At 37.7% G+C, this 288,358-nt stretch overlaps 6 protein-coding genes and 2 long non-coding RNA genes across 8 annotated transcripts; 7 read left to right on the top strand and 1 right to left on the bottom strand.

Moving 5' to 3' along the window:
* Positions 1–680: 680 nt before the first annotated feature.
* On the top strand, positions 681–6,022 carry LOC103036753 (proteinase-activated receptor 2). Its single transcript, XM_022676204.2, has 2 exons — positions 681–826; positions 4,987–6,022. Exons 1-2 carry the CDS (start codon positions 802–804, stop codon positions 6,006–6,008), a joined length of 1,047 nt encoding a protein of 348 aa, XP_022531925.2. The 5' UTR covers positions 681–801; the 3' UTR covers positions 6,009–6,022.
* Positions 6,023–7,397: 1,375 nt separating this feature from the next.
* On the top strand, positions 7,398–19,898 carry LOC103036257 (proteinase-activated receptor 2). Its single transcript, XM_007246997.4, has 3 exons — positions 7,398–7,537; positions 14,004–14,201; positions 15,496–19,898. The coding sequence occupies exons 2-3, from the start codon at positions 14,171–14,173 to the stop codon at positions 16,623–16,625; spliced, it is 1,161 nt and encodes a 386-aa protein (XP_007247059.3). The 5' UTR covers positions 7,398–7,537; positions 14,004–14,170; the 3' UTR covers positions 16,626–19,898.
* A 1,793-nt stretch (positions 19,899–21,691) lies between these two features.
* On the top strand, positions 21,692–70,563 carry LOC103035323 (uncharacterized). Its single transcript, XM_022676206.2, has 40 exons — positions 21,692–21,783; positions 27,144–27,278; positions 32,044–32,154; positions 32,333–32,443; positions 32,621–32,731; positions 32,908–33,018; positions 33,192–33,302; positions 33,601–33,687; positions 33,869–33,916; positions 34,789–34,875; positions 36,499–36,546; positions 37,123–37,177; positions 37,962–38,154; positions 38,323–40,063; positions 40,288–40,461; positions 40,764–40,937; positions 41,958–42,134; positions 42,311–42,484; positions 44,976–45,149; positions 45,307–45,483; positions 45,710–45,883; positions 46,263–46,433; positions 47,847–48,023; positions 48,192–48,365; positions 48,953–49,126; positions 52,904–53,080; positions 53,362–53,535; positions 53,956–54,129; positions 54,306–54,476; positions 55,829–55,999; positions 56,430–56,594; positions 58,180–58,353; positions 58,435–58,593; positions 59,358–59,540; positions 60,432–60,599; positions 63,053–63,208; positions 65,830–66,000; positions 66,315–66,506; positions 66,854–67,015; positions 68,764–70,563. The coding sequence occupies exons 2-40, from the start codon at positions 27,214–27,216 to the stop codon at positions 68,810–68,812; spliced, it is 7,245 nt and encodes a 2,414-aa protein (XP_022531927.2). The 5' UTR covers positions 21,692–21,783; positions 27,144–27,213; the 3' UTR covers positions 68,813–70,563.
* A 35,804-nt stretch (positions 70,564–106,367) lies between these two features.
* LOC107197338 (uncharacterized) lies at positions 106,368–111,765 on the bottom strand. Its single transcript, XM_022686944.2, has 5 exons — positions 109,113–111,765; positions 108,046–109,023; positions 107,780–107,938; positions 107,582–107,677; positions 106,368–107,478 (listed from the first exon to the last, which is right to left on the bottom strand). The coding sequence occupies exons 1-5, from the start codon at positions 109,113–109,115 to the stop codon at positions 107,161–107,163; spliced, it is 1,554 nt and encodes a 517-aa protein (XP_022542665.1). The 5' UTR covers positions 109,116–111,765; the 3' UTR covers positions 106,368–107,160.
* A 16,191-nt stretch (positions 111,766–127,956) lies between these two features.
* LOC125782471 (NACHT, LRR and PYD domains-containing protein 3-like) lies at positions 127,957–183,885 on the top strand. Its single transcript, XM_049466667.1, has 8 exons — positions 127,957–128,019; positions 142,559–142,748; positions 142,915–144,685; positions 149,036–149,209; positions 172,982–173,149; positions 179,402–179,578; positions 179,978–180,151; positions 183,309–183,885. Exons 2-8 carry the CDS (start codon positions 142,610–142,612, stop codon positions 183,883–183,885), a joined length of 3,180 nt encoding a protein of 1,059 aa, XP_049322624.1. The 5' UTR covers positions 127,957–128,019; positions 142,559–142,609.
* Positions 183,886–185,702: 1,817 nt separating this feature from the next.
* On the top strand, positions 185,703–281,085 carry LOC125782470 (NACHT, LRR and PYD domains-containing protein 2-like). Its single transcript, XM_049466666.1, has 5 exons — positions 185,703–185,728; positions 186,146–186,328; positions 189,814–189,981; positions 280,281–280,448; positions 280,908–281,085. Exons 1-5 carry the CDS (start codon positions 185,703–185,705, stop codon positions 281,083–281,085), a joined length of 723 nt encoding a protein of 240 aa, XP_049322623.1.
* On the top strand, positions 194,618–195,247 carry LOC125782425 (uncharacterized). The gene is made up of 3 exons (XR_007425101.1): positions 194,618–194,771; positions 194,905–195,078; positions 195,164–195,247. It is a non-coding gene; the product is annotated as an uncharacterized LOC125782425 (long non-coding RNA).
* Positions 281,086–281,337: 252 nt separating the features above from the next.
* On the top strand, positions 281,338–288,067 carry LOC125782426 (uncharacterized). Its single transcript, XR_007425102.1, has 3 exons — positions 281,338–281,586; positions 282,698–282,871; positions 287,907–288,067. It is a non-coding gene; the product is annotated as an uncharacterized LOC125782426 (long non-coding RNA).
* Positions 288,068–288,358: the final 291 nt, after the last annotated feature.

The raw sequence follows: 288,358 nt of genomic DNA, 5'->3' as shown, positions 1-288,358 counted from the left end.
AATATAGACCAGGTTATTCTATCAATGGATTTTTTCTTCCCTGATGGCACAGGCATACTCCAAGATGACAATGTCAGGATTCATGGAGCTGGAGTGGTTCAGAGAGCATGAGATCATGATTTTCACACATGGTTTGTTCACCACAGTCCAGACTTTATCCCCATTGAGAATCTTTGGGATGTGCTAGAGAAAACTTTATGCAGCGGTCAGACGCTTCCATCATCAATGCAAGATCTTAATGAAAAAAAACACTGGATTTAAATAAATCTTGTGACATTGTAGAAGCTTATACAAACAATTCCACAGTGAATATGTGCCACAACCAAAGCTAAAGGCGGTCCAACAAAATATTAGATTGTGTGACCTTTTTTTTTTGGCCAGGCAGGTTATATTACCTATAGAATGTAGAATAAAGTTATAGAATTAAATCCCTATAAGTAGAACCATTTTAATGTTTATACTTTCATTTATCACCATACTATTCACAGCACAGTTGTCACATTAGATTTCAGCAGTTTTACTGCTCCCTTTCAGCAGTATTAAGAGAATAATATATAACTTACTAAGTGTGAGCTGGTTAACCAATGTGAAACAATGTGAAAAGTAACCACAGGTCTGTCGGAAATGATATCAGAAGAAAGAGGAAAACAACTATCAGAGAACGGAAATTCCTCCACAGATGACTGTTTCTGATAAACAATCTGCAGTTTGAAGAACCAGTTCTTTTCAGCTCACGTCATCTCTGAACGTTTACTCTGGATTACTTAGTATTAATTTGGAATACTCAGGACTCTTGTTTAAATGGCTTTATCCAAAACTGAAGCAGGTAGGTGACATCATTATCTTCTTTATAATCTGTTTCAGGGTCATGGATCCAGAACACTTAAACTCAGCCTCAGCGTCTCATCTCAAATACAGTAACGTTTCTTTTTTCATAAAACATAAAATAAAAAAATCAACATAAAAAAATCATAAAATTTTCAGAAATGCTAATAATTCAATAGATGCTGCTGATTGTCTTATAAACTCTTATAATTATATCGTGTGTCATCCACATAAGGATCTGGTGGTAGCTGCTTTGAGGGCCTGGGCTGAAGATTTCAGTGCTTCATTTAGCTTTTGGAGATTTTTCATCAACACTATCACTATTACCTTTAGCTTGCAGACAGATTTCCTTTTCTTAGAGCTGCTGTTTAAAGAAAGAGTTTAGTTATTTTTAATTCTATTTGTATTGAAAAGCAGCACATTGGTCTGAACTGTGTTTGTGTAAACAATACTAACAAAAGGTAGGATAAAGGCTGATAATATATCCTGCTATAAAATAGCTTTTTAATATCTTATAGTTCACTCAGATTGTCCTGGGTGGATGTAGCTCCCAGTTCCTATAAAAACACTGCAGTCAAATCATTTCTTTTGTTTGCATGTAGTAGTACACATGCTGAACTGATATTTGTTGTTGTTTTTAATCAACTATTTTATAGTGTGGTGAATGAGCTATGATTTAAGTTTGTGTTAGCATTAGCTTCTTTCTCTTGGTTCTGTTTGTGCTTTTCATTGTTGGTTTAGAACCAAATAAATAAAAAAGATTCTAATATACATTGAACAGCCTAAACCACAAAAAAGGTATTAATAGCCAGTTGCTTCAACCCAATGGAAATTGTTGGCTTTCAGAGTTTTGTGTTTATTATCATTTAAGTAGATATCAGTGTTTTAATAATAAATAAAACTCAGGGGTCTAGACAAACCTTTTTACTGGTTGGTTGGGTTAGGTGCACCAAACTTTTAGACTGAATTGCATTTAACACTACAGTCTTACAGGTTCACGTTTTTAAAAATTGCTGTCCATATAAGCAATATTGACATGTAAATGATTAACTAACAATCTGTTCAACATAAAGTCCTGTACCTGAAGCACAATTCTACAAGAATGGTAACTAAATAAAGAGCTTTACTTGACTGACATCTCAAGATAAATTTAATAAAAAAAAGTTTGTAAGAGCTTCAAACTGAACATTTTATGCCTCACTGTTTTATCCTCCATTGCAGTCACATAATCCCTTTGGATTAGCCAGCTCCTGTAGTTTAGCCTTCTCACTACAGGTAGTGAGCTCTCATTAATAAGTGATACATTTCTGTGATAACAGGTGTACTTATTTTAATATACATTTGAAAAGAACATAATTGTTATAATTTAAAGGGCCTTTTTCACAACTTCTCACAACTTGTCATTTTCCAAATGGTCCTGTGTTTCCGTCCTTGTGTGTGTATTTATAGTCCGTGTGTTTCCATACTCCTTGCCGGTTCTTGTACGCTGTTGCGTCTGTTCCGCTTGCGTCTATATTCTGTTTGTGCGAGTGTACCTGTTCTTGGTTTTTGTGTTTTTTTTCTGTTTAAATAAATATTACTTGCATTTGCGTCCGCTCTCGGCATCCTTCTCTGCCGCAGCCGTGACACCTTTATTTTAAATTGACACAACATAATGTCCTGTTGTAAACTGAGCGACAAGTATTAAGTGGTTTACTATCCTTTTAATAACAGTCCAAATACAGAGTGAAAATAATAGACATGTGACACATTAAAAAGCCTGTAATAAATAGGCTTTTAAATGTATACAAGAGAATGTCTTATTGATATCTAATAATGGTGTACTACCATTATTACATGTAATTGATCTGTGAAATCAATGATGGCTCCAGATAATACAATTTATTTTTAACAAGACTTTTATTTTGAATTCTAAAAACATTTTTATTTTTAAATAAAAATTTTAATTAGCAAGAAATAGAAATAGACCAAACTAATTGTTTTTAGAATTGTATTTTTAAATGAATTTATTTATTTATTTTTAAATATGCTTATTTCATCATCTGTTATTTTTTGACATGTAACTGATCTATTTTAAGAAAGTGAAATCATGTTTCCCTCTTGCAAAGAACTTGTGGCTTTTATTTTAAAAGTAGTTACTCTGCATGCTTTTTTGTATGGTCCCACATGCCTCTAGAGCACTGACAGTTTATTAAAGAAAGTGAGACTACACTAGAGTTTTTTTCACCTACAATATGAGTTATTTAATAAAGAATGATGAATTAAATGATAACAGGACATTCTAATTCATGGTACTATTTATTTCAATACTTAAATAAGTAAATACATTTGTTTGGTTACTGATTTGAAAGGACTTTGCTTTTTTTCTGGTGTAAAATTTTACTATTGATATCCCTATTTGAACTGTAGTACCAGAGCCCGCACAATAGGCCTTACTCTCTGGGTTGATGGCATTTGCTCTACTTCCTCTACTACATCACTCTAGTGTAAAACATTAGCACATCAGAGGTGTCAAGTGTTGAAGCACACACCCTTTGTTATCTTACTTGGTTGTCGTTTTTTTACTTCTACTCTTTATATTATATTTCTCACAATGATCTGTACTTTCTAGTTCTTACATTTTAAAAACAGCCTACTCCTGTTTCATTTCAGGTTGCTTTCATTCTGGCATTTTATCTTTAAAAATAAATATCTTCATTCAGATAGAGTATACTTAATTGTTGTTGAATGAGAAGTATAAATATATACCATTTTGACACCCTGTTGGTTGAACATTATGTCAAATCACACTCCAGCAAGAACATACGTACATATGTAGCCTACTATGATGATGATCCGTGCATAGACTCAAGAGAACATGAAATGTAACTTCAGTATATCTGCATTGCTCTAAAATGCATTCATTTTCAATGGCCACATATGTGGCTAAAACAGAAAGCTTAGTGCATCCTAAATGTTAATATAACATTTTAGTCATTATGGCTTTTAGAAAAATGTGTTTTGGGGAGGGGGTAGCACACTGTTGGTTCTCGAGGTACAGATTAAGCTTTTGTCCTTAATGACATTTTGTTCCCCTTTTATTACTTTTACTTTTATATTTTAAGTAATTCTGAAACCAGTACTTGAACACTTTTACTTGAGTATAAAGCTTGAATTGACACTTACACTTACAAGTATTTTAATCCCTAGTATCTATACTTCTGCATGAGTAATGAATATAAATACTTTTGACACCTATGCAGCACAGCCATCTGTTGGTTAATGTATTGAAGCTGGGGATCTGGGGCTCTCCTCCAGGTGTGTTGGCTGCCTAGTGAGGCTATGTCAGTGGCAGTTTGACTTGACATACAGTATTGTGCAAATGTTTTAGACACCTGTGGGAAAAGCTTTTTATCTGGGTGTTTATTGTGTCTTTTTAAAGTGTTTATTTGCTCAGTAAAACACTAGCATCACAATAAATACAATCAGCAACTTTACAAAAAGCAGTGCTTTTACATCACTGTGTTCCTTAAAACAGGAATCTCCTAATCTCTTAATCTCTCCTCCATCTCTGTGTTATTGTGTAGTGTTATTTATGTTCTCATCATTTCAAAACCTGGTTTGGTAAATCAGAGTTTACTAATGTTAAATTAGGTGAGCTGCTAATGGAACTGAAAATTTTACCATGCTGGCTGAATGCATCCAGGAGAAATCTGGAACAAAATTTTGTTCTACAGCTTGGCTCAAAGGAAATAACCTACTTAGTTAAAAACGAGAAATTGTTGTAACTTTTTACTGTATTTATGTTGACTTGCATGTGGTCAAATCATATGTTGTGCTATTTTCAGAAAAAAACACTCATATCGCTGAGATAAATGGATAGATAAATGGATTAGCATAATTTGCTTTGGTGCCTAAAACTTCTACACAGTACTGTATATCAGAGGAGGCAAGTACAGGCATATCAGACATTTCAGATTAGCCTGCAGATGAAAGATTACAGTAAATTATTAGGAAGCTCAGAGTTAGGAAACAGCTAATATCATAATGATTTGTTAAGCTGAAACAATCAACTGTGTTTGTTAATGGTTAAAGAGTAGATTACCAAAAAGGAAACATTGAAATAACTACTGAACACTTAAAATCTGTTTTTTTTTTTTTGTCTTCCCCTTTTTAATCCAGAGATACATTATGGATTTAAGGTAGAAGAGGAGGACAGATGGAATGTAAGCGTGTCAGACACATCCATGAGTGTTCTGAACAGCAGTCTCACCACAGTTTTCCTCCCTGTGATCTACATCATCATCTTTATTGTGGGGTTACCCACCAACGCCATGGCCGTCTGGGTGTTCCTCATCAGAATGAAGAAAAAGAATCCAGCGTCCATCTTACTGGCCAACCTCGCACTGGCTGACCTGCTCTTCATCATCTGGCTCCCGATGAAGATCCACTATCACTTCAAAGACAACAACTGGACCTTCGGGGAACCACTGTGTAAAGTTCTAGTGGGTTTTTTCTATGGGAACATGTACTGCTCCACTATCTTCATAGCATGCATCAGCATTCAGCGCTACTGGGCAGTTACACACCCACTCTCTCACAAACTGACCAATCGTGTAGCAGTGTGTGTATCTGTGTGTGTGTGGATTGTGGTCTGGATCATCACCATCCCACTCTACCTGTATGACCAGACTGTTCAAGTCACCAACCTCAACATCATCACCTGCCATGATGTCATACGCCCCAGCCAATTACACTTCCCTGTTGGATACTTCCTGACCATGGGCATTATGGGATATGTAGTTCCCTGTTTGGTGTGTGTAGTAGCATATCTGCTTACATTTCGCTCCCTTAGGGAGTCTGTTACAGATTCTGACAATGAAAAGAAGAAGAAGAAGGCGATTATCCTCATGGTCATTGTGCTGGTGATGTTTCTAGTGTGTTTCACTCCCAGTAACATCATGCTGATGGTGCACTACACTGTGCTGGGTGCAGAGATTCAGAATGAAGCCTACAGCTTCTATATTGTTGCACTGTGTCTGGGCAGTCTGAACAGCTGTCTGGACCCGTTTGTGTATTATTTTATCTCGGATGAGTTCAGAGAGCATGTGAACAACACGCTGAAGTGTCGTAGTGAACGATCTGCTGAGAGGATGAAGGTTTCCTTCAGTGCTCTGAAGTTCTCAAGTGGGAGCAGCACCTAAACCTCTAACGTTACATATTATTCAATAACTTGCTAATTTTCTGGCTATGCTAAATTATGTAAATAGTATTTTATTTGTACTATGGGAGGGTTTCCTGGACAGGGATTAGGCCTAGATTTAGGGTGTTTTCACACCTGCAGTTTGTTTCTTTGGTCCGAATCAGTCAATGAGTTTGTTTACTCATTTTTTTTTTATTTTCCTTCTAGGTTTGGTATGGTTCCACACAAGGAAAATAGCAAGTGCAACAAAATGTGTCAGAACAAAAAACATGAGCACGCTGTATAGGGTGGAGATAAAAGGTAAACACAGGAAGGTCATGTGTTCCAAAATAGTGATATATTTGTGCAGTATAACATTGCTTTAACTTTAAATGAGGAACTTTTTTTTTCACCAGAAACTAACTGCTCTGGTGTTCCCTTCGGACCAGACAGAAACAACCCCCACCCCCTTATATGTCTTAATGTGGTTGTTTTGTTCCACGTCTGCTAAAACACACTGCAATTAGGGTGTGTTTTAATCAGACCAAATATTGCTGGTGAAAACACCATTCTTTTAATGGGAAATTGCAACTCAAATTGCTGTGTCGTACAAAACTAGGTTTAACCCCTGTTTGGGCAACTGGCCCCTATATGTGCAACTATTTGTGGACAATCCTTTTAACTAATGTCTAAGCCCTTCTAGCTGTTTAAGTTGCATTCATTGCTGGACGTTTTATTATTTTTTAAATTCTTTTTGCATCCATTGCTGGACTTTTTATTCTATTATGGACTTTTTATTCACCCTTATTTCAAAAGAATTAACAACTGATAAAGAAAGATAATGATGTTTTAATGTATGTTAGTTTTAAGATGGTGAAGTAATAATGTTGCACTGACCAGTTGGATATGCAACTTTTTTTTTACTAATTGTGTGCTTTATAGAGGCTTGCTTCACATCATGATTTACAGTTTTGCAAACTAGACAACCCTCTATCTGTTTATAATCTGCATTAGATTGAGGACTGGATACTTCAGATTATTTTAAATCCATGACCATAACTAAAGATTTGGTGCCCTCTGGTGGCTTTAATTCCCATACCACATGCTTAAAATCGGGCATCATGTTACAGAATGGGAAATACTGAGTCGTTGTTTATCAGGTGACAGCAGTGTTGCTCTGCTCTGTTGTTTGGATTTTGGGAAAGCCTGCAGACAGACGGAAAGCTTATCTCTCTGCGGATGTGAATGTGATATGTTTCAGAGATGTATAGTAACGTAATTTAACTGCTTCACTACTGTACTTAAGCACTAAAATGCTGTAACTTATCTGTACTTTACTGGAGTATTCTTTTTTTTCTCCTACTTCCACTTTTACTTTTCTACATATGTTTCATGAGTTTAATCCTCATTTTTAGAGGCTTGGAAGTCATACGTTTCTATTTGGACTATTGATAACAAGCTGATAATTTGAATCAGGTTTTTAGGAAAAAAGGAAGCACCCAAAACATGCAACATAGAAGATCTTCAGGACCAGAGATATATTCATGAAAGGTAGGAATAGATATTAATAAATAAAGTCGGAGTAATAAAGACAGCAGGCTCCGTTTTGTTTACCTGAAGTAAGATAAACCACTGCTTGGTGAATTCTGAGTCCAAGGTAGTAACTGAACTAGGTTAACGATAGCTATATAGTTAGCTTAGCTTAGCTAGCTAGGTTAGCTGGATAAGGCTAAGACCAGATATGGACAAAGTCTGATAAACCACCACTTTGTGTCAGGAAAAAGGAATTACCTGGGTTTTATGCTGCAACTTTAGCTAACTGTATTTTATTAATTATTTAGAAACTAGGTTAAATAGAACCAGTGGCGGATTCTGAGCCTGAGGTAACTAAACTAGGTTAAGACTAGCTAGGTTAGCTACCTGGACGAGGCTAGGTCCAGATAAGCCTACCTCTAAGAAACCACTCTTTTGTGCAACTGTGAAGGGAAAAATGACAATTTATTGGGTTTTATTGTGTAACTTTATATTTTATTATTACCAAACCAGGTTAAATAGGACCTGTGATAGAGTGTGAGGTAACTAGCTGTCTTAAAAAGTTAAAAGGCCAGCACGCATTGTTGGGCCAACTGTGAGGAATGAATGAAGTAAAGTATCTACCTAGCTAGACAAATAGCGTTCTTTTAACATTAAAATATGTTTTAAATATGTTTTTAGTCAACAAATTATAATGTTTATGTGTTGAGGGTTGTTAAGAGTTGAGGTTCAAAAATGTATAAGTTAACAAATTAAAATGTTTTTTTTTGGGGGGTGGTGGGGGGGGGGTTACTTGTATTGGGTGTGTGTTTCAAAGAGATTGTTGTAACTGAAACTCTGATCTTTGTAAAAATGTTTTTATACATAAGTGACATTAAACTTATCATTAAATATAAAATAAACTAAAAATATTTTTTTTGTTAATTTAACCAAAACATAATGTGTGTTTATATAAATCTTTTTCAATTAGACATTGTAAAAACATCATATCATATCATTCCTGCTCTCTTTCAGTTATGACTTTTCATCCTTGTTTTTTTAGACCTTTAATCTTTAATTACCTTTTTAGGCCTCTCTAACCGAGATCAGCAGACCAGTGGAGTAATGGTGATGAAGACATAAATAACCTAAATTATATTCTATTTAAATAAAAAAATATATATATCTTGCCCGTTTCTCTTTCTCAAGTTCAATATTACCTCTTTTTACACAAGTTAGAATTGCTCTATGGGCTATACAAAACATGTTCATGGAGTTTTATGTAGTGGTTAAGTGCTTGGCAACAGTGTTGAAGGGTGTAACAGCAAGCAAATGACTGACACAAACCACCACCAGCTCTAATCTTGACAGTTTGAGTCCCTTTCAGAATGAGTGGTTTAATGGCTCTGTCACTTTAATGCAAATAAGATGAAGCTGCCAAGCCATGTATATGCTGAGCGTTTACCACATGTTAGTCTTAGCTTGTGCCAAGCCATGTATATGCTGAGCGTTTACCACACGTTAGTCTTAGCTTGTGCTAAAGCTAGTTCATGCTTATAGTACTTATATCTCCCTCGTCTGCTGACTTAGCACGAACAGTAGGTACAGATCCTTCCATCAAACAAAGTCTACTGGCTAATTTGGCTGTGTACTGTCTGATATTCTCAACCAACAGAAAGAAATGGCAGATCTTCAACTGATCTAGTGGGTGGGGCCCCTCCTTATTGTGACGTCACAACAAGGGAGCCATCCAAACGGCTTAAAGAAGCATATTATTGCTGATGCCAAGCAGTATTTAAATATAATATAGTAAAATTACATTAAATTGTGCCCCAATAGGCGAGTGTGCCCCACAGTTTGAAGATCTCTGCTCTAATTCTTCAAATCTACGTCTGCTCTGTTCCACCTTTTACAGTACATTTTGCCACAATTTGCCACTATTTTACCATAATCATTTCATACAACAATCAGTAGATATGCACGGCTTGACTTTAAATATTGTACAGTAAATAAAATGTATTTCATTCACTGTAAAGAAATCCAGGGGTTTCTCTAGAATTTACATCAAACACCATCTCTGAATGACTGTTTGCATTTTAATCAGTAAACTATGTTGAAGATTTGGAAATAACTGATTAATTCATCTTTAAAGATTTATTCCACTATTCTGAACAGTGTGACACATCAGTACACCACCTATGCAAAGCACATTCATCTGTATAGTATGCAAGGAACAATAGTACAATAGTGGTTTAACCCCATGATCACTTGATCATACTGTATGTTCTATGCTGTGGTCGATTTAGAGCAAGGTTGCCTCAGCTTGATAAGACCAACCTTAAAGTTAAAATTTATAACTTTACTTGAGCAATGCAATGTATACAACATAATACACATTATCTTTATCATAATACTAATTTATTGCAGAGCAATTAGTAATATAGTAGCTCCACTCGTTCTGAATGATAGGCTGTGCAGTTGGTGGTGAAAAAAACTAGCCATTTCCTCATAGAGGTCCAACTTCCCTCCATTGTTATTAGGGGTGTCACGATCTCGATATTTTATCGAAATCGAATCGAAATGAGGTCATGGTCTCGAGTATCGAAGTCAAAAAGAGGATCGACGATCCCTCCCGCGCGCGCTACGCAAATAGCGCAGCGCGCTACGCAAATGGCGCAGCACCAACACAGCGCATCCTATTCATTTAAATAGAGAGCCGCTGCATGAGCGCAGCCCCGCCCTCAGTTCTGCTGTGTGAGAGACAGCTGCCTTTCAACCACGGAGGAGAAACTGAAAACGGATTTATAGAAATATAGACAGGGCTCTCAAGTTTTGAGTGTCGGCGGGAGTGTGATCACTGTTTTTTATCTGTCCAACGGGGGAGGGGGGGCGGGGGTTGGGCGCGCAGGTTTTGTATCTGTATCTAACGGAGGGGTGGGTGCGCGCAGGTGAGAGCGTGTGAACTCGCTGAAATGCGTGTGTCAGTGTGACTTGAGAACACTGACTATAGATCACAGTGAGGTGGATTAAAAATCTTAAACTTATAATTGACTACACCTGTTGCTTTCCATTGAATTAAAAAAACATCTTTCTCTCAGATAAAGTAAACACAAGCGTGTTTCTGACTAAAATAAAAGCTTTTCAGGAGAGATATAAGTTATGTGTAAATATTTATAAGACAATACCTGACAAAATCTGTTTTAATGACGTTAATAAACATCACTGTGACAGCGCTAGTCACAGTTTCACCACATCACTTATCTAACCAGCCTGTACTGATTTCTGCCCCCCAATAACGCTTTCAATAACCTCTAATAGCCTTTAATAGTCTTCAGTAGCCTTTAAAAGACTTACCTGGCGGCCGTGGTGTGTCCACTAAACTCCGTAGTTATAAACATCCTGAGGTTAGCAGCGCGCTAACTGACCTGTTTATAATGTAATCCGAGCAGTGACTCCGTGTCGGCTGTTCTAACGTGCTGCTGTTAGCTGCTTGGGCTGAAAGATGAACTGTAGTGAGCTGTATTATCCGGTTAGTGGGGTTAAAACCTTTATTTGTTTACAGAAACAGTAAAAACGGACTGGCTGAGCTCTGTAGCCCGTGGCTGGGCTGTACTGAAGTAGTGACTGAGTGAAGAGAGCGGGGCTTGTGCTGCTGCAGCTCCGACTAGTGGTTTGATGAAGAACTGCAGCTTCATGTAAGTGAGCAGTTTCACCAGCCATCCACACACAGCTCTGATAAACTGCTTGTTTTAATAGTGCACACTGTTGCTACCAAAAAAAGTCACTAGATGGCATTACCATATATATCTTAATAAATAATAATAATAATATTTATAATATTTATAATAATAATAATAATAAATATATTATTTAAATTTTATGAGGCATAAAATAATAACAAGAAAAAAAAAAACAAGAAAATCTCGAATCGAATCGTGACCCTCAAATCGAAAATGAAATCGAATCGAGGATTTAGAGAATCGTGACACCCCTAATTGTTATGTAAAGCAAATGTTGAGTTCAATCAAAACAGTTGACAGCTTTTAGATTTACCTATATGGGAAACGACCACCCTGCCCTGCTCTATTGCTGTTCTTTTATTACCATATCTGTATATACAGGATACAATTTCTTAAATAATATTTGGTTTAGTATAGATTAAATGTGTGCCATAACATTAGAATATAATTATATAGTGTATATTTTTAGTGCTATTTTAATCTTTTAATTGGTCCTCTTTAATTGGCTGTTTAACTTACTTTCAGTTTATCAAAAGCAATAAAGCTGAATCAAGACTTCAATGGTTTCTTATTTAAATCAAGCTTTTATTGCCTCCTATTTTAATTTCACTTTTAGACTTAACTGTACTGAATTTCAGCATCACCAGGTGTAAATTAAGCAAAGCAACAAAACCAGGTTATAGTTCCATTGAGTAAACTTTATTTAAAATAGGAGGAAGCGTGAAAGACCGCCCAACAAGCAGTAATTATCTAATGAAATTAAATGGTAACTTACCATTTGGGACCCTTAACATCCCTCTAACCCAACATCAAGAGAGTGAACAAACAAGTTGTAGGACCACCACAACTCAAGATCCATTTATCTAAATAAACACAAACCTTCACCCCAAGCAACATAAAGTCCCCAAATAACCAGCAAAAAAGAAAGGGCTGTCACTGAGCATGTTGAGACATCTTCTGACAATTTCTCAACACTGTTTTTTTAAGAGACTGGTCTCCAAAATATTTTAAACTTCTTCAGTGACATGGATCTTGCTATCCAAGTTCATCAGCAACCCACTCCAACCCAGAGGTTACCTTTACATATCAGTTAACAAATATTTAGTACTGTTTAAAGATTAATTAACTCATAAAAAGTAATATTAGAATAAACACAAATATTAGTCATAAAAAGTAGCTTTTTTTGTCACTGTGTTGACTAAAACATCTTCGACACTCTCTTGAGTCTAGTATTATTTAGTTATTATCAAATCAACACCTTGGGCCCTTTTAGTAATCAATAGGCGAGCCGTCAATTGTGCACAGCGCAGCTTGATTTACGGTGTTTCATTGTGTCTTTGGTATTGTGAGGATGCAAAAAATCAAGTTGCGGGGCTCCAAGCACGCAAAAGATATTTACTAATGGACCCTATTTTACACCCTGTGCAAGGTGCATTGTGATGCTCATTGATACCTTACACCCCGTCACCCAGTCTATTTTCACACCATGTGTGAGTTGTTAAATAAACAAAACTGTTAAGAAAGTAAGAAGGAACACTGGCAAGGTGTTGTATGTTTAACTATTTTAAATCTATTGACTTAGGTCCAAAGAGTGTGGAGCTGAATAAAACCTCAGAAAAGTGTTAAAATCAATTCTGTGGAAGTTCATTTAACAAATGATGTTGTGTTAATAGGATTTTACAACAGGGTGATTTTTATTTTGAATTGATTCCTTTCATTATCTAGTGTATTTTAGTAAATTGTAGTTGTAATGCCAGAGGTGGAAAAAGTACCTTTACTTTGCTTAAATTCTACTCTAGTAAAAGTACCCATCTAAAAATCGAGTAAAAGTAAAAAAGTACTCAATTTAAAATTTTCTTTGAGTAAAAGTTACATTGTTATTTTTTAATTATTTGTTATAAAAAACAAACAATAAATTCAAATCATAAATTAAATAGTTTTTAATGAACTATTTTTCCACATAATAATTTGGCCCTTCAGGCAGTATTTGTTTAGACCACCCCATAAAACATAAGTCGCATACATTTCTATGATCCATTTTTTTATTTACTGTTAAAAGATTAAGGTAATATATGTGTCTATAAACCGTATTTTTTTTATAGTTTTACAGTTCATTATTATTTTTTAACTTGCCATTGCTGTGTTTTAACTGCTATTTACATGTTTTTTTAAAAAATAAATACTCATCACCACATGCTTTCACAGGTTTGATGTGGAAGTTTTGAATGCTAAGAGCTCTGTCCGGCAGGGCACATTTTGTATTGCATGAGGACGTTATTGCCTCGTTATTCTATGCACGAGCATCCGTGCACCTGCGCATCCATGCCAATTATTATTATTTTTAATTCAGACAATTTTTTTCCCCAGCAATTTATTTTTTACTCAGTAACGGGGAGTTTTTCAGTGTCGTAAAGTAAATTACTTGTGTCAAAATGTACTAGAGTAAAAGTAAAATTACATATTTTAAAAACTACTTTAAAAATTACAAATTACTAATAAAATCTACTCAATTACAGTAATGTGAGTAAATGTAATTCATTACTTTCCACCTCTGTGTAATGCACATTGACTTACACTAAAGCCCTCATTGACTGACTGACAATATTTAGAAGCAGCGCTGCTGAAGTTTACAAGCAAGACAATCTGAGGAGCTCTTGAATGCAGCATTTTTGTCCTGCTGTATAATCATGTCTCAACAGGTTTATAGAATAACTCACACAGCATGTGTGTGTGTGTGTGTGTGTGTGAATGTGTGTGTACTCCAGTGAGTAATCAAGCCATAACCCAAGGACAAAGAAGCTTCAGAAACAGGAAATCCCATAAATATCAGCTTGAATCTACCTGTTCAGTTCAGAAGCAGATGGAAAGTCAGCAGCTATAAGAAACATCTCAATCTACTAGACTTCTCTATCTACTCTGAACTTTGAGTCTAATGGATTCCAGAGCCAGAGTATCGACTGATGGTAAGTCACCTTATCTGTTAGGCAATTTATTTTGTGTTCTTCCGCCAGCTCAAAAACTAAGCCAAAGTCAACACTACAGTTCTGACTGAAGATCCTCATGCCCACAAAGCTCTTTTCATATCCATGATTCTTTATTTCAGAGCTTTTTGGGATGTTGGCAACTTGTTTTTCAACAAAGATCTTTGCCTTTTTCAATATTTATGACTATATTTCTTTTATTTGTGTCATACATAGTGTCCTACACATGTCAATAAACTATGCTCTATGGGGAAGTTTCATGTCAGTGATTAATTCTAATCTTTTGAAGACCTGATCACTGTCTGGTAAACAGTAACTATATGTGTAATGTTATATGTCCCACATGCCAAAAGTAAAATGACATATTTTGGAGGTAGTAGATTATTTCATGGACTTTTCAGGTGCACTACTTAGTGAGTTAACAGCAAAACATGAACAACACAGAGAAATCTGATGCATGACTATAAATATATATATATATATATATATATATATATATATATATATATATACATATATATATATATATATATGTATATATATATATATCTCCATATACATATAGGACTTGGTATGTAGTTCAAAATATGTGTGCATATTATTATTTTGTTTACATATATGTAAGTGTATCCAAGTTTAATTAATAAACATCAGTAATATACATACAGTATCGTAATGTGCTTTTGATTGGTAGATAAGTGCATACCCATTAAATATTACTGCAAATATAAATTATTGTCTATATATCTACCATATTTACAATAAGTTGTAAATAATGGACTTTGAATAAACTATTTTTACACAAACATCCATTGAAAGCTCAGATGTTTTTTACTTACTTGCTCTTACTAGAAAAACATATATCAAAACACATTTTCGATAAACACACACTGTACAACCCCCCCCCACTTTTTGAAAGTAATGTAACATAAGAAAGGTAAAGGGCAAATATTAACCATGTAAGCTGTTTATATTGTTTGCAATTTAGGTGAAGCAAGCAGGTGTAAAGCATTTTAATGTAAAATTGCTTAATTTTGCTGAATTAAATACAAGTAACAAAGTAAACAAGTAACAAAAATATGAACACCACACAAGGGTTAAGAACAAGTGTGATTAATTGCAGTAAATCACAGAATATTGTTGTGATTAAACTCAATCCCATTAAGTACTCGTAGTTCCTTTAATGTTGTTTTTTTTATCTAAAGTCATTTTGAATGAAAGTCATTGTATTTAGCCTGCTGTCTAAAACCTTGTTGTCTTTCCCTCTCTGCTCCAGAGCTGTTTTTTGGATTTAACGTAGTGGGTGAAAATAAACAGGGTGTGAACGTGACCGACAATTCCGTTACTGCTCTGAGATGCGACCTCACCACTGTCTTCCTCCCACTTGTCTACATAATTGTCTACGTTGTCGGGTTACCCACCAACACCATGGCCATATGGGTGTTTCTCTTTAGGATGAAAAAGAAACATCCTGCGTCCATCTTACTGGCCAACCTCGCACTGGCTGACCTGCTTTTCATCATTTGGCTCCCACTGAAGATCCACTACCACTTCAACAACAACAACTGGATCTTTGGGGAACCGCTGTGTAAAGTTCTAATGGCGTTTTTTTATGGGAACATGTACTGCTCCACTATCTTCATAGCGTGCATCAGTGTTCAGCGCTACTGGGCAGTTGCACATCCATTCTCTCAAAAAATGGACAAACGGTTAACAGTGTGTGTTTCTGTGTGTGTGTGGATTGTGGTGTGGATCATGACCATCCCTCTCTACCTGTATGATCAGACTGTTAAAGTCGAGAACCTCAACATCACCACCTGCCATGATGTTATACGCCCCAGTCAGTTAAGCTTCCCTGTTGGATACTTCCTGACCATGGGCATTGTGGGATATGTAGTTCCCTGTTTGGTGTGTATAGTAGCATATCTGCTGACGTTTCGCTCCCTCAGGAAGTCTGCAACTGATTCAAGCAGCAGCAATAGTAATAAGAAGAAGGCGATTATCCTCATGGTCATTGTGCTGGTGATGTTCCTGGTGTGTTTCACTCCCAGTAACATCATGCTGATGGTTCACTACGCTCGAGTGTCTGCAACAATTCTGAACAATGGCTACAAAATCTACATCATCACTCTGTGTTTAGGCAGTCTGAACAGCTGTCTGGACCCGTTTGTGTATTATTTTATCTCGGATGAGTTCAGAGAGCATGTGAAGAACACGCTGAAGTGTCGTAGCGAACGATCTGCAAAGCAGATGAAGGTTTCCTTCAAACCTCTGAAGTTTTCTAAGAAGAGTAGCACTTCAGACTCCATCCACACTCAGAGCACCACCTACACCTCTGACTCCTCCCACACTCAGAGCAACACCTGCACATCTGACTCCGCCCTCAACAAGAGTGGAACCTGCTAAGAGCATTTTTGTTCGTACTTCTCCATTACTGATGAGATGTAACTTGATAGCCAGCTAGCTGTACTGTAATATATTATGACATCCCATTTTACACTATAGGCATTAATATGTAGTTGGTACCCCATCGGCAGCTCTAACAGCAAGTGGTCTGTCATTTTGTTGCTGTGGTTCCTAAACCTTTCCGCTTCCAATGATATCTCTTACAGGTGTAAGTAAAGTTCTTTATCAAAAAAAGTGACAAGTAGAAGCTGAAGTGTTATTTAAGATCTACATATAGTGGAAGTAGTAGAAGTAGAAGTGCTTAAGTATTCAAGATGTTTTTACTAGTATTGCAAGTAGTTTCTTTTAAACTTTTCCACTCAAGTACTGAAAGTAAAAATACTGTTTATTGTGTTACATAGTTATTACTATGCCACACAATTAAAACACAGAATTCCTTTGACTTTAGCAGCAGTAAAAGCACAGTAATATAGAAGATAGAGTACATGTACAGTCTTTAAGTAGTTCTCTAAATAAACTTCCTTAAAAAGAGGCTAGCCACAACTGACAGCAAGCCGTTAAAACATTTAACCAATTCTGCATAAAAAGGCACAAGATGGTCTAAAGCTAAAGCTGTCAAAGGGTAATACAAGAGTTTTGTATGTAAAACAAGTAATTAGAGCACCTTAACTGAACTTAACTCTTTGTTATCTATCAGAAATCTGGTGACAGTGCCATCTGTCTCTTTGGCACTGATGATGTGGATTTGGAATGATTCGTAATATTTATATAATTGTAACGAGTAACAATGCAGTTATTTTTGCCCTGGATTATAAGGTGCACTATGAATAAATTTTTTGTTCTATATTTATACATAAAACGCACTGGATTATAAGGCGCGTTATGCGACCCTAGTAAGAAACAGGGGTGTCACCATGTTTTCCTTCTAATTTAGCAGATCTAGATGCTGAGTGGTGAGACCTGTAAAGCTAAGCTAAACTAAGTAAACAAAACTGTCATTCTTCCGTTTATTTACAGTAAGCTTAAATTTCCATATTTCTACTAAGGCTGGGTGTACTAACATTAGCATCAGCAGCTTACTGTTAGTACTAGCCACAGTTAGCGGCTAAGGCCGCCCGAAAGCACTACGCTGAGGAACCTTGAGTGTTCTGGTAGGACAGGGCGATATTAGCTAGCGTTTTGTCCCACGTAGCTTGTTTTATTTTTTTTATTTATTTTTTTTATTCTTTATTTAACCAGCCAAGTCATTAAGAACACCTTCTTATTTACAACTTATTTTTCACGGTAAACATGCAGACTACTGTGCGGTTAGCGGCTAATGCTAATGCAACTCCAGCAGTTCCAGCCGGGGTTAGCAGAGAGCTGACCTCTGAATGGCGAAAGAGCTAGTGCTTAGCGGCTAATGCTAATGCGGCTCCAGTCTCGGTGCTGGAGAACTAAATTGAAACTCCTGTATAACGCTGCACTTCAGTGGAGTGGCTTTACTGCTACTTTTACTTGACAGGTAAAATTCATACATATGGTGCACCCGATTAAAAGGCACACTGGAAAAAAATTATAGGATTTTAAGTGTGCCTTATAGTGCGGAAAATACAGTACATAAAAATGTTACAGAGTAAAAGTATTTATCTTATCAAGTTTAATATGTAGTGAAACAAAAGTGGAAGTAGGAAAAAAATACTGCAGTAGATAAAGATATAACATTTTAGTATTTAACTACAGTGGTGAAGTAACGTTAGTTCTAATTCATTACTACTATACATCTCTGCTCACAGCTGATGGCGGAACATAAGAAAGAGATAAGAAATTTCACCAACTAATTTGTTGTAGCAGTGCCATCCTATCACAGTACCAGGAGTTCAGTTTACAACTTCACATTATTCACCTAATGTTAGTAAAGGCACACTGCATGGAAAGGTGCTTGAATTTACTGTTTTAATGGAACTGAACGAACCAACTGAATTTAATGATTACCTACCTGTAATAGGTGTGTCCTAATACTGTTGGCCATATAGTGTACATTTATATCATAACTACATTGTAAATTAAATATCCATTAATTACATTTGCGCCAAAAACAGTAGTACATTATTTGTTTTACTTTAGTTATTAATACCTTATATCTTAGATACAGATGTAAGGCTTCAGGGCTTATATATATGAATTATCTTTGTTCTGACACCTCTTTAAACTTTATTGAGATTGTATTACCATTGTCTCTTCTTTTTTGTATAGACTAACAAGTTTTCAGACAGACAGCTGTTTCTTTGAGAATGTTTACTGCTTTAGATGTTTTATTGTATATTTTATGTTTTAGAACATGTTATTTGATGTATATATTTTAGTTATTATTTATATTTTTAGATCATAGCCCATATTAAATCAGAACGCTTTGTGTTATTTGTGGTTATGGTGAATAAACCAGTTCTATTGGCACTCATTGTAATGTATTTATTCACATGTGTTCACATATATCTTCATTGTTCAGTTTAATTGGACCCAAACTTTGTTAATTACTGGTTTACATTTGTTTAGGTAAGTTAATGAAGGAATTTGCAACAAACGTGGACATTAAAATCAGTCGCTAAAGCTAATTCCCAAATGAAATGTATTTAACAATGTAATGTTATGTAACTATGGCTTCCATTAAAATGTAATGCAAATTAAATCCAGTCCAATCCAGTACCATGAATTAAATTGTCATCAGATCTGACTTGAAAAGACCAGATTTGCATGTTCTTTCAGATAAAAAAAAGTCCCTGGATCACAATTGAGGGAGAACTGTGGTATTAAAAAAGAAATAAACCAGGCACCAACTACCAAAAAGAACTGTCCCTAAATAGAATTGCTAGAATTGTTGTAAACAGTTACTGTATCCTGTTTCATGGTACTGAGGATAAATAAGGGTGAGTAACAGGAGTAAGGGCTGTAGTGTTGATAAAGTCTAAGGTATGCTGTTGAGAAATTGGACCTCGAGGGTGTGTCTCTAAATGAAAGGCTGCAGGCAACACTGCCCTCCCTCCCCCAGTAGACAGACACAAGTATGTCCTTACGTAAAGTGCAAACTAACTAAATGTTCAAATGTGAACATAGTCATTCAGAGACTGTTTGTTGTAAAGCTCTCCATTCTATAGAAACATACTTAATCAGAGTTGGGTACAGTAGTGGTAGACGGAATGCCTAAAGCTCTGAAAGCTCTCTTACAGAAAACTTTTTATGTCAAATATGTCTAAAATGTCTTTTTGAATTTTTTGTTAATGCTGAAGAAACAAATAAAGGGTGTTTTAAAAAAAGGTGGCACAGTTTTCTTTTTTCACCATTCCAAATAAAGCTCCAGTGAACAAAGAACTACTAGTGAAAATTTACTCCAAACCCAATAAACATTCATTTATATTGCAGGTCAAACCGACCCATGTTTGAAAACCTTTTCTTGCTCGGCTAAAGTAATGTGAAATATCAGGTAGATAAAAAAATTACTAGTAAATTACTATTACTACTACTAGTATATATTGTATTAATATTGCACACATACTGTATTGTTTGGTAAATTGGATGCATTACTAACAATAGAGGCTTCGAACACTAAAAATATTAAAATATGACCGCAGCTGAGTCCATGATGTGAAGTGATCTGGAGTAAAAATATAGAATATATATATATATATATATATATATATATATATATATATATATATATATATATATATATATATATATATATATATATATATATATATATAGGATCATTATTGCTGTTCCTTAGAATGAGGGTTACTGAAATAAAAATGAGTATGTATGTCTTGTTATGTTCCTTTATCTTTGTTGAAAAGAGACCAAAAACTACAAAAAAAGCATAGAGTTCAAACTCAATTACACACTCTTTTTTAGGGAAGATCATTAGTGTGACTTCAATACACAGAGATTGGTTTAACTGTTATGAAAACTGAATGGATTAACATGTTTATATTCCTTGGTCTGAACACATAAAAGCCTTTGAAAGTGACACTGATCTAGGAGACTAGCAGAAAGGGTAGATCTTAATTATTTACCTGCAATACAAGTTTAAAATCTTCACCATAAAGTGTCCATGAGGAATACTGAACTTTGTACAGCAGTTTGTGTAGCTGAGGTGAGAAACTGGAGAAGGTGTGCCTGTCAAATATTAATTTTATTCATGTGGGAAAGACGAACACATTTAAATGGTGTGTTTCATATTATTTACATTTGTGGAAACGTATCTTACTGTACACTGACATGTCAAAAAATGGACCTCTGATAGCAGATATCAGAAATTAATCTTAAAGAAACAACTTTTTGGACAGTAAGAAAAGATAATCCTACTGTTGTTAAGCAGTAGCAACTTATTCTCATCATCATAATTAGTTAACTGTGAGAGACTAAACAGTATGCCTATCAGCCAAGAAACTATTTTGATAACAGCCATACATTTTATTTAGCCATAACATTGAACCAACTGACAGGACAAGAAGTGCATGTTTAGTAAGAACAATTTTGGATTTATTTTATGTGGAAAAGGTTAAAAGCATTACTGACTGTATTGTGTATTTACTACACACATACACAGTATCTGTGAACATTCTAAAAGAAAAAGAAAAAAAAGATACTGTTTAGCATTCAAAATAATATATGCCATCTATGATAAAACCCTGAAATACAAAATGTACAATTTTTTTTTTTTTTTTTCAGTTTTTGTTGACATTTAAAAACGTCTATGTCTGGTAAATGACTTCAAGTGGTTCAGTCGTGAGCAGTAAACCGACAGAGCTTTTAAGGAAATTACTTTTGAGGGATAAAATAGGGAAAATAAAACAAAAATCTGACGAAACAGATTTTATGAACTGGGTTCTTAACTATGCAATTAATAAGTATCAGGAAGGAAGTCACTGCTGAAATTGTGAAATAAAAAATGCAGGCTTACATGCAATAGGGTAATTAATTAAAAATTGACTTATGAAACTCAGACACGGAAAGCTTCAGACAAGCTTCTACAATCTGACGCGGGCGTGGAGGAAGAGAAAGTAAAATGCGAAGCACAGAACTGCTGCGCATGATCCGTTATACTTTTCTCTCAGAGACGTTATTTTACAACGAGGTTAAACAGAACAGCGTGTCGTGGAGCAGAACCAGCAGAAGAACGGTAAGAATAAAGATCTCGTTTACAATCAGAGTGTTTATGAATTGTTTCATATAAAATGTTAACTTATGAAAGAACGATTACATCTCATAAATACCCTCCCAACCGATAAGGAAGTGGCAGAGAATCGATTTATTACAGTTGCTTTCTGGTGGAACCACGATGTTCTGCTTTTTTATATTTTATTGTTTTTATTTTTATAGCCCACAGATCAATACTGAGAGGTTCTGGACCACTCTTGCAAACTTTTTTCACTTTAGACAATGCAGCATAGACAGCATATCGTTATAAAATCACGGATGGCGTGGAAAGATCACTAGGCGTGAAACGATTTAATACTGCTGTGGGCAGCAGGGTCTGACCCATCTAATTAAGACTAAGACCCTGGACTTAGACACGTTCGGACAAGAATTACTATGATTTAAGCTGTATTTAAAAACATATAATAGCTTCCCAAGAATTGTGACAGTTCACTTAGTAGTGAGAACATCTGGTCCTCTTTACACCGGTCCCTGTAAAAATCATGGGCTATTAGAAAGGAATGAAGATTGACACAATTACACCTGATCATTTTTATTTAATTTACTAGTGAACATATGGCTCCTACAGAAAATGTCCTGTGGAATCTAGAGTTTAATTTTCATTGCAAAAAAAAAAAAACTGAGAGGTTTTGATTACTGGGTGGTCTAGAATGCTTTGTAGGTGAAATGCTATAAAACATTTACTGTCCACTGATGCATGTACATGTGCTGTATAAGCTGTACATTTTAGAACATTAAGTAACAGTCTTTGCGCAATGCTAATCTTTTTCCTGTCTGTAACATGTGGCCAGACAAAGTGAAAGTAATTTTGTATAAGCCTTAGGTTAAGTTAGGTTAGGTTAGGTTAGGTTAGGATAGGGTTATATGATAAATGTTATGATAAATGTTACCAGGAAGGGTAATGGTAAGGGATCACTAGGAGGTTTTTCCAAATAAACGAGTAATAAGGCTACTTAACAACAAGATTTTATTTTATCCAACAAGCAGCAAAACATACAGCTCACAGTATTTAATGCACTCTCAGTTAGATAATAGCAACAATTATTATGGTAACACAGAAAAAAGAATCCCAAAAGGGCAGAAATACTAACACTGACCCAAAAAAGAAAAGAAATAAAAAACACCTCAATTTCACAACCACTATCAGTACTTTTAAGCACACTGACAGCCAACACAAAAATAAATCACTCTTCTGAAAATGAACCTCACAGCAAGTGTAGAGGTGCTACATGTGTACACAAGAGAAACACACTGGGTATATACATGGGTTGAAAAATGAAACTATTGTCCCGTCGGACAGTTCTGGTGGAAACAGGAGAGTTGAGGTGCACATTGAATTCTGCTGTGATTTGGGCAGTGGTTTTATGTTTTTTGGATACAATCCGGGTTAGCACCCGAACATCCCTTTCAGACAGCTTCCTCTTGCGTCCACAGTTAATCCTGTTGGATGTGGTTCGTCCTTCTTGGTGTTATGCTGACATTACCCTGGATACCGTGGCTCTTGATACATCACAAAGACTTGCTGTCTTGGTCACAGATGCACCAGACGTGCACCAACAATTTGTCCTCTTTTGAACTCTGGTATGTCACCCATAATGTTGTGTGCATTGCAATATTTTGAGCAAAACTTGTGCTCTTACCCTGCTAAATAAACCTTCACACTCTGCTCTTACTGGTGCAATGTGCAATTAATGAAGATTGGCCACCAGGCTGCTCCAATTTAGCCATGACAAATAACAGGTGTTCCAGTTTCACTGTCCCTATATATATATATATATATATAGTGTTTAAGCTCTTTGGGAAACACTTGTAGAATTGGCCTGTCCTTTTCTCACTCGTTATTTGCTAAGACTGATTGTTTTCAGGAAACCCACGCCTGATCTATATCTAAACAATTAGCAAGATTAAAAAAACATGGGTACACATTATACAGGATTTTTAAATAATATCAAATTATTAATACAAAACTTAATGGAATGACCTAGCTTTCCTCCAAGAGATCTCTGTAAAATAGAATTCCAATATGATTTTCCCCATAGCCTATTTCTTTTCTTTTGTTGTAGAATACTTCCCTAATAAGTTTATAAAAACTGTTTTCACTTCTAAAGTCTCAACCATTAATATAAAGCAACGGTTTAAACTTGGAGATGGTGTAAAATTGCATATGAGGCTGAATCAGCATAACAAAAACTAACATTTAGAGATAGTTTAGCTACAACATTAAAAGCTTTATTCTATTTTATTGGAAAAGACCATTTGTAAAATCTTTGCAAAATGAAATGTCCAGATTTGTCCAATAAATCAGTAACATAATAAATATCCCTCTCTTTCCAATGGCAAAGAAATAAAGATTTTTTATTGTGATATTACCATTGTTCCAAAAGACCTAATTTACGTGGGGAAAAATTAAGAACATAATATAAGGGACATTTCAGAGTTTTGGTACATTTCAGGGGTGGTCACTTCTGAAAAATTGATCTTCAATTTGATCATTTTTAGTTAATATTTATTAAATACAGGTAAAAGACTATCAAAAAGTTTGATTTGTCAAGCTCAGGTATAAAAGCAGTTTTTTAAATTAGATTATGCAATATATTTGGTAACTTACAGTAACAGTGTTGCGAGTAACAGGGTTGCAAATCTAGGCTAAGTTGTGGTTTAACCCAGGAACAGATGCTAACTGTAAAATGTAGCTATGTATACAAGATCAAGGACAAACATGGTTATATAAGTATATAAAGAAAAATTGGACTCTACTCAATATTAGTCTTAAAATATGAGTAACAGGGTTGTGTTCACTGAGTGACACACACAACTTGGACAAACATATTTGGAAAAAAAAAAAGAAATTTGGCAGAAAATGTCCTTGTGATGTAATGTCCTTTGTGCCAGTAGACAAATATTTTTAACTCTTTTTCTTCAGGTAAAATTCCTTATGGTAACAGGGTTGTGCGCATGTTGTGGGACACAAGTTAATAGCATAAAAACTGTAACATGCAATACAATGTAGACCAAAGAAGTTGTTTTCATAAGTAAAGGAGATGCATATCAACAATATACAAGAGGAAGTAATTTATTTAGAGCTTATTTTAATTGTTAAATTTGCCAAAAGAGGTGGTCAATGTGTGGGAAAAGAGAAAACAGCCATTCTTGAGGTGGTCCAAAGGTATTCAGTCTTTGAATAATATCTAAGGAGCTTTTTTTCCATCATATTTTACAGTTTGTCTTATAACACATTTTTTTTTTTACAAAAAAATAGTCATTTAGATATTTTGGATATGTACATTTGAAATTTAAGTGGTGGTACAGGAAATGTACCAAAATCCTGGAATGTCCCATAAATGTACATCCCAACCTGCAGTAACACCTAAATCAACCAGATGGAGCCAATGGACTACTTCACGCGACATCATGAATCTCAAACTCTACTCACACCTACAGTGGAACCTACAAAGGGCATTTTTGCAAGATTGACTCCATCTTGAGAACATTTTTAACATTAATGTGTAACTCAGGAAAGTGGTAGTGTAAAGAAAGTAGAGGTGACTTTTCTAAAACTGCACTGTATTGGGTCCAGAGATCAAACTTTATTTGTGATCTTCAGTGTTAGAGCATCTTTTCTTTCATTATCTCTGTAGATTTTATTGACAGTTCACTGAAAGTTAAATAATTTGTTTTTTGTTGCTCAGTATTCTTAAAGTCCATATTTTGTTTGCTGTAGTGTTTATGACTCGAGGATGAAATATTTATTTTCAATTTGATCTGTGTGATTTGGAAAGAAATATAGAAATCTGTAAAAAAAAAAAAAAAAAGTACTATTTAATAATAGTAGAAATGTGTAATAATGAAGGGTAAATGTTTTTTACACAACTGGTGGTTCCATTTTCTTTATGGAACCAAATGTGGTTCTTGTGGGAAATATGGAGCAAACGAACGTGCAATATATATGATCTGAGGGCGTACTCAACATTCTTCTGTGGCATCAGTTAAAGGATCCTTTATATTATATATAGAGTAAGTTAACCTTTTGGGATTACTTAGATTTCTGCATAAATTGGTCATTAAATGTGTTCTGATCTTCATCTAAGTCACAACAATAGACAGACACAGTCTGCTTAAACTAACACCACACAAAAAATTATATGTTTGCATGGTTTTATTGAACACAACATGTTGACATTCAGTGAGGGGGGAAAAGTATGTAAACCCCAAAGCTAATGACTTTAAGAGCTAATTGGAGCCAGGATGTGATAAGATTGGAACTGCCCTGCCCTATAAAAAACACATCAGTTTTGAGTTCGCTGTTCTTAAGAAGCATTGCTTGATGTGAATCATGCCTTCCACAAAAGAGCTCTCAGACGACATACTTTCAAGAATTGTTGACTTGCATGAAGCTGGAAAGGGTTACAAAAGTATCTCTAAAAGTCTTGATGTTCATGTGTGCACGGTAAGACAGATGGTCTACAAAATAAAGTTCAGCACTGTTGCTACTCCTGCAAGGCATGGTCGTCCTGTAAAGATGACTGCAAGATCACCGTGCAGAATGATCAATGAGGTGAGGAAGAATCCTAGCGTGGCAGCTGAATACTTACAGAAATCTCTGGCACATGCTAACAAGAAGCCACTGCTGTCCAAAAAAACATTGCTGCATGTTTAAAGTTTGCAAAACAAGAAACACACAACACTATGTGTGGAGAAAATTGGCACAGCACCTCATCATCAAAACCTCATCCTAACTGTGAAATATGGTGCAGAGGACATCATGGTTTTGGAATGCTTTGCTGCCTCAAGGCCTGGACAAATTGCTGTCATCAACAGAAAAAATATTTCCAAGTTTACTAAGACATTTTGCAGGAAGACAAAGGAGGGTCAACCAGTTATTACATCCAAAGGTTCACATATTTTTGACACCCTACACTGTGAATGTTAACATGTGTTCAATAAAAATGTGTGCAAACATATAATTTTTGTGAGGTAAGCAGATTGTGTTTGTCTATTGTTTTAGATGAAGATCAGAACACATTTAATAACTAGTTTCTGCAGAAATTCAAATAATCCCAAAGGGTTCACATACTTTTTCTTGCAACTTTACATAACTTAAGGGACTGTAGGCCCATCAGTCAGGCATGTGTCAAAACTGTTTTCAGTACTGGAAAGTGAGTGTTACTTGGTTTTCTATGCATTTCTATGCAAGTCTAGAAACTGAAAACTAGAAAACATAACAAATAGAAATCATAAAACTAGACACAAAGACTGCTGTTTATAACAGGGTCATTTGAAATTATGTATTTCCCACTTTTCCACCTTGCATTTTCCCCTCAGATGAAGCTGAATGGCTGTGCAAGGCAAGTGGCATTCAAGACAGGACTGATTTCATTACCTTCCTGAGAAGATGGCAGAGGATAGTTTTACAACCTCTGAAATGAGTCTCCAAGAGGAGCTTTGTGAAGGTGAAAGGTAAGCAAAAAGAAATATATATATATATATATTTTAAAAGTCAGTGGAGAATTAAAATAAATCCTAAAGTACTATTTTAAGCTAAAAACTCTAAATAATACTGCAGTTAAATTTTTATTCAGACTTTGTCCCTAAGGGACATGATGTTGGGAAACTTTATTCACCGTGACTTTTTGAAGAGGGAATATTGACATGAAACAGGGGGGAAAAAACAATCAAGAAACTGATTTTTTACCTAATAGTTTTGGTGTAAACTGCTCCCACTAAAAAGAGTTTTGTGCAATTAAAACCAGTATTTTATTACTTTACAAAATCTTCACTAACCAAAAAACTTCACAACCAAAAAAGAGGCCGGTCTCAGCATGGATCTAGCTTTTGAATTCAGAATGATACTGGAATCAGGCCACATCTTTGTGGCTTTTGTGTTCCTTCATTCAAAAAATATACATCAGGTCTGCTTATTGCCTTACTCCTCCCAACTGGTTCTGGATCAGCTGTTAACTAGGCCTACTCTCAGTATATGGCTTTATAGCTGCTCATTCTCGTTTTACTGCTTTAATGAAGTGCTTCTAAAAAAAAAAAAAACACAATTTTCTTTCAAGGAGTGTTTATTTCAAAGAAATGGTTGACTGCATGAAACACACTATATATGCTTGTACAATGTAATTTTCTAAAACATGCAAAGCCAGTTTTTTATCTTTTCAAGAGGACACAAACATGAAATTAATCAAATGTATCATGCAATTTAATAAACAATTAATAAATCACATTAATAAATCAATGAACCAGAGCCAATACTCAGACATGTTACTAGCACTCAGTCCTGTAACTCTATGTTATTAAAATAAAATAAAACAAAAAATAACCCTGAAAAAAAAAAACGTACAGCAAAACAAGTACAGCGGCAGAAACCGAGGATCTTCATTTTTAAGCTCCTCCGTCACGGTGATGGAGATCTCATCCACGCTTATCTTCTTCACTTACTTTTCCCTTTTTACTGCCAAGAAACCGAGCTCCTTTACTGCAGTTCGGAGAGAGATGAGAGAAGCAGGCATTCAAAACTTTCTATTTTTTAATCAACAGAAAAGTTAAAATTGCTACCGGCTTCAATCGACCTCTGCAGATATGAAGCAAGTTTAATTGCCACCTGAGAGGTAGCTGTACCTGAGTTTTGTTTTGCCAACTATGAGTCTGGACTTAAATGGAAGAAACTCGAGCGTGCTACATAACTGTTGTTGCCCCCATTGGCTTGCGAGTTTCACACGCTGTTTAAATTACTTGCTATTTAGAGTGCGTTTGTTGTTTTTAGTTTTTAATAATTGATGGTTTTACTGTCTTAAGTATTTTTGCCAAAACTCTAGAGCTGGGATCAGTGTCCTTAACGTGCTTAGACCAATGTGGTTGCCACGGATTGCTGACTTGGAGGGAGACATACCTGAGCTGGATTTTCTTTGGCGTTTTATTGTTATTGGGACGGGTGGGTTCCTGACAAAATCCGATTTAATTATGTGATATGTTTTACTCATGCTTTATTTGTTAAGTATTTGTTTACAGTGAATGTAATATCCGATAGTCACGACTGACTCAAATATTCTAAGCTGGAATGTTAATGGTTTAAATGATCCCCATAAGCGTACGAGCTGTTTGGAATTGCTAAGACGGAAAAAGATTGATCTAGTTTTGATTCAGGAATCACATTTAAAGGGAGATGATGTTCCCAAGTGAAACAATACATTTTATGAAGTGATTCCTTATTCCACTGAGGGCAGCTAAACGAGGGATGATTATGGCACGGAGGAAATAACAGATTTCTATTTTGGAAAAGGGCAGCGCTGCGGAGGGCAGAATAGCCTATGTTAAAACTCTGATTGCAAATAGAAAGCTTGCGTTCCTGTCTGTTTATGCCCCCTCTACCGGAGACCCGAGCTTTTACTCTAATTAATCTACCTATCTTTTGGATATGTCAGCCTGTGAGGTGGTTCTAGGGGCAGATATAAATGCAGTTATGTCCCATATAGATCGGTCCGGAGAGAATTAATCTCTTGTTAGGTTTCGCCAGGTGTGCGGCGTTAAGCGGATCCACCAATTAGCCATGTGCTCATATTGACAAATTGCGCGGACTCGCCCCCTAGCCATGTGCTCGGGATTGCTGTCAAAACTACACCGCCGGCTCGCTGCGCGCTTAACCTCCCGGTTACCGCGACTGGTGAGGTTCTGCTGCTGGTAGCGGCGCGGCACTACGCCACAATATATACACAGAAGTTTAAAAAAATTGGCTCTCCTGACCATTTTTAATAATTTCCTTTATTATGGCGTCATTTTACTGCCAATAGTCGAGAGCGAAGTTTTTGAATGCAAGAGTCTATTTCATGCACGCAGCGCTCACGGATTTTATTTGCTCACGTGTAAATATAGGTGTGCTCTCACGGATTTTATTTGCTCACGTGTATAATATAGGTGTGCTCACACAAATTTACCATGCTCTCTCTCTCAGATTAACTCTCCTTGTACGCGCGCGCTCTCGGATATATCATCTTTGTGTGCTATCTGGCTGTTCTAATGTTTTGAGAGTGTGCGCGCGCGCTCAACCTCCCCCTGTGTGCTCGCGGAGAGTTCCCCGCTCGAGCGCGGAGCTTTTCACTGCAAGAAAGCTGCCAAAAATCTCCAGCCAATCAGACGTGGCAACAGGATTTGATCAATTAAATTCATAATGCCGCTTGCTCTGCATTCTCATTGAGTGAAAAAACGTGATTAAACTTAAATATTAACTACAAGACATTTTTACATTAATAGCTGAAATATGTTGCTCTGACATAATAAAATATCTATATCCTTGCTTAAAATAATTTTTAAAAAAATCAACGTTTACTTTATTACATAAAAAAATGTTTTTATTGTTTTATTGTTCTCAGTAGAGCTGGAATAAATTTCGGAACACATTCTGACATCGGCTATGTTAGTAAGTTACAGTAACAGTTAGTCTCTAAATCTGTTTCACATATAATATATATATAATTTAAACCATTATAATTATTCCACAGAACATCGTATAAACTAATATGAATACATATATCAGTAATAAATCACTTTACCTGAGCCCGTTGACCCGAACCATTCATCTTGGAGAAGTTACAGGATTTTTTTTCAACCAATGAGAATGCAGAGCGGCATTAGGAATTTAATTGGTCAAATCCTGTTGCCACGTCTGATTGGCTGGAGACGTTTGGCAGCTTTGTTGCCGTGAAAAGCTCCGCGCTCGAGCGGGGAACGCTCCGCGAGCACACAGGGGGAAGTTGAGCGCGCGCACACTCTCAAATTATTAAGAACAGCCAGATAGCACACGAGGGTGATATATCCGGGAGCGCGTGCGGAGATTCGTACAAGAGGAGAGTTAATCTGAGAGAGAGCATGGTAAATTTGTGTGAGCACACCTATATTTTACACGTGATCAAATAAAATACGTGAGCGCTGCATGAAATTGGCTCTTGCATTCAAAAACTTCGCTCTCGACTATTGGCAGTAAAATGACGCCATACTTTATATATCATTGGTTATAATCCGTGTATCATTCGTTTATTTTAAATTCAATTGAGAATCAAAATCGTAAAAAAATAATTATTTAGTTTTTGAATATAATAGCAAAAAAAATATTTTTTTGTTAATTATGTCAACAAACACGGGAAATAAAAAAAAACCTTAAATGCGTACCACCTTAAATGCATACCACAGTAACTTACAGTCAGCCTTTATCGGTAAAATGTTTAAAGCCCTAAAATGCAGCAGAAACACTGCTCAATAATTTAGATTCTCCTCCTGGTCTGTGGCGTAGGCGTTTTTAATGCTATTTTCATTTTATTCATGACATTTATATATAATATATTCCGCTTTAAGTATATTTTATAATGCTCCCTATCAAATAATATTTTTATTATTTTCTTGTGCAAAAAATAGTCTAATTTGTTTATTTGCTATATTGTAATTCTATGTCTAAAAAAAAATAGCATTAAAAACAAACGCCTACGCCACAGTCCATTTTCTTGAGCCCGACCCGAGTCGGGATGGAAAAATCTCGGCTTTCCCCGGCCAGAGTTAGGCTCGGGCTTTAGGTCGGGATCGAGCAGAGAATCTAAACTCTACTTCGCAGGGTTTCTGCTGCATTTTAGGTCGGGCTTTGCGAAACAATGAACATAAATACAGTAAATTGCAGTCATGAATAAAGGAAATAAACCTTTTACTGATGAAGGATGACTGTCCGTGTGTTACTAGCATTTAAGGTGGAACGGCAATTTAGAATAAAACGCTGGTGAAAAATCTAATTTAAGTTCGGCTTCTGATCCGTCGTTTTTGAGTTCCCATTTTTGTGTCGATCATTAAATAATCAGAAAATACAAGCCGTTATTTGTTTTTTAGTATTATATTCAAAAACGAAATAATGTTTCATTTTTCGATTTTGATTCTCAATTAGATACCATTTTTCGACCAGTGTTTTTCTTATATTGAATCATTAACACTGACATTAACTGAGGCAATGAGACCTGCAGTTTTTCAGTGTCCTTTTGGAATACTTTCAGCTGGCCAGCCACTCCTGAAAAGGTTCACTAGTGTTTCATGTTTTCTCCATTTGTGAATAACAGCTTTCACTGTGGTCCCAAAGCTATAGAAATAACTTTGTAACCTTTTCCAGACTGACAGATGTCCATGACTGTTTTCTCATCAGTTTTTTTTTATTTCGTCACATTGGGCCATAATGTGTTGCTTTTTTTAGTAGAACTGGGAAGAGGCCAGACTCCCCTGTTACCAGCTGTGTGTCCTTGAAGACTGACAGCTCAATACCACTTGGTCCCAACTTTAATGAGGAATCAGAACCACAGAAAAGGTGTTTATTACTCATTTTATCTCAACCTGATTGAAATATGTATTGGATTATAAATTATTTAAGACTCAAAAATATTGGGTTCTACAACAGTAAAGCCTTATATTATATATTATATATTAATAGAATAAAAATCACACGTTGATTAATATCAACATTTCACTCTGAACTCTGTTTTTAGTGGAAATAGAGAAAGGCCAGACTCCCCTGTTACCAGCTGTGTGTCCTTGAAGACTGACAGCTCAATACCACTTGGTCCCAACTTTAATGAGGAATCAGAACCACAGAAAAGGTGTTTATTACTCATTTTATCTCAGCCTGATTAAAATATGTTTTGGATTATAAATGATTTAATATTCAGTAATATTGGGCTCTACAACAGTAAAGCCTAATATTTTATATTATATGTTAATAGGTAAAAATCACACATTGACTAATATCAACATTTCACTCTGAACTCTGTTTTTAGTGGAAATAGAGAGAGGCCAGACTCCCCTGTTACCAGCTGTGTGTCCTTGAAGAGTGACGGCTCAATACCAGTTGGTCCCAACTTTAATGAGGAATCAGAACCACAGAAAAGGTGTTATTACTCATTTTATCTCAACCTGATTGAAATATGTATTGGATTATAAATGATTTAAGACTCAAATATATTGGGCTCTACAACAGTAAAGCCTAATGTTATATATTATATATAAAAATATTAAAATCACACATTGATTAATATAAACATTTCACTCTGAACTCTGATTTTAGTGGAAATAGAGAGAGGCCAGACTCCCCTGTTACCAGCTGTGTGTCCTTGAAGACTGACAGCTCAATACCAGTTGGTCCCAACTTTAATGAGGAATCAGAACCACAGAAAAGGTGTTTATTACTCATTTTTATCTTAACCTTATTTAAATATGTATTGGATTATAAATGATTTCATATTCAATAATATTGGGCTCTACAACAATAAAGCCTAATATTATATATTAAAAGATTAAAAATCACACATTGACTAATATCAACATTTCACTCTGAATTCTAAATTTTAGTGGAACTGGGAAGAGACCAGTCTCCCCATTTACCAGCTGTGTGTCCTTGAAGAGTGACAGCTCAATCCCAGTTGGTCCCAACTTTAAAGAGGAATCAGAGCCTCAGGAAAGGTGAGTTTCATTGAATTCAGAAAACTCTGTAAAACAAAAAAGCTCACATTTCTGCAGACATTTAAGTACATTTTTTCATGGGACAACACTGACAAAATTACACTTTGACACAATGAAAATAACTCAGTTTACATTAATATGTTTTACTGAATTAAATGTTCTGTTCTTATAATTATTTATTTCTGTGTTTTATGGTTGGTTGATCTCCAGTTTCCAAACATTTGGCTTATCTCAAAATCATGTATATGAATGACAGATAAATACACTAAACTAAAACCCTCTCCTCTCTGTCTGTCAGGAACTCCAGAAAGACCACAGGTTCATCTGTTTCCAGACAAAAGCCCCCGCAACAGAACCAGAGACGCAATTCTATTGCTCGGCAAAGGTATTCCCAAATTTAATCTGATAAATGGAAAATGTGTCTTTTGTTACTGTGAGAAGACAGATGTCACTGTAATTTATTATAGTTCATTCTAATTGAATACATTTGCAACTTTAATTTTAAATGTGCTTCATAAATTATGTTAGTCTATAATGCTCATGTGCGTTTTGTTTTTGGTCTTCAGACAGAATTCAGAATCTGTCTCTTCAGGAGAAACACAAACTGAGGAAAGGTATGTAAGCTGCTGCCATGAACACAAACAGGCATTTTCATTTTGGGAAAATTCAAGCATTACGCATCCATGTAACAAACACAATATTGTCTTAAAATGTGCAAAGCTAACTCCCTTTTCCATTGTAATAATATGAATTTGTTTCAATATGATTAAAGTTTATGCAGAATGGAACTGGAAAAAAGACTGTAAGAGCCAAAGATATTTCATGTTTTGTCTGGTATTCTTTTTTAAAATAAATTTATTTCAATTTTTTTCCATTTTCTCCTCAATTTACACAGCCAATTATCCAACCCACTCATTAGGACTCCACCTATCACTAGTAATGCTCCAACACACCAGGAGAGCAAAGACTAGCATATGCTTCCTCCGATACACGTAAAGTCAGCCACATGCAGCATTGTTGAGTAGCCAGCACGCTCAGAGGAAAGCGCAGCGACTCGGTTCTGGTACATGAGCTCACAGACGCCCTGTGCTGCAGATATCACCCTAGGAGTGATGTGGGGAGCAGGGCCAATTGTGCACCGTCTGAGCGCCCGCAGCTTGATGGCAAAGCTGCATGAGCAGGGGTTCGAACCTGCGACCTCCTGCTCATAGTGGCAGCGTTTTAGACTGCTGGACCACTCGGCACCCTTTGTCTTTTATTCTTAATTCAATTTATTCTTATACACCCGTTCCTGCATTTCAGCCCACATTGCTAAATAAAAACACTGATATGTCACCAGGCTCTAGAAAATGAGTGAATTGTGCAGAAAAACTTAAAAACTTATGCATTATAACTTACAACTTATAACTTACATGCATTCTTGCATGTATTCACAAAATAACAGATAAATACAGTAAACTAAAACCCTCTCCTCTCTGTCTGTCAGGAACTCTAGAAAGAACACAGGCTCATCCATTCCCAGGCAAAAAACCCCGCAGCTGAAACAGAGATGCAATTCTGTTGCTTTCCAAAGGTATTCCCAAATTTACTCTGCTTAATGGAAAACTTGTCTTCTGTTGCATTATAGCTTGCTTGGATTTGTCTCTAAAGAAATTAAACCAAACTTTTGCATTTATTTATATCCTACAGTGACAGATATGTTGATTTGGGAAGATAAGCCCCTACACCATTTCCAGATTTGACACTGTTATTTCATTCTAATTTACACTGAATAAATATATATAAATGCAACATGAATGCAAAAGATCTAAGTATTTATTTTTTACATATTCTATGTACACAAATATTTTCTATGTACACAAAAGGCCTTTTTTTCTCTCAAATATTGTTCACAAATGTGTCTAAATCTATGTTAGTGAGCACTTCTCCTTTGCCAAGATAATCCATGCACCTCACGTGTGGCATATCAAGATGCTGATTAGACAGTGTGGTTATTGTGCAGTTTTACTGTATTGGGAGTCCGAAAACCAGTCAGTATCAGGTGTAACCACCATTTGCCTCTCACAGCACAACAGAGTTGATTATTTTATTGATTGTGGCCTGAAATATTGTTCCACTCCTCTTCAATGGCTGTGTGGATTTGCCGGATATTGGCAAGAACTGGAACCTGCTGTCGTATACGCCAATCCAGAGCATCCCAAACGTGCTCAATGGGTAACATGTTCATTGATTATGATGGAAATGCAAGAACTGGTATGTTTTTAGCTTCCAGGAATTGGGTACAGATCCATGCAACATGGGGTCATGCATTTTCATGCTGCAACATGAGGCTATGGATGAATGGCACAACAATGAGCCTCAGGATCTCGTCAGGGCATCTCTGTGCATTGTTCATTGTCCATAACATACACCTTCCCATATCATACCCCCACTGCCACCCTATTACCTATGATGACATCATTAAACCACTCACCTGCTATCTGCCCCTACAGTAAAAACCGTGAAAATCCGTGAACAGAACACCTCGCCATCGTGCCAAATGCCATTGAAAGTGAGCATTTGCGACTCAAAAAATTCCAGTTAGGTACAGAAAACAGTGAGGATGACGAGCAGGCAGACGAGCTTCCCTAAGATGCTTTCTGACAGTTTGTGCAGAAATTTTTATGGTTTTGCAAACCGATTGTTACACAGCAGCTGTCCAGGTGGCTGGTCTCAGATAATCTCGGATAAAGATGCTGGATGTGAAGGTCCTAGGCTGGTGTGGTTTCACAAGGTCTGCGGTCACGAGGCCGGTTGGATGTTCTGCCAAATTCTCTGAAATGTCTTTGGAAATGTCTTATGGTAAACATATTAACATTCAGCTCCTGGGCAACAGCTCTGGTAGACAATCTCACAGTATGTATGCTGTGTGATAAATTACACACCTGTGGAATAATCATGCTTTCTAATCAGCATGTTGATATGCTATACCTGTGAGGTGGATGGATTATCTCCGCAAACAAGTGCTCACCAATATTTAAGAGAAAAAGGCCTTTTGTGTACATAGAAAATTTCTTAAATCAGCTCATGAAAAATGGCTCATGAGAAATAATTTTGTTCAGTGTAATAACTGTTCAAATTTACATTTCATTTTAACAGTGCTTCATAAACATTGTTAGTCTGTAACGCTCATATTCTTTTACTTTTTGCTCTTCAGACAAGATTCAGAATCTGTCTTTTCAGAAGAAACAACCACTGAGGAAAGGTATGTAAGCTGCTGCCATTAACACAAACATGAATTTATATTTTAGTAAAATCATTCAAGCATCATAAAGGCATATAACATATGTCATACAGTAATGTCTTTAACGTGCAGTGCTAATTACCTTTAACATTAAAAATAGAATTTGTTTCAATTGTTTAAAATTGATGCAGTATGGAAAAAAATTACAGGTGTTCTTACATTTACTATGAGTTTTGTTGTATTGCAAACATTATGAGCCAAAGATGTTTCATATTTTGTCTAATAATAATAATTTCATTTATTCATATAGATTGATTTATGGATTTCGAGCATGTATCACATTTCAAAACGTGCTTTAGGACTTTGTAATGTTACTATTCTTTCTCACACCACATAAAAAATATTGTTAAGGATATTAAGTAATTAAGTGTTTGGTGTGTTATGTATATACATTTTTTTCCTGCAAGCATGTCTTAAGGGGGGCAATATAGTGACATCTCAGTAATCTGCCCATTTTGCTCCTTAAAAACTATCTTTGTTGATACTGATTTTGTACCAAGTCATAATTACATCACCTGTTTATCACCTGTATCTAAGATTCTCAGATGAAAAGCCTCAAAAGAAGCATAAAGATTTCTTCAACATCTTTAACGTAAGACAATATTTTACATTTTTGGTAACGTTTTTATTTTAATGCTATTTCCAAAATATTATATCAGTACTCAAACATGTATTTTAAGGTTTACTCTGGGTTAAAGGTCTGAAGACCAAGGAAAGAGTGGCATAAAAATAGGTGCACTATAGGGAAAAAAAAGTATTGGGACACCTGCTAATTCATTGTTTCCTCTGAAATCAAGAGTATTGAAAATTCTGCCAACATTCTTTTACTAGATTTAGGAGCATTGCTGTGAGGTGAAAATGGATGAGTATCATTCTGCCTCACCCTTAACTCTTAAACTCATCCCAAAAGTATTGGATGGTGCACCATCATTCCAGAGAACAGGTTTTATACCGCTCAAGCCCATGACTGCCAAGATTCCTATTTTATCAGTAGCACCTCTCTACAGGGTTTAGAGAATGGGTGCAATGTAAGAAAGCAATCTCAATGCATTCTTTAGAATTGCTGTCCACAAACATTTCAGCCTATAGTAGATTACTATTACTATTTAGTGGAATTTACAGAAGCTGTAAATTTATTGTAACTGATGATTTGCGTATCAGATAATTAATGTTAGAGTAATTACAAATATGATGAGACGGGTAACAATGTGTGCACAACAATTTTACCACAAAACAAATCACTAGTTTCATTAGTGAAAGATTTAGGCTAAATTACCAATTTAAACATGTTCAATGCAATATCTAATGAATAAAGTTGAGCAACAGTGTGAATATTTGTAATAATTATATAATAATTATTATTATTTCTGTTTTAGGATCTTGAGAACAAAATGGTCGTCTTTGTAAAACACGAGTTGGAAATGTATAGGAAACTTTTGAGAAAAGAAAACACAAATTATTACAGAAAAATCAAGCAAACAAAATGGGATTTGAAACAAGCCTTTCTTAATATGACCCTGTCCTTCCTGAAGAAGATGAAACATGATGATGTTGCTGCTACTCTGCAAAGTAAGAGATTATAATATTAAGAGATTATAAAATATGATAATTGTATGCACAATGTGTGTGAATACAGTATGTTTACTGTCTAAATGTGTGAAAATGAGATGGCTGTAAATATTTTGTACTTCACATACAATCATTTATAAATTTTCTGTTCTATTATCAATTTATTAGATGAGCTGATTGGAATTATACAGCGCCCACTTAAAGAAGGAATGAAAAAGAAGTATCATCATGTTTGCGAAGGAATTGCAAAACAAGGAGAGTCTGCCAGTCTAAATTCCATCTACACAGATCTGTACATCACTGAAGGTGATTCAGGACATGTCAACAAAGAACATGAAGTGAGACGTATTGAGAAAAATCAGATGCAGCAAGATGTACAAATCAAATGCAGGACCATGTTTGAATGTTTAACTGAACAAGACAGACCCATCAGGACTGTGCTGACACAGGGAGTTGCAGGTGTAGGAAAATCAGTCTGTGTGCAGAAGTTCATTTTGGACTGGGCTGAAGGTGAAGAACATGAGGACATCCAGTTCATATTTCCACTTCCTTTCCGGGAACTGAATTTAAAGAAAGGACATCACAGTTTGATGGACATCATCAGTTTTTTCTTCCCAGAGACAAAAGGCCTGATATTAACAGACCAGAACAAAGTCATGTTCATCCTTGATGGACTGGATGAATGTAAACTTCCATTGTCATTTCAGGAAAACGAAATTTTGCATAATGTCTGTAAACAAGCCTCACTGGATGTTGTGCTGACAAACCTCATCAAGGGAAATCTGCTCCCCTCAGCTCTGATCTGGATAACAACAAGACCAGCTGCAGCCAGTAAGATCCCTGCAGAGTGTGTTGACCGAGTGTCAGAGGTCCGCGGCTTCAATGATCAGCAGAAGGAGGAGTACTTCAGAAAGAGAATCAGTGATCAGGTTATGGCCAACAAAATAGTTGAACACATTAAACAGTCAAGAAGCCTCTTCATTATGTGTCATATCCCAGTCTTCTGTTGGATCTCTGCCACTGTGCTTCAGAAAATTCTGGAAGAAACAGAGAGTGAGGAAACCCCAAAGACCCTGACGAACATGTACACATGCTTTCTGATCTTTCAGGCTGTACAGGGAAATGTCAAGTACAGTGGAAAAAATGCCTTTGACATCCCCTGGGATAAAGAGGCCATTCTGGCACTGGGAAAGTTGGCCTTTCAGCAGTTGGAAGAAAACAATCTGATCTTCTATGCAGGGCATTTAGAAGCATGTGGAATTGACCCCAGTAAGATATCAGTGTACTCAGGACTGTGCACTCAGGAGACTGGCAGATTTCTTGGTACGGTTTTCAGCTTTGTTCATCTGAGCATTCAGGAGTTCCTCGCTGCTGTATTTGCATACATTAGCGCCAGAAACGAGCACAGAAACGTTTGTGACCCATCACAGGAGAGCAAAACAACAGAGCTCATTGATTTTCTCAAGACTGCAGTAGACAAGGCTTTGGAGAGTGACCATGGCCACCTGGACCTCTTCCTTCGCTTCCTTCTGGGTCTCTCACTGGAGTCTAATGAGAAGCTCATCCGAGGTCTGTTGACTCAGACAGGAAGTAGTTCTGACTGCAAGGAGGAAATAGTCGAGTACATCAAGTTAAAGTTCAAGGAAAATCCCTCTCCAGAGAGATCCATCAATCTGTTCTACTGTCTGAACGAGTTAAACGATGATTCTCTGGTGAAAGAGATCCAGAGTTACATGAGTTCAGGACGTCTCTCTGAAGCTGAACTCTCACCTGCCCAGTGGTCAGCTCTGGTCTTTGTGCTGCTGACATCTAAAGAGAAGCTGGATGAGTTTGATCTGAAGAAATTTATCAGATCTGAGGAGTGTCTTAACAGACTGTTACCAGTGGTTAAAGAAGCCAAAAGTGCTTTGTAAGTATCTGTTTACAGAAAAGAGTAATATATATTAACACTTTTATTACATCCCAAGTTTTATTGTTTAGTAAACCCATGGAAGACAATGCATTTTTTGGGTTACCATGCTTCAGCATGATCAAGATGTTAATATAAACCCTTTTGTAAAGTAATTTTCTAATTCATAAAGTGAAAATAAAGGTATGCAGTGATTTCTGACCCTCATTTGCCTTTACTTTTAGGCTCAGTGAATGTAACCTGACAGAGAGAAGCTGTTCTTCTCTGCTACAAGTTCTCAGTTCAGAATGTTCAACACTGACTCTGCTGGATCTGAGCAACAATCCTATACTGGACTGTGGAGTAGAGCTTCTCTCTGAAGGACTAAAGAGTTCAAACTGTAAACTGGAGACACTGAAGTGAGATTATCTCCCACAGTCATTCTATATCATACCAAGCTTAACTATAATATACAGTTAAATAAACCACAGTACCATAGTACACTATCTCTAAAGACATTTAAAGTAAACATATGCTGATTATTTACTTTAGGCCTGCAGAACAGGTTTCCCCATTTCAGTCACACAGTACCCACACATATCAGTGGCACACACTTTAGAATACACATTTTTGTGAAATTACTTTCTAGCTTATACAATTAGGACACAATCATTTAAGACATTTTAAGATTTCTAACAATGTGACCTTTTTTACTTTTTAGGCTAAGTGACTGTAATTTCTCAGAGAAAAGCTGTTCAGTTCTGCTTAACGTTCTCAACTCAGAATTCACTAATCTGACTACTCTGGATCTGAGCAATAATTCTATACAGGACTGTGGAGTAGAGTTTCTCTCTGAAGGACTGAAAAGTTCAAACTGTAAACTGGAGAAACTGAGGTAAGTTTCTCACCCAGTATAATTTCCAATTATAATATTAAAGGTCTCCTTCCGCCAAAATCCATTTTTTCTTAATCTTTGTGAAATACAATAGGTCTCTCTGAGTTGTATATGCATGCTGCATATGAAACTGTTATTCAGCCTCTCTTGTCTGCAGTAGCTAGTAAAAGAAAATCCTCAGAAATAGGAGCGGATCAAAGAGACGTTCTGTGTGGGGTTTAAGAGCGGATAACCCTATAATTGGAAATTAGAAGGGGGGGGGGGGTTGTCTGTGCAGCCATGGCGGAGATGGTTATCTGCGGGGCCACAGTATTTATTTAACGAAGGCTGTATCTCTGAAAACTTTTTATCCTTTGTCTTTTAAAACTGTAAATTTAACTGTCGTTGGGGAGGGCGATTGTGGGGGGCAGGTAGGCGTTCTCTGCTGCAGTGCTGTTAGCCAATCAGAGGCAATATGTTTGCATGTATGAATATTCATGAGCAAGAGTCCAAAACCTATTCAGAGACCAGTAATTCAGTGATCTAAAGCAGGGCTAAATAGAAACACCTAAGCGGCTCACATGGCAATCATTCATACTAGAGACCACATCTAGACTTTTTAAAATAAGTTTAAAAACGATGGAATAAGACCTTTAGAATTGTGAGTCTGATTACATTTTTATAATGGTCAGCACACAGTAAATGAATAAAAGATTATGTAGAGGACTCATTCAAATAAAGGTGACCGTTTGTTTCTTCAGCAGTGGTGCCTCTATACAACAGAATTGTATATAAACCCTTGCCTCTTGTGTTTATGTGATGATAGCCAACATTTATAAAATAGTACAGAAATAGGATTAATAAAAACAATACTGTTTTATATGCCTTTTTCAAAAATACTAGACATGCCCATATGGTGTTAATGAGCTATTGTTGCTGTTTGTTTCAAGCCTTAAATAAATACAGATTATTCATTTTATATGTGATATTTCGTAAATATTTTATGTTGCCCAGCATAACTAAGTTGTATTCTGTGTTTAGTCTTTCGTTCTGCAGCATAACAGGCAAAGCATATGAATCTTTGTATTCAGCTCTGAAATCAAACTCCTCTTCACCGCTGACAGAGCTGGATCTCAGAGGGAACGATCCAGGAGATTCAGGGGTGAAGAGGCTCACTGATTTACTAGAGGATCCAAAGTGGAAACTGAACAAACTGAGGTAGATATTTGCATTATTGTCATAATAAAAATTCTGGTTTAGACAATTTAAATCTATGTATGTTAATGTAACATGTACTTAACCCAATTTAAGAGTTAAAATGTAACTGACTGTAAGTGGGTATCAAGATATAAATAACTAGGAAGTGAGGAACTGAATTTTCCTTTTTACTACAGGCTGTTGAAAAAACCTGCTGCAGAGGAAGCCTTTGATGCTTTGTCTAAAACTCTTGGGACAAATCCCTTACTGCAGACAGAACTGGATCTGAGCGGAAAAATACATGGAGATTCAGAAATAGAGAAGCTCTCCCTTCTACTGGAGGATTTACACTGCAGGACTGAGAAACTCAAGTTTGTACACAATAAATATTACATTTAAACATATAATTTTCTTTGTGTTATGACACAGCTGTTGAGTATGTTGGCAAAAAATTAGAAAGATTTTAAATTTCAGGATCAGTTGTACCTCATGTGCAAGGCTGAGCATGATGGCTTGCGCCTGCGCCCTTAAAATAAAGTCAGAGTTTAGGAATATATTTATGCTGATGGTAGTGGTGGCCTGGAAGTGAGATGTATTCAGGTAACTATCTGGTGTTTCTATTTTGGCGGAGGGAAATACAGGTGCGCCACTGATTGATTAAAACCAGCTGTGCATTCATATCTCAGCCAGCGCCATTCAGGAACCAACATGCTGTGCAAAACTTAACTCACAATTTGTATCAGTAAAATATTTTGACAGTGCAAATACTGCTTACAGATATTGCACATACTGTACACATAGTAATGTTTGTATTTGAACATTTGCAAAAAAAAAACACCATCCCATAACAACCAACATAAAATGAAAGGGCAAATTGTAGTAATTATAAAATCAAATATACTATTAGTTACTGTTATATTTTTTCTGACATTTATAAGGATTTATTTATATGTATGTTAAGTACACAGACTTACTACCTGTAGCTTAACATAGCAGATATATGCATTCTGTCATTTAAGAATTAGACATGAGTATTACCTGATGCTTATTCTCACTCATTCTCTCTGTCACATCATGCAGTTTTGGAAACAAAAAAAATAAAATAGAAAAGCACTTTGCCATAAAGTTAAATACAATAAATGTATGTTCTATTATTTCACTAAAACTCGCTTTTAGATTTTTTTATGTTTGAAAAACATCAAAGCGCATTGCCACCTCTTCTCTGACTGTGCTTTCTATTAGTTCTTCAGTACAACTCCCGGTAAAACCAGTGGGGAAATACACAGATCTATAAAGCTATACGTTAGCATTAGTTTCTCCGCAGTTATAAAGAGTGTACCCATAAAAACAGGCCTAAAATGTGCTGAACCTGTGATTTATAAAGTACTTGGTTTGAGGCGTCCGTATCCATTTAAAATATTGCGGAGAGAGCGGGAACTAGTGACATCATGTGGTAAAACAGGAAATTGCAGGTGAATGTGTAAACCTTCCACATCTATAATAATTTATACTGCATAAATCAAGATTAAAGAAGTTAAAATATGATACATTATAAATGTACTTGTTTACATATATATTTTTCAGCATGTATTAAGTTGCAATGCCTCTTATTTTGCTTGCTGCATGCTAATTTTTGTATTTTACTTGTAGTTTATTTTAATTTTATTTGTTTTATCTTGTTTGTTTTGTCTCACAATTTAAAAATCGAAAGGTGCTACATATAAATATTATTATTGTTATTATTATTTATGAAGTCATAATAATAATAATAATAATAATAATAAATAATATAGCACCTTTAGATTTTTAAATTGTGAGACAAAACAAATCAGATAAAACAAATAAAAGTAAACTACAAGTGAAATACAAAAGATAGAATACTTATTTCACTACCAGCAGTTAGTTAGGTTAACTAGATAGTTAGTGAGCTGGGTTAGATAACCTAGTAAGTAAGTTAATTAAGGTAACCTAGATAGCCAGTCAAATTACATTTAAAAACTATTTTAGCCCCACAGGTACATTTTATTTGTTAATAAATTAAGAACAATTACAAAAGAATGTGGTACTTAGTTCACATAAAAAGTTAACTTCATGTGTTATAATTGAATATACTTTAAAATAGTGTCTGACAGAAAAGCTAAGCTAAATAGAAAGCTAAATTAAATTTAAGGTGGAATGTGAAATTTGAGAAACCAATTTTATTCTCACAGCTACATTTTATTTTTTGGTAAATAAAAAAGGGTTTACCACGATACTGCTAGTAAGTTAGTAAGCCAGCTTAATGTATTAGAATTTAATAAACTTTCAGATGGTGCATGACAGAACAGCTAAGCTAGTCATGACTAGTTTTGTTCAGTGCTTTAAAATACCGCTCGCTTTTTTCCTGCCTTGATATTGGTACAAATAAAAATAAATTACGTTATATTAAGTGTAGTTCAAACAGCAAAGCAATGGTATAAAACACACTATAACCCCCAACTTTACTGAAATGTTATATTGATATTTGACCAAGATTGAGGCAAGATACGCTGTGCCTTGTCTCTTTTGCAGCAACAAATATAACTATATAAAACTCAGTTAAGTTAAATAAACTTAAGATGAGAAAGGACATGATGCAACGGGCCGGCCCTCAGCCTTTGTACACCCCCACTCCTTACATATACAAATAAATGCATTGCACTGGGCAAACCCAGATTTTACCTTAGCAATAAGCATAATAAAAAATAAAATAACTGTGCTTTGATAGCTCCCTCTTGAGGCCAGTTTTTTATTTCTGATGAGTAGAACAGAAACCTACTAGCTTACTATTTCATGTTGTTAAGCGTAATAACTAATTTATCTTCACCATTCATTTATTTACAGTCTGATTAACAGGAGTATTACAGAGAAAGGTTGTTCTTCTCTATCAGAAGCTCTTTGTTCTAATCCTTCTCACCTGATTGAGCTGGATCTGAGTGAGAATAATCTAGGAGACTCTGGAGTGGAGCACCTTTGTGCACTAATGACCAATGAACATTGTAATCTGGAGATACTGAGGTGAGTTCTAATTAAATAATAAAATGGTAAATGTAAATATTTTGCACTTTATGCAAAAGTGTGCCATTACAGTATGCAGGATACAATAATCATTTAATACACTTCAAATACATCAACAAAAACAAGGTTTTCATAATGCAGCAAATTGTGTTTCTAGACTTTCAGACTGTTCTATAACAGAGGAAGGATATAGTGCTCTGGCTTTAGCTTTGAAATCAAACCCTTCATCACACCTAAAGGAGTTGGATCTCAGTGGGAACAATCCTGGGAGTAATGGAGTAAAGCTGATCACTGATGTACAAAAGGAACCAAATAGTAAACTGAAGAAACTAAGGTGAGAACACATCTATACCACTAATACTTAGTGTTAATATGATCATAAAAATGCATCTTATTCACAGTAGCACATTCCAAGTCATTTATTTTCAACTGAAGTTGTTTTCAACCTTCACTAGATACATTTGCATCCCTTTATTTAATATGCCTGTTGACATATACTGTAAATATGTATTTTTGGCATAATGAGTATCATAAAAAAAACTTTATTTTTTTCTTTCTAGACTGTTGAAAAGCTCTGTTGCAGAGAATTTCTGTGCTTTTCTGAGTAAAGTTCTAGGAACAAACCCTTTACTGCTGACAGAACTGAATCTGAGTGGGACAATAAAAGGAGACTCAGCAGTGAAGCAGCTCTCTGAGCTACTGAAAGATTTACACTGCAGAACTAAGAAACTTAAGTATGTAATGTAATTTATTAATATCTAAAATTACTGAAATCAAATGAACACAAGTATAAATGTGAATGGAAAACAGGTCACTTAAATGTATGTGTAATATAGACACACTATGCATACATTAGTATTCTCAATACACATGCTGTTTCAATAAGTTATTTATTATGCAGATGTACACATTGTTATTTACATACATTCATTTCTATAATGTGTGTATAATGAAACAGTATCTGGTTGTATGCAGTGAAAATGGGCTGTGTAGTTGCATTAAAATAACAGTTTGTATTAAAGCTGTGGAAATTAGTAGCAGTATTTATATTCATTTATCAAAACCTCTTTATACAAATGTCCATTTTATTTCTCCATGTCATTCTGGTTGCAGGTTGAATCGCAGTGTTGTTGGAGAGGAAGGCTGTGCTGCTCTTTCATCAGCCCTGAGTTCTAATCCTTCACATTTGTTAGATCTGGATCTGAGTGGGAATAAACTGAGAGCAGGAGTGAAGCAGTTTAGTGTTCTGTTGAAGAATCCTCAATGTCAACTACAGAAACTTAAGTGAGATGCTTAAAACTAGCACTGCATCACATACAGTGCCTTGCAAAAGTATTCATACCCCTTGAACATTTCCACATTTTGTCACCTTACAACCACAAACGTGAATGTATTCTATTGAGATTTTAAATGATAGACAAACACAAGTTTTACATACGTGTGAAGTGGACAAAAATTATACATGGTTTTCAAAATGTTTATCAAATAAAAATCGGAAAAGTGTGACGTTAGCTCCTTTTACTCTAAAACCCCTTAATAAAATCCAGTGCAATCAGCTGCCTTTAGAAATCACTTCATTAGTTAATAAAGTCCAGCTGTGTAATTTATTCTCATTTTAAATACACCTGTTCTATGAAGGTCTATGTGGTTTGTTAGAGAACATTAGTGAACAAACAGCATCATGAAGACCAAGGAACTCACCAGACAGGTCTGAGAAATCAGGGTTAGGTTATAAAAACATATTCCAAACTTTAAGCATTCCCAAGGAGCACTGTGCAATCCATCATCCAAAGATATAAAGAAAAGGTGTTCTACAAACCTACCAACATATGGCCATTCACCCAAACTGACAGATCAAACAAGGAGAACACTGGTCAAAAAAGCAGCCAAGAGGCCCATGTCAAAATATCATATGTCATACGCTCCACAAATATTACCTTTATGGAAGAGTGTTAAGAAATCCATTGTTAAAAGAAACATATGAAATGCTGTTTGCAGTTGCTGCAAATATGTGAAAGAATGTTCTGTGGTCAAATGAGACCATTGTTGAATTTTCTGGCCTTATTGCAAAGCACTATATGGGCAGAAAAAATAACACTGCTCATCACTCTGAACACGTGAACACTGTGAAATGTGGTGGTGGCAGCATCTTGCTGTAGAGATGCTTTTCTACAGCAGAGACAGAGAAGCTGGTCATGGTTATGGGAAGATGTATGGAGTCAAATACAGGGAAATCTTGGAAGAAAACCTGTTGAAGGTGTTGAAATTCACCTTCAAGCAAGACAATGACTCTAAACATACAGTCAGAGATACAGTGGAATGTTTTAGATAAAAAAAATTCATGTGTTAGAATGGCCCAGTCTTAAATTGCATTGAGCATCTGTTGCAAGAAAAACATGAAAAACATGTATCATTTTCATTCCACTTCACATTTATGAAATACTTTGTGATTGTCTATCACTTAAAATCTCAATAAAATACATTTTAGTTTGTGCTTTTAAGGTGACAAAATGTGGAAAAGTTTAAGGGGTATAAACACTTTTGCAAGCCACTGTAGACTGAAAGTTCAGAATTATTTGAGTAATTAAATGATTATAGTAATAAAACTATCCTTTTTAAGTGTTTCTGTGGTAAACTGACCAATGATTAAATATTAAACAAGATGCTAATATGTTAATTTTGTATTTTGTTTAATAGTCTTTCAGACTGTGGTGTAACAGGGGAAGGATATAGTGCTCTGACTTCAGCTCTAAAGTTAAACTCATTATCACACCTGACAGAGCTAGATCTTAGAGGGAATGATCCTGGAGACACAGGAGTGAAGGATCTTTATAATTTGCTGGAGGATCCAAGGCATAAATTAAAGACTCTAAGGTAGAGATATTTTAGAAATGTGTGTAATTTTACATGCAGGCACGTAACGGTATTAGATGTTATCCTGACATAAAATGTTTGTCATCTGATTTTATAATCAACCAACCATTCACGCCAAAATACCTATAACGCCTATATATGTGTTGTGTGTTTTGCCTATTATTTCAGGTTGCTAAAAAGCTCTGCTGTAAGAGAAGCGTATGCTTATTTGGCTGAAATCCTAGGAACAAATCCCTTACTGCTGACAGAACTGGATCTGAGTGGGAAAATACGAGGAGACTCAGGAGTGATAAAGATCTCTTTTCTACTGCAGGATTTACACTGCAGAACTAAGATACTCAAGTAATGTATTTATTAAGCCTCACCAGTAAATTGAATAATTAATTTATGGTAATGTTTTTAATTAGAAAATAATTAATATTAGGTGAGTATAAAAGAAAAAAACAGCATCAGTGTATAACTAATAGTAATAGTAAATAACTTTTCTCAATACTGTTTGTTTGGTTATGTACATTTGTATTCATGGCCTATACCATTTATGATCAAATATTGTTCTTAACATTTCATCCAAGTAAGCTGAGCATGTTTCATTTAAGTTCATTACATTGTGCAGCGATGTAAATATTTTATAAACAGACTGTCACAAATGTATTTAAAAAAATGTTATATATTATATATATTAAGCAATATAAAATTTTAGGCACAATCTAATTGAATGCATTATTGATTACTTAATAGGTATAGTGGCCTAAAAGACTTTTAGAGTGAGTTTAGCTTGTGGGGTGAAAGACATTAGGGTAAAGGATAGTTAGGATATCTCAGTATATTAAAAACATGCATTTTCTAAAAGATTGTATGTATAGGCATGTTTTCTCTATTTATATTGTGATGTTTCTTTAAACCTTTCTTTATAATGACGTTGTAAACAGGCTGAAAAACAGTGATATTACAGAGGAAGGCTGTGCTGCTCTGTCATCAGCTCTTTGTTCAAACCCTTCACACCTGAAAGAGCTGCACCTGAGTCAGAATAAACTAGAAAACCCTGGAGTTAATCATCTAATTGATCTACTGTGCAATCCATACTGTAACCTGCAAATTCTGAGGTGAGTTCCAGTTGCTGCTCATAAATAAATGATTAAAACAAAACATGGTTAATGTCTATGAACTTTTAAAAGCTAAATGTTAAATTAACATATATTTTAAAATCACTTTTAAATTGTCTTATGATATTTGGTAACAGAGTTTATTTTGTTTTTTATATAAGTGCTTTTAAAAGTAGGTGCTTTCACACAGTATCTGTGTTAATCCCCAGCTTCTGAAGTTAAGCCCCAAAAAGTAGCAGAGAGGTAACACTGACCAGTACTATCTCAGAATAAGAGAAAGAAAAAAGACGCTGAGAAGGAAACCCATTATCTATTTCACATTGGATGGAAAACAAATAACCCAAGAGAAGTAATAACAAGGAAAGAAAAAATAGATAATAAAAAAATAAATGAAATAAAGAAGTCAGTTTAAACCCAGGTCTTTGATTTAGTATTAGTTATCAAAACAATTTATTCAAAGGAAAGTATTTTACGTTTTCGGGGAAAGGGAGAATTACATAAATGCACAGTATAACCATCCTCCCCATCTGTTTGCTTGTAATCAGTATGTACAATGGTATGAAAAAGTTTAGACACCCTTGATAATAAGGTGAAGGATAGTAAGAACAGTCGTAGTCAACCCACAGACCAGCTGCAAAGACCTACAACATAATCTTGCTGCAGATAGCGTTACTGTGCATCATTTAAGTATCCAGTACCCTTTGCTGTATGGAAGAGTAATGCAAAAGATGCCTTTTCTGAGCACACGCCACAAACAGAGTCGCTTCAGGTTTAGCATTTTTAAGACAAACACTTGCGCAGCGGCCGGGAGGTAGCGTAAGCCTTCAGGAGCGAGTGCAGGTAGGAAGGAGCCTGTTCTGTCATCACCTTGTAGGCGAGTGTAAGAGTAATAAAGTTGAAGTTGAGCCGGGGCTGGATACTTCAACAAGACAACGACCCTAAACATTGCTCAAAATCTACTAAAGCATTCATGCAAGCATTCACGCTTTGCTACTTGGCTCTCTTCGAAGGCGGTCGCATTCTCTCCCTCTCCTCCCCTTATCTCTCCTGCTTGGCTTCTGTGTGAGTGTGTTACTATACCCCCAGAGGAGACTTTCTCGCACTGATCTTCAAATAAGGCAAGGAAACATGGATTTGATCAGATGGTCTCTCAATGCAATTGACACTGTCTTTTCGACGAGAAACTTGGGTTCGGGGAAACCTGCTTGTCCTGACGGGACGTTTGCTGCTGGCTACGCAATGGACGCGTGGGAGAGATGGCGTGTTGTGTGTCTGGCTGCATTCTCCGTGGAGGACGTTGAGGATGTGTATCTTTTCGGCACAGTGATCACGGGTATTTTGCTGATTGGTTTAGGCATTGCCCTGGTGTATCGGAAAATTGATGGAGTGGGGACAGCTGTCACCGGCCCCCAAAAGCTGCCCGACATGATTGATGCGGTGGGCAGGGCTGTGGGGACTCAGGCTGTTGGTATTGACCGCAAAGTGGAAGTGATCTGGGAGAAGCTCACAACTGTGAGCACTCAGACTGTGGCTACTGACGGTAAAGTGGATATCATCTTGGAGAAGCTCATGGCTTTGCAAAGGAGCATCGGAGAATTTGAGACCCATCATGGACATTAAATGGCAGCGCAAATCTTCAGCAGCCATTGGCGTAAACAACTGAAGTTTAATTTTTGTTTTGGCTCCCTGCTATCAGCACGGCCTTGGCTGGTAGTGATAAAATTCCTCCAGAAGAACACTGTGACAAAGTCTCTCCCTGTTTACCTAAAATTGCTGGATGTTGACTCTGATGGCAACCTGACTGGTGCCAGGCAGAGGAACTTTCAGCCCCCCCTCTCCCGTTCCCTGTCCCACGCCTTCGTTGCTTGGAACCCCCCAGGTGCGGCAAGACGGGTCCGTGAGCGTGCCGGATTAATGGCGGGTTGCCGGATGGCTGCTTGTCTGGACTGGACTCTATCTCTACCACCCCTTAACCCACATGTTGCCAGAACTGTCTATTGTCTGTGTATTGCATATGTGCTGAGGTTTTTTTATGGTCCCATACTGTGCTTCCTTAGGAGCACAGTATGGGGTATGCTGTTTTTTTCTCCTCTCCTTTCCCATTGTACCCCTCTTAATTTCCTATTCTCTGTCTTCCTGTCATGTAACCCCCCCCCTTTTGTGGACAGGTTGATGGTTAATTTGACCAGTCTCTGTACTTGTACTGTGGCTGTGTGACAATAAAGCTTGATTGATTGATGCAGGGGAACAAGTACAAAATTCTGGAATGATCATCTCAGAACTAAATTTTACTAAAAATCTGTGGTGTGATTTAAACCATCAAAACTGACTGAACTGGAGATGTTTTGTGAAAAAGAATGGTCAAAATACCTTCAACCAGAAGCCAGACTCTCATTGGAAGCTAAAGGAAGCATTAAGAGGCTGTTATTTCTGCAAAAGGATCTACTAAATATTGATGTAATTTTTCTGATGGGGTGCCCAAATTTATGCACTTGCCTTATTTTGTTTAAATAATTATTACACACATTCTGTAAATCCTATAAATTTCATTTCACATCTCACTGTGTTCATCTGCTATGTGATATATTTAACTAAAATTGCTAATCCGAACTAAAAAGGAAAATCATGAAAATAATCAAGGTTGCCCAAACTTTTTCATACCACTGTTTGTATAAAATGTCATTGAGTTTCTGGGCTCCTGGCAGACCCTTGCCTGTTTCATCCAGTGCTCCCACTGATGATGTTGAATAATCAGTGTTTAAACTCTAATTCTAAGATGTGTAAATGAGGGATTCTATTGAAACCTATCCAATGTCAGGTAGACCAACAAAAAAAAATGTTCAGGATGCAAAGAAAAACCCACAACTAACGTCATCTGGAGTAGAAGTGGTGTTGAAGTAGTGGGCTGCAGGGTTGAGTCGCCAGAAGAAATCCATTACTACAGCACTGCCACAATGTAGCCTTAAAATATGCCAAACAGCACAGAGACAATCTTTGAAATTGCGCAAAGACCAAAATGTAACTTTTTGGCCACAATCATAAATGCTACATTTAGAAAAGACATTTAGGAAGACAAATTGCACTCATCAGCCAACCTGTCATTGCCTACAGCAGAAGAAGTGCAGGTTCTATTGTGATTGTTTCAGTCTCCTTAACATCAACATCCTTGACAAACTTTGGGGATATCTCAAATGTGCAGCTCATGTGAAACAGACCAAAAATTCACAGGAACTGGGGGCATGTGAGAAGAATATGCAGCTTTACCTTCTAAGATTCTTCATCTACAACTACAACAAAAGACTTCAAGCTGTCATTTGGTCAGGGTCATTTGGATTATTTCTGATGTCATTATGTTTTAAACACAATTGTTTGATGATAAATGGCTTTTCCCAGCCACTATGCATGAATAAAAGAAACGTTTTTGTATTATAATTCAAATTTTCTAAGAAAATGGCCATTCAGTCACACATTCTGCCGCAGAATATAAATCTATGAGTGCAACTCTACTAAGAGTCTGCAGAGATCAGTCCTATTGGAGGGATAAGTGGAGCATGCTGGTAGGTTTTCTGACTTGGTCAGAGGGTTAATGGCTCATGCCAGTCCTGATCAATGTTGATTTTAGACCACCATCAATCCAAACAGGAGAGTGATTCAGCCTGGTAAAAAAACAACAGTTAGTTTCAGCACAGATGCACACATGAGAGCGAGCCTGAGATGACCACATTATTTATTTTAATTAAAAAGTAATTAATTTGCTTCATTCTATATTTTTTACAGTGTCAGTGATAATAACATCACAGAGAAAGGATATGCTGCTCTGGCTTCAGCTCTGAAATCAAACCCTTCATCACACCTAGTAGAGCTGGATCTCAGAGGGAATGATCCTGGAGACACAGGAGTGAAACTGATCACTGAATTACAGAAGGAACCAAACTGTAAACTGAAGACACTAAGGTGAGAATTTTTTTAGAATGCATTAACTACAAGTCTATTTTTTCATTAAGTATATATATATATGTGTGTGTGTGTGATTGTGTTTCAGCCATTTCTCATTTTCTGCAAATAAATTCTCTAAATGACAATATTTTTATTTGGAATTTGGGAGACATCTTGTCTATAGTTTATAGAATAAAACAACTATGTTCAATTTTCTCAAACATATACCTATAAATAGCAAAATCAGATAACCTGATTCAGAAACTGAATACAATACATATTTCAATACATTTTTGCAGATTGTTGAAAGATCCTGTTGGAGAGGAAATCTGCACTTCTCTGACTGAAGCTCTAGGAATAAATCCTTTAGGGCTGACCGAGCTGGATTTGAGTGGAAAAATACATTCAGACACAGAAATGAAGAAGCTTTCTGCAATGCTGGTTGATGTACACTGCAGAACTAAGATACTAAAGTCAGTATTTTCATTATTTTTCTTCAGCTAAAAAAGACTACTGAAGGTTTCTATGCTGACATTTGTTTGTAAAGATTGTTGAGTTTTCTTTTCTTTATATTAAGTAAGGAATTACCATAGTCTCCTCTTTGGGATTATATCAGACTTGTAGTTTAAATAGTTATATTTACTCACAAATAGTTTTGTTTATTTGTTTGTATTTATTGACTACAGCTTCTATATAACCATTGTCATTTTTAGTATACTTTTAAAACTTTTTTTTCACAGAGAAACCTAACATGTCATTATAAAGAGTTATTTTGCTGTAAAGTTGGATTTTGTGCATATATATTTGCATATATATATATACAAATAAGTTAAAATGTTAGAAACAATTTTGTTTCCCACTAACTGAAATCTTACTGCTTTCAATCTATGCAGACTCAATAACAACAGGATTACAGAGAAAGGCTGGGTTGATCTATTTTCAGCTCTTTGTTCAAATCCTTCACACCTGATAGAGCTGGATCTGAGTGGGAATAAACTGGGAAAATCAGGGATGCAGAAGCTTTGTAAACTCCTGAAGAACGATCAGTCCAAGCTTTTAAATCTGCAGTACGTTGTGCTTTAAAATAATACATTTTCCAAAAATGAAAATGTTATTATTGATGTTTTTATTGTGGTTGACGGGTTTAGAAAAAAACAATCTTTAATCTTTTTTTCAATCTTTTTTTTTCTAAAAAGGTAAATTAGTCAAATAAATTTTTAAAGATGCTTTTTTTTCTCTACAGGTTGTGTGACTGCAATATTACAGAAATTAGTGCTTGTTTGACTTCAGCTCTGAAATCAAACCCCTCACATCTGAAGGAGCTCGGACTAAGTAAGAATAAAGTGGGAAACTCTGGGGTGATGCAGCTCATTGATTTACTACAGAGCTCAAACTGCTTTCTAGAAAAAATAAAGTGAGTTTTTTTACGTAATTTCTGATTTTATTACATTATTACAAATTCAGTATTACATAAGTACATAAATGGTGATATGTTCTGCAAAGAAAAGAATCTGTCTTACCAAAAATTAATATGTTAAAATTGTGTGCTTAATCAGTATATCGTAAATGAAGCATGTACTATGTTTTAGGGCCCTATGTTACACTCTTTGAAAGGCACATTGCAATGCTTGTTGCTAACGTACACCCCCTCAACAGTCTTATTTTCACACCTTGCAAACCCAACGTTAAAATGGCTTGGAGTTTATTCATGTATTTATGCAGATGGGCATGGTGGTGTGGAAGTGATGTGTGTTAAGGTAAATCTGGCGAGTATCTTGGCAGCAGGAAACAGCTGTGCTACTGACTAATTAAAACAGTCAGTCGGGCAATCATATCTGGATCACCGTGAGCACTGTGCACACCAAGCAAACTACCACATACAATCGCTTCTTTACCACAGCAAAAAACACCTGACCCAGAGCCTTCAGCAAGCAACTATAAAATAAAATATACTAAAAAATATGCACAGTAACTATTACTTATATTGTTTTCTGACATTAATAAGAATTTATATGTATATTCAGTACACGGAATTTATAATTATAGCTTAAAATAGCAGATATAGACATTCTGCTGTTTGAGAATTTGACAGATGCTCATTTTCACTTATTCTCTCTCACACATCCTGCAGTTTAGGAAAGAAAAAATAAAAAGAGAGAAACTTTGACTGAACATAAATGTATTTTATTTCACCTCACTATTATTTTACTGAAATTCACTTATATGTTTTTTGTATTTGAAAAACATTGAAGCACATTGCCACCACTCTCTCGCGTCTTGTGCTGTCCATCAATTATATAAAACTTTTAAAAAATGTGAAATACACAGATCTATGAAGCTATATGTAAGCATTGGCTTCTTATCACCAGGTCACATTTATTACAATATAAAATATATTAATTAATTATTCATCTTGTCCAGTACTCTAAATGGTTTCTGGCTGTTAGAGACGCGGTGCATGCAGCATTGCCTCTGTCTTGGTAAAAAATGAAAAAGGCTATAGATATAAAACTTAGTTAAATAAACTAAAGATGAATGAGGATCTGTAAAGTTAATAAAATATTGTCAAATATAAAGGATAGGTTGAGGTTTTGGTTTGCTGTTTCCATGATTTGAAAGTGAAACTAATGTCAGTTTGTCAGTGTTGCAAACCCATCAAAATTAATGTATATTAGAAATAACAGATTCATAAAGGCAGTAAGGTATACAATACAGGAAAAATATCTTCTGGAAAGTTAATTACCGAGTTTGTTTCTGTATTTTCAGTCTCAGTTTTTGCAACATCTCTGAAGAAGGCTATGAAGCTCTGGCTTCAGCTATGAAATCAATCTCTCAACGTATGGAGCTGGATCTCAGAGGGAATGACCCTGGAGACACAGGAGTGGAGCTTCTTACTGATCTACTACAGGATCAAAACTGCACCTTGAAGACACTGAGGTGTCCGGCTTTTTTAGCAATGCTTGTATAAACAGTTATTTTAGAGATGGTTATTTCGAAATATACAGTTAAGATTGTGAATTGATATTTACTCTTGTTTTGGCCATGAAGCAAGAAATGGAATCAAAGTATTTTTTTTTAATTTTGTAAATACAGTAATAACAGTGTCAAAAAATATATATAGTTTTGCACATTTCCTATATGAAAACATGGCTAATATATACATTTTGCCAAATATTATTAAATTACATTTCCTCTTTTTTTTTTCTCAATACATTTCCAGAACATATTATTATATCTTTCAAATATAGATATAGATATATATATATATAATGTTATGTACACTTTAATGTAATGTTTGGTTACATTATATTACAATAACCAAAAAATTATCATTAAATTATAATTATTATTATTCCTTTATTTACAGACTATTGAGTGATTCTGCAGAAAAGGCCTGTGCTTTTCTAAAGACAGAGACAAACCCTTTACTGCTGAAAGAGCTGGACCTGAGTGGGAAAATACAAGGAGACTCAGAAATTAAGCAGATCTCTGATTTACTGATGGATCCACACTGCAGAATTAAGAAACTGAAGTAAATATGTTCACTCTTATTAATGAACTCTTCTACTACTCCTAATTCTCCTTCTCCAAATAATAGTTTTTTTCTGCGCTGGTATTTGCTTGGTATTTGATTTTTCATATTACCTGCCTCACACTACAGAATAACCAGGCTGATTTCAGGGTAATCATAAACAGTGGTTTTCCCAGATTATCTTGTGGTGTGTGGAGCAGTCAGGGCCACCCTGATCGTAAATCGTAAATATGAAACGTTTATTATTCACGAATAAGCAACCTGTTGCTAGAAGTGGAAAGCTGAAAATATTAGCCGAATGGCTATACAGGGTGGATTTAAATTGTGTTAATTTCAAACATGGTGTTTAAAACAATATATCGTATAATTTAGGTGTGGAGTATATATGCAGTATAGAATTCAATATATCTCTATGTACTTTTGTGTGTATTCACCTAAAGCTTGCATTGCAGTATAATCCATGTATCATTAGTTTTTTTTTTCAATTGAGAGTCCAAAATCAGAAAATGAAAAAAAAAAACAAAAATCAATACTTTGTATTTGTTTTTGAATATTATACCAATATAATTTTAGTATTATTCTGCTTTTTATTTGGTCTGATTGGCTCGACTACCAGGATGCCACCATGGCAAAATCTGGACACTGTATTAACTTAATGTAACAACAGAGCATTAATAAGCAGCAGGTTAGAAATGGAAATAATTTATGGTAATCACAGCAGCCATGAAACAGTTGAACAGTTACAGGGGCTGCTGTTGTTACTATCAGTACATTTCTAAACTGCTGCTTTTAATCCTCTGTTGTTACAGTTAGATAATAAAGTGTCCAGATTTTACCATGGTGGCGTTGCTACAGGTAGCCTAGCCTTCAGCTCCCCACTGAAAGAAGCCTCCTGTGTGTGAAGTGCTCGCTTTACTTCGCAAAGGTTTTCTGCTGCATTTTAGTTTGGTTTTTGTGACCAAAGTAACAAATACAGTAAATTCAAGTCATGAATAAAGGAAATAAACATTTACTGATGCAGAATGACTGTCTGCGTGTTACAGCAGTCAGCATTTAAAGTGGAATGGAAATCCAAATAAGAGCCGGTAAAAAAATCTAAATAAAGTTCAGCTTTTTTTTTGTTCAGTCCCATTTTTGTTTGGATTTGCTGACTGGTTAAATCCAATTCTTAAAGTGTGTACTGTTTTAATTAGGGCAGATGGTATAGTGTGGGGGATAACTAAGAATGATTTCAGGCAGAAAAATCACTAAAACATGTAAATGAAAAATGAAACTTTGTGTGGGGTCTCTGACATTTTCAACATCAGTCCAGATATTTAAAATCCTGTATTTTGAGCCAGGCATTATTGAGTGATGTATGTGTTTACAATAGGACTGGTTAAAACCTTTACAGAAGGCTTAGGGTTTTTTGTAGTATATTTATTTAGCCTTACTTTTAGAAACAAAAGTTAACACTGTTACTTTTGCTCATTTGCTTTGTTATACTTCATCTATCAATAACAGTTCTCTAAATGATGTATAGCTGATTATGTTGAAAATGTGGATGGAAATGGGTAATAATTAAAGTATTGTACTCTCTCTGCAGGCTGAACAGCAGCAGTATTACAGGTGAAGGCTGTGCTGCTCTATCATCAGCTCTTAAATCTAATCCTTCACACCTGAAGCAGCTGGATCTGAGTGGGAATGAACTAGGAAATGATGGAGTGACTCAGATATCTCACTTACTGAAGATGCAAAACTGCAAACTTGCACAAATAAAGTTAGTACGAAATCAGTCTTGACACCGATATAAAACATAAAAAATTAAAAAGTTTTACCTGTAAAACTCTCTTTTCCCCAGTCTCTCTGATTGTAGTGTAAAAGAGGAAGGATATGCTGCTCTAGCTTCAGCTCTAAAATCAAAACCTTCATCACACCTGATAGAGTTGGATCTCAGAGGAAATTATCCTGGAGACACAGGAGTGAAGAATCTAACAAAGTTTCCAAACTGTAAACTAAAGTAAGAGAAACCAGTTTTTTTTGCTGCACAATAAACGGTTCAGCTGTGTTTTCTCCATGGGCAGATCCATGAGGCTGCAATAAACATACTTCATATCAATCAGGGTATTTTTGTAAGCTAGATTTATGAACATTGGTCCACTAGCATAAGAGCATTGGGCCTTATTGATCAACAATTCTTAAAAAGATATCCTTATTAAAACCCAGTTACAGCTGTGGAAAACTAACAAAAAATGATAAGTTTCTTGAATTTTACCAAATTAAAAAAACCTCTGGAATATAAAAAAGTGTGGGTATAACCAGGGTTATTCCACCAAATATTGAGTACTGAACTCTTAAACTATATGAATATTAACTTATTTTTGATTTGCATTATTAGAGATCTGAACGCTCTTTTGTTATTTTAGTCATTTCTCATTTTCTGCAAATAAATGGTCTAAAATATTTTTTTTTTGGAATTTGGGAGAAATATTGTCTCATAGAATAAAACAAAAAATTTTAATGTTACTTAAACATGTACCAATAAAAAGCAAAATCAGATAAACTGATTCAGAAACTGTTGTTGTCTCTTAAATTGTTTCCAGAGCTTTATATAACCAATGTTTTGTTATTTAGGGTTTATTTAGTTCACTAAAGCAATGGGATCCATCGTTATAAGAAAAGCGTGAACTGTGCTTCCAAAAGAAGGCCCTTTTTTGTTTGTTGAATAAGGCACAATCAGATCAACTCAGAACAATTCAGTATTGAAACATGTTTTCTTCACAGGCTATTGAAGACTGCTGCTGCAGAGGAAGCCTATACTTCTCTTTCTTCAGCTCTAGGAAAGGATGTCTTACTGCAGACAGAGCTGAACCTGAGCAGGAATCCAGCAGGACTTTCAGGAGATTCCAGAGTTAAACGACTGTGTGATTTACTGCAGGATACACACTGCAAACTGAAGAAACTACAGTCAGTATTCTCTTTTGTTTCAGTAATAATAAATGCACATCACAGTGAAAAGTTCTGTTTAAACGGCCTAAATTGTGCAGTGTTGTGTATATAACTCTAACTTAAACTTAGTTGCAGAGTGTAATAAATGTTTCAGGCAGATTAGTTTCTCTTTCTCGTTTTCTGGCTTTCACAGACATATTTGGTCTCTTTCCAGCTTCTGCCAGAGTGTCTGTATGTTAGTTTGTAAAGAATGAACCAGTAGTCATTGTAGAACTGTTAGAACTAAAGGTTGGAAAGCAGGTCGCAGTTCTCGCAAGCGTTGGTTGCGGCCGCCTCGGAAAACTTACAGAGTCTGGTTTGAGCTCAGAGGAGCCCAGCACAGACACGAGAGAACCACTATTCCTCCTATTACACCTCAATGCAGCGCTGCAGTGAGTTTCAAGCTGTAATTTCAATTCTTTAAAAATATCAAAAATCAAGGAAATCCTACCTAGCGGGGCTTTAAAAGATAAAATTATAATAATAAACTGTGTGTAGTACATTGTTGTAGTATCAATAGTCTGAAGCAAATGATTCTAAATACATGATCTAATTTCATTGTAGAGTCTAAGCTCAGAACAAACTTTATATTTGACCACTTGCGAGTGTATTGGTGAGAAATAATTATCTGAGAAGTCACCAATTAATTAACTGTTTGGATTCCATTTCACCTAACCCTTTTATATAATATGAATAAATATATCTGCACAAAATAATACAGTAAAAACAAATATTTTGAAGCATTTGTCTATTTAGGAAATCTTCTTAAAAATAACCTTTTTCACTTCAATGTTTTTTTAAGTAACCACATAAGTGCATTTATTGAAATTTTGAGTATTTTACAGTTCTGTCCTGATCACTTATTTTTAGGATCAACAATGATGATCTAACAGAGAAAAGCTGTTCAGCTTTAGCCACAGTTCTAACTTCATCCAGTCTGAGAGAACTGGACCTGAGTAACAATAACCTGCAGGATTCCGGAGTGGACTTCCTCTGCAGTGCACTGAAGAATCATCACTGTAAACTAGAGACTCTAAGGTAATATCTACTGGGAGACATTTCTTTTATTATTCTTGTAATTATAGTAAATGTGACTGAATTTCCTGATCGGTTGAGTTTTAGTTCATGGTGCTTTGTGTGTACTGCAGTGTGAGAGGGGAAGCAATGTCTGATTAACTGCCCAAACGAGTTGCGAATGAGCAGTTGGGCACGAGGAGGGATTTCTGACATGCCAGAAATGTTGGTCAATTGTCTCACAGTGTGAGCTAAGAGTCAAATCACATCGTCTCAGCTACCTGCGAGTCCATGTAAACAGTAAATTCACTAGTGTTACAAATCAACACTGAGGGCCCTATAGTACACCCTATCGTTAAGGTTCACTAGTGTTCCACCTTTTCTCCATTTGTGAATAATAGCTCTCACTGTGGTCCTTAGAAGTGTCTTTGTAACCTTTTACAAACTGATAGATGATTCATGACTTGTGTTTGATATTTTTTTATTTAAAAATGTGTTCATGTATTTTAAATAGCTGCTATATGTTGTCAGACAGGTTTTATTTAAATGATTTCTTGATTCTACAGGTCATGGTTGTGGTTAGTAGTTAAATTGAACTCAACTTTTCTAAAATATTCATCACTGGCAATTTATGGGGGGCAAACACTTTTTCACAAAGGGACAGATTTTTATCTTAATAAATGAAATAATTTAAAAGGTGCTTTATAACTGTTTGATATTTTGTAAAGCACGTTTTATATTTGTTTGATATTGAAGTTTGTTTAACAATATAAAAAACGTAATCAATTTGCTTAATTAAATAACGCATTACTAATTCCCAGTTAATTGTAACTGGTAAAGCCAGGTAGACATTGTGCATTTTTTTTAATCAGGTGCATTGTGGAGAGCTCACACTGCATGTTTGTATTGTTTGTTGTGTACAAACAACGCCTGTGATTCATATGCTTACAATGTACGGTCTGACTGACATGCTGAGACACACTGCACATCTAACGCAGCTCGTAGGCGGAGTTCTTTCTGCATACAAGCACTCGGTTCAGCACATAGACTGTATATAAAGATGGACGCCGTGTCGCCGTTCCCATTCATTCAATGAAAATGAAGCCAAAATCTTCCGCCATTTTCGCGATTCTGAGAGCAGAGTCTGCGCAGTAGAGTCCAGAGGAGGGAAAAAGACTGTGGAGAGCTCCTACTCATTTAAATAACCCCGCCCCTGAGGGCTGCCTCGCGGTCACAGACTGCAGAGCGGAACTGACGGTCTGTTATTGGTCCCGCCCATAACCAGCCCTTTTACAATAACCACACCTTTTTTGAACAGAGCTGAATAACGTTTTAAAAAAAGAATTCTGTGGGGATATAAGAATTTGACAATATAAAAAAGGTTACACTAGCTGCTGCATTTAAATAACGGAGGTAGAATTACAGCATATTATAAAAAAACTGATTGAAAGTTGTCTGTTTTGCCATTGAAACCTATGGGGGTGGGTGGGGTTACACAGCTTTCTGCAGCCGAACAGCAGGGGGCGCCCGACCTGTGGTGGCTTCACTTTTGAGAGACGATGCTCTGTCCAGCTATATACAGTCTATGGTTCAGCAGAACATGTCGACCTGCAAAATGTTGAGAAAGCGCATAACTTCGGTAACTTGTGCCCTGTTGTGCGCTCCACAAAAAAAAAATACAAGTACATGGACTCGCAGGTGGCTGAGACAATGTGGATGCTACAGTTTGTCCACTTAGGTATGGTGCTACTTCATTGTACACAGCATTGTACACAGACTGTGTTTTCCTTTGATTTTTTCCGCTGGTTAATTAAATATCCAGTATATCAGTATGTAACAGTGTATGCAATCTACAAAACTGGTTTTCCTCTTTTATATTATATGTAGATGGATGAAATGAATGGATTTTGTGATCTGTTGCGCATATCATTTGAGGATTCCATCTTTCTCCTAGAAAACATTTCTCCACATATCCAGAAGCAAGATATACATATGAAAAAGGCCATCACTTCACAAGAAAGGGTTTTTATGGGTATATTTGAAATGAATATTGGGAAAACAGGTTGTCACGTTACGAAATCAGCTCGCAAGGCAGCTCACACTGTGAGACAAGCTACCAAAATTTCTGGCATGTCAGAAATCCCTTATTACGTCCTACTGTTTGGGCAGTTAATCGGACCTCTCTTCCCCTCTCACACTGCCCGAAAAACAACACACTAAGATTCGGCCTGGTCATGAAATTCAGTCGCATCTATATATCTAAATATATATGTTAGCCTGACAACATTAACACCTAATAGCTGTCAGGGTGCCGAAGGACCTAGAGTGACTGCTTGTCTCCTGAAATCTCCTCCACTTTTAAGATTGTTCTTTTGTGACAGTTTATTCTTTGGAATGTCCCAAAAATGCCTGTGATTATCATTGTTATACATACATAAGGTGTATACTCACAAAGACATTTTCATTTTTTTCTTTAGCCTTTCATTTTGCAGTGTAACAGAGAGAGGATATGCAGCTCTAGCAAAAGCTCTGCAATCAAACTCCTCATTACACCTACAGTTGGATCTCAGAGGGAACGATCCTGGAGATACAGGAGTGAGGGAGATCACCCACTGTAACCTGAAAACACTAAGGTGAGAGACACATCTTCCGTTCCTACATTCTATATTGATCAGCTGTGGGTTTTACATGGGAAGATTGATGAAGCTGAATTACACTAACTTACACTAACGTGGCTTATGCAACTTACTGCATGACACAAACAATAAACACTAATACAAACTATGGTAAGACAGTTACTGGTAAAAATGCTAAATGTGGGAAATTACATGTGATAAACCATGAATCGTGATCTATGTTCCTTACTACGATATAGTAAAAATATTTTTTTATGAAATTTATATTACAAGAGATTTAAATAGAGATCTTATTACCTGACTATTATTCACAAGAGATACAGTTAGGCCTTTAAATATTGAAACAGTGACACAATCTTCATGATTTGGGCTCTGCATGAACAAAAATATCCTATGAAGCGTTTAAGAATTATCTTAATTATTAATTGTTTTAGGAGTGGCCAAATCAACAGTTTGGTACATTCTGTTGAAAAAGTCCACAAAAGACAGCAGTGATGGATGATCACAGAATCCCTTTATGGGGGAAATAAAAACCCTACACAACATCCACTCAAGTGAAAAACACTCTTCAGGAAGTAGGTGTATCTCAGTGTAGCATAAAGAGAAGACTTCATGAGAGGAAATACAGAGAGTTCACCACAAGGTGCAAATCATTTATAGATTAGATAAGGCCAGATTAGACTTTACCAAAAAAACATCTTAAGAAACCATCCCAGTTCTGCAACAGTATTCTTTGGGCAGATGAAACTAAGATCAGTCTGTACCAGAATGATGGGAAGGAAAAAAGTATGGAGAAGGCTTGGAATGGCTTGAGACAATGCTCACCACATCCCCTGTAAAACATGGTGGTGGATGAGCGTGCATGGCTTCCAGTGGCACTGGGACAGTAGTGTTTATTGAAGATGTGACAGAAGACAAAAGTACAAGAATGACTTCTGAAGGGAACAAGGATATACTTTCTGCTCAGATTCAACCAAATGCAGCAGGGTTTGCTGGATGGTGCTTCATAGTACAGATGGACAATGATCCAAATCCAGGAATTGTTAAGGTTACGAAATTGACTATTCTGCAGTGGCCTGGTCAATCTGCAGATCTGAACCCGATCGAGCAGCATTTCAATTGCTTAAGACAAACGAAAGGCAGAAAGACCCTCAAACAAGTAACAACTGAAGATGCTGCAGTAAAGGCCTGGTAGAGCATCATAAAGGAGGAAACCCAGTGTTTAGAGATGTACATGAATTTCAGAGTTCAGGCAGTCATTGCCTGCAAAGGATTCTCAATAAAGTGTTAAAATGATCATTTTATTTATGGTAAAGTTCATTTGTCCAGTCACTTTTAAACCCCTGAGATGTGGAGACTTTTTAGAGAAATTGTTGTAATTCCTAAACTCTTCATAGGAAATTTTTGTTCAATCCCTTGGATTAAACCTGACAGTCTACACTTCAGTTATTCAAAGCCTAAATCATGAAGATTATTGAATTGTCCAAATATTTTTGGGCCTAACTGTATATTCAACACTGTGCTCTCTACATTGACATTAAGTCAGAGTTGAATTTCTACAAATCAAAGCATGCAAAGCTGTCAATATTGTTTTTACTCATTTCCTCACTTGTGTGGACACTCAAGATAAAGTATTAGGCTTACCCAGGCTTAACTAATGTTGTTATCACATACTCTGCCCCATCTTCATATTGCTTCACATTGTTTTTAGTTGTTGTTGCTGTTTTTGCATTTTTTAGGTAAGACGTAAACTAATTTACTAACTATTTTGGACACACAAACTTACATTGCCATTAAAGTATTAGTGTCAATAGTATTTCACTCTAGAAATTATCTAATTAAAAAAAATCTGTTCATCTTAGTACATTTTTATTCTTAGTACAAATTTATTTATGTTTCATTAGACAAGAAAGTGCTGGATAAGAACAGCAGCTTTGCCCATGTTCTAGTCCCTGCATATTATAAATCTAGAGATACAGTTGTATTCAAAATAAATACTTCCCCATAAATCTCTCAATTTGTCATGTTTTTATAATATCTGAAATTCCATTTGCTTTTTACATTTTATTTAAGTGGTATGTGCACTTGGTATTAGGCATAAAGTTCATTTTAATTCAATTAAAATTGTATTCATATTTATAAAAATTAATTTATATAGGCATTTTTATAACCAACGTTGTCATAAAGTAGCTTTACAAAGATAATTGTCCTGAGTATGAGTAAATACCATGCTGGCAACATATTGGCAACAGCGGTAAGGGAAAACTTTCTCACACCAAGAGGAAGAAACTTTGAGAGGAACCCAGACAGTACAAACAAATAACAGAACAACTGTGCAGAGAGATAATGGAGAGCCATAGCTAATGTAGAAACAGGTTTTGAGTTATGAGTGTGAGTAGGTGGTGGACACATGCTCAGTGTTAAAGTCCAGACAGTGTCACTTTAAATTCCCTTTAACAGCCAGGTGCACTCTGACATTGGCGTGTTGGTATTTAATAGTGCTGCACTTTTGCACATTTCAGCAGAGGGTACTGACCCATGCATTCATGCTGTGAAGGTGTGCCAGCAACTCATTTAAAAAGTTATTAATTTAACTGTTCATTTATTCTCTTTTGTAGACTATTGAAAAGTGAAGCTGCAGAACAGGCCTTCAGGCGTATTGAAAAACAACTGAAAATAAACCCTTTACTGGAGAGGGAGCTGGACCTGAGCAAGAAGAAACCTAAATATAATGTCATGCAGCTCTCTGAGCTATTGGAAGATCCACACTGCAGACTGCAGAAACTTAGGTAAGGAGTTAATATAAAGGTGTAATTCTGCCAAAATCCACTTTTTCTTGTTCTTTGAGTAATGCAATAGGTCTCTCTCAGTTGTATACGCATGCTGCATATGAAACTCTTCCTTAACCTCCATTGTCTGAGGAACAAATGGTTAGAATTTGTCTACTGAACACCACCATCGAAGTACAACTGAGATACGTAGCTGTGTATTTTTAGAACAGTTCTGTTTATACTAGTTAGAGGTAAAAATCCACCCCTCATCTATTGTGAGAGTAATTTATGTGTTCAACTTTATATGTTTACTTTTTTGTCTGCCTTTCCAGGATATATAAATCTGAGGGGGTGTTTAATGCTGGTATGACAGAGCAAGACTGTGCTACTTTGGTTTCTGCTTTGATTAAAAACCCCTCACACTTGAGAGAGCTGGATCTGAATGGGAATAAACTACATCAGTCAGCACTGCGAAAGCTCTGTGATCTACTGAAGAATCCTCTCTGTAGACTGGAGAAACTGAAGTAAGTAGTTGTGTCATTTGTGTTTTTATATCTGTCATGTTCCCATCCTGTCCCTTGTATTTTCTCATTATTTTTCTTTTTATAATAATAATAATAATAATAATAATAATAATAATTATTATTATTATTATTAGTAGTAGTAGTAGTAGTAGTAGTAGTAGAAGCAGCAGTAATGGAATTTATTTTCTTTGAATTTAAATAAATATTTTCTGATTATAATTATTAAACGCATACATTTTATTTTCTTCTTCACATTAAAGTGCATGGCTAAACATATTGTAATTTATTTTTATTTTTTAAATTAATGTTCAAGAAAAAGAAATAAACAGTCAGTCTATTTTTATCAGGCTTAAGAACTGCAGTATAGAAGAGGAAGGCTGTGCTGCTCTGGTTTTAGCACTACCTTCAAACCACTCACAACTGAAAGAGCTGGATCTATCTGGAAATCCACTGGGAAAGTCTGTGGAAAAGCTTGCTGAACTGCTAAAGGAGTCAGGATGTGTGCTCAGGTAGGAAAACATGAATAACATTTAATAACATTTTAATTGCAAAAGATAATGTTACATTGTGTGCCAGATTTATAACATTCACTTATGTAATCATGCAACGTGTTCAGCTCAGTAATAATGTCATATTACTCGCCATTGCAGTGCTCTCTCTGTCACAGTGTTTCTGCATGTATGTTACTGTTAAAGAAAATTACAAATCTATAAATAAAACAAAGAAAATATAAACAGTAAAATTTGGTTTATAAACAATGAACCAAAAAAATACAAAAAACAGTACACCCACAAAATAGTGGGGAGATAAATAAATACATTTATATACATTTTTAACACTGCATATGTGAAGAGGAAAAGATTCTACATAATCATGATAATATAGGACAATTTGAAAAAGAGGTATTTCATGCTGTACCAAACGGGAATCATTTTAATAAATGTGTTCTTAAACCAGAGTAAGAATCAGAAGTCAGTGTAAGTTACTATTTATGTTAATTAAACGATAAACAAGAAAGACATTTACAGTCGTTGGTTTATTACTGAAAGTGTCGACTGCAACCACACCTAAATAACAACAGGCTAGTTAGCTAACACGCTAACAGGCATAAACGAGCATTGGGGCTGAATACACACACACAGCAAGTCCCCTTCTCTCTCCACCTCCACACACACACACACACACACACAAACACACAGCAAGCCTCTATTCTTCTGCTCCTTACACACACACACACACACACACACACACAGCAAGCCCCCTTCTCTCTCCACCTCCACACACACACACACACACATCAAGCCTCTCTTCTTCTGCTCCTTACACACACACACACACACACACAGCAAGCCTCTCTTCTTCTGCTCCTTAAACACACATACAGCGAGCCCCCTTCTTTCTCTACACCTCACACAAACACAGCAAGTCCCCCTTCTTCTGTTCCTCACACACACACTCACTTAGCACGACACATCTCTAGATTCTGTGGTAAATAAATATGTTCAGAACCCTAAACGTTTTATTCTGTGTACATTTTCCCGCTGACCATCACTGGATCCTCTAATCCTATGAGATCATTCAGGAGTCTGAATTAGAATAATGCTAGCTTTAGGCTAATGTGACAGTGAACTGAACTGACACCACAGCATATTACACCCAGTTGATCCAAATAATGAACTAACTGCCCTCACTGAGGCGAGCAGAGAATGATACAGCAGGAAATTACTAAACACTGTGGCACACTTTACCAGTGTAGCTGAGAAAAGTGGTATTGTGTTTAATTAGAGGTGGCTGTTCTATGTGCTAATCTATCAGTATGAGCACTAGTCATACTGGTCCAATACCACCCTGCTTATACTGACAGACCAGCTAGACCATCAAAGTCAAATTATATAATTTGCTGTGCTGGAGATACTCAACCAGCATGTTTATTCCGCAGCAAGTTAGTAATGTGGGTTACAGTAAAGTCTATTACAAGTTTATGTTCTTTATGCAGTGAAATAAATGAGAGAAGTTTGGTATTTTTTTAGTACATTAAGCCACTATAATAGGTTTTAATAGGTACATTATAATATGTTTTAGTGAGAAGAAAACATATGTTAAATGTTTTTGACGGTTTCACTGTTGGTTCTTTATTGAGCTAGGTTAGCTCTGTGGTTTTGGCAGGGCTGGTTCTAGTGTGGCATGAGGGGGCTGTTTTTTTTGTTTTTTTTTTTACACTTTTTTAACAATTTCTTTGCTCTTATTTTTCTCACAGAGTGGATCAAGCCATACGAAACAAACTTGTTGTTTCATCATGTATCTAATGTTGGAGCAACAAAGAGAATAAGAAACTTCAACATGTTGAACAGGACATTGGTCAAAATGCAGAGGGACTTGCTGAAGTTAATCAGAATTAACAGAAACAGGAACAGAGTGCATTTGTTGATGGGAAGGGAATCAGAATGACAAACCCAAGATTTCAGACCCAGGTTCAAAGATCCTTAGATATCACCTGGCTCCCACTGAAGAGTGCCTTTAACTTTAAAGGCAACAACTGGATATTCAGGGAGCCAATGTGTAACGTTCTAATGGGCTTTTCTCTCTTTTTTTAAACTCTGTTTATGTGGGTTTTTAATGCACAAACTTACATTTCTTCCAGTGCAATCAGAATGTATATTAAATATATTTGTATTTTCCAAGGGTACAATATTACCCTTCTCATGAGTTGTATTCTGTTCAACAAAAGCTTTATCTGGCAGCAGATTGTTATCAAATCTCCATGTCTTAAGTACATGTTTTTTGGCCAGTGACAACTGCAAGACCACTGGGCTATGGTCTGAACAATTGCTTCGTAATCACAATATTTAACTTCTGACTGATTAAACCTCCAGGGGTCTACTACTTTGTTTGTGCATAAACCAGATTTTGAAGTGTGATAATCCAGCAAATCAAACTGTTATCCAATAACACCATGAAATCCTTGAAGAACACATTCCACACTGTTAGTAAGTATCAAGTGGTATTATTGCATTATTTTAGGATGGATGGAAAAGAACACCGACACTTTAGCTCAGATTTGAGCATTTGTTTCTCCTGCCTGTATTAAAATGCACACAGGACAGACAGTCTTCAGTTATCTGGCATGCTCTTGCTCTCTGTCAGCTCCCCATTTCCTTAAGATGGCATTTTTTTGGAGAGCTGGACTTTTATGAATTATGTTTTATGTTTACAATTATGTATAACAATATAGCTCCCTTTAGCGCAACATACCTGTATTAAAATGCACACAGGACAGACAGGCTTCAGTTAGCTCACATGGTCTTGCTCTCTGGTTACGAGGCTGGCACATTACACAAACACACAGAAAACTTACACTACTTCTTTTAAATAAACACATACATTATTTTGTCATATTAAGCAAAATAAGAATTTAAAAGAGCAAAAAAAACTGTAGTGACTGGTTAGCATCTGGATTTTCATTTCTTATTTAGCATTCCAACTTAAAAATTCCACCTTAACACAGTTCGCACTAAACCAGAGAGTAAAACAGCCCTAAATACAAATAAAACCGTGTTTTACTGGAAATAAACAACATCAACATGTCACTAAATAATGATTTGATTGAATTAACCACTTGTGTGTCGAAATTAGAATATATATTGCAGTATATGCGCACAACATTACAGAGCAGCACCATCACATACCTACTCTTAATCCTCTGTGTCATGGTGTTGCCCTCAGGCAACAAACCACTTTTTTGATTATTACACCATCTTTTTAATTTTTATAATGTTCTTTTTTGTCACAAAATGTCTCAAAACATAACATTTATTCATTTTTTGTTTACTTACTAAAACAGTAGCTTCAGGGCACCATTATGCAGATACATCTACACATTGTTCAGAATAATGCTAATCTGTGCCATTAAGGGTCCTTTGTCTTTTACAGAGAGAGGACGAGATTTGGGAAGGCAGCTTACTTTTTCCTTCACTCAGAAAGGAGCTGCAGAGACTCTTCCCATATTTACCGGTTATATTAATCCATATAAATAATTTTTTGTAGATTATTGGACCAATAAAACAAATCAATTTGAGGGATCTACAACAATTTATATATATATATATATATTTATATATATATATATATATATATATATATATATATAAATATATATATATTTAAATATATATATATATGTATATATATATATATATATATATATATATATTTAAATTTGAAAACAAGATGACTATTATAAAGCATATTTCGGAGACCTATAAGTTATCAAATTGTGACTGGTGGGTTTTTATTTTACCAGCAGTGCAGGCATTTACTGTGAGGAGTTTTAATTATGGGAAGTTGGCACTATAAAAGGAAGTAAAAGGGTTAAATGGTGGCGTGTTCCTCTACAGTTCGTGGTGTGGTGGATCGGTTTAGGTATAACAGATGGTGTTATTTTTGGGGTGTAGAGTGCTTTTGATGTGTGAATGAACTGGGTGATTACGTTGTAGTGATAAAATCAAAGTGATGTGCTTTTCCGTGTTGTGGAATCGGAAGCGTCCTCATCTATTCATATCTACCATTTTCACCTATAAGGTATTGCAGGTATGCATGTTGCCTTGTCATAATTTTTTTGTTAAAGTATTTTATAAACATTGAGTCACCTTGCCTGCGACTCTCATTCCTCCAATTTGTCGTGCTGCATAATCCTGTTATATATTTTAGTGTGCTTTATATTTTGTTAGTGTTTTTGTTTGATACTAGTCATATATATATATTTTTTTTTATCTATTTTTTTTACTGGAATAGACCACGTTAATTTGGTTTCCCAGCCAATTTCCTCTCCATAGCGCTGCTGCTGCTTCCTGAATGTATTGGTTGCTACACACTGTATTTCAGTTTCAATTGCCCCTGTTTAGTGGTCCTTAGTGGGGCACATTACGTGGCTGCTACATTGTTGACCGACTCTTTCGATTGTTGGTTTTTCTGTTTATTTTAAAGGAACAAGTGGGGTGCGTCTTGCCGCAGTCTCTTTTTTTTGTTGTTGTTGATTTGTGATTTTTTTTTTGTTTTGTGTTGATTCTTTCATTTTCCTTTTCAGGAATTCATTATTCTATATTTTTGTGAATTTTTGGTTAAGTTTGAGTTGCCTAATTCTGTAAGTTTGCGTTGATTTCTTTTTTCTGCTAAATGTAATTTTATCGCTATTTTTGCTATCTTTGATATGTGGAGGTAATTTTTTTATTGTTTTGGATTCTCGTATTTATTTTCTTTAGCTGTTATATTTGGAGGTAATTTAGTAAAAAGTTTTTGCATTTGTTTTTTTTTTAAAGATTATTTTTGTTGGAATATTTGTGTGGGTTTTTTTTTTTGGGGGGGGGGCAATTTAATTTATTTGGGATTTTTTTTTTCTTGAATTGTTTCAGTTCTGCTGTTGAGTTACTTTTTGGATTTTTTGTCACACTGTGATTTGTGATAGTTGCAGACAAGTATTTAATTAAATTATTGTCTAGATGTGTTAAATAAAATTGTAAAGGAAACCATGGTCTGTCTCCTCACCACAACTAAACTATGTGCTTTTGGTTACTGACTGGGAAGTAGTCACAATTTCCTGAGGGGATAGTCCTCAGGTGGTGGAGTCACATCTAGTTAGATTTTAATAATATCTATTTAAACTCATTTCCACCACCGCAAGCACCCATTCCATCACAAACTTCATATTTAAATGCACACACAGACCTGCTTTAGGTGATTTAGAAAAGCAGCATTTAAGTGCTTGGACTTTTACAACACCTGCATTTCACTGTCCTTTACGTTTCAGTTTTGACTGTACCACTTCTCTGTTGTATTCAAGGCACTGCTGGGGACAGGTACCCTGTTTGGGTGGTACCAAGCATTGCACTAGCTGCATTGGACATTCACCTTATTGCTGTGAGCTGTTGTACACATTAAACTTCAACCTGAACTATCTCCCTCTCAGGCTTTGTCTTTGTTTTTCTAAAAAGATTTTTTCCACCTCCCCACTAAAGCTCTGTAGCGTCATTGCCTTAGTTTTTTCTCCTTGAATTGACACTCTTCAGGCCTGATATGTTCAGAAATCTGCTGCAAATGCCAGTGCAAGAACACCACAGTTACTACCTGACTGCTGAATCTGCACAGCAGGTTATCTAAGGACAAAATACGGAGCCTCTGGTTGAAGCATCCAAGACAGTATTTGATGGGTGGTCTTATTAATAGTTGTATTCAAGCTGTCATAAATGCACACCTCCTTTGACCCACGAAAATGTTGCTTGCAGCAATTCAATGGCTTCCTTTGTGTACCAACAATGCCTCCATGCCGAAGTGCTGGGGGAAAAAAAGACAACTGAAAGCCATCAGTACCAGTGTATTTCTGTGTCATGTTAGAGCTAGTTGAATCCATCTCATCACTGGTTAGCCATGTGTAGGGTCCAGAATGCTAATTATCTGGTCGTGGTAAACGTTTACTTGTCTTAACAATCTGGCAGTTGGAATGACTCCTTGGGGTAAAGAAATTCCCCAGATTGGCCCATGGTTACTGTGATTTTCTGTTAGACAAAATTTACCTCCACAAATGGAGAGAGCAGTGCCAACATTTAGCCAGAAATGCATAATATTTGACAGTACATAGCAATCATAATGTTTTGGCTAAAAAAAATTGTAATTGCTTTTTCCCTCTCTGAACCTAAGAAGAGGGAGGTTAACAAGATGTGGATGGCGTAGATTTAAACGGTGTCAAGAGATCTCTCTGTGGAAATATATTTTAGATTATTTGTATTATCCAGAGAATGGGTAATGGTCAAGTTTAAAATGTTTTATCATGTTTCAGTTGTTTATTCTACTCAGTCATGTTAAAACACCTTATAAACGTTAAAACGTCTTATATGTAACATACATATCCTATATGCAACATACATATCCTGACACCCAGAAAATGTCAGATTGCAGTGTTATTTGTAAGTAAGATAAAGGTTAACAAAAGATTATAAGATTAAGCATTTTGTCTGATATGGAAACTTTTGCTCATATTTACAGTGGGTAAGGAAAGTATTTAGACCCTTTTAAAATTTTCAATCTTTTCATTGCAGCCATTTGCTAAAAATCAAGTTTATTTTAATTTTCATTAATGTACACTCAGCACCCCATACTGACATAAAAAACAAATGTAGAAATGTTTGCAAAGTTATTAAAAAAAGAAAAACTGAAATATCACATGGTCATAAGTATTCAGAGCCTCTGCTTAGAGTTTGAAAGCCCACTCTTATGCTCCTCCCCTATTTTGTAGTATAAGGGTGAGGAAGAGTAATAACATTGCATGTGATGGAGGAGAAAGTGGGAGGACAACATTTGGTGGAAAAAATATTAAATTTATGTGTATTAGTTTACACAGGATCATGATCAAACAAACACTTACAGCACAACTCATAAACAAAACACCCTCAGAACCAACTATGCCACCATTCACTATTCAGTCAGTCAGTTGCACACTGTTTGAAATCTGCCGCTCTGAGACAGTCCATGCTGCTGTGTGCCATGCGGTTCCTCTTATGCTGTAAGGCCTGCCTCTTCCTGCCTCAGCACAGAGTGTGATTGGTGGGTGCAGCCAAACTAGAGGAGACCTTCATTGGTGCTCAGCCAATTACCCTTGCCCATAAGCGTTACCTTACGCAAGGAGAGAGAGAGAGAGGAGCAAAAGAAAACAAAGTGCACATAATGCCCACATAGAGTTTGCCAAAAAACACATGAATTACTCCCAGACTACGAGAAATAAGATTCTCTGGTCTGGTGAGACAAAGATTAAATGTTTTAGCAATAATACTAATACAATCTCAACAGTGAAACATGGTGGTGGCAGCATCATGCTTTGGGGGTGTTTTTCAGCTGCAGGGACAGGACGACAGGTTGCAATTGAAGGAAAGATGAATGCGGCCAAGTAAAGAGATCTCCTGGAAGAAACCCTCTTCCAGAGTGCTCTGGACCTCAGACTGAGCCAAAGGTTTTACCTTCCAACAAGACAATAACCCTAAACACACAGCTAAAATAACAAAGAAACAGTGGCATAAAATCCCTAAATCCAGGTGTGAAAAACCCCAAAAGACTCATGGCTGTACTAGCTCAAAAGGATGCTTCTACACAGTACTGAGCAAAGGGTCTGAAAACTTATGAGCATGTGATATTTCAGTTTTCTTTTTAAATAAATTTACTAAAAAGTTACATTTCTGTTTTTTTTTCTGTCAAGATGGGGTGCTGAGTGTACATTAATGAGAAATAAAATGAACTTATTTGATTTTAGCAAAGGGTTGCAATGAAACAAAGAGTGACAAATTTAAAGGCATAAGAATACTTTCTGTACCCACTGTACATATACAGACGCCATGTGTAACACATCTGTAGCGCAACATGGAAGACATTTTGGCAGAGGTTTCTAATGATGTCCTGTCATAATCCGTCCCATGCAGTGTGAATATTCTAACTTTTATCTTCCTTTTGATGATGAGTGTATTTAAACATGTGAAATTGAGATAAAATACAGCACCCTTAATAATTATTGGCATCCCTGGTTAAGAAGTGTTCCTTGGCATCTAATTAATTATTTAAAAAAATATGTGTAGGACAACAATGCAAAAAAGGGAAAAATCTAAGCTTTAATATGTGTCTTTATTTGGTGGGGGAAAAAATCACATATTAAGAAATAAATCTTTTAAATGAAATCATGTGTGCCACAATTATTGGTACCCCTGCTGTTATTACTTTGTACATCGTCCTTTTGCCAACAAAACAGCACTTACTCTTCACCTATAACTCTTTACAAGATATATAGAATATAGAAAGAGGGATCTTCAAACTATTCCTCTTTGCACAACTTCTCTAAGCGTGAGCTTTGGAGAACATTTTACTTTTCTTTCCATCCTTCTCACTGTGCTTGGTGGCAAGATACACTTGTGTCCTCTTCCAGGCTTGTTTGTCACTGTTACAGATGTTTTAAACTTTTTGATAATTGCCCTGACTGTAGATAAGGGCATCTGCAGGTGAGTGGCTATTTTCTTGTAGCCATTGCCTGATTTATGAAGGTCGACACATCTCCCTTACTTGAATAGTGTGTTCTCTTGTCTTTCCAGTGTTTAAGAGTGAGTGAGAGCAATATGTCTTATTTAATTACGCCATATTTTTACCCCAGGGAAACAGGAAGTGATGAACTACTAAATAAAGGTTTCTAGATACTTTGATCCACTTTATAAACTACAGTAGAAATTACATAAATGGTTCAAATACATTTATTTCCAAGAAATTGTTAAAGGTGCCAATATTGTGGAACGCGTCATTTTATGAAAATTAATTATTTCTTTGTCAGTTTTTTTATTATTCACTTTTTTTCTCAGAGTGAGATTATGCTTCTGTAATAAAAAAATAACAATTGAAGGCTTTTAACACATTTTAAATAGGGCTTCCAATAATTATAGAGAGGGTGCTGTAACTAAACAAATACAGTGGTATAAAAGTTTGGGCACCCCTGATAATTTTCATGATTTTACTTAAGAGATCACACACACAGTTCTAGTTAAGGCCTGAAGTGGTAGGCCAAGAAAAAAATCATCTTGATGCAGATGGTACCACTGTGCATCGTTCAGCTATTCAGCGCACTTTGCACAATAAGAGGCTGCATGGGAGAGTAATGCAGAAGAAGCCTTTTCTGTGCACACGTCACAAACAGAGTCGCTTAAAGTATGCTAAAGCACATTTGGATAAGTCAGCTTCATTTTGGAATAGGGTGCTGTGGACTGATAAAACTAAAAGTTAGTTATTTGGAAGGCAGGATGCATGGCAGAAAAATAACACAGCATTCCCTTGCTGCCCACAGCACCTGTCTAATTTTGTTTAAATAATTATTGCACACTTTCTGTAATTCCTATAAACTTTATTTCACTTCTCAATTATCACTTTGTTTGTCTGCTATATTATGTATTTAACTGAAATTGCTGATCCAAACAACCAATGATCAATAAAAGAAAATCATGAAAATTTTCAGGGGTACCCAAAGCTTTTCAAAGCATTGTAACATGAGGACTACTGAAATAAAAACATTCACATAAAAATGAGTATGTATGTCTTATTATGTTCTTTTTATTGACAATTCCAGTTTTTCACAACAGGTGTCAATATAATCTTCATTATACCACAGTTAATTCCGACCCTGCAATGTGATTGGCTGAGAGGCGTTTTATGAGTGACATTATTAGCCGGTAGTGCACTGTAACCAAAGCTCTCCATGTATTACTTCACCACATACAGGTAACCTAGCAACAATGCAGCGCTTACAAACCAAATACAAACCAAATGCGATGTCATTACACACCACTGGGAGCCGCTGGATCCCATAGGCACAATGCAGAAACGCCATGTCTCCAATAGGCGGCACAGCCAAAACGTGTTCCCACAAATAAATAAGCCCAGTTATTCGAAAATACCCATTATTACACACACTATCAGCCACCAATATCAGGTTAAGAGCTGTTATTATTAAAATAAAAGCTTAAGTGTATGTATTTTCCAGGTTTTCCAAGGTATTTTAGGCTGAATGTAAGGTGGACTTTTGTACTTCTGCAGGTCTGGCCGCTGGGGGGCGCCAAAGTAAACAAAATTTTAATTCTTAAAAAAACATTTTCTTTTAGTCAAACAGCACAGGACTTTAATCTACACAGATTTATCTCCTGAAAACCACAACTATGGAACTATTTTAACATGTTGAGTATTTATAACCAAACCGATCTCATTTTCTGGTCCTCCTTAACTCAAAATCTTTTCATAAGCAACGATAATGGAACTGTGGTACAATCGCAATAATACACTCGAGGTTCGTGCTATAATGTGCAATATTGGCAATGCTGTGCTGATCTTGGCCACTCGGCCGCAGTGCCAATATTAAACGTTATATGCACTTAGTTAAAGCTAATAAGTGGATCCTTGGTTCAAGTTTTACTCTGCTAGTTGCTGTTAACAGAACCAGAATGAAGATCATTAGCACAACTTTAATTCACAGAGATTTGTTTACATCTTATAAGAACTGAATAGATGAACATGTTTAAATTCCTTCGGTCTGATCACAATAAAGCCTTTGAAAGTGACACTGAACCAGGAGACTATCAGAAAGGGCAGATGCTAATTATTTACATATAAATCTTTTCTATAAAGTCTCCATGAGGAATACTGAACTTTATACAGCAGAGGTGAGAAACTGTTAAATATTTATTTTATTTATGTGGAAAAGACGAACACATTGGAATCAAGGTGTGTATTTCATATTATTTACATTTGTGGAAACATTTCTTACTGTACAATGACTTGTCACAAACAGAAAAAAAAAAAAACAGAAAAAAAATATTTTCATAAAGTCAGAAAAGACACTCCTGTTAAACATTAGCAACTTGTCACCATCATTAACACTGTTAACTGTTAACTCCAAAAAAACAAACAGCCACACTTAAACCATTCAACCATAACATTAAACCCACTGACAGCACGAGAAGTGCATGTATGGTAAGAACAATTTTGGATTTATTAAGATTTATTAAGATGACCATTAAAAGCATCACTGATTGTTTTGTGGTTTCATGACACACTGTGGAAAGTGCAAAGTTTGACATAACACACACATACAAACAGTATTTGTGAACATTATAAAACAATTGAAAAATGATATTGTTTAGCCTTCAAAATAATAAAGTACATCTACATGATAAAACCCTGAAATACAAGCTGTACAAAATGAGTGTAATTTTTTGTACACTGTACTAGTCAAAAGTCTTTTTTTAGGTTTTGTTGACATGGTGAATGACTTCAAGTAGTGAGCAGTAAACTGCCAGAGCTTTTGAGGAAATTACTTTTGAGGGAAAAAATAGTTAAAATAAAACATAAATCTGGGTTGTTAATTATGTAAAATAAATAAATGGTAGTAAGGAAGTCACTGCTGAAATGGTAAAATAAGTAATGCAGCCAATGCAGTAAAAGTTTAGTTCATAAATTCTGCTTAATGCACCAGTTTTGTGCATTTATGAGAACAGACACAGGCAAGCTTCAGAGGAGGAGCATCTTCTAGAAAGTAACGCAGGCGGGAAGAAAGAGAAAGTAACATCCGGAGCAGAACCGCTGCGCATGAACCGTTATACTTTTCTCTCAGCGATTAAGCAAAAAAAAAAAGTTATATTATTTTACAACGAAGTTAAACAGATCGGCTTGTCGCGCTGCAGAACCAGCAGTTGAACGGTAAGAATAATGATCTCATTTATAATCAGAGTGTTTACAGACTTTATTAGCTGAACGAGGAACAAGTTCATCTCATGAACACGCGCCAGAACCAATACGGAAGCGCAATAACGACAGATTTATTTATTTTCTTTATTAATAGACAGATTTATTTTCAGATTTATTTATTCTCTTTTTTTTATGGGGGGGGGGGGGGGGGGGCGGGGGCGGAGGAGGTTTTTTCTTTTTTAATCATTGTTATTTTTTATGAATAGCCCACAGCTCAAAACTGGGAGGTTTTAACCCATTCTGCTCCGTTCTTTTGGGTTTTAATCAAGGTGATCTTAGGTTTATAAGATCAGGGCTACTCCATAGCTTACCGTTATAAAATCACGGATGGAAAATTTTGGATTTATGGGGCTGGGCAGCGGGGTCTGACCCAGCTAATTAAGTAAGTAAGTAATAAAAGTGTATATTTAAATATAATAATAGTTTACTTGAACTATATGCACAATAATTAAAGTATATTTTTAGCTATTTAATCAGTATTTCAGTATACTTAAAAAATATATATACTTTATTTGGCTGTGCTAAATTTGTACTGGTGATGTACTTAATAAAATATATACTTAGTATAACATTGTAAAACTGTTTTTTTATGATACAAATATAATTTTAATAAATGTGTTTGAGGAGCATATATGTCCGCAATAAAACTATTTCAGTAAAATTTAGTTGTGTTTAGTTTAGATAAAATAAATTACAGTTGATGCTTGTAATAAGATATCTTGCTTTCAGTTTTACCCAGTTTATATAAACTCCTCAAAATGAAACTAATGTGATGTCAAATCTAGACTTAAATTACACTTTTAATATGTTTTTAAGGTCAGTTGTACAGCTCACAAAAACGTATTTAAATTGTTTTAAATAGTGGTCATAATAACATTTGACTAGTATACTCAGTATAAATTTAGTGCAAATAAATATATCAATTATAACAAGTAATTCATTACAAATTAGTGGTTCCAAAGTAACATAACTTAAGTTTAGTCCTACTTCAGCATAATTTAAGTATAGTATATATATTTACAAGGGCTCACACCCCGGATTAGCACCTCTGGACAAGTATTAGTATGATTTTAGGTGTAAATGGAAGCATACATTTCCCATTGATAATAATTGGAAGTATCTTTTTATTTTAGAGAGTTCTACCCCTGATAGACAGATCTGATTTCCCTCCGGCAAACCCGCTTTACAGTCACCTCCGTTTTTCGAACACCTGTTCCGTCGAGTTGTGCTGCCTATCGACGTATGCTTATCAGCAGGGCGCATGCGCGGTCCCGACTTCTGCCGGGAGCACTTTAAACACGGTACTTTTTCTGGTGTTTTTATGTTTAAATTATACAGTAGGGTAGCACGGTTTTACGGGGTAGCACAACTCGTCAGAAAACCGTATTCTATACACTGAAAAAAATGTGGAGTAGGATTTACTTAAAAAAACCTTGTACACGTTTTACACACAGAAATACTAAGTAAATTTAACATAGCATTTTTTTAAGTAAAATTTACTTGCATCTCCTTACAGTTTTTATTAGTAATACCAAAGTAAAATTTACTACTGAAAGCAAGTATTTTTTACTTAGTTATATTTTGATTAAAAATTACTAGTAAAAACCTTGTACACGTTTTACACACAGAAATACTAAGTAAATTTAACATAGCATTTTTTTAAGTAAAATTTACTTGCATCTCCTTACAGTTTTTATTAGTAATACCAAAGTAATATTTACCACTGAAAGCAAGTATTTTTTTACTTAGTTACATTTTGATTAAAATTTCTGGTAAAAAACTAGTACACATATTACACTAAAAACTCCAAGTATTTTGTTAATAATGGGCACTGCTTAAAACACCTCCCTGAAAAATGAAGACACACAATATCCACAAAATATAATTTTATTTTTAAACACAAAACACACAGAAAAATTATGGGCATTTTGTAAGAGTACTGCTTAACTGGTTAACTGCTTAACAAATGTCCACTTGACCTGTCTTAGTTTTATCTTCTATCCCAATTTAGCTTAGCTCTTGCTCTATACAATTAAGAGAAGTAATCCAGAAACAATTGATCACAGAATGATATAAAATGAACTCAAACATCTCACGAGACAATATTCAACCACATATGAGGAACACTGCTTTCTTCAGACCAGAGATTCAGAATCATTTTTTGGGTCAATTTATGTCAAAGAATCTGCTCGTGTGTGTGTGTGTGAAACCCCCGCGGAAAAGCGCTGGCCAAGGGCATAGTTACTGAGGCAAGTAGCTAATGCTAGTGAGGGCCATATACTACACAGTAAGCTCGGCTAGCCTCGTGGTAACTGAGCCAAGTAGCTAATTCTAGTGAGGGCCATAGACTACACAGTAAGCTCGGCTAGCCTCGTGGTAACTGAGGCAAGCAGTTAATGCTAGTGAGGGCCATATACTACACAGTAAGCTCGGCTAGCCTCGTGGTAACTGAGGAGTTAGCAAATGCTAACGGGAGTCATATAATACACAGTAAACATGGCTAGCCTCATGGTAACTGAGAGGAGGTAGCTAATGCTAGCGGGAGAATAGACTAGGGCACTTTGTCATAAAGCTGGGGGGTTAGCTAAATGCTATCCGGAGAAATTAGCAAACAATAGCGGTGGCCAGGCGCCGAGTTAATTAGCCGCGGTAGCTAACACTAACACGATACCGGGGCGGCTCATATTACACACAACACACTTATACCCATATCAACACTCTTATACCCATATCACATTATACACTTCAACATTTACTTATTTCCCACCTGGATAAAAGGATGAAGAAAGACGCGTTCAGCAATCATCTGACAGGCAGTACCTGTTATCCCAGAGCCACACTCTAGCGCCCCGCATTAAGTTGGGGCGTGTCTAACGTCTGACGTCACACGAGCGTTCTTTTGGCAACATTTTACTTGAATTTCTTTAGTTAATGTAATGATGACAACATTTCAGTAATTTTTACTACAGTTACTACAGTTAAATTTACTGAATGTATTTAACTAAATGGGAAGACACACAATTACGCAGAAACTCCAAGTATTACACTGAATTATACATTACATTTTTGAGTAATTCTCAGAATTGATGTTTTCATGTAGAAATTACTTTAATTGTCCTTGTTGTATTTACAAAGTCAAAAAATCATTTTTTACAGTGTAGAGGTTTGTCTAATAAAAGCTGAGTCTATTACAGATACTGGTCTGCATATTTGGTTCAGAATCGGCTCTAAAACTGCCATTTTAAGCATCTGAATATGTGATGCAAAAAAATCGGTGATTAGCAGCCAAGTCACACAGTTTCCCTTAGCCCAAAAATATAGATCAAAAATATATAAATAGATGAATAAAGCCTGCATTTTTTGGTGTGGGACAAAATTATAATGCTAATTAATATACAAAACATTAGTTGTAAGAGTAATTATGCTTAATTTGTTATGTTTAACAAAATTTGGTAAAAAGGGGAAGAGTTAACACAAAAAGCTTTAAAAAAGAAGCAGCTGTTGTCAAGGTAACCTGTATTTTTTTTACAGTGTGTTTATTTAGCATGGTGAATTTGTTAAAGAAACAACACATATGTAATGAACTGCACATTTTTTACATTGAGAAATTGTTAGCTAAATATCTGAGCTAACACTTAGCTAGTGTTTATGCTAAATAACTAGCTGTAGCACACAACAGCAGGTAATGGAAAATCACAGAAGAGACACACAAACACTTGTGTGTAGGAGTAGTGTGTGTAATTTACGATTTAAAACTTTATCAAATAGGTTTTTATTATTTTTATTTATTGTTTATTATTTAACTAATTTAATTAATTTGTTGGGCTTCTTCCGTTTAATTCAGCTAATTGATTGACAATGGCTTTCTCACTAAAGCTGAGAGCTTCCTCAAGAAGAGGCCTCAGATCTGATTGTGAGATTTCGATTTATTATAGAACATTTTTCCCCATAAAAATTAAAGGTTTGTGCACCCTTTCTGGGTTTAGAAGATACAAATACATTAGTAACACTTAACCAACCCCATCAGGTACCATAGCAACTATATTATCAATACATTATCAAAAATGAAAAAAAAAAAATCCCTTAAACTTACTTAAGTGGAAATCAATTAAGCTGCACAAACACTTTTCTTGTTAACATTTTTTAAAGTATGGTTGTTGCAAGTTGCTTGAAGGCAGCATTTATTTAAATTTTTTTGTTTGTTTTTAAGATGCACATATGTACAGTGAGTAGAAACAAACAAAACAAAACTGTACAAAACAGGAAAGAAAACTGCCATAACATACAACATGCTGTATCACTGGGCCTGATCAAATAACCCACCAATACACTGCTTTTGCCAACCTCTATGAGCAGAAATACACAATAAAACACTATAAATACCCCCCTGCCCCACGAATGGTATGTTCCAGTCGTAAGGCGGGAAACTCCCCTATAACTGGGCTGAATGTTACCGATGCCTCTTTTTGAGTTTCCCCGGGCTGTTACAAGTAAGTGTTTTTTTAATGCTTAGCTTTAAGACTTTAATAAATAAAAACCGAAGTATTTTTCATGAGTATTGTGTTGATTTGCAGAGTAGGCAAAATACTATTGAGGCTAAGATATAACATGTTTTTGTGAAGGGAACAGTAGTATTAGTAGTGATGGCAAAACGAGGCTTCATGTCATGAACCAATCGGGGGTTTCCAGCCTAAAGTTTAGCAAAAAGGTTTATTACCCAAAGCCTTGTTAAATCGTTCTTACTAGTGACTCATGCTGTACAAAGGGATATACAACAGACTAAATTAATCATGATGTCCAAATATAAAAGAAACAGTTTTCGTCTCAATGAATATGTGTGTGTTTGAATTGGAATATTATTGGTTGAGTGTTGTGATGGTGAACACTCAAAATAAATACATCAGTTTATTTAATTTTCTTTTATACAATCCTTTCAGCCTTGAAGAATACCCATTAACATGCACTGAGGAGGGTGGGGTTTATAAAATATCAGTGCTAGCTGATATAAATGTGAATATTAATGGTTTTGTTTGCTCCAGTGCAGAGGTGGAAAGTAACGAATTACATTACATTTACTCGATATACGTTATTGTAATTGAGTAGATTTTATGAGTAACTTGTAACTTTTTAAGTAGTTTTTAAAATAGGTAATTTTAGTTTTACTCAAGTACATTTTGACACAAGTAATTTACTTCGCTACATTAGAAAACTCCCCGTTACTGGGTAAAAATGAAATGCTGGGAAAAAAAAAAAACAATTGTCTGAATAAAAAAAATAATTTGAGGCGGAGGCGGGGGCGCACGGATGCTCGCGCGTGGAATAACGAGGCAAGCACGTCCTCATAATAAATTATCTACATTTATAACCTAAAGCTTATTAATACTGTATTGTTATAGTTAAATAGTGCAGTGTTTAAATTTTGCGAGGCCTATCTACCTAAATAAAGGAAATAAACATTTTACTGATGCAGGAGGACTGTCTCTGTGTTATCAAATATACTGTAAAACATTACATGCGTGTATTATATAGCGCTGAACTGAACTGCTGCTGCAGCGCATCTTAGGTGCCAGCTGGATTTAGGGGCGTGTCCTGTGTCTTTGGTATGGTAAGGGCGCGAAAATTACGCTTGCGCAGCTCCAACGGCGCAAAGGGCCTGTTTTAATTCCCTTAATTATTCATGGGTGTGTTTTGGGCGTAATGTGAAATAAACTAATCAGTGTGTCTGAATTCATCCCCTTTAAGAGGCAGCTGCGCTCTGACTTCTGTTAATTCCTATTTTAAGAGCGCATAAACTGACTGCGCTTCACGCTGTTCAAATAAGGGAAGCAGCTGAAATAAGGGAAGTGTAATGTTATTTTATTCTTTATTCTGTTTATTGTTTATGTAAAAACTGGGTTTGCAACATTGAATATTAATCAAGCAATCAACCATCATTTACACTGGAGGGGGACCCTCATTTACAATGCCACTGAGCATTTACAGTTTAAAAGGGATTAAAAATATAAAAAAAAAAAAAATACATAAAAAGTAAAGAATTTATATCTTATGAAGAAAAAAATTATATTAGTGAATGTAAAGTAAATGATAAGAATGATAAAAAATTATAACATTTATATGAATAAACAAAGAACATGGGAATCATGGAAAAATATATAAATGTATAATGTTTTTTAAAATAATTTGATCAATAAAATAATTAAAATTAATAAAATTAATTTTAAAAAAATAATACAAAATATAAACGTATTAAAAAACGAATTTAAAACAATCACAGGCTTTCTGATAGTGCGCAGAATAATAAAAGTTTCAGTTTCAGTTAGTTTCAGTTTCAAATCATTGAAACCAAAACCTCAACCTATCCTTTATATTTGACAATATTTGATTAACTTTACAGGTCCTTACTCATCTTAATTTATTTAACTAAACTGAGTTTATATTATTTGTAGCCTCAAGCTGAATTCAGCTCTGCCCTGCAAAAGAGAGAGAGAGAGAGAGAGAGAGAGGCGCATTTTGCCTAATTTCTTTTGATTAATTATCCGTAAATATAGTGAGTTTATACCATGAATTTTACTACACTTGATACGACCTTATTTATTAAATTACGTTTTTAAGAAAACAGAGGTAATCCCGCGCAGCACCGCTGCCAAACCCGCTATGCGAGCCTGCGGTCTTTTTTGAGCGCTGGACCAGATTTTCCTTAATGAATTAATATATTTAATTTTTTTTATTAATTTATATAATATTTTAATACATTTGGTGATAAGAAACGAACGCTAACATATAGCTTTATATTTCTGTGTATTTTAAAAGTTTTAAGTTTTATATAATTGATGGACAGTCGCAGAGGCCAGGGAGACAATGTGCTTTATTTTTCAGATATATAAAAAAAATAATAATAATAAAAGTGAATTTTTAGTTAAATAATAGCGAAGTGAAAAAAAAAATGTTTAGTCGATTTGTCCATTATGTTTATTTTTGATTTCTAAAACTGCAGCATTTGAATGAGAATAAGCATCTGTTAAAATTTTCAAACTGCAGAATGCCTGTGTCTGCTGAAATAAAGTTACAGTTATTAAGTCTGCATACTGAACATAAATATAAATCCTTATAACTGTCATGCAGGTTTTTAAGTATATTTTATTTTAATATTTAATTGCTAAAGGCTCTGGGTAAGTTTTTTTTTTTTAATGTGGTAAGGAAGTGATGGTATGGGGTATTTTGGAGCGCAGGGCCGCCAAGATAGAAACTTACCTGAACCTGAAATTTACCTGAACACACGTCATTTCCAGACCACCACGCCCATCAGCCTTAATATATTCCAAAAGTCCATTGCTATTTTAAGGACGGGTGCGCAAGGCGTAAAAATAGACTGTTGACAGGGTGTACCATGGCAACGCGCCACACGCCATGCGCAGGGTGTACCATAGGGCCCTTTGTGTGCCTTGCGCGCGACCGCTCGGGGTCACGTGACAGAGGAAGAGAGAGGTCGGGTGTGTGCAAGCTGATTTCAGGGCATTCTGTTTTAACTCGTTTTTAATCGCTCAGGTTTTCAAAAGATCATTTCAAACCGGCCTCAGTAAAATCTTAATAATAATAATATATATATATTTTTTTTTAAACGAAGTTTCAAAAGGGCACTTTGGTTGATAAAGGGCAGAGATGTCAATGTCTGCACGCCTCTGGCTGAGCACCATGCGCTCTTCCGGCTGGACGCGTCTCGCTGCGCTGGCACAGAAGGCTAGGCTGTGCGTAGCTACGCCTCCACGGCAAAATCTCCACACTGTATAATAACTGTAACACTAGAGCACTAGCAAGATATAAATGTAAATAACTGATAATAATCCCAGCAGCCCTGTAACAGACCATCTTAACAGAGCTTCTTAAACTGGCCACCCAGTTAGCCTTCTTTTCCTATTTAATATTATCATTTTATTCTCGAAGTCGGCTATTTTTTACAGTGCTCTGCCGTAGCTTTAGTGTCACTTTCGTCTCCAGGCAAATTTTTATTTGAGATTGTGCTGTGCTCTTCATCCTGAAAGGTGCTGAGATCAGAGGAGTATCATTTCGGCAGGTGTAAATATCAGGTATTCAGATTTGAACTTGGTTATCTTTGCAGATTTTACGATTAAGCTGTGTTTAACATATTCTCCTAATAATGATCATTATGGCTAAAACGCGTTAAGTCCTACGAGTTATTTAGTTCTACAATACCCGTCTTTCTTTCGTTATATGCAACTAAACTAGCAATGTCTAACAAGAGTCTTTATTTGGCTTTATACATTGCTGTGTTCTGAGTGAAATATAAATATAAAGCGTTATATACACACAAAAAATAACGGACAGCGCGAGAGTAACCTCTAGCGCCCACATGTTTACTAGACGCGCGTGCACTCGGAGAGTCAAAATTCGGGGAGTCAAAATTCGGCACACCTGTTATTTATATTATGATTAAAATAAATGTAACTAAATGATATCTCACGCTTTTTATCCAAGCCGTCCACGCAGCTCAGAGCGCCACTTTAAATGCGCGATTCATGCTGATATCCAGCTGCTCCAAATACTTTGTTGTCCTAAGGAGCCCTAGATTAAGCTTTAATTTTATTTGGGTGAGTAAAGCACGTGTGAAGTTCGTTAGCCCATAAACAAAAAAATATTATATTAGCCGCAAAAAGCACTTTAAAAAGTATTTATAAAAACATTTATATTGTTCTAAAATAAAGGCATATCACGTCATGTAAATAGCAGTTAAAGTAGTGCTGGACGATATGGACAAAATTTATATCACGATATATTTCTTAAATTTCGGTCGATACGATATAATTTCGATATTGATATAAATACTTTGAAGGACTCAGAAAACTGCTAAGAAGCCCTGCAATCCCTGCAGCACTGCAAATTTAAATTATTATATAACTGTGTATTTGCACTTTTTGTATGGCTGGCATCAGATACCCTCATTATATGCACATCTATCTATCTATCTATCTATCTATCTATCTATCTATCTATCTATCTATCTAATGGAAACCTGTACCTACTACTGTCTGAAAATTTAATTTAAGCCTTTGAAACCTCCTTTCACAAAAACTTTAATACTTTAGAAATAAAAGTAGTCAAAATAAATCAATGCTCAATATTATTTGCATATAGCAAAATAATAACATGACATCCCTGTCAAACATAAGCCTATATAACTATTACCAATAAAAATAACTTTAAATTACAACAGAGGCCGAGCTTCTTATTCTTTGTGAACAAATTTAACAGATTAAAACAAAAGTGTTTCAACTAGGATATAGAATACAATAAGCCTTTATAAACATCAAAACAACAAGATTTTCCCGTCAAATAAACAAACCTACAGGCTTTATCAACTATGAATAACTTAGTTACAACATAAGCTATAAAAGTGCTTCAGTCAGTATAAGAAAAATATTGTATGTAGTGGAGTTGCTTGAAGTGGTGGTATTAACATTACCGCTGCTGGTCGGCTGCACTCTCCAGCACAATTTGCAGCAAAGCGGCAAGGGAGCGGCCGACCGAACCGAGTCTACCTTAGCCTTGGATCCGCTCGTCCCGGCTCCGTTTGGCTCCAGCGAGAGACATTTTTGCTGCGTAGCGAAGCGGACCCGAGCCTAGCCATTTTAATCTTGCCTAGCCCAGCCTATTTGGCTACGTGCCTGTGTGGTTACGTCATCACGCACTGACGTAGCCCAGCTACGGGGGCTGAATGTGTTGAGCTCTGCGGCGAGTTGACGCCAGTAAAAGGTGCCTGTCCGTGATTCTAATACATATCGATATACCACAAAACTGATATCACCGTTATTGAAACATTTCTTATCGCGATAAATACCGATATCGAATTATTGTCCAGGCCTAAGTTAAAGCAAAGAAAAGTAAAAGAAAAAAAAAATGAACTGTAAAACTATAAAAATACGATTTATTGTCACCTATATGACCATATCTTTTTAACAGTAAAGAAAAAATGCATCACAGAAACCTATGCCATTTGTTCATGAAAATGTTTTATGCGCTGGTCTGAACAAATACTGCCTGAAAGGTCCAAATTATTATGTGGAATAATAGTTTTAATTATAAAAACGATTTAATTTATGATTTGTTGTACTTTTTTTTACATCAAATAATTAAAAGTAACTATGTAACTTTTTCTCAAAGTACATTTTAAACTGAGTACTTTTTTACTTTTACTCGAGTAGATTTTTAGATGGGTACTTTTACTTGAGTAGAATTTTAGCAAAGTAAAGGTACTTTTACTTAATTACAATTTTTTTGTACTTTTTCCACCTCTGCTTCAGTGTATAGGTGCTGCAAGGCTCGAACCTTCCATTTTGTAGCTACAGTCAAAACTAACCGTTCCCCACTTACACACCTAACATTGGTTAAGTGTAATTTTGGGCCTCTGTCCTTTATTTACTAACAAAATTATCATTTTTTAAATTAATTTTGAGAGGCAACACAAAATAGTCTTGTTAAACATTGACATAAAATAGTGTGAAAAATAGGTATACAGACCATAAACAGCAAATCTGAAAGGCAATCTATAAAATGTATATTATGTTTCTGTTAACCTATAATAGGATGAGCATTTTAGACTGGGAACACAAAACTAGTTAATGTGGGTTTTAAGCATTCAAAAACATCTCACTGAACACTCTATATGTAAATCCTGCACTGTCTCAATACCAAAATCAGTGGTTCAGATTAAACTGATCTCAATAATAATTTGTGGTTAACATAAATGTCTATAAAGCTCAGACAGAGAATGTCCTGTAGAATATGAATTTGAAATGTAAAAGTTTTTGATTAGTGGGAGGTAAGGAATACTTTACACCTCTGACGACAAAGATACTATAAGTATTATAAAGACTTCACTGTTCACTGAAGCATTTACATTTGATGCGTGCTATTCTTTTTCCTGTCTGCAACATGTGGCCAAGCAGACAAAGTGAAAGTAATTCAGTGCAAGCATGATATGGTACATGTGTCTAGGGTGCCATTTGAAGTGATGAGCTTATGTGACATCCTGTCTAAACCAAGAAATGTTTTGTCTCAAGTGCAAGGACACAGTTTAGATATGATATTCAACAGTAAATGCAATAAACTCATACTTATGCCAATTAAAAGAATTCCAGGGTTTTGAGCCTGTGACTCTTCTCACACCTAGAAGTAGAATCTCAATGAGCATTTTTGCATATAAAGTAACCAGCTCACACTGCTCTAACCAGTTTATACTTCTCCATCTCTAATGTATACTAAATTATACTTCTCAATCAATTATACTGGTAACCTATATGAAGTAAGAGTTTTTAAATTGATGTTGAAGTAAATTATAGTGCATGTTTTATATTACAGTAAATCCCACATACTTTTGTTTTTTTGTTTATGCAGATAATACAGAATTAAACATGTAGATCAGGTTAGGACACTTGAACCCTGAATAGCAATTTTATTATTGTCTTGTTAAAATCAGTATAATTAATTTAGTTTAAGTGTCAAAGCATATAAATAAGTCATTAGCGCTGGACATATTGTCTTGATTCTCCACCTGAGTGTAGATAAATATATGCACAGCACATTAAATAATTCAGTAGAGTGCTAATATAAAGAAAGTAGAAGTGACCTTTCTAAAACTGAACTATATTGTGTCCAGAGTTCAGACTTTATTTGTGCTCTTCAGTGTCAGAATAACTTTATACATATCTCTGGGTTCTTACCCTCACTTTCATATTTTTCTCTCATTCTTTCTGTATTTTCTGTCATTATATAGTGACAGTTCACTGAGAGTTAAGTATTCCTGGTAGAGCAAAAAGTATTCTTAAAGTGCTTATTTTATCTGCTAAAAAATATCTAATATAAGAAAACTATTATTCTATCACATGTTCACATAAGTTTCTGAAACATGAGTTCTGTAACATTACAGGCTAACCTTCAAAACGTTGATAAACATCCTTACAACGTTTCCTGTTAGCTGTATCTGTGAGGAAAACATTAAGCTGGGGGGAGGGAGGCAGGATGTAGAGAAGAAAATGAAACTAAGTTTGGTACTGAGCATCTGCGTGTTATGACCTTCTCACAAGGACACACATATAAATAATCTCACAAAGAATTTATCTCATTTATTTCACATAGAAAAGCCTGGAGACATGATGTAGTCCACCTGGAACACGAAGTCTTTTGGAGCTCTCATAAGAAAAAGGTAAGAATGGAAAATCGCAGGACATTACATGAACAAAGTTATTCTATATTGAATAATATAAGTATTTTAAAACTCATAGCATGCATAAGACAAGTATTAGTTTATTTTCCTTATGCATAACATTGAGCTTGGTTATATACCAACACTGGTTTAGCGCATAGTTGTTCCAGTTACATTTAAAGTAACATGTAAATTGGCATATTCTATTCATATTGTATTACAGTGGAAAACTCAATACAAATTGAATAAACATTACCATAAATGTTTTTTCTGTTATCGTTCCTCTAGATGTGGCTGAATTGTGTCACCAATCCTGATAGTCCTGATGTTTGATGTCACTGATGTCTTGTACATGTTTACCTTCCTAAAATGATGGAAGAAGAGAGTGAGAAAATAAAGACCCCTGAAGTTAATCTTCAAGGGGAACAACATGAGATTCAAAGGTAAGCATTATGGGTGCCCCCTGACAATCAATGGGTCCTTTCTTTTAGCCTCCACAAGGCGTGTTCCGATGCTCATTGCTATTTTACACCCTGCACACAGTCTATTTTTGCACCCTTGCCGTTAAAATACCCACAGAGTTTAGGAATATATGTACGCCGATGGGCAAGGTGGTCTGAAAGAGAGGTATATTAGGTACATTTCTGGGGTGTTGCACCTCTGACTGATTTTAAAAAGACGTTCACACCTATGTTAGCTAAGGAGATGCTTTGTGCTTGTGTGCGCAGTGCAATTTTGACGGATTGACTTCAGATAACTAAAATAGGGCCCAATAAGTTGCATCATTAGTCAGAGACTATAAAACTAAGATGACTAGTTGCTAGTTGGGGGTGACCAAGGACAAAGACTGAAGTACAGGTGCAAGAAAAAGTATGTAAACCCTTTGGGATTACTTGGATTTCTGCATAAATTGGTCACAACAATAGACAAACACAGTCTGCTTAAACAAATACCACACAAAAAACTATATGTTTGAAACCAACATGTTATAGGTTTCGTTCCATTGTTTTTAAAAACATAGGTTCCAATTATATTGAATAGAGTTAGCTAAGCCTCAGCTACCGTTAAATTACATGGCGTTAGCTTAGCCTAGGTTCCCATTACATTCAATGGCGTTAGCTTAGCCTTAGCTCACCTTACATTCAATGGAATAAGCTTAGCTTCGGCTCCACTTACATTTAAAGACGTTAGCTTAGCATAGGTTCCCATTAAATTTAATAGCGTTAGCTGAACATACTATTTAGTAACAAAGCCATTGGGTGTAAAAGTAGCTTTTTTACTTACAGGCTGTGAGATGGTGGTCGATCGTTGTGACGGTACAGATCCAGGTTTTAATATCAACCTTGAAGCAAAACCACTATGTAGGCACCGTAGTTGGAGAAGTCAAAAAATGTAAACAAATAACACAGGAACGAACTTGTCTAGCCATGCTCCTCTAGCTCTGTTAGCTCCTATCTGATGAGCCAGCGGTGCTGCATGGCTGCAACAGTTTCATATGCTGCATGCATATACAACTCAAAGATCTATAGTATTTCACAAAGTATTCTATAACATTTTCTAGAACATTAACATTGCAGGTTGGAAAATGTATGTGAATCTTTGGCTTTAATAACTAGGTGACGCTCCTTTGGCAGCAATAACCTCAACCAAACGTTTCCTGTAGTTGCAGATCAGACTTCCTCCGTGGTGACTAATCACATATGGTGCTTGCTTTAAGTAGAACATCTGATTTATACTAAACCGAATAGAAACGTTTGCTAGGATTTCATGGTGTCATTGGTTTGGTTTTATAGGGTTTCTTAATGTAGTTGCGTTGTCATCTTTTTGTTTGCTTTGTAAATGTTGTTTGCTGTGTTTTCTTAATGTAGTTGCGTTTTCATCTTTTTGTTTGCTGCGTTGTCATCTTTTTGTTTGCTGTGTTTTCTTAATGTTGTTGCGTGGTCATCTTTTTGTTTGGTTTGTAAATGTTGTTTGCTGTGTTTACTTAATGTAGTTGCGTTGTCATCTTTTAGTTTGCTGTGTTTTCTTAATGTAGTTGTCATCTTTTAGTTTGCTGTGTTTTCTTAATGTTGTTGTCATCTTTTAGTTTGTTGCGTTTTTTTAATGTTGTTGCGTTGTCATCTTTTTGTTTGCTTTGTAAATGTTGTTGTGTTGTGTCTTTCTGGGCCACCATACGATTCTCATTACAAAAGAAACTGTACAGAAGTAAAATACAAATGAAAAAGCTACTACATACACTACAAAAACACAAACTACATCTAAATAGGCCAGATAAAAATCTATGGAACTGTAAAAGAATTTACTATGGTACGTGCAAAATACAGAGGCGTGATAGAAAATACAATGACAATGTATCTGCTTCTTACAAAATGACGTTGTAAATTTGAGATCCAGTAAAGGTAAATTTTCTAAAATGGCATCTTTCATACACATCAACACCCCTGATATTAACAAAATAACATTACTGATTCAGAACGCATAGTGTCGCCAGCTTTAATGCCCAAAGTTTAGCTGAGAAAACATAATCTCTTAGACTGATCAATGTGGTAGGAGGCGTGATTAAAACCCACCCATACTGGCAATCAAAATAATGAACTGTATGTTTGTTTTGTAGACACAATGAAGAAACAAGCCATTTTTTAATTTCTTAAGTTTAAGAATCAAACGGTCAAAATGTACACGGACTGTTTAGAAACTAGAAGAAATTAGTACTAAGAGATGAAGAGATGAAGTTTGTGGCTGTTCTTAGTGTTGTAGCCAAGACCAAGACCGAGACTTGTCAAATCCAAGTCAAGACCAAAACTTTTAGTTGTCGAGTCCGAGTCAAGACTGAGACCAGGAAAATCCGAGACCAGATTAAGATTTAAAAATAAAAATTCAAATACTGTTTATTTTTATTCTAAAATGTAAAAAAAAAAAAAAAACTATTTGCCCTCAAACAGCTCATTGCTAAGGTTAGCTCTTCACTGTGGTTAGCTAGCCCCTCACTAATAGTAGTTTTCTCCCCAGTAGCATTAGTATTTAGTTTTGTTTTGTAAAATTAATTGTTAAAGGAAAATCTGCACTTCATGAGAATCCTCATGCACCTTTCTTTCTAATTTTAGTGGAACTGCTAAAACACCAATCTCACCTGGATCCAGCTGTGTGTCCTGCAAGAGTGCACATTCAATGGGAGAACCTCCCAACTTCAAAAATGAATCAGTTCCTGAAGACAGGTAATCTTTTTATTTCTTCTTCTTTATCCTTAACTCCTCAACTGATTCATATTTTGCTGCGTTTTCTTAATGTAGTTGTGTTGTCATCTTTTCGTTTGCGGTGTTTTCTTAATGTAGCTGTGTTGTCATCTTTTAGTTTGCTGTGTTTTCTTAATGTAGTTGCGTTGTCATCTTTTCGTTTGCTGCGTTTTCTTAATGTAGTTGTGTTGTCATCTTTTCGTTTGCTGCGTTTTCTTAATGTAGTTGTGTTGTCATCTTTTCGTTTGCTGCGTTTTCTTAATGTAGTTGTGTTGTCATCTTTTCGTTTGCTGCGTTTTCTTAATGTAGTTGTGTTGTCATCTTTTCGTTTGCGGTGTTTTCTTAATGTAGTTGTGTTGTCATCTTTTAGTTTGCTGTGTTTTCTTAATGTAGTTGTGTTGTCATCTTTTCATTTGCGGTGTTTTCTTAATGTAGTTGTGTTGTCATCTTTTTGTTTGCTGCGTTTTCTTAATGTAGTTGTGTTGTCATCTTTTTGTTTGCTGCGTTTTCTTAATGTAGTTGTGTTGTCATCTTTTCGTTGCGGTGTTTTCTTAATGTAGTTGTGTTGTCATCTTTTCTTTTGCTGCGTTTTCTTAATGTAGTTGCGTTGTCATCTTTTCGTTTGCGGTGTTTTCTTAATGTAGTTGTGTTGTCATCTTTTCGTTTGCTGCGTTTTCTTAATGTAGTTGTGTTGTCATCTTTTTGTTTGCTGCGTTTTCTTAATGTAGTTGTGTTGTCATCTTTTCGTTGCGGTGTTTTCTTAATGTAGTTGTGTTGTCATCTTTTCTTTTGCTGCGTTTTCTTAATGTAGTTGTGTTGTCATCTTTTCGTTGCGGTGTTTTCTTAATGTAGTTGTGTTGTCATCTTTTCTTTTGCTGCGTTTTCTTAATGTAGTTGTGTTGTCATCTTTTCGTTTGCGGTGTTTTCTTAATGTAGTTGCATTGTCATCTTTTAGTTTGCTGTGTTTTCTTAATGTTGTTGTCATCTTTTAGTTTGCTGTGTTTTCTTAATGTAGTTGCGTTGCCATCTTTTAGTTTGTTGCGTTTTTTTAATGTTGTTGCGTTGTCATCTTTTTGTTTGGTTTGTAAATGTTGTTGTGTTGTGTCTTTCTGGGCCACCATACGATTCTCATTACAAAAGAAACTGTACAGAAGTAAAATACAAATGAAAAAGCTACTACATACACTACAAAAACACAAACTACATCTAAATAGGCCAGATAAAAATCTATGGAACTGTAAAAGAATTTACTATGGTACGTGCAAAATACAGCGGCACGATAGAAAATACAATGACAATGTATCTGCTTCTTACAAAATGGCGTTGTAAATTTGAGATCCAGTAAAGGTAAATTTTCTAAAATGGCATCTTTCGTACACATCAACACCCCTGATATTAACAAAATAACATTACTGATTCAGAACGCATAGTGTCGCCAGCTTTAATGCCCAAAGTTTACCTGAACCCTACCAATCAGTACCTAAAACTTTAAAATTTGGGGGTTTTATTATATCTGAATGTAGCTGCTGAGAACACATGATCTCTTAGACTGATCAATGTGGTAGGAAGCGTGATTAAAACCCGCCCATACTGGCAATCAAAATAATGAACTGTATGTTTGTTTTGTAGACACAAAGAAGAAAACGAACATTTGGACTGAATTCCTGTTTCTATATTTGTGTGTTTAAACAAAAAATAAAGAAACAAGCCATTTTTAAATTTCTTAAGTTTAAGAATGAAAAGGTCAAAATGTACACGGACCATTTAGAAACTAGAAGAAATTAGTACTAAGAGATGAAGAGATGAAGTTTGTGGCTGTTCTTAGTGTTGTAGCCAAGACCAAGACCGAGACTTGTCAAATCCAAGTCAAGACCAAAACTTTTAGTTGTCGAGTCCGAGTCAAGACTGAGACCAGGAAAATCCGAGACCAGATTAAGATTTAAAAATAAAAATTCAAATACTGTTTATTTTTATTCTAAAATGTAAAAAAAAAAAAAAAACTATTTGCCCTCAAACAGCTCGTTGCTAAGGTTAGCTCTTCACTGTGGTTAGCTAGCCCCTCACTAATAGTAGTTTTCTCCCCAGTAGCATTAGTATTTAGTTTTGTTTTGTAAAATTAATTGTTAAAGGAAAATCTGCACTTCATGAGAATCCTCATGCACCTTTCTTTCTAATTTTAGTGGAACTGCTAAAACACCAATCTCACCTGGATCCAGCTGTGTGTCCTGCAAGAGTGCACATTCAATGGGAGAACCTCCCAACTTCAAACATGGTTCAGTCCCTCAAGACAGGTAAACTTTTTTCCTGCTCATCCGACAACTCCTCCTCAGATGCATATTTACAGCAATCTTCCCGTGAGGATTTGTTAGACCATTATTTTAAGTCGCTTTGGACAAATGTAATGTAATGTAATATAACAATGACTGAAAAGAAACATTTCTATTATTATAATGCCATTAATTTAGAACCAAAATCACAGCTGTCCTTTATTTATCCATTTACACCTAAGAGGAGTACAGTCACATTCACACCTACCTAAAACAAGAAATAATTATTTTAGCATGGGTAGTAAAACAATTGAACATTTAAGAATAACAGACAATTTTCAATTCATTTTTCTACTATTGGGAAGCGCTGTGAATTTATATAAAACTCTTAATTGTTTATTCATGTACACTTTGATTTTGGTGTTTAAAGTGAACATTATATTTCCTTAATTAATTAAGGCTCTAATTCTAGTCGTTGATGATATGCAGTCTCTTTTTGACTTTTCAAAAATATTTACGTTTCCAGGACTTTGTTGTGTTTTACTTTCTTAATTTGGTGGATATCATCACTGTAAGTGCTAATTTTAGCATAAATGATCTTGTGCTGCCTGATGTGATATGTTGGTAAATAAAATTAGGCTGCACGGCAGATTGTTGGAAGTATGTCTCATTGTAGTATTACTTGAGTATCAAACCTGACTGAACTGGAAATATTTTGTAAAGAAGAATCATTAAAAATACCTTTCACGAGAAGACAGGCTCTCATTGGAAGCTAAAGGAAGCGGTAAGAAGCTGTTATATCTGCAAAAGGAGAATCTACTAAATATTGATGTAATTTTTCTGTTGTGGTGCCCAAATATATGCACCTGCCTAATTTTGTTTAAAGAATTATTGCACACTTTCTGCAAATCATGTAAACTTCATTTCACTTCTCAAATATCACTGTGTTCATCTGCTATACGATATACACTGCTCAAAAAAATAAAGGGAACACTAAAATAACACATCCTTGATCTCAATAAAATATTCCAGTTAAAAATCTATTTATTACATAGTGGAATGCGTTGAAAACAAAACATAAAAATGATCAATGTAAATCAAAATTATTATCCCATGGAGGTCTGGACTTGGAATCATACTCAAAATCAAACTGGAAAATCAAATGACAGGCTAATCTAGCTTAAGTGGAAATTCCTCAAGACAAGTTAAAAAAAAGCTCAGTAGTGTGTGTGGCCTCCACATGCCTGTATGACCTCCCTACAATGCCTGGGCATGCTCCTGATCAGGCAGCAGATGTTCTCCTGATGAATCTCCTCCCAGACCTGGATTAAAGCGTCAATCAACTCTGTGGTGCAGTGTGGCGTTGGTGGATGATGTCCCAGATGTGCTGGATTGGATTCAGGTCTAGGGAACGGGCAGGCCAGTCTATAGCATCAATGCCTTTATCATGCAGGAACTGCTGACACACTTCAGCCACATGAGGTCTAGCATTGTCCTGCATCAGAAGGAACCCAGGGCCCACTGCACCTGCATATGATCTCACAATGGATCTGAGGATCTCATCCCGGTTCCTAATGGCAGTCAGGATACCTCTGGTCTCCCAACAACATTACTAATCCACTGCCTAACCGGTCATGCTGGAGGATGCTGCAGCAGCAGAACGTTCTCCACGGCGTCTCCAGACTCTGTCACGTCTGTAACATGTGCTCAGTGTGAACGTGCCCTCATCCGTGAAGAGCACAGTGTGCCAATGGCGAATCTGCCAATCGTTCTGCACGGTGTTTGGCTGTAAGCACAAGGCCCACTTGTGGACGTCGGGCCTTCATACCGCCCTCATAGAGGAGGTTATTTTGCAGGGCTCTTGCACTGCTCCTCCTGTTCCTCCTTGCACAAAGGAGGAGGTAGCGGTCGTGCTGCTGAGTTGTTGCCCTCCTACGGCCCCCTCCACGTCTCCTGGTGTACTGGCCTGTCTCCTGGTATTTGCTCCATGTTCTGCACACTGTGATGACATACACAATAAACCTTCTTGCCACAGCTCGCAACAGCACTACCTGAGCAACTTCTGTGGGTTGTAGACACTGCCTCATGCAACCTCTATGGTGAGAGAACTGACAAAATGCAAAAGTGACCAAAACATCAGCCAGAAATGATGAGAACAGAGAAAAGGTCTGAGGTCACCTCCTGCAGAACCTCTCCTTTATAGGAGTTTTCTTGCTAATTGCTTCTCATTTATACCTGTTGTCTGTTCCATTTGCACCTAACTGGACAGGTTGATTTTACAGAAGTGTGGTTGACTTGGAGTTACATTGTGTTGTTTAACTGTTCCCTTTATTTTTTTGAGCTGTATATATAACTGAAATAGCTTTTATAACTAAAATAATTTTAAAGGAAAATCATGACAATTATCAGGGTTTTCATACCACTGTATAATAATTCACTAATAACACAAATCACCAAGGAGTTTACACTCATTCGTGATTAAAATGTTCTACTCCAGCTTGTCATTTAGGAACAGAATTCAAACATGGGCTGAGACAGAAAACAGTATTTATTGTATAAAGGGGCAAAACAAAGAGTGGTCAGAACAAACAGGGTTGATACTGGCAGACAGGAGCAGCAAGGGTTAACCATATCAGAGTAGAAGGACAGCCCAGGGTTAATACACAGCAAGGCAATATCAAAGGAGAGGTAACGCATCGTAAAGTGGGGGTTAGCCAAACAATACTCAGCAATGAGTGAGTTGATTGGAGGTGTATTTATACTGTATGGGACGGGTGTAGTCAATAAATAGGTGATTGGTTTCCGAATAGTGTCTTGTGCATTGTAATGTGGTTGCTTGAGGGAGTGGCTTCTGGGAAGTGTGTGGTGCCTTCTGTGTAGTGTAGTCAAAGATCATCCTTTTCGCCAAATAACTAAAAATGAATCTATACTAAGAAAAGAGTTAAGGACAATAACCAAACTAGACTTAGACCAAAACACCAATTACTGAGAGAAACACCCAAACTGCCTTACTCTGAGACGTCCACAAAGGGGCTCGCCAGTTCCGTCCGCTGTTTAAACCTCTTGTTCGGCTGACATCCTGCACCCCTAGAAGGTCCAAGGTGGACCCATCCGCAGGGTAAAGATGGTGCTCTGTGGGCCAGCGGCGCACCTGGTCGACACCCACTTCTAGTCTCTGCACAGGGAAAGCCTTCTGGCTGGAGTACCCTTTTGGTGATCCGTCGGTTGGTCTAGTTGGTTTACTGAATTAACTATCTTGGCGAGTAGAAGAACTCCGTAGATCATAAAATAGCTTAGTTATTTTAAACTAGAATAACTAATACCATTATGCTTGAAGTTGTACTAAGAATGCTAAACTAATCTGACTAAACTAAACTAGCCTAAATAAGCTAGACTCCAAACTCCTCTCTGTCTGTCCTTCCTCCATCTCTGGGCTCCCTAAACTGAACTGAGCTCTGGGCTCCCTAAAATGAACTTTCTTCCCCGAGCTCCTGACTGCAACTTCATCTCCTCTCCTCAACTCTACTGCATCTGCCCTTCTAACTCCAAAACTCTCTCTGTCCTGTTTGGCTCTTGAGCTACGATTGGCTCTGTGGCCCACGTGTCTGTGTTTTAATTGGTCTGGGAGTAATTTCAAACTTTGGCGGGGAGGATAGTGTGTTAACAAAGGGCCATAAAACACCCCACATTCACCATGCTTCGGCTCGAGAGAGATTTCTTATTTTTCTAATAGACCAAACCAAAAGAAAACTCAATTAAACAGTGGATCAAAATACATTCTTCAGCATACCAGTTTGTGAGGATAAATTCAGGAAACAACAATCTTACAATTGAATCACAATAAATGTAATATATATATTTTGCCCACAAACAGTTTTGTAATATTCAGGATAATCTTAGAAATACAACAATGGATGGTACCTTGTCAAAAAGAGATCGAGAGTCATGTTATTATTTAAACCCAATTAAATCACCAATTAAATAAAAGATAATACATGGTTAAACCACTGATAACCAAATAAAGCTAAATTATCAAATGCTAGTTAAACCTTGTTGATTCAGACTTGACTGTGTAGGAAAATTTAATCAGGACACATCTAAACACATATACCAGAAGTGGCACGTTATTTAGTGAATATTCTGTAAAACACCTTTTTTTATATAGTCAATCTATATTTTAAGTAATACTTCTTAGTGAGAAAATCTCTTTCCTCTGCTGAGTGTTTAGATAAGCCTCCTGGCCCTTGCCTGTCGGAATTTACGATGGTGGGGGAAGAGAGTTCCTCCAGAATTTGAGCCTGCAATGTTGAAAATGGAATCCCAAGCTTAGAACATTTTATTTAACTTCATGAATCTTATTTCTTAGTGCTTTGCAGAAATAACTAAGCGTAAACCTTTAACTTGGTGGATTTACAATTTTTTAAGGCATTGCATGGAATTAAGATTTAAAAGCCATATTCGTAGTCCCGTCTTTGTCCTGGTGATGGTGCTGTTGGCAAACCCACAATTGTGCACAGTTCCAGATGTTTAAACATTAACGTCCTAAATCCAGGTTTACGACTGACAGCGTCTGAAGGAATGTCAAAAGATTTAAAGTGTTTACCCTCTTTAGCGAGGCTGAGTGAAGAAATAGTCAGGAAATGTCATTTTTGAAATTTATGGTTACTTGGCTAGAGATTAGAGCATCCTGGAGGTGATTGTGAAGTTAGAAAATTCCTTTTAGCCCATAAGATGGGGGGTAGTGTGTGTGTGTGTCCAAGCGATGAAGAAAACCTCTGTTTAATCCACTACATACTTTAATATGGACTGTGCCTTCCGCCAAAAAGTAGTTCCACAACAACTGTAACAGAACTGAAACTTAAATAATGGTGTATGGTTCAAGCAGACTAACACCACAAAAGTTAGCTTGAAAGCAAAATTGGGAAAAAGCGAAGATGGTAACATTAGGACTGTGAAATAACGCTAATACGTCTCCTCTCCTGCTCTGTGGAGTCGTCTTCAGGTGAACGCTGCGCATTTTTTAAGCATTTCTGCTTGTTTTGCTGGGTGGTGTTGGTTGGCATGCCAGCTGGACTGTGGTTAGGTTAGCGTAGCTTGTTTTTTTCAGACGGCATTAGCCGAGCGATTTTCCTTCCCCTTTTTCCACAAAAGACGAGCCAGCGCTGCGGGTGAGTGTGCCTTGGTTGAGCGCTACCCTGTGCTAAGCTAACGCTGTTGCTGGTGCCGCTGGAGGTGATGATTCAAAACTGTACGGTGTATATACACCGTTACTCGGCAACGCATCAGCGGAGTGATACAAGTTTAATGTGAGAAGGCCGTGATGTTATCACAAATATCAGCACGGCTAGAACACTTCTCAACCAATCAGATTGTGAGGTCGGAACTAACTGTTGTATAATTATATTTAACTCACATGCTGTCAATTTCTTCTGATCCTCCTTGAGATGGTTCGCATAGAAGTGCTTTCCAATGCAATGCAGGGTGCAATTATTGGCGATGTCAGTCGCGCAAACTATTTTTCCTTAGCCATAGACAAGAGCACTGACAGAACAGATGTGGCTCAGTTGTGCGTTTATGTGGGATATTATGATGGGAAGGATTTCAAGAAAGAACTGCTGTCTCTAGTTCCATTAGAAGGGCACACTACTGAAGATGTTATATTAGCAAACCTGAAGAGTTGTTTCAGTTGCATTCATTATCATTTGAGAGGGTTATCCTAATCCTAATGCTATGGTGGGGAAGCACAGAGGTCTGGTGAGCAGGATGAAACAACTTGTCCCCAAATCCACACGCTTCACTGTCTCATCCACCAGAGTGGCTTTTGTGCCAGACTGAGGTGCGATCGAAAGGATGTCATGGACAAAGTGATGAAAATCATTAATTTTCTCAGAGGTACATCAAGCACCCATCACAGGCTTTTTCAATGACACCCACGGTGACTTGTTGCTTCACAAAATGTGTACTGGTTAAGAAATGGGAAATCGCTGGATCACTTCTGCGCACTACTGAATAAGATCAAGTCGTTCGTTGGAATGAGCAAGAGCAAAGCAGCAGCTGACTACCATGAAAACTTCATGTCCAATGTAGTGTTTTTTGTGACATACAGTCATATGAAAAAGTTTGGGCCCCCCGATTAATCTTAATCATTTTTAGTTCTAAATATTTGGGTGTTTGCAACAGCCATTTCAGTTTGATATATCTAATAACTGATGGACACAGTAATATTTCAGGATTGAAATGAGGTTTAAGCACACCTCAGGCGACTCTGTTTGTGGCGTGCTCGCAGAAATGGCTTCTTTCGCATCACTCTCCCATACAGCTTCTCCTTGTGCAAAGTGCGCTGTATTGTTGACCGATGCACAATGACACCATCACCAACACAGATCCGACCTCTAGGACTTCTAATCAAATCGGACCTGGAAGCCCTGGAGCTTGCCATGGATTCAATAAATCAGACTTGTCAGCTCATAGCCCCCTGGGAGTATACAACACCAAAAATACTATTGAAACTGTCAGAAAAACAAAAGCAAAACACCCACCCGAATGACTACTACTAGTTGTTCCTTGAAACCAGAGGATGTAACCCACATCATATGACAGTCTACACAGGTGGATCCAAAACTGAAACAAAAGTCATCTCAGCAGTCACATCCGCAAACTACGAGCACAGGCCGGCTTCCAGCTCTACAGCCCAGCCGGCTTCCAGCTCTACAGCCCGGCCGGCTTCCAGCTCTACAGCCCAGCCGGCTTCCAGCTCTCCAGCCCGGCCGGATTCCAGGTCTGCGACTCCTGCTCCAGTAGCAAGCTCTGTTCCGGTTTTTACAGCCTCACCCACTGCTCCAGTCCTGGTGTTGGCGGCAGCCGCACTCTCAGCTCCTGCTACAGCGGCTTCTTCGCCAGCGGTGCCAGCCGCTTCCAGATCCGCGGCTCCCACCGCCTCTGTACCAGCGCTGCCCGCGGCTCCCGCCGCCTCTGTACCAGCGCTGCCCGCGGCTCCCGCCGCCTCTGTACCAGCGCTGCCCGCGGCTCCCGCCGCCTCTGGATCAGCGCTGCCCGCGGCTCCGGCCGCCTCTGACTCTGTGCCCGCGGCTCCGGCCGCCTCTGACTCTGTGCCCGCGGCTCCGGCCGCCTCTGACTCTGTGCCCGCGGCTCCGGCCGCCTCTGACTCTGTGCCCGCGGCTCCGGCCGCCTCTGACTCTGTGCACGCGGCCCCGGCCGCCTCTGACCCAGTTCCCGCGGCCCTGGCCGCCTCTGACCCAGTTCCCGCGGCCCCGGCCGCCTCTGACCCAGTTCCCGTGGCCCCGGCCGCCTCTGACCCTGTGCCAGCTCCCAGAACATTGTTTGGGCCCAGGCCCCGGGTTTCCAGGCCTGCCCCGAGGCCCCTGGACTTTAATCCCAGTACCATGCCCAGTCTGGCTCCCTGGACTTCCACACAGACTTTAGCCAGTCCTGGGCACTTACCTATGTTTTTGGTCCCCCTGTCTCTCCCTGTCCTGGTCCCCGTATCTGTGTTTGTTCATGTTCCTGTCCCCTTAGGTTTTTCTGTTCCTGTCCCCGTCACAGTGCTCGTGTCTGTCCCTGTCAATGTGTTTGTCCCTGTTCCCCCGTCCAGTTCTGTCCAGTCTAAGCTCCCATTCGTGTCTCCTGTTCAATCTCCGGTCCAGTCCCCATTGGTGTCCCCTGTCCTGTCCAATGTCCAGACCCCTGTCCAGTCTACGTCTCTGTCCACTGTCCAGCCTTCTGTCCAGTCTTTCGTCCAGTCTCCGTTTACACCCCCAGTTCAGTCCCAGTTTCAGTCTGTGTCCAGTGTCATGCCCCAGTCTCCTGTCCTGTCCAGTGTCCAGTCCCCAGTACAGCCTTATGTCCAGTCTCTGTCACCTGTCCAGTCTCCGTCTCCCTTTCCGTTCCCTGCCCAGCCCCACGTCCAGTGTCCGTTCCCGGTCCTGCCCCCGTTTCATGTCCGGTCTCCTGTCCAGTTCCCTGTCCGGTCTCCGTCCTAGTTCTGTCTTGTCTTGTTCTTTGTTTTCCGCCCTCTCCTGACCTGCTCCTGGGGTTTCGTTTTTCGCGCCCCGGGAGTTGCGCGTTAAGGGGGGGGTTATGTAAGGTCCTGGCCCTGTTTCCTGTCTGTCCTCGTGCCTGTGTTGTCCCACGTGACCCGTGCCCCTGTGTTCTGCCTGTGTTTTTCCACTCACCTGTGTTCTTTTGTAGCTCCGCCCCTTCGTCCCAGGTGTTTCCTGTTTACCGTGTGTGTGCACCACTATATAAGGTCCGTGTTCCCTTTCCCTGGTGTCGATCCTTGTACGTTTTACGTCTGTCAGTGTACCATGTGTTCCCCAGTTCCTCAGTTTTGTTTTCAGTAAATCCCTGTGTATTTTGTATCTGTTTTTGTTAATAAACCCCCTTTTGTTTGCATTTGCGTCCGCCTCCTCGTCCTCCCTGCACCCACCCTGACAGCTACCAAACTTCAGTTCCATATTCTCCGCAGAAGCATATGCACTATTATTAGCCTTGGAATACATCCAAACAAGCAACCGGAAAAAATATTATTTTTACAGACTCCAAATCCTGCCTTAAAGCCTTGGAACACCCTGACACAGTCCATCCCATTGTTACTGAAATACTGAGAAAGGACAAAGTACTATGAGATCAAGCATTTGACGTAGTCTCCTGCTGGATCCCAAGCCATATTGGAATCCCAGGGAATGAACGAATGGATCGAATTGCCAGAACATCCACTGCAGACAGAATCAGCACACGACCCATTCCACCCAGAGACAGCTTTCCAAAGATCTTCACATACTTCAAAAACAAATGGCAGAATGAATGGGACAGTAAAACATTTAACAAACTGTATGACATAGAGAAAAAAGTTGGACGAACCTACACAAAACCTACTCAATCAATCAATCATTTCACACCACTGTATATGACCATCTTGTTTATCTACACTGTAAAAAAAAAAATGTTGAGAAAACTCAAAATTTTACGGCAACATGATGCATCAAGATTTTTTAGTTCTGTCAACAACTGTGCTGTTTGTCATTTTTATAGAGAATTATCTATTTAGCCAACTTATATTTGCTTGTTGACATAGATCTGATTATTCTGTTCAAGATATTACAATCTTCATGTTAGGAGAACTACAATATTTCTGTTGAGCAAGAGTGTTTTTTGTGTTTGTTATACAAAGAATTACTGATAAGCAGAACGCAAAATCTTAACTTCTAAAAAAAAAGAAAAAGATGTTGAACGAAGTGAAAAATTTAAGGCAACATGATGCATTAGGATTTTTTTGTTGTCTTTATTGAAGATATTTGGTTTAGCCAACTGTTCACTCAACCAGTACATCTTCTTACTAAATCCTATATAACAAGCATCCTGCATGTAATACTACATTAAAACATTAAGAAAGTACATAGAAAAGACAACAAAATATTAATTCATATTATTTTATTCCAACTAGTTGCTTGCAAATAGCAGAACAGAGATGCAGAGAAATGGCATCACTTAGCATTAAACATTTTGAACTGTATTAAGAATATTTTAAACAGTTTTTACAAATACTCTGAATAAAAAAAATGAAGAAATCTCATGTGAAAAATTGACTAAAATATTCAAGTGCTCAAAATATTCCAGCGCTCAGAAGACTAGCAATTGAAAATGTTGGTAGAGAGTGTCATCTGCTCATTTAACCATGAAGGGGAAAAAAAAAAAAGTAGGAGGGGTAAAAACCTTTTATGCTGTATTTGTTTACCTAGTCACATTCCCCTGCATAATACTACAGTAAAAAATAGGAGTCCTGTAATTATCAAAAACAAACATATAGAAAGCTTAAAACTGTTTAGAAAGTTTTTTATAAATGTTTACAAACCACTGAATGAAAAGGCTATTCACTTTTTTACTTGGGTCAATGAGTGCTGAAAAGATAAAACTGCCTCTAGTCACATTTTTGCCAAACAATATACACATTTTAAAATTCTAAAATATCAGAATGACAATTTTCACTGCAATGAACTCAAAAATATATAGTATTCAACAACAGAACATGGTGTGTTTTGTCTAAACCAACCACTGCGATTTCCCACCAAGAATAATGTCTATTTAGAGGAGCATCTTTGCAAACAGGCATTGCACAATTCCTTGAACACTGCACATCAAACCTTAATTTCTTTTTTTTTTTCCTAAAAAAAAAAAAAAAAAAAAAGACATCTTTGAATTCAAATAAAAAAATCCTGGAGTTCACTGGCTTGCAGATAAAAGTTGTTTGGGAAAAACGTGTCGTGTGTCTTGAGCCAAGGTCCAAAAACATCTTGAGAATGGCATTCAAAATATACTTAAGATATTTAGGACAAAACGTAGGGCAACATAAAAAGCTATTAAATGCCAATAATGTAGACATGTCAGAGTTTCATTTTAACAAGGATCAAATCCAACACAAGTCACCTCTGATGCCACATTTGATAAAATGCTTCCAATCGGAACCCTGCAACACTAACAATAACACCTGCATTTATTTAAACACAACAAATAATACAGTACACCAACATGTCAAGCACTGCATTTATGCATTTAAGTGTATCTGAATTTGGGGTTCAGAAATCTACTACTCTAGATCATTGTCACACAGCTCACAGTAAAAGTTTGTTTTTAAGAGAGCGCACACGTTGTGTGCATCCGGATCCAAGCTCCATGAACACATTCTGAATAGCATCTAAGGTGTACTTAAGTTCTTTTGGATAAGAAAGGTTTAGAGCATAGAAAAGGCCAAAGAGGTATGCCAAGCCTGTAGGGGTGTCGCAGATTCCATCCAGAACTATGGCCTCCTCCAGCACAATGGCAATGTTCTGTACATTTGCTGATGAGCCTGCAGCAGAGACACTGTCCTCTAAAACCACAAGTACTCCAACAGATACCCCTTTGGTCTGCACATCTTCTGGATCTGTATCCTATTGAAGAGACACACAGTATCAAACAGAAATGCATTAAACCTAAAAGTAAAACTGAAAGTCTCTCATCTCACATGCATGTTTCTTGATGTCTGTTACTTACCAAACATTTCTTAAACAACTTTGTGGGATCTTCTCTCAAAAACAAAGGCAATCCTTCCAGCACAGCACTCTTTCGATGGGCGACAATGTCAGATGTCTTAAACAAAGATATTACCATATAATTAGAATAAAAGGTTAGGTCTAAATGTGTTTAGTTTAACAGAATGTGTTACTTTTTCAAAACCAAATAACAACTGACCTTTTCATCAAGATTTCTCAATAGGTCTTCCATTTCATGTCCAAAAGCTCCCTTCCGGGCACGGTAGAGTCTCAGTAGTTTGGTGGTGTACTTGTCCATGGCAGCTCTGAAAGTTTCTAGCAGGTCTTTGTTGGTAACTCGGAAAAACTCCTCACAGATCTGTGGAGCATAAACATGAAACACAATTTATTTGACTCAATGCTTAAACCTCTGCTGGCATAAAACCTTAAAAAAATAAATAATAAAACACAAAACAAAGACATCACCTGTTCCTCCAAAAACAGTGCAGGCCATCTTTCTTGAATCTGTACCACCATTGGTTGGTCCTCAACCACCTCTCTTCTCCTTAGGGAAAATGTCACTGCCATCTTCTCTTTTATAACGCCCATGTCTTTTCTTGACTTTTTTGTTTCTGCCACCAGGAGAATTCTTTGTTCTTCAAGTGAAGTTTCATCATGGTTGCTTGGGTGTTCTGGAATATGATTTACTTCACCACGCTTGGCCCTTTTTAGAGTGTAACGTTGGTTTTCATCTGCTTTTCGTTTTTTGTTAACACTAACTTCAGTGCAGCCTGCCTTTCGCAACTTTGCTCGGTAGTTGTTCAGCTTGTCCTTGATGCTGAGTAGCCATCCTTCAAAGCCTTTGCCCCCACCAGGTTCCTTTAGGCAAGGATACTTCAGTACCAATGCAGAAGCAATAGATTCAATTTCATCTCCATCAGGGTAGGCCTTTATGTCAAACACAGCTTGAGCAATTTTGTCAAGAATCTCCATTTTAATGTCCCTTGTCACGTCAATGCCTTTTCTTGTCTTTTCATATGTCTCATTCCCTTTGCGTAATTTTAGTTCAACGTCATATGAGAGACTTGGTATGGGGAATGGAGAGGGCCATTCTGATCTGCTGCGTAAATATGAGCTGGAACATGCTGCGGTGCTAGATGAGGATGAACTTTGACTAGCAGTGCTGAGGGAGGAGATGGATCCAAGAGAATGTGTATCCAATTCATCATGTGAAGCTGACCGATGAATGTGTAGGATTGCTCGTTCCTGAGGTAACTCAGAGATGTCCGACAAGAGACACAGAGCATTTCCAAAATCGGGGTCCTCAAACTGCAGTGAAAAATCACCTTGAAGTTGCAGCTTCTCTCGGAGTGAATCAATAAGATGATCCACTGATTCCGGCACTTGGGGAAGTTGGACACGTCGAGCTACACTGGACGAGATGACAACTCGTAGTGTTAACACCTGTCAATCAAAGAGGGGTGGTTTTAGATTGGCACGGTTTAAAAGTGTGAATGGTGGTATGAATATGAAATTAAAGTTTGTGCACATACCATACTCAGATCTTTCAGTGTGGCAGGTATGTCCTCAAAGTCACCAACACATTTTCTCCAACTCTGTAAGCTGTCAGTGGATGGGAATCACTCAAATTAACAGGTTCAAGGAGCACTACTTCAGCATAATCACTTTCAACAATTTCATATGACCTGAAATGTTCCATGTACCAGGAGGAGAGACGTTTTGTTATAAACGACACTTCATCAGCACAGACCAAAACACTCAGTATCTTAAAAAACTCTGGCTGTCCATTGCTGTTTCCAGCTGAAACTACCATGCCTTCAGCATACTGTGTGCCATGCAGATGAACAGCTTTTGAAAGAGACACTGCATCAATATCTGGAAACTTACTTCGTACAGCATGCCTCAACTTTGATTCTAAAGATGATATCTTGACCACCTTTACTTTTTCAACATAAAGTTCTGACTTGAAAAGGCTATGACTGTCTAAATGATAGGCAATCATCTGCTGATGCTTTATCCCAAGTGTGAGAAGCACATTTTTTGTGTTATGAGAATCACGCACCACCTTTTTAAAGAAACTGTGCTTGGATTCAAATCTAAAAGTCCAAAAGTTCACTAATGGCCCAAAACAACGAATGAGGTGTGGGTAGTGTTCAATTATATGGTGCTTCGGCCTTAATTCAATGTCGGGAAAGGTAGCAGTAAGAAGTAAACGGTGGTCAGACAATTTAAAAGACAAGAAGCACAGTGTCTGTTCTGCAAGTTCATTTGAGACAACAATCTCAACAATTTCCTTCAAGTCCATTAATATCTCCCACGACGGTTCATTTTCCGGGATACAGCCACCAATCAACAAGGGAAGAAGGCGCAACAAAGTCCAATTTTCATGGGCGTTTCCACCAATCGATCCACTTGTAAAGCTTGTTTTGGAAATTGTCTTTGGTTTGTTGACCTTATCTGAGTGCTGATAAGGAAAGGTCCTGATGTTATGATTAAGTTTCTCAAGTGTCAGAAAACCTTTGGAAATTAAATCTCTGAGACACAATGACAATTCAACAGGTATAACCCCTTCAAAAAAATCGTGCAGAATATCTGGCGGGAACCCAGTCACTGGATGAAAGAAACCTAAATGTTTCTTCAATACACACTCTCTTTTGACCCCATTAACACTTGTCAGAGTGTCACTCTGCTTAAGCTCTTCTACAAAAGTATTGTGCTGGCTGACGGATCTCAAAGGAAAGTCACAAGCTCTTACAGCTGCTATCTGTTTGCGACTAACCAAACAGAACCTACAAAACTTGTCTACATTAAAGTTCTCTTGGAAACCGGCCAGACCATGGGCTCCAAGGTTATCTGCACACACACAAAATACAGTTGCCTTAACCTGACAGCCCAAGCGCTCCACAAACACCCCTTCCTGCTCTAGAAATTTGATGTCCTTTAACAAGGGATCCAGAAATTTGTCATACCCAAATTTCTTTACGTCAGTACTTTTTCCTAAAACTGCCAACTGAATTGATGTTAGACCAGATCTAAATTTTGGTGGTAAATTTAGAACAACCCAATAAACGGCAACAATTTTGTGAATTTTCCTTGATGTGCCTAATGGATTGCAAACTTCAAATTCATCGATGTAAAGTCCTAAACTGATAACAGTGTCTTCGTTAGCAAGTAATTCATTTTCCCTGAAGTACTGCCCATCTTGAAATGATTTGTAATATCCAGGCAAATGTTCATGTGAAAACTCAAGTTTATCTAACAATTCTGCATATCTAAATAAGCTTTCAAGTACCTCAGTGACTGACACATAAACAAATGTATTCTTATGGGGTCTTTGAAAAAGATACTCAATTGGTTCGATCACAGAAAAATTTTGCTTAAAATATAAATTCCTTCTGTAATCTGTGGACAATGGACCCCTTTCTGATGTTGCTACAAGTAGTGGGTTTGATCGAAAAACAGAATCAACAATTTCTTGAACAATTCTATCATCTACAATAATATTGTTTTTTGTGAAAACCTCTTTTATACTCTCAAGAGTATGAAATCTTGAGAATGACAAAATGTTATGAAATTCTTCAACTATTTTCTGTGTTGCACTTCTTGAGATATGCAAAATTGTCTGCATACACAGTAAAAGTGATGCAATTTTGTGTTCAAGAGTCTTAGGATCTACTTCTTCTACAGGCTGGGTTCCATACTCTGGCACTTGTCTTAAAGCACTTTGTGAGGAACATGCCACTTCAAGGTCATCAACACCATCTACTCCAGAGTCCGCACTTATTACAGTTCGAATATCATTGACTGTATGGTTTTTGTGGCTTCTGCTTCGGTGAGAGCTGAAAGTTGGACGGTTGTTTGTTTTAAATCCACATCCAACATAGGGACACTGAACTGTTTCACGATTTTTAAGATGATTCCCAAGGTGAGTCAAAAATTGTTTTTCTGTACAAATTTCTTGAAAGTCACAAGATCCACACTTAAAAGGTAAAAGTTCATGATGGACTGCACTACTCTTGTGATGGGACCTAGAAAGATGTGATCTTAAGGCACCTGGCGTTCTGAAGACACAAACACAGTCTGTATGAATACACGGCCAGTAGGAAAGTCTCCCGTGACGAAGTCTGTAGTGTCTCTGAAGATCTTGGCTTGAACTGGTGAACTTGCAGACCTTACATTGCATGCAGCCCAATCACACGAACCTGAAAAATATGGAGAGAGATTAGTCTATAAACTCCTGACAAATGTGTAAATGATAATCCATAAGTTACACATACATCACAAATACATTTCACTGTTTACAAATAAATACATTTCAGTCTGTCTCACAACCTGCAATTTGTACAAATACTGTTAAACTCATATTTCATATTTCTCATTTTTACATATAATTCATAATTTGCATGTGAAACTGAATGCATTTCTTTTACTTGTACTTGCATATTTTTAAAAGCAACTAAAAAATTATTTATAAATAGTGCATCTGCAGTTTAGTAGCAAAGTTCATATAAATAACTGCTGTGCCATGTAATGTAGTTTATTTATATTTACAATACATATTTCAAACATTACACATGTATTTACCCAATTTAGTGAGTGTGGTGAGACTAGACAATTCCAATAAACCATACTTACTAGAGTCTGAACAGAATGTAGCTTTATATTTAAATGGTATGGAAATCCACTAGATCAGCGGAAAAACGTGATCCACAAACGCAAATGCATGTTTTATAAATATTTTTAGTTTGAGACTTAAGCTTTTAAAAAATATACAAGTACATGTAAAAGAAATGCATTCAGTTTCACATGCAAATTATGATTTATATATAAAAACTAGAAGTGTGAATTTATAAGTTTAACAGTATTTGTACAAATTGCAGGTCATGAAATTTATTTGTGATTTATGTGTCACTTATGGATTATAATTTACACATTTGTCAGGAGTTTTGAGACTAATCTCTCTCCATAGAATAACAATAAACATTTTCATATTTAAATTTACCCATTTCAATGATCTATTATTTTAAATTATTATTTTTATGTACATTTTATTTTAATCAAACTTAGAAAATATTATTCCTGAATGACCATGAACCATAAGGTAACTCATGGAACTAGTATGCTATGTATAAACTGAAGTGTGAAACCAAAACAAATGATTAACCTCTTAAGCTCCAAGCCTATTTTGACCAATTTCCACCTGAAATTACACACTCACATTTGAAGGCTTATCATTCCAATATTAAATAATTCAGAGTCAATTGTATGGATATTACTTAGAAGCCTTTACACAATTCATTTAAGGCATTTTAATTATTCAATTGAACATGTAATGGCCAGAATATGGGTAAAACCAGGAAAATTTTTAGGCGCTTTTCAGATTTTCTATTTTATTTTTTTATTTTCAGACACATAAAATGAACTATTTATATGGAACAAGGGTTTTGACAGCTCTATATTTCGCTATAATGTGTTTACAATCATCATATAAAAATTTAAACTGCTACCTATTACTGGTCAGAAGTTATAGTGATTTGAACCAGTAATGGTCTTTTCTTTCTCCAAAGGACTGGAAACTTTATAAGAATAAAAACTACCACTTTTATAACTCATTTTGCAGTAAACTCTGGGTTTTTGTGTGGTCTACTCATATACAAACAGAAATCCGCAGTGTCTCTTTAAGAGCGGTTGTTCTGCTGAGTGGAAAGTCTATTAGACTCAGTATCTTTGGCCAAGCATCTTCCTTCCTTTGCCTTTCAGCTGGCCGAGCTCGCCACCTGATTGGCTGAGAGACCTCATTCTCATACCGTCATGTCCAGTAGGCTCCGCCCTGTCTGGCTGTGGGCCAGAATCGGCGTAGCATCGAATAAAATGCTTTTAATTCGGAATTAAAGTTAAGATTCCGTCTCACATTATTCCTTGCGCGGGGGGTGGATATAACTGTGGATTATAGGAGACTGGATTGATGGATTTTCTTGAGTCTGGACTCGTTTTGAAGGTAAGAGATTGGGGGACGCGCTGGTGGGTGTTGGGGGGGGTGGGGGGAGTGACTGTAGGTAACTACAGGAGAAAACATGAGCATTTTTCAACTCTGAACACGCGCTGCAACGCGCTCGTTCAGCTCTAATTCAGGGACCTACAGTAAAACAGAGCACAGTTTCGGAATCCGGAAGGGCAGACGGTTCGAATGGTGTATAACATGTCCGCATTCGATCAAATATGGACGTACGATAAACGGAAATATGAAAATTATGATTTAATATTTTCATAACCAAGGCATATTTCGCCCTAAATGTTTATTTTCTGAAAGGATATACAGCTAAATAGGCTAGATAACTGAAAAGCAGAGATTCTAAGCTTTAAAATGGTATATTGAGTGTCTATATTGAACCTATAACTATTCATAAACACAGACAGATATTAAATATCATATTTTTCTGGCCCGCCGGCGGGCCAGGGCGTGTTAAGAGGTTAAACAAAACAAAGGATTAAAAAGGCAATAAACTCAACTCATTACCTAATAAATTTATCTATGCATCAGTAAGCGTTAGTTAGTAAATAGAGTCCCAGCTACACATCTGGCAGAATTTGCTTTAAATCATCTAAAATAAATGTATATAGAAAGTATACACATTAAAGTTTAACATTAATATTTAAGTAAATGTACATACCTACTCCATGGAGTCTTTCTCAGGCAGTGTGCATATTCACTAAAATCTTCCTAACCCCGTTAAACTGTAAAAGAGAAAACAGCTCAATTACATCTAACATTTAAAGCATCAACGAAAACAAACAGTTGCAACCCATTTAAAACATAACTGGACGAAAACTGACTCAATAGATAACATTTAAATTAATACATCCATATCTCACCATAATACATTAATAACTTATGATAACATTAAGTAACTATGATAAACAGTGTTATTTTACCACCACAGATTCTCATTAAAATCACAGACCCCTAGGCGACTTTCTTGAATATACTTGGTGGTCTGAACTACTTTTATTCTCCCAAATATGAAAATATTTATAGGAGACAGTAACTCTGTTAATGTCGTCCTTTCGCAAAAAAAAGCTGGCAATGCTTTGAATTAAATTTATGAACTGAGCAGCACAGAGACATTGAAATTCAAATTATGCTGTGTGTAACGTTACCTGGCCAAATTAGTGCTAAATTGGAACCTAACTTTTTTTTTTCCATGACTGGTACTGATATTTTTCATAAATATATAGCATTAACCTGACTAAATAGGTTAAATTTTACTAGGTTAAGTTAACTGGCAGAAGAAACAGCTTGGGGAAAGAGAAAATTATCTATTCAGGCTGGAATTCTTAGCTGAGGCAAACATAGGTTAGCTAATTAGTGTTATCTAGTGTATTTATCTGGTAGTTAATACCTAGGTTAGCCTAACCAACAAATACAGGAATGTTAACCAACTATTTCAGAAACAAAGGCTAACATACCTAGCTAGCTAGGTAAAAATTTAATACTCAATTCAGACTGTGTTTAACCAAAGGCACTAGGCGCCAAAACCATGCGGCGATAGCAGTTTGCTAGCTGGGCTAGTTAGCTACTGCTAGTTAGCTACGTGAGCTAACTCTCTAACTAAGCTGATAGCGAGCCTGCTAATATATCTAAAGCAAAATACATGTCCAATATACGTTATTTCACAGGAACACAACCCATATCTACCAAAATACCTAGTAATAAAATAAATCTTAAATCTTAGCTTACCTTGAAGCAGCTGCCTCAGAGAGGAGTGTTCAGAGCCCCTGCTGTGCTGCGCTTGAGAGCCCCTGCTGTGCCGCACTGGAAAACCCCGCGTTCGTTCTTGTGCCTTAGTGCGCATGTGCAAACTCTTAATTAACCAAGCAGCATCATGTAACTTAAAATTGCCTGTTCAGGCAACATAAATAATCCATTTTGCGCAATATCAAGCTGAAATATGTTGGCCTGACATGGTTTTGTTTGTTAATGTGTAGTAACTTAGATTTCCTTGTTTCAGTAACTCAAATTACCAGATCAGGTGAACAAAATGTAGTTGCATTTTTTACAGTGTATGACAACATTGTTTCTGTAAACAGTAACTTGCCAAGTCCATGTTTTTGCATAAAATAATATTGTAACAAATTAAATAGCATAATATTAAAACAATGTAATGTAGCAAAGAAGTATAGTATAGAAGTAGAAAAAGTATAGAATATTTAGTGCATGCATGAAAACTGCAAACAATTATACAAAAAATACCCTTATAGCTTCATAGTAAAACATAGACTGCTTTCAATACATATATATATATATATATATATATATATATATATATATATACAGTGAGTCCAAGAAGTATTTGATCCCTTGCTGATTTTCTTTGTTTGCCCACTAATAAAGACACTATCCTTCTGCACTTTTAATGGTAGATATATTCTAACATGGAGAGACAGAATATCAAGACAAAAATCCAGAATATAATTTTAAAGAATATATTTTAATTAATTTGTATTTCAATGAGGAAAATAAGTATTTGATCCCTCTTGCCAAACACACTCTATACTTAGTGGCAAAGCCTTTGTTTGCAAGCACAGCGGTGAGACGTTTGTTGTAGTTAACCACAAGTTTAGCACACACACCAGGGGGAATTTTGGCCCACTCTTCTTTGCAGATCCTCTCTAAATCATGAAGGTTGGTGGGCTGTCGCTTGGCAACTCTGACCTTCAGCTCCCTCCATAAATTTTCGATCGGATTGAGGTCTGGCGACTGGCTGGGCCACTCCATGACCTTAATGTGATTTTTGTTGAGCCAATCCTTTGTTGCCTTTGCTGTATGTTTAGGGTCGTTATCATGTTGGAAGACCCAACCACGGCCCATTTTCAGATCCCTGGCAGAGGGGAGGAGGTTGTCCCTCAGGATTGTGCGGTACATGGCTTCATCCATCTTCCCAGTGATGCGGTGAAGTAGCCCTGTACCCTTTGCAGAGAAACACCCCCAAAACATTATGCTTCCACCTCCATGCTTGATGGTGGGCACAGTGTTCTTGGGGTCATAGGCAGCATTTTTCTTCCTCCACACATGGCGGGTGGAGTTGAGGCCAAAAAGTTCAATTTTGGTCTCGTCTGACCACAAAACCTTCTCCCAATAACTTGGTTCATCTTTCAAATGATCATTGGCATACTTGAGGCGCGCCTCCACATGTGCTCTCTTCAGCAGGGGTACCTTTCGGGCACTGCAGGATGTGAATCCATTGTTGCGCAAAGTGTTGCCAATTGTTTCCTTGCAAACTGTGGTCCCAGCTGCCTTCAGGTCATTTGCTAACTCCTGCTGAGTGGTTGCAGGACGATTTCTGACCGTTCTCAGCATCATTGCCACCCCACGAGGCGAAATCTTCTTTGGAGCACCGGGCCGAGGTCTGTTGATTGTCATGTTATACCCATGTTGGAGACTTGAAATCTGTGTGATCTGTCTGATTCTGTGGACAGGTGTTTTTCACACAAGTGATTAGTGAGAACAGGTGGCTTCAGGTCAGGTAACAAGTTGATTGGGAGTGTCTAACTGGTCTGTAAAAGCCAGAACTGCTAATGAATACTAAGGGATCAAATACTTATTTCACTCCATGAAATACAAATCAATTAATATATATTCCTTAGATTTATTTTCTGGATTTTCTTTTTAATATTCTGTCTCTCCATGTAAGAATACATCTACCATTACAAGTATAGAATGATCATGTCTTTATTAGTGGGCCAACGAAGAAAATCAACAAGGGATCAAATACTTCTTGGACTCACTGTATATATTAGGGGTGTCACGATTTTCTAAATCCTCAATTCGATTTTATTTCCGATGTTAGGGTCACGATTCGATTCTCGATTTTCTTTTTTTTTTTTACAGCCGAGAGGTCAGTCATTGGTTTGATTCATCAAATTTACAATATCTTATTTCAAAAGTTAGGCTTGATATAAGTGATGCAAAGTGATACAAGTGATCTGTAATATACCACATTAGGCATATATATTCATCGAAATCGATCAAAATTATGTCATGGTCTTGAGCCTCGAAGTCAAAAAGAGGATCGACGTGCGCTACACAAATGGCACAGCACACTACGCAAATGGCGCAGCTCGCTGCTACGCAAATGGCACAGCACACTATGCAAATGGAGCAGCGCACTGCTACGCAAATGGCACAGCACACTACGCAAATGGTGCAGAGCAGCCCTTTCTCCAGAGAATGTGGACATTCTCATCTTCTTAAAGATGATGTTTTGTCTAGCCTCAAATATGTTAATAGTTTTTGTACCTTAAGGAGCATCTTTCTCTCAGATAAAGTTAATAATATATCTTTGTTAAAGAAAAAAAATTGTCATTCTCAGGGACTTATTTTTCATGTTTAACTGTTATAGTAGGATAGAGTTCCGTTTGTTAAGGCTCTAATTGTTCTATTATTTTGTACATGACTGTTCCTGTATTTTTTTATAATTTATTTTGTTTTATTGCACATTGATGTTTTAATAGTGCACACTGCTGCTACCAAAAAAAGCCACTAGATGGCATTACATATATACCTTAATTAAATTATTTAAATTTGACCATTAGTGCCTAATGTGGTGTATTACAGATCACTTGTATCACTTTGCATCACTTATATCAAGCCAACATTTTTTAAATAAGCCTCTCTGCTGTAAAAACAGAAAATCGAGAATCGAATCGAATCGTGACCCAAAAATCGGAAATAAAATCGAATCGAGGATTTAGAGAATCGTGACACCCCTATTAGGCACTAATGGTCAAATTTAAATAATTTAATTAAGATATAAATGTAATGCCCTCTAGTGGCTTTTTTTTTTGGTAGCAGCAGTGTGCACTATTAAAACAGCAATGTGCAACATAAAATACATAATAAAAAAATACAGGAACAGTCATGTACAACATAATAGAACAATTAGAGCCTTAACAAACTGAACTCTATCCTACTATAACAATTAAACATGACAAATAAGACTCTGTCCCTGAGAATGACAAGTTTTTTCTTTAACAAAGATATATTATTAACTTTATCTGAGAGAAAGAGGCTTATTAAGGTACCAAAACTATTAACATCTTTGAGGCTAGGCAAAACAACTGTTACTTTTATATTTTCAAGATTTTCTTTAAGAAGACGAGAATGTCCACATTCTCTGGAGAAAGGGCTGCTTTTTAAGCAGTCACAATGTCCGCGGCATCGGCTACACGCAGGGGTTCTCAAACTTTTCTACCTTACGGCCCACCTGTTTACAATTTGAAAGCATCAAGGCCTCCTAATAATAATAATAATAATAATAATAATAATAATAACAACAACAATAATAAAATATCTTAAACAGAGTATAATAAATTCTTGCTACCATAACTTTACCCTGAAACTGTGATTTAGGCTTTCCAAATATAGTATATGAACTTCTTACTGGAAACATGCTCTAATATTGTGCTTCTTTTGTATTTTTCCCTTTAAATATACACAAGAGTAGCATGGTTTGACAGGGTAGCACAACTCGACAGAACACCTGATGACTGGGCTCGCTGTGTGGGCGTATCCGTGACGTTTTTTTAATTCAAATGAAGCAACAGGTGTAGTCAATCACACGTTTAAGATTTTTAATGGGATTAGATGTATGGGATTACAATATGAGCGTGAGGCAGATGAAAGAGAAACAGGAGATACAGTGTGTGAGAACATTTACCTGTGAGTAGCTCATACCAGAACACGCAAATCTCTCTCTCTCTCTCTCTCTCTCTGCGCATGCGTGAGCGTTGGAGGGAACAGAGGGTGTGTGTGTGTGTGTGTGAGAGCTGTTGGCGTTTTGCCAAACTTTCGTTTTCGGTTTGATTGAGTGGATTGTTTGAGTGTGTGAGTGAGTTTATCTGCGTGTGTGTGTGGTGTAGCGGTGTGGTGTGTGTGCACGCGGCAGAGCGCGGGTCTGAGTGTGTGTGTTTGAAAGAAGCATGGCCTGGTCTCCGAGGAGTTTGCCGTTTGAGCAGCTCTCCAGGCAGAATGGAGTAAAGTTCGCCTGTAAGGCAAGAATAGAAAGCTGCTGTCTCGCTGACGGAGAAAGTGTGGGACATGAAAACGTGCTGTCAGCGTCCCGCATGAACAACTCCATGGTTCTGTTTTTAAACACCGTGGAAAGAGCGAACGACCTGATCAGCAAAGGGGTAATTATAAACGGTCAGCTCTTCCCGGTGTTGCCCCTCAGTACCCCCGCGAGAAAGGTAATACTGTCTAATGTCCCACTGTTCATTAAAGACGAGCTACTTGTCCGTGAGCTTTCCCGCTACGGGAAGCCGGTCTCATCCGTGAAACGACTTAGTCTCGGACTCAAATCGCCTATTTTAAAGCACCTTGTGTACTTTAGGAGAATGGTTTTAATGAATTTGAAGGATGTGGATGATCTGGACTTGGTTCTCAAGCTAAAGGTGGACGAGTTTGATTACACGGTGTACGTGTCCACTGATACGGACATAAAGTGTTTTTGGTGTGGACAAGTGGGTCATCTCACCAGAACACGCAAATCTCTCTCTCTCTGTTTGTGTGTGTGTCTCTCTCTCTCTCTCTCTCTCTCTCTTGCACGTGAACTCCTCCCCGTTTGACTTGCAGAACTGTGTTTAGCTGTTCTTAAAAATCATTTTAATTAAATAATAGTTCTATGTTTCTATGTTACCGTGTTAATTAACATAATTCTGATCATATTTCGCTCATTCAAACAGCCCGAAAACAGCCAGTTTATGGTTCAGGTCGGGTCGGGCTAGAGCAGAACGTGCACGGGCTCGGGCTGGGTCGGTTTGGAATTTTTGAAATTCTCTCCACAGGCGCCGCCATGTTTACGACGCGCCGACGCACGTTATGCAAATCGATGTATTTTCGTAATCGATGACGTCGATTATGTCGACGCGTCGCCCCAGCCATAGTGATGAGGTTCACCCAGAATGGAGAGCGCTGTATAAACCACCGTTAAGAGAGTGGCTGACCTGCAGTGGAGGATTTTACACGGTATTGTCTCTGTGAATTCTTTTATTTCCATTTTAAATCCTGAAGTCAGTCAAGATTGTCCCTTCTGTTCTCAGAGGGAAACAGTTTTTCACGCTTTTATGCACTGTTTTAGGCTACGTCCCCTTTTTAAGGTTTTACACTCTGTTTTTACGGCTCTTAATGTGGGTTTTAACCCTCAGATTTTTATCCTGGGTTTTAAGTATGTGCGGAGAGAGAGGTTCAGGTGTCAGCTGATCAATTTTATTCTTGGTCAGGTGAAACTGGCGGTATACATTAGTCGCAGAAACAAAGTGGCTCAAGCAGCTGACACCGATGCAGTAACAATCCTTTCTAGACTGGTCAGATCCAGGGTTTTAATTGATTTTAATTATTATAAATGTATGTCTGATTTCATGACTTTTAGAGCAGTGTGGTGCTGTGGGGATGCAGTGTGCTCAGTTTACGAGGATGAGCTCTGCTTTGCACCTCAGTTCCAGTAAAGAAAATGTTATGTTATTTATTTATCTATCTTTTGTGACAATGTCCTGATTTTAATGATGATTTTAATGGCTGAGATGGACAAAAATGACTTTTACATGTTATAACATGATTTACTTATATTAAAGTGTTGTTAAAAGTCAAAGTCTCTCTCTCTCTCTCTCTCTCTCTCTCTCTTTCTCTTTCTCGTTTCTTAGATTGATCTCTCTGAAAACTAATAAAAACTAGCAAACCCACTCTAAAAACAAATGAAAATTCTTAAAAATCATTTTAATTAAATAATGGTTCTATGCTTCTATGTTACAGTGTTAATTATTTAATATAATTCTGATTATATTTCGCTCATTCAAACAGCCCGAAAACAGACAGTTTATGGGGTGGATCGGGTCGGGCTCGGGCTCATAATGACAGTTCATGGTTTGGGTTGGGTCGGGCTCGGGCAGAATGTGCACGGGCTCGGGCTGGGTCGGGTCGGATTTTTTGGGCCCGATCTAAGCTCTACTCACAGGTAGTCTACACAAAGTAGACACAAGAAAAATAACCCTTTGGCACATGGCATGTGTGCATCACATCCTGTGTAACAAAGCAAGTGTCAAGGACTCTGGACTACCACGACAAGACAAGAAAGGGTTCTGGACTACCATGCATGTCACAATGTTTCTGATGAAAATGAAATTTAATATATCTAATCTGTTTCTATTAGTGATTAATATTGCCAATCAGTTCATTGTTTGAATGATTTTGTAGATGAGGCATACACTGTTACCATACACTGAGTAAAAATATAATACTTACATGTTATGTATGACTGACTCTCAGATAAGTACAGTAAACTAAATCATCTCCTCTCTGTCTGCCAGGAACTCTAGAAAGATCACAGGCTCATCTGTTCCCAGACAAAAGCCCCTGAAGCAGAACCAGAGACCCAGTTCTGTTGCTCAGCAAAGGTATTCGCAAATTTACTCTGATAAATGGAAAACTTGTCTTCTGTTACTGTGAGAAGCCTGATTTTCGCACTGTTATTTATTATAATTCATTCTAATTAAATACATTTTCAACTTTAATTTTAACTTCATAAATGATGTTAGTTTGTAATGCTCATGTGTGTTTTGTTTTTGATTTTCAGACAGAATTTAAAATCTGTCTTTTCAGGAGAAACACAAACTGAGGAAAGGTATGTAAGCTGCTGCCATGAACACAAACAGGCATTTTATTTTGGAAAAATTCAAGCATTACACAAACTCAAAATGTGCAAAGATAACTCTCTTTTCTGTTTCAATATGTATTTAAACAAAAAACAAAACACAGATTTGCTTACATTTACTATGACTTTTATTTCATTGCAGACTGTACGAGCCAAAGATATTTAATGTTTTGTTATTTAATTTATTCAGGTACACCCATTCCTGCATTTCAGGCCATGTTTACGTTGCTAAATAAAAACACCAATATGTCACCAGGCTCTGATTAGCTTGACCTCCTGTTTCTAAATATTTTTACTTATCTCAGGCATGTTATATATGACTGACTCTACAGATAAATACAGTAAACTAAAATGCTCTCCTCTCTGACTGTCAGGAACTCTAGAAAGACCACAGGTTCATCTGCTTCCAGACAAAAGCCCCCGCAGCAGAACCAGAGATACAATTCTGTTGCTCTGCAAAGGTATTCCCAAATTTACTCAGATAAATGGAAAACTTGTCTTCTGTTATATTTTAGTTTGCTTGGAATTTTCTCTGAAGAAAATAAAGCAAAGTTTATCATTTATTTATATTTAACTGTGACAGATGTGGCTTTGAGCATGTATGAACTGAACTTTAACTAGTTCAGAAAAGCTGTGAACTGGCACAACACTAGTGGTGGGTGTGAGTCTGTTCGTCACAGAGGTGAGTTGTGACTTGGAGGTATATATAGGGCGAAGGGATGGAGCTTGTAATTGAGGTGCGCTCCATATCCCAAAATTTTGTTAATCCTTAACAACTTGAATTGGGTACAGATCCATGCAACATGGGATCATGCATTATCATGCTGCAACATGAGGTTATGGTCATGGATAAGTGGCACAACAATGAGCCTCAGGATCTCATCACGGTATCTCTGAGCATTTAAAATTCCAATAATAAAATGTACCTGTGTTCGTTGTTTATAACATATGCCTGCACATACCATAACCATGAACTGTGAAAACTGTAATTAATCTGTAAAGAGAAAAACTCTCTATTTTGGGAGGATGTTGCATAAAAACTTGGAGATGTTACTAAAAATATTTTAAAATGTTTGCATTCCTGCATGTATTAACAAAACAACATTGACAAAACATAATTAACTTACTCAAAATAGCAACAAAAATGATTACACCACCAAGCAACACACCATTTTACTTTAAATATGCAACTTGTTTGTTTTTACAATGGAACACCTAATCTATAGAAAACTATTTAAAAATGGGCCAGACTTGACAAACCTTCCTCATGTATAAATAAAAATAAGAAAAAATTGTGTGCCAGTGCGGATAGTTGGTCTTAAAGAGGAATACATTTAACATACCTAAGTACCCAGTTACCGCGTTAGTACCAGTAGTACCAGTAGCCACGTTTTGTACAGAGCAGCAATCAGCTGCTTACAGTAACTATTAAAATGTGGTACTCAATTAATGTGTTCTGTTTTTTATTTTGATTTATTTACGCATTTATAATTAGTTTAACTACATTAAAATGACCTGTTTTTATAAGTATTTATTCCTGTGTTTATTCTTTGCTTGACCTTCTGTTTCTAAACAGTTTTGCTTATCTCATGCATGTTATATATGACTGACTCTACAGATAAATACAATAAACTAAAACCTCTCTCTGTCTCCTCTCTCTGTCAGGGACTCTAGAGAGACCACAGGTTCATCTGTTTCCAGTCAAAAGCCCCTAAAGCAGAACCAGAGTCGCAATTCTGTTGCTCAGCAAAGGTATTCCCAAATTTACTCTGATAAATGGCAAACTTGCCTTCTGTTACTGTAAGAAGCCTGATTTCACACTATTTTACCTGTGCCTTAAAAATGATGTTAGTCTATAATGCTCATGTGCATTTTGTTTTTGGTCTTCAGACAGGATTTAGTATCTGTCTCTTCAGGAGAAACACAAACTGAGGAAAGGTATGTAAGCTGCTGCCATGAACACAAACAGGCATTTTCATTTTGGGAAAATTCAAGCATTACACATCTATGTAAATACACAATATTGTCTTAAAATGTGCAAAGCTAAATCCCCTTTCCATTTTAATTATTTGAATTTGTTTACATTTTTTTTTTTAATTTAATGCAGAATGTCCCACCCAATATTAGAAACAGGTCGATTTGTCCCCCCCAAAAATTATATCGTTTCACTCAGATCAGCTGTACTATTAATGAGGAGACAGACCGGACCAATCACGGAGCCTGTTCAGGTATTAAGTCCCGCCTCTCAGTAGATTGGCAGAAACAGCCAATCTTGCTGGTTTTGCGGCGCGCGGAGGAGAGGCAGTTTGCTGTTGGGGAAGCCCCGCCCCCTCGCTGTGAGATTTAGCAGCGGGATCGGGCTGCAGCAGCTTCAGCTGATTTTAAAACAGATATGGATATACGGAGATTTTACTAAAAGAAAGGTAACGGTAGGTTAACCACGTAAACTGTGATGATATGTTTCTGATAGCTGGTTAAAAATACACGTCTCTGAATTAAAACACACAGTTTAAACCCACTGTGATAAATAAACTGCAGCTGTGTTAGTGAGTTAGCTTAACTTTGGAATGAGCTAGATTGGGAGTCAGGGTTAAAGAAAAAAAAAACTATATATATAATGTTCAACTTGCCCTGTGCCTGATCAGCTAATCACTATTTCATTTTCAAACTTTGTTTATTAATTTAGGATTGCAGGTCTTACTGTGAGCTATAATGAACGAAAATTCATTTAGCTAACTAGTTATCTAGAAGCTGCATGTAGTGGATAGCCAGGATTTAGTACAGTACTTTGTTTGTAGTTTAAAGCAGTTTCTTAACCCCGATCACTGCCCCCAAAATAGTGTTTTCCACCTGATCCAGCTGATCAGCTAATAAACAGTCATTTACTGAGTTTACCTGTTAAAACCCTTTAGCCCCCTATGGATCCTAAATTAATCATGTATATCCAGCAGTTTATTAGACACATCATTCCACCACTTACTCTATGAAATGCCTTTAAAGCAGAGGAAGCTGTAGAATATGCAGAATACACAACACAGAACAGTGTTAATATGCAGTAGAATATGTAAGAACAGGGTTGAGAAACACAGCTGTAACATGACTTCTGTTATGTGCAGGAGAAAATGTAAATATACGACAGAATTGACATGCCAATACATAATAATAATAATAATAATAATAACCAAATCTGTATTATTTTAAATATTAGGTGATAACTGATCATTATTGTCATATGTATATAATTCAGACATTGCATGCATAATTTTTTCTAACCACAGTAACCGTAACATGGAGTAACATGTTTAGATTGTAAAATCACCTTATAATAATAATTTACTTTTAATTAAAAGTAATTTCCACAAATGTTCTAGGAAACTATAGGGTGGGCTTAGGTTCATATTGGCAAATGTGTCCCCCCCAATATCAAGCCCGCTCCTACGCCCTTGAGCGACGGTAGAGTTCTTGACATTACTGCTGCAAGGAATGCAATCAATGAATTCCTGCAGATGATGATCACGGTGTAAGCAAAGCTGCAAAGTCTCCAAGTCTGTGGATTCTGTAATCAGGCTGTTACTGTGGAATACACGCAACTATACACAATTCCCATCAGCCCGGGAATTACAGCACCACACTATATTTTTCCATGCTATTGTAGGTCCGGTGCAGGGGACACCCGTGGGGTCTTTAATCACACCTACACGTATTGCAAAGGGTATCTGTGAATATGCAGGTAATATTTAATATTATTCCATAATCAGGTGCTTCTAACCAACATTGTTGCCGTTCATCTGGGCAAACTCTGGGGTGTATTAACTCGCAAATATATAAGTACCAGTCAAAAGTTTGGACACGTCTCATTCAATGTTTTTTCTTATTTTTTTTTATTTAATTAAATTTCTACATTGTAGATTAATATTAAAACCATGAAAACTATTAATTGACGTATATGGAATTATCTAGTAAACAATCCCCTGACCTAAACTCAACTGAGATGGTGATTTGGGAGGAGCTGGAGCTTTACAGCGTGAAGGAAAAGCAGTAATTATTGTTTAGCACCTCCACGAACTCCTTCCTTCAAGATGCTGAGAAAACTATTCCAGGTGACTCTCCCTCATGAAGATACTGAGATTAAAATATCAAGAATGTGCAGCTCTGTCGTCAAAGATAAATGTATAAAGTATAAAACATTCTGGTTGTTTAAAAAAAAAAAAAAAAAAAAAAATATATATATATATATATATATATATATATATATTACTATTAATAATATTAATATAATAGATTTTAATATAATATATGTTTACAACAAGTAGAAGTAAAAAAGGATTAAATGTTTTTAAATAGATTAGATTTTTGATTATTTGTTTAGTCATATGTCTCTTTATGAGTATTTTATCAATGCTGAAGTACATCCTTTTGTAATTAAAATTTCAGAATATGTAAAATGTTGATAATTACAACACAGTTCTATGTTTTTTGAGCTCGCTGTTTCGGGGAGGAGTCAACAAAGACGTTCTTTAAACTTGTTCGTTAATTTTCACTTTGCGAAGCTCTTTGGGAAACACTCGCAGAACTGGCTCGTTCTTTACTCCCGTCATTCGTTAGTTCGTTGGTTATTCGCTAAGATTGATCATTTTCAGGAAACCCACCCCTGGACCATAGAAACCTACTAAAGGTTTAAAAACACCCTTTTATACTCAGAAAATTCTAGAAAGTTCTAATTCAGAAAACCTTACAACCAAGCTGAGATGTTTACAATAAAGTAAAAAAAGTTTCCTCTATCCAAATTCTGATGCATTCCTAATTCCAGCGTCCCATGTTGGCTTTATCTCCCCTCAAACGTACAAGTATATACTAGTATTTTAATTGACATCACTAATAAAAAAATAGAATGGCATTTTACATTTCTTACATTCATTATTTTATGTACATTTGAATATCCACTATAAGAACTTAAGAAGAACAAGTGCAATTAATCACAGACTATTGTTGTGATTAATCAGATTTTTAAATCTTTTTCGATTGACACCACTACTTTTGACATAACTGCATATAGATCAGTTCAAATGCATACAGCAAATGTACATTAAAGAGTCAACTTTATCCATTTCAGTGAAATATAGTGTTTTGTTTATTAATAAAAAAAAGAAATATAATTCATTTTTACATAGTATATTTCTGCTATTTTTGGCACACAGACCCAGAAGCAGCCAATCAGATAAAAATAGTTAGATTTGGTAACTATGGTTAGCCTGGTTGTAGGCATATGATACAATTGTTGCTTTGCCTTTATCATATTGTTTTTTTTTTTTTTTTTACCTTTTTGCACTCAAAATCAAATGACTCAGGGGCAAAAACATGTAATCAGGAAATCCTTAATTACTACATTTACATTGCATTTCTGAACTTGTATCATGGTTACGGGTTTATAAAATATGTGTTGTCATGTTGAATGATGTGTGTGTTTGTGTTTTTGCAGCTTGTGTTTAATTTGCAGTGCGTTGAGTTTTCTCTGCTACTGTATTATGAAGGTCTCAGCTAAGAGTCTAGAGTCTAGCTTGTACTTTGCTGTATATTTTTTCTCTATATGCTTGCTGTCAGTATTTTAATGTCTAATAATCTAAAATCTAAAAAGACTGTACTGAAAATATCTTATTTTTACTGCAGAAAGACAGCTGGGACAGGTGACAAGCTTCAAAAGAAGATTAAAGACCATCTAAAGCACATTTTACATGTAAGTGTATTTTGTAACACTATGTAAAAATCTGTAATCATTTCACACATGCCCTCAAGGCTGGTTTGTGGATTAAACTCAGGTTTTGGCGATTTTGATGGTACATCCTCATTGGAATTTTTTACATTTTGTCTTTTCAGCAAGCAATACAAACAAGCAGGAACAACAAAATAATAATGCTCTAAATATAATGAAACAAAGCTGTGTGCAAAGGCCTCAGCAATACATCATTAATCCATTTAATGTTCTATCATAATTTTTGTCCATTAATACAGATTTTTTTGTAAAGAATATCTGATGTTTGAGCAATATGTATACAACTTAACAATTAATAAGAAGTTTTGAATTGCTCAATTAAATCACTGTAAATATAAAAAAGGCTAATAAATAGTGCCGAAAACCAATGAATTGTAAATCAAATTGAGATCCACTGTTAACTTGACTAGAACTAAAACATGATCAGAACTAAAGGATTATATTGATTACATGTATGACATTATTTTTGGAAATTTTGGAAATTAATAAGACTTTGCTTATTGTAATTTACAGTGGTGCTTTGTTTTATGCTTTGTACTTTGTTTTTAAATGCATAAATTTGACCTAAAAATAGAGCTAGTCATTAGTTATTTAGGAAAATTGTAGTATTAGGAAACAACCACTGACAACATTTCTCCCAAGTTACAAATACAAATATTGTCATTTAGAGTTATTTATTTGTAGAAAATTTAAAATAAGGTACAGTGCTTTCAAAACTTAAATGATGCATAGAAAACTATTTCATATTTATTTAGAAACAATAATGTTGTAAGAGTTCAAAAATCAATATTTGGTGGAATTACCCTGATTTTTAATCACAGCTTTCATGCGTCTTGGCATGCTCTTTCACACTGCTTTTGGGTGACCTTAGTCCACGCCTGGCACCAAAAAATCAAGCAGTTCCGCTTTGTTTGATGGCTTGTGACCAACTTACATCTTATATGATTATATTCAAAGGTTTTTCAATGGGGTTCAGTTCTGGAGATTGACCATCAATTTATTTGAATATCAGTCAGCAACCGCAGGATGACATCAAGTGATTTATAAAAATAATGGCAATTGGCAGCTGGGATGATGTGCATGGAAAGAACAATTTAAAACAATCTCTTAGAGGTAGGACTTAAAAAAAGGACCTTCTTCAATGAGAAGCAAAGAAGAGCCAAGCTGAAGTTTGTAAAAGATTTGGACTATAGAGGACTGTAGTAAGATCATCTTCTCTGATGAGGCGAACAAGCCACAGTGTCTTGCTCCCCCTGTAAAATTTGTTGGACGGTCAGGATGCTTTAGCAAGATTGGAATTGGGCAGTTTGTTCTTTCTGAGTGAAGCATGAATCAAGCCGCAGACAAGATTATCCTGGAAAAACACTTGCTTCCTTCTGCTCTGGCAATGTTTTCCAACTGTGAAGACTGTTTTTTTCCAGCAGGACAATGCTCCATGTCGCACAACAAAATCAATTAAGGTGTGGATGAAGGACCACCAGATCAAGACCCTGTCATGGCCAGTCCAATCTCCAGACCTGAACCCCATTGAAAACCTATGGAATGTAATCAAGAGGAAGATAGATGGTCATCAAACAAAGCCATTAAACAAAGCTGAACTGCTTGAATTTTTAAGCCAGGAGTGGCATAAGGTTACCCAAAAGCAGTGTGAAAGACAGAAAAATTCTGAACTCTTCCTTAGATAACACTAGTGTTGTTGTTGTTTCTAAATGAACATGAACTTGTTTTCTTTTAATTATTCAAGGTCTGAAGCACTGCATCTTATTCGTTAATTTGACCATTTCTCATTTTCTGCAAATAAATGCAAAATTATAATATTATTATTTGGAATTTGGAAGAAATGTTGTCAGTAGTTTATAGAATAAAACCACAATGTTCATTTTACTCAAACAAATACCTGTAGATAGTTAAATTAGAGAAACTGATTATTTTGAAGTGGTCTCTTAATTTTTTTCAGAGCTGTATCTTTGAGTCTTTGTTTTCAGTATCTGATCTGATTGTAGGGGTTGGGGTCTGGTCAAGGGCTCCTCTGGCCACCAGGGGGAGGCCTCGAGCCACTAATCTGGGCTGATTTGCTTTACCTGGGTTTTCCTCATATAAACGCAGAGATTCAGTTGCTCGGTGCTGGATCTTTGAAGCTCGTGTGTGCGAATCTATGCCTGTTTCGAGCAGGCCTCGGCTCTTTTCTCTTACCCCACGGCAAGTGCCATTTTCCACTCTTTTCTTTGAGTGAGACTGGGCAGCATAGCCGACTTCTCGACTCCGCTGTCCTTCTCTGTCCTCTCTCTCGAGTCTGGTGGAGCCAGCACTGTGTGCTCTCCCACTCTCCCTCAAGCCTTTGTGTCTGTGTGTGTGTGTGTGTTCTCCCTTGCTGACGCTCAGCGCCACTGTTTTGGGGTTCCCACCTGTTTCTGGGTTTACACCCATTTTCGGGGGTCCTGTCCGTTCTTGTTAGAACAGCACTCCATCCCCCTCCTTACAGAAAGATCCAGCCAGATCCTGCTCTTGTGAGTCAGAGAGCCACTATTGGGAGGCATGAGCTCACCTTGCAGCAAATTCTTTCTCAGATGCAGAGTCTGATTACTTTAATCTCCCAAGCCCCCCCACATCCCGCACAACTGGTTCCTCAGGTGCCTGTGCCACCCCAACCAAAGAGACCTGCAGCCATATCAGCCCCTCGTGGGCGATATGGCCCAAAAAAAAATCTCAGATTTTCGATTTAAATCGATTTTCTCCTACTAAAGATCAAATTAAAGATGATAAAGAAATGGTTAAAAACTAGTTTTTATTTATTTAGTTTTCACTTAAATGTCACCTTTGTGGTTAAAGTGCAACCAGAAACAAGCAAAGGTACAAGTTTAGGTACTGACACAATGCACCCTCAAACTTAAAAAATAAATAAATAAACCCACCCTGTAAAAACAAATAGAAAGAAATAAAATGGTGCCCTTTTGATAAAACTTACAAAATAGAAAACAAGTACAATTTAATATGCTATTAAGTAAAGACTTTTCCCCCATTGGGCTTGAATTGCAAAACAAAGTTTTAAATAAGTGCCAGTGTTCTATAAAATGAGATCTTTTCTCATGAAAAGCTAATTGCTAATTGCTCCGTTTTTAGGCACAAGCTCCGCCGTCATGTTGTGTGTGTGTGGAGCGGTGCGCAGGAGAGAGGGAGCGGGGCTAAGCTCACTCTGAAGTATAGGAGCCCAAAGGGGCTCAGAGAAAATCGATTTTCATAAAAACACATCGTCCTTAACTGTAAATTCGAATTAATCGATAAAATCGATTGGCATACATAGTCTCCATTCTCACAGGCAGGGCCTTAGCCTGGGCCACCCCAATGCTAGAGCACTGTTCTCTCTGGAGCTGGGAAAGGTTTTCCACCAGACTCGCTCTATTACTATGCATGTCTGTTTCCACTCTGAGCAGATGCTGCTCTACATCAGTGCTCCTGACCTTCAGTTGGTTTTGGGCTTTCCCTGGCTCCAGGGACACAATCACTGCATTGATTGGCTGTCTCTGTCGGTCCTGTCTTGAGGACCAGCCTGCCAGGTTTCTTGCCTGCAGCCACGTAAGGTACCTCAGGAAGCTAACACCGACCCCGGGAATCTCAAACACATGCCTATGGAGTACTGGGATCTTGGGGAGGTATTAAGTAAACAGCAGGCAGAGCTACTGCCCCCACACTGTCCTTACAATGTTGCCATAGACCTCCTCCCTGGCACTATTCCACCCAGGTGTAGGCTGTTCTCCCTGTCAGCGCCAGAACTCCAGGCGATGGTGGACTATATTTAAGAACCCCTTGCTCTTGGATTCATTGGGCCATCTACGTCCCCAGCCAGAACAGGGTTCTTCTTTGTGGGGAAGAACGATGGGGCCTAAGACCCTGCATCGATTGTAGAGGTCTGAACAAAATAACCATTAAGGATTGGTACCCATTGCCCCTAATGACCTTGGCCTTTGAGGCACTGCAGCAGGCTTCTATCTTTACCAAACTGGACCTGCGCAGTGCTTACAACTTGGTCCATGTCAGATAGGTGGACGAATGGAAAACGGCGTTTATCACCTTATCCGGCCACTATGATACCTGATAATGCCGTTTGTGCTGATGAACGCACCTGCCGTCTTCCAGAGGTATATCAGTGAGGTCCTTAGGGAAGCTTTGGACAGGTATGTGTTTGTCTACCTAGACGATATCTTGATTTACAGCAAATCGGTAGACAAACACGTCGCCCATGTCCGGTGGGTCCTCCGGTTACTTTTTTTGGAGAACCACCTGTTCATGAAGCAGTGTTCCATGCACAGACGATTTCTTTCCTTGGATTCATGATCTCTCACGATACTCTGCGCATGAACCCGGCCAAGATCAAGGCAGTGGAGAACTTGCTCCAGCCTTCCTCAGTGCTTCTTGTCCAGTGCTTCCTCAGCTTCACCAACTTCTTCCGTCGCTTTTTGAGAAATTTCAGCACAGTAGCTGCTCCATTGTCTGCCCTGACAGGAAAAAAACTGTAGGGCAATTCAAGTGGCCCACTGAAGCCCAGGAAGCATTCAACAGCATCAGACGCCTGTTGGTTACTGGACCAGTTCTCCAGCTGCCAATCCAGATTTTCCATTTATAGTGGAAGTAGATGACTCTGAAGTGGGGGTGGGTGCGTTCCTGTCCCAGCGGTCAGATCCTGGCCAGTGACTGCACCCATGCTTGCACTTCTCTCATCACCTCACCCCGGCCAAGAAGAACTATGACATTGGTGGCCGTGAGTTGTAAACCTTGCGCTGGAGGAGTGGAGACATTGATTGAACAGCACTCCACCCCCCTCCTTACACTGATACTGTGGACTGTTAAACAATTTGCTCTTGCTTGGATCTTTGATGGTCACCCGCTCCTAGGGAGGGTAGTAATGGTCTTGACAGTGGACTGGTGGGGTCCATCACTTTATGGGGCCATCACTTTACTTTTACTCTGTTCAGTGAACAGAGCACACAGTGAGTGAATGGGAGCATCAGTACATTCAATGAATGGAGCACACAGCGAGTGAACAGGAGTGTCAATATGTTCAATGAGCGGAGCACACAGTAAGTGAATGGGAGCGTCAGTACGTTCAGTGAACGGGAGCGTCAGTACGTTCAGTGAACGGAGCACACAGTAAGTGAACTGGAGCGTCAGTATGTTCAGTGGACGGAGCAAACAGTGAGTGAACGGGAGCATCAGTATGTTTAGTGAATGGAGCACATAGTGAGTGAACGGAAGCATCAGTACATTTAGTGAATGGAGCACAGAGTGAGTGAACGGGTGCGTCAGTACGTTCAGTGTACGGAGCACACAGTGAGTGAACGGGAGCGTCAGTATGTTCAGTGAACGGAGCACACAGTGAGTGAATGGGAGCGTCAGTATGTTCAGTGAACGGAGCACACAGTGAGTGAATGGGAGCATCAGTACGTTAAGTGAATGGAGCACAGAGTGAGTGAACGGGAGCGTCAGTACCTTTAGTGAACAGAGCACAGAGTGAGTGAACGGGAGCGTCAGTATGTTCAGTGAACAGAGCACACAGTGAGCAAACGGTAGCATCAGTACATTTAGTGAATGGAGCACAGAGTGAGTGAACGGGAGCGTCAGTACGTTTAGTGAATGGAGCACAGAGTGAGTGAACGGGAGCGTCAGTACCTTTAGTGAACAGAGCACACAGTGAGTGAACGGGAGCGTTAGTACGTTTAGTGAATGGAGCACAGAGTGAGTGAACGGGAGCGTCAGTACGTTTAGTGAATGGAGCACAGAGTGAGTGAACGGGAGCGTCAGTACGTTTAGTGAACAGAGCACAGAGTGAGTGAACGGGAGCGTCAGTATGTTCAGTGAACAGAGCACACAGTGAGTGAATGGGAGCATCAGTACATTCAATGAATGGAGCACACAGCGAGTGAACAGGAGTGTCAATATGTTCAATGAGCGGAGCACACAGTAAGTGAATGGGAGCGTCAGTACGTTCAGTGAACGGAGCACACAGTAAGTGAACTGGAGCGTCAGTATGTTCAGTGGACGGAGCAAACAGTGAGTGAACGGGAGCATCAGTATGTTTAGTGAATGGAGCACATAGTGAGTGAACGGAAGCATCAGTACATTTAGTGAATGGAGCACAGAGTGAGTGAACGGGTGCGTCAGTACGTTCAGTGTACGGAGCACACAGTGAGTGAACGGGAGCGTCAGTATGTTCAGTGAACAGAGCACACAGTGAGTGAATGGGAGCATCAGTACGTTAAGTGAATGGAGCACAGAGTGAGTGAACGGGAGCGTCAGTACCTTTAGTGAACAGAGCACAGAGTGAGTGAACGGGAGCGTCAGTATGTTCAGTAAACAGAGCACACAGTGAGCAAACGGTAGCGTCAGTACATTTAGTGAATGGAGCACAGAGTGAGTGAACGGGAGCGTCAGTACGTTTAGTGAATGGAGCACAGAGTGAGTGAACGGGAGCGTCAGTACCTTTAGTGAACAGAGCACACAGTGAGTGAACGGGAGCGTTAGTACGTTTAGTGAATGGAGCACAGAGTGAGTGAACGGGAGCGTCAGTACGTTTAGTGAATGGAGCACAGAGTGAGTGAACGGGAGCGTCAGTACGTTTAGTGAACAGAGCACAGAGTGAGTGAACGGGAGCGTCAGTATGTTCAGTGAACAGAGCACACAGTGAGTGAACGGGAGCGTCAGTACGTTTAGTGAATGGAGCACAGAGTAAGTGAATGGAGCACAGAGTGAGTGAACGGGAGCATCAGTAAGTTTAGTGAATGGAGCACAGAGTGAGTGAACGGGAGCATCAGTACGTTTAGCGAATGGAGCACAGAGTGAGTGAATAGGAGCGTCAGTAAGTTTAGTGAACGGAGCACACAGTGAGTGAACGGGAGCGTCAGTACGTTTAGTGAATGGAGCACAGAGTAAGTGAACGGAAGCATCAGTACATTTAGTGAATGGAGCACAGAGTGAGTGAACGGGTGCGTCAGTACGTTCAGTGTACGGAGCACACAGTGAGTGAACGGGAGCGTCAGTATGTTCAGTGAACAGAGCACACAGTGAGTGAATGGGAGCATCAGTACGTTAAGTGAATGGAGCACAGAGTGAGTGAACGGGAGCGTCAGTACCTTTAGTGAACAGAGCACAGAGTGAGTGAACGGGAGCGTCAGTATGTTCAGTGAACAGAGCACACAGTGAGCTAACGGTAGCGTCAGTACATTTAGTGAATGGAGCACAGAGTGAGTGAACGGGAGCGTCAGTACGTTTAGTGAATGGAGCACAGAGTGAGTGAACGGGAGCGTCAGTACCTTTAGTGAACAGAGCACACAGTGAGTGAACGGGAGCGTTAGTACGTTTAGTGAATGGAGCACAGAGTGAGTGAACGGGAGCGTCAGTACGTTTAGTGAATGGAGCACAGAGTGAGTGAACGGGAGCGTCAGTACGTTTAGTGAACAGAGCACAGAGTGAGTGAACGGGAGCGTCAGTATGTTCAGTGAACAGAGCACACAGTGAGTGAACGGGAGCGTCAGTACGTTTAGTGAATGGAGCACAGAGTAAGTGAATGGAGCACAGAGTGAGTGAACGGGAGCATCAGTAAGTTTAGTGAATGGAGCACAGAGTGAGTGAACGGGAGCATCAGTACGTTTAGCGAATGGAGCACAGAGTGAGTGAATAGGAGCGTCAGTAAGTTTAGTGAACGGAGCACACAGTGAGTGAACGGGAGCGTCAGTACGTTTAGTGAATGGAGCACAGAGTAAGTGAATGGAGCACAGAGTGAGTGAACGGGAGCATCAGTAAGTTTAGTGAATGGAGCACAGAGTGAGTGAACGGGAGCGTCAGTACGTTTAGTGAACAGAGCACACAGAGAGTGAATGGGAGCGTCAGTACGTTTAGTGAAAAGAGCACACAGTGAGTGAACGGGAGCGTCAGTACGCTTAGTGAATGGAGCACAGTGAGTAAACGGGAGCGTCATTATGTTTAGTAAATGGAGCACAGAGTGAGTGAACGGGAGTGTCAGTACGTTTAATGAATGGAGCACAGAGTGAGTGAACGGGAGCGTCAGTACGTTTAGTGAACAGAGCACACAGTAAGTGAACGGGAGTGTACGGAGCACACAGTGAGTGAACGGGAGCGTCAGTATGTTCAGTGAACGGAGCACACAGTGAGTGAATGGGAGCATCAGTACGTTTAGTGAATGGAGCACAGAGTGAGTGAACGGGAGCGTCAGTACGTTTAGTGAATGGAGCACAGAGTGAGTGAACGGGAGCGTCAGTACCTTTAGTGAACAGAGCACACAGTGAGTGAACGGGAGCGTTAGTACGTTTAGTGAATGGAGCACAGAGTGAGTGAACGGGAGCGTCAGTACGTTTAGTGAATGGAGCACAGAGTGAGTGAACGGAAGCGTCAGTACGTTTAGTGAACAGAGCACAGAGTGAGTGAACGGGAGCGTCAGTACCTTTAGTGAACAGAGCACACAGTGAGTGAACGGGAGCGTTAGTACGTTTAGTGAATGGAGCACAGAGTGAGTGAAAGGGAGCGTCAGTACGTTTAGTGAAGGGAGCACAGAGTGAGTGAACGGGAGCGTCAGTACGTTTAGCGAATGGAGCACAGAGTGAGTGAATAGGAGCGTCAGTACGTTTAGTGAACAGAGCACACAGTGAGTGAACGGGAGCGTCAGTACGTTTAGTGAATGGAGCACAGAGTAAGTGAATGGAGCACAAAGTGAGTGAACGGGAGCATCAGTAAGTTTAGTGAATGGAGCACAGAGTGAGTGAACGGGAGCGTCAGTACGTTTAGTGAACAGAGCACACAGTGAGTGAACGGGAGCGTCAGTACGTTTAGTGAAAAGAGCACACAGTGAGTGAACGGGAGCGTCAGTACGCTTAGTGAATGGAGCACAGTGAGTTAACGGGAGCGTCATTACGTTTAGTAAATGGAGCACAGAATGAGTGAACGGGAGCGTCAGTACGTATAATGAATGGAGCACAGAGTGAGTAAACGGGAGCGTCATTACGTTTAGTAAATGGAGCACAGAGTGAGTGAACGGGAGCGTCAGTACGTTTAGTGAACAGAGCACACAGTAAGTGAACGGGAGCGTCAGTATGTTCAGTGAACAGAGCACACAGTGAGCAAACGGTAGCATCAGTACATTTAGTGAATGGAGCACAGAGTGAGTGAACGGGAGCGTCAGTACATTTAGTGAACAGAGCACAGAGTGAGTGAACGGGAGCGTCAGTATGTTCAGTGAACAGAGCACACAGTGAGCAAACGGTAGCGTCAGTACATTAATGAATGGAGCACAGAGTGAGTGAACGGGAGCGTCAGTACGTTTAGTGAATGGAGCACAGAGTGAGTGAACGGGAGCGTCAGTACCTTTAGTGAACAGAGCACACAGTGAGTGAACGGGAGCGTTAGTACGTTTAGTGAATGGAGCACAGAGTGAGTGAACGGGAGCGTCAGTACGTTTAGTGAATGGAGCACAGAGTGAGTGAACGGGAGCGTCAGTACCTTTAGTGAACAGAGCACAGAGTGACTGAACGGGAGCGTCAGTACGTTTAGTGAATGGAGCACAGAGTAAGTGAATGGAGCACAGAGTGAGTGAACGGGAGCATCAGTAAGTTTAGTGAATGGAGCACAGAGTGAGTGAACGGGAGCGTCAGTACGTTTAATGAATGGAGCACAGAGTGAGTGAACGGGAGCGTCAGTACGTTTAGTGAATGGAGCACAGAGTGAGTGAACGGGAGCGTCAGTACGTTTAATGAATGGAGCACAGAGTGAGTGAACGGGAGCGTCAGTACGTTTAGTGAACAGAGCACACAGTAAGTGAACGGGAGCGTCAGTATGTTCAGTGAACAGAGCACACAGTGAGCAAACGGTAGCGTCAGTACATTTAGTGAATGGAGCACAGAGTGAGTGAACGGGAGCGTCAGTACCTTTAGTGAACAAAGCACACAGTGAGTGAATGGGAGCGTTAGTACGTTTAGTGAATGGAGCACAGAGTGAGTGAACGGGAGCGTCAGTACGTTTAGTGAATGGAGCACAGAGTGAGTGAACGGGAGCGTCAGTACGTTTAGTGAACAGAGCACAGAGTGAGTGAACGGGAGCGTCAGTACGTTTAGTGAATGGAGCACAGAGTAAGTGAATGGAGCACAGAGTGAGTGAACGGGAGCATCAGTAAGTTTAGTGAATGGAGCACAGAGTGAGTGAACGGGAGCATCAGTACGTTTAGCGAATGGAGCACAGAGTGAGTGAATAGGAGCGTCAGTAAGTTTAGTGAATGGAGCACACAGTGAGTGAACGGGAGCGTCAGTACGTTTAGTGAATGGAGCACAGAGTAAGTGAATGGAGCACAGAGTGAGTGAATGGGAGCATCAGTAAGTTTAGTGAATGGAGCACAGAGTGAGTGAACGGGAGCGTCAGTACGTTTAGTGAAAAGAGCACACAGTGAGTGAACGGGAGCGTCATTACGTTTAGTAAATGGAGCACAGAGTGAGTGAACGGGAGTGTCAGTTCGTTTAATGAATGGAGCACAGAGTGAGTGAACGAGAGCGTCAGTACGTTTAGTGAACAGAGCACACAGTAAGTGAACGGGAGCGTCAGTACGTTCAGTGTATGGAGCACACAGTGAGTGAACGGGAGCGTCAGTATGTTCAGTGAACGGAGCACACAGTGAGTGAACGGGAGCATCAGGATGTTTAGTGAACAGAGCACACAGTGAGTGAATGGGAGCGTCAGTACGTTTAGTGAATGGAGCACAGAGTGAGTGAACGGGAGCGTCAGTACCTTTAGTGAACAGAGCACAGAGTGAGTGAACGGGAGCGTCAGTATGTTCAGTGAACAGAGCACACAGTGAGCAAACGGTAGCATCAGTACATTTAGTGAATGGAGCACAGAGTGAGTGAACGGGAGCGTCAGTACGTTTAGTGAATGGAGCACAGAGTGAGTGAACGGGAGCGTTAGTACGTTTAGTGAATGGAGCACAGAGTGAGTGAACGGGAGCGTCAGTACGTTTAGTGAATGGAGCACAGAGTAAGTGAATGGAGCACAGAGTGAGTGAACGGGAGCATCAGTAAGTTTAGTGAATGGAGCACAGAGTGAGTGAACGGGAGCGTCAGTACGTTTAATGAATGGAGCACAGAGTGAGTGAACGGGAGCGTCAGTACGTTTAGTGAATGGAGCACAGTGAGTAAACGGGAGCGTCATTACGTTTAGTAAATGGAGCACAGAGTGAGTGAACGGGAGCGTCAGTACGTTTAATGAATGGAGCACAGAGTGAGTGAACGGGAGCGTCAGTACGTTTAGTGAACAGAGCACACAGTAAGTGAACGGGAGCGTCAGTATGTTCAGTGAACAGAGCACACAGTGAGCAAACGGTAGCGTCAGTACATTTAGTGAATGGAGCACAGAGTGAGTGAACGGGAGCGTCAGTACGTTTAGTGAATGCAGCACAGAGTGAGTGAACGGGAGCGTCAGTACCTTTAGTGAACAAAGCACACAGTGAGTGAACGGGAGCATCAGTACGTTTAGTGAATGGAGCACAGAGTGAGTGAACGGGAGCGTCAGTACGTTTAGTGAATGGAGCACAGAGTGAGTGAACGGGAGCGTCAGTACGTTTAGTGAACAGAGCACAAAGTGAGTGAACGGGAGCGTCAGTATGTTCAGTGAACAGAGCACACAGTGAGTGAACGGGAGCATCAGTAAGTTTAGTGAATGGAGCACAGAGTGAGTGAATAGGAGCGTCAGTAAGTTTAGTGAACGGAGCACACAGTGAGTGAACGGGAGCGTCAGTACGTTTAGTGAATGGAGCACAGAGTAAGTGAATGGAGCACAGAGTGAGTGAACGGGAGCATCAGTAAGTTTAGTGAATGGAGCACAGAGTGAGTGAACGGGAGCGTCAGTACGTTTAGTGAAAAGAGCACACAGTGAGTGAACGGGAGCGTCATTACGTTTAGTAAATGGAGCACAGAGTGAGTGAACGGGAGTGTCAGTTCGTTTAATGAATGGAGCACAGAGTGAGTGAACGGGAGCGTCAGTACGTTTAGTGAACAGAGCACACAGTAAGTGAACGGGAGCGTCAGTACGTTTAGTGAACAGAGCACACAGTAAGTGAACGGGAGCGTCAGTACGTTCAGTGTATGGAGCACACAGTGAGTGAACGGGAGCGTCAGTATGTTCAGTGAACGGAGCACACAGTGAGTGAACGGGAGCATCAGGATGTTCAGTGAACAGAGCACACAGTGAGTGAATGGGAGCGTCAGTACGTTTAGTGAATGGAGCACAGAGTGAGTGAACGGGAGCGTCAGTACCTTTAGTGAACAGAGCACAGAGTGAGTGAACGGGAGCGTCAGTATGTTCAGTGAACAGAGCACACAGTGAGCAAACGGTAGCATCAGTACATTTAGTGAATGGAGCACAGAGTGAGTGAACGGGAGCGTCAGTACGTTTAGTGAATGGAGCACAGAGTGAGTGAACGGGAGCGTCAGTACCTTTACTGAACAGAGCACACAGTGAGTGAACGGGAGCGTTAGTACGTTTAGTGAATGGAGCACAGAGTGAGTGAACGGGAGCGTCAGTACGTTTAGTGAATGGAGCACAGAGTAAGTGAATGGAGCACAGAGTGAGTGAACGGGAGCATCAGTAAGTTTAGTGAATGGAGCACAGAGTGAGTGAACGGGAGCGTCAGTACGTTTAATGAATGGAGCACAGAGTGAGTGAACGGGAGCGTCAGTACGTTTAGTGAATGGAGCACAGTGAGTAAACGGGAGCGTCATTACGTTTAGTAAATGGAGCACAGAGTGAGTGAACGGGAGCGTCAGTACGTTTAATGAATGGAGCACAGAGTGAGTGAACGGGAGCGTCAGTACGTTTAGTGAACAGAGCACACAGTAAGTGAACGGGAGCGTCAGTATGTTCAGTGAACAGAGCACACAGTGAGCAAACGGTAGCGTCAGTACATTTAGTGAATGGAGCACAGAGTGAGTGAACGGGAGCGTCAGTACGTTTAGTGAATGCAGCACAGAGTGAGTGAACGGGAGCGTCAGTACCTTTAGTGAACAAAGCACACAGTGAGTGAACGGGAGCGTTAGTACGTTTAGTGAATGGAGCACAGAGTGAGTGAACGGGAGCGTCAGTACGTTTAGTGAATGGAGCACAGAGTGAGTGAACGGGAGCGTCAGTACGTTTAGTGAATGGAGCACAGAGTGAGTGAACGGGAGCGTCAGTACGTTTAGTGAACAGAGCACAGAGTGAGTGAACGGGAGCGTCAGTATGTTCAGTGAACAGAGCACACAGTGAGTGAACGGGAGCGTCAGTACGTTTAGTGAATGGAGCACAGAGTAAGTGAATGGAGCACAGAGTGAGTGAACGGGAGCATCAGTAAGTGTAGTGAATGGAGCACAGAGTGAGTGAATAGGAGCGTCAGTAAGTTTAGTGAACGGAGCACACAGTGAGTGAACGGGAGCGTCAGTACGTTTAGTGAATGGAGCACAGAGTAAGTGAATGGAGCACAGAGTGAGTGAACGGGAGCATCAGTAAGTTTAGTGAATGGAGCACAGAGTGAGTGAACGGGAGCGTCAGTACGTTTAGTGAAAAGAGCACACAGTGAGTGAACGGGAGCGTCATTACGTTTAGTAAATGGAGCACAGAGTGAGTGAACGGGAGTGTCAGTTCGTTTAATGAATGGAGCACAGAGTGAGTGAACGGGAGCGTCAGTACGTTTAGTGAACAGAGCACACAGTAAGTGAACGGGAGCATCAGTACGTTTAGTGAATGGAGCACAGAATGAGTGAATGGGAGCGTAAGTACATTCCGTGAACCGAGCACAGAGTGAGTGAACAGGAGCGTCAGTACGTTTAGTGAATGGAGCACACAGTGAGTGAACGGGAGCATCAGTACGTTTAGTGAACAGAGCACACAGTGAGTGAACGGGAGCGTCAGTACGTTTAGTGAAAGGAGCACACAGTGAGTGAACGGGAGCCTCAGTACGTATAGTGAATGGAGCACACAGTGAGTGAACTGTAGCGTCAGTACGTTCAGTGAACAAATCACCCAGTGAGTGAATGGGAACGTCAGTGTGGAGCGATCTCTCATCATGTGGTGCCACCCATAATGGCAGTAAATATAATAAATTCTGAAAGTTTTTTTTTTTTTACTTTGTATCAGTTGTGCATATTAGAAGCTGATTGAGACATTATAGAATAAAAATATGAGATTAAAAACCCTAAGTAATGCAAACACTTAGTTTATAAACATGTTTCACTACTGAGAACTTGTAAAATGTTGGGCAGATTTAGGAAATTGATTTAATAAATCAAAGATAAATCATGGTCACATTATTTTGTTTAAGGCTACAGTCAATTTATCTGCCTGAAAAAGAAAATAAATCACTATCAATTTGTGTATGAATTTTTCTGTATGCTACATTCTTAACAGTTAAACAAATGCAAAAGCTATTTTTGTTTTTATGATTTTAAAAATTGCCTTCTTTGCCTTTACCTTTTTTATGAAGGAGCTTGAAAAAAGAATACATGGATTCATAAAACAAGAGCTTGAAATCTACATGACACATCTAATGAAAAGGAACATAAAAAATAATGATGTGGAGAAAGACACTTGGAATTTGAAACAGGGAGTTCTGAATATGACACAGTACTTCCTGAAGAAAATGAACCATGAAGATCTTGCTGAGGCTCTACAAAGTAAGTGGATAACAGATCTAATAAATATGGATATGCTTCTATTTTCCTTAATGTTCATTTTGCATGTTTGCTCATTATATTACATAGTCACTAAATTACTTAACAAGGACTGTTAATATTTACCCTGTAATGCTCTCTAATAGCTGTGTTTATTAATTTTGATTAGAAGAACTGACTGGAATTCAAGAGCATGCACTCAAATGTAAACTGAGTGAAAAGTGTCGGCATGTTTGTGAAGGAATTGCACATCAAGGAGAGTCTACCATCCTGAATAAGATCTACACAGACCTGTACATTACTGAAGGTGCTGCTGGACAGGTAAACAAACAACATGAAGTGAGACTTATCCAAAAAAACAATGTAAAAGCAGATGCAGGTCAGCTTCAGCAAGATGTACAGATCGAATGCAAGAACATGTTTGAACCTTTACCTGAACAAGACAGGCCAATCAGAACTGTTCTGACACAGGGAGTTGCAGGAATTGGAAAATCAATATGTGTGCAGAAGTTCATTTTGGACTGGGCCGAAGAAAAAGAATACAAGGACATCCAGTTCACATTTCCACTTCCTTTCCGGGAATTGAACTTGAAGAAAGGACGTCAGAGTTTGATGGACATCATCTGTTTTTTCTTCCCAGAGACAGAAGGGCTAAGATTAACTGATCAGCACAATGTCATGTTCATTCTTGATGGACTGGATGAATGCCAACTTCCTTTGGCATTCCAGAAAAATGACAGTATAAATAATGTCTCTGAAGCAGCTCCACTGGATGTTGTACTAACAAACCTCATCAAGGGAAATCTGCTCCCCTCAGCTCAGATCTGGATAACCACTAGACCAGCAGCAGCCAATAGAATCCCTGCAGAGTGTGTTCACCGAATGACAGAGCTGCGTGGCTTCAATGATCAGCAGAAGGAGCAATACTTTAGAAAGAGAATCAGTGATCAGGTTATGGCCAACAAAATAATTGACCACATTAGAGAATCTAGGAGCCTGTACATCATGTGCCATATCCCAGTCTTCTGTTGGATCTCGGCCACTGTGCTTAAAAAAATTCTGGAAGAAACAGAGAGTGAGGAAACCCCAAAGACACTGACGAACATGTACACATGCTTTCTGATCTTTCAGGCAGTGCAGGGAAATGTGAAATACACAGGAAAGAATGACTTTGACATCCCGTGGGACAAAGAGGCCATTCTGACACTAGGAAAACTGTCTTTTCAACATTTGGAAGAAAGCAATCTGATCTTCTATATAGAAGATCTAGAAGAATGTGGAATTGACCCCAGTAAGATACTGACATGCTCAGGACTGTGCACTCAGGAGACTGTTAGATTTCTCGGTACAGTTTTCAGCTTTGTTCATCTAAGCATTCAGGAGTTCCTTGCTGCTGTGTTTGCATACTTATCACTCAGAAATGACAACAGGAATGTTTTTAAACCACAGTCCACATCACAGGAGAGCAAAACTACAGAGCTCATTGATTTTCTCAAGACTGCAGTAGACAAGGCTTTGGAGAGTGACCATGGCCATCTGGACCTCTTCCTTCGCTTCCTTCTGGGTCTCTCACTAGAGTCTAATGAGAAGCTCATCCGAGGTCTGTTGACTCAGACAGGAAGTAGTTCTGACTGCAGAAAGGAAATAGTCGAGTACATCAAGATAAAGTTTAAGGAAAATCCCTCTCCAGAGAGATCCATCAATCTGTTCTACTGTCTGAACGAGTTAAACGATGATTCTCTTGTGAAAGAGATTCAAAGTTACATGAATTCAGGAAGTCTCTCTGAAGCTAAACTCTCACCTGCTCAGTGGTCAGCTCTGGTCTTTGTGCTGCTGACATCTAAAGAGAAGCTGGATGAGTTTAATCTAAAGAAGTTCATCAGATCCGAGGAGTGTCTTACCAGACTGTTACCAGTGGTTAAAGAAGCCAAAACTGCTCTGTAAGTAACATCTAATTACACAAATCAGTACCGTATTTTTCGGGCTATAAGGCGCACTTAAAATACTTATTTTTTCCCAAAAATCGTCATTGCGCCTTATAATGCAGTGCGCCTTGTGTATGGTTTTGGAAGTGTTTACTGATCTCGATTTTATCTGGTACACGGCGCTCTGTTGTGCAGAATTCCTCACCCACGCCAGAAAAAGATCCCCCTCTTGGGCTAGCGCGCGGTTACCTTTGACTGCCGTACTGCCTCTCGGCTGTGGCTCAGGGTAGCTAGTTTCCACTGTAGCTCCGTGGCCAGAACAAGGTGCCGGTAAACTTTCCTTTCCACCCATTCTGGGGTAATAGCACAAACTGTTTCTTTTTAGCGCCCACTTCTAAGTAAAGTTAACCTCTTAACACGCGCTGGCCCACCGGCGGGCCAGAAATATTTAATATTTCATAACTGGCTGTGTTTCTGAATAGTTATGAACAGTTACAGGTTCAATATAGACACCCAATATACCATTTTAAAGCTTAGAATCTCTGCTTTTGAGCTATTTAGCCTATTCAGCGGAATATCCTTTCAGAAAAGAAACATTTAGGGCGAAATATGCCTTGGTTATGATTTTAATAATTCATAACTCTCATATTTGCGTTTATCGTTCGTCCATATTTCATCGAATGCGGTCATGTCATACACCATTCCAACCGTCTGGCTCTCCGGATTCCAGAACTGTGCTTTTACTGTAGGATGTATGTTTCATGAATTAGAGCTGCGTCAGAGCGCATGTTTCCAGTAATAAAAGGCTCTCATTTTGTCCTGGGGTAACCTCCGGTCACTGCCGCCACCCCCCGAACACACACCCGCGCTCAGCCACAGGTCCTACCTTCAAAACGCGTCCAGACTAAAGAGAATCCATCAATCCAGTCTCCTGTAATCCACAGTTATATCCAAACAGCGCTGGAAATCACTTCATCCAGAAATGAAACTTATCCAATCTTTATCTCTGTTTTAAAACCGTTTTATTCACCGAATTCGGCACAACACGCTATTATAGTCAGAAGCCTCGCGGAGTAATGCGGTACTTGCTGTGCTTCAACATAATATTATGGTCTGTCGGAGCGTTGCGGCTACCATTGTCAGGAGCGTCGCGGAGTAATACGTACTTGCTGTGCTTCAACATAATATTATGGTCTGTCGGAGCGTTGCGGCTACCGTTGTCAGGAGCGTCGCGGAGTAATACGTACTTGCTGTGCTTCAACATAATATTATGGTCTGTCGGAGCGTTGCGGCTAAGTTTCATTTAGTGCGCCTTATAATCCAGTGCGCCTTGTGTATGGACTAACACTAAAAATAGACCGTTCACTCATCGTGCGCCTTATAATACGGTGCGCCTTATAGTCCGAAAAATACGGTAATATGTTTATTATCTAATTGTATCTTGTATTTTATTGAGGTCAGTTAAAATACCAGGTCATGTCATGATGATAACCAATTCCATTTAATAGATAAATAATTAAAATGCTAAAATGTATTCATTAAACCAGGCACAATTATTTCCCACCAGATCTCCTGAGTCTTCTGGGAAGTAGTGGTGCTTATAAAAGCAGACATCACAGCAGTTGCAAGACAATTGCAGTGACTTCTCTGTTAATACAGACATTCGATACATTTTGATTTCACCATGTTGTAACATTTGTTTATACAGTTCCCATCATTTTAGGACACCATAATGTTAGGGCACAGCAGTGATAATATATTTATGCTATACTGAAAGAGGATTCAGAAACTACTGATGGTCTTCCTTGACCTACCTTTTTCAGTTCAGTCAGGTTTGATGGTCTCTGAGCATGGACAGCCCACTCTAAATCACAGCACAGATTTTCAAGAATATTCAGGTCTGAAATGATCATTCCGGAACGTTGTACTTGTTCCTCCACATGAACGCTTGCGTTCAGGGTTGCGTTCAGGGTTGTTGTCTTGTTGAAGTATGCAGCCCCGCAGCAACTTTGTCACTGATTCCTGATCATTGTTCTCAAGAATCTTCTGATATTGACTGGAATCCATGCAACAATATTCCCACAATATATGCGACAACACAGCTTTCTAATACAAACACTTGCTCCCCACAGTAAAATTTGGTGGTGGTTTCATCATGCTGTGGGGCTGTGGGGCCACTTGGCCTGCCACTTCAGGCCTTAACTAGAACTGTACCTGTGGTTTTCCATTTCCTCACTATGTTCCTTACGGTGGAAACTGACAGCTAAAATCTCTGAGATAGCTTTTTGTCCTTCCCCTAAACCATGACGTTGACAGTTGTATCGAGGCTTCCATGTTGCCAATGTTCAGAGAAGATGCAAAAAAGAGAAAAACTTGCAATTGGCCACCTTAACCCTTTCTCATAATTGGATTCACCTGTGTAATTAATTTTGTGTTCCAATAATTGGTGCTAAATGTATTCATAAAATGACAAGGGTGCCCCAATTTATACACCTGCATAATTTTGTATAAAAATTTTATTGCACACTTTCTGTAAATTATATAACCTTTCTTTCACTTCTCAAATGAAGGGAAGTGTCTCTCTAGAAGTTCAGAAATATGATATTTAGGTCATCTTTAGTATTTCTTCAAACAGACCATTGCACTTCTTACACTGAGTGCAATACAGTTAACTTAAACTAAATATGAACACAATCCCATTATATATATATATATAAAAGGTATATTCCAGATACAACATTTAATTGATGTCCTACATTTTAGAAAACCTGGCCAAGCAAGAGATGTTAATGCAATGTGACCAAGCCTGTGGGGGGAAGGCAATTTGGGTACCCTATAAAATTACCTTACAATGACACATGTTCTTGTACTAAGTAGGAATGTTTCAGGCTATTAATCACTATAAGTTAACTGTTACTGTGTGGAATGCAGTTTTTCACACACTGTTCCGAAAACACACCTGAATAATCATGAATAAAAATGGGAAGCCAAATGTTGTGATTTTGACATGGTGTTACCAAAATGTGTGCAATCACACCTAAATTAATTAAAGTCTTAAATTGCTTGCTTGAATTTTACTGTGGGGCAGTAGACCATGTCAAGACAAATGTCTGTCTCAAATTGTTACAGATGAGAAGGATGGACGGAAGTGCAGAAATATATATATATATATATATTTATTACATAAATAAATTAGTAAACTAATAAACCAAACAAACAAACAAGATAAACCAAAGTTACACTGAATACAAAACTACAGAAGACTTAAACTAGAAAACAGGAACCTAACAAACAGCATGAGACAATAAACAAACCTGACAAGACTACGAACGGCAAACAAACCAACAAAGGACTAGACAAGGAAGACTTGAAACAAAGGGGCTTATATACACGAGGAGGGAACAGGAAACTGGAAACACCTGAGGATCAATCAAGAGGGGGCGGGGTTACAAATAACTAATGACATGGTGGGGCTAGGGCGGAGACAGGACCAAAACACAACAGTAAGCACATGGCTGGGAAACACATGACAGGTAAACAGAGGGCAGGATCACATGGGACCAAATGAGGGATAAACACAAGACAGACATGGGCTAAACTGTGACACAAACATAATGGAGTCGACTATATGTTAATTTGCATTTTATGCACGAATTGAAAATGATCTCATGTGGTCACTTGAGGACCCATTTGAATAAAATGTTTTTTTTTCTGATGCTTAGTATCATTTAATTATGGGTGTAATAAAATATCAACATTGGATATTGATATTTTGTTTTGCAATACTGTATATATTTTTAAAAATCAGAATTGACTATAATTATTAGTTAACCTGTTCATTTTGTGTTGTGTTGAAATCCATCCATCTAGATATCAGTGTTCTACTCCAAAATCCCACTGTTATGACTAGATAAAAAGTAAATGTTTTTTTTACTTGAATTTTATAAATATGATGGTGTGTTTTCATACTACAACCTTTTATATTATGAGTTAAACACTGGCAATATATTGCCTTGGCTACAGTATTACAATATATCGCAGTATATTGAGCCATAAGCCCTTTATTGTGATCCATATTATACTGCCAAGTACGCAGCCATAATAATTATAAACAAATGTGTTTGTGAATTACACAGGAAACTAAAATTGCATCTCATTTGGTAATGCTTGGGGCACACTATGGGCACATATGAAAAGCATAAATTGATAGTCTCTTCTTCAGTTAGAGTACTATCACCATACCTATAGGATTGCAACAGTCATTTTAAAGGCTACAGTGTGATCAATGTGTTTCATTAGTAAACTCTTATTAATTCACAATGTTACTATAACAGAATTTAGAGAACTCTAAAACTTTACTTTCAGGCTCAGTGACTGTAACTTGACAAAGAGAAGCTGTTCAGCTCTGCTCAACGTTCTCAGCTCAGAACCCTCTACACTGACTCTGCTGGATCTGAGCAACAATCCTATACAGGACACTGGAGTAGAGCTTCTCTCTGAAGGACTGAGAAGTTCAAACTGTAAACTGGAGACACTGAAGTGAGTTTATTCAAGATATTTATGTGTAAAAATAAACAGGCAATTACACTATACAATGAAATTCTTACTTTGCTAATCCTCCACTGACACACATGCTATTAGAAAAATAAGTAGACAGAGTAGAAGAACTATATAACAAATTATTAATAATAGAAATTGGAAATATTTGCAAAATAACTTGACAGTAAATACTCTGTGCAGTTTTTAATAAACATTTTTTAAATAAATAAATAAAGTTACCTGTGCATTACTGTAAAGCAGCAGTAAGACAACATAAATTTGTGCTGTATGTGTATTATAGTTCGGCAAGTTTAGTGATGATGTGAGATAGTGTGTATATATGTGTTGCCAGAGTTCAGTCAGTCAAAGTGAGTGGAAGTAGTAGTGTGTGGAATGAGCTGTTTACAATCCTAATTGTAAACAGCTCCTACATCCTGATTTGTTTATCATTTACTACTAAAAATTAGTAACATATTGGTCCTTTAATAATCCTGAGCTGTAATTGATGAAAAACATTCTGACATAGGTGTCTTTACCCTCCAGGTGAGTAAGAACTGTGTGAAGGGCAGTGTTGACTCCATCATCACTAAGGACTAATTCTGTCCAATTAAAAACAAGTATCTTCAAAACAGCAACTTTACAGGAGAGAGTCAATGGAAGTCAATGTAAATTTTAGTATTTCATCAAGAAATTGTGACATAGTGTAAGGGACAGTTTGTGTGTTCAAATTATGTAGTAAACTGAAAATCGACAAAAATTGACATACTTGTTTTTCATTGGACAGCGACAATATGGTCCAGTGTGTCTGGGATGACTTTCTTGATGTGACTTCATCACAATCTGATAACGAGCCATTGGTCTTTTAGATAGGTCACTGTCGTATTCTTTGGAAGCGGTACGTACGATGGTGAACAATTCAATCAATGAATTCCTGCAGATGATGCTCACGGTCTAAGCAAAGCTGCTGTCTCTAAGTCCGTGCATTCTGTAACCAGGCTGTTAGTGTGCCATACACACACCTATACAAAATGCCCACCAGGCCGGGAATTACAGGACAACAAAATAGATTTATATGCTATTGGGAAAATCCCTGGTATTGTAGGTCCACTGCACAGGACGCTTGTAGCGTATTTAATCTCACCTATATTTATTATAAAGGGTACTCTGCAGTGAATGTGCAGGTAATATTTAATCCGGGGCTTCTAACCAATATTGTGGCTGTTTATCTGGGCAAAATCTGGGGTGTGAATTTGCAAATATATATAGAGTACCATTCAAGAGTTTGGACACGTTCTTTAAACTTGTTCGTTAATTTTCTCTTTGCAAAGCTCTTTGGGAAACAGTTGCAGAACTGGCTCGTTCTTTACTCACGCCATACAGTAGTTTGTTTGTTATTCTCTAAAGTTAATCGTTTTCCGAAAACCCACCCCTGGTTGGTATTGTCAATCAATCAATCATTCAACCTTTATTATCACTTGGGAAGAAACATTGAGGGTGACCCTCATTTACAATGTTGCCGAGCCTTTATAACATCAAAGGGATTAGACACATTTAATGATAATTTAGAAATAATAAGAAATAAAATAGTAAAAAAATAATACAAAATAAAAGAAGTACGCATTTTAAATCAACATTTAATAAAAATATATATGTAAAACAGAAAATTCTAAAATACCATAAAAATTTTTTTTAAATGTATAAAATATAAAACAAGTAAATAGATAATAGGAAAAGTAAAGTAAAATATTAAAATGATAAGTGATTAAATGAATAATAGAACTCAGAACAAGAATGAAAATTGTCGTGCGTTATTTCACGACTCTTCTAGGCCTCCCAGAAAGGGAAGCCTGGGCTAGCTTAAATGAGCTCTAACCTGGCTAGCTTAAATGAGCTCTAAAACTTATCTAGTCATGCATCACTACAAAAGCTTTAAGTTCAAAAGAAAGAAGATAAAAACAGACGAGTGCCCCAGGTTTAAAGAAAGGAGAAGACTTCTTTCCGATGTTCTAAGTTGATTCTTTATTGTTCTTCAGTCAGGAGAATTCAGTCTTCTGAAAACACAGAGGAATACACACACTTTTATACAGTATTTGGGAGAACAAAGGTGGGGGCTTTTGGTTCCACCTTTCCTTCTCCTGCCCAGCTTTTCCCGTGGGAGCTTGGGCCTCTTGAGACACCTGGTATGATTTCTTATCTGTCTCCCCCTCAGTTCCCAGCGTGCCTGGTACAGACTGGGCCTTGCTGAGGAAGAGCAGACAGAGTTTTAACTGAACTCAATAAACTCGTTCATATATGGCCAAATTGTACTAATATATGAGTAATATAACATATATTGATCCCTAATATCCTAATTTAGGGTCCCACATTCCCCCCTTGCGTGGGATTTATCCCACGCATCAATTGTGGTGGGATTGGTTAAGTTATTTGCTGTTATCTAGTAAATAAAGATCAAGTTTTGAACTAAGTTTTAACATTTTTAAGGTGCAGGTTCCGTGCTATTTATAAGTCCCAAGCCCATATCAAGCCATGCTAATCCGACACGATTTGCATGCATAAATGCGAGCAAATATGACAGAGTAGTAGGAAATACATGATTATACATAGCATCTATAACACCAAAACAGATGAATAAATGATGGTGTAACTACAAAAGGTATGAAGACTCACATATACAAATGGATTACATATGATATATAAATTGAATAGCACATATGGTTTAAGTTCCATATTAATATATTGTCCACTAGGAGGGTCAGACAGGTCCAAAGGAATTTACACATCTCAAGTATTGAGATGGCCATTTATTACAACTTTTTGGTATAAGTATCTCACCTTGCCCCACATTCCCCACCTCAGTTGGAAACTGGCGACTAATCGAGCATAGAGCGGCACGTCAAACATGGCACCAGGCAAAGCGACCCAACGTGACCCCACATGCAGCAGCACACCCCAAGAACCAAGGGTTAGGCAAACCACCCCGGAACAAAGTCAAGGATGGCCTACCCCCCTTTAGAACCAAAGGCGTTTTGCCGATGAGGGAGAATCTACGTCATTTGGTGGCTTCCTGGAAAAACTACCACTAGGTCCCTTATGGGAGTGTGTAGTGTTACCAAGACAATGTACACTCAAGAGGCTCCTCTTCACGCCTCATCAGAGGATGTTGGGAACGCGAGCAGAGAAAAGTAAAGGCCAGAAATTAAGCCTGTCCCCCCTTTCGCACAATACACATATGCAACGTAAAAACATTTCACCAAACAGTGAAAGGCACTCTTGAGAAAAAAAAAAAAAAAAATTAAAGAAAACACACAACCAATGAAAATGGAGCATTGGGACAAAAATGCAAAGGGTGCTTGATTAAGTAGTCCACAGAGTTGGAGAAGAAATGCAAAGATCAAGAAACGAGTACAAAGTTCAAATCCAGAAAACAGTAAGTAGCAAAAAAGGTAAAACGATGGTCTTCCGCCTTTTGTGACTTTACGCCACGTAGAAAGGCACGGTGCAGGTCAAGGGAGAGGTTACTAGCACTTCACCCTGACCCGTAGTCTCCAGGGAAAGGGTCGAAGGACATAAAATGACAAGTCAGTCCGACATTAGAAGAATAAGGAAACGTGAATCACAGCGCATTGGACATTAAGACCAGAAATATTTTGCTTAACCAAAATTTTTAACACAAGGAACAACAAAACAACATCAAAATAAAATAACATACGAAAGAATCATACCCAAAGTAATTAACATAGCGTTCTATTGACCAGAAAATAACCAGGAAAAACAAAGAAATTGAGCAGCCTGTGAGTTTTGTACATTGGCGTGTCAAATATATATAGATGAATTACAGAAGAATATGTAAAAACTTTGATGAGATTGTGTACAAAGTGCTGTTTCATATGAACTTACAGAGCATTAATGGGGGTTAACATTTAATTTCTTATAATTTACAATCAAAACCAGAAAAAATTTATATGAAGTGACTGTCCCAATCACATTTCACAAAGTTAGATCTGTAATACAAATAAACAAATTAAGTAATTTATTTATCAATCATGTATTGATAATCCACCCCTAACAAAAACATTTTGTCCCAAAAATGAATGTTATATGGTGCCATGCCATATCACATTTTTATTAATTAATTAATTATTATAATTGTTATTATTTTTAAATGGGCAGTTGTCATTTTAACTCATTTTTATAGCATATTATTCACAAATTTAATACTTGTATAGCATTCGCTCATCTAACACAGTTGCAGTTCACTATAGTACACCTGAACATTCAGTTTCAGCACAAAATAGTCCAATAGTAGAGTCATATATCATAAACACATGAGTCTTCAGTTTGTGTTTTAAGTAGAAACCAAAATGTGTCACAATATTTACTAGCCCACTGTTTGTAATTATACATCAACAGCTTTCAGATCCACCATCGTATGGCTTATTTTCATATCAATAATATTCATTCAACAAAAAAAAATGCAATGATTTACTAAAAAGGAAAAAAAAAAAATAAAAATAGAATTCCTGTATCTAAAGTGTAATGAATACAGTAAGTGGAGTAGCTAATGTATTCTATGTTGAGCATGATTCACATGTTATTCAACAATTTTGTGATTCTGCTGTAACCGAAAATGGTTTCAGTCATTTGCCAAACTAAGTTCATTTGTTAGCTGAATGCAGACAATACAGATTTCTGCATTCAGATTGTTGTGTGATGTGATCTGTCATATGGTGTGACACCATGTCGTATGGTGAGAGTTTCAGAATGAAAAAATAAGGATTTTGTAATTTATCATAACCTCATCAACGTGACAGATGAGGAATAGTACCAGCAAAGGTCACATTATTTATGGTACTCTTTTTAGAAGGTTTTCCATATTGAAAGAATTTGATTAAAGAATAGACTAAGAGACGCACATATTATTAGGCAGTAATGGCTTTGTTTGCAAACATAGACTAATATAAACATTCGTTATTAATTTACGTACTATTAATTGTAGCGTACTTAAGTTCCCAACGACTTTTCAAGGAAAATAACACTTTCACTTGTAAAACATATTGAGCAAGGGCTGAAACATTAAATCATATTCAATCTCACTATAGTCATAATTCTTATATAATCACCCTAACAATATAAATTTGAAGCTCATAAGCATGTTTCCATAATTATTAGCATCCATTTTTAACACATTTTTATTGATAAGTAATACTGAACACTTCACTAGTATAATTATCAGTGACACTCACTGTTCTGTCCCTTTAGAGGTAGATCAGAGCTTATTTTTCAACACTCTTCGTTGATCAGCGTTTAACCGCAAACATCTCTGTCTCTCCAAAAGGCTCATTATCGGGAATATCTCAGTCTATGTCTCCTCAACCGTTATGACTCGGCTCAGGAGCTCATAAAGTTATCGGGAAAATCTCAGTCTATGTCTCCTCAACCGTTATGACTCGGCTCAGGAGCTCATAAAAGTTATATTACCATTAAATACAGTGTATTGGGGTCCATGGAATCAATAATATTTTATACTTATAATAACTGTTTTTGTCCCGTTATATTAGCTGTACTGCTCGGGCTCAAAGAAGCTCATGATGGTTTATAAACAAACATATAGTTTACAGACAAACAAACAAACAAACATTTATGTTTTTAGCGCTTTTTCTCTTGTGTCATATATCTATTTAATTCTTGTGTATTTTCTTGCTTTGTGCTTATAAATTTACATATATTAAGAGCTCTGTATATACTTAAAACATTCAAGATGGTAACCACAGCATATGCTTTTAAACAAAGACAGTGACAAACAAACACATAACATTTACATTTCCCAGGTCTCTAGAGATCTCTGTTATTTATTTATCTCTCTCTCTCTCTGTCAACACTCAACATTCTATCAAAACTTCCTGTTAGGCTTTACGTAAACAGATACTATTCTAACAACTCTTCTCAGCACACGTCTGTGCTAATTAGTGTAGTTCATTCTATGCAGCAATATTGCACAGCAATAATGTACATATATCAAATTCAACCATTTCTAATAACATTTACATACATGCAATCACCTCTCTCCTGGGAATCAATCATCACAAACCCTTTCAACACACACTCATACATGTGACAATAATAATTTACACAAAATGATCATAGGTACCTCTATGTTGCACAGCCATCAATTTAATATTTTAACAAAAATGGAGATCTCAGACATTAGTTAAACACAGACCTTAAACAGACAACACAAAACATATACCCCACTAGTCAGATTTGAATAGTTTTCCCTCGTCTCTCCGTCAGTTACAGTGGCGTTCTGCACTAAGCGTTTTTCTCCGAGTGAGAATCAACCTCCGCTGTAAAAACAGTCAAGGATAGAGTGTCTCAACTTACGCTCATGGAACAAAGAGACGGACTTGGTTTCTTATGACCTTCTGTTTGACAGACAGGTGTCCAAATCTTTTCCCCTTTATCTCTTATTCTTTTAGGCCTTTGGCGCACGCTTCACTCTCTGGCGTCGCTCTTATACTTATTCTCTTTATTCTCTTTTTATTCTCTTTATTCTCTTTTTCTGTATTACTCTCTTTTTCTCATGTTCTTTTATCAAGTCTAACGTCGTGCTTTCTAGATCGCACCTTATGACGTGTCCCGTCTTTAACGCCCGGGAGATAAAACATACAACATAGACTAGACAGACATTAACATACAATTATTTTATTGTAATTTACTTGAATTTGGCTAATTTACTTGAATTTAGGCGTCTAGACGCTAAAAATGCTCATCAAGTATTTTATTAAATTTGATCAATTGGTTTCAATTTATAATGTTATATACATATTTCTAAACATGTATATATCTTTCTTTAAATCATAGCGCTCGTCTGCTTGTTATTCAATTAGTTGTTACATTATCTTTTATAAAAGTTTTAATTTTCTTTTAACCTCTAAAGCAATGACATCTTTTGTGACCAAGAAAACACAATATTTCTTTTCAGTAATTAAATTGCAAAAAGGTTTTTATGCTCACCTTTCTTTCAGCACTGAAGTGGATTGTCTGTTCTTTCGCCACACGATGTCACAGCTGCTTGTCCCTAATCGTTACTGCGTATGGGTTCTTTTTTCGAGCCCCTTTTAGTTGGGCGCCAAAATGTCGTGCGTTATTTCACGACTCTTCTAGGCCTCCCAGAAAGGGAAGCCTGGGCTAGCTTAAATGAGCTCTAACCTGGCTAGCTTAAATGAGCTCTAAAACTTATCTAGTCATGCATCACTACAAAAGCTTTAAGTTCAAAAGAAAGAAGATAAAAACAGACGAGTGCCCCAGGTTTAAAGAAAGGAGAAGAATTCTTTCCGATGTTCTAAGTTGATTCTTTATTGTTCTTCAGTCAGGAGAATTCAGTCTTCTGAAAACACAGAGGAATACACACACTTTTATACAGTATTTGGGTGAACAAAGGTGGGGGCTTTTGGTTCCACCTTTCCTTCTCCTGCCCAGCTTTTCCCGTGGGAGCTTGGGCCTCTTGAGACACCTGGTATGATTTCTTATCTGTCTCCCCCTCAGTTCCCAGCGTGCCTGGTACAGACTGGGCCTTGCTGAGGAAGAGCAGACAGAGTTTTAACTGAACTCAATAAACTCGTTCATATATGGCCAAATTGTACTAATATATGAGTAATATAACATATATTGATCCCTAATATCCTAATTTAGGGTCCCACAAAATACAAAACATTAAAATGAAAAAAATGAATGAAAGTAATAATAAATAAACAAAAAATGAATAAAATAGTCACAGGCTTTCTGATGGTGATTAGAAACTAAAAGTTTAAAATGGTTCAGTGATCTCCAGCGAGCTGAGCTTCAATGTTTCCTGTAGTGAATTCCAGCTCGCTGGTGCACTGTAGCTAAAAGCAGATTTTCCCAGTTCACTAAAAACTCCTGACAGGTGATCCAGCCACTGGAGTGAGTCTGATATGCATTATTATTAAGTGAGATCAGTGAAGAGATATAAGATGGCAAATGCCCAGAGAGTGATTTATAGATGAAAATTAGCCAATGAGATTCTCTTCGTGCAGGACCAACCAACTCTATCGTATAGTGTGCAGTGGTGAGTAGTGTAAGGGTCGCCAGTAATAAATCTCAGAGCAGAATGGTAGATTGAATTTAATGGTTTGAGAGCACAGGCAGATGCTTTTTTATAAATTACATCACCATAGTCCAGCACTGCTAGTATGGTTGCCTCCACTATTCTTTTTCTAGCTTGCACGGGTAAACAGGATTTATTTCTATAAAGGAATCCAAGCTTTTGTCTGCACTTAATGGCGAGTTTGTTAATGTGGGATTTAAAACAAAGTTTTTCATCGAGCCAGATGCTGAGATATTTATATTCGCTAACTTGTTCAATGGTGGATCCTGTCAGAGTAGTAATAGTAAATAATATTTGAAAATCTGGAAGACAGCATGAATTTGGTTTTATTTGCATTTAAAACCAACTTGAGTTCAAATAGAGCAGTCTGTAGAGTATTAAAAGAATGTTGAAGTTTTTCTATTGCAGCATGTGCAGAATCTGCTGAGCAGTATAAGATTGAATCATCTGCATAAAGGTGTAATTTGCAGTCTAAGGTAGAGGCGGCAAGATCATTGATAAAAATATTAAATAAAATGGGACCCAGGATTGAGCCCTGGGGCACTCCATTTGTTATGGGCTGTAGGTCTGATTTATGTTTAGCAATAGACACACATTGCTTCCTGCCAGAAAGGTAATCCTGGGCCCACAGGGTTGCATTATTGCTAAAACCAATCTTATGTAAAGAACCTAATAGTAGATCATGATCAACAGTATCAAAAGCTTATGTGAGATCAATAAAAATGGCAGCACAGTACTTCTTCTTGTCTAGGGCCATGTATAGATCATTTAAAACCAGAGTGGTTGCAGAGATGGTACTATGTCTTTCTCTAAATCCAGATAGACAGGATAGAGTTTTCATAAAGAAAAGACTTGAGCTGGTTATTCACTATGAATTCTAAAATTTTAGATAAACAAGACAGTTTTGAGATTGGTCTGTAATTATTTAGACCTGCCACATCTCCTCCTTTATGCAGAGGAATAACATGAGCTGTTTACCAGATACTGGGAATTCTGCAAGATAAAATAGAAAGATTAAACTGTATGTAATATGTTCTAAAATAACTGGGGTTGCGAGATGCAGAATGTAGGGGTCCAGACCGTCCTCACCTATTGTTTTCTGAGGATTAATAGAGGAAAGGGCGTTAGCTACTATGTATGGAGAGCAGGTCTGGAGGGAGAAGATATCAATTTTCTGGGAAGCAGTAGTAGTAATGACAGGCTGATTTACAGGCAGGTTATTAAATGTCTGACCAGCTGCAGCAAAGTGTACATTAAAAGCTTGGCACAGTTCTTGCTGGTCAGAGATCAAATTACTATTGAGTAGAATTTTTGTTGGGATTTGTTGGGAGTTGTTTTTGGGGAAGTTTACTGCTTTCCAGAAATCTTGTGGATTAGAGGAGCTAGTAATTTGGTTGAGGAAATAATCTGATTTGGCTTTTCTAGAGGTGCATCTGTTTCTCAATTGTCTAAATGTAAGCCATTTTTCACCTTCCCCTGTGCGTCTGGCAATTGATCAGGCTTAACTTCTTGACTGTAGCAGTGAGGAAATTTCTCCTGAAACCCAGGGGCTAGATCTGTCTCTTATTCACAGTTTTTTGTATGGAGCATGTTTATTCACCACTGAAAGGAATGATTTCCAGAAATGTTCTAATGCAACATCCACATATGTACTTTCAAATGTTAAGTGAATTTTGCTCACTGCTAAGTCAGAAAGAAAAGCTTGTTCATTAAATTTTTTTTCAATTTCTTCTAACCACCATCCGAGAGCCTGTTTGCATCTTTGAACTGGTATTAGAGGCCTCAAAGTCCGGTGTGCTGACCGAGTGGCATGTCTCTATGAAGATGAAGGCACAGCATTCTCTGATCTCACACTGGGTGGTGTGTTATCACCTTGTTATCAGTTCGTCCAGCTTGTTTTCGAGAGAGCGCACATTAGCATGTAGCCCTCCTCTCTTGCCACGCCTTTTCCTGGGTCCTTTTGCCCACTGGCCATGGCGCTCACCTGTGGTCGGTTCTGCTTGGCCTAACCGGTTATACACACTGTAGTCTAGACATAGCAGAAAGTCATAGTCAGAGAGGCTAAATGCAAGCTCATTGTGAACTTTGCCAATATCCAGAAGTGCTTCTCTACTGTATCTAAAAGTTGAGAACGATTAAAATAAACGTTGAAGTGAAAATAAACAAAAACTAGCGTTGTTGCCTGGAGGACAACGCAAAGAGGTCAACCGAGGTGGGTGCTATCTTCAGTCATGTAATGTAATGATTTATTGGTTATGCTTGTACACTTATATATCCAATTAACACGTGTTAAACCTGCATTGTGCTGATTCGAAAATAAAAGTACAAAAAATTATTTCAACAGCTTGTGTGCAAATCCAAAACTGGTAAGAAATGGCTAATGCACGTAAACAGTAAGAAACTGTTTGTTACTATGCTGTTAGAAACTGAATTTGAAATGGAGTGAAGCAGCTGTGTTCCTTCCTGAATAAAACTGCCGTAGACTGTAGCAATTGAAGTAATTATTACTTGTTTTACAGTACAGTCTAACCATTGAATTTTTTTTTATTATTTTACATTTATTTCATCTTTGATACATAAATTAAAGTTAATATGAATGTTGAATTGCTATGCAAATAAGAAATGTAAGTGTGTGTTCATAGAAGAATAATTAATCATGTGAAGAAATATATGCTTTTTAAAGCACATTGACCATTGTTTTAATACAGACAATGCATGTTGTTTCTCTAGACTTTCATTCTGCAGTATAACAGAAGAAGGATATGCTGCTCTGGCTTCAGCTTTAAAATCAAACTCCTCCTCACTACTGACTGAGTTGGATCTTAGAGGAAATGACCCTGGAGAAACAGGAGTAGAGCTGCTTACTGATTTGGAAAAAGATGCAGCCAGTAAACTCAAGAAAATAAGGTAAACCATTTCTTTGGAACAATTTTTAGTTTTTTTGCATGAACCTGACCTTAAGGTCAATTTGAAATTAAACTTAATAAGTTTTCTCTACATTACTTAATGACTTTTGTGTGTCCTTCAACCATCTTATTTACACAGTCCAATCCTATTCTTAATAATTAAAATAAATTCTGTCTGTTGTCACTGTATTTTACAGCTTTCTCAACAAAATCCTCTGTGTAAAAAAAAATAAAAAAGTACAGGAACTAGAAATGACAACATAATGTAATAATATATTGTTTAATAAAAAATAGGCTTTAGAAAAGCAACAATGTTTTAATCTAAGTTGCCTGAGAAAAAATACCTCAGTTCTTACATTCTATTTGGGTGGAGTAATTGTTATGCCTCTTTTTGCCCCTCCCAGTTACTTAATTAACCTTGATTAATATACCATCACCTAAACTCTAAATGCCTAGAAAACAGTTTATCAACCATAATTGATAGATTCATACAAGAATGCTTCCACTAATACAGTGTGCAGAATACGGTTGATAATAAATAGGATATTATTTACTACTTATGCTGCATTTACACATTAACATTCATGAACTCACTCCCCCTCTTCAGCATGCCACATGTGGGCAGAGGTGGAATAAGTACAGAAAATTTGTAATTGAGTAAAAGTACCTTTACTTTGCTAAAATTCTACTCAAGTAAAAGTAAAAGTACCAATCTAAAAATCTACTTGAGTAAAAGTAAAAAGTACTCCATTTAAAATGTACTTTGAGTAAAAGTTACTAGTTACTTTTAATTATTTGATGTAAAAACGTACAAGTCATAAGTTATGTAAAGGTGACAACAAACTGTATTTTTATATTTTTACAGTTTATTTTAATTTTTTTAACTTGCAATTGCTATGCTGCTATTTACATGTTTTTTTAAACATTCAAGCAGATTGTTTAATGTTCCCAATAAAAACTTAAGGAATTATCATTAAAAACATGAAATCATACAAAAAAGAATGCTGGTCGGCGCATGCGCAGTGCTGTAAAGAAGCACATATCGATGGGTAACATAACTCAACAGAACACCGGTTCCCCCGGGCTGCGCACACAGACCCCAGGCTACACTGATTCACACAGCCTCTCTCCCGCTAACCGTAATAAACATTATTGGAAAAAGTTCAGCTGCGCTGCCATGGAGAACAAAACTCAGCACTCAGCAAAAATCAGCGGAACATAAACACAGGGAACATTTATGAGGCATTTCTCTTACCACCAAGTCTTTCAGAAAGGTAAACTCTAGTTTTGGACACAGGTTAAGCACGTAATGTAGCGCAGCTTTGATATGTCTCCAGTTTAGTTCAGCGTTGTTTAATGTTTATGTAATCCATGATCATTAGCTAAGGTATTTAGTTTATATTTGCCTCAATCTTCTGTTAACATCGCGCCGACAGACGCATTTCATACAGCTTTTAGTGCATGTAATATACTAATAATTAATGCGTTAATGCACGTTAGTAGCAAGGGTGTCAAAAGTATTCACATTCATTACTCAAGTAGAAGTATAGATACTGGGGTTTAAAAATACTTTTGTAGAAGTTAAAGTATCAACTCAAACCTTTTACTTAAATAAAAGTTTAAAATTACTGCTTTTAAAACTACTTAAAGTATAAAAGTAAAAGTAATTAAAGGGGAAAAATGACCTTATAAACAGAAGCCTAGGCCGCATTACAGGGGCCTATAGTGCACTACCCCCAACAAAAACTACTAATTTTATAACTTATTTTGCAGTAAAGAATGTTTTTCTGTATTTTATATATCTGCTCAGTGACAGTGTCGGGTTACAGACCCCGCCCCAGCTCTGTCTCCGCCTAACGCGGCACCTGAATGGCCGACAGAGATTCATGTCTTTCTTCAGAGAAGACTCTGTTGATTCTGCACATGTGCATTAGTAAGCTGTAAACCCAGCCAAACCTTTAAATAAAGCTTTAAATTCGATATTATAAGCACTACTTTGACAAAAATTAGGATTACTTTAGAATGAACTGATGGATTTACTTATTTGGAGCGATTTTAAAGCAGCAGGGAGCGGCAAGCGCTGGTGGGGGCTGTGTGTGTGTGACTGTTGACCTCTAGTAATGCAGGGGGATTAATTACACAAGCTGCTGTAAAACTGTATAAAACAGTCTAACGCACTCTTCAGGAACCATACAGTGAAATGGTTTGCTGTTCCATAATCCTGAGAGTTAGACAGTTGGAATGATGTATAATGTCCACATTGGATCAAATATGGACGTACGTAAATAGCAAATATGCTAATTATAAGTAATATTTTAATAAATAGGCATATTTCGCTGTAAATGTTTATTTTCTAAAAGTAAATACAGCTAAATAGGCTAGACAACTGAAAGCCAGAGATTCTAAGCTTCAATATATGGCATATTGTGTGTGTATATATTGAGCCTATAATTATTCATAAGCACAGCTAGATATTAATTATGATATTTTTCTGGCCCGTGGGCGCGTTAAGACGATAAAGTAGAAGCATTTGATTTGATGCCAGTGTTGCTTGCTCTCAACGCTCCCTTAGCTCATCTTGAAACTCACACGTAGCTAAACGTGGGTAATCCAGGTCCAGAAATTAAAAATCCATCCCAGGGATTAGGTTGAACTAGCTCCAGAGCCAGCCAGGCAATAGAAGTGAATTCCTGGGATGGATTTTTACTTTTTGAACCTAGATTACTCCCCTCTACACCTAAACTCATAAAAAAAGCTCACACACGCTCTCCAAACGAACTTACAACACTGAATCCATAGCCTAGACCTAGCAAGAAAACCTTGGCATGTACCAAGCCATAGCAAACTTTACAAATACCCCATTAGTGCATCACTAGGTTACTACAATATCTTATCAACATATAACTGCAGGAAACATTCAGTTTACCTCAATATGCTTTTTCAAATTAGATGGTGAATTTCTGAAATCTCGTGCTGCTGAGCTGTATCGCATCCGAAAAGAGTTGTTTTTGCGTCCAACCATTCTGAAGCCCCTCACTGCAGCTGGAGACGCATAATTGGGGTCTTCCTATCAACTTTCTCACTGGCGCACTTCTGGAGTTTGACGTGCCGTGCAGGTCATGCATCAAATACAAACCAATAGAGGGTCTGAATGTATTATGTTTATACTTGTTATCCAACCACAAGCTTTCCGCATGGCGCGATTTATCTGTTTGTTTGTTTTATGTTGCTGGAATGAAATGAGGCTATTTTTATTTATTTATTTATTTATTTTTTTTTAGTTCAGACAGTGTTTTCCCAGCATTTTTGTTTTACTCAGTAACGAGGAGTGTTCCAATGTAGCAAAGTAGATTACTTGTGTCAAAATGTACTTGAGTAAAAGTAAAATTACCTATTTTAAAAACTACTTTAACAATTACAAATTACTCATAAAATCTACTTAATTACAGTAACGTGAGTAAATGTAATTTGTTATTTCCACCTCTGCATGTGGGCATTAACAAAAGTGTTCCCTGTGTTGTTCAATTAAATCACATGTGTAGTTAATAAATGAAAGATGTTTTTTACAAGCTGTATTCCCTATAAACATATAAACTTTAGCATTTATTTTTTTATTTTGATTCAAACTTTTCTAATTAATTTTTAAAATAATATTTTCTAAACCAGAGACCCCAACAATCTGTGAAACTTTTCATCATGCTGTATTGTGTTGATCTGATTGCCTGGAATTTCGCAGGGATGGCTCATAAAGGACAGGAAACATTAAAAATGCAATACGTAGATTTTACTCCAGGTTTCATGATAAGTGTTATTATGAAACAAAAGAATGACTTGTGAAAAGCTCAACATATTTAACATTTATATTTAAAATAAATATTAACAACATTTGTAGAATCTGTAGAAATGTTAAAATTAAACATTAAAATTCAAGTCATTTATTAGTGTTTTTCACTCTCTTAAAGGTTGTTAAAAAACTCTGCTGCAGAGGAAGCATTTGCTTCTCTGACTGCAGCTCTTGGAAAAAACCCTTTACTCCTGAGAGAGCTGGATCTGAGTGAAAAAATACGAGGAGACACTGCAGTGAAGCAACTCTCTGATCTACTGCAAGATTTACACTGCAGAACCAAGAAACTTAAGTATAGAGTGTTGTTTCTATCAGTCGCTGTAAATGTGTAATTTTTCATGCAAAGAAAAAGTAATTTTATATTTAAACATTTCACGAACTACGTATATCTGTTGCATTTTACTCATTTTACAACACAAGGAAAATAATCTTTGAGTAAATTTGCTGAAGACACTGAATTGATTTGAATTATAGACAGTTATATACAAAATGTCTTTCCCCATCTATATTACTCTTTAAAGATGTTCATCAATAATTTGTTATTTTACTGTGATTTCAGGCTGAAAAATAGCACCATTTCAGAGGAAGGCTGTGCTGCTCTATCATCAGCTCTTTGTTCTAATCCTTCACACCTGATAGATCTGGATCTGAGTGAGAATAAACTGTTGACTGCAGGAGTAAAGCAGTTCAGTGGTGTTTTAAAGAATCCTCAATGTAAACTTCAGAAACTGAAGTAAGAAGCTTAGAAATACCAAGAACCACATCAAGGAATAACAAGGATAAAATAGATTGTGTTTATTTGTTTTAGGATTTTATTTATATTCTGTTATTAATAGTCTTAACAGTGCAAGAATGGAACTAAACACATGGGTTTATTCTGTTTGTTGATAAATAATGGATTTTGTATTTTGTATGATAGTCTTTCAGGCTGTGGTGTAACAGGAGAAGGATATGCTGCTCTGGCTTCAGCTCTTAAATCACAGCCTTCATCACATCTGATAGAGTTAGATCTCAGAGGGAACGATCCTGGAGACACAGGAGTAAAGGAACTTCATAATTTGCTGGTGAATCCACAGCATAAACTGAGCACACTGAGGTAGATAGTTTTAGGTAGCATGGGAATTTTTAACATAAAACATTTGAAGTAAGGCAAAGTATTTTAGCGTTTTAATAAGTATTTGGAAGGAACCTCTCAAAATGATAAATACGATACAGAAGTTAACATTTTATATATTGTGTGTCAATTAATTGTATGTGAAGTATTAGTTATAAATCAAAACTGTTAAAAATTTATACAGCACTGCACAACATGGGTCATGGTTATTCCTTATATTAACATTTATTTACATGTCTAGTATATATTTTATCTATTTTTGGTGTTCATTTTTTTCTTTTTTTTCTAGTGTTTTGTTTTTTTTTTTGTTTAATATGTATCATTTGTACGTGCAGGCTATTGAAAAACTCTGCTGTAGAGGATTTCTGTGCTTCTCTGACTGAAGTTCTAGGAACAAACCCTCTACTGCTAACAGAGCTCGATCTGAGTGAGAAAATACAAGGAGACTCAGTGAAGCAGCTCTCTGATCTGCTGGAAGATTTACACTGCAGAACCACAAAACTCAAGTATGAATTCATTTAGATGTTAAATTTTTCAAAGAGGTGCAAAACATCTAAGTCACAACAATAGACAAACGCAGTCTGCTTAAACTAATACCACAGAAAAATATATATATTTGTCGTTTTATTAAACACAACATGTTAATGATTTTCTAAGATCTAATTGGAGCCTGGAGTCAGCCAACCTGGAGTCCAATCAATATGATGAGATTAGATATGTTGGTTAAAGCTGCCCTGTCCTATAAAAATACACACTAGTTTTGAGTTTGCTGTTTTCATTGCTTGATGTGAATCATGCCTCGCACAAAAAAACTCTCAGAAGACCTATGTTTAAGAAGTGTTGACTTGCAGGAAACTGGAAAGAATTACAAAAGTATCTCAAAAAGTCTTGATGGTCCTGTGTTCACGGTAAGACAGGCGGTCTACAGATGGAGTAATTTCAGCACTGTTGTCCTGTAAAGATGACTGCAAGAGCACAACGCAGAATGATCAATCAGCTAAAGACTTTTAGAAATCTCTGGCACATGCTAACATTTTGTTGGCAAATCTACAATAAAAAAACATTAAAAAAGAATGGAGTTCATGGGAGGACACACCACGGAGGAAGCCACTGCTGTCTGAAAAAAAAAATGCTGCATGTTTGAAGTTTGCAAAAGAGCACCTAGATGTTCCACAGCACCACTGGCAAAATATACTGTGGACAGATAAAACCAGAATTGATCTGCAACTATAGGAAACATCATTTTTTTGTTTGGTATTAGTTTAAGCAGACATTTAATGACCAATTTATGCAGAAATCCAAGTAATCCCAAATGGTTCACACACTTTTTATGCAACTGTATGTTACTCATGTAATGATTTTAGCACACTTTATATTTCAAGCCTCATTGCAAAAAAAATAAATAAAATAAATTAGTGGTGACTTTTATCCTGATGTAGAATAATCAGTTCAGTAAAGATTGTCTGAAGTGTATTTCTGTACTGTTCCTCTTTGTGTGCAGGCTGAGAAACAGCAGTGTTACAGAGGACGGCTGTACTGATTTATCAGCAGCTCTTAATTCTAATCCATCACACCTGATAGAGCTCGATCTGAGTGGAAATAAAATGGGAAACTGTGGATTAAAGAAGCTTTGTGGTTTGCTGGAGAATCCACAGTTCAAACTGTCAAAACTCCAGTATGTTGCACTTTTAAAATAACATCAACAAAACCTGAAATCCTAATATGAAACCTAAGTTAAATATTTGATATTTGATAAATTGTTATTTTTCAAATGAGATTATAAAGAAAATGTTTCTTCTCTCTACAGGTTGTGTGATTGTAATATTACTGATGAAGGCAGTGAGTCTCTGTGTTCAGCTCTGAAATCAAACCCCTCACATCTAAAAGAGCTGGAACTGAGTAATAATAGACTGGGAGATTCAGGTGTTAAGCACCTCACTGATCTCCTGCAGAATCCAAACTGCCTTCTAGAAAAACTGAAGTAAGTAAAGTTTTTGTATGTATTTCAGTACATTGTTTAAATGTAATATTATCTATGGCTAAAATCTGACATTTCTTCACATTCTGATTAATGTAAGCAAAGAATTCTCTTCAATTAGTGTTTACATCATTCTATTAACAGTAGAGCAGGAGTGCAAAGAACACATTGTTTTTTATTCAAATGTTTGTCATAATTAACATAATGATTAAATACTTTTCCAAATAAATGCACTCCTAATATTTTAACTTTTAGATAATGTATAGACTATAAGTGTCCTCACAGTGGAAGGACAGAAAATAAATGGTTATTTTTTTCACATCTAGATCAAGTGTGGAGCATAATTTTTCTTCTGCTGGTCAGACTGAAAGATTTAAGCATTTGATTTTGCATTCATTGTGGTCAACCAGATACTAGATAATTGTATGGAGTCCTAATGTGCCATTTAATATTTTTTTGAACTTGCACTTGTGGCTTAAATTAAATAAATAAAGATGGTCTTGGATGTTTGCATATTAAACTACAATAAATATTTTGAACATAGTCGTAGTTCAAAACAACAATAAACAGGCAGCCAGAATTTATACATATGCTAAATCAAAACAAATAAAAATATGCTTATTTTAGAAATAGCAGAGTAGCAATGGAAAATAAGAGATAAAATATACAGAGGGGAAACATAGTTTGATTTTCTGATTTTGTTGCTGCACTTTCAGTCTCAGTTTTTGCTGCATCTCTGAAGAAGGATGTGCTGTTCTGGCTTCAGCTCTAAAATCCTCATCGCACCTGAAAGAGTTGGATGTCAGTAGTAACAACCCTGGAGAAAAAGGAGTGGAGCTTCTTACTGCTCTGATAGAGGATCCAAGCTGTAGTTTAAAAATACTAAGGTGATTCTCTTGTAAAGCAGAGCTGTATACAAAATCTTCATGTAACAGTTTTAAGAAATGTTTATTTTGCACTCATTTTAAAAATACAGCTACTTTATCTCAGTTTATTAGATGCAAAGCAATTCCGACTTACTCACATTTGTCAGGCTAAAGATTCTACACAAGCAATAAGAAAATCTGTCTCTGTCTGCATTTTTCTGGTACATGCTTATAAAGACATGCAAAAGATGAATAAGCACAATCAAATGCACACTTATTACGAACAGACTAAACTAGGCCCCATAATTAAACTTACTTTAAACTTAAGCTTCAAATGTAACTGATAAAATCTAAACATGCATACACTTTTTTTGTTGGTCAAACAAGCCATAATAATCAGAAAATATTATGTGCCTAGTCATACAGTAAAAAAACACCATCACTCATTTTAGCATGATATTCGCACTACTGACTAAAAACAACCTAGACAGATGTCAACTGCCAGACGTTCATTTCTATCTTGATTACGCAGTTGCCCCACGCTCAACTCGCGCACACCCCCACTCGTTACGCACTCAAGGACACGCAGCAGTGCACAAATACAACTTTTATACCAACAATAAACAGAATACAGAATAAAATAAAATTTATGCTCCTGTAAATGACCTGCTCGCACACCTTCACAGCATGAACACACAGGTCAGTTTCCTCTGCTCAGTAGCTCAGAAGTGCTGCACCGTTAAAATACAAATCCGCCAAAGTCAGAGTGCACCTGGTTTTGGGAATGGCAAATAAGACACTGCCAAACAAGACATTTAGTACATACCTTTTTACCAGCGTTATGATAGGAAAGAAACACTGACACCTAAATTAAGCTGTGTGGTGGATTGCCACATTAGCTTTATTAGCTAAATTTGTTGATTGGAAACACTTGATTACTGATTTAAATGTAAAATGTTACTCTTATATAACTGAATATCCAAATCATCTACTACTCATATTACACTGTATACAGACAAACACACACACACTTAATAGTAATGGCTAACTTTAATTGTTTATACAATAGGTCAGCAATAGGCAGCCCAAGCGTGAAACATCTGGCCCGTGAGTTTGTTTGAAGTATAATGAACGATAATGAAAAATAAATAAATAAATAAGTCTTTCTTGCTCGGCGTGACTTTAGTTTGCGCCTGTTCTTGTTTTTCCGCCCGTTCTTGGGCTCCCTTTCTCAATATAAGGCATTTTCCTAGCTGTAACTCATTTCATTAGCCAGAGCAGCGGTAGTATAATGGATCGTGATCCTAAAGAATTTGAGTAGGGAGCGGTGAGTTTATTTCTTTATTTTTTCCTGGGTTTACCTGCTTCATTTTACAAAAACATTTTTTATTTTGTGGCCCGCCACATAATGGCTTAGAAAATATCTGGCCCGCGGCCACTAATTGCTGACCCCTGGTTTATACTAATACATAATTTCTTAATCTGCAGGCTGTTCAAAACTGCTGCTGCACAGGAAGCTTTTGATTATCTGACTAAAATTCTCGGAAAGAACCCATTACTCCTTCCAGAGCTGGATCTGAATGGAAAAATAAAAGGAGATTTGGGAATTAAGCAGCTCTCAGATCTACTGGGAGATTCACACTGCAGAACTGAAAAACTAAAGTCAGTATGTTTCTTCTGCTAGATTTCACCAAACAACAGAACTCAGTAAAGCTTAGTTTACTTTAATATACAGTGTTTGAAGTTGTTGTATGTGCAAGCATCTATAGAAGACTCTGGAATTTGATTCATTCTGAATATAATAGTGGGCTGTAGCTTAAACATAATTTTTAAATATAAATTTAATGTTCTTACAATTTTTTTTAATTTGCTTTTATGACAGATATCTAAAATATATACTGTTGAACACAATGAAAATTTACTTAATGGAAGAAATTACAGAAATAACTGCTTTTTGTTTTCTCTGCAGGTTAAATAACAACAGTTTAACAGAGAAAGGCTGTGCTGATCTGGGAAAAGCCCTTTCTTCTAATCCCTCATACCTGAAAGAGTTAGATCTGAGTGGAAATAAAATAGAAAACTCTGGAGTAAAGAAGATTTCTCACCTACTGAAGATTTCAACGTGTCAATTCACAAAACTAAAGTTAGTGTGTAAATCAGTCTGAAAAGGATACAGTGAATATTAGAAATTATGTTTTAACTATAACATTTCTTCTTTCTCCAGTGTCTCAGACTGTAGTGTAACAGAGGAAGGATATGCTGATCTGGTTTCAGCTCTGAAATCAAACTCCTCACTGGTAGAGCTGGACCTCAGAGGCAATGATCCTGGAAATACAGGAGTGAAGAAATTTACTGATTTACAGAAGGAACCAAACTGTAAGCTGAAGATATTGAGGTGAGAAAAACATTTGTTTCCTACATCTTTTACTGTTGTGAACTGTGGTTTCAGGTCCATTAAGTTCACGTATATAGACTCTAATTTAGAGATCACTACACCAACATGGTTGATGCATCTCACTGCATGATACAAAACTACTGAAAAACAACACATCCAGTAACTACTACAGACAATAAGAGAAGACATTTAGATGTAAGATCTATGTAAAGAGTAAAAAGGAGCAAGTTATTTACTATTATTTAACTGGTTATTTGTAATAAGCTTACATGAATAATATACATTTATATTAAAAGTAATACATATTTCACATATGCCACATGTTAAAATTGTATGACTCCATCAAGAGCACTAATCTAATTACTATATCAATAAAAGCATAAAATATCAGGTAAAGACATTTTTCAACTACAATAATTATGTCCTGATAATAATCACATAAAACTGTGTAAGGTATTCTTAGCAGCTAGAAACTCATTAAGTGTAGTGCACATAGATAATACACCATTGACTTAAAAATAAACTTCTCAGTAGTGTAAGAACATTGAAAATATTGGTAACACTTTACTTGGATGGTCCATTTGATGTCCTCTTTGATGCTCAACTGACATTCAACTAACATTCAACTACATGTCTATTAAATGCAAATGAACTAAAAGGTGAAAGTAAATGATTCTCTATTGAATATAACCCTACATTCAACTCTAACCCAAACGCTTATCTTAATATTTTAGGATTGGGTTTAGGGTTAGATTTTAAGCTTGGATTAAGGTTAGGGTAAGGGTTAGGTGTAGGGTTAGATTTTCTGGTTGATTAAGGGTTAAGGTTAGGGTTAGGTGTAGGGATAGATTTTATGGTTGATTAAGGGTTAAGGTTAGGGTTAGGTGTAGGGTTTGATTTTATAGTTGATTAAGGGTTAAGGTTAGGGTTAGGTGTAGGGTTTGATTTTATAGTTGATTAAGGGTTAAGGTTAGGGTTAGGTGTAGGGTTAGATTTTATGGTTGAAGGTTAGGGTTAGGTGTAGGGTTTGATTTTATAGTTGATTAAGGGTTAAGGTTAGGGTTAGGTGTAGGGTTAGATTCTATGGTTGATTAAGGGTTAAGGTTAGGGTTAGGTGTAGGGTTAGATTCTATGGTTGATTAAGGGTTAAGGTTAGGGTTAGGTGTAGGGTTAGATTCTATGGTTGATTAAGGGTTAAGGTTAGGGTTAGAGTGTAGGGTTAGATTCTATGGTTGATTAAGGGTTAAGGTTAGGGTTAGAGTGTAGGGTTAGATTTTATGGTTGATTAAGGGTTAAGGTTAGGGTTAGGTGTACGGTTAGGTTCTATTTTAAATCATTTACATTCAACATAGGGTTAAGTTAAATTTAACGGACATTCAACTCAGTGTTAGTTGAATGTCAGTTGAGCATCAACAAGGCCATAAAATGGACCATCCAAGTAAAGTGTTACCAAAATATTTATCTGAGTTGTGTTGGTAATATTACTGTGTTCTCTTTGCAGGTTGTTGAAGACTCCTGCTGCAGAGAAAGCCTGTGCTTTTCTTTCTGCAGATCTGGGAGTAAATCTCTTACTGCAGACAGAGCTGCACCTGAGCAGGAATCCAGCAGGACTTTCAGGAGATTCCAGAGTGAAACAACTGTGTGCTGTTCTGCAGGATAAACACTGCAAACTTAGGAAACTCAAGTGAGCATTCTGATTGGTTTTAATTTGGCCTGCCAAATTAATTAATCAAAGAAAACAATGTGTTAAATTAAACATCAGTCCTTGAGGCTTTTCTAACCCAGATATGCAACTATGTGAAGTAGACAGTAGTATCTGTGACTTTTCCCTGGTGTGTGGTACATTGAATTGAAATGTTTGGAACTAGAAATGTTGCTATTTACAATATTTTACCCGAAGTCGATCTAAAGATGCCTGGTATGGAAAGAGTCCAAAATAAAGTCTTTCAGTTATTCATTTATTGATTTACTGCTATACAAAATGTATTTGAATTGAATTAAACTGAATTCAATACAATTCAATACAAATACAAATACAATACACTTTTACAGCTAAAGAAAGGAATAAATGCGATTTAAATTAATTAATCACAGAGCACGTAATTAATTGCATTATATTTTATACATTCTATGTAATATCAAAAACTTATTTTAGACATATTTTTGGTGAAGCTAAAGATACTGTTTTACACTATGATCATATATTGCAATGGTACTTCATTTTAGGTTCCAATCTTAGTAAATGTTGTCAGATAAGTATATATATATTTACTTTATTTACACTATCATCAGCTGAAATTAGTGAATCTTGGAACAGGCCCCGTGTGATTTTGTAGTAGTTTAATATTGAAAATTAAATATTTTACTTACAAGATTTAGCTTTAAATATTTAAATGTTAGTTTGTTAAACTGCTTCCGCTGTAAGGTTGGGAGTTTATTATTAAAAACGATGCATTCAAATATTACTGAATATTAGTTATTTTTAATGTTTGCAAGCTGTACTTTAAATTGTTTAAAGTTTCAGTCATTATGTGCTTTTAGGAACAACGATGATGATCTAACAGAAGAAAGCTGTTGTGCTTTAGCTCCAATTCTCACCTCATCCTCTCTGGTAGAACTTGACCTGAGCAATAACAACCTGCAGGATTCAGGAGTGTTGAAGCTCTGCACAGCTCTGGAAAATCCTCAGTGTAAACTGGAGACTCTGAGGTAAAATCTTAAATGAGGTGTAGCATACAGCAGAGCTCCTACAGTAATATCTTGAGGTTTTGGAAGTCAATGTGCAGGAGTTTTTTAGGACAGATTTAGTAAAACACAGAAATGATATGGTTATACTGCGCCAATATGTCTCCTCCCCACATTGCTACCATTAGTCAACAGACAAGATACAAAGCAGAAATTAAACAAACTGACAGCAGCTAGAATCACTGAGCCACCTAGAAATCTGTGGGCATTGAGGATTGAACTGTGAGGTTGGTGACAAGTCTGTCCATGGTGGCAGGGTTAGACCATTTCCGATGGTTTCGGTAAGCCAGGGCACTATCAGGTAGCAGTTTGTCCCACGTAGTTTGTTTTTACATGGTAAACACGCAGACTACAGTCTGATATACTCACCTCTGAACAGCTAAAGAGGTAGCTCTGCTGTTAGCAGCTAACTGTTTCAGCTGCGGTGCTGGAGAAACATCACTGAAACTGTTTTATAACTCTGTACTTCAGCAGAGTGGCTTTACTGCTCCTTACAACCTGTCTGGTAAAATGTATACATAAGGCGCACCAGATTATGAGACTGTCATTTTTTGGGAAAACATCAGAGGAGGAGGTTTAAAACACTGCAGTTAATGAGTCAGAAGAGCATTGGCAACTTTCGTCTCATAACTCCTGATACTTCAGTTTAATTCTATGTAGTGGTTTTAAAATACATTAACTTTTCTATAATACAACTGAAGTAATGAAGGAACCTATTAAAACAATCAATTTCAGTGAGCTCCATATAATGTAGATATGTACACATTAATGAGCTTCTGAAGCCTCAGCTTTTTGTAAGTGTAGGTAACCTAGCCAGCCAGTAGGTGGCAGCACCACCAGTAATGCAGAATGCAAGCAACACCAGAGTAAGAAATAGGGGTGTGGCTTCACAGGGAACAAAACCCCTGGTCAGAGAGAACCTCCCCCTCTTTGAGTTTGCCAAACAACAGGTAAACATCTGAACAAAGAGACAAGAACAAAGCTCTCTGAGCTCTCATAATCCCAATTCTGATATTAACACTCTTTGGGATATAGTGACTGACCTGAAAGGCATAATCTTTAATATGTCACCTTCATCAAGTGATTGTGATAATTAGTTAGCTCCCCAGCCCGAACGAGGGGGGAGGTAGAAATAAACACTATGCACATCGCAAGTTACGTGTAACTCATCAGACCTTAGACATGTAGCTAATTCTTTATCTTTCTTTTCAAAGGAAGATTTTTGTAGTACCATCTTTCCGAAGGGGGGTGACCCAGGCGTTACCTTCCAAATTTTATTTCCCTTTCACTCTTTAATTTCTGCACTTTTGTTTTGCTTCCAGCACAGCAATAACAAGGTATTGGTACAATACTGCAAAGCATTTTGTTAACAGGCTTCCAGCACTGTTTAGCTACTAACTTTTGCTTATCATTTCTATATCAAAACATCTCAAATGTTTATAGAATAGCATATCAGCTACCATCATTATGCAAACTTAGCAAGTAAGTTTGACATGAATTTTCTTTCCTTACACAGAAATGCAATACTTAGGAATTCATTCTCAGAAACACTTGTCTTTCATCATAATTTGTTGGGTTCATTGAACCCAGATAAAATTTCTAAACTCAAGGCATTAGTCAACATAATGTCAAATCTTAGATTTACTTTTAGTAAACAATTGGATTAATAAAATTTGGTCTGAATCAAACAAGCAACTATTACAAATTAGTTATTTATCAGGAAACCACTTAATTCTTAGGACACCGCCAAGGGTCCGCAAACTAAAACATGGGTACGACTGACACATCAGTTGTATTCCAAGCAAACAAAATTAACACCTTTCTCTAACCTTCCTCTTTACAAGGCTTGATGATGTATTTCCTCCTTTCCATCAAAAGCCGTCTAATCATCTAAAATAGGAAATCCTATTTGTTTTCCTTTATGGTGCAATTTAAGAATAATTTAATTGCTTTGTCACATGTTGTTATGCAATATTGTTTGCTGGTTAGATAACTTTAGTTACTACCAGAACTGCCCGGATGTTTGCATAAATTGCCCAGATGTTTTCAGTCTCTTCAAACACATCTTGATCATGGACCTGCCAAGGACAGAAAGGACTTGACCCGTCAAGAACTTTACATCTCCCAGTGGACATTTCAACCATCGTGGACTGCAAGGGTAACCATTTTGTGCTCCCCATAGATATGATAAATCATATCTATGAAGACCAAGGGGGGATGTAGGTACCCTAGCCAGCCAGTAGGTGGCAGCACCACCAGTAATGCACAATGCAAGCAACACCAGAGTAAGAAATAGGGGTGTGGCTTCACAGGGAACAAAACCCCTGGTCAGAGAGAACCTCCCCCTCTTTGAGTTTCCAAACAACAGGTAAACATCTGAACAAAGAGACAAGAACAAAGCTCTCTGAGTTTTGCCAGCAACGGAGAGACAGGACAACAAGGCCTTTTTGTTCTACCAAGAGGACAAAGAAAACAACCTACATCTTCAATAATACAACTTTAGCCAAACGTCTGATCAACGTTTCCACACGGCTATTTCTTCAAGACAAGCTTGCAAGAGATACACAGCTCAGAAAGACAAGGAAAGCGGCCTGATCCCTTTTCTTAACTGTGTACAACTTTTCCTGGATCCAAAGCCAGAAGGACGAGCCATTCCCAGAAGAGTTACCTGGACGTTGTCAAAACCTTTCTGTAAGAAGGCTGAAAATTCCCTCATTCCAGTGAGGACGGAAAACATGGATATTTCTAACATATCCATTGCGTAAGACTGACCTTTAAAACATCTGGGCATAGTTTAGATAAAGAACATTTTATTTTTAAACTTACTGTATTTTACATTTTACATAAATGTATTTTTATTAATGAAACCTGCAACTGTTTATATTCTAAACTAAAATCTGTGAGCAAACCAACTTGTACTTTTCTCTGCATGCAAATCTCTTCCTCTTTTCTAACACTGAAATACAGCTACTGTATTTCTCCCTTCTAAAAACTAGAATCTAGCAATAGTTTTAAAAACTTTCCTTTAAACAGTCAGCTTCACTCTTTGTTCTGGCTCAACAGAGACCTGAACAAAGAGCAGCTGATCTCAGTTACAGTGCAGAGCCACGCTCTACGTTTAAACTCCGCGCCATTATCTTTTGTCCGTGCACACGCACGCACGCTCCTCTCGCACGCACCCGCAACATACGCGAACACACACGCGTGCGCACACACACACGATCTCTCTCTCTCTCCCTCTCTTTCTCTCTCTCTCTCTCTTCTTCTTCTTCTTCTTCTTTCAGGCTAATGGCGGATGGCAGACCAACTAAAGGTGCATTACCGCCACCTACTGAGCTGGAGTGTGAAGTGTGATTTCGGGCAAGTTAATTATGCAACAGTAGTGAAAGAAAAATGTTATAACTAATAATAATCATCAAAATAATTAAGCAAAATAAATAAATAAAAATAAATTATATGATATCAAACATTCCAATAGTTTTCAAAAAAAGAAAAACTTGCTTGTGTACAACCCCCATTCCTGACCCATAAGAAAGTAACCCTTTCATGGAAAAATCAGTGTGACCCTTGTCCTTTAGTGCACTAAACATTATGTCCCTGTGTGCAGTATATGTTCCACAAGAAAGTAATACATGTTCAGCAGTTTCCCTCTGGTGACAATTACGACAAAGCCCCGTGGTGTGCTTTTGTATCATGTGCAGAGAGGAATTTAATAAAGTATGGTCACTCTGAGCCTGGTGAGAACAGTTTCCTGTCTCCGACCATACCCTCCACTGCCACTCGAACCAACCCTTGCCTGTATAGCAAAAAGATGCCTCCCCTTATGATCTTGCTCCCACTCAGTCTGCCATAACTGTCTCACATATTGTCTGATAATCACCCGCATCTCCGATTTACTAAGAGGGATGACAATGTCAACCCTTGATCGTTTCAGACATTGTCTAGCAGCCACATCCACCGTTTCATTCCCTTCTACTCCTACGTGTGCTGGAACCCAAAGGAAGCAAACTGTGATCCTCTGTATATGTAGCCTAAACAATGCCTGAAAAATCTCTAAAATTAGATCGTGTCTACAAGCAGACTGTCCAAACTGAATGCTCTGTAGGGCAGACAAAGAATCCGAACAAACCACCAGCCCCATTGGACAGACATCTTCAACCCACTGTAGTGCCAGCAGAATGGCAACAAGCTCGGAGGAGAATACAGACAGATTATCAGACAATCGTTTTTTAATGAAAACTTGAAACTCTGGTATAAAAACTGCTGCTGCCTTGGTACCCCAATAGGATCCTTTTGATCCATCAGTATATATCTGCAGACAATTATAATATTTACGGTCCAGATGTTGCTCCACCGTTGCCTTTGCAACTGGACTTCGTGGATCATCAAACGATTCACCTAAGAGTACAAGGTCCACACTAGGCAGTGGAAAAAACCAAGGTGGTACCAACAGTATTGCTGAGACTGTATGCCTGCAATCCCATATTCCCTGCTTCTGAATTACTCAGACACCCAAAACTTTTACATGTAGTTGTTGACCACAATCATGCATATAGGCTAAGACTGGATGATTCTCCTTGCGTCCTTTTAGATTAATCCAGTACACAGTTGACAGTGCCATTCGTCTTAAAAGCAGAGGCATATCACCTGTCTCTACCTGAAGAGAAGCAACCGAGGAAGATCTGACCGCACCACAACATAGCGTCAGTGCTTGCGCCTGAATCACATCAAGCACCTTCAAGTTTGACACAGCAGCTGATCTATATGCCATACAGCCATAATCAAACACTGATCTTATTAAGGCAACATAAATACTTAATAGAGAGGAACGGTCAGCTCCCCAACCACTCCCCGCCAAGCACTTTAGAACATTCATTCCTTTCTTACATTTATCAGAAATCTTCGTAATGTGTTGTTTCCAGGTCAACTTTGAGTCCATCCACATACCGAGATACCTGACCACCTTAACCTGTTCAAGAGTCTGACCATACATTTTAAGCCCGAGCTCTCTTGCTTTATGGCTCTTAGAAAAGCAAATTACTTGAGTTTTCGGTACAGACATCTTGAAACCCCAAGCATTTGCCCATTGTTCCAGAGCTGTTACTGCGTCCTGCATCTCCCTTTTCACAAATGGCAAATTCCTACCTCTTTTCCATAAAGCCCCATCATCTGCATACAATGACTTTGCTATGTCTGGCCCAACTGCCTACAAAATATCATTAATCATCAAGTTAAATAATAGGGGACTACAAACACTACCTTGAGGGGTGCCATTGTCTATATAATACACTTTAGAAAAGGCAGTCCCCACCCTGACCTGTATGGATCTATTCATTAAAAAATACATTACCCAATTATACATCCTCCCTCCAATTCCTAGCTTAGACAACTTAATCAGCAATCCTTCCCTCCACAGTATATCATATGCTTTTTCAATGTCAAAAAACACAGCTACCACCACTTCTTTATGCAGCTGTGCCCTCCGTACATCAGACTCCAAACATAATCGTCCATCGTCATTCTACCCTTTCTAAAACCACTCTGATAGGGAGAAAAGCTATTATGACGATCAAGAAAATAGGACAACCTTTCTGTGATCATACGCTCCATGATTTTACTTAAATGTGAGGTCAGTGAAATAGGCCTATTACTGGCTACATCAGACAAATCCTTTCCCGGTTTCCCTATGGGTACCACTATAGCAAGCTTCCACGCAGATGGAGGCTCTCTCTCTCTCTCTCTCTCTCTCACTCTCTTATACACACACACCCTTAGCTAAATAACCATTTAGCTCTCATATTGTAAATATACTGACTGCTGTTTTGTAATATTTGTGTTTAGATTAGTTTGTGTGTTAATAAATGTCCATTTATTTTCACCAAGTTGTCTGTGTTAATTTCATGAATGCTGGTTGCTGCCAATAACCATATAAAATAATTCAATTTAAAACCTTCAGAATCTGAGACAGCAATATCAGAATTTTAGTCATTGATTAAAATCTTGATATTGTGGCTTTTTAATTAATAACTTTATAAAAACAACTGTAGTTTTAACATTAGTTAAAACTACAATATTTGTAAGTTGCAAGTAATTTTATGAGACTGATTACTTAATGAGATTCATGCCACTAGCACCTACATGAGGTTAAAGATAAAAAAAACTAAGGCTAAAAATGTTTTTTCAAACATGTCTTTAATTGTTTTTTTCTTTCTCTAGGCTTTCATATTGTTGTGTAAAGGAGGATGGCTATGAAGCTCTGGCTTCAGCTCTGAGCTCAAATGCCTCTTCACGTTTAGTAGAGCTGGATCTCAGAGGGAATGACCCTGGAGACAAAGGAGTGGAGCGGCTTGTTGACTTATTTGTGAAACAGTATTGCAATCAGAAAAAACTAAGGTCAGAAATGAATATTTTGTGTAGATAAATAAATATATTTTCAATATAGTTTTTCATTTCTACATTTCATTTTTTAATTTTTAACAATATACTTACCTGAGAGAGTTACCTGCGAGTTACTTATTTCACGGTTTTGAATTATTATAATGTCCTATCTTACATTCAGACCTATCAGAGCTTTCTAAGCAAGCTGGCAAACTTTCCTGCATAATTTATAAAAGTGACATCTACAAAAAGTTAAGAATCAAAGATTCAAACACACTTTAGTCCGGAGACGGAGTAATGAGAGAGGAAGACAGCTTGCTGGAACAAATACAATGAGGTTGATCATTGATGACTGTAACTGTCCTTTTCTTTTGATAAGGTTATTAATATAATTGTACTGTTTTTTCCCTATAGGCTGCTGAAAAGTGATGCTGCAGAGGAAGCCTGCACTCATCTTAAACGCATTCTGGACGAAGACCCCTTAGTGCAGAGAAAGTTGGATATGAGTAACATTGACCCAAATAAGATAACAGTGAAGCAGATGTCTGATCTACTGGAGGATCCACATTGCAGACTAAGGAAACTCACGTAAGAAGTTGGATTAATGAAATAAATGTAAACTGACAAACTGCAGGTGCTGAGATGTCCAGTGGTCTAAAGCGCTGCCACTACGATCGGGAGATTGCTGGTTCAAATCACGCAGGTTACCATCAGCTGCTGGAGCCCTGAGATAGCACAATTGGCCTTGCTCTTTCTGGGTGGGTAGATGGCGCTCTTTCCTGTCATCACTCCTTCAGTGATGTAGATCAGCATAAGGAGTCTGTGAGCTGATGTATCGGTACCGAGTTGCTGCGCTTTCCTCTGAGTGCACTGTGGTGCTACCCGGCAATGCTGCATCAGCAGTTCGAAAAGAGGCAGTGGCTGACTTAACATGTATCAGTGAAGGCATGTTCTTGTCTTCACCCTCCTTGTGTTGTGGCAACACTAGTGATAGGGGATATACAGCTGAGTTGCATAAATAAGGTGGATTAAAGCATACATAATTGGGACAGGACACCAATTGCTTGAGTTTTGTGAAGGGAATGTTGTCCCATTCTTGTCTGATTGAGAAATCTTGGTGCTCATTAGTCTTTAGTCTTCTTTGCCTGATTTTTTTGTTTCATGGTGCACCAAATGTATTTATTGGTAAAAGATCTGCAATCAGCATCCAAACTCTCTTTGGGAAGCCATGCTGTTCTGAGGGGTTCAGTTTTTTTTTTTTTTTTTTCAGATTTTAGCATTGCTGAAATATGCAAGGCATTCCATATAAGGGACACAATTTTATTGTAAACATATGTTGTTTTAAAACCTGTATATACTGTTAAACATTATCACTGTGACCTGCATACCATGATATCTGATTACCAGGGGTGTACAGAGACCTTTGGAGGGGCAGGTGCTTAAACTCAAAAGGGGGCACATGGAGCACGAATTTAAAATCACCCTACAGAAACACATCTTACAATATAACGGGTTATTTGTGGTCTTACTTATTAGCTGATCAGGTGGAAAACACAATTATAGGGCAGTGATCAGGGTTAAGAAACTGCTTTAAAGTACCAACATAAAGTATCATACTAAATTTTGAATATCCACAACATCCAGTTTCTAGCTAATTAGTTAGCCAAATGATTTTTTGATCATTACAGCTTAAAGTAAGACCTGCAATCCTAAATTAATAAACACAATTTGAAAATGAAATGGGTATTAGCTGTTCAGGTACATTAGGGCAAGCTGAACATTATATATAGAGTTTATTTTTTTCTAAAACCTTAACTACCTATCTAAGGTACATTGTAACTATTTTCAGGTTCCTTTGCCTAATATAATTGTACATTTGTTCTATAATTGTAAATGAGTTCGTTTTTTGTATATTGCTGAGTATTTTATATATTTTGTGTTGTGTTTAGTATTGTAAGGGCTTGCTTCAGGCCAAGGCAATCTATGGGTTGCCAGGCAAGCGCAGCCAACAGTGTGTGTGTGTGTGTCTGTCTGTCGGTGATGCGGCCGCTCTCTTTGTTTGGCCTCCCATGGTTCCCCCTTCCACCCCTGGAGGAACCACATTTTCCCCACAAGCACCTGAGTTTTACCTTTGTTTTAAGTTGGGAAGTTTCTTTTGTTCTCTCTAACCCTGTAGATAAGGGGTAGCCTCGCTTCCCATGCGATCCTTTGTTCTCTCCCTGTTTCTCACTGTTTTGTGTTTTACATCCGTTTTGCGGCCCACACCTATTTCTGAGTTTCCACCCGTTTTTCACACCTGTTTTGGGGGGTTTCCTCCCTTTTCCTCTTGAGTTTACCTGCTTTGAGATCTTCTGCTCTGCAATTGGGTTCTGCAACCCTCTGGGCTGGAGTGCTGCTGCTCCCCAACCCATTACATGTATATTTACTTCTATATATTACTGTATATTTTTAGTAATTTAGGATTACTTTCTTTTCTATTTAGTATATTTAAGTGCTGTATATTTATGTAAGCCTAAGCACAAGCATTTTAATACATGTATGTCCTTACGTATGCAAATGACAAACACTGAAACTTGTCTGAATTGATCCTGAGCATAAACTGACCCATATATGCAAAAGAATAACATTATTAACTTTCGCATGACAGCGTTTTGCTGAGGGAATTGCATTTTTTAACTTAGAGGACAAATAGTATAAACCACAGTGACTGTGAACAAAAGTTATTAAAAAAAGCAAACACAGTAGTAAAAAGATAATAATAATTTAACTTCAAATAAAAAATGTTTGTTTTTATTTAGCTGGTTCTGACTTGTCTTCATCTTCCTCTGCAGGATATACAAAACAGGCAGCATTACAAAGAGAGGCTGTAATGAATTGATTTCTGCTCTGGTTAAAAATCCCTCACACCTGATAGAGCTGGATCTGAACAAGAACAAACTAGACAGATTAGGACTGAAAAAGCTCTGTGATCTACTGAAGAATCCTTACTGTAGACTGGAGAAACTGAGGTGAGTAAAATGGGTCAAAATATGTATATTTTAAAACAGCCTGTGATAAATAATAATATAAATAATAATATTATATTAATAATATTATATGCACAATATTGAAAAATAAAACAAAAGCACATTTCTTATTTTTAGTAATTTGTTACTGATGTTATATGTATATAAACACGTCTTTAAATATCACTAATCATTGTTCTTTTATGTATTTCACTGAAGTATTGTTAATATTCTGTAATTACAAATTATGCTGAGAGTTTGTTGTTCGGACATCACAGCTGTAATTTACAGTAGGAGTATGCTGTCACATCAATGTCAAAATTCGGGGCGCAAAAATACCAGGTGAAAAATTTACTTCTCCCAAGCGTAAATGTTAAACTTAAAAAAAACTCTTTAAAAAAACGGCAATTGTGTGCGTGCTGAACAAAATATTGCTTTCGAGCTTCATTTTTCTCCTCTCGGGTGTTTTTTTTCTCCTCGCACGCTATGTGAATTACCTGTTGCTTTTGTTTTTGCTCGAGCAAGTTTTTTGCGCTCGAGTTTTGTAAAGGGTGGTTTTGACAGTTTGGAGGCGGGGTCAAAGTCATCATCGTCAGCAAAAGCTATTGGCTGATATCTCAGGGTTTGTGAAAGACTGCCTACCTCCAACAGCCGGAGGAGGGTGGAAAAAGAAGGACAGCAGAAGAGTTAGCTAACTAGCTATGCTAAAATCCAAACAACCGGTTCTCTGGCACTGTTAGCCAGGGAACGGCTCTGTCGTTAAGCACCTGGAGCAACCAGCTTGTGTTCAGCACCCGGAGCGTCCGGCTCTCTCATTCAGTGACCGGAGCGAGTGGCTCTTGTTCAGCGCCCGGAGCGACCGGCTCTCTCATTCAGCACCCGGAGCGTCCGGCTCTCTCATTCAGCACCCGGAGCGTCCGGCTCTCTCATTCAGCACCCGGAGTGACCGGCTCTCTCATTCAGCGACCGGACCGAGTGGCTCTCATTCAGCGACTGGACCGAGTGGCTCTCATTCAGCGACCGGACCGAGTGGCTCTCATTCAGCAACCGGAGCGACCGGCTCTCTCATTCAGCACCCGGAGCGACCGGCTCTCTTGTTCAGCACCCAGAGCAACCGGCTCTCATTCAGCACCCGGAGCGACCAGCTCTCATTTAGCGCCCGGAGCGACCAGCTCTTTCGTTCAACGCCTGGAGCGACCGGCTATCTCATTCAACGCCTGGAGCGACCGGCTCTCATTCAGCACCCGGAGCAACCAGCTCTCTTGTTCAGTGCTGCCAAAAAATCTCAAATTGCAGAAAATTCCTAAAAACAGGTAGAGAAAGTGTAATTTTCCATCACAAATACAGTGTCTTACTATTTCCCATTTTGTTTTATTAATGTATTTTAGTCTCAGTAGTTGCTGCATCTCAGAGGAAGGATATGCTGCTCTGGCTTCAGCTCTGGAATCGAACCCTTCATCAAATCTGACAGAGCTGGATCTCAGAGACAATGATCCTGGAGACACAGGAGTGAAGCTGCTCACTGATTTACAAAATAGTCCAGCCAGTAAATTGGAGACAATTAGGTGAGCTAATTTTATAGAATTTATTTTACCCTTTCTGCTACTAAAAACATCTAAAAAGTTGTGTATTTGTTTATAACTTATATAAAATCAATGTTATCAGGGACAGTATAAAAAGGCAATAGATAGATGTACAAATATTCTTTATCTCCAGGCTGCTAAACAGCTCTACTGCAGAGGATTTCTGTGATTCTTTGACTGAAGTTCTAGGAACAAACCCTTTACTGCTGAAAGAGCTGAATCTGAGTGGAAAAATAACAGGAGACTCAGCAGTGCAGCAGCTTTCTGATTTACTGAAGGATTTACATTGCAGAACTAAGATACTGAAGTAAGATTTTAAAATGCACACTATTAAGTAATTGAATGTTCCTTTGTTTTTATGTTAATGTATGCTGTAGTGAGAATAAAAGATCAAGATTACAAAGTAATCATTATTTTTAATTATTATCTTTTAGGTTAAATAACAGCAGTATTACAGAGCAAGGCTGTGCTGCTCTGTCAGAAGCTCTTTGTTCTAATCCTTCACACCTGATAGAGCTGGATCTGAGTGGGAATAAACTAGGGGACTCTGGAGTGAAAGAGATATCTCATCTAGTACAAAACTCAAACAGCAAACTAGAGTTGCTGAAGTTAGTGCTTTACTAAAGCTAAACAAAGATAATCATGATTTTTAACAATAATTAAATAAATATGTAAATTGCAATGTCTTTTCTTCAGTCTCTCAGACTGCAGTGTATCAGAAAAAGGCTATTCTGCTCTGGCTTCAGCTTTAAAATCAAACATCTCATCACATCTGATAGAGCTGGATCTCAGAGGAAATGACCCTGGAAACACAGGAGTGGCATCTCTTTATTATTTCCTACAGGATTTAATCTATAAACTGAGGTGAGAGCAATTCATATAAACACACAATATTTTCACTTCAAGAAAAGAATGAATTGTTTCAAAAGACATACAGTATATGTGCACACAGTCTTACATTTCTACGTCATTTCTGTCACAAAATTCTTTTTTGAGCAAGAACCCTTTCACCTTGTCTTTGTTGGACCAGTTTAGATGACCAAGAACTAAATCCATTTACAGTTAATAAAAAACATTGTATAATTTGGCCTCATTCTATGCAACTGCCACATACTGGCATGCTGCCATTTAAAGTCATCTTTTGATAAAACTGCTGCCTTTCAGACCAAAACTAATGTGGATAATCTCCAAATTGTTAAATACAGTGAGATCCCAATACTCATTACATAAGTACAAACACACACAGGAGCCTACATATGCAAATATGCGCAAAAAAAAACACACACACACAGACACAAACACATACACTCAATGTCACACAAAACCAGGTTAAGGATCCAAAAGCAGGTTTTATTTACAAAAAATTGCAAAGTCCAGGCAAACAATAGCAGACAAGGTAATTCAAGGTCAGAAAAGATTTGTAATGCTAGAATAACCAGACAAGACGTTGCACCAAGAACCAGGTGAGACGCCTATTTATACACACAGTAATGAGCAATAGAATACAGGTGTGCTAGAGCTAGAACTGAGGCGATAGTGACCTACTGAAGCATGGAGGTGCAACACCTGGGCCATCAGTAACACATATACATACACACACACAGAGACACACACTGTATGGATATGTGTGGAGAAAGTGACCATATAAGTAAAATAAACACTCAAACACGTTCTTAAGAAAATATTTTGGCTCAAAATCATCAAATGTTGACATCATATTAATATATTGTCTCTATTTAATTAATGTCAGATTAACACTTGGAATATGAAAACTCAATAATTGGCCATATTGGATACACTATATTCAATTGTACTTATACTTTCAACTCATACAGGTAGAGAATGAACTGGACTTAGGAATCACTGCATGTAGCTGTATTTAAAAAAACACATATAAAGATATATTAAACTTTCAATTAGTAATATCATTCTTCACATATTTTAAAGGTTTATAATATATTGTATTTTCTTAAAACATTCTCCTCTCTTTGCAGGCTGTTGAAGACTGATGCTGCACAGGAAGCCTGGACTTCTCTTACTGCAGCTCTAGGAATGAATCTCTTACTGCAGACAGAGCTGAACCTGAGCAGGAATCCAGCAGGACTTTCAGGAGATTCCAGAGTGAAACAACTGTGTGATTTACTGCAAGACTCACACTGCAAACTGAGAAGACTCCAGTTAGTATTCTTATTTGTTAAATATATACAGTGGTGTGAAAGTGTTCGTCACCTTTCTGATTTCCTGATTTTTTGTCACACTTAAATGTTTCAGAACATCAAACCAATTTAAATATCAGTCAAAGACAACACAGGTAAACACAAAATGCTATTTTTAAATGAAGGTGTTTATTATTAAGGGAGAAAAAAAATCCAAACCTACATGGCCCTCTGTGAAAAAGTGATTGACCCCTTGTTAAAAAATACCGCCACTGTGGTTTCTTACACCTGAGTACACTGTCTCTAGCCACACCCAGGCCTGGTTACTGCCACACCTGTTCTCAATCAAGACATCACTTAAATAGGACCTGCCTGACAAAGTGAAGTCCACCAAAAGATCCTTAAAAGCTACACATCATGCCATGATTCAAAGAAATTCAGGAACAATTGAAAAAGAATGTAATTGAGATCTATCTGTCTGGAAAGGTTTATAAAGCCATTTCCAAAGCTTTGGAAATCCAGCGAACCACAGTGAGAGACATGGAACAGAAGACATGGAACAGTGGTGAACCTTCCCAGGAGTGGCTGGCCGCCCAAAATAACCGCAAGAGCACAACGACGACTCATCCAAGAGGTCACAAAAGACCCCACAACATCATCCAAAGAACTGCAGGCACTGAGGCACTTGCCTCAGTTAAGGTCAGTGTTCATGCCTCCACTATCAGAAAGAGACTGGGCACAAATGGCCTACATGGCAGAGTCCCTAGACAAAAACCACTGCTGAGCAAAAAGAACATTAAAGCTCGTCTCAATTTTTCCAGAACACATTTTGATGATCCCCAAGACTTTTGGGAAAACATTCTGTGGACCGATAAGACAAAAGTTGAACTCGTTGGAAGGTGTGTGTCCCAGTACATCTGGTGTAAAAGAAACACTGCATTGCAGAAAAAGGACATTATACCAACAGTAAAACATGGTGATGGTAGTGTGATGGTCTGGGCTGTTTTGCTGCGTCAGGGCCTGGAAGAACTATGAAGTATGCTGTCTACCAAAAGATCCTGAAGGAGAATGTCCGACCATCTGTTCATGACCTCAAGCTGAAACGAACTTCCACCTCTGAATGGCTGAAGAAAAACAAATTGAAGACTTTGGAGTGGCCTAGTCAAAGTCCTGACCTGAATCAGATGGAGATGCTGTAGCATGACCTTAAAAAGGCCGTTCATGCTCGAAAACCCTCCAGTGTGGCTGAATTACAACAATTCTGCAAAGATGAGAGGGCCAAAAGTTCTCCACAACGCTGTAAAAGACTCATTGCAAGTTATCCCAAACACTTGTTTGCAGTTGTTGCTGCTAAGGGTGGCCCGACCAGCTATTGGGTATAGGGGCAATCACTTTTTCACATAGGGCCATGTAGGTTTGGATTTTTTTCTTCCTTAATATTAAACACTTTAATTTAAAAATAGCATTTTGTGTTTACCTGTGTTGTCTTTGACTAATATTTAAATTGGTTTGATGCTCCGAAAAATTTAAGAGTGACAAACATGCAAAAAAATCAGGAAATCAGGAAGGGGGCAAACACTTTTTCACACCACTGTGTGTTTGTCTATATATTGCACCTGCATCTTAAATGGCCCCTATGTCCCTATAGCATAGTTAAAATAGACCAAAATCAGTGCTCACAATTTTCCAAAAAAACATAAGTGATCTACAGTCTTCAAAAAGATTTAGATTTACCCGTTAACTGTCACAGGCATTCAAATAAAGTAGTGCTGTTAACGAAAGCACATTAACTCACGCAATTAATCTGGAGACTTTACCAGATTCATTTTTTAACATAGTCACTAGTTTTTTACATTTGGCACTTGTTTCCCTTAACCTCTTACTGCAGAACCGTTCTGACTATGTAAAGTAGCATGCTTAAACGCGTCAAAACTTATAAACACACTGACCAACTAACCCACTCATATTCTTTAGTAACTACTTTAACTACCTGCTTGCAAATTTTCAGCCATCTACATGAAACCAGTCGCCAGAAATCTCCAACTGAAAACAGCCTGTTTTTTCACATTGTTTACATGGGGAACACGCCTCCCCAACAAAATAGCCTTATAAAATATTATTATTACGTAAAATAACATTAGATTATATTATAGAAAATTCACTTACTATTACAGCATCCACAGTACAGCTCTGAACCGCAGATAAAATATCCATAAAGTCCTTTATTCACCTGCTCACTTTTCACAAAAAAGCGTTTATTTTCAGCGCAACCGCAACGTAATATTCTCAAGCTCCTAGCGACCACACAATGTAATGTTTTCACGCAAAGTTGTACGTGAATACAAAGCTAAGGATGTATTCACTAACAACTATTTTTCTTGAGTGGTCGTCTATTGAGCCAATGGCGTAAGCGCTGAATCACGTTGGTGTTCAGGGGTGTCCAATCAAATCAGGTCATAGCCTTTCTCCAGCGTCACAAAATTGATTGACACCTATTTCAACCAATAGTCCACCCTCAGACGAAAACATTGACACGTAATTTGCCCTGATTGGTCTCCTAATGGCTGGGGGAGGGGCATGCCAAACCGCCACCATGTGGTGCGCTGTCTCCAAAAAAAACAACAGCGCTAAACTGCATGGAGCACACAGCGCGCACACGTGTGACTTTGTGTCATTTTATCCAAAAAATATTAATCTTACTCTGAAATGGACTTAATTTGTTTTATCACAAAGGAAAAAAATATTATAATATATATACGTGTTGTATAGTGACAGCTTCTTCCTTGTATTTAGAAAGGTTGGGGCACTCTGGAGAGTTTTTGAACCCTTTGGAGACGCCTGGTGGACACCTTATATAATGCTGTGTAGTTTTTTTATTCTTGCTTGTATCTTTTTCAAATTTTGTAGTTTGTTTGTCAAGACCCTAATAAACCAGGAAATGTAGAGAATGATTGCCTATTCATCACCAACATCCATACACACATTATAAACTCCAAATATAACAGGTGCTTTTTTTTTTTTTTTTTTTACATTTTCCTCTGCATTTAACGTTCTCAAATAGAACCTAAATAATGGAAATTCCCTCTTGGAAGTTAATGTTTTGTCCCAAGTGTCTACTTCAGTTTAAGCCCTGAATGGTCATTGTGCTATATGTAAAACTTAAGATATCCAGTGTGATAGCATAGTAGTGCAAATCGCATGGAAATGAGCAAAAAAATGGATCTGCAGTAAAGGGTTAATCAGTGCTTTATACGTAGCCTGGTGACATATTGGTGGTTTTATTTAGCAACATACACATCTAAAAATCTGAATGAAATTCCTACTACCCCCTCACACACAAATACACATACACTTCTGGTTGAGAAACACTTATAAATATTATAATGTAAAAACATCAGAACTATTGTAATATTATAATAAAGGTTTTTTTTTTAATTAGACACAATAAATGGGTGTTGATGTTGCATTCAAAGTTTCATGGTTCTGTCCTTATCGTTTGATTTTAGGATCAATAATGATGATCTAACTGAAAAAAGCTGTTTAGCTTTAGCTACAGTTCTCCCCTCATCCAGTCTGAGAGAACTGAACCTGAGTAACAACAACCTGCAGAATTCAGGAGTGAAAAAGCTCTGTGAAGCCCTGAAAAATCCTCTTTGTAAACTGGAAACACTGAGGTAAGATCTTCTGTAATTATCATTCATAGGGCTCTATTGTACACCCTGAGTAAGGCACGTTGTGATGCTTGTTGCTATCTGACACCACAGAAAGTGCAGTAATAACTATAAATAAAATATACTTAAACATGTCCACAGTAATTATTAGTTACTATTAGTAATAATTAATTAGTTATATTCTGACATTTATAAGGATTTTTATGTATGTTTAGTACACAGACATACTACTTGTAACTTAATATAGCAGATATATGCATTCTACTGTGTGAGAATTAGACAGATGCTCATTCTCACTTATTCTCTCTCATGTTGTGCAAGTGCAGTTTTGGAAATGTTATATTGTTGTTTGACCAGGATTGAGGCACAGTGAGCAGCCCATCATCTGCTGTGCTAAGTTCAGATAGAGCACGGCTACAAATTTAATATAAAGTTCAGTTAAATATGCTTAAGACGAGTAAGGACCTGTAAAGTGAATGAAATATTGTAAAATATAAAGAATAGGCTGAGGTTTCGGTGTGCTGTTTCCATAATTTGAAAGTGAAACTAATGTCAGTTAGTCAGTGTTGTACTTTGCTGCACTGACATCACAGAATTTAAATGGCCTCTCACACAGCTTATTGTTCAATTCGTAATTAGTCGGTTACATACTGGCGTACCTTCACAGAGTGAACACGCAGGTCAGTATCTTTTACTGAGATGCACAAAAGCACCACACTGCTAAGATCCCAAGGCCCCAAAGTCAGGGCACACCTGGCTCATAATTTTAGTTCAATTTTTTTTCCATTTTCTCCCCAATTTACACAGCCAATTACTCAACCCATTCATTAGGACACCCCCTATCACTAGTAATGCCCCAACACACCAGGAGGGTGAAGACTAACACATGCTTCCTCCGATACATGTGAAGTCAGCCACCGCTTCTTTTCAAGCTGCTGCTGATGCAGCATTGGCGAGCAGCCAGCGCTTGGAGGAAAGCCCCTCCAAGCCCCACCCTAGGAGTGATGTGGAGAGAGAGCGCCTTCTTCCCACCCGGAGGGAGCAGGTCCAATTGTGCGCCCTCTGAGCGCCGGCAGCTTGATAGCAAAGCTGCATGAGCGGGAGTTTGAACCTGCGATCTCCCATTCATAGTGGCAGCGCTTTAGAACGCTGGACCACTCGGCGCTCTGGCTCTTAAAGGGAATGATGACTGGCAGACTGATTTTCACGTTACGCCCAAAACACACCCATGACTGATTAAGAAATATAGTACATGCATTTTGTGCATTTCTAGCAAGACGCACGATACCAGAGACACACCGACAAACCCTAAATCAAACAATTCGCAATTGACCAGTGCACTATAGATCACTAAAATAGAGCCCATAGTCTTGAAGGAAAATGATTGTGTTTTCTGAGGAGGGAATATTAAACTGTACTGTACTGCTAGGATTAATTACACTGTATACTCGTGTCTCTCTTTAGTCTTTCATGCTGCAGTGTAACAGAGAAAGGTTATGCTGCTCTGGCTTCAGCTCTGAAAGAAAACCCCAAATCACACCTGAAAAAGCTGGATTTCAGTGGGAATGACCCCGGAGACAAAGGAGTTGAACAGATTACTTCTGTGTTCATGAATTCAAAGAAAACTCTGAGGTAATGATATTTTTAATTAACAATCCATTCTTAAAACATTCACTATTATTTTCTATGCATTAAAAATATTACTTAAATGTAGAAACATAATTTTCAATTAAAGTAGAATTACAAGAACTCTTAAAGAGAGATTAGTTCTGTTGTTTGTTTCAAGTGGCAGAAATTAAGCAGAAATAAAAATACAGTTAAATCAACATTGTGTGCTCTCCTCACTGACATTAATTAAAATACACCATATGGTGAGTACTAATACTGTCATTTTGAAATATAATAATAGGTCAAAACAAAGCATACAAAGCTATCATACCCATTCCAGCACATTTCAGACATCTATTATAGATTTGGTTTAGTTGTCATCTTATATAATTACACAATAATAATAACAATGGCACAAATATTGGTACCAGAATCTCTGTGTTTTTTGCCAGTAATAGGATAATTAATAATATTATCCATAATTGTATAATTATTGTAATATTACTGTTGGTCACTCTACAGGCTGCTGACAAGTGATTCTGCAGAGGAAGCCTGCACTCTTCTTGAACAAATTCTGAAGAGAAACCCTTTACTGCAGAGGGAGCTTGATCTGAGCAAAATTAAACCAGAAAAGATCTCAGTTAATCAGCTGTCTGCTCTACTGGAGGATCCTCACTGCAGACTGAAGAAACTCACGTAAGCAGTGCAATAATTAATATACAGTTTTAAACAGAGCCTGGGTTGTTGTCTATAGAATAATATGGTATAATAAACGCTGATGGACTCCATTCCCATACATGCTTTCTGGCTCCAAAGCTTAAGAAAGGTCAGGTCCTGTATGCTCAAAAACACTTTAGTAGATTTTGGATTCAGTTCAGTGGATTTTTTTTTAAGCTTTGGTGTGGCTGCACCTTTCAATAGGTAAAATTATAAAAAAAAAGTATATGTTAAAGACCACAAAAGCTTAGTTTTAGAAGACGTCCTGAAAGATTCTGTAGTAGCTATCACAGTTCCTAGATTTTGAAAATTGTAATGAGTTTCAAAGACGTCTGAATGATCTAAAAAATGGTGTCTGGCTATGCATCTTGTTTGTAGCAGATCAAAATAGCAAAAGATTACTCAACTAAGTACTATAGACGCATGTAATAAGGGTTAGATAGCAGTGGACATTTTTTTTTGTTGAATTTGGAGAAATTAGAATAATTGTTGAGGTATTTAAATTGTTATTTTTTTTATTGGTTCATTGACAACAATAATGTACACTTACTCAAATATATTACAATAGCCAATATTACTGATCACTGAACAAAAAATAAATTTGTATATTAACTTTAACACAAGATGTGATATGCAGACAAAAGTGTTTAAAATCTATTGTTATTATTATTATTATTAGTAGTAGTAGTAGTAGTAGTAGTAGTATTGACTGTTTTAAGATTTAAGATTTTATTTTTATTTTTGTATTATCTTTCTCTGTAGAATATTTAAAAAAAGAAGTATTACAGAAAGAGATTGTGCTAAACTGATTTCTGCTCTGCTCGTAAATCCTTCACACCTGAGAGTTCTGGATCTAAACAAGAATAAGCTAGATGGATTAGGACTGCAAAAGCTTTCTGATCTACTGAAGAATCCTCACTGTAGACTGGAGAAAATGAGGTAAGTAAAATGTGGGCCTAAATATGTATATTTTAAAGCAGCTAAATCATATTATAATATATAAAATATGGGATAATATTATACAAGAAAAATGCATTTATTTGAATTATTTGTTAATTGTTTATTGATTTCACTAGAATGCTGTTAATATAATGTTATTCTGTACAGTAGCATCCATTTTATGGTATACCACAGTATGAAAATGCACAGTAATCATATCCTGGACGTTTGATTATTACCAGTATAGGTGAAAAAATGCAAGCAGAGAATTTCCTTTCCAACATGGCCTCCCCTTACTGGCACCCCACTTAAACATATAAGTCAGGGTCAAAATGTAGATATACAAAATCAAATTTAAGGAAATGCACACACGGACAGGTTAGAACAAACACAAATGCATACATTAAATAAATAAAGTGGTGAGGAATTCTATTCCTGGCATCCTGCCATTGTGTTTAAAGACAATCGGCAGACCACAACAATCAGAATTCAGATTTCTGCTCAGAATGTATTGTACTAATAGTGTGTAATGGGATAAAGCAGGCTGCAGAGTAACTTTATTAGAGCTTGTGAACAAGTGTTAGTCAGAAAAGCAGGTGTACTCACACGCACAGATGCACAAATAATAATAATAATATTAAAAATAAATAAAAATGAGACTTGGTAAGGGATGCAGCAATTTTAATGCAGTGCTGCTGTGTAAGATGTCCTCAGAGCGGCGAAAACAAAGATGGTTTGTTCCCTAGTCAGTTTACTATATAGCAAGACACTACTATATGAGGCACATCAGTTTATGAGGGCAACATAATTGCATAAAATATGCACTAACAATCCTGCAGCATACCACACTGCAAAATTCTTATATGCCAGAAGATTTCCAATCTAGTAAACTTTACAGGAAAAACGGGTGGTTTTTTTTCATCACTCACAAATACTACACTACTGAATACAGTGTCTTACTGCAAGTGTTTGCTTTGTTTATTCTAAGTTTTTTTATTTAATTAATGTATTTTCAGTCTCAGTAGTTGCTGCATCTCAGAGGAAGGATATGCTGCTCTGGCTTCAGCTCTGGAGTCGAACCCTTCATCAAATCTGATAGAGCTGGATCTCAGAGACAATGATCCTGGAGACACAGGAGTGAAGCTGCTCACTGATTTACAGAATAATCCACTCAGTAAATTGAAGACAATTAGGTGAGCTAATTTTATAGAATTTATTTTACCCTGTTTAAATACAAAAAAACATAATGGCTACTAGAATCATCTGAAATGTCATGTCTGCATTTTTTAAAAGAACTTGTAATCAGGGACAGTATAAAAAAGCAATGAATATGTAATAATATTCTGTCTCTTTAGTCTGTTGAACAGCTCTGCTGCAGAGGATTTCTGTGCTGCTCTGACTGAAGTTCTAGGAACAAACCCTTTACTGCTGACAGAACTGAATCTAAGTGGGAAAATAACAGGAGACTCAGCAGTGAAGCAGCTCTCTCATCTACTGAAGGATTTACACTGCAGAACTAAGATACTGAAGTAAGATTTTTAAATGCACAATATTAAGTAATTTAATGTTTTGTTTTTATATTACTGTATGCTTTAGTGAAACTGAAGAATCACAATAACAAAGTTATAATTGTTTCTGGTTTATGCCTTTTTTCTCTTGTAGGTTAAATAACTGCAGTATAACAGGGCAAGACTGTGCTGCTCTATCAGCAGCTCTTTGTTCTAATCCTTCACACCTTATAAAGCTGGATCTGAGTGGGAATAAACTAGGGGACTCTGGAGTGAAAGAGATAAATCATCTACTACAAAACTCAAACAGCAAACTGGAGTTGCTGAAGTTAGTGTTTGCTAAAGCTAAACAAAGATAGTCATGATATTTTTTATAATTCATTTAAAATGCAATTGCACTTTATTTTTTTCAGTCTCTCAGACTGCAGTGTATCAGAAAAAGGCTATACTGCTCTGGCTTCAGCTTTAAAATCAAACACTTCATCACATCTGATAGAACTGGATCTCAGAGGAAATGACCCTGGAAACAGAAGCGTAATGGATCTTTATTATTTACTACAGGATCCAAACTATAAACTAAAGACACTGAGGTGAGAGAAATACATTTATTCTACCATACATGAGCTGTGGTATCTTTCAGACTGTAATAAACAAACTACTTTTTTTATTTATAGTTCAGCACATAGTTGCACATATACCAGCATACTGCACAAAATTACCATAATTAGGTTAATCAAACACTTAAAAAATATGTCAGATGTTTTGAGCTATGGTCAGAAAAACAGGGTTTTCTAATTATTTGTCTCTAACCATACAGGTGTTTTTAAGAGGCTTTAAAAATGTTAAACTAAAGCAGTTTTTATCCAATATTTCCAGAGTAAAAAAACCCACAAAGAGACACTACATCAATTACTTCTAGTTATAAATCTGGTAATATAAAAACACAATATTTTTGCTTCTCATTCCGCTAAAATCCATTTTTTCTTGTTCTTTGTATAATACTATAGATCTCCCTGAGTTGTATTTGCATACTGCATATGAAACTGTTTCTCAGCCTACCTTGTCTGCAGTAGCTAGGAAAAGAAAATCTTCTGAAATACGAGTTGACCAGAGAGCTGTTAGGTGTCTACATCAACCTGTGACTTCATGGCCTCACCCAGCTCGGCTCGGGACCGCCCACAGACAACACTGAACCTGGGCTACAGCATTAGAAGCAATAGCTAAGGAGGAGCTAACAGCTCTGTTTACAGAGATAGGTAGTGGTACTATAGGTTTACATGAGGAAAGCACGGTTTGACTCAAATCGACAGAACACCGGTCAAAGTGACCGGCGTTCAGGTTGGATTTTATGATATAGGGCAGACTCTGGGGCTTCGCCGTGGAAACTGCCCAAGCACCAGGCCGCAGGTAGGTTGCTTGCGCTGCCACAGAGAGACTGGCGTTGCGGCCGTGGGGGTAATTCGTGCTTCCGCTGGAAGACTGGCGTCAGACAGGCAGTCTCTACTTGCACATTGATAACATTTCTGCAACGTGGGCAGTCTGGGCTTGGCTCGCGGCATTGATGGGAATAACGCTGTTACTAACGGTGTTACTTTTTTCAGTAACGAGAAATCTAACGAACTATTACTGTCACTATAACGCTGTTACTATTTCCGACACCCCGTTATTGCACGTTACTTTAGCCGCTCAATTAACTTTTTTTTTTTTTACAAAAGTCTCCTGTTTTGGCCCGGAAACTACCGTATTTTACCCCTCTTTCCTCCCGTCCTCCCGTATTAGTATTTTCCCGTAAATTTCCCGTATTATAAAAAAAAAAAAAAAACGTATTAATGAGAGATTATTAAATCTCTTAACACTAATCATGGTGCCAGTTCAATGAGAAAGTACTGCCTTTCAGGATAAACAACCAATCAGCTTGCTGGTTTTGCGGAGCGCAGAGGAGGGTTAGTGTGGGGAAGCCCCCCCGTCGCTGTGAGTTCAGGCAGCTAGTCGGAGCTGCTGACGTTAAAACATATCGGAGCTAACTATGTAAACTGTGATAACATTGTTTCTGGAGCTGTTTCTGCAGGTTAAAAAGACTCGTCTCCCAATCAAAACACACAGATCAAACCCATATATATAATGTTCAACCTGCCCTGAATGTACCTGATCAGCCAATAACTAATTTTTTACTTGTATTTACTAATTTAGGATTGCGGGACTTACTGTAAGCTATGATAAACAAAAAATAATTTAGCTAACTAGTTTGCTAGAAGCTGGATGTAGAGGATAGCCAGAATTTAGTACAGTACTTTAGTTTTTAGTTTAGTTTAAAGCAGTTTCTGAACTCTGCTCACTGCCTCTAAATTGTGTGTTTTCCACCGGATCCAACTGATCAGCTAATTAACAATCCTTTACTAAGTTTACCTGTTAAAATCTCTTAGCCCACTGTGGACCATAACTCAATCATTATGTAAATCCAGCAGTGTATTAGACAGCTCAAACCACCACTTACTATATTATCCGGAAATACTCCCGAGCTGTTTTTGTTGCCTGCTAGAGGAATATTAAATAAAGATTATTAATTGTGTAGGCCCCTTAGAACTGATATTTATGGGTATTTATTTTAATAATTTGTTCATTTGTATCATAAAAGGTAAAATAACAAATAAGAAACAAGTGAATTGTTTACATTATTACATTGAAATCCATTGCTGATGTACTTTTTTGCATACTTTATTGAGGAATGGATTCACTGATGGAATATATCTGGTCCATGTCCTTTAGTAAAAGCTCACTTTGCAGAATTTATTCACCCTTTGTTCAATTTTAAATCCATTGAATAAAAAATATAACATAAGAGTGCATTCCTGACAAGAAAATGAAGACGTCATGTAAATATCTAGAAAATTGTTTTCATTTAGGCTGTATTATAAGAATGACATATGTAGGAATGTCCACAACATTTCAGTGTCAACAAAGGTAGGCCTATTAGATTCTGATCATCTAATTGTAGTTTGTAAGTGGTTCACAGGTGGTTATTTTAGATTTCTTGCAAACCTGTCTTAAAATGTCAGGGATACTGAACCTCAGTTGGGCTGGTGGGACGTTTCAAAGCGGGTGGCGGAAAATTTCCCTTATTTTTACATTCAAAACTATACCAAGACAGGTATACAAAAGTAACACAATAATTACTTTTACTGGAAGCTAGTTACTTTTGAAGTAGAGTAACTCCGTTAGTAACTTTTTTGGAGAAGAAACTAGTAACTATAATGAATTACTTTTTCAAAGTAACGTGCCCAACACTGCTGATAACATTTCTTGGCTGCGGGGCTGCTTAAGTCTGATGTTAAGTTTAAGGGTTACCTTTACCTAGCACTCAGTGCTATATCTTTAACTAAGGCTGTATCTCTGAAAACATTTTGTCCTTTGAGTTTTAGAGCTGTAAAATTGACTGGGGGGGCAGGTGCTGCAGTGCTGTTAGCCAATCAGAGGTAATATATTTGCGTGTATGAATATTCGTGAGCAAGAGCCAAAACCTGTATTTCTTCAGAGACCAGTAATTCAGTAATCTAAAGCAGGGCTAAATAGAAGCACCAGAGCACATTTTTTCACAAAAAACGGCTCACATGAGACCTTTAAGAACAAATTGTTTCAAAAGACATACAGTATATGCGCACACAAGCTTACATTTCTACATAATTTCTGCCATCAAATGCATGAGAAAAAAAACTTCCACCTTGTCTTTGTCTGACCAGTTAAGATGATCAGGAGCTAAATCCATTTACAGTATATAAACACAGACATTGTATAATTTGGCATCATTTCATGCAACTGCCACAAACTGGCATGCTGCCATATAAAGTCATCTTTTAATAAAACTGCTGCCTTTCAAATTCTTCCATTTGTCCATGACAGGACCAAAACTAATGTGGGTGATCTCCAAATTGTTTAATACAGTGAGATCCCAATACTCATTACATAAGTACACACACACACACACAGGAGCCTACATATGCGAACATGCGCAAAAATACACACATGCCAAGGCGAACACACACACATACAAAACCAAACATTATAAAGATGAACTTAAAAAATATAACATTATACAAAACCTCTGTCCACCAACCCATTCAAACAACAATATCAGCTGTTCCTCTTAAATATATTACATTATAGAGTAGATGGTTCATAAATACACATTCCTGTATCGCTACCACCATACCTAAACACCCATGTGTTCAAATTCACTGATCTCTTACTGACACAAGCATGCAAGCACATATTTTTATATTATTTATAAACACACACACACAAACAGGGCCCCATTTTAGCAATCTATAGCTCACTGGTGAGTTGCGCTTTGCACAGATTAATTATGAGGTGCGTCTTGTGTCTTGTGTCTTTCGGTGCAGCTCGAAACATGCAAAATGCGTGTACTAATTCTCTTAATTATTCATGGATCACCTGGTGATAAGATACGAACACTAATATATAGCTTTATAGATCTGTGTATTTTGTTTTGAATAAATGATGGGTATTGGGTGAATGACGTCATTTAGTTAATATAAAAAAAAATCTCAAAAATATAAAAGTGAATTTCAGTTAAATAATAGCGAGGTAAAATGAATTAAATTTATGTTCAGTCAAAATGCTTTTCTCTTTTCATTTTTTTTAAGATTGAGAATGAGCATCTGTCAAATTCTCAAACAGCAGAATGTGTACATCTGCTATATTAAGCTACAATTATTAAGTCTGTGTACTGAACATAAATATAAATCCTTATAAATGTCAAATAAATATAAATAATAATTACTAATAGTTGCTGTGCAAATTTTTAGATAGATAGATAGATAGATAGATAGATAGATAGATAGATAGATAGATAGATAGATAGATAGATAGATAGATAGATAGATAGATACTTTATTTATCCCGAAGGAAATTTAGGCATCCAGCAGCAACTGTACAATACAATAAGAAACATACTAAACATAAATTAAAACACAGAAGAATAGAAAATATATAAGGCTGTAAAAAACGTATTATACAACATAAAGATCTATCTGTAAACGGAGCAGTGCAGTAGATGTTGCTAATGGTCATTAAATAATTAACAGAGCAAAGTGCAAGGTGCAATGACATTGATTATAAAAGTGACTGATGTGCCATAGAAATATAAATATAAATATGCATATGTTACAAAATAGTTCTGAGAAATGAATATGTGAATATCCAATCATGAGTAACTGTACTTGACAGTAAGTGAGGTTGGGGAAGTGATAGTGTAAAGAATTAAGAACTAAGTGGTAGAATAATGTCCATGTGGTGTGACTGGATTAAACTCAGTCAGCAGCAGCATCCCGTCCCCGATGGGAGGAGTTTAAGAGTCTGATGGCTCTTGGAATGAAGGATTTTCTGAGTCCGTCTGTTGTGCAGCTCTGTGACAGCAGTCTGCCACTGAACACACTCCTCTGCTTCATGATTGTGGTGTGAAGTGGGTGACTATCATTGTTCATGATAGAAAGCAATTTATCCAAAGTCCTCCTCTCAGCTATTTTAAGTATATTTAGGGTTCAAGCACCGAAGGTGCGTAGAACCCTATTGTTTTTGCTAAGATTTTTCTTCTTATTATTATTATTAGGGGTTCGAGCACGTAGTGCTAGAAACCCTATTGTAATTGTTCTGATTATTAGGGGTTCGAGCACGTAGTGCTAGAAACCCTATTGTAATTGTTCTGATTATTATTATTATTATTAGGGGTTCGAGCACGTAGTGCTAGAAACCCTATTGTAATTGTTCTGATTATTATTAGGGGTTCGAGCACGTAGTGCTAGAAACCCTATTGTAATTGTTCTGATTATTATTATTATTATTATTATTAGGGGTTCGAGCACGTAGTGCTAGAAACCCTATTGTAATTGTTCTGATTATTATTATTATTATTATTAGGGGTTCGAGCACGTAGTGCTAGAAACCCTATTGTAATTGTTCTGATTATTATTATTATTATTATTAGGGGTTCGAGCACGTAGTGCTAGAAACCCTATTGTAATTGTTCTGATTATTATTAGGGGTTCGAGCACGTAGTGCTAGAAACCCTATTGTAATTGTTCTGATTATTAGGGGTTCGAGCACGTAGTGCTAGAAACCCTATTGTAATTGTTCTGATTATTATTATTAGGGGTTCGAGCACGTAGTGCTAGAAACCCTATTGTAATTGTTCTGATTATTATTATTATTATTATTATTATTATTAGGGGTTCGAGCACGTAGTGCTAGAAACCCTATTGTAATTGTTCTGATTATTATTATTAGGGGTTCGAGCACGTAGTGCTAGAAACCCTATTGTAATTGTTCTGATTATTATTATTATTATTATTATTATTATAGTTCTTATTCTTTTTCTGCCATAGAAGTGATTGGGCAGAAGAAACCGTAAGGCCTACAGGGCTGAGACTTGGTCATATGGTAGTACTTCTCACCGCTACTCAGATTCAAAAGATGAGCCCGATCGGCCTCAAGGGGGCGCTATGGCGAAGGTCAACGCGTTTGGCCTCGTAACTCCTACGCCCTGATAGCTAGAGCAAAAATTCTTGCATTATATGATTCCTTGGTTAATGGCAAATCAAAAAGGTCAATAGAACCACTAAGCTCCGCCCACTTAGATTTTTTGCTATTTAGCATAATATGCAAAACCTACTTTTGAGAACTTGTCCTAGGGTCATTGACCAATCCTGTCATGTTTGGTGTCAAACAACTCAGCAGAGTCCCAACCTCAATAATTATCGAAAAAATTGTGAAATTTGTAAACAATATGGCCGCCATATGCAAATTAATCTTACCGTGGCACACCCAAATTTACTCTAACAGCTGTAACTTTTGAATGCTTAAACCTACACTAATGCCACTTTACAACTTTGATGCCAACATGATTCTGAGGTAGCCCGTCAATCTGTGTAGACATACGCCCCCAGGGGGCGGAGCCAAAGCTAAAAATCTGTTTCTCAGGAACCGTACAAGCTATGGAGCTCTCCTTTGACATGTATCATCTATGGCCTATGTCCTAATGTTTTACAGAAGGAAAATTTGATATGCAAATTTTTGCGATCGTTATTAGCCAATCAGATTCCAGCAAGCTTTTGACATGCTAAACAATGACCAATCAGGACGATACTTATACCCTACATGTATCTCAGGGCCTTCTATCATCCATTAAAATATGGCGTTGATTGGCCTCAAGGGGGCGCTATAGCAGAAAATCAGTTATATCTAAAGGTACAAGTGGCCTAGGCTTGTTATTCTTGTTGATTTGTATACTTTGCTGTAGCCTTTACAACTTTGTAATTACATATGTTTACCAAAAATGCAAAGATTTTAATCAGTGGCCAAAAGAGTAAAAATTGCTCTTTTCGAACTTGTCTTTAAGTCCTTAATCAATCAAAACAAATTTGGTCTTGATGCAATCTTGAGAGCCTGTAGGTAAATAATTATCAAAAAAATCTTGACATTTAAACTATTTGAGGCCCATAAACCTTGATCAAACATGTACGTGAAAGCCTTTTCAGAGTTATTTGGCCAAAACTCTGTCAAAGTTTAAAACATGCCAAAACTGTTGAAGCTACTAATTAACAATGACATTTGAAGCACATTTGCCAAGTATGAGCCAAATAAGTCTTCAGTAGGCTCTACAGTGAAAAAATAACTATTTTCAATTTATTCTATTTATCGCTATTTTCCAACCTAAATGGACAGAAGACAGGAACCTTTCACCCTATCAACACACAAATTTATACACATATATAGACTGATAATCTGATCTTGATTGCAAATTTTCAGCCAAATCGGACATGTTTTGCCTCTACAACGGCTGGAAAACTACAGCGATTTTGTAGGCCTCAAGCCTGTATTATCGCTTTTTTCAAACCTAAATGGACAGAAGTCAGGAACCTTTGACCCTATCGACACAGAAATTGACATACATATATAGACTGATATTGTGATCCTGATTGCAAATTTTGAGCCAAATCAGATATTTTTTGCCTCTAATATGGCCAAAGAGCAACAGCCATTTTGTAGGCCATAAGCCTGTATTATCGCTTTTTTCAAACCTAAATGGTCAGAAGTCAGGAACCTTTGACCCTATCAACACACAAATTTACATACATGTATATGCAGACCACTTGATCATGAGTACCAATTTGGAGCCCAATCGGACTTTTCTTCTCTTTTTAATAAATAGAAACACACTGATAGGGAATGTTCTGTCTTACTTATAGAGTGATAGATTTCCAGCAGGTTATATGTGGTCTCTTGCTGCGCTCTGGTGGTCATTTGGTGAAACAGCTACATTTGAATTATTCTAAATTAAAGCTCTGCTGAACTTATTTAATCTTTTTTGTCTTGCTTAATTGAACATATTTATCCTTCTTGGTCATGCTAGTCAGCCACCTGGGTCATTCTTATTTATGCTCCACCCACTTAATTTTTTTTTAATTTGCATAATATGCAAAACCTACTTTTGAGATCTTGTCTTTGCCTCCTTGACCAATCATGACATGTTTGGTGTCAAACAGTTCAGCAGAGCTTACTCCTCAATAATTATTAAAAAAAATCTTTACATTTATAAACAATATGGCCGCCATATGCAAATGAGTTCTACCATGGTGCAGTAAAATGTCTTTAACACTTATAACTTTTGAATGCTTAACCTGACACTAATACCACTTCAGTCCTTTGATCATTACATGATTCTCAGATACCCTGTCAGTTTAAGTAGACATACACCCCCCCCAGGGGGCGGGGCCAATGCTCGATAGCTGTTTCTCTAGAACCATACAAGCTATCAAGGTCATCCTAGCCAATTATCATCTATGGCCCATGCACTAATGGTACACCAAATGAAAATTTGATATGGACACTTTAGTGGTCACTATTAGCCAATCACATTCCAGCAAGCTGTTGACAGGCAGAATGTTTATCAGGTCAAAACTTATACACTATATATGGGTTATTTATATGCCTTTTTTATGCCTTGTGTTTTTTTTAATTTAAGAACTGAAGTTGTTTCACCAAATGCCCACTAGAGTGCAGCAAGACACCACATAAAACCTGATGAACACTACAGCTCAATTTATCAATGCTTTTCAAGTAGTTTACTCACACCACTCATCTAGCATTGTCATTATGGTCTTTATGGTCACGCTGGTTACCCAGCTTGGTTATCCAGTTTGGTGATGACGGTCAACCAGCAACAGGTTTTAAGCCTAACTGGCCTCCAGGGGCCTCTTTGCCTGTGACGCTCGAACCCCGTAAATCGCCGCTTGCGGCTATATTTATTATTATTATTATTATTATTATTATTATTATTCTTATTCTTTTTCTGCCATAGAAGTGATCGGGCAGAAGAAACCGTAAGGCCTACAGGGCTGAGACTTGGTCATATGGTAGTACTTCTCACCGCTACTCAGATTCAAAAGATGAGCCCGATCGGCCTCAAGGGGGCGCTATGGCGAAGGTCAACGCGTTAGGCCTCGTAACTGCCACGCCCTGATAGCTAGAGCAAAAATTCTTGCATTATATGATTCCTTGGTTAATGGCAAATCAAAAAGGTCAATAGAACCACTAAGCTCCGCCCACTTAGATTTTTTGCTATTTAGCATAATATGCAAAACCTACTTTTGAGAACTTGTCCTAGGGTCATTGACCAATCCTGTCATATTTGGTGTCAAACAACTCAGCAGAGTCCCCACCTCAATAATTATCAAAAAAATTGTGAAATTTGTAAACAATATGGCCGCCATATGCAAATTAATCTTACCGTGGCACACCCAAATTTACTCTAACAGCTGTAACTTTTGAATGCTTAAACCTACACTAATGCCACTTTAGACCTTTGATGCCAACATGATTCTGAGGTAGCCCGTCAATCTGTGTAGACATACGCCCCCAGGGGGCGGAGCCAAAGCTAAAAATCTGTTTCTCAGGAACCGTACAAGCTATGAAGCTCTCCTTTGGCATGTATCATCTATGGCCTATGTCCTAATGTTTTACAGAAGGAAAATTTGATATGCAAATTTTTGCGATCGTTATTAGCCAATCAGATTCCAGCAAGCTTTTGACAGGCTAAACAATGACCAATCAGGACGATACTTATACCCTACATGTATCTCAGGGCCTTCTATCATCCATTAAAATATGGCGTTGATTGGCCTCAAGGGGGCGCTATAGCAGAAAATCAGTTATATCTAAAGGTACAAGTGGCCTAGGCTTGTTATTCTTTTTTAGTTGTATACTTTGCTGTAGCCTTTACAACTTTGTAATTACATATGTTTACCAAAAATGCAAAGATTTTCATCAGTGGCCAAAAGAGTAAAAATTGCTCTTTTCGAACTTGTCTTTAAGTCCTTAATCAATCAAAACAAATTTGGTCTTGATGCAATCTTGAGACCCTGTAGGTAAATAATTATCAAAAAAATCTTGACATTTTAACTATTTGAGGCCCATAAACCTTGATCAAACATGTACGTGAAAGCCTTTTCAGAGTTATTTGGCCAAAACTCTGTCAAAGTTTAAAACATGCCAAAACTGTTGAAGCTACTAATTAACAATGACATTTGAAGTACATGTGCCAAGTATGAGCCAAATAAGTCTTCAGTAGGCTCTACAGTGAAAAAATAACTATTTTCAATTTATTCTATTTATCGCTATTTTCCAACCTAAATGGACAGAAGACAGGAACCTTTCACCCTATCAACACACAAATTTATACACATATATAGACTGATAATCTGATCTTGATTGCAAATTTTCAGCCAAATCGGACATGTTTTGCCTCTACAACGGCTGGAAAACTACAGCGATTTTGTAGGCCTCAAGCCTGTATTATCGCTTTGTTCAAATCTAAATTGACAGCAGTCAGGAACCTTTGACCCTATTGACACAGAAATTGACATACATATATAGACTGATATTGTGATCTTGATTGCAAATTTTGAGCCAAATCAGATATTTTTTGCCTCTAATATGGCCAAAGAGCAACAGCCATTTTGTAGGCCATAAGCCTGTATTATCGCTTTTTTCAAGCCTAAATGGACAGAAGTCAGGAACCTTTGACCCTATCAACACACAAATTTACAAACATATATATACAGACCACTTGATCATGAGTACCAATTTTGAGCCCATTCGGACTTTTCCTCTTTTTGTAATAAATAGAAACACACTGATAGGGAATGTTCTGTCTTACTTATAGAGTGATAGATTTCCAGCAGGTTATATGTGGTCTCTTGCTGCGCTCTGGTGGTCATTTGGTGAACAGCTACAGGTCAATTATTCTAAATTAAAGCTCTGCTGAACTTATTCAATCTTGCTTGTCTTGCTTAATTGAACATATTTATCCTTCTTGTTCATGATGGTCAGCCACCTGGGTCATTCTTGTTTATGCTCCACCCACTTAATTTTTTTTTTAATTTGCATAATATGCAAAACCTACTTTTGAGATCTTGTCCTTGGATCCTTGACCAATCATGACATGTTTGGTGTCAAACAGTTCAGCAGAGCTTACTCCTCAATAATTATTTAAAAAATCTTTACATTTATAAACAATATGGCCGCCATATGCAAATGAGTTCTACCATGGTGCAGTAAAATGTCTTTAACACTATAACTTTTGAATGCTTAACCTGACACTAATACCACTTCAGTCCTTTGATTATTACATGATTCTCAGATACCCTGTCAGTTTAAGTAGACATACACCCCCCCAGGGGGCGGAGCCAATGCTCGATAGCTGTTTCTCTAGAACCATACAAGCTATAAAGGTCGTCCTTGCCAATTATCATCTATGGCCCATGCACTAATGGTACACCAAATGAAAATTTGATATGGACACTTTTGTGGTCACTATTAGCCAATCACATTCCAGCAAGCTTTTAACAGGCGGAATGTTAATCAGGTCAAAACTTATATACTATATACGGGTTATTTATATGCCCTTTTTATGCCTTGTGTTTTTTCAATTTAAGAACTGAATTTGTTTCACCAAATGCGCACTAGAGTGCAGTAAGACACCACATAAAACCTGATGAACACTACAGCTCAATTTATCAATGCTTTTCAACTAGTTTACTCACACCACTCATCTAGCATTGCCATTATGGTCTTTATGGTCACGCTGGTCACCCAGCTTGGTTATGTTGGCCATCCAGCTTGGTCATGCTGGCCATTCACATTGGTCATTATGGTCCTGCTGGTCATTCAGCTTTGTCCTCATAGTAATGGTGGTCTTCCAGCTTGGTCATACTGGCCAACCACCTTTGCCATGCTGGTCATCCAGTTTGGTCATTATGGTCTTCCAGCTTGGTCAATATGGTCAACAAGTTTGTCATCCAGATTAGTCATGCTGGTAATCTAGCTTGGTCTTCACGGTCATGCTGGTCATCCTCATCCAGTTTGGCGATGCCGGTCAACCGGCAACATGTTTTAAGCCTAACTGGCCTCCAGGGGTCTCTTTGCCTGTAACGCTCGAACCCCGTAAATCGCCGCTTGCGGCTATATTTATTATTCTTATTCTTTTTCTGCCATAGAAGTGATCGGGCAGAAGAAACCGTAAGGCCTACAGGGCTGAGACTTGGTCATATAGTAGTACTTCTCACCGCTACTCAGATTCAAAAGATGAGCCCGATCGGCCTCAAGGGGGCGCTATGGCGAAGGTCAACGCGTTAGGCCTCGTAACTGCCACACCCTGATAGCTAGAGCAAAAATTCTTGCACTATATGATTCCTTGGTTAATGGCAAATCAAAAACGTCAATAGAACCACTAAGCTCCGCCCACTTAGATTTTTTGCTATTTAGCATAATATGCAAAACCTACTTTTGAGAACTTGTCCTAGGGTCATTGACCAATCCTGTCATATTTGGTGTCAAACAACTCAGCAGAGTCCCAACCTCAATAATTATCAAAAAAACTGTGAAATTTGTAAACGATATGGCCGCCATATGCAAATTAATCTTACCGTGGCACACCCAAATTTACTCTAACAGCTGTAACTTTTGAATGCTTAAACCTACACTAATGCCACTTTAGACGGTTGATGCCAACATGATTCTGAGGTAGCCCGTCAATCTGTGTAGACATATGCCCCCAGGGGGCGGAGCCAAAGCAAAAAATCTGTTTCTCAGGAACCGTACAAGCTATGAAGCTCTCCTTTGGCATGTATCATCTATGGCCTATGTCCTAATGTTTTACAGAAGGAAAATTTGATATGCAAATTTTTGCGATCGTTATTAGCCAATCAGTTTCCAGCAAGCTTTTGACATGCTAAACAATGACCAATCAGGACGATACTTATACCCTACATGTATCTCAGGGCCTTCTATCATCCATTAAAATATGGCGTTGATTGGCCTCAAGGGGGCGCTATAGCAGAAAATCAGTTATATCTAAAGGTACAAGTGGCCTAGGCTTGTTATTCTTTTTTATTTGTATACTTTGCTGTAGCCTTTACAACTTTGTAATTACATGTATTTACCAAAAATGGAAAGATTTTCATCAGTGGCCAAAAGAGTAAAAATTGCTCTTTTCGAACTTGTCTTTAAGTCCTTAATCAATCAAAATAACTTTGGTCTTGATGCAATCTTGAGACCCTGTAGGTAAATAATTATCAAAAAAATCTTGACATTTTAACTATTTGAGGCCCATAAACCTTGATCAAACATGTACGTGAAAGCCTTTTCAGAGTTATTTGGCCAAAACTCTGTCAAAGTTTAAAACATGCCAAAACTGTTGAAGCTACTAATTAACAATGACATTTGAAGCACATTTGCCAAGTATGAGCCAAATAAGTCTTCAGTAGGCTCTACAGTGAAAAAATAACTATTTTCAATTTATTCTATTTATCGCTATTTTCCAACCTAAATGGACAGAAGACAGGAAACTTTCACCCTATCAACACACAAATTTATACACATATATAGACTGATAATCTGATCTTGATTGCAAATTTTCAGCCAAATCGGACATGTTTTCCCTCTACAACGGCTGGAAAACTACAGCGATTTTGTAGGCCTCAAGCCTGTATTATCGCTTTTTTCAAACCTAAATGGACATAAGTCAGGAACCTTTGACCCTATCGACACAGAAATTTACACACATATATATGCAGACCACTTAATCATGAGTACCAATTTGGAGCCCAATCGGACTTTTCTTCTCTTTTTAATAAATAGAAACACACTGATAGGGAATGTTCTGTCTTACTTATAGAGTGATAGATTTCCAGCAGGTTATATGTGGTCTCTTGCTGCGCTCTGGTGGTCATTTGGTGAAACAGCTACATTTGAATTATTCTAAATTAAAGCTCTGCTGAACTTATTTAATCATTTTTGTCTTGCTTAATTGAACATATTTATCCTTCTTGGTCATGCTAGTCAGCCACCTGGGTCATTCTTATTTATGCTCCACCCACTTAATTTTTTTTTAATTTGCATAATATGCAAAACCTACTTTTGAGATCTTGTCTTTGCCACCTTGACCAATCATGACATGTTTGGTGTCAAACAGTTCAGCAGAGCTTACTCCTCAATAATTATAAAAAAAAATCTTTACATTTATAAACAATATGGCCGCCATATGCAAATTAGTTTTACCATGGTGCAGTAAAATGTCTTTAACACTTATAACTTTTGAATGCTTAACCTGACACTAATACCACTTCAGACCTTTGATCATTACATGATTCTCAGATACCCTGTGAGTTTAAGTAGACATACACCCCCCCAGGGGGCGGGGCCAATGCTCGATAGCTGTTTCTCTACAACCATACAAGCTATCAAGGTCATCCTTGCCAATTATCATCTATGGCCCATGCACTAATGGTACACCAAATGAAAATTTGATATGGACACTTTTGTGGTCACTATTAGCCAATCACATTCCAGCAAGCTTTTGACAGGCAGAATGTTTATCAGGTCAAAACTTATACACTATACAGTGAGTCCAAGAAGTATTTGATCCCTTGCTGATTTTCTTCGTTGGCCCACTAATAAAGACATGATCATTCTATACTTTTAATGGTAGATGTATTCTTACATGGAGAGACAGAATATTAAAAAGAAAATCCAGAAAATAAATCTAAGGAATATATATTAATTGATTTGTATTTCATGGAGTGAAATAAGTATTTGATCCCTTAGTATTCATTAGCAGTTCTGGCTTTTACAGACCAGTTAGACACTCCCAATCAACTTGTTACCTGACCTGAAGCCACCTGTTCTCACTAATCACTTGTGTGAAAAACACCTGTCCACAGAATCAGACAGATCACACAGATTTCAAGTCTCCAACATGGGTAAAACCAAAGAGCTGTCACAGGACCTCAGAGTCAGAATTGTTGACCTTCACAAAGCTGGAATGGGCTACAAAAAGATTAGTAAGGTGTTGGATGTGAAAGTAACAACTATTGGTGCAATTATCAGAAAGTTTAAAGAGTATAACATGACAATCAACAGACCTCGGCCCGGTGCTCCAAAGAAGATTTCGCCTCGTGGGGTGGCAATGATGCTGAGAACGGTCAGAAATTGTCCTGCAACTACTCGGCAGGAGTTAGCAAATGACCTGAAGGCAGCTGGGACCACAGTTTGCAAGGAAACAATTGGCAACACTTTGCGCAACAATGGATTCACATCCTGCAGTGCCCGAAAGGTACCCCTGCTGAAGAGAGCACATGTGGAGGCGCGCCTCAAGTATGCCAATGATCATTTGAAAGATGAACCAAGTTATTGGGAGAAGGTTTTGTGGTCAGACGAGACCAAAATTGAACTTTTTGGCCTCAACTCCACCCGCCATGTGTGGAGGAAGAAAAATGCTGCCTATGACCCCAAGAACACTGTGCCCACCGTCAAGCATGGAGGTGGAAGCATAATGTTTTGGGGGTGTTTCTCTGCCAAGGGTACAGGGCTACTTACCGCATCACTGGGAAGATGGATGGAGCCATGTACCGCACAATCCTGAGGGACAACCTCCTCCCGTCTGCCAGGGATCTGAAAATGGGCCGTGGTTGGGTCTTCCAACATGATAACGACCCTAAACATACAGCAAAGGCAACAAAGGATTGGCTCAAGAAAAATCACATTAAGGTCATGGAGTGGCCCAGCCAGTCGCCAGACCTCAATCCGATCGAAAATCTATGGAGGGAGCTGAAGGTCAGAGTTGCCAAGCGACAGCCCACCAACCTTCATGATTTAGAGAGGATCTGCAAAGAAGAGTGGGCCAAAATTCCCCCTGGTGTGTGTGCTAAACTTGTGGTTAACTACAACAAACGTCTCACCGCTGTGCTTGCAAACAAAGGCTTTGCCACTAAGTATTGAGTGTGTTTGGCAAGAGGGATCAAATACTTATTTTCCTCATTGAAATACAAATTAATTAAAATATATTCTTTAAAATTATATTCTGGATTTTTGTCTTGATATTCTGTCTCTCCATGTTAGAATATATCTACCATTAAAAGTGCAGAAGGATAGTGTCTTTATTAGTGGGCAAACAAAGAAAATCAGCAAGGGATCAAATACTTCTTGGACTCACTGTATATGGGTTATTTATATGCCCTTTTTATGCCTTGTGTTTTTTGAATTTAAGAACTGAAGTTGTTTCACCAAATGCCCACTAGAGTGCAGCAAGACACCACATAAAACCTGATGAACACTACAGCTCAATTTATCAATGCTTTTCAACTAGTTTACTCACACCACTCATCTAGCATTGTCATTTTGGTCTTTATGGTCACGCTGGTTACCCAGCTTGGTTATCCAGTTTGGTGATGACGGTCAACCAGCAACAGGTTTTAAGCCTAACTGGCCTCCAGGGGCCTCTTTGCCTGTGACGCTCGAACCCCGTAAATCGCCGCTTGCGGCTATATTTAGGGGTTCGAGCACGTAGTGCTAGAAACCCTATTGTAATTGTTCTGATTATTATTATTATTATTATTATTCTTATTCTTTTTCTGCCATAGAAGTGATTGGGCAGAAGAAACCGTAAGGCCTACAGGGCTGAGACTTGGTCATATGGTAGTACTTCTCACCGCTACTCAGATTCAAAAGATGAGCCCGATCGGCCTCAAGGGGGCGCTATGGCAAAGGTCAACGCGTTTGGCCTCGTAACTCCTACGCCCTGATAGCTAGAGCAAAAATTCTTGCATTATATGATTCCTTGGTTAATGGCAAATCAAAAAGGTCAATAGAACCACTAAGCTCCGCCCACTTAGATTTTTTGCTATTTAGCATAATATGCAAAACCTACTTTTGAGAACTTGTCCTAGGGTCATTGACCAATCCTGTCATATTTGGTGTCAAACAACTCAGCAGAGTCCCAACCTCAATAATTATCAAAAAAATTGAGAAATTTTTAAACAATATGGCCGCCATATGCAAATTAATCTTACCGTGGCACACCCAAATTTACTCTAACAGCTGTAACTTTTGAATGCTTAAAGCTACACTAATGCCACTTTACAACTTTGATGCCAACATGATTCTGAGGTAGCCCTTCAATCTGTGTAGACATACGCCCCCAGGGGGCGGAGCCAAAGCTAAAAATCAGTTTCTCAGGAACCGTACAAGCTATGAAGCTCTCCTTTGACATGTATCATCTATGGCCTATGTCCTAATGTTTTACAAAAGGAAAATTTGATATGCAAATTTTTGCGATCGTTATTAGCCAATCAGATTCCAGCAAGCTTTTGACATGCTAAACAATGACCAATCAGGACGATACTTATACCCTACATGTATCTCAGGGCCTTCTATCATCCATTAAAATATGGCGTTGATTGGCCTCAAGGGGGCGCTATAGCAGAAAATCAGTTATATCTAAAGGTACAAGTGCCCTAGGCTTGTTATTCTTTTTTAGTTCTATACTTTGCTGTAGCCTTTACAACTTTGTAATTACATATGTTTACCAAAAATGCAAAGATTTTCATCAGTGGCCAAAAGAGTAAAAATTGCTCTTTTCGAACTTGTCTTTAAGTCCTTAATCAATCAAAACAAATTTGGTCTTGATGCAATCTTGAGACCCTGTAGGTAAATAATTATCAAAAAAATCTTGACATTTTAACTATTTGAGGCCCATAAACCTTGATCAAACATGTACGTGAAAGCCTTTTCAGAGTTATTTGGCCAAAACTCTGTCAAAGTTTAAAACATGCCAAAACTGTTGAAGCTACTAATTAACAATGACATTTGAAGTACATGTGCCAAGTATGAGCCAAATAAGTCTTCAGTAGGCTCTACATTGAAAAAATAACTATTTTCAATTTATTCTATTTATCGCTATTTTCCAACCTAAATGGACAGAAGACAGGAACCTTTCACCCTATCAACACACAAATTTATACACATATATAGACTGATAATCTGATCTTGATTGCAAATTTTCAGCCAAATCAGACATGTTTTGCCTCTACAACGGCTGGAAAACTACAGCGATTTTGTAGGCCTCAAGCCTGTATTATCGCTTTTTTCAAACCTAAATGGACAGAAGTCAGGAACCTTTGACCCTATTGACACAGAAATTGACATACATATATAGACTGATATTGTGATCCTGATTGCAAATTTTGAGCCAAATCAGATATTTTTTGCCTCTAATATGGCCAAAGAGCAACAGCCATTTTGTAGGCCATAAGCCTGTATTATCGCTTTTTTCAAGCCTAAATGGACAGAAGTCAGGAACCTTTGACCCTATCAACACACAAATTTACAAACATATATATACAGACCACTTGATCATGAGTACCAATTTGGAGCCCAATCGGACTTTTCTTCTCTTTTTAATAAATAGAAACACACTGATAGGGAATGTTCTGTCTTACTTATAGAGTGATAGATTTCCAGCAGGTTATATGTGGTCTCTTGCTGCGCTCTGGTGGTCATTTGGTGAAACAGTTACAGTTGATTTATTCTAAATAAAAGCTCTGCTGAACTTATTTAATCTTGCTTGTCTTGCTTAATTGAACATCTGTATCCTTCTTGGTCATGCTGGTCAGCCACCTGGGTCATTCTTGTTTATGCTCCACCCAATTTTTTATTTTTTATTTGCATAATATGCAAAACCTACTTTTGAGAACTTGTCTTTGCCTCCTTGTCCAATCATGACATGTTTGGTGTCAAACAGTTCAGCAGAGCTTACTCCTCAATAATTATAAAAAAAATCTTTACATTTATAAACAATATGGCCGCCATATGCAAATGAGTTCTACCATGGTGCAGTAAAATGTCTTTAACACTTATAACTTTTGAATGCTTAACCTGACACTAATACCACTTCAGTCCTTTGATCATTACATGATTCTCAGATACCCTGTCAGTTTAAGTAGACATACACCCCCCCAGGGGGCGGGGCCAATGCTCGATAGCTGTTTCTCTAGAACCATACAAGCTATCAAGGTCATCCTAGCCAATTATCATCTATGGCCCATGCACTAATGGTACACCAAATGAAAATTTGATATGTACACTTTTGTGGTCACTATTAGCCAATCACATTCCAGCAAGCTTTTAACAGGCGGAATGTTAATCAGGTCAAAACTTATATACTATATACGGGTTATTTATATGCCCTTTTTATGCCTTGTGTTTTTTCAATTTAAGAACTGAATTTGTTTCACCAAATGCGCACTAGAGTGCAGTAAGACACCACATAAAACCTGATGAACACTACAGCTCAATTTATCAATGCTTTTCAACTAGTTTACTCACACCACTCATCTAGCATTGCCATTATGGTCTTTATGGTCACGCTGGTCACCCAGCTTGGTTATGCTGGCCATCCAGCTTGGTCATGCTGGCCATTCACATTGGTCATTATGGTCCTGCTGGTCATTCAGCTTTGTCCTCATAGTAATGGTGGTCTTCCAGCTTGGTCATACTGGCCAACCACCTTTGCCATGCTGGTCATCCAGTTTGGTCATTATGGTCTTCCAGCTTGGTCAATATGGTCAACAAGTTTGTCATCCAGATTAGTCATGCTGGTAATCTAGCTTGGTCTTCACGGTCATGCTGGTCATCCTCATCCAGTTTGGCGATGCCGGTCAACCGGCAACATGTTTTAAGCCTAACTGGCCTCCAGGGGCCTCTTTGTCTGTAACGCTCGAACCCCGTAAATCGCCGCTTGCGGCTATATTTATTATTATTATTATTATAGTTCTTATTCTTTTTCTGCCATAGAAGTGATTGGGCAGAAGAAACCGTAAGGCCTACAGGGCTGAGACTTGGTCATATGGTAGTACTTCTCACCGCTACTCAGATTCAAAAGATGAGCCCGATCGGCCTCAAGGGGGCGCTATGGCAAAGGTCAACGCGTTTGGCCTCGTAACTCCTACGCCCTGATAGCTAGAGCAAAAATTCTTGCATTATATGATTCCTTGGTTAATGGCAAATCAAAAAGGTCAATAGAACCACTAAGCTCCGCCCACTTAGATTTTTTGCTATTTAGCATAATATGCAAAACCTACTTTTGAGAACTTGTCCTAGGGTCATTGACCAATCCTGTCATATTTGGTGTCATACAACTCAGCAGAGTCCCAACCTCAATAATTATCGAAAAAATTGAGAATTTTTTAAACAATATGGCCGCCATATGCAAATTAATCTTACCGTGGCACACCCAAATTTACTCTAACAGCTGTAACTTTTGAATGCTTAAACCTACACTAATGCCACTTTACAACTTTGATGCCAACATGATTCTGAGGTAGCCCATCAATCTGTGTAGACATACGCCCCCAGGGGGCGGAGCCAAAGCTAAAAATCTGTTTCTCAGGAACCGTACAAGCTATGAAGCTCTCCTTTGGCATGTATCATCTATGGCCTATGTCCTAATGTTTTACAGAAGGAAAATTTGATATGCAAATTTTTGCGATCGTTATTAGCCAATCAGATTCCAGCAAGCTTTTGACAGGCTAAACAATGACCAATCAGGACGATACTTATACCCTACATGTATCTCAGGGCCTTCTATCATCCATTAAAATATGGCGTTGATTGGCCTCAAGGGGGCGCTATAGCAGAAAATCAGTTATATCTAAAGGTACAAGTGGCCTAGGCTTGTTATTCTTTTTTAGTTGTATACTTTGCTGTAGCCTTTACAACTTTGTAATTACATATGTTTACCAAAAATGCAAAGATTTTCATCAGTGGCCAAAAGAGTAAAAATTGCTCTTTTCGAACTTGTCTTTAAGTCCTTAATCAATCAAAACAAATTTGGTCTTGATGCAATCTTGAGACCCTGTAGGTAAATAATTATCAAAAAAATCTTGACATTTTAACTATTTGAGGCCCATAAACCTTGATCAAACATGTACGTGAAAGCCTTTTCAGAGTTATTTGGCCAAAACTCTGTCAAAGTTTAAAACATGCCAAAACTGTTGAAGCTACTAATTAACAATGAAATTTGAAGTACATGTGCCAAGTATGAGCCAAATAAGTCTTCAGTAGGCTCTACAGTGACAAAATAACTATTTTCAATTTATTCTATTTATCGCTATTTTCCAACCTAAATGGACAGAAGACAGGAACCTTTCACCCTATCAACACACAAATTTATACACATATATAGACTGATAATCTGATCTTGATTGCAAATTTTCAGCCAAATCGGACATGTTTTGCCTCTACAACGGCTGGAAAACTACAGCGATTTTGTAGGCCTCAAGCCTGTATTATCGCTTTTTTCAAATCTAAATGGACAGAAGTCAGGAACCTTTGACCCTATTGACACAGAAATTGACATACATATATAGACTGATATTGTGATCCTGATTGCAAATTTTGAGCCAAATCAGATATTTTTTGCCTCTAATATGGCCAAAGAGCAACAGCCATTTTGTAGGCCATAAGCCTGTATTATCACTTTTTTCAAACCTAAATGGTCAGAAGTCAGGAACCTTTGACCCTATCAACACACAAATTTACATACATGTATATACACACCACTTGATCATGAGTACCAATTTGGAGCCCAATCGGACTTTTCTTCTCTTTTTAATAAATAGAAACACACTGATAGGGAACGTTCTGTCTTTCTGATAGAGTGATAGATTTCCAGCAGGTTATATGTGGTCTCTTGCTGCGCTCTGGTGGTCATTTGGTGAAACAGCTACAGGTGAATTATTCTAAATTAAAGCTCTGCTGAACTTATTCAATCTTGCTTGTCTTGCTTAATTGAACATATTTATCCTTCTTGTTCATGCTGGTCAGTCGCCTGGGTCATTCTTGTTTATGCTCCACCCACTTAATTTTTTTTTATAAATTTGCATAATATGCAAAACCTACTTTTGAGATCTTGTCCTTGGATCCTTAACCAATCATGACATGTTTGGTGTCAAACAGTTCAGCAGAGCTTACTCCTCAATAATTATTAAAAAAATCTTTACATTTATAAACAATATGGCCGCCATATGCAAATGAGTTCTACCATGGTGCAGTAAAATGTCTTTAACACTTATAACTTTTGAATGCTTAACCTGACACTAATACCACTTCAGTCCTTTGATCATTACATGATTCTCAGATACCCTGTCAGTTCAAGTAGACATACACCCCCCAGGGGGCGGGGCCAATGCTCAATAGCTGTTTCTCTAGAACCATACAAGCTATCAAGGTCATCCTAGCCAATTATCATCTATGGCCCATGCACTAATGGTACACCAAATGAAAATTTGATATGGACACTTTTGTGGTCACTATTAGCCAATCACATTCCAGCAAGCTTTTAACAGGCGGAATGTTAATCAGGTCAAAACTTATATACTATATACGGGTTATTTATATGCCCTTTTTATGCCTTGTGTTTTTTCAATTTAAGAACTGAATTTGTTTCACCAAATGCGCACTAGAGTGCAGTAAGACACCACATAAAACCTGATGAACACTACAGCTCAATTTATCTATGCTTTTCAACTAGTTTACTCACACCACTCATCTAGCATTGCCATTATGGTCTTTATGGTCACACTGGTCACCCAGCTTGGTTATGCTGGCCATCCAGCTTGGTCATGCTGGCCATTCACATTGGTCATTATGGTCCTGCTGGTCATTCAGCTTTGTCCTCATAGTAATGGTGGTCTTCCAGCTTGGTCATACTGGCCAACCACCTTTGCCATGCTGGTCATCCAGTTTGGTCATTATGGTCTTCCAGCTTGGTCAATATGGTCAACAAGTTTGTCATCCAGATTAGTCATGCTGGTAATCTAGCTTGGTCTTCACGGTCATGCTGGTCATCCTCATCCAGTTTGGCGATGCCGGTCAACCGGCAACATGTTTTAAGCCTAACTGGCCTCCAGGGGTCTCTTTGCCTGTAACGCTCGAACCCCGTAAATCGCCGCTTGCGGCTATATTTATTATTATTATTATTATTATTATTATTAGGGGTTCGAGCACGTAGTGCTAGAAACCCTATTGTAATTGTTCTGATTATTATTATTATTATTATTAGGGGTTCGAGCACGTAGTGCTAGAAACCCTATTGTAATTGTTCTGATTATTTAGGGGTTCGAGCACGTAGTGCTAGAAACCCTATTGTAATTGTTCTGATTATTATTATTATTATTATTATTATTATTATTATTATTATTATTATTAGGGGTTCGAGCACGTAGTGCTAGAAACCCTATTGTAATTGTTCTGATTATTATTAGGGGTTCGAGCACGTAGTGCTAGAAACCCTATTGTAATTGTTCTGATTATTAGGGGTTCGAGCACGTAGTGCTAGAAACCCTATTGTAATTGTTCTGATTATTATTATTATAGTTCTTATTCTTTTTCTGCCATAGAAGTGATTGGGCAGAAGAAACCGTAAGGCCTACAGGGCTGAGACTTGGTCATATGGTAGTACTTCTCACCGCTACTCAGATTCAAAAGATGAGCCCGATCGGCCTCAAGGGGGCGCTATGGCGAAGGTCAACGCGTTTGGCCTCGTAACTCCTACGCCCTGATAGCTAGAGCAAAAATTCTTGCATTATATGATTCCTTGGTTAATGGCAAATCAAAAAGGTCAATAGAACCACTAAGCTCCGCCCACTTAGATTTTTTGCTATTTAGCATAATATGCAAAACCTACTTTTGAGAACTTGTCCTAGGGTCATTGACCAATCCTATCATATTTGGTGTCAAACAACTCAGCAGAGTCCCAACCTCAATAATTATCGAAAAAATTGTGAAATTTGTAAACAGTATGGCCGCCATATGCAAATTAATCTTACCGTGGCACACCCAAATTTACTCTAACAGCTGTAACTTTTGAATGCTTAAACCTACACTAATGCCACTTTACAACTTTGATGCCAACATGATTCTGAGGTAGCCCGTCAATCTGTGTAGACATACGCCCACAGGGGGCGGAGCCAAAGCTAAAAATCTGTTTCTCAGGAACCGTACAAGCTATGAAGCTCTCCTTTGGCATGTATCATCTATGGCCTATGTCCTAATGTTTTACAAAAGGAAAATTTGATATGCAAATTTTTGCGATCGTTATTAGCCAATCAGATTCCAGCAAGCTTTTGACATGCTAAACAATGACCAATCCGGACGATACTTATACCCTACATGTATCTCAGGGCCTTCTATCATCCATTAAAATATGGCGTTGATTGGCCTCAAGGGGGCGCTATAGCAGAAAATCAGTTATATCTAAAGGTACAAGTGGCCTAGGCTTGTTATTCTTTTTTATTTGTATACTTTGCTGTAGCCTTTACAACTTTGTAATTACATGTGTTTACCAAAAATGCAAAGATTTTCATCAGTGGCCAAAAGAGTAAAAATGGCTCTTTTCGAACTTGTCTTTAAGTTCTTAATCAATCAAAACAAATTTGGTCTTGATGCAATCTTGAGACCCTGTATGTAAATAATTATCAAAAAAATCTTGACATTTTAACTATTTGAGGCCCATACACCTTCATCAAACATGTACGTGAAAGCCTTTTCAGAGTTATTTGGCCAAAACTCTGTCAAAGTTTAAAACATGCCAAAACTGTTGAAGCTACTAATTAACAATGACATTTGAAGCACATTTGCCAAGTATGAGCCAAATAAGTCTTCAGTAGGCTCTACAGTGATAAAATAACTATTTTCAATTTATTCTATTTATCGCTATTTTCCAACCTAAATGGACAGAAGACAGGAACCTTTCACCCTATCAACACACAAATTTATACACATATATAGACTGATAATGTGATCTTGATTGCAAATTTTCAGCCAAATCGGACATGTTTTGCCTCTACAACGGCTGGAAAACTACAGCGATTTTGTAGGCCTCAAGCCTGTATTATCGCTTTTTTCAAATCTAAATGGACAGAAGTCAGGAACCTTTGACCCTATTGACACAGAAATTGACATACATATATAGACTGATATTGTGATCCTGATTGCAAATTTTGAGCCAAATCAGATATTTTTTGCCTCTAATATGGCCAAAGAGCAACAGCCATTTTGTAGGCCATAAGCCTGTATTATCACATTTTTCAAACCTAAATGGTCAGAAGTCAGGAACCTTTGACCCTATCAACACACAAATTTACATACATATATATACAGACCACTTGATCATGAGTACCAATTTGGAGCCCAATCGGACTTTTCTTCTCTTTTTAATAAATAGAAACACACTGATAGGGAATGTTCTGTCTTACTTATAGAGTGATAGATTTCCAGCAGGTTATATGTGGTCTCTTGCTGCGCTCTGGTGGTCATTTGGTGAAACAGCTACAGGTGAATTATTCTAAATTAAAGCTCTGCTGAACTTATTCAATCTTGCTTGTCTTGCTTAATTGAAGATCTTTATCCTTCTTGGTCATGCTAGTCAGCCACCTGGGTCATTCTTGTTTATGCTCCACCCACTTAATTTTTTTTTATTTGCATAATATGCAAAACTTACTCTTGAGATCTTGTCCTTGGCTCCTTGACCAATCATGACATGTTTGGAGTCAAACAGTTCAGCAGAGCTTACTCCTCAATAATTATTTAAAAAATCTTTACATTTATAAACAATATGGCCGCCATATGCAAATGAGTTCTACCATGGTGCAGTAAAATCTCTTTAACACTTATAACTTTTGAATGCTTAACCTGACACTAATACCACTTCAGTCCTTTGATCATTACATGATTCTCAGATACCCTGTCAGTTTAAGTAGACATACACCCCCCCAGGGGGCGGGGCCAATGCTCGATAGCTGTTTCTCTAGAACCATACAAGCTATCAAGGTCATCCTAGCCAATTATCATCTATGGCCCATGCACTAATGGTACACCAAATGAAAATTTGATATGGACACTTTTGTGGTCACTATTAGCCAATCACATTCCAGCAAGCTTTTAACAGGCGGAATGTTAATCAGGTCAAAACTTATATACTATATACGGGTTATTTATATGCCCTTTTTATGCCTTGTGTTTTTTCAATTTAAGAACTGAATTTGTTTCACCAAATGCGCACTAGAGTGCAGTAAGACACCACATAAAACCTGATGAACACTACAGCTCAATTTATCAATGCTTTTCAACTAGTTTACTCACACCACTCATCTAGCATTGCCATTATGGTCTTTATGGTCACGCTGGTCACCCAGCTTGGTTATGCTGTCCATCCAGCTTGGTCATGCTGGCCATTCACATTGGTCATTATGGTCCTGCTGGTCATTCAGCTTTGTCCTCATAGTAATGGTGGTCTTCCAGCTTGGTCATACTGGCCAACCACCTTTGCCATGCTGGTCATCCAGTTTGGTCATTATGGTCTTCCAGCTTGGTCAATATGGTCAACAAGTTTGTCATCCAGATTAGTCATGCTGGTAATCTAGCTTGGTCTTCACGGTCATGCAGGTCATCCTCATCCAGTTTGGCGATGCCGGTCAACCGGCAACATGTTTTAAGCCTAACTGGCCTCCAGGGGTCTCTTTGCCTGTAACGCTCGAACCCCGTAAATCGCCGCTTGCGGCTATATTTATTAGGGGTTCGAGCACGTAGTGCTAGAAACCCTATTGTAATTGTTCTGATTATTATTATTATTATTATTATTATTATTATTCTTATTCTTTTTCTGCCATAGAAGTGATTGGGCAGAAGAAACCGTAAGGCCTACAGGGCTGAGACTTGGTCATATGGTAGTACTTCTCACCGCTACTCAGATTCAAAAGATGAGCCCGATCGGCCTCAAGGGGGCGCTATGGCAAAGGTCAACGCGTTTGGCCTCGTAACTCCTACGCCCTGATAGCTAGAGCAAAAATTCTTGCATTATATGATTCCTTGGTTAATGGCAAATCAAAAAGGTCAATAGAACCACTAAGCTCCGCCCACTTAGATTTTTTGCTATTTAGCATAATATGCAAAACCTACTTTTGAGAACTTGTCCTAGGGTCATTGACCAATCCTGTCATATTTGGTGTCAAACAACTCAGCAGAGTCCCAAGCTCAATAATTATCGAAAAAATTGAGAATTTTTTAAACAATATGGCCGCCATATGCAAATTAATCTTACCGTGGCACACCCAAATTTACTCTAACAGCTGTAACTTTTGAATGCTTAAACCTACACTAATGCCACTTTACAACTTTGATGCCAACATGATTCTGAGGTAGCCCGTCAATCTGTGTAGACATACGCCCCCAGGGGGCGGAGCCAAAGCTGAAAATCTGTTTCTCAGGAACCGTACAAGCTATGAAGCTCTCCTGTGGCATGTATCATCTATGGCCTTTGTCCTAATGTTTTACAGAAGGAAAATTTGATATGCAAATTTTTGCAATCGTTATTAGCCAATCAGATTCCAGCAAGCTTTTGCCAGGCTAAACAATGACCAATCAGGACGATACTTATACCCTACATGTATCTCAGGGCCTTCTATCATCCATTAAAATATGGCGTTGATTGGCCTCAAGGGGGCGCTATAGCAGAAAATCAGTTATATCTAAAGGTACAAGTGGCCTAGGCTTGTTATTCTTTTTTAGTTGTATACTTTGCTGTAGCCTTTACAACTTTGTAATTACATGTGTTTACCAAAAATGCAAAGATTTTCATCAGTGGCCAAAAGAGTAAAAATTGCTCTTTTCGAACTTGTCTTTAAGTCCTTAATCAATCAAAACAAATTTGGTCTTGATGCAATCTTGAGACCCTGTAGGTAAATAATTATCAAAAAAATCTTGACATTTTAACTATTTGAGGCCCATAAACCTTGATCAAACATGTACGTGAAAGCCTTTTCAGAGTTATTTGGCCAAAACTCTGTCAAAGTTTAAAACATGCCAAAACTGTTGAAGCTACTAATTAACAATGACATTTGAAGTACATGTGCCAAGTATGAGCCAAATAAGTCTTCAGTAGGCTCTACAGTGAAAAAATAACTATTTTCAATTTATTCTATTTATCGCTATTTTCCAACCTAAATGGACAGAAGACAGGAACCTTTCACCCTATCAACACACACATTTATACACATATATAGACTGATAATCTGATCTTGATTGCAAATTTTCAGCCAAATCGGACATGTTTTGCCTCTACAACGGCTGGAAAACTACAGCGATTTTGTAGGCCTCAAGCCTGTATTATCGCTTTTTTCAAACCTAAATGGACAGAAGTCAGGAACCTTTGACCCTATTGACACAGAAATTGACATACATATATAGACTGATATTGTGATCTTGATTGCAAATTTTGAGCCAAATCAGATATTTTTTGCCTCTAATATGGCCAAAGAGCAACAGCCATTTTGTAGGCCATAAGCCTGTATTATCGCTTTTTTCAAGCCTAAATGGACAGAAGTCAGGAACCTTTGACCCTATCAACACACAAATTTACACACATATATATACAGACGACTTGATCATGAGAACCAATTTTGAGCCCAATCGGACTTTTCCTCTCTTTGTAATAAATAGAAACACACTGATAGGGAATGTTCTGTCTTACTTATAGAGTGATAGATTTCCAGCAGGTTATATGTGGTCTCTTGCTGCGCTCTGGTGGTCATTTGGTGAAACAGCTACAGGTGAATTATTCTAAATTAAAGCTCTGCTGAACTTATTTAATCTTGCTTGTCTTGCTTAATTGAACATATTTATCCTTCTTGGTCATGCTACTCAGCCACCTGGGTCATTCTTGTTTATGCTCCACCCACTTAATTTTTTTTTTAATTTGCATAATATGCAAAACCTACTTTTGAGATCTTGTCCTTGGATCCTTGACCAATCATGACATGTTTGGTGTCAAACAGTTCAGCAGAGCTTACTCCTCAATAATTATTAAAAAAATCTTTACATTTATAAACAATATGGCCGCCATATGCAAATGAGTTCTACCATGGTGCAGTAAAATGTCTTTAACACTTATAACTTTTGAATGCTTAACCTAACACTAATACCACTTCAGTCCTTTGATCATTACATGATTCTCAGATACCCTGTCAGTTTAAGTAGACATACACCCCCCCAGGGGGCGGGGCCAATGCTCGATAGCTGTTTCTCTAGAACCATACAAGCTATCAAGGTCATCCTAGCCAATTATCATCTATGGCCCATGCACTAATGGTACACCAAATGAAAATTTGATATGGACACTTTTGTGGTCACTATTAGCCAATCACATTCCAGCAAGCTTTTAACAGGCGGAATGTTAATCAGGTCAAAACTTATATACTATATACGGGTTATTTATATGCCCTTTTTATGCCTTGTGTTTTTTCAATTTAAGAATTTGTTTCACCAAATGCGCACTAGAGTGCAGTAAGACACCACATAAAACCTGATGAACACTACAGCTCAATTTATCAATGCTTTTCAACTAGTTTACTCACACCACTCATCTAGCATTGCCATTATGGTCTTTATGGTCACGCTGGTCACCCAGCTTGGTTATGCTGGCCATCCAGCTTGGTCATGCTGGCCATTCACATTGGTCATTATGGTCCTGCTGGTCATTCAGCTTTGTCCTCATAGTAATGGTGGTCTTCCAGCTTGGTCATACTGGCCAACCACCTTTGCCATGCTGGTCATCCAGTTTGGTCATTATGGTCTTCCAGCTTGGTCAATATGGTCAACAAGTTTGTCATCCAGATTAGTCATGCTGGTAATCTAGCTTGGTCTTCACGGTCATGCTGGTCATCCTCATCCAGTTTGGCGATGCCGGTCAACCGGCAAAATGTGTTAAGCCTAACTGGCCTCCAGGGGTCTCTTTGCCTGTAACGCTCGAACCCCGTAAATCGCCGCTTGCGGCTATATTTATTATTATTCTTATTCTTTTTCTGCCATAGAAGTGATCGGGCAGAAGAAACCGTAAGGCCTACAGGGCTGAGACTTGGTCATATGGTAGTACTTCTCACCGCTACTCAGATTCAAAAGATGAGCCCGATCGGCCTCAAGGGGGCGCTATGGCGAAGGTCAACGCGTTAGGCCTCGTAACTGCCACGCCCTGATAGCTAGAGCAAAAATTCTTGCATTATATGATTCCTTGGTTAATGGCAAATCAAAAAGGTCAATAGAACCACTAAGCTCCGCCCACTTAGATTTTTTGCTATTTAGCATAATATGCAAAACCTACTTTTGAGAACTTGTCCTAGGGTCATTGACCAATCCTGTCATATTTGGTGTCAAACAACTCAGCAGAGTCCCAACCTCAATAATTATCAAAAAAATTGTGAAATTTGTAAACAATATGGCCGCCATATGCAAATTAATCTTACCGTGGCACACCCAAATTTACTCTAACAGCTGTAACTTTTGAATGCTTAAACCTACACTAATGCCACTTTACAACTTTGATGCCAACATGATTCTGAGGTAGCCCGTCAATCTGTGTAGACATACGCCCCCAGGGGGCGGAGCCAAAGCTAAAAATCTGTTTCTCAGGAACCGTACAAGCTATGAAGCTCTCCTTTGGCATGTATCATCTATGGCCTATGTCCTAATGTTTTACAGAAGGAAAATTTGATATGCAAATTTTTGCGATCGTTATTAGCCAATCAGTTTCCAGCAAGCTTTTGACATGCTAAACAATGACCAATCAGGACGATACTTATACCCTACATGTATCTCAGGGCCTTCTATCATCCATTAAAATATGGCGTTGATTGGCCTCAAGGGGGCGCTATAGCAGAAAATCAGTTATATCTAAAGGTACAAGTGGCCTAGGCTTGTTATTCTTTTTTAGTTGTATACTTTGCTGTAGCCTTTACAACTTTGTAATTACATGTATTTACCAAAAATGGAAAGATTTTCATCAGTGGCCAAAAGAGTAAAAATTGCTCTTTTCGAACTTGTCTTTAAGTCCTTAATCAATCAAAACAAATTTGGTCTTGATGCAATCTTGAGACCCTGTAGGTAAATAATTATCAAAAAAATCTTGACATTTTAAGTATTTGAGGCCCATAAACCTTGATCAAACATGTACATGAAAGCCTTTTCAGAGTTATTTGGCCAAAACTCTGTCAAAGTTTAAAACATGCCAAAACTGTTGAAGCTACTAATTAACAATGACATTTGAAGCACATTTGCCAAGTATGAGCCAAATAAGTCTTCAGTAGGCTCTACAGTGAAAAAATAACTATTTTCAATTTATTCTATTTATCGCTATTTTCCAACCTAAATGGACAGAAGACAGGAACCTTTCACCCTATCAACACACAAATTTATACACATATATAGACTGATAATCTGATCTTGATTGCAAATTTTCAGCCAAATCGGACATGTTTTGCCTCTACAACGGCTGGAAAACTACAGCGATTTTGTAGGCCTCAAGCCTGTATTATCGCTTTTTTCAAACCTAAATGGACATAAGTCAGGAACCTTTGACACTATCGACACAGAAATTGACATACATATATAGACTGATATTGTGATCTTGATTGCAAATTTTGAGCCAAAACAGATATTTTTTGCCTCTAATATGGCCAAAGAGCAACAGCCATTTTGTAGGCCATAAGCCTGTATTATCGCTTTTTTCAAACCTAAATGGACAGAAGTCAGGAACCTTTGACCCTATCAACACACAAATTTACACACATATATATGCAGACCACTTAATCATGAGTACCAATTTGGAGCCCAATCGGACTTTTCTTCTCTTTTTAATAAATAGAAACACACTGATAGGGAATGTTCTGTCTTACTTATAGAGTGATAGATTTCCAGCAGGTTATATGTGGTCTCTTGCTGCGCTCTGGTGGTCATTTGGTGAAACAGCTACATTTGAATTATTCTAAATTAAAGCTCTGCTGAACTTATTTAATCATTTTTGTCTTGCTTAATTGAACATATTTATCCTTCTTGGTCATGCTAGTCAGCCACCTGGGTCATTCTTATTTATGCTCCACCCACTTAATTTTTTTTTAATTTGCATAATATGCAAAACCTACTTTTGAGATCTTGTCTTTGCCTCCTTGACCAATCATGACATGTTTGGTGTCAAACAGTTCAGCAGAGCTTACTCCTCAATAATTATAAAAAAAAATCTTTACATTTATAAACAATATGGCCGCCATATGCAAATTAGTTTTACCATGGTGCAGTGAAATGACTTTAACACTTATAACTTTTGAATGCTTAACCTGACACTAATACCACTTCAGTCCTTTGATCATTACATGATTCTCAGATACCCTGTGAGTTTAAGTAGACATACACACCCCCAGGGGGCGGGGCCAATGCTCGATAGCTGTTTCTCTAGAACCATACAAGCTATCAAGGTCGTCCTTGCCAATTATCATCTATGGCCCATGCACTAATGGTACACCAAATGAAAATTTGATATGGACACTTTTGTGGTCACTATTATCCAATCACATTCCAGCAAGCTTTTAACAGGCGGAATGTTAATCAGGTCAAAACTTATATACTATATACGGGTTATTTATATGCCCTTTTTATGCCTTGTGTTTTTTCAATTTAAGAACTGAATTTGTTTCACCAAATGCGCACTAGAGTGCAGTAAGACACCACATAAAACCTGATGAACACTACAGCTCAATTTATCAATGCTTTTCAACTAGTTTACTCACACCACTCATCTAGCATTGCCATTATGGTCTTTATGGTCACGCTGGTCACCCAGCTTGGTTATGCTGGCCATCCAGCTTGGTCATGCTGGCCATTCACATTGGTCATTATGGTCCTGCTGGTCATTCAGCTTTGTCCTCATAGTAATGGTGGTCTTCCAGCTTGGTCATACTGGCCAACCACCTTTGCCATGCTGGTCATCCAGTTTGGTCATTACGGTCTTCCAGCTTGGTCAATATGGTCAACAAGTTTGTCATCCAGATTAGTCATGCTGGTAATCTAGCTTGGTCTTCACGGTCATGCTGGTCATCCTCATCCAGTTTGGCGATGCCGGTCAACCGGCAACATGTTTTAAGCCTAACTGGCCTCCAGGGGTCTCTTTGCCTGTAACGCTCGAACCCCGTAAATCGCCGCTTGCGGCTATATTATTAGGGGTTCGAGCACGTAGTGCTAGAAACCCTATTGTAATTGTTCTGATTATTATTATTATTATTATTATTATTATTATTATTATTAGGGGTTCGAGCACGTAGTGCTAGAAACCCTATTGTAATTGTTCTGATTATTATTATTAGGGGTTCGAGCACGTAGTGCTAGAAACCCTATTGTAATTGTTCTGATTATTATTATTATTATTATTATTATTATTATTATTCTTATTCTTTTTCTGCCATAGAAGTGATCGGGCAGAAGAAACCGTAAGGCCTACAGGGCTGAGACTTGGTCATATGGTAGTACTTCTCACCGCTACTCAGATTCAAAAGATGAGCCAAATCGGCCTCAAGGGGGCGCTATGGCGAAGGTCAACGCGTTAGGCCTCGTAACTGCCACGCCCTGATAGCTAGAGCAAAAATTCTTGCATTATATGATTCCTTGGTTAATGGCAAATCAAAAAGGTCAATAGAACCACTAAGCTCCGCCCACTTAGATTTTTTGCTATTTAGCATAATATGCAAAACCTACTTTTGAGAACTTGTCCTAGGGTCATTGACCAATCCTGTCATATTTGGTGTCAGACAACTCAGCAGAGTCCCAAACTCAATAATTATCGAAAAAATTGTGAAATTTGTAAACAATATGGCCGACATATGCAAATTAATCTTACCGTGGCACACCCAAATTTACTCTAACAGCTGTAACTTTTGAATGCTGAAACCTACACTAATGCCACTTTACAACTTTGATGTCAACATGATTCTGAGGTAGCCCGTCAATCTGTGTAGACATACGCCTCCAGGGGGCGGAGCCAAAGCTAAAAATCTGTTTCTCAGGAACCGTACAAGCTATGAAGCTATCCTTTGACATGTATCATCTATGGCCTATGTCCTAATGTTTTACAGAAGGAAAATTTGATATGCAAATTTTTGCGATCGTTATTAGCCAATCAGATTCCAGCAAGCTTTTGACATGCTAAACAATGACCAATCAGGACGATACTTATACCCTACATGTATCTCAGGGCCTTCTATCATCCATTAAAATATGGCGTTGATTGGCCTCAAGGGGGCGCTATAGCAGAAAATCAGTTATATCTAAAGGTACAAGTGGCCTAGGCTTGTTATTCTTTTTTAGTTGTATACTTTGCTGTAGCCTTTACAACTTTGTAATTACACGTATTTACCAAAAATGCAAAGATTTTCATCAGTGGCCAAAAGAGTAAAAATTGCTCTTTTCGAACTTGTCTTTAAGTCCTTAATCAATCAAAACAAATTTGGTCTTGATGCAATCCTGAGACCCTGTAGGTAAATAATTATCAAAAAAATCTTGACATTTTAACTATTTGAGGCCCATAAACCTTGATCAAACATGTACATGAAAGCCTTTTCAGAGTTATTTGGCCAAAACTCTGTCAAAGTTTAAATCATGCCAAAACTGTTGAAGCTACTAATTAAGAATGACATTGGAAGCACATGTGCCAAGTATGAGCCAAATAAGTCTTCAGTAGGCTCTACAGTGAAAAAATAACTATTTTCAATTTATTCTATTTATCGCTATTTTCCAACCTAAATGGACAGAAGACAGGAACCTTTCACCCTATCAACACACAAATTTATACACATATATAGACTGATAATCCGATCTTGATTGCAAATTTTCAGCCAAATCGGACATGTTTTGCCTCTACAACGGCTGGAAAACTACAGCGATTTTGTAGGCCTCAAGCCTGTATTATCGCTTTTTTCAAATCTAAATGGACAGAAGTCAGGAACCTTTAACCCTATCGACACAGAAATTGACATACATATATAGACTGATGTTGTGATCTTGATTGCAAATTTTGAGCCAAATCAGATATTTTTTGCCTCTAATATGGCCAAAGAGCATCAGCCATTTTGTAGGCCATAAGCCTGTATTATCACTTTTTTCAAACCTAAATGGTCAGAAGTCAGGAACCTTTGACCCTATCAACACACAAATGTACATACATGTATATACAGACCACTTGATCATGAGTACCAATTTGGAGCCCAATCGGACTTTTCTTCTCTTTTTAATAAATAGAAACACACTGATAGGGAATGTTCTGACTTGCTTATAGAGTGATAGATTTCCAGCAGGTTATATGTGGTCTCTTGCTGCGCTCTGGTGGTCATTTGGTGAAACAGCTACAGGTGAATTATTCTAAATTAAAGCTCTGCTGAACTTAATTAATCTTGCTTGTCTTGCTTAATTGAACATCTTTATCCTTCTTGGTCATGCTGCTCAGCCACCTGGGTCATTCTTGTTTATGCTCCACCCACTTAATTTTTTTTAAATTAGCATAATATGCAAAACCTACTTTTGACATCTTTCCCTTGCCTCCTTGACCAATCATGACATGTTTGGTGTCAAACAATTTAGCAGAGCTTGCTCCTCAATAATTATTTAATAAATCTTTACATTTGTAAACAATATGGCCGCCATATGCAAATTAGTTCTACCACAGTGCAGTAAAATGTCTTTAACACTTATAACTTTTGAATGCTTAACCTGACACTAATACCACTTCAGTACTTTGATCATTACATGATTCTCAGATACCCTGTCAGTTTAAGTAGACATACACCCCCCCAGGGGGCGGAGCCAATGCTCGATAGCTGTTTCTCTAGAACCATACAAGCTATTAAGGTCGTCCTTGCCAATTATCATCTATGGCCCATGCACTAATGGTACACCAAATGAAAATTTGATATGGACACTTTTGTAGTCACTATTAGCCAATCACATTCCAGCAAGCTTTTAACAGGCTGTATGTTAATCAGGTCAAAACTTATGTACTATTATTGATATTATTGGTTATTAATATGTGCCCTTGTCATGCCTCACTGCTAGGCTCTCCGAATGCCCACTAGAGTGCAGCAAGAGACCCCATAAAACCTGCTGAACACTACAGCTCAATTTATCAATGCATTTCAACTAGTTTTCTCACACCACTCATCTAGCATTGTCATTATGGTCTTTATGGTCACGCTGGTCACCTAGCTTGGTTATGCTGCCCATCCAGCTAGGTCATTCTGGTCATTCACATTGGTCATTATGGTCCTGCTGGTCATTCAGCTTTGTCATCATAGCAATGCTGGTCATCCAGCTTGGTCATACTGGCCAACCACCTTTGCCATGCTGGTCATCCAGTTTGGTCATTATGGTCTTCCAGCTTGGTCAATATGGTCAACAAGTTTGTCATCCAGATTAGTCATGCTGGTAATCTAGCTTGGTCTTCACGGTCATGCTGGTCATCCTCATCCAGTTTGGCGATGCCGGTCAACCGGCAACATGTTTTAAGCCTAACTGGCCTCCAGGGGTCTCTTTGCCTGTAACGCTCGAACCCCGTAAATCGCCGCTTGCGGCTATATTTATTATTATTATTATTATTATTATTATTATTATTATTATTCTTATTCTTTTTCTGCCATAGAAGTGATCGGGCAGAAGAAACCGTAAGGCCTACAGGGCTGAGACTTGGTCATATGGTAGTACTTCTCACCGCTACTCAGATTCAAAAGATGAGCCCGATCGGCCTCAAGGGGGCGCTATGGTGAAGGTCAACGCGTTTGGCCCCGTAACTCCTACGCCCTGATAGCTAGAGCAAAAATTCTTGCATTATATGATTCCTTGGTTAATGGCAAATCAAAAAGGTCAATAGAACCACTAAGCTCCGCCCACTTAGATTTTTTGCTATTTAGCATAATATGCAAAACCTACTTTTGAGAACTTGTCCTAGGGTCATTGACCAATCCTGTCATATTTGGTGTCAAACAACTCAGCAGAGTCCCATCCTCAATAATTATCAAAAAAATTGTGAAATTTATAAACAATATGGCCGCCATATGCAAATTAATCTTACCGTGGCACACCCAAATTTACTTTAACAGCTTTAACTTTTGAATGCTTAAACCTACACTAATGCCACTTTAGACCGTTGATGCCAACATGATTCTGAGGTAGCCCGTCAATCTGTGTAGACGTACGCCCCCAGGGGGCGGAGCCAAAGCTAAAAATCTGTTTCTCAGGAACCGTACAAGCTATGAAGCTCTCCTTTGGCATGTATCATCTATGGCCTATGTCCTAATGTTTTACAGAAGGAAAATTTGATATGCAAATTTTTGCGATCGTTATTAGCCAATCAGTTTCCAGCAAGCTTTTGACATGCTAAACAATGACCAATCAGGACGATACTTATACCCTACATGTATCTCAGGGCCTTCTATCATCCATTAAAATATGGCATTGATTGGCCTCAAGGGGGCGCTATAGCAGAAAATCAGTTATATCTAAAGGTACAAGTGGCCTAGGCTTGTTATTCTTTTTTATTTGTATACATTGCTGTAGCCTTTACAACTTTGTCATTACATATGTTTACCAAAAATGCAAAGATTTTCATCAGTGGCCAAAAGAGTAAAAATTGCTCTTTTCGAACTTGTCTTTAAGTCCTTAATAAATCAAAACAAATTTGGTCTTGTTGCAATCTTGAGACCCTGTAGGTAAATAATTATCAAAAAAATCTTGACATTTTAACTATTTGAGGCCCATAAACCTTGATCAAACATGTACGTGAAAGCCTTTTCAGAGTTATTTGGCCAAAACTCTGTCAAAGTTTAAAACATGCCAAAACTGTTGAAGCTACTAATTAACAATGACATTTGAAGTACATGTGCCAAGTATGAGCCAAATAAGTCTTCAGTAGGCTCTACAGTGAAAAAATAACTATTTTCAATTTATTCTATTTATTGCTATTTTCCAACCTAAATGGACAGAAGACAGGAACCTTTCACCCTATCAACACACAAATTTATACACATATATAGACTGATAATCTGATCTTGATTGCAAATTTTCAGCCAAATCGGATATGTTTTGCCTCTACAACGGCTGGAAAACTACAGCGATTTTGTAGGCCTCAAGCCTGTATTATCGCTTTTTTCAAATCTAAATGGACAGAAGTCAGGAACCTTTGACCCTATTGACACAGAAATTGACATACATATATAGACTGATATTGTGATCCAGATTGCAAATTTTGAGCCAAATCAGATATTTTTTGCCTCTAATATGGCCAAAGAGCAACAGCCATTTTGTAGGCCATAAGCCTGTATTATCACTTTTTTCAAACCTAAATGGTCAGAAGTCAGGAACCTTTGACCCTATCAACACACAAATTTACATACATGTATATACAGACCACTTGATCATGACTGCAAATTTTGAGCCAAATCAGATATTTTTTGCCTCTAATATGGCCAAAGAGCAACAGCCATTTTGTAGGCCATAAACCTGTATTATCACTTTTTTCAAACCTAAATGGTCAGAAGTCAGGAACCTTTGACCCTATCAACACACAAATTTACATACATGTATATACAGACCACTTGATCATGAGTACCAATTTGGAGCCCAATCGGACTTTTCTTCTCTTTTTAATAAATAGAAACACACTGATAGGGAATGTTCTGTCTTTCTGATAGAGTGATAGATTTCCAGCAGGTTATATGTGGTCTCTTGCTGCGCTCTGGTGGTCATTTGGTGAAACAGTTACAGTTGAATTATTCTAAATTAAAGCTCTGCTGAACTTATTCAATCTTGCTTGTCTTGCTTAATTGAAGATCTTTATCCTTCTTGGTCATGCTAGTCAGCCGCCTGGGTCATTCTTGTTTATGCTCCACACACTTAATTTTTTTTTAAATTTGCATAATATGCAAAACCTACTTTTGAGATCTTGTCCTTGGATCCTTGACCAATCATGACATGTTTGGTGTCAAACAGTTCAGCAGAGCTTACTCCTCAATAATTATTAAAAAAATCTTTACATTTATAAACAATATGGCCGCCATATGCAAATGAGTTCTACCATGGTGCAGTAAAATGTCTTTAACACATAACTTTTGAATGCTTAACCTGACACTAATACCACTTCAGTCCTTTGATCATTACATGATTCTCAGATACCCTGTCAGTTTAAGTAGACATACACCTCCAGGGGGCGGGGCCAATGCTCGATAGCTGTTTCTCTAGAACCATACAAGCTATCAAGGTCATCCTAACCAATTATCATCTATGGCCCATGCACTAATGGTACACCAAATGAAAATTTGATATGGACACTTTTGTGGTCACTATTAGCCAATCACATTCCAGCAAGCTTTTAACAGGCGGAATGTTAATCAGGTCAAAACTTATATACTATATACGGGTTATTTATATGCCCTTTTTATGCCTTGTGTTTTTTCAATTTAAGAACTGAATTTGTTTCACCAAATGCCCACTAGAGTGCAGTAAGACACCACATAAAACCTGATGAACACTACAGCTCAATTTATCAATGCTTTTCAACTAGTTTACTCACACCACTCATCTAGCATTGCCATTATGGTCTTTATGGTCACGCTGGTCACCCAGCTTGGTTATGCTGGCCATCCAGCTTGGTCATGCTGGCCATTCACATTGGTCATTATGGTCCTGCTGGTCATTCAGCTTTGTCCTCATAGTAATGGTGGTCTTCCAGCTTGGTCATACTGGCCAACCACCTTTGCCATGCTGGTCATCCAGTTTGGTCATTATGGTCTTCCAGCTTGGTCAATATGGTCAACAAGTTTGTCATCCAGATTAGTCATGCTGGTAATCTAGCTTGGTCTTCACGGTCATGCTGGTCATCCTCATCCGGCAACAGGTTTTAAGCCTAACTGGCCTCCAGGGGTCTCTTTGCCTGTAACGCTCGAACCCCGTAAATCGCCGCTTGCGGCTATATTTATTATTATTATAGTTCTTATTCTTTTTCTGCCATAGAAGTGATTGGGCAGAAGAAACCGTAAGGCCTACAGGGCTGAGACTTGGTCATATGGTAGTACTTCTCACCGCTACTCAGATTCAAAAGATGAGCCCGATCGGCCTCAAGGGGGCGCTATGGTGAAGGTCAACGCGTTTGGCCTCGTAACTCCTACGCCCTGACAGCTAGAGCAAAAATTCTTGCATTATATGATTCCTTGGTTAATGGCAAATCAAAAAGGTCAATAGAACCACTAAGCTCCGCCCACTTAGATTTTTTGCTATTTAGCATAATATGCAAAACCTACTTTTGAGAACTTGTCCTAGGGTCATTGACCAATCCTGTCATTTTTGGTGTCAAACAACTCAGCAGAGTCCCAACCTCAATAATTATCAAAAAAATTGTGAAATTTGTAAACAATATGGCCGCCATATGCAAATTAATCTTACCGTGGCACACCCAAATTTACTCTAACAGCTGTAACTTTTGAATGCTTAAACCTACACTAATGCCACTTTAGACCGTTGATGCCAACATGATTCTGAGGTAGCCCGTCAATCTGTGTAGACATACGCCCCCAGGGGGCGGAGCCAAAGCTAAAAATCTGTTTCTCAGGAACCGTACAAGCTATGAAGCTCTCCTTTGGCATGTATCATCTATGGCCTATGTCCTAATGTTTTACAGAAGGAAAATTTGATATGCAAATTTTTGCGATCGTTATTAGCCAATTAGTTTCCAGCAAGCTTTTGACATGCTAAACAATGACCAATCAGGACGATACTTATACCCTACATGTATCTCAGGGCCTTCTATCATCCATTAAAATATGGCGTTGATTGGCCTCAAGGGGGCGCTATAGCAGAAAATCAGTTATATCTAAAGGTACAAGTGGCCTAGGCTTGTTATTCTTTTTTAATTGTATACGTTGCTGTAGCCTTTACAACTTTGTAATTACATGTATTTACCAAAAATGCAAAGATTTTCATCAGTGGCCAAAAGAGTAAAAATTGCTCTTTTCGAACTTGTCTTTAAGTCCTTAATCAATCAAAATAACTTTGGTCTTGATGCAATCTTGAGACCATGTAGGTAAATAATTATCAAAAAAATCTTGACAATTTAACTACTTGAGGCCCATAAACCTTGATCAAACATGTACGTGAAAGCCTTTTCAGAGTTATTTGGCCAAAACTCTGTCAAAGTTTAAAACATGCCAAAACTGTTGAAGCTACTAATTAACAATGACATTTGAAGCACATTTGCCAAGTATGAGCCAAATAAGTCTTCAGTAGGCTCTACAGTGAAAAAATAACTATTTTCAATTTATTCTATTTATCGCTATTTTCCAACCTAAATGGACAGAAGACAGGAACCTTTCACCCTATCAACACACAAATTTATACACATATATAGACTGATAATCTGATCTTGATTGCAAATTTTCAGCCAAATCGGACATGTTTTGCCTCTACAACGGCTGGAAAACTACAGCGATTTTGTAGGCCTCAAGCCTGTATTATCGCTTTTTTCAAACCTAAATGGACAGAAGTCAGGAACCTTTGACCCTATCGACACAGAAATTGACATACATATATAGACTGATATTGTGATCCTGATTGCAAATTTTGAGCCAAATCAGATATTTTTTGCCTCTAATATGGCCAAAGAGCAACAGCCATTTTGTAGGCCATAAGCCTGTATTATCGCTTTTTTCAAACCTAAATGGTCAGAAGTCAGGAACCTTTGACCCTATCAACACACAAATTTACATACATGTATATGCAGACCACTTGATCATGAGTACCAATTTGGAGCCCAATCGGACTTTTCTTCTCTTTTTAATAAATAGAAACACACTGATAGGGAATGTTCTGTCTTACTTATAGAGTGATAGATTTCCAGCAGGTTATATGTGGTCTCTTGCTGCGCTCTGGTGGTCATTTGGTGAAACAGCTACATTTGAATTATTCTAAATTAAAGCTCTGCTGAACTTATTTAATCTTTTTTGTCTTGCTTAATTGAACATATTTATCCTTCTTGGTCATGCTAGTCAGCCACCTGGGTCATTCTTATTTATGCTCCACCCACTTAATTTTTTTTTAATTTGCATAATATGCAAAACCTACTTTTGAGATCTTGTCTTTGCCTCCTTGACCAATCATGACATGTTTGGTGTCAAACAGTTCAGCAGAGCTTACTCCTCAATAATTATTAAAAAAAATCTTTACATTTATAAACAATATGGCCGCCATATGCAAATGAGTTCTACCATGGTGCAGTAAAATGTCTTTAACACTTATAACTTTTGAATGCTTAACCTGACACTAATACCACTTCAGTCCTTTGATCATTACATGATTCTCAGATACCCTGTCAGTTTAAGTAGACATACACCCCCCCAGGGGGCGGGGCCAATGCTCGATAGCTGTTTCTCTAGAACCATACAAGCTATCAAGGTCATCCTAGCCAATTATCATCTATGGCCCATGCACTAATGGTACACCAAATGAAAATTTGATATGGACACTTTTGTGGTCACTATTAGCCAATCACATTCCAGCAAGCTGTTGACAGGCAGAATGTTTATCAGGTCAAAACTTATACACTATATATGGGTTATTTATATGCCTTTTTTATGCCTTGTGTTTTTTTTAATTTAAGAACTGAAGTTGTTTCACCAAATGCCCACTAGAGTGCAGCAAGACACCACATAAAACCTGATGAACACTACAGCTCAATTTATCAATGCTTTTCAACTAGTTTACTCACACCACTCATCTAGCATTGTCATTATGGTCTTTATGGTCACGCTGGTTACCCAGCTTGGTTATCCAGTTTGGTGATGACGGTCAACCAGCAACAGGTTTTAAGCCTAACTGGCCTCCAGGGGCCTCTTTGCCTGTGACGCTCGAACCCCGTAAATCGCCGCTTGCGGCTATATTTATTATTATTATAGTTCTTATTCTTTTTCTGCCATAGAAGTGATTGGGCAGAAGAAACCGTAAGGCCTACAGGGCTGAGACTTGGTCATATGGTAGTACTTCTCACCGCTACTCAGATTCAAAAGATGAGCCCGATCGGCCTCAAGGGGGCGCTATGGCGAAGGTCAACGCGTTTGGCCTCGTAACTCCTACGCCCTGATAGCTAGAGCAAAAATTCTTGCATTATATGATTCCTTGGTTAATGGCAAATCAAAAAGGTCAATAGAACCACTAAGCTCCGCCCACTTAGATTTTTTGCTATTTAGCATAATATGCAAAACCTACTTTTGAGAACTTGTCCTAGGGTCATTGACCAATCCTGTCATATTTGGTGTCAAACAACTCAGCAGAGTCCCATCCTCAATAATTATCGAAAAAATTGAGAAATTTTTAAACAATATGGCCGCCATATGCAAATTAATCTTACCGTGGCACACCCAAATTTACTCTAACAGCTGTAACTTTTGAATGCTTAAACCTACACTAATGCCACTTTACATCTTTGATGCCAACATGATTCTGAGGTAGCCCGTCAATCTGTGTAGACATACGCCCCCAGGGGGCGGAGCCAAAGCTAAAAATCTGTTTCTCAGGAACCGTACAAGCTATGAAGCTCTCCTTTGGCATGTATCATCTATGGCCTATGTCCTAATGTTTTACAGAAGGAAAAGTTGATATGCAAATTTTTGCGATCGTTATTAGCCAATCAGATTCCAGCAAGCTTTTGACAGGCTAAACAATGACCAATCAGGACAATACATATACCCTACATGTATCTCAGGGCCTTCTATCATCCATTAAAATATGGCGTTGATTGGCCTCAAGGGGGCGCTATAGCAGAAAATCAGTTATATCTAAAGGTACAAGTGGCCTAGGCTTGTTATTCTTTTTTAGTTGTATACGTTGCTGTAGCCTTTACAACTTTGTAATTACATATGTTTACCAAAAATGCAAAGATTTTCATCAGTGGCCAAAAGAGTAAAAATTCCTCTTTTCGAACTTGTCTTTAAGTCCTTAATCAATCAAAACAAATTTGGTCTTGGTGCAATCTTGAGACACTGTAGGTAAATAATTATCAAAAAAATCTTGACATTTTTACTATTCGAGGCCCATAAACCTTGATCAAACATGTACGTGAAAGCCTTTTCAGAGTTATTTGGCCAAAACTCTGTCAAAGTTTAAAACATGCCAAAACTGTTGAAGCTACTAATTAACAATGACATTTGAAGTACATGTGCCAAGTATGAGCCAAATAAGTCTTCAGTAGGCTCTACAGTGAAAAAATAACTATTTTCAATTTATTCTATTTATCGCTATTTTCCAACCTAAATGGACAGAAGACAGGAACCTTTCACCCTATCAACACACAAATTTATACACATATATAGACTGATAATCTGATCTTGATTGCAAATTTTCAGCCAAATCGGACATGTTTTGCCTCTACAACGGCTGGAAAACTACAGCGATTTTGTAGGCCTCAAGCCTGTATTATCGCTTTTTTCAAATCTAAATGGACAGAAGTCAGGAACCTTTGACCCTATTGACACAGAAATTGACATACATATATAGACTGATATTGTGATCTTGATTGCAAATTTTGAGCCAAATCAGATATTTTTTGCCTCTAATATGGCCAAAGAGCAACAGCCATTTTGTAGGCCATAAGCCTGTATTATCGCTTTTTTCAAGCCTGAATGGACAGAAGTCAGGAACCTTTGACCCTATCAACACACAAATTTACACACATAAATATACAGACCACTTGATCATGAGTACCAATTTGGAGCCCAATCGGACTTTTCTTCTCTTTTTAATAAATAGAAACACACTGATAGGGAATGTTCTGTCTTTCTGATAGAATGATAGATTTCCAGCAGGTTATATGTGGTCTCTTGCTGCGCTCTGGTGGTCATTTGGTGAAACAGCTACAGGTGAATTATTCTAAATTAAAGCTCTGCTGAACTTATTTAATCTTGCTTGTCTGGCTTAATTGAACATCTTTATCCTTCTTGGTCATGCTGCTCAGCCACCTGGGTCATTCTTGTTTATGCTCCACCCAATAATTTTTTTTTTAATTTGCATAATATGCAAAACCTACTTTTGAGATCTTGTCTTTGCCTCCTTGACCAATCATGACATGTTTGGTGTCAAACAGTTCAGCAGAGCTTACTCCTCAACAATTATAAAAAAAATCTTTACATTTATAAACAATATGGCCACCATATGCAAATTAGTTTTACCATGGTGCAGTAAAATGTCTTTAACACTTAGAACTTTTGAATGCTTAACCTGACACTAATACCACTTCAGTCCTTTTATCATTACATGATTCTCAGATACCCTGTCAGTTTAAGTAGACATACACCCCCAGGGGGCGGAGCCAATGCTCGATAGCTGTTTCTCTAGAACCATACAAGCTATCAAGGTCATCCTAGCCAATTATCATCTATGGCCCATGCACTAATGGTACACCAAATGAAAATTTGATATGGACACTTTTGTGGTCACTATTAGCCAATCACATTCCAGCAAGCTTTTAACAGGCGGAATGTTAATCAGGTCAAAACTTATATACTATATACGGGTTATTTATATGCCCTTTTTATGCCTTGTGTTTTTTCAATTTAAGAACTGAATTTGTTTCACCAAATGCGCAATAGAGTGCAGTAAGACACCACATAAAACCTGATGAACACTACAGCTCAATTTATCAATGCTTTTCAACTAGTTTACTCACACCACTCATCTAGCATTGCCATTATGGTCTTTATGGTCACGCTGGTCACCCAGCTTGGTTATGCTGGCCATCCAGCTTGGTCATGCTGGCCATTCACATTGGTCATTATGGTCCTGCTGGTCATTCAGCTTTGTCCTCATAGTAATGGTGGTCTTCCAGCTTGGTCATACTGGCCAACCACCTTTGCCATGCTGGTCATCCAGTTTGGTGATGCCGGTCAACCAGCAACATGTTTTAAGCCTAACTGGCCTCCAGGGGCGTCTTTGCCTGTAACGCTCGAACCCCGTAAATCGCCGCTTGCGGCTATATTTAGGGGTTCGAGCACGTAGTGCTAGAAACCCTATTGTAATTGTTCTGATTATTATTATTATTATTATTAGGGGTTCGAGCACGTAGTGCTAGAAACCCTATTGTAATTGTTCTGATTATTATTATTATTATTATTATTAGGGGTTCGAGCACGTAGTGCTAGAAACCCTATTGTAATTGTTCTGATTATTATTATTATTATTATAGTTCTTATTCTTTTTCTGCCATAGAAGTGATTGGGCAGAAGAAACCGTAAGGCCTACAGGGCTGAGACTTGGTCATATGGTAGTACTTCTCACCGCTACTCAGATTCAAAAGATGAGCCCGATCGGCCTCAAGGGGGCGCTATGGCGAAGGTCAACGCGTTTGGCCTCGTAACTCCTACGCCCTGATAGCTAGAGCAAAAATTCTTGCATTATATGATTCCTTGGTTAATGGCAAATCAAAAAGGTCAATAGAACCACTAAGCTCCGCCCACTTAGATTTTTTGCTATTTAGCATAATATGCAAAACCTACTTTTGAGAACTTGTCCTAGGGTCATTGACCAATCCTGTCATATTTGGTGTCAAACAACTCAGCAGAGTCCCATCCTCAATAATTATCGAAAAAATTGAGAAATCTTTAAACAATATGGCCGCCATATGCAAATTAATCTTACCGTGGCACACCCAAATTTACTCTAACAGCTGTAACTTTTGAATGCTTAAACCTACACTAATGCCACTTTACATCTTTGATGCCAACAAGATTCTGAGGTAGCCCGTCAATCTGTGTAGACATACGCCCCCAGGGGGCGGAGCCAAAGCTAAAAATCTGTTTCTCAGGAACCGTACAAGCTATGAAGCTCTCCTTTGGCATGTATCATCTATGGCCTATGTCCTAATGTTTTACAGAAGGAAAAGTTGATATGCAAATTTTTGCGATCGTTATTAGCCAATCAGATTCCAGCAAGCTTTTGACAGGCTAAACAATGACCAATCAGGACAATACATATACCCTACATGTATCTCAGGGCCTTCTATCATCCATTAAAATATGGCGTTGATTGGCCTCAAGGGGGCGTTATAGCAGAAAATCAGTTATATCTAAAGGTACAAGTGGCCTAGGCTTGTTATTCTTTTTTAGTTGTATACGTTGCTGTAGCCTTTACAACTTTGTAATTACATATGTTTACCAAAAATGCAAAGATTTTCATCAGTGGCCAAAAGAGTAAAAATTCCTCTTTTCGAACTTGTCTTTAAGTCCTTAATCAATCAAAACAAATTTGGTCTTGGTGCAATCTTGAGACACTGTAGGTAAATAATTATCAAAAAAATCTTGACATTTTTACTATTCGAGGCCCATAAACCTTGATCAAACATGTACGTGAAAGCCTTTTCAGAGTTATTTGGCCAAAACTCTGTCAAAGTTTAAAACATGCCAAAACTGTTGAAGCTACTAATTAAACATGACATTTGAAGTACATGTGCCAAGTATGAGCCAAATAAGTCTTCAGTAGGCTCTACAGTGAAAAAATAACTATTTTCAATTTATTCTATTTATCGCTATTTTCCAACCTAAATGGACAGAAGACAGGAACCTTTCACCCTATCAACACACAAATTTATACACATATATAGACTGATAATTTGATCTTGATTGCAAATTTTCAGCCAAATCGGACATGTTTTGCCTCTACAACGGCTGGAAAACTACAGCGATTTTGTAGGCCTCAAGCCTGTATTATCGCTTTTTTCAAATCTAAATGGACAGAAGTCAGGAACCTTTGACCCTATTGACACAGAAATTGACATACATATATAGACTGATATTGTGATCTTGATTGCAAATTTTGAGCCAAATCAGATATTTTTTGCCTCTAATATGGCCAAAGAGCAACAGCCATTTTGTAGGCCATAAGCCTGTATTATCGCTTTTTTCAAGCCTGAATGGACAGAAGTCAGGAACCTTTGACCCTATCAACACACAAATTTACACACATAAATATACAGACCACTTGATCATGAGTACCAATTTGGAGCCCAATCGGACTTTTCTTCTCTTTTTAATAAATAGAAACACACTGATAGGGAATGTTCTGTCTTTCTGATAGAATGATAGATTTCCAGCAGGTTATATGTGGTCTCTTGCTGCGCTCTGGTGGTCATTTGGTGAAACAGCTACAGGTGAATTATTCTAAATTAAAGCTCTGCTGAACTTATTTAATCTTGCTTGTCTGGCTTAATTGAACATCTTTATCCTTCTTGGTCATGCTGCTCAGCCACCTGGGTCATTCTTGTTTATGCTCCACCCAATAATTTTTTTTTTAATTTGCATAATATGCAAAACCTACTTTTGAGATCTTGTCTTTGCCTCCTTGACCAATCATGACATGTTTGGTGTCAAACAGTTCAGCAGAGCTTACTCCTCAACAATTATAAAAAAAATCTTTACATTTATAAACAATATGGCCACCATATGCAAATTAGTTTTACCATGGTGCAGTAAAATGTCTTTAACACTTAGAACTTTTGAATGCTTAACCTGACACTAATACCACTTCAGTCCTTTGATCATTACATGATTCTCAGATACCCTGTCAGTTTAAGTAGACATACACCCCCAGGGGGCGGAGCCAATGCTCGATAGCTGTTTCTCTAGAACCATACAAGCTATCAAGGTCATCCTAGCCAATTATCATCTATGGCCCATGCACTAATGGTACACCAAATGAAAATTTGATATGGACACTTTTGTGGTCACTATTAGCCAATCACATTCCAGCAAGCTTTTAACAGGCGGAATGTTAATCAGGTCAAAACTTATATACTATATACGGGTTATTTATATGCCCTTTTTATGCCTTGTGTTTTTTCAATTTAAGAACTGAATTTGTTTCACCAAATGCGCAATAGAGTGCAGTAAGACACCACATAAAACCTGATGAACACTACAGCTCAATTTATCAATGCTTTTCAACTAGTTTACTCACACCACTCATCTAGCATTGCCATTATGGTCTTTATGGTCACGCTGGTCACCCAGCTTGGTTATGCTGGCCATCCAGCTTGGTCATGCTGGCCATTCACATTGGTCATTATGGTCCTGCTGGTCATTCAGCTTTGTCCTCATAGTAATGGTGGTCTTCCAGCTTGGTCATACTGGCCAACCACCTTTGCCATGCTGGTCATCCAGTTTGGTGATGCCGGTCAACCAGCAACATGTTTTAAGCCTAACTGGCCTCCAGGGGCGTCTTTGCCTGTAACGCTCGAACCCCGTAAATCGCCGCTTGCGGCTATATTTATTATTATTCTTATTCTTTTTCTGCCATAGAAGTGATCGGGCAGAAGAAACCGTAAGGCCTACAGGGCTGAGACTTGGTCATATGGTAGTACTTCTCACCGCTACTCAGATTCAAAAGATGAGCCCGATCGGCCTCAAGGGGGCGCTATGGCGAAGGTCAACGCGTTAGGCCTCTTAACTGCCACGCCCTGATAGCTAGAGCAAAAATTCTTGCATTATATGATTCCTTGGTTAATGGCAAATCAAAAAGGTCAATAGAACCACTAAGCTCCGCCCACTTAGATTTTTTGCTATTTAGCATAATATGCAAAACCTACTTTTGAGAACTTGTCCTAGGGTCATTGACCAATCCTGTCATATTTGGTGTCAAACAACTCAGCAGAGTCCCAACCTCAATAATTATCAAAAAAATTGTGAAATTTGTAAACAATATGGCCGGCATATGCAAATTAATCTTACCGTGGCACACCCAAATTTACTCTAACAGCTGTAACTTTTGAATGCTTAAACCTACACTAATGCCACTTTAGACCGTTGATGCCAACGTGATTCTGAGGTAGCCCGTCAATCTGTGTAGACATACGCCCCCAGGGGGCGGAGCCAGAGCTAAAAATCTGTTTCTCAGGAACCGTACAAGCTATGAAGCTCTCCTTTGGCATGTATCATCTATGGCCTATGTCCTAATGTTTTACAGAAGGAAAATTTGATATGCAAATTTTTGCGATCGTTATTAGCCAATCAGTTTCCAGCAAGCTTTTGACATGCTAAACAATGACCAATCAGGACGATACTTATACCCTACATGTATCTCAGGGCCTTCTATCATCCATTAAAATATGGCGTTGATTGGCCTCAAGGGGGCGCTATAGCAGAAAATCAGTTATATCTAAAGGTACAAGTGGCCTAGGCTTGTTATTCTTTTTTAGTTGTATACTTTGCTGTAGCCTTTACAACTTTGTATTTACATGTATTTACCAAAAATGGAAAGATTTTCATCAGTGGCCAAAAGAGTAAAAATTGCTCTTTTCGAACTTGTCTTTAAGTCCTTAATCAATCAAAATAACTTTGGTCTTGATGCAATCTTGAGACCCTGTAGGTAAATAATTATCAAAAAAATCTTGACATTTTAACTATTTGAGGCCCATAAACCTTGATCAAACATGTACGTGAAAGCCTTTTCAGAGTTATTTGGCCAAAACTCTGTCAAAGTTTAAAACATGCCAAAACTGTTGAAGCTACTAATTAACAATGACATTTGAAGCACATTTGCCAAGTATGAGCCAAATAAGTCTTCAGTAGGCTCTACAGTGAAAAAATAACTATTTTCAATTTATTCTATTTATCGCTATTTTCCAACCTAAATGGACAGAAGACAGGAACCTTTCACCCTATCAACACACAAATTTATACACATATATAGACTGATAATCTGATCTTGATTGCAAATTTTCAGCCAAATCGGACATGTTTTCCCTCTACAACGGCTGGAAAACTACAGCGATTTTGTAGGCCTCAAGCCTGTATTATCGCTTTTTTCAAACCTAAATGGACATAAGTCAGGAACCTTTGACCCTATCGACACAGAAATTGACATACATATATAGACTGATATTGTGATCTTGATTGCAAATTTTGAGCCAAATCAGATATTTTTTGCCTCTAATATGGCCAAAGAGCAACAGCCATTTTGTAGGCCATAAGCCTGTATTATCGCTTTTTTCAAACCTAAATGGACAGAAGTCAGGAACCTTTGACCCTATCAACACACAAATTTACACACATATATATGCAGACCACTTGATCAAGAGTACCAATTTGGAGCCCAATCGGACTTTTCTTCTCTTTTTAATAAATAGAAACACACTGATAGGGAATGTTCTGTCTTACTTATAGAGTGATAGATTTCCAGCAGGTTATATGTGGTCTCTTGCTGCGCTCTGGTGGTCATTTGGTGAAACAGCTACATTTGAATTATTCTAAATTAAAGCTCTGCTGAACTTATTTAATCATTTTTGTCTTGCTTAATTGAACATATTTATCCTTCTTGGTCATGCTAGTCAGCCACCTGGGTCATTCTTATTTATGCTCCACCCACTTAATTTTTTTTTAATTTGCATAATATGCAAAACCTACTTTTGAGATCTTGTCTTTGCCTCCTTGACCAATCATGACATGTTTGGTGTCAAACAGTTCAGCAGAGCTTACTCCTCAATAATCATTAAAAAAATCTTTACATTTATAAACAATATGGCCGCCATATGTAAATGAGTTCTACCATGGTGCAGTAAAATGTCTTTAACACTTATAACTTTTGAATGCTTAACCTAACACTAATACCACTTCAGTCCTTTGATCATTACATGATTCTCAGATACCCTGTGAGTTTAAGTAGACATACACCCCCCCAGGGGGCGGAGCCAATGCTCGATAGCTGTTTCTCTAGAACCATACAAGCTATCAAGGTCATCCTAGCCAATTATCATCTATGGCCCATGCACTAATGGTACACCAAATGAAAATTTGATATGGACACTTTTGTGGTCACTATTAGCCAATCACATTCCAGCAAGCTTTTAACAGGCGGAATGTTAATCAGGTCAAAACTTATATACTATATACGGGTTATTTATATGCCCTTTTTATGCCTTGTGTTTTTTCAATTTAAGAACTGAATTTGTTTCACCAAATGCGCACTAGAGTGCAGTAAGACACCACATAAAACCTGATGAACACTACAGCTCAATTTATCAATGCTTTTCAACTAGTTTACTCACACCACTCATCTAGCATTGCCATTATGGTCTTTATGGTCACGCTGGTCACCCAGCTTGGTTATGCTGGCCATCCAGCTTGGTCATGCTGGCCATTCACATTGGTCATTATGGTCCTGCTGGTCATTCAGCTTTGTCCTCATAGTAATGGTGGTCTTCCAGCTTGGTCATACTGGCCAACCACCTTTGCCATGCTGGTCATCCAGTTTGGTCATTATGGTCTTCCAGCTTGGTCAATATGGTCAACAAGTTTGTCATCCAGATTAGTCATGCTGGTAATCTAGCTTGGTCTTCACGGTCATGCTGGTCATCCTCATCCAGTTTGGCGATGCCGGTCAACCAGCAACATGTTTTAAGCCTAACTGGCCTCCAGGGGTCTCTTTGCCTGTAACGCTCGAACCCCGTAAATCGCCGCTTGCGGCTATATTTATTATTATAGTTCTTATTCTTTTTCTGCCATAGAAGTGATTGGGCAGAAGAAACCGTAAGGCCTACAGGGCTGAGACTTGGTCATATGGTAGTACTTCTCACCGCTACTCAGATTCAAAAGATGAGCCCGATCGGCCTCAAGGGGGCGCTATGGCGAAGGTCAACGCGTTTGGCCTCGTAACTCCTACGCCCTGACAGCTAGAGCAAAAATTCTTGCATTATATGATTCCTTGGTTAATGGCAAATCAAAAAGGTCAATAGAACCACTAAGCTCCGCCCACTTAGATTTTTTGCTATTTAGCATAATATGCAAAACCTACTTTTGAGAACTTGTCCTAGGGTCATTGACCAATCCTGTCATATTTGGTGTCAAACAACTCAGCAGAGTCCCAACCTCAATAATTATCGAAAAAATTGAGAAATTTTTAAACAATATGGCCGCCATATGCAAATTAATCTTACCGTGGCACACCCAAATTTACTCTAACAGCTGTAACTTTTGAATGCTTAAACCTACACTAATGCCACTTTACGACTTTGATGCCAACATGATTCTGAGGTAGCGCGTCAATCAGTGTAGACATACGCCCCCAGGGGGCGGAGCCAAAGCTAAAAATCTGTTTCTCAGGAAGCGTACAAGCTATGAAGCTCTCCTTTGGCATGTATCATCTATGGCCTATGTCCTAATGTTTTACAGAAGGAAAATTTGATATGCAAATTTTTGCGATCGTTATTAGCCAATCAGATTCCAGCAAGCTTTTGACAGGCTAAACAATGACCAATCAGGACGATACTTATACCCTACATGTATCTCAGGGCCTTCTATCATCCATTAAAATATGGCGTTGATTGGCCTCAAGGGGGCGCTATAGCAGAAAATCAGTTATATCTAAAGGTACAAGTGGCCTAGGCTTGTTATTCTTTTTTAGTTGTATACTTTGCTGTAGCCTTTACAACTTTGTAATTACATATGTTTACCAAAAATGCAAAGATTTTCATCAGTGGCCAAAAGAGTAAAAATTGCTCTTTTCGAACTTGTCTTTAAGTCCTTAATCAATCAAAACAAATTTGGTCTTGATGCAATCTTGAGACCCTGTAGGTAAATAATTATCAAAAAAATCTTGACATTTTAACTATTTGAGGCCCATAAACCTTGATCAAACATGTACGTGAAAGCCTTTTCAGAGTTATTTGGCCAAAACTCTGTCAAAGTTTAAAACATGCCAAAACTGTTGAAGCTACTAATTAACAATGACATTTGAAGTACATGTGCCAAGTATGAGCCAAATAAGTCTTCAGTAGGCTCTACAGTGAAAAAATAACTATTTTCAATTTATTCTATTTATCGCTATTTTCCAACCTAAATGGACAGAAGACAGGAACCTTTCACCCTATCAACACACAAATTTATACACATATATAGACTGATAATCTGATCTTGATTGCAAATTTTCAGCCAAATCGGACATGTTTTGCCTCTACAACGGCTGGAAAACTACAGCGATTTTGTAGGCCTCAAGCCTGTATTATCGCTTTTTTCAAATCTAAATGGACAGAAGTCAGGAACCTTTGACCCTATTGACACAGAAATTGACATACATATATAGACTGATATTGTGATCTTGATTGCAAATTTTGAGCCAAATCAGATATTTTTTGCCTCTAATATGGCCAAAGAGCAACAGCCATTTTGTAGGCCATAAGCCTGTATTATCGCTTTTTTCAAGCCTGAATGGACAGAAGTCAGGAACCTTTGACCCTATCAACACACAAATTTACACACATAAATATACAGACCACTTGATCATGAGTACCAATTTGGAGCCCAATCGGACTTTTCTTCTCTTTTTAATAAATAGAAACACACTGATAGGGAATGTTCTGTCTTTCTGATAGAATGATAGATTTCCAGCAGGTTATATGTGGTCTCTTGCTGCGCTCTGGTGGTCATTTGGTGAAACAGCTACAGGTGAATGATTCTAAATTAAAGCTCTGCTGAACTTATTTAATCTTGCTTGTCTGGCTTAATTGAACATCTTTATCCTTCTTGGTCATGCTGCTCAGCCACCTGGGTCATTCTTGTTTATGCTCCACCCAATAATTTTTTTTTTAATTTGCATAATATGCAAAACCTACTTTTGAGATCTTGTCTTTGCCTCCTTGACCAATCATGACATGTTTGGTGTCAAACAGTTCAGCAGAGCTTACTCCTCAACAATTATAAAAAAAATCTTTACATTTATAAACAATATGGCCACCATATGCAAATTAGTTTTACCATGGTGCAGTAAAATGTCTTTAACACTTAGAACTTTTGAATGCTTAACCTGACACTAATACCACTTCAGTCCTTTGATCATTACATGATTCTCAGATACCCTGTCAGTTTAAGTAGACATACACCCCAGGGGGCGGAGCCAATGCTCGATAGCTGTTTCTCTAGAACCATACAAGCTATCAAGGTCATCCTAGCCAATTATCATCTATGGCCCATGCACTAATGGTACACCAAATGAAAATTTGATATGGACACTTTTGTGGTCACTATTAGCCAATCACATTCCAGCAAGCTTTTAACAGGCGGAATGTTAATCAGGTCAAAACTTATATACTATATACGGGTTATTTATATGCCCTTTTTATGCCTTGTGTTTTTTCAATTTAAGAACTGAATTTGTTTCACCAAATGCGCAATAGAGTGCAGTAAGACACCACATAAAACCTGATGAACACTACAGCTCAATTTATCAATGCTTTTCAACTAGTTTACTCACACCACTCATCTAGCATTGCCATTATGGTCTTTATGGTCACGCTGGTCACCCAGCTTGGTTATGCTGGCCATCCAGCTTGGTCATGCTGGCCATTCACATTGGTCATTATGGTCCTGCTGGTCATTCAGCTTTGTCCTCATAGTAATGGTGGTCTTCCAGCTTGGTCATACTGGCCAACCACCTTTGCCATGCTGGTCATCCAGTTTGGTGATGCCGGTCAACCAGCAACATGTTTTAAGCCTAACTGGCCTCCAGGGGCGTCTTTGCCTGTAACGCTCGAACCCCGTAAATCGCCGCTTGCGGCTATATTTAGGGGTTCGAGCACGTAGTGCTAGAAACCCTATTGTAATTGTTCTGATTATTAGGGGTTCGAGCACGTAGTGCTAGAAACCCTATTGTAATTGTTCTGATTATTATTATTATTATTATTATTATTATTATTCTTATTCTTTTTCTGCCATAGAAGTGATTGGGCAGAAGAAACCGTAAGGCCTACAGGGCTGAGACTTGGTCATATGGTAGTACTTCTCACCGCTACTCAGATTCAAAAGATGAGCCCGATCGGCCTCTAGGGGGCGCTATGGCGAAGGTCAACGCGTTTGGCCTCGTAACTCCTATGCCCTGATAGCTAGATCAAAAATTCTTGCATTATATGATTCCTTGGTTAATGGCAAATCAAAAAGGTCAATAGAACCACTAAGCTCCGCCCACTTAGATTTTTTGCTATTTAGCATAATATGCAAAACCTACTTTTGAGAACTTGTCCTAGGGTCATTGACCAATCCTGTCATATTTGGTGTCAAACAACTCAGCAGAGTCCCAACCTCAATAATTATCAAAAAAATTGTGAAATTTGTAAACAATATGGCCGCCATATGCAAATTAATCTTACCGTGGCACACCCAAATTTACTCTAACAGCTGTAACTTTTGAATGCTTAAACCTACACTAATGCCACTTTAGACCTTTGATGCCAACATGATTCTGAGGTAGCCCGTCAATCTGTGTAGACATACGCCTCCAGGGGGCGGAGCCAAAGCTAAAAATCTGTTTCTCAGGAACCGTACAAGCTATGAAGCTCTCCTTTGGCATGTATCATCTATGGCCTATGTCCTAATGTTTTACAGAAGGAAAATTTGATATGCAAATTTTTGCGATCGTTATTAGCCAATCAGTTTCCAGCAAGCTTTTGACATGCTAAACAATGACCAATCAGGACGATACTTATACCCTACATTTATCTCAGGGCCTTCTATCATCCATTAAAATATGGCGTTGATTGGCCTCAAGGGGGCGCTATAGCAGAAAATCAGTTATATCTAAAGGTACAAGTGGCCTAGGCTTGTTATTCTTTTTTAGTTGTATACTTTGCTGTAGCCTTTACAACTTTGTAATTACATGTATTTACCAAAAATGCAAAGATTTTCATCAGTGGCCAAAAGAGTAAAAATGGCTCTTTTCGAACTTGTCTTTAAGTCCTTAATCAATCAAAACAAATTTGGTCTTTATGCAATCTTGAGACCCTGTAGGTAAATAATTATCAAAAAAATCTTGACAATTTAACTACTTGAGGCCCATAAACCTTGATCAAACATGTACGTGAAAGCCTTTTCAGAGTTATTTGGCCAAAACTCTGTCAAAGTTTAAAACATTCCAAAACTGTTGAAGCTACTAATTAACAATGACATTTGAAGTACATATGCCAAGTATGAGCCAAATAAGTCTTCAGTAGGCTCTACGGTGAAAAAATAACTATTTTCAATTTATTCTATTTATCGCTATTTTCCAACCTAAATGGACAGAAGACAGGAACCTTTCACCCTATCAACACACAAATTTATACACATATATAGACTGATAAATTGATCTTGATTGCAAATTTTCAGCCAAATCGGACATGTTTTGCCTCTACAACGGCTGGAAAACTACAGCGATTTTGTAGGCCTCAAGCCTGTATTATCGCTTTTTTCAAATCTAAATGGACAGAAGTCAGGAACCTTAGACCCTTTTGACACAGAAATTGACATACATGTATAGACTGATATTGTGATCCTGATTGCAAATTTTGAGCCAAATCTGATATTTTTTGCCTCTAATATGGCCAAAGAGCAACAGCCATTTTGTAGGCCATAAGCCTGTATTATCACTTTTTTCAAACCTAAATGGTCAGAAGTCAGGAACCTTTGACCCTATCGACACACAAATTTACATACATGTATATACAGACCACTTGATCATGAGTACCAATTTGGAGCCCAATCGGACTTTTCTTCTCTTTTTAATAAATAGAAACACACTGATAGGGAATGTTCTGTCTTTCTGTTAGAGTGATAGATTTCCAGCAGGTTATATGTGGTCTCTTGCTGCGCTCTGGTGGTCATTTGGTGAAACAGCTACAGGTGAATTATTCTAAATTAAAGCTCTGCTGAACTTATTCAATCTTGCTTGTCTTTCTTAATTGAACATCTCTATCCTTCTTGTTCATGATGTTCAGCCGCCTGGGTCATTCTTGTTTATGCTCCACCCACTTAATTTTTTTTTAAATTTGCATAATATGCAAAACCTACTTTTGAGATCTTGTCCTTGGATCCTTGACCAATCATGACATGTTTGGTGTCAAACAGTTCAGCAGAGCTTACTCCTCAATAATTATTAAAAAAATCTTTACATTTATAAACAATATGGCCGCCATAAGCAAATGAGTTCTACCATGGTGCAGTAAAATGTCTGTAACACTTATAACTTTTGAATGCTTAACCTGACACTAATACCACTTCAGTCCTTTGATCATTACATGATTCTTAGATACCCTGTCAGTTTAAGTAGACATACACCCCCAGGGGGCGGGGCCAATGCTCGATAGCTGTTTCTCTAGAACCATACAAGCTATCAAGGTCATCCTTGCCAATTATCATCTATGGCCCATGCACTGATGGTACACCAAATGAAAATTTGATATGGACACTTTTGTGGTCACTATTAGCCAATCACATTCCAGCAAGCTTTTAACAGGCGGAATGTTAATCAGGTCAAAACTTATATACTATATACGGGTTATTTATATGCCCTTTTCATGCCTTGTGTTTTTTCAATTTAAGAACTGAATTTGTTTCACCAAATGCCCACTAGAGTGCAGTAAGACACCACATAAAACCTGATGAACACTACAGCTCAATTTATCAATGCTTTTCAACTAGTTTACTCACACCACTCATCTAGCATTGCCATTATGGTCTTTATGGTCACGCTGGTCACCCAGCTTGGTTATGCTGGCCATCCAGCTTGGTCATGCTGGCCATTCACATTGGTCATTATGGTCCTGCTGGTCATTCAGCTTTGTCCTCATAGTAATGGTGGTCTTCCAGCTTGGTCATACTGGCCAACCACCTTTGCCATGCTGGTCATCCAGTTTGGTCATTATGGTTTTCCAGCTTGGTCAATATGGTCAACAAGTTTGTCATCCAGATTAGTCATGCTGGTAATCTAGCTTGGTCTTCACGGTCATGCTGGTCATCCTCATCCAGTTTGGCGATGCCGGTCAACCGGCAACATGTTTTAAGCCTAACTGGCCTCCAGGGGTCTCTTTGCCTGTAACGCTCAAACCCCGTAAATCGCCGCTTGCGGCTATATTTATTATTATTATTATTATTATTATTATTCTTATTCTTTTTCTGCCATAGAAGTGATCGGGCAGAAGAAACCGTAAGGCCTACAGGGCTGAGACTTGGTCATATGGTAGTACTTCTCACCGCTACTCAGATTCAAAAGATGAGCCAAATCGGCCTCAAGGGGGCGCTATGGCGAAGGTCAACGCGTTAGGCCTCGTAACTGCCACGCCCTGATAGCTAGAGCAAAAATTCTTGCATTATATGATTCCTTGGTTAATGGCAAATCAAAAAGGTCAATAGAACCACTAAGCTCCGCCCACTTAGATTTTTTGCTATTTAGCATAATATGCAAAACCTACTTTTGAGAACTTGTCCTAGGGTCATTGACCAATCCTGTCATATTTGGTGTCAAACAACTCAGCAGAGTCCCAACCTCAATAATTATCAAAAAAATTGTGAAATTTGTAAACAATATGGCCGCCATATGCAAATTAATCTTACCGTGGCACACCCAAATTTACTCTAACAGCTGTAACTTTTGAATGCTTAAACCTACACTAATGCCACTTTAGACCTTTGATGCCAACATGATTCTGAGGTAGCCCGTCAATCTGTGTAGACATACGCCTCCAGGGGGCGGAGCCAAATCTAAAAATCTGTTTCTCAGGAACCGTACAAGCTATGAAGCTCTCCTTTGGCATGTATCATCTATGGCCTATGTCCTAATGTTTTACAGAAGGAAAATTTGATATGCAAATTTTTGCGATCGTTATTAGCCAATCAGTTTCCAGCAAGCTTTTGACAGGCTAAACAATGACCAATCAGGACGATACTTATACCCTCCATGTATCTCAGGGCCTTCTATCATCCATTAAAATATGGCGTTGATTGGCCTCAAGGGGGCGCTATAGCAGAAAATCAGTTATATCTAAAGGTACAAGTGGCCTAGGCTTGTTATTCTTTTTTAGTTGTATACTTTGCTGTAGCCTTTACAACTTTGTAATTACATGTATTTACCAAAAATGCAAAGATTTTCATCAGTGGCCAAAAGAGTAAAAATTGCTCTTTTCGAACTTGTCTTTAAGTCCTTAATCAATCAAAACAAATTTGGTCTTGATGCAATCTTGAGACCCTGTAGGTAAATAATTATCAAAAAAATCATGACATTTTAACTATTTGAGGCCCATAAACCTTGATCAAACATGTCCGTGAAAGCCTTTTCAGAGTTATTTGGCCAAAACTCTGTCAAAGTTTAAAACATGCCAAAACTGTTGAAGCTACTAATTAACAATGACATTTGAAGTACATGTGCCAAGTATGAGCCAAATAAGTCTTCAGTAGGCTCTACAGTGAAAAAATAACTATTTTCAATTTATTCTATTTATCGCTATTTTCCAACCTAAATGGACAGAAGACAGGAACCTTTCACCCTATCAACACACAAATTTATACACATATATAGACTGATAATCTGATCTTGATTGCAAATTTTCAGCCAAATCGGACATGTTTTGCCTCTACAACGGCTGGAAAACTACAGCGATTTTGTAGGCCTCAAGCCTGTATTATCGCTTTTTTCAAATCTAAATGGACAGAAGTCAGGAACCTTTGACCCTATTGACACAGAAATTGACATACATATATAGACTGATATTGTGATCCTGATTGCAAATTTTGAGCCAAATCAGATATTTTTTGCCTCTAATATGGCCAAAGAGCTACAGCCATTTTGTAGGCCATAAGCCTGTATTATCACTTTTTTCAAACCTAAATAGTCAGAAGTCAGGAACCTTTGACCCTATCAACACACAAATTTACATACATGTATATACAGACCACCTGATCATGACTGCAAAGTTTGAGCCAAATCAGATATTTTTTGCCTCTAATATGGCCAAAGAGCAACAGCCATTTTGTAGGCCATAAGCCTGTATTATCACTTTTTTCAAACCTAAATGGTCAGAAGTCAGGAACCTTTGACCCTATCAACACACAAATTTACATACATGTATATACAGACCACTTGATCATGAGTACCAATTTGGAGCCCAATCGGACTTTTCTTCTCTTTTTAATAAATAGAAACACACTGATAGGGAATGTTCTGTCTTACTTATAGAGTGATAGATTTCCAGCAGGTTATATGTGGTCTCTTACTGCGCTCTGGTGGTCATTTGGTGAAACAGCTACAGGTGAATTATTCTAAATTAAAGCTCTGCTGAACTTATTCAATCTTGCTTGTCTTGCTTAATTGAACATATTTATCCTTCTTGTTCATGTTGGTCAGCCGCCTGGGTCATTCTTGTTTATGCTCCACCCACTTAATTTTTTTTAAATTTGCATAATATGCAAAACCTACTTTTGAGATCTTGTCCTTGCATCCTTGACCAATCATGACATGTTTGGTGTCAAACAGTTCAGCAGAGCTTACTCCTCAATAATTATTAAAAAAATCTTTACATTTATAAAAAATATGGCCGCCATATGCAAATGAGTTCTACCATGGTGCAGTAAAATGTCTTTAACACTTATAACTTTTGAATGCTTAACCTGACACTAATACCACTTCTGTCCTTTGATCATTACATGATTCTCAGATACCCTGTCAGTTTAAGTAGACATACACCCCCAGGGGGCGGGGCCAATGCTCGATAGCTGTTTCTCTAGAACCATACAAGCTATCAAGGTCATCCTAGCCAATTATCATCTATGGCCCATGCACTAATGGTACACCAAATGAAAATTTGATATGGACACTTTTGTGGTCACTATTAGCCAATCACATTCCAGCAAGCTTTTAACAGGCGGAATGTTAATCAGGTCAAAACTTATATACTATATACGGGTTATTTATATGCCCTTTTTATGCCTTGTGTTTTTTCAATTTAAGAACTGAATTTGTTTCACCAAATGCGCACTAGAGTGCAGTAAGACACCACATAAAACCTGATGAACACTACAGCTCAATTTATCAATGCTTTTCAACTAGTTTACTCACACCACTCATCTAGCATTGCCATTATGGTCTTTATGGTCACGCTGGTCACCCAGCTTGGTTATGCTGGCCATCCAGCTTGGTCATGCTGGCCATTCACATTGGTCATTATGGTCCTGCTGGTCATTCAGCTTTGTCCTCATAGTAATGGTGGTCTTCCAGCTTGGTCATACTGGCCAACCACCTTTGCCATGCTGGTCATCCAGTTTGGTCATTATGGTCTTCCAGCTTGGTCAATATGGTCAACAAGTTTGTCATCCAGATTAGTCATGCTGGTAATCTAGCTTGGTCTTCACGGTCATGCTGGTCATCCTCATCCAGTTTTGCGATGCCGGTCAACCGGCAACATGTTTTAAGCCTAACTGGCCTCCAGGGGTCTCTTTGCCTGTAACGCTCGAACCCCGTAAATCGCCGCTTGCGGCTATATTTATTATTATTATTATTATTATTATTATTCTTATTCTTTTTCTGCCATAGAAGTGATCGGGCAGAAGAAACCGTAAGGCCTACAGGGCTGAGACTTGGTCATATGGTAGTACTTCTCACCGCTACTCAAATTCAAAAGATGAGCCAAATCGGCCTCAAGGGGGCGCTATGGCGAAGGTCAACGCGTTAGGCCTCGTAACTGCCACACCCTGATAGCTAGAGCAAAAATTCTTGCATTATATGATTCCTTGGTTAATGGCAAATCAAAAAGGTCAATAGAACCACTAAGCTCCGCCCACTTAGATTTTTTGCTATTTAGCATAATATGCAAAACCTACTTTTGAGAACTTGTCCTAGGGTCATTGACCAATCCTGTCATATTTGGTGTCAAACAACTCAGCAGAGTCCCAACCTCAATAATTATCAAAAAAATTGTGAAATTTGTAAACAATATGGCCGCTATATGCAAATTAATCTTACCGTGGCACACCCAAATTTACTCTAACAGCTGTAACTTTTGAATGCTTAAACCTACACTAATGCCACTTTACAACTTTGATGCCAACATGATTCTGAGGTAGCCCGTCAATCTGTGTAGACATAGGCCCCGAGGGGGCGGAGCCAAAGCTAAAAATCTGTTTCTCAGGAACCGTACAAGCTATGAAGCTCTCCTTTGGCATGTATCATCTATGGCCTATGTCCTAATGTTTTACAGAAGGAAAATTTGATATGCAAATTTTTGCGATCGTTATTAGCCAATCAGATTCCAGCAAGCTTTTGACATGCTAAACAATGACCAATCAGGACGATACTTATACCCTACATGTATCTCAGGGCCTTCTATCATCCATTAAAATATGGCGTTGATTGGCCTCAAGGGGGCGCTATAGCAGAAAATCAGTTATATCTAAAGGTACAAGTGGCCTAGGCTTGTTGTTCTTTTTTAGTTGTATACTTTGCTGTAGCCTTTACAACTTTGTTATTACATATGTTTACCAAAAATGCAAAGATTTTCATCAGTGGCCAAAAGAGTAAAAATTGCTCTTTTCGAACTTGTCTTTAAGTCCTTAATCAATCAAAACAAATTTGGTCTTGATGCAATCTTGAGACCCTGTAGGTAAATAATTATCAAAAAAATCTTGACATTTTAACTATTTGAGGCCCATAAACCTTGATCAAACATGTACGTGAAAGCCTTTTCAGAGTTATTTGGCCAAAACTCTGTCAAAGTTTAAAACATGCCAAAACTGTTGAAGCTACTAATTAACAATGACATTTGAAGTACATGTGCCAAGTATGAGCCAAATAAGTCTTCAGTAGGCTCTACAATGAAAAAATTACTATTTTCAATTTATTCTATTTATCGCTATTTTCCAACCTAAATGGACAGAAGACAGGAACCTTTCACCCTATCAACACACAAATTTATACACATATATAGACTGATAATCTGATCTTGATTGCAAATTTTCAGCCAAATCGGACATGTTTTGCCTCTACAACGGCTGGAAAACTACAGCGATTTTGTAGGCCTCAAGCCTGTATTATCGCTTTTTTCAAATCTAAATGGACAGAAGTCAGGAACCTTTGACCCTATTGACACAGAAATTGACATACATATATAGACTGATATTGTGATCCTGATTGCAAATTTTGAGCCAAATCAGATATTTTTTGCCTCTAATATGGCCAAAGAGCAACAGCCATTTTGTAGGCCATAAGCCTGTATTATCACTTTTTTCAAACCTAAATGGTCAGAAGTCAGGAACCTTTGACCCTATCAACACACAAATTTACATACATGTATATACAGACCACTTGATCATGAGTACCAATTTGGAGCCCAATCGGACTTTTCTTCTCTTTTTAATAAATACAAACACACTGATAGGGAATGTTCTGTCTTTCTGATAGAGTAATAGATTTCCAGCAGGTTATATGTGGTCTCTTGCTGCGCTCTGGTGGTCATTTGGTGAAACAGCTACAGGTGAATTATTCTAAATTAAAGCTCTGCTGAACTTATTCAATCTTGCTTGTCTTGCTTAATTGAACATCTTTATCCTTCTTGTTCATGCTGGTCAGCCGCCTGGGTCATTCTTGTTTATGCTCCACCCACTTAATTTTTTTTAAATTTGCATAATATGCAAAACCTACTTTTGAGATCTTGTCCTTGGATCCTTGACCAATCATGACATGTTTGGTGTCAAACAGTTCAGCAGAGCTTACTCCTCAATAATTATAAAAAAAATATTTACATTTATAAACAATATGGCCGCCATATGCAAATGAGTTCTACCATGGTGCAGTAAAATGTCTTTAACACTTATAACTTTTGAATGCTTAACCTGACACTAATACCACTTCAGTCCTTTGATCATTACATGATTCTCAGATACCCTGTCAGTTTAAGTAGACATACACCCCCCCAGGGGGCGGGGCCAATGCTCGATAGCTGTTTCTCTAGAACCATACAAGCTATCAAGGTCATCCTAGCCAATTATCATCTATGGCCCATGCACTAATGGTATACCAAATGAAAATTTGATATGGACACTTTTGTGATCACTATTAGCCAATCACATTCCAGCAAGCTTTTAACAGGCGGAATGTTAATCAGGTCAAAACTTATATACTATATACGGGTTATTTATATGCCCTTTTTATGCCTTGTGTTTTTTCAATTTAAGAACTGAATTTGTTTCACCAAATGCCCACTAGAGTGCAGTAAGACACCACATAAAACCTGATGAACACTACAGCTCAATTTATCAATGCTTTTCAACTAGTTTACTCACACCACTCATCTAGCATTGCCATTATGGTCTTTATGGTCACGCTGGTCACCCAGCTTGGTTATGCTGGCCATCCAGCTTGGTCATGCTGGCCATTCACATTGGTCATTATGGTCCTGCTGGTCATTCAGCTTTGTCCTCATAGTAATGGTGGTCTTCCAGCTTGGTCATACTGGCCAACCACCTTTGCCGTGCTGGTCATCCAGTTTGGTCATTATGGTCTTCCAGCTTGGTCAATATGGTCAACAAGTTTGTCATCCAGATTAGTCATGTTGGTAATCTAGCTTGGTCTTCACGGTCATGCTGGTAATCCTCATCCAGTTTGGCGATGCCGGTCAACCGGCAACATGTTTTAAGCCTAACTGGCCTCCAGGGGTCTCTTTGCCTGTAACGCTCGAACCCCGTAAATCGCCGCTTGCGGCTATATTTATTATTATTATTATTCTTATTCTTTTTCTGCCATAGAAGTGATTGGGCAGAAGAAACCGTAAGGCCTACAGGGCTGAGACTTGGTCATATGGTAGTACTTCTCACCGCTACTCAGATTCAAAAGATGAGCCCGATCGGCCTCAAGGGGGCGCTATGGCGAAGGTCAACGCGTTTGGCCTCGTAACTCCTACGCCCTGATAGCTAGAGCAAAAATTCTTGCATTATATGATTCCTTGGTCAATGCCAAATCAAAAAGGTCAATAGAACCACTAAGCTCCGCCCACTTAGATTTTTTGCTATTTAGCATAATATGCAAAACCTACTTTTGAGAACTTGTCCTAGGGTCATTGACCAATCCTGTCATATTTGGTGTAAAACAACTCAGCAGAGTCCCAACCTCAATAATTATCGAAAAAATTGTGAAATTTGTAAACAATATGGCCGCCATATGCAAATTAATCTTACCGTGGCACACCCAAATTTACTCTAACAGCTGTAACTTTTGAATGCTTAAACCTACACTAATGCCACTTTACAACTTTGATGCCAACATGATTCTGAGGTAGCCCGTCAATCTGTGTAGACATACGCCCCCAGGGGGCGGAGCCAAAGCTAAAAATCTGTTTCTCAGGAACCGTACAAGCTGTGAAGCTCTCCTTTGGCATGTATCATCTATGGCCTATGTCCTAATGTTTTACAGAAGGAAAATTTGATATGCAAATTTTTAGCGATCGTTATTAGCCAATCAGTTTCCAGCAAGCTTTTGACATGCTAAACAATGACCAATCAGGACGATACTTATACCCTACATGTATCTCAGGGCCTTCTATCATCCATTAAAATATGGCGTTGATTGGCCTCAAGGGGGCGCTATAGCAGAAAATCAGTTATATCTAAAGGTACAAGTGGCCTAGGCTTGTTATTCTTTTTTTCGTTGTATACTACGCTGTAGCCTTTACAACTTTGTAATTACATGTGTTTACCAAAAATGCAAAGATTTTCATCAGTGGCCAAAAGAGTAAAAATTGCTCTTTTCGAACTTGTCTCTAAGTCCTTAATCAATCAAAACAAATTTGGTCTTGATGCAATCTTGAGACCCTGTAGGTAAATAATTATCAAAAAAATCTTGACATTTTAACTATTTGAGGCCCATAAACCTTGATCAAACATGTACGTGAAAGCCTTTTCAGAGTTATTTGGCCAAAACTCTGTCAAAGTTTAAAACATGCCAAAACTGTTGAAGCTACTAATTAACAATGACATTTGAAGCACATGTGCCAAGTATGAGCCAAATAAGTCTTCAGTAGGCTCTACAGTGAAAAAATAACTATTTTCAATTTATTCTATTTATCGCTATTTTCCAACCTAAATGGACAGAAGACAGGAACCTTTCACCCTATCAACACACAAATTTATACACATATATAGACTGATAATCTGATCTTGATTGCAAATTTTCAGCCAAATCGGACATGTTTTGCCTCTACAACGGCTGGAAAACTACAGCGATTTTGTAGGCCTCAAGCCTGTATTATCGCTTTTTTCAAGCCTAAATGGACAGAAGTCAGGAACCTTTGACCCTATTGACACAGAAATTGACATACATATATAGACTGATATTGTGATCTTGATTGCAAATTTTGAGCCAAATCAGATATTTTTTGCCTCTAATATGGCCAAAGAGCAACAGTCATTTTGTAGGCCATAAGCCTGTATTATCGCTTTTTTCAAACCTAAATGGACAGAAGTCAGGAACCTTTGACCCTATCAACACACAAATTTACACACATATATATGCAGACCACTTGATCATGATTACCAATTTGGAGCCCAATCGGACTTTTCTTTTCTTTTTAATAAATAGAAACACACTGATAGGGAATGTTCTGTCTTACTTATAGAGTGATAGATTTCCAGCAGGTTATATGTGGTCTCTTGCTGCGCTCTGGTGGTCATTTGGTGAAACAGCTACATTTGAATTATTCTAAATTAAAGCTCTGCTGAACTTATTTAATCTTTTTTGTCTTGCTTAATTGAACATATTTATCCTTCTTGGTCATTCTGCTCAGCCACCTGGGTCATTCTTATTTATGCTCCACCCACTTAATTTTTTTTAAATTTGCATAATATGCAAAACCTACTTTTGAGATCTTGTCTTTGCCTCCTTGACCAATCATGACATGTTTGGTGTCAAACAGTTCAGCAGAGCTTACTCCTCAATAATTATTAAAAAAAATCTTTACATTTATAAACAATATGGCCGCCATATGCAAATTAGTTTTACCATGGTGCAGTAAAATTTCTTCTAACACTTATAACTTTTGAATGCTTAACCTGACATTAATACCACTTCAGTCCTTTGATCATTACATGATTCTCAGATACCCTGTCAGTTTAAGTAGACATACACCCCCAGGGGGCAGAGCCAATGCTCGATAGCTGTTTCTCTACAACCATACAAGCTATCAAGGTCATCCTTGCCAATTATCATCTATGGCCCATGCACTAATGGTACACCAAATGAAAATTTTATATGGACACTTTTGTGGTCACTATTAGCCAATCACATTCCAGCAAGCTTTTGACAGGCAGAATGCTTATCAGGTCAAAACTTATACACTATATATGGGTTATTTATATGCCCTTTTTATGCCTTGTGTTTTTTCAATTTAAGAACTGAAGTTGTTTCACCAAATGCCCACTAGAGTGCAGCAAGACACCACATAAAACCTGATGAACACTACAGCTCAATTTATCAATGCTTTTCAACTAGTTTACTCACACCACTCATCTAGCATTGTCATTATGGTCTTTATGGTCACGCTGGTTACCCAGCTTGGTTATCCAGTTTGGTGATGACGGTCAACCAGCAACAGGTTTTAAGCCTAACTGGCCTCCAGGGGCCTCTTTGCCTGTGACGCTCGAACCCCGTAAATCGCCGCTTGCGGCTATATTTAGGGGTTCGAGCACGTAGTGCTAGAAACCCTATTGTAATTGTTCTGATTATTATTAATATTATTATTATTAGGGGTTCGAGCACGTAGTGCTAGAAACCCTATTGTAATTGTTCTGATTATTATTATTATTATTATTATTATTATTATTATTCTTATTCTTTTTCTGCCATAGAAGTGATCGGGCAGAAGAAACCGTAAGGCCTACAGGGCTGAGACTTGGTCATATGGTAGTACTTCTCACCGCTACTCAGATTCAAAAGATGAGCCAAATCGGCCTCAAGGGGGCGCTATGGCGAAGGTCAACGCGTTTGGCCCCGTAACTCCTACGCCCTGATAGCTAGAGCAAAAATTCTTGCATTATATGATTCCCTGGTTAATGGCAAATCAAAAAGGTCAATAGAACCACTAAGCTCCGCCCACTTAGATTTTTTGCTATTTAGCATAATATGCAAAACCTACTTTTGAGAACTTGTCCTAGGGTCATTGACCAATCCTGTCATATTTGGTGTCAAACAACTCAGCAGAGTCCCAAACTCAATAATTATCAAAAAAATTGTGAAATTTGTAAACAATATGGCCGCCATATGCAAATTAATCTTACCGTGGCACACCCAAATTTACTCTACCAGCTGTAACTTTTGAATGCTTAAACCTACACTAATGCCACTTTACAACTTTGATGCCAACATGATTCTGAGGTAGCCCGTCAATCTGTGTAGACATAGGCCCCCAGGGGGCGGAGCCAAAGCTAAAAATCTGTTTCTCAGGAACCGTACAAGCTATGAAGCTCTCCTTTGGCATGTATCATCTATGGCCTATGTCCTAATGTTTTACAGAAGGAAAATTTGATATGCAAATTTTTGCGAACGGTATTAGCCAATCAGATTCCAGCAAGCTTTTGACATGCTAAACAATGACCAATCAGGACGATACGTATACCCTACATGTATCTCAGGGCCTTCTATCATCCATTAAAATATGGCGTTGATTGGCCTCAAGGGGGCGCTATAGCAGATAATCAGTTATATCTAAAGGTACAAGTGGCCTAGGCTTGTTATTCTTTTTTAGTTGTATACTTTACTGTAGCCTTTACAACTTTGTAATTACATTTATTTACCAAAAATGCAAAGATTTTCATCAGTGGCCAAAAGAGTAAAAATTGCTCTTTTCGAACTTGTCTTTAAGTCCTTAATCAATCAAAACAAATTTGGTCTTGATGCAATCTTGAGACCCTGTAGGTAAATAATTATCAAAAAAATCTTGACATTTTAACTATTTGAGGCCCATAAACCTTGATCAAACATGTACGTGAAAGCCTTTTCAGAGTTATTTGGCCAAAACTCTGTCAAAGTTTAAAACATGCCAAAACTGTTGAAGCTACTAATTAACAATGACATTTGAAGCACATGTGCCAAGTATGAGCCAAATAAGTCTTCAGTAGGCTCTACAGTGAAAAAATAACTATTTTCAATTTATTCTATTTATCGCTATTTTCCAACCTAAATGGACAGAAGACAGGAACCATTCACCCTATCAACACACAAATTTATACACATATATAGACTGATAATCTGATCTTGATTGCAAATTTTCAGCCAAATCGGACATGTTTTGCCTCTACAACGGCTGGAAAACTACAGCGATTTTGTAGGCCTCAAGCTTGTATTATCGCTTTTTTCAAACCTAAATGGACAGAAGTCAGGAACCTTTGACCCTATTGACACAGAAATTTACATACATATATAGACTGATATTGTGATCTTGATTGCAAATTTTGAGCCAAATCAGATATTTTTTGCCTCTAATATGGCCAAAGAGCAACAGCCATTTTGTAGGCCATAAGCCTGTATTATCGCTTTTTTCAAACCTAAATGGACAGAAGTCAGGAACCTTTGACCCTATCAACACACAAATTTACACACATATATATGCAGACCACTTGATCATGAGTACCAATTTGGAGCCCAATCGGACTTTTCTTCTCTTTTTAATAAATAGAAACACACTGATAGGGAATGTTCTGTCTTACTTATAGAGTGATAGATTTCCAGCAGGTTATATGTGGTCTCTTGCTGCGCTCTGGTGGTCATTTGGTGAAACAGCTACAGGTGAATTATTCTAAATTAAAGCTCTGCTGAACTTATTTAATCTTGCTTGTCTTGCTTAATTGAACATATTTATCCTTCTTGTTCATGCTGGTCAGCCGCCTGGGTCATTCTTGTTTATGCTCCACCCACTTATTTTTTTTTTTATAAATTTGCATAATATGCAAAAAATGCTTTTGAGATCTTGTCCTTGGATCCTTGACCAATCATGACATGTTTGGTGTCAAACAGTTCAGCAGAGCTTACTCCTCAATAATTATTAAAAAAATCTTTACATTTATAAACAATATGGCCGCCATATGCAAATGAGTTCTACCATGGTGCAGTAAAATGTCTTTAACACTTATAACTTTTGAATGCTTAACCTGACACTAATACCACTTCAGTCCTTTGATCATTACATGATTCTCAGATACCCTGTCAGTTTAAGTAGACATACACCCCCCCAGGGGGCGGGGCCAATGCTCGATAGCTGTTTCTCTAGAACCATACAAGCTATCAAGGTCATCCTAGCCAATTATCATCTATGGCCCATGCACTAATGGTACACCAAATGAAAATTTGATATGGACACTTTTGTGGTCACTATTAGCCAATCACATTCCAGCAAGCTTTTAACAGGCGGAATGTTAATCAGGTCAAAACCTATATACTATATACGGGTTATTTATATGCCCTTTTTATGCCTTGTGTTTTTTCAATTTAAGAACTGAATTTGTTTCACCAAATGCGCACTAGAGTGCAGTAAGACACCACATAAAACCTGATGAACACTACAGCTCAATTTATCAATGCTTTTCAACTAGTTTACTCACACCACTCATCTAGCATTGCCATTATGGTCTTTATGGTCACGCTGGTCACCCAGCTTGGTTATGCTGGCCATCCAGCTTGGTCATGCTGGCCATTCACATTGGTCATTATGGTCCTGCTGGTCATTCAGCTTTGTCCTCATAGTAATGGTGGTCTTCCAGCTTGGTCATACTGGCCAACCACCTTTGCCATGCTGGTCATCCAGTTTGGTCATTATGGTCTTCCAGCTTGGTCAATATGGTCAACAAGTTTGTCATCCAGATTAGTCATGCTGGTAATCTAGCTTGGTCTTCACGGTCATGCTGGTCATCCTCATCCAGTTTGGCGATGCCGGTCAACCAGCAACATGTTTTAAGCCTAACTGGCCTCCAGGGGCGTCTTTGCCTGTAACGCTCGAACCCCGTAAATCGCCGCTTGCGGCTATATTTATTATTATTATTATTCTTATTCTTTTTCTGCCATAGAAGTGATCGGGCAGAAGAAACCGTAAGGCCTACAGGGCTGAGACTTGGTCATATGGTAGTACTTCTCACCGCTACTCAGATTCAAAAGATGAGCCCGATCGGCCTCAAGGGGGCGCTATGGCGAAGGTCAACGCGTTAGGCCTCGTAACTGCCACGCCCTGATAGCTAGAGCAAAAATTCTTGCATTATATGATTCCTTGGTTAATGGCAAATCAAAAAGGTCAATAGAACCACTAAGCTCCGCCCACTTAGATTTTTTGCTATTTAGCATAATATGCAAAACCTACTTTTGAGAACTTGTCCTAAACTCAATGACCAATCCTGTCATATTTGGTGTCAAACAACTCAGCAGAGTCCCATCCTCAATAATTATCAAAAAAATTGTGAAATTTGTAAACAATATGGCCGCCATATGCAAATTAATCTTACCGTGGCACACCCAAATTTACTCTAACAGCTGTAACTTTTGAATGCTTAAACCTACACTAATGCCACTTTAGACCGTTGATGCCAACATGATTCTGAGGTAGCCCGTCAATCTGTGTAGACATACGCCCCCAGGGGGCGGAGCCAAAGCTAAAAATCTGTTTCTCAGGAACCGTACAAGCTATGAAGCTCTCCTTTGGCATGTATCATCTATGGCCTATGTCCTAATGTTTTACAGAAGGAAAATTTGATATGCAAATTTTTGTGATCGTTATTAGCCAATCAGTTCCCAGCAAGCTTTTGACATGCTAAACAATGACCAATCAGGACGATACTTATACCCTTCATGTATCTCAGGGCCTTCTATCATCCATTAAAATATGGCGTTGATTGGCCTCAAGGGGGCGCTATAGCAGAAAATCAGTTATATCTAAAGGTACAAGTGGCCTAGGCTTGTTATTCTTTTTTAGTTGTATACTTTGCTGTAGCCTTTACAACTTTGTAATTACATGTATTTACCAAAAATGGAAAGATTTTCATCAGTGGCCAAAAGAGTAAAAATTGCTCTTTTCGAACTTGTCTTTAAGTCCTTGATCAATCAAAATAACTTTGGTCTTGATGCAATCTTGAGACCCTGTAGGTAAATAATTATCAAAAAAATCTTGACATTTTAACTATTTGAGGCCCATAAACCTTGATCAAACATGTACGTGAAAGCCTTTTCAGAGTTATTTGGCCAAAACTCTGTCAAAGTTTAAAACATGCCAAAACTGTTGAAGCTACTAATTAACAATGACATTTGAAGCACATGTGCCAAGTATGAGCCAAATAAGTCTTCAGTAGGCTCTACAGTGAAAAAATAACTATTTTCAATTTATTCTATTTATCGCTATTTTCCAACCTAAATGGACAGAAGACAGGAACCTTTCACCCTATCAACACACAAATTTATACACATATATAGACTGATAATCTGATCTTGATTGCAAATTTTCAGCCAAATCGGACATGTTTTCCCTCTACAACGGCTGGAAAACTACAGCGATTTTGTAGGCCTCAAGCCTGTATTATCGCTTTTTTCAAACCTAAATGGACATAAGTCAGGAACCTTTGACCCTATCGACACAGAAATTGACATACATATATAGACTGATATTGTGATCTTGATTGCAAATTTTGAGCCAAAACAGATATTTTTTGCCTCTAATATGGCCAAAGAGCAACAGCCATTTTGTAGGCCATAAGCCTGTATTATCGCTTTTTTCAAACCTAAATGGACAGAAGTCAGGAACCTTTGACCCTATCAACACACAAATTTACACACATATATATGCAGACCACTTAATCATGAGTACCAATTTGGAGCCCAATCGGACTTTTCTTCTCTTTTTAATAAATAGAAACACACTGATAGGGAATGTTCTGTCTTACTTATAGAGTGATAGATTTCCAGCAGGTTATATGTGGTCTCTTGCTGCGCTCTGGTGGTCATTTGGTGAAACAGCTACATTTGAATTATTCTAAATTAAAGCTCTGCTGAACTTATTTAATCATTTTTGTCTTGCTTAATTGAACATATTTATCCTTCTTGGTCATGCTAGTCAGCCACCTGGGTCATTCTTATTTATGCTCCACCCACTTAATTTTTTTTTAATTTGCATAATATGCAAAACCTACTTTTGAGATCTTGTCTTTGCCTCCTTGACCAATCATGACATGTTTGGTGTCAAACAGTTCAGCAGAGCTTACTCCTCAATAATTATAAAAAAAAAATCTTTACATTTATAAACAATATGGCCGCCATATGCAAATTAGTTTTACCATGGTGCAGTAAAATGTCTTTAACACTTATAACTTTTGAATGCTTAACCTGACACTAATACCACTTCAGTCCTTTGATCATTACATGATTCTCAGATACCCTGTGAGTTTAAGTAGACATACACCCCCCCAGGGGGCGGGGCCAATGCTCGATAGCTGTTTCTCTACAACCATACAAGCTATCAAGGTCATCCTTGCCAATTATCATCTATGGCCCATGCACTAATGGTACACCAAATGAAAATTTGATATGGACACTTTTGTGGTCACTATTAGCCAATCACATTCCAGCAAGCTTTTGACAGGCAGAATGTTTATCAGGTCAAAACTTATACACTATATATGGGTTATTTATATGCCCTTTTTATGCCTTGTGTTTTTTGAATTTAAGAACTGAAGTTGTTTCACCAAATGCCCACTAGAGTGCAGCAAGACACCACATAAAACCTGATGAACACTACAGCTCAATTTATCAATGCTTTTCAACTAGTTTACTCACACCACTCATCTAGCATTGTCATTTTGGTCTTTATGGTCACGCTGGTTACCCAGCTTGGTTATCCAGTTTGGTGATGACGGTCAACCAGCAACAGGTTTTAAGCCTAACTGGCCTCCAGGGGCCTCTTTGCCTGTGACGCTCGAACCCCGTAAATCGCCGCTTGCGGCTATATTTATTATTCTTATTCTTTTTCTGCCATAGAAGTGATTGGGCAGAAGAAACCGTAAGGCCTACAGGGCTGAGACTTGGTCATATGGTAGTACTTCTCACCGCTACTCAGATTCAAAAGATGAGCCCGATCGGCCTCAAGGGGGCGCTATGGCGAAGGTCAACGCGTTTGGCCCCGTAACTCCTACGCCCTGATAGCTAGAGCAAAAATTCTTGCATTATATGATTCCTTGGTTAATGGCAAATCAAAAAGGTCAATGGAACCACTAAGCTCCGCCCACTTAGAATTTTTTGCTATTTAGCATAATATGCAAAACCTACTTTTGAGAACTTGTCCTAGGGTCATTGACCAATCTTGTCATATTTGGTGTCAAACAACTCAGCAGAGTCCCATCCTCAATAATTATCGAAAAAATTTAGAAATTTTTAAACAATATGGCCGCCATATGCAAATTAATCTTACCGTGGCACACCCAAATTTACTCTAACAGCTGTAACTTTTGAATGCTTAAACCTACACTAATGCCACTTTACAACTTTGATGCCAACATGATTCTGAGGTAGCCCGTCGATCTGTGTAGACATACGCCCCCAGGGGGCGGAGCCAAAGCTAAAAATCTGTTTCTCAGGAACCGTACAAGCTATGAAGCTCTCCTTTGGCATGTATCATCTATGGCCTATGTCCTAATGTTATACAGAAGGAAAATTTGATATGCAAATTTTTGCAATCGTTATTAGCCAATCAGATTCCAGCAAGCTTTTGACAGGCTAAACAATGACCAATCAGGACGATACTTATACCCTACATGTATCTCAGGGCCTTCTATCATCCATTAAAATATGGCGTTGATTGGCCTAAAGGGGGCGCTATAGCAGAAAATCAGTTATATCTAAAGGTACAAGTGGCCTAGGCTTGTTATTCTTTTTTAGTCGTATACTTTGCTGTAGCCTTTACAACTTTGTAATTACATATGTTTACCAAAAATGCAAAGATTTTCATCAGTGGCCAAAAGAGTAAAAATTGCTCTTTTCGAACTTGTCTTTAAGTCCTTAATCAATCAAAACAAATTTGGTCTTGATGCAATCTTGAGACCCTGTAGGTAAATAATTATCAAAAAAATCTTGACATTTTAACTATTTGAGGCCCATAAACCTTGATCAAACATGTACGTGAAAGCCTTTTCAGAGTTATTTGGCCAAAACTCTGTCAAAGTTTAAAACATGCCAAAACTGTTGAAGCTACTAATTAACAATGACATTTGAAGTACACGTGCCAAGTATGAGCCAAATAAGTCTTCAGTAGGCTCTACAGTGAAAAAATAACTATTTTCAATTTATTCTATTTATCGCTATTTTCCAACCTAAATGGACAGAAGACAGGAACCTTTCACCCTATCAACACACAAATTTATACACATATATAGACTGATAATCTGATCTTGACTGCAAATTTTCAGCCAAATCGGACATGTTTTGCCTCTACAACGGCTGGAAAACTACAGCGATTTTGTAGGCCTCAAGCCTGTATTATCGCTTTTTTCAAATCTAAATGGACAGAAGTCAGGAATCTTTGACCCTATCAACACAGAAATTGACATACATATATAGACTGATATTGTGATCTTGATTGCAAATTTTGAGCCAAATCAGATATTTTTTGCCTCTAATATGGCCAAAGAGCAACAGCCATTTTGTAGGCCATAAGCCTGTATTATTACTTTTTTCAAACCTAAATGGTCAGAAGTCAGGAACCTTTGACCCTATCAACACACAAATTTACATACATGTAAATACAGACCACTTGATCATGAGTACCAATTTGGAGCCCAATCGGACTTTTCTTCTCTTTTTAATAAATAGAAACACACTGATAGGGAATGTTCTGTCTTACTTATAGAGTGATAGATTTCCAGCAGGTTATTTGTGGTCTCTTGCTGCGCTCTGGTGGTCATTTGGTGAAACAGCTACAGGTGAATTATTCTAAATTAAAGCTCTGCTGAACTTATTTAATCTTGCTTGTCTTGCTTAATTGAAGATCTTTATCCTTCTTGGTCATGCTAGTCAGCCGCCTGGGTCATTCTTGTTTATGCTCCACCCACTTAATTTTTTTTTTATTTGCATAATATGCAAAACTTACTTTTGAGATCTTTTCCTTGGATCCTTGACCAATCATGACATGTTTGGTGTCAAACAGTTCAGCAGAGCTTACTCCTCAATAATTATTAAAAAAATCTTTACATTTATAAACAATATGGCCGCCATATGCAAATGAGTTCTACCATGGTGCAGTAAAATGTCTTTAACACTTATAACTTTTGAATGCTTAACCTGACACTAATACCACTTCAGTCCTTTGATCATTACATGATTCTCAGATACCCTGTCAGTTTAAGTAGACATACACCCCCCCCCCCCCAGGGGGCGGAGCCAATGCTCGATAGCTGTTGCTCTAGAACCATACAAGCTATCAAGGTCGTCCTTGCCAATTATCATCTATGGCCTATGCACTAATGGTACACCAAATGAAAATTTGATATGGACACTATTAGCCAATCACTTTCCAGCAAGCTTTTGACAGGCTGAATGTCAATCAGGTCAAAACTTATGTACTATTATTGATATTATTGGTTATTAATATGTGCCCTTGTCATGCCTCACTGCTAGGCTCTCCGAATGCCCAATAGAGTGCAGCAAGAGACCACATAAAACCTGCTGAACACTACAGCTCAATTTATCAATGCATTTCAACTAGTTTACTCACACCACTCATCTAGCATTGTCATTATGGTCTTTATGGTCACGCTGGTCACCTAGCTTGGTTATGCTGCCCATCCAGCTAGGTCATTCTGGTCATTCACAGTGGTCATTATGGTCCTGCTGGTCATTCAGCTTTGTCATCATAGCAATGCTGGTCATCCAGCTTGGTCATACTGGCCAAACACCTTTGCCATGCTGGTCAGCCAGTTTGGTGATGCCAGTCAACCAGCAACATGTTTTAAGCCTAACTGGCCTCCAGGGGCCTCTTTGTCTGTAACGCTCGAACCCCGTAAATCGCCGCTTGCGGCTATATTTATTATTATTCTTATTCTTTTTCTGCCATAGAAGTGATTGGGCAGAAGAAACCGTAAGGCCTACAGGGCTGAGACTTGGTCATATGGTAGTACTTCTCACCGCTACTCAGATTCAAAAGATGAGCCCTATCGGCCTCAAGGGGGCGCTATGGCAAAGCAAAACGCCTTTTGCCCTGTAACTCCCACGCCCTGATAGCTAGAGCAAAAATTCTTGCATTATATGATTCCTTGGTTAATGGCAAATCAAAAAGGTCAATAGAACCACTAAGCTCCGCCCACTTAGATTTTTTGCTATTTAGCATAATATGCAAAACCTACTTTTGAGATCTTGTCCTAGGGTCATTAACCAATCCTGTCAAATTTGGTGTCAAACAACTCAGCAGAGTCCCAACCTTAATAATTATTGAAAAAATTGTGAAATTTGTAAACAATATGGCCGCCATATGCAAATTAATCTTACCGTAGCACACCCAAATTTACTCTAACAGCTGTAACTTTTGAATGCTTAAACCTACACTAATGCCACTTTAGACCTTTGATACCAACATGATTCTGAGGTAGCCTGTCAATCTGTGTAGACATATGCCTCCAGGGGGCGGAGCCAAAGCTAAAAATCTGTTTCTCAGGAACCGTACAAGCTAAGAAGCTCTCCTTTGGCATGTATCATCTATGGCCTATGTTCTAATGTTTCACAGAAGGAAAATTTGATATGCAATTTTTTGCGATCGCTATTAGCCAATCAGATTCCAGCAAGCTTTTGACAGGATAAACAATCACCAATCAGGACAATACTTTACAAGCCTTTACAACATTGTAATTACATGTATTTACCAAAAATGCAAAGATTTAGCCAGATTAGCCAATCACATTCCAGCAAGCTTTTAACAGGCGGAATGTTAATCAGGTCAAAACTTATATACTATATACGGGTTATTTATATGCCCTTTTAATGCCTTGAGTTTTTTCAATTTAAGAACTGAATTTGTTTCACCAAATGCCCACTAGAGTGCAGTAAGACCCCACATAAAACCTGATGAACACTACAGCTCAATTTATCAATGCTTTTCAACTAGTTTACTCACACCACTCATCTAGCATTGCCATTATGGTCTTTATGGTCACGCTGGTCACCCAGCTTGGTTATGCTGGCCATCCAGCTTGGTCATGCTGGCCATTCACATTGGTCATTATGGTCCTGCTGGTCATTCAGCTTTGTCCTCATAGTAATGGTGGTCTTCCAGCTTGGTCATACTGGCCAACCACCTTTGCCATGCTGGTCATCCAGTTTGGTCATTATGGTCCTCCAGCTTGGTCAATATGGTCAACAAGTTTGTCATCCAGATTAGTCATGCTGGTAATCTAGCTTGGTCTTCATGGTCATGCTGGTCATCCTCATCCAGTTTGGTGATGCTGGTCAACCGGCAACATGTTTTGAGCCTAACTGGCCTCCAGGGGTCTCTTTGCCTGTAACGCTCGAACCCCGTAAATCGCCGCTTGCGGCTATATTTATTATTATTATTCTTTTTCTCCTGAAAAAACAGTTGTGCAGCCTAAACCGTAAGTCATAGAGAAATGAAACTTGGTAGGTAGATGTAGGATCAGTGCATCTCGGTGGACAACAAAAATGGCACCGATTGGTCAAGTGGTGGCGCTATAAACAAGGAAATTCATTTTTCACAATTTTCTCAATAACTCAAAAACCATAAGACCTACATTCAAAATTCTTTTTTTGATGGATTCCTTGGGTCAATACCAACAACTTTCCAATTTGGACCATGCACTTCCGTCTATATAGATTTTTTGCTAATTTGCATAATATGCAAAACCTACTTTTGCAAACTAGTCCTAGGAATTTTGACCAATCCTGGCATGTTTGGTATCAAAACACTCGTGAGAGCATGCGCTTCAATATTCATTAAGAAAAAGTTGAAATATGTAAACAATATGGCCGCCATATGCAAATTAGTCCTTCCGGATATATGCCCCATTCACTTCAAGAGGTAAATTTGGAGCACTGTTTCTCAGCAACCGTGCAACCTAGCAAGTTGAAACTTTGCATGCAGAATCTATCATACAGCCTCTAAAGGATGTTCAAAGGGCAACTTAATCAATCAACATGGCTGAACACCATCAGCCAATCAGCATTCAGCAGACATTTTGGCAGGCTGAATGTTGCCCAATCTGGATGATATTTGGCAGTTATGTTCAGGTGGAGACACTGTAGTGACCTGCAAAGTGCTGAAACAATCCGCCCACTGGGGGGCGCTGTTCCAAAAAAACGAGTATATGTCAATCATGCTGTACTATTTTGACATCTAATTGTTTTTGCCATATTTAGTACAGTGGCTCTGACAAATTTCTCAATACAACTATGTTTAAAAAGTGCTTTGTTCATTCATAATTGCTAATTGTTTGAAAATAGCTATATTGAAACTACTCTCTGGATATTTGGCCTATCACCTCCATTTCAGTCTTGCTGCACACTGTAGAGTCTCTAGGTAAATGTTCATTAAAAACATTTGTGAAAATTTCACATACAATACTCTCCAGGCATCAAGCAATCTGTGCGTCCTTGGAATTTATAACCTAAATTGCTGTAACTGCAGTATTTGCTGTAATCTCACAATGTTAAAGACCTATGTACAATATCACTCTGATGAAGCGCCATTTAATACAGAACTAGATTAAGAATAACTTGACATTACATGTCATATCAGAACATTCACTCCTTTGTGCCGCTTCTCAACATTAATAACAGGTGAAAGACTTTTGATCATTTCTAAATGTGACAGAATGTCTCCAATTGTGTTAGACCTTCTTACACATCACCATCCTATGCTCTAGTAGGCACCATTGTGCTAGTTGGTGCTGGATGAAGCGCCATTTAATTCAGAACTAGATTTATAATAACTTCGTAATTACATGTCACATCAGAACATTCACTCCTTTGTGTTAATTTAAACTTGTTTGGTCAAACATTTCAGCTTGTTCTGCAAAGGTTCAAAGGTCAATCTGAATACCACTTTGTGAACATTCTGGTTGAAGCCACCTGATCAATACCAATAACATGTAGACACCTTTTGACTAGTTCTAACTCACTTAATGAATATCCTACAAAGTTCACTAGATTTACATGTGAATTTAAGCACTGATCAGGTTGAAAGGCCTCTGCTCAACATTAATAACAGGTGAAAAACTTGATAATTTCTAAATGTGACAGGGCATCTCCAATCATATTAGACCTTCTTACACATCACCATTCAATGCTCCAGTAGGCACCATTGTGCAAGTTGGTGCTTGAACCCGATGATTGCCGCTTGCGGCTATATTTTATTTTATAGTTGATTGCTAAAGGCTCTGGGTGGGTGTTTTTGCTGTGGTAAAGAAGTGATGGTATAGGGTAAAGTGTCTGGGGAGCGCAGGGCTCATGGTGATCAGTGATCCAGTCATGGTTGTGTGGCTGACTGTTGACTTTTGTCAGGGGTTATCTTGGTGAGTGTCGCATCTGTATTTCCCGCTGCCAAGATAAAACATGCCAGAAACTTACCTGAACACACCTCACTTCCAGACCACCACGCTCACTGACTTTAATATATTCCTATAGTCCAACGCTGTTTTAACGATGCATGCGCAAGACAAGGCGTGGAAATAGACTGTTGATGGGGTGTATGATGATACATTTTGTTTTAGATTAGTAATATCACTTAAACCCTTAAAAGGCTCACGTTTCAAATATTTTAAAGACATATGATTCTTAAACAATCTCCTCACTTTGCAGGCTGTTGAAGACTCCTGCTGCAGATGAAGCCTGGATTTCTCTTTCTTCAGCTCTAGGAAAGAATGTCTTACTGCAGACAGAGCTGAAGCTGAGCAGGAATCCAGCAGGACTTTCAGGAGATTCCAGAGTGAATCAACTGTGTGATTTACTGCAGGATACACACTGCAAACTGAGGAGACTCCAGTCAGTATTCTCATTTGTTTCAGTAATTATATATATATATATATATATATATATATATATATATATATATATATATATATATATATATAATTTCCAACTTTTATTATATTTCCAACTATATGGTGTCTTTAAATATATGAGACCATATATTTAAGTATATACACATGTGGACAAAATTGTTGGTACCCCTTAGTTAATAAAAGAAAAACCCACAATGGTCACAGAAATAACTTGAATCTGACAAAAGTAATAATAGAATATAGCCGCAAGCGGCATTCAGTGGGTTCAAGCACCAACTGGCACAATGGTGCCTACTAGAGCGTAGGATGGTAATGTGTAAGAAGGTCTAATATAATTGGAAACACTCTGTCACATTTAGAGATTATCAAAACTCTTTCACCTGTTATTAATGTTTGGAGGCAGTTGAACATGATCAGTGCTAAAATTCACATACAAATCTATCGAAGTTTGTAGAATATTACATTATATTACATAATATCATAAGTTTGTAGAGTTACAATTAGTCAAAAGGCGTCTACATGTTATGGTTTTTGATCAGGAGTCTTCAACCAGAATGTTCAGATTGACCTTTTTTTAAATAAGCTTAAGTTTTTGGCCATACAAGTTTAAATTAACACAAAGGAGTGCATTTTCTGACATGACATGTAATCATAAAGTTGTTCTAAATTAAATGGCACTTCATCACAGTGATCATTTATAGAACTGTTTAACATTGTGAGATGATTAGAGCAAATACTGCAGAGTTAGCGCAATTTAGGTTAGAAATTAAATTAAATCGACGCACAGATTGCTTGATTCCTGGACACTATTGTAAGTGACAATTTTACAATTGTTTTTAATGACTATTTACCTGCAGACTCTACAGTGTGCAACAAGACCAAAATTTAGGTCATATGTCAAATATGCAGAGAGTAATTTGAATATAGCTATTTTAAAACAATTAGCAATTATGAATAAACAAAGCCTTTTTGAACATAGTTGTATTTACAAATGTGTTAGAGCCTCTGCACTTAATATGGCAAAACCAATTAGATGTCAAAATATTATGATATGAATGACATATACTACTTTTTTTTTAAAACAGCGCCCCCAGTGGCCAAATTGTTTCACCACTTTGCAGGTCACTGCAATGTCTCCATCTGAACATAACACCCAAGTTTCATCCTGATTGGGCAACATACAGCCTGCCAAAAAGCCTGGTGAATGCTGATTGGCTGATGGGGTTCAGCCATTTTGATTGATGAAGTTGCCCTTTAATCATCCTTTAGAGTTTGTATGATAGATTCTGTATGCTAAGTTTCAGGCTGTTAGGTTGTACAGTTGCTGAGAAACAGTGCTTGAAATGTAACTGTTGGAGTGAATGGGGCATACATCCAGAAGGACTAATTTGCATATGGTGGCCATATTGTTTACAAATAAAAAATAAATGATGAATATTGAAGCCTCTCATGAGTACTTTGATATCAAACATGTCAGGATTGGTCAAAATACCTAGGACTAGTTCGCAAAAATATGTTGTGCATATTATGCAAATTTGCAAAAAATCTAAGTGTGGAGAAGTGCATGGTCCAAATTGCAATGTTGTAGGTATTGACCCAAGGAATCCACCAAAAAAATTAATGTAGGTTTTATGGTTCTGGAGTTAATGTGCAAAATGTGAAAAATGAACTTTCCTTGTTAAAGCGCCACCCATTGACCAATCGGTGCCATTTTTGTTGTCCAGCAAGATGCACTGATTATTGACTATTGAGCATCTTCGGAAGAAGCTGAAACATGCCGTCTGGAAAAGGCACCCTTCAATCCTGAGACAACTGGAGCAGTTTGCTCATGAGGAGTGAGCCAAAATACCTGCTGAGAGGTGCAGAAGTCTCATTAACATTTACAGAAATCATTTGATTATTTTTACTTTTGTCAGCTTCAAATTATTTCTGTGACCATTTTGAGTTTTTCTGTCATTAACCGAGGGGTACCAACAATTTTGTCCATGTGTGTATATAAATGTTTATATATGGTCTCTATAGTTATTCTTGGTAGATCTCATAGTAATATTGTTAATAAGCATTATAGAGTTTGCACTCTTTGCCATGAAAATAACTCTTGCTATGGTATTTTTCACACTATAAGTTGTACTTAAAATCTTTTAATTTTCTCAAAAATCGACAGTGCGTCTTATAATCCAGTGCGCAATATATATGTATGTATGTATCGGGTTGTGCTTACTGACCCTGAACCAATTTTATGTGGTACACAGTGCTCAAAAATAAGATTTTGCTTAGCTACAAAGCTGCAGCACTTGATAGAATGTTGGAGCATTACGGCTAGTTAGGAGCCTCACGAAGTAATACTTAGCCGCGTGGCCTCTATTATTACTGGAAACCTAAGCTTACTGTAAATGAATAAAACGCTTTACTCAACCAAATAAATGTTTTTAAGTAGAGAAATGTGTGTAGATTATCATCCAGGAATCGTTTGAAAGAAATGGGTTTTTGATACAGTAATACAGTTTTAGTGACTTTAGCACCACCCCCCCCCAGCAGCCAAACATGCAGAATTAGAGGTGTTCACTATTTTCACCCACCTTACTTTCTGCCTAAAATACCCTATAATAATTGGAAAATATATACATAATCTAACCTGCAGTCTACAAAAAAAATTAATTGAGACATTACACTGGATTATAGATAAATTAGGATTACCAGAGTTACTCAAATAAACTACTGCTCTTAAAAAAAAACATTAACACGTGCAATTAATTTACATATTGGCAGTTTTATTGAGCAACATAAACAGGGTGTTACATTCAGAAGAAAAAAAATAGTTTTGTTGAAATATAAATTAAAATCCTGAATCAGATTCTCACTACCCCCTCAAACACACACACACTCCCTACAGTCTCAAGATTAATCACAAAAGTTTGGTGTGACCAATCCTTTGTTTTTATCGATTGACACCAGTAAAATAAACTTTAGTACTTTATTTTAAAAAGGCAAAGGTAAAACAAACCAAGCATATTAGGAATTACAACTTTAAAACTTTATGTACTTTTATGCAGCATTTTTAATTACATAATGAACTGGTATTCATGTTGCCTTCACAGTTTCACGATTTTGTCCTGATGTTTTGCTTTTAGAATCAATAATGATGATCTAACAGAAGAAAGCTGTTCAGCTTTAGCCACAGTTCTCACCTCATCCAGTCTGAGAGAACTGGACCTGAGTAACAACAAGCTGCAGGATTCAGGAGTGAAAAAGCTCTGCGGAGCACTGAAGAATCCTCTTTGTAAACTTGAAACGCTGAGGTAATATCTTCTGTGAGTCTGATAGCACTTTAACAGTGAAAGAAATTAATGGTGGTATTTTCTGAGGAAGGAATATTAAACTGTACTGTACTGCTATGATTAATTACATTGTATACTTATATGTCTTTCTTTAGTCTTTCATCCTGCAGTGTAACAGAGGAAGGATATTCTGCTCTGACTTCAGCTCTGAAAGCAAACCCCAAATCACATCTGAAAAAGCTGGATTTCAGTGGGAATGACCCCGGAGACAAAGGAGTTGAGCAGATTACTTCTGTATTTATATATTCAAAGAAAACTCTGAGGTAATTACATTTTTAATAAACAATTTATTCTTAACGCATTTACTATACATTAACTATTTTACTTAAATTTAGTAACTTTCAATAAATGCAGAATTACACGAGAAATTAGTCAGTTCACCTGTTTGTTAAAGGGCCAAGATCTCACCTGACTGTATTTCATAAAAGACATAATCACATCTAGGGCTTAATTAGAGATACATTAAATAGAAATACACAACGTTGTGTGCACTACTCAATGAAATTAACATCAAATGGATATTACTGAAATCATCATTTAGAAATACAGAAGAAATAAGTCATATTGCAGTCATCTATTATGGGTTTGGTTTAGTTGTCATCAACACTGGGGCAGTAGAATATCAGTTTGTTTTGTTTAGCCAGTCATAGGATAATTAAAGTAAACTGTGTTTTATTCTTAATTGTATAATTAATATATCTATGCTGTTGGTCTCTCTACAGGCTGCTGAAAAGTGATGCTGCAGAGGAAGCCTGCACTCTTCTTGAACATATTCTGAATAAAAACCCTTTACTGCAGAGGAAGCTTGATCTGAGCAAAATTAACCCAAAAAAGATCTCAGTTAATCAGCTGTCTGCTCTACTGGAGGATCCTCACTGCAGACTGCAGAACTTCACGTAAGCAATAACTCAAATATAGTTTTAAATAGAGCCTGGATTTTTGCCTACAGACTGTTTCCACCTTGCTTATTGGCCTTGCTTTAAACTTACATTTTGCTTGGGTCCACCTAATGCCTTAAAATGGCCCCATTTAGGCTGGTAGTGTACATAATGAAATTTCCTTTATCTAACTTTACAAAACACAAATAAATCCAAATCATGCTAAACATCAATATTTAAATGTTACATAAAAAGAAAATGTGGTAACTTTTGCTGTTTTTCCCAGATAGATGAAAGAATAATAAATATACTAATCTAGCTCTTCTTTGTCTCCGTCTCTTTTTAGACTGTATGAAGTTGGCAGTATTACAGAGAAAGACTGTGCTGGTCTGATTTCTGCTCTGATTATAAATCCCTCACACCTGAGAGAGCTGGATCTGAATGAGAATAAACTACTTCAGTCAGCACTGAAAAAGCTCTGTGATCTACTGAAGAATCCTCGCTGTAAACTGGAGAAACTGAGGTAAGGATTCAAGGAGATTTTATTGTCATACGCATCACATGTGGTGGAACGAAATTGTGATCTTACGCTCCAGTTTACACCCAAGAGCTGTTGTTAAAATAGATATATAGATAAAATAAGGTAACAAAATAAAAGAATACAATAAAAATAGAATATACAAAATAGAAAAAGATAATTACCCAAAAAATAAATAAATACATAAATAAAGAGAGAGAGTAGACAGGTAGCAGCAACATGAAGTCCAGAGTGAAAGCTTGCTATAGCAGCATGATAATGGAATTAGAGCAGTAAAAGATAAAATGTCTCACTGCGGTTTAAAATGACAGTGTATGTAAACAGTGATTTGTCCTTTTGTGTCAGTGCAGTGTGATTTGTGCACTTGCTGATTTACCCGAGAACAGCCGATGTGTATTCCTCCAGATCCAGCTCCCCCTCACACTCAGCAGCCTCCCTGAAGGCCTGCCAGTCTGTGCAGCCGAAGCAGTCCTGCAGCACAGCGTCGCCATCACTGGGCCACAAAGTGATGGTCTTCTGTGTGGGGGCGGGGAAAGGCTCTGTACGCATCCCTCATGTTGGTGTAAACATGGTCCAGCGTGTTATTGCATCGCGTTGGGATGTTCACGTGTTGGTAAAACCTCGGCAGCGTATCCTTGTTCTGAAGCGAGCTGATGTTGTCATAAAGCTGCTTCAGCGCGTTGTTAGCATTAGCATCCGGTGCTATGTAAACAGCAATCACGAACACCACAGAAAACTCACGAGGCAGATATTGAGGGGCAACACTTCACAGTCAGCTGTTCTGTCGCCTCGGAGCAGTGGCTGTTTACCAACACGCAGTTTGTTTATGTAGAGGACACCCACCCCCCCCCAATCCGCCCATCCCACCCCAACACCCCCCCCCCCCGCAATACATAGACTGACTCCCTTTCACCCTTCCCATAGCATGTAAAGTGAATATGGCTCACAATGTTTAAATGTATTCTTATAAAATGCTGTTAAACTTATTTGCTACTTACGGAATGCAGACTTTGTCTCCTAATAAAGTGCATAGTTTAATAATTATTGTTTTTATATATTTGTTCCAAAGTAAAGAACCTGTAATTTTTTTCTGCAGACTTAAGAATTGCAGTATAAAAGAGAAAGGCTGTGCTGATCTGACCTCGGCTCTTTGTTCGAATCCAGTTCACATCAAAGTTCTGGATCTGAGTAAAAATAAACTAGGAGATTCAGGAATGAAGCAGCTCAGTGAACTGCTGAAGAATCAGGAGTGTAAACTACAGGAACTACTGTAAGTAGATCAGTTTTATGCCGTATAAAAGAGAATCTAACCTTTAACTGTCTTTGTTCTCTCTCTCATATAAAAACTGATCTCATCTTTGTGTTACTGAAATGTGCTATGTATATTATTATGTTGGTTAATAGAAAATAGTAAGGAGTTTGTGTGTCTGCAGGCTACAGGGGTGCAGTATAGAAGAAGAAGGCTGTGCTGATCTGTCCTCGGCTCTTTGTTTGAATCCATCCCACGTCAGATTTCTGGATCTGAGTATAAATAAACTAGGAGATTCAGAAATGAAGCAGCTCTGTGAACTGCTGAAGAATCAGGAGTGTAAACTACAGGAACTACTGTAAGTAGAAAAGTTTTATGCAGTATAAAAGAGAATGTAACCTTTAACAGTCTTTGTTCTCTCTCATATAAAAACTGATCTCATCTTTGTGTTACTGAAATGTGCTATGTAAATTATTGTTTGTTAATCAGCGATGTGAATAACGGCGTTGAAATAATTTGATTTGTTGATTTGATTTGCTTACGTGTAAAATATAGGTGTGCTCACGCAAATTTACAGGGGTGATAGCGTTCCGAAATCCGGTGTAGCATGGCTCTGTAAAAAATAAATAAATAAATAAAAGCATAAAGAATAAATGGCGTTGGGCATGGATCGAAGATGTGGGGCTTGAGCTGGTGTCAAAAGCTTCGGCAACCTGGTACTTGTTACTGTACATTGTGCTCTAAGAAGTTGATGTACGGTACAAGCGGTAAAAAAAATTATCTCGAACAAGACCCTACATAAAGCAGCAGCCAGAGCAGTGCAATATACCACCCCTTTGCCAGGAGCATCAGCTAGGGCGGACATTCCGCCTTCGATGGCAGATCAAGTATTTAACTTAAAAATTCGGCTGTCCACCTTCATTGCAGAACAGTATGAGGTCCGGGCGACAGTAGGTGAGCTCCGTCGTACAGTCAAAACTCTGCGTGACAATAGGTGAGCTCCGCGGTACAGTTAAAAAGCTCTGCACGACAGTAGGTGAGCTCCGCGGTACAGCTAAAAAGCTCTGCACGACAGTAGGTGAGCTCCGCGGTACAGTTAAAAAGCTCCGCGACAGTAGGTGAGCTCCACGGTACAGTTAAAAAGCTCTGCGACAGTAGGTGAATTCCGCGGTACAGTTAAAAACCTCCGCGACAGTAGGTGAGCTCCACGGTACAGTTAAAAAGCTCCGAGACAGTAGGTGAGCTCCGCGGTACAGCTAAAAAGCTCCGCGCGACAGTAGGTGAGCTCCGCGGTACAGTTAAAAAGCTCCGCGACAGTAGGTGAGCTCCGCGGTACAGCTACAAAGCTCCGCAACAGTAGGTGAGCTCCGCGGTACAGTTACAAAGCTCCGCGACAGTAGGTGAGCTCCGCGGTACAGTTAAAAAGCTCCAAGACAGTAGGTGAACTCCGCGGTACAGTTAAAAAGCTCCGCGACAGTAGGTGAACTCCACGGTACAGTTAAAAAGCTCCGCGGTACAGTTAGAGAATGAGTGGGAATAAGCATCAGGTGTATCTGTCTAATTCTCAAACGGCAAAACATCTCCTATGTTAGTCTAGGAGTAAGTCCGTGTAGTAAGCATAAATATAAATCCTTATAAATGTCAGAAAAAAATATAGCTAGTAACTAATAGTTACTGTGTACATTTTAAGTATATTTTATTTTATAGTTATGGCTGGTAAACAGAGGCGTCTCCGCTTTCCGACGCCGGTCAGCAGGCAGTAGGCTTTCTATTCGCAATGTCTTCAGAATTTGCAAAAATAAAAATAAATGATTTTCAACACATCATTCAAGCTTCCACAGCAGTAGAGTTTAGATTATCAGCCCGAGCCTGACCCGATTCCCGACCCGAACTCACACATGCGCTCCTCTACTCCGCATTACGCACTTGTCTTGCAGAGCTGTGTGTAGCTAAATAGCCAACAAAATGGAGCCTTCTGAAGTGAGGAGAAACATTACAAGGTGAGTTAAATTTGGTCCAATGCGAAGGACAGTCAAAGGTATGGAGCTAATTCAAGTTAGTTGTTGATAGAAACAACACGCATGTCAGCTTCGTAGAGTGCTATACGCTTAAAATAAAGGCTATAAAATTAGGCTATATGCTTAAAATAAAAAAAATCGTTTGTTCAGAAAGTATTTTATATTCTTAAACATTGTTAATTATATTAGAGTAGAAGAAAAGTCATTGTAAATTATTGCTATTGGCCTATTTTGATTTAATGAGTGTGCAGGGCATAGCCATTTTTTAGTGTTTTTGGACAGGCTATATGTTAATTATTAAAATGTTAGTTTGTTAAGAAAGTATTTTATATTCTTAAATCATTATGAACAGATTTTGCTCATTTAAACAGCACGAAAATATTTTTAAAAACTCAGTTTTAAAGCTCTATGTAATAAAAAAAAGTCGGTTTTAATTGGGTAGTCGGGTAGGGCTCGGGGCAGAACGTGCAAATGCATTCCTCATGTTTAGAAGAAAAAAAAACACTGCATTTTAAAATTATTTTTTATGGTGTTCCAGTTCTTGTATTCTTCCTCTTAGTGCTTCCTTCTCATTTGCATTTCTAACTGCATACGCTGTAATTCGTTTTTACAGCTAGAATCGAATGTGGCCAGTTTCTTTCAGTCAATCTTAAGTGCTATACCAAGATGGAAATTATATGTGTTTTTGTGAATAACACTAGACATAAGGCAAAAATGAAAACATTATCTAAAATGTGTCACTTGACAATAAGGTCATACACAGACTATTAAATGTTTGAATAATGTGTCAACATTATGCCTACGTTATGTCACATATGCAGTATGTTGTGCGCCTGGCAGTTCTTAATGTTTTTTTAATGAGCGTGCACGCACGCTCTACTTCCCCCTATGTGCTCGTGTAGCCGGCTTGTGTGTGTGTCTGTCTCTGTTTCTGCCCAAGTTGGATAAGCCACGCCCCTCAAGCGTTGATACCCTCTGCGTTGTGACTTGCAAGGAATGGAAAGACTGGACACGCTCTGCCATATATTGGGTCTTTATTGCCTCTCCTGTGCATGAGAGCAGCAAAACACAGCATGGAGTGAATTCTCTGTTTCTTTTACACACACATACAGCTCTCCTCAGTGATATTTAGCGCGAACTGAGCATTACATATGCAATACTGTGTGTTCTCTTTTTTTCTATATTAAGTGTACAAATACATATAATAAAATATGGATTATAAAAATACTTAATTACAAATAGAGTACTTTGTTATAAAAATAAACATTTATCACAAATATATTTTTAGCTATGAAATAAAATATTACACACTATATTGTACTACGCACATATAGAAAGGATCCCGAATATGACACATTTTTCTATTTCTGAACATTAATTTCATACAACAAAACAATTCTCAAACAATAGAGTGGTTCATTAAACAGTAAACTGTGTCAGTATCTGTGCATGAGAGCAGCAAAACACAGCATGGAGTGAATTCTCTGTTTCTTTTACACACACATGCAGCTGTGAGAAGAAAAGCACACCATTTTAGCTAAGCTGGCAGCTGCACCCAATTGACTCCATCAAATCTGCTGTACTGATTTAAAAACACTCTCTACACGAAATAACTACACACAACTCTTAATATCTTACTCTTAGTACTAAAATACATGTAATCGAACAGATATAGAGCAGATTAAGCACTTATACAACTTTTAAACTGTGTTTTCTGAAGAGCACACTAAAACACTCACCTCTCCTCAGTGATATTTAGCGTGAACTGAGGAGAGAGAAGCCTGCGCTGATACTGAGAACTTGCGCGATTTCAAAATAAAAGCCTGCTTCAGAATTCAGCTTACGCTCAGTAGTCCAACACGAAACTGCACAAAAAAAATTACAAATATAAAATAAATAAAACCAAGAAATACTCTCAAAAACAGCAGAGATTATTAGAGAGGGAGTTTACGTGAAACAAAAATAGAATAAATACTATTACTATTTCCTTATCCGCTACACTCGCGGAGCGTTCCGTACTCGAGCGTGGAGCTTTTCACTGCAAGAAAGCTGCCAAAAGTCTCCAGCCAATCAGACGTGGCAAAGGATTTGACCAATTAAATTCCTAATGCCGCTTGCTCTGCATTCTCATTGGTTGAAAAAAACCTGTAACTTCTCCAATATGGATGGTTCGGGTCACTGGCCTCAGGTAAAGTTGATTTACTACTAATATGTATTCATATTAGTTTATATGATGTTCTGTGGAATAATTATAATGGTTTATATTATATATATATATTATTATATTTATTATGGTATTATGAATGTGAAACAGATTTAGAGACTAACTGTTACCTAAATAACATAGCCAATCTGCTGTGTCAGAATGCTGGTGTTCCGAAATTCATTCCAGCTGTAGTGGCCATCTAGTTCTGAGCTGATAATGCAATAGTAAAAACAATCCAAAAAAATATTTTTTTTTTAATCTAATTTGGAGTTTACTAAAGTAAACCTTGATTTTTAAATAATTTTATACAGGGATATTATATTTCATTTTTTCAGAGCAACATATTTCAGCTATTAATGCAAAAAATGTCTTGTACTTAATATTTAAGTTTCATTGCGTTTTTTTCAATCAATGAGAATGCAGAGCAAGCGGCATCATGATCAAATCCTCTTGCCACGTCTGATTGGCTGGAGACTTTTGGCAGCTTTCTTGCAGTGTAAAGCTCCGCGCTTGAGCGGGGAACGCTCCGCGAGCACACAGGGGGAAGTTGAGCGCGCGCACACTCTCAAAACATTAAGAACAGCCAGATAGCACACGGGGATGATATATCCGAGAGCGCGCGTGCAGATTCGTACAAGGAGAGTTAATCTGAGAGAGAGAGCATGGTAAATTTGTGTGAGCACACCTATATTTTACACGTGAGCAAATAAAGTCCGTGAGAGTACACCTATATTTTACACGTGAGCAAATAAAATCCGTGAGCGATTACACAAATGTAACACGCCTAACACTGTTGTTAATAGAAAATAGTAAAGAGTTTGTGTCTCTGCAGGCTTCAGGAGTGCAGTATAGAAGAGGAAGGCTGCACTGCTCTGACTTCAGCTCTAACCTCAAACCCCTCTCACCTGAGAGAATTGGATCTGCAGGAGAATAAACTGGGAAAGTCAGTAAAACAGCTCTCAGAGCTAATGAAGAAATCAGGATGTCATTTACGGTAAGAAAATTTTAAAATTCTTATAACATGACTGTGCTGAGATTATATGAATTATTGTAAATCTCTTTAATCTATTTTAACTATTCAACTAGTTCATATTTAGAACTTTGGACATGTATTTAATTTATTATGTATAATATTTATTAAATATAACTTAACTCATTACAAGCTGTTGCACTTTTGCCCTGTTTCCTGCTGTCTCTTTTTTTTCTCTCTGTTTTGTTTGTCATGTGCTCTTTTATATAGTTTCTGTCTTTGTTTGTACACTAATTTCACCCCCAGGACGTTTT

The sequence above is a fragment of the Astyanax mexicanus genome, chromosome 17, assembly GCF_023375975.1.
Source record: "Astyanax mexicanus isolate ESR-SI-001 chromosome 17, AstMex3_surface, whole genome shotgun sequence".
NCBI classification, from domain to species: Eukaryota; Metazoa; Chordata; class Actinopteri; order Characiformes; family Acestrorhamphidae; genus Astyanax; species Astyanax mexicanus.
The sequence above is the reverse complement of the archived record's forward strand: the minus strand, read 5'-3'. Positions and strand labels throughout refer to the sequence as shown.

Bases quoted from the DNA above. Each gene is read 5' to 3' on its own strand.
- LOC103036753 (XM_022676204.2), top strand. From the start codon at position 802: ATGGCTTTATCCAAAACTGAAGCAG. The intron at 827-4,986 runs GTAGGTGACATC...TTTTTAATCCAG, and splicing joins TTTATCCAAAACTGAAGCAG to AGATACATTATGGATTTAAG.
- LOC103036257 (XM_007246997.4), top strand. From the start codon at position 14,171: ATGGATTCCAGAGCCAGAGTATCGACTGATG. The intron at 14,202-15,495 runs GTAAGTCACCTT...TCTCTGCTCCAG, and splicing joins AGCCAGAGTATCGACTGATG to AGCTGTTTTTTGGATTTAAC.
- LOC103035323 (XM_022676206.2), top strand. From the start codon at position 27,214: ATGGCAGAGGATAGTTTTACAACCTCTGAAATGAGTCTCCAAGAGGAG. The intron at 33,019-33,191 runs GTGTTTATTACT...TCTAAATTTTAG, and splicing joins GAATCAGAACCACAGAAAAG to TGGAACTGGGAAGAGACCAG. The intron at 67,016-68,763 runs GTAGGAAAACAT...TTTTTCTCACAG, and splicing joins GAGTCAGGATGTGTGCTCAG to AGTGGATCAAGCCATACGAA.
- LOC107197338 (XM_022686944.2), bottom strand. The intron at 107,939-108,045 runs GTGATGTCTTTG...TATGCTCCACAG, and splicing joins CACTGTTTTTGGAGGAACAG to ATCTGTGAGGAGTTTTTCCG. The intron at 107,479-107,581 runs GTAAGTAACAGA...TCTCTTCAATAG, and splicing joins AGTTGTTTAAGAAATGTTTG to GATACAGATCCAGAAGATGT.
- LOC125782471 (XM_049466667.1), top strand. From the start codon at position 142,610: ATGACACATCTAATGAAAAGGAACATAAAAAATAATGATGTGGAGAAA. The intron at 179,579-179,977 runs GTCAGAAATGAA...TTTTCCCTATAG, and splicing joins TGCAATCAGAAAAAACTAAG to GCTGCTGAAAAGTGATGCTG. The intron at 180,152-183,308 runs GTAAGAAGTTGG...TGGCACTGTTAG, and splicing joins TGCAGACTAAGGAAACTCAC to CCAGGGAACGGCTCTGTCGT.
- LOC125782470 (XM_049466666.1), top strand. From the start codon at position 185,703: ATGGAGGTGCAACACCTGGGCCATCA. The intron at 185,729-186,145 runs GTAACACATATA...CTCTCTTTGCAG, and splicing joins GTGCAACACCTGGGCCATCA to GCTGTTGAAGACTGATGCTG. The intron at 186,329-189,813 runs GTTAGTATTCTT...GTTTGATTTTAG, and splicing joins TGCAAACTGAGAAGACTCCA to GATCAATAATGATGATCTAA.